This window comes from Panthera pardus, unplaced genomic scaffold, assembly GCF_024362965.1.
Source record: "Panthera pardus isolate Hobbes unplaced genomic scaffold, ASM2436296v1 HiC_scaffold_24, whole genome shotgun sequence".
NCBI classification, from domain to species: Eukaryota; Metazoa; Chordata; class Mammalia; order Carnivora; family Felidae; genus Panthera; species Panthera pardus.
Window position 1 is genome coordinate 9,267,390 of NW_026526810.1, and position 288,358 is coordinate 9,555,747.

The following is a 288,358-nucleotide window of genomic DNA, read 5'->3' on the forward strand; positions in this document are numbered from 1 at the left end:
CTGGGATGCATCAGCTCGAGAGCATGAAGTCATTCTTTGGTGTTTATATGGGGAACCTCTCGGGCAGCCTTCTGCCCCATGCAAGGAAAGGGTAATAGACCCCCCCAGAAGCCTAGCATTCAGTGTCTTTCTCTCTTATTTCCAATTTCATAATTTTTTTTCTTATTTCAGCATTTACTTCTAGGATTGTCAAACCACCCTGTTAAAGGTCTTGACCTCCCAGATGACATGACCTTTTGAATTTATACAGAGCTGCTATCAGTTCATTTCCTTAGAGAGAACTGGGGTTCTCTCCAGTCTCATTTCTTAAATCCTCTCAAGTTCTCTTTACCTCTAACCCTACCAGAAGAGAAGGGATGCGACTGGTCATCCTTTGGGGATCACCAGAATAAGAAACCCCAACCCACACATGATTGAAGACAGCTTCCCCATTGCAAACGTGTGGAAAAACATGAGCGGGAGCAAAAATAACACTCCCTCTTACCCATTAGAACAAATGTTTTACCACTGAGTTGTTCATCATGGCCATAAAATTAAAGCAATTAAAAAGAAAACAACCAAGTGTTCAATTAGAGGGGACTAGTTAAACAAGTCCTGGTACGTCATTACATTGGAAGCCATATAGCCATTCAAAACCACGATACGATACGGAAGAATGCTTAATGGCACAAAAGGATGTCCAAAATGCATTGCTACATAGATAAAAGAAAGTTATAATATGCATTCTACCCTCACCCCTGCATGCACATACAAAGTATAGATGCCATACAGATAAAGAAGAAGAAAAAAAGACCAGTAAAGGCCACACATCAAAATATCAAGTATTGATCATTACATATGAATTTTAGTAACTTTATTTGTATTTTGCCTTTTCGTATCACATATCACTTTCCTTTTAGTTGTAAAGACTTGCTTGCCTCTCTGGAAAATCCCTTCTGCCTTACAAACTTGCACTAAATGACCTGTCTGTCCCCCGGGCGATTGCTCAAGAAGGACAGTGAACTCATTACCTCTCAACAGAAATCAAGCCACAATCTTCCTGCAGACGTGTTCTGAGTTTGGAAACTTGCAATGTGGGCCATCCCAGGCAGACAGAGTCTATACAGCCTAGATGTTCAGCCAAGAGTAAGCCCGCTTTCTTTATTTAGCCATTGTAGATAATAACAAGGTGCTTTCAAAGCATGCTTTCCAGTCACCTTGCAAAACAGCGTGGAAGCAATTCAATTCGACTCATCCCAGAGACGAAAGCTCTGGCAGGTGGGGCAGGTGGCCCAGCGAGGGAGAACCATTAGCCCAAACCACATTGCTTACCCTGGAATTACAGAGGAAAAGAGCCTTGTGATCTTGGGATCCTGTGAGAATGAGGAGTTCCTTTTCTAGAATTCTCTGGTTGGAACTTCTCTTCTAACTTTAACCTCAATTTTAATGTCAAATTGTAAAACATTGTGAGGGAAGTGTTTCTAGAATCATTTCGTACTTTTCCGCCCTGGGAAAAGCGGAGTCAACAAAATCCTGTGAATATATTTTGATGCATGCTAATTCTAATTATTTTGCTCTGCTCTAAGTGATACTAATGTGGCAGAGAGCCTTACATCCTGCTGCCCCAAAGGCTTTGTCTTTCATTTTCCTCTCTTCATCTCCCCACTGTTAAGAAGACACTTCACACTCCCTACAGACAGAAGGTGTTAAATTCTTGTCTCCTTCACAATTCTCCACCTCTGATATTGTCTTGATTCTGACAAAAAGGATCAACTCATTAATATTATTTGAAAAGTATGAGTAAATAAGCTGTGAGTAAAGCCTTGATTTTTATTGTTGGTTTACTCCTATGGGTTTTCGTCCGTATAATATTTTCAGCCTGATATGGTCAGAGTATTTTTTTTCTTTTTAATTTCCTAGGATTTTTTTTTTTTTTTTTTTTTTTTTTTTGGTTTTGGTTTTGGTTATGCTCTGACTACTTGAAGTATTGGAGGAATGACCTCCAAACATGAGATATAGACCTTTTATAAATTTTTTTTTTAATATTTATTCCTTTTTGAGAGACAGAGATGAGCAGGGGAGGGGCAGAGAGAGAGAGAGAGAGAGAGAGAGAGACATAGAATCCGAAACAGGATCCGGGCTCCCAGCTATCAGCACAGAGCCCGACGCGGGGCTCAAACTCACAAACTGTGAGATCATGACCTGAGCTGAAGTCAGATGCCTAACTGACTGAGCCACCCAGGTGCCCCACTGACCCATCTTTTACGTATAGTTTTTACTGACACTTTGCTCTTATCACCTTTACTTGGAAATAAAATGTATGTTCTTCAGTGGGAAAAATTCTGTGCTATACTTTCGTACATGTTACTGTTTTAAACATAGAGCAGATGCTTGGTAAATAATGGTAACTGGCGATTTACGGAATTCTATGCCTCTTAATAACTGTGGAGGCCAGAGGTAAAGTCGTAAAATAATAAATCAAAGACACAAAGTGCATAACACCAGGATGAAAAATCCAATCACTGGAAGAAACAATAATCACTAAAACAATGGTCTTAAAATCTTTTTGTTTGGAAACACTCTACAAAGAACTCTGAAAAACTACATATTCAATGTCACATTTATAATTTGACTTCTATAATGTGTCACTGTAAATCCAAAGAGTTACAAAGAATATATGTTTCACTTTATTGTAAATATCGACTATAAAAAATAAAATTGTATCATTTTAAGTATATCCAATGGAATCTAGGTACCATGGTGATTGGATACTTCTAATACTCATTTTCAAAATACAAACGAGTTCCTCTTTAACAGATCGAAATTTTATACCCCTTTTTCTCCCTGACTCATATCTGTATTCCCCTAACCTGACAGGATTTTATTTCCTCTGGGTTGGCTTATCATTATAGTTATTGAGAGTACATAATTGATAGATAAATATTCCTCATAAAATTTTACTGGAGATGTAGATTTAATGAGATACATGAGGTTTTTTTCAATCTGTTCATGTATTCATGGGTGATCAATACATATTCCTAGAATAAGATAGGATTTGACATCAGTCATATTTTTATTTTTTATGTTGATAAATGTATATACTGAATACATGTCATTTACACAAATGGACGGAAACAAAAGGAATACTATAATAGCAAGGTAGCTTACTTTTAAGAATGCCATCTAAGACAGGGGCACCTGGGTGGCTCAGTCAGTTAAGCTTCAGGCTCTTGATTTTGGTTAAGGTCATGATCTCACGGTGGTGAGTTCCAGCGGCTCATCAGGCTCTGTGCTGAGCGTGGAGTCTGCTTGAGATTCTCTCTCTGCCCTCCCCCACTCTCACTCTCTCTCAAACAAAAAAATAATTGAACATTTAAAAAAAGGAACGCCATCTGAGATAGATGCCAAAAACCTCATCGTAATCCATCTTCAGAAAATTTTAATCATCTACCAGCTCTCTCCCCAGTGAGATCTTCCCTATGGCTGAAGGCAAATATGTGTTACCCAGGTAACACATGCTCAGTGCTTGGAGCAGCTCTTTGCACATCCTGGATCCACGCAGCACCGGAGGATTCTAGATGGCTTGTAGGGTGGCCGTCTCTTGTAAAGTGGAAGACGGTGACTGTGGAGGGGGAAGGAGAAGCAGCAAGAAAGAGACGCACTCACAGGCAGATCACTTTGAAGAAAGTGTACTTTTTCAAGGTTGGGAAGCTTGATGCTTTAGGAAACAATCTCCCCCACCCCCCCCACCCCCGCCTTGGAAAGTCCACGTTGAGAGAACCCATGAACTAGAAGAAGTGGAGACAGCTTCAGGGAAGAGTTTTGAGCTGAGCCTGGAGGGTGCATGGAGTTGAGATTAAGCACAGAAGACTTGGAGGTTATGCAACCTACCGGAGGGGCACAGGTGAAGCAAAAGGCCTGACGGAGATGTCCCGATGGAAGACAGTGGAAGAACAGTGGGCAGGAAACGGCCAAGGCTAAACCCTTTGGCTGTCGCAGTCTCATTCTGGATTCCACAGCGATAAACAGTAGGAGCATTTAGGGTGTAAGACTCTAGATCAGGGACTTAATACTTAATTGCCTATAGAAACCAAGCAGGTAACATAAAATAGAGTCACTTCTATGACAGAAGCTTATGACATAAGCTGTATGTCACTGTGCATGGGGGGCAGGGGGACTAGAGGGCATGCAAAAGGTCGGCAACAATGGAGGGGTGGACCTGTGTTGCAGATCTTCCAATTTCTCAAGAGAAGCAAGAAGTCCAGACTTGAAAGCAAACTCCTCAATGGGCAAGACAAAACATATTTGTGGACTATCTCTGTTCTGCCGGCCACAAATTTGCTGCTGCAAAGACTAAATTTTATCTAGGGATTAAGCCAGAATGCCAGAAAGCATCAAAAGCTGAATTATTCTTCCATATAAGGGCAGACGCCTGGAACAAAGTTAGACGGTCAGTCAAAAGTTGTCGGCCGAGCCTGGAAATAAGTGATTCCTTTGACGGAAGTGCACCTTCACAAGGCCCCCTCTTACTTCCTTCCGGAAGAAAGGGACTGGAGATTCTCTGAAGAGTAGAGTCTAAAGGGGAGGGGGGAGGGGGAGAGCTCGGGGAGGCCTCAGCACCAGCCGTCTGTTTCCAGCATTGGATTCTGTTTTCCTGTGTGTTTTGGCCAGTAGAGAAACGAGCAGCAATTATGTCCACTTCCGCAGGAGATTTATGTATGCGTTTCCTGCACAAACATTTCTAAAGATCCAGTTGTTTCTATCATGTGCCCCTGCTTTGGATTGCCTCGTGTGTTTATTTTATCCTGATGTACTCTGTGTGTTTTGTAAGCAGCCTTGAAGGCTTTGTGGAATGAGGTAGGGTGTGAATAAACAAAAGTACTATCTCTGGAGCCCGCCCACCCCCTTCCCCTGCCTGAGTTTACACTCTGTCGATGCTTCAGGCCCCAGGCCTATGGGGAAGCCACTTAGTAAATTACGGCTCCCATGTATCCTGAAGGTAATGGGGCTTCCAAAGGTGCAGAACAAACCACCAGAGAGTTGTTTAAGCACTAGGAAAATCTGGCCCAATACATTATTCCAAATCTATATTTATGTTCATGGCTTATGAAGCACCTCGGGGCCCTTTGGGATAAGAAAAGCTGCATGAATCTAGGAAAATATTATTAAATAGATTTATTTTGGGTTGCTAAAGAGTGTGAGGCCCTCTGGAGAACCACTGGAGGAGAATGAATTATGTTCTGCAAATCCCCACCACTTGTCTTTTTAAGAGTCTCTCATTGAACCCCTGGTGCTGCCCTAACTGTCCATAATATGGATTGAAAGGGTCCCAGAAGTTGTTCAGTCCACTCCCTGGTGGAGTCTTTGACTTGAACTTGATAGGACAGGGCACTGTTGCCCGGCAATAGACCTTGGTACAAGAGCCAAAACATTTGGGAGACTTGAACCCAACAGCTAAGCAAATCATAAAGCTAATACCCGATGGGGGTTAAGGCTGCGAGAAAGAGATGAGGGTTTTTTTTTTCCCCCTTCTTAATTTTAATAATGTATTTACATTGGAATGAGGATACCCAGGATTCTTAACTTAGTGGCTGTGCCCAACCTCTGATATGCCGTCCAGACACTCCTGCTGAGCCGCGTGGTGGGAAGCGCCCCTCCCGAGGCCATCCCTGCAGACCCGCAGGGACTGAAAAGGCCGTAGGATCATCTGATGCTCCAGAGGGCACTGAGATTGTCAGTCCCCGGGTACCCGATGGAAATGTTTTGGTCGGAAATTCTGGCTAATTCCCTCTTCTGCTGATGACCAGTGTCAGAGAAACAGCAGAACACCTCCATTATTACCAGGAGGGGAACAGTTGCAGACAGGTCTGGTTCAAGTTCGTATCACTTTCCAGGACAAAGCTGTAGGTAAAATCCCATTCCTGTGAAAACTCTAAAGGCTACCGCGTTTTTTCTTTTCTTTTCTTTCCTTTTCTTTTCTTTTCTTTTCTTTTCTTTTCTTTTCTTTTCTTTTCTTAATCACAAAAGACATTCTGTCAGTGTAACTGACGCTATGCTTTCCTGATCTGTCTCCATATTTTTTCCTCTTCCCTCTTTGGCCCCCTAATAATGACAGCTACCACTGTTGTATTTCTATGTACCCTGCACTACATTAAGTGATCTTCTTGCATTCCATGATTTTGCAGATGTGGAAACTGAGGCTCCCGGTGCTTAAGGTCTTACCCCAAGACACTGAGCTATAACGGCAGAGCCACAGTCACACCCAGACCTGCCTGGCTCCCAGGTGCATTCTTAGCTTTTATGCTCTGAGCTCCTCCAAAAATGCCTTTTCTGCTCTGACCCTTTTTCTTTCAATGACCCCCCCCCCCTTCTACTTACTCCCCACTCCAGCTCCCACCTCCCTGAGTAGGTCTCCAATCCAAACCCAGTCTTGACCCTCCTTCACCTGCCTGCTACACATCCCTTTCATGTCTTCCCATGGCCACGGCTAACTTGGGGTGTTCACAACGGAGCTGGCATCCCCTCTCTGACCTGCAGTTGTCCATCCTCCTGACCTCTATACCTCTGTGAAGGTATCGACTGTTCCTCTGGCCGTGTGGTCCTGCAACTCAGAACTGTCTCTTGATTTTTGACTCCCCATCTCCCCCGACTCCTTACAAAAACCAGTCCCTTGGCTGGCTTGCTCACCCTCGTTGGTCATTTCCTCCGCATGATCCAACCAGCCCACTCCTGGAGCCAACACTGAGTCCAAGGGAGGAGCCAGCGCTTTGCCATGAGCTACGGTGTGGATTTCATAACGCGTTACCACGCGCATGGAGTTTCTCTCCAGCTTTCCACACTCAGTGGTTTTATGGTACCTTTATCCCCCACCATCACACCTGGGTGTTCAGGGTTTCTGCACCATCCCCAGCAGAGCAGGTGTTTGAATGGGCCCCTCCTCTATACTTACCAGATACTCCCTTCCTTCTATGGACCATTACTGCGCCCCATCCCCACAATCAAACATAGCCCTTTTGTGCCCCACACCTAGACAATATGTCTACCAACACCCTTTGTAGCTATACCCCATTCTTAGTACAAAGTCGGCCCACGTTAAGCCTTTAATCAAATTGAATTTCTAAATTTGAGTTTGCGTCTTTACAATGAGACTTTTCTGGGGACATTACCCCATCTCAAAGGAATGATTCCAAAGTGTGTGTGTGTGTGTGTGTGTGTGTGTGTGTGTGTAGATAGATGGGAAGGGGGAAATACATACACACACACACACACACACACACACACACACACACACACTCACAGAAAGGGTACTGTGTTTTAAGCTGTATCTGTTTCTTTCTAGCACAATTTAATTTCAGAAATACGTATTGAGTGGGGCGCCTGGATGACTCGGTCGGTTCAGTGTCCAACTTTGGCTCTGGCCATGATCTCTCTGTTAGTAAGTTCGAGCCCCACAGCAAGCTCGCTGCTGTCAGCACGGAGCCTGCTTTGGATCCTCCGTCTCCCTCTCTCTGTCCCTTCCCCACTCACACACTCTCTCTCAAAAGCAAACATTAAAAAATAAATACATATTGAGTGTCTTGTATCTGCAAGGCACAGTGCTAGCTGCAAGCATTATCCATCCCCTAAATAAATATTCATTAAGTGATTACATGAAAGAGTGGAGGAAAGAGTGGAGGAAAGGACATATTTCATCATTTATTTCTCCCACTTGGGGACCCAGGTGGGCTTTGAGAATGAAGCAATATTTTTGTTTTTCATCTACCCCATGGCACTTAATCAATGTCTCCTACATGCCAGCACCACACTGGACCCCAGAACACAAAGGTGAGCAAGAGTGGACTCAAAATCCTTACTGGCCAAGCTCGACATCCAGTGATGGAGGCAGGTGGTTGATACAGGTACAGATCACTAGGCCTTACAGCAGTTGCTGGGCCGTGACCTTCTAAGACTGCTGGTGTTGCTCGAAGCAGACAAAGCCTGAGCACTGGAAGCGGGGGATGCTTCCCTCCGGGTTCTCCTTGAGCCTACTGACTCCCACCGTGGCCGCCCATTCAACTCCTCTATGAAACTAGGACTTTCTGATTTATTTTATTTTATTTTATTTTATTTTATTTTATTTTATTTTATTTTATTTTATTTTACTTCATTGCATTTTAATGTTTATTTATTTCAAGAAAGAGAGAGTATGAGTGCAAGTGCGAGCAGGAGAGGGTCAGAGAGAGAGGGAGAGAGAATCCCAAGCAGGCTCCACAGAGCCGATGAGGGGCTTGAACTCATGAATCATGAGACCATGACCTGAGCTGAAATCAAGAGTCAGTTGCCCAACCAACGGAGCCACCCAGGGGCCCTTTTCTGATTTTATTTTTAAACAGTCCTCTCCCCTCCAGTTCAGCAGCAAAGAGACACCTCTCCAGGAGCCAATAGTGTCTCTGCATCTATCCAGCATAATCCCTTAAGGGGACAAGAATAGTCAATCCATCACCACCCTGGCCTCCCTGGAGGCCTGGCGAGCAGCCCCCAGGAAAGGAGAAGAAAGCATTTGCTTACATTAACTCGATTACGCCAATCACTCTCATGGTGTTGTTCTCCACCACTGCACCCATCACAGAGGAGATCCAGAATCCCACATTTACTTTTCACTAATTGATGCCCTTATGTGAGCAGGCGTAATCTCACTAACTCCACCAACAGAAAATAAAGAGAGGAAAATGTTCCAGAAAGAGCTCTTCTTTATATAATCGCCATGGCAGTTATCACAGAGGCTATCTATCTAGGACAAAGTAGTACGGAAAAGATAATGGCTGTGGCATGCTTGGGCCCCCACAGCAGCCTGGGGACACAGCGGGGTCACAGGCAGATGGGAGAGCTTTCCAGCCTCTGCCCCGGCTCCTAATGCAGCACTCGCAGGGCCTGCTCATTCGTCCCCAGGTAGGTCTCGGGGTGACCAGGAGCTAGGCCCCTGAATGTCCTCAGGCTCCTTGCCAGGGCAGGTCCTGTGCTGGCACCTCCTGAGGGCACCAGGCCAGATAGGAAGGTGTCTCCATGGCAGCAGGCCCAGCCGGTTTGTCCTGTGGCTAACACTGAGTGCCAGCTAGGAACTGGCCCCTCCGTAGCTGTCCTCCTCTCTCTGAGACATGTACCACAGGCCAAGCCTGCCTTTGTCCCTGGAGTTTTAGAAACTGGGTAAACCCCCTCCCTTGGGTATCTCTCTGTCTTTGTACAGGCCCACCCCCAAATGCTGAGGGGTGCTCCCCAACCGGAATCCCCTTCTCCCCTCCCATCCACCCTGAACTGTGTTCTTGAGTCAGACTTAGGCATCTGCACTTTTGTCATCCATATTATGGGTTCTTGCCCAGGAAGTTCCCCAGATCTCCACATGATTAAACCCTCGAGGGGTCATCTCTTCATCCCTCTGGAACTGTCAAATCCCTAGGTGAGCATATTCATGTTATTTACAACTTAGAAACAACTAATGTAGGGGGGCCTGACTGGCTCAGTTGGTTAAGCGTCTGACTCTTGCTATCTGAGCCAGGTCATGATCTCATGGTTTGTGAGTTCAAGACCTACATAGGGCTCTACGTTGACAATGTAGACCCTGCTTGGGATTCTCTGTCTCTCCCTCTCTCTCTGCCCTTCCCACGCTCTCTCTCTCTCTCTCCTGGCTTGTGGAGGTCCGTTAAATGTTAAATAAATAAACTTTAAAAAAAAAGAAACAACTAATGTAAGCAAAACCATGAGATTGGATGATTTGAGGGAACTTCCATTTGTTTACTGGAAAGTAAGCTTTTTTTTTTTTAATTTTTTAATGTTTATTTCTGAGACAGAGAGATACAGAGCATGAGAAGGGGAGGGGCAGAGAGAGAGAGGGAGACACAGAATCTGAAGCAGGCTTCAGGCTCCGAGCTGTCAGCACAGAACCCAGCACAGGGCTCCAACTCACAAACCGTGAGATCGTGACCTGAGCCGAAGTCGGTCACTCAACTGACCGAGCCACCCAAGGTGCCCCGAAAGTAAGATTTTTATAGGGAGAGCTACTGGGCATGAACTTGGTAGAGGGCTTGACCCTTTCACAAAAATGTGGGTAAGAGGCACAAGCTGGATTGGAGAAAAGGTACTGTTATGGACTGAATTGTGTCCCTCCAAAATTCATAGGTTGAAGCCTAACCCTTGGTGTAGCTTGACTGTCATTGGACTAAAGAAGTAATTAAGGTTAGGGGCACCTGGATGGCTCAGTCAGTTAAGTGTCCCCCTTCAGCTCAGGTCATGATTTCATGGTTTGTGAGTTCAAGCCCCACATCGGGCTCTCTGCTGTCAGTGCAGACCCTGCTCTGGATACTCTGTCTCCCTCTCTCTCTGCTTCTCCCCTGCTCACTCTCTCTCTTTCTCTCTCAAAAGTAAATACATAAACATTAAGAAACATATTTTTTCAAAAAAGTAATTAAGGTTAAATGAGGTCATATGGGTGGAGTCCTAATCCAGTAGGATTAATGCCCTTATAAGGGGAGTCCAAGAGTGTCCTCTCTCTCTCTCTCTCTCTCTCTCTCTCTCTGCCAAATGAGGACATGTTGAGTAGGCAGTCATCCACAAGCCAGGAAAAGAGCTCTTACTAGGAACCAAATGGATTTCTCAATCTCCAGAACTGTGAGAAGTATTTGGTGTTTAAGCCAGTGTGTGGGCTTCCCCCTACTACATTGATGCAAAGATATTTTGCTGAGTACCACAAAGAGAAGTAATAGGGTGGCTTGGGTAGAACAGTGGAGAAATATATTTAGACTGAAACATCACATTTATCAGATCTACAAATTAAATGGGAGATAACTGACATCTTTACAATACTGAGTGTTCTAATCTACAAATATGGATGTATTTGGTTTCCTAAGGCTACCGTAACAAAGTACCACAGAGTGGGAGGCTTAAAGAACAGAAATTAATTTTCTCACAGTCTGGAGGCTAAAAGTTCAAGAGCAAGGATTCAGCAGGGTTGGTTTATTCTTGGGCATCATTTCTGAGTTGTAGATGGTAGTGTTCTCCCTGTGTCTTCACATCATCTTTCATCTGTACCCACTTGTGTTCAAATTTATTCTTCTTAAAAAGACATCAGTCATATTGGAGTAAGGCACACCCAAATGATCTCATTTTAACTTAAACTCCTCTTTAAAATCTGTATCTCTAGGGGCGCCTGGGTGGCTCAGTCAGTTGGGCATCTGACTTCGGCTCAGGTCATGATTTTGCGGTCCGTGAGGTCGAGCCCCACGTCGGGCTCTGTGCTGACAGCTCAGAGCCTGGAGCCTGTTTCAGATTCCGTGTCTCCCTCTCTCTCAGACCTTCCCCCATTCATGCTCTGTCTCTGTCTCAAAAATGAATAAACGTTTTTTAAAAAGTTTAAAATCTGTATCTCTAGAAGCACCTGGATGGCTCAGTCACTTAAGCATAAGACTCAATTTCTGCTCAGGCCATGATTTCATGTTTTCCTGAGTTCGGGCCCCACATGGGGCTCTGCACACTGACTGCATGGAGCCTGCTTGAGATTCTCTCTCTCCCTTTCTCTCTGCCCACCACCACTGATGCTCTCTCTGTCTCTCTCAAAATAAATAAATAAACTTAAAAAAAATCTCTATCTCCAAACAGAGTCACATTCTGAGGTAGTGGGGGTTAGGACTTCAACATAAGAATTTTGGAGGCGGTTAGGACTTCAACATAAGAATTTTGGAGGCGAACGCAATTCAGACTGTTGACAATGAAATATCCCTCTATTTATTCATGTCTTCTTTCTCTCAATAATGTTTATAGTGTTTAATGTTGAGGTCATGTCCATCTTTTGTTAGATTTATTCTGACATATTTGATGTTTTGACTCTTATAATTGGTATTTCTTAAATACCATTATTTATTTGTTTTTGATATATTGAAATGCCGCTGATTTTTATACATCAATCTTTAATCCAGTGATGATGTTAAATTTTATTAATTGCAATAGTTCATTTGTAAATCCTTTTAGATTTTTCTACTTCACAATCAACATAATCTTGAAATTGTTATTTTATTTGTTCCTTTGTTAGTCTTTGTACTTTTATTTATTTTTCTTCCCTTATTGCAGTGGCTAGGACAACCAGTACAACAATGAAAAGAAATGATAATAACAAACCTTGTCTTCTTTCTAATCTCAGTGGAGTTGTTTTCTATATTATACCATCAAGTGTAGTTTTTTCTATGGATTCTTTGTTCATTATAAGCTTAGGGAAGTTTTGGGTTTTTGTTTTTGTTTTTGTTTTTTGTTTTTTTTTTTTTTTGCTATTTCTTGTTTGCTAAGCCCAATCAGCGATGGAATGGATTTTATCACTGCTGATTCTGCACCTATTGAAAGTACCATATCATTTTTTCCCCTTTATTCTGTCGATGTGGTAAAATACATAGATTAATTTTTTAAGGTTAAATATTATATTTCTGGAATGGACCCAAATTCAAAATGACATATTATCTTTTTAAATATTGCTGGATTCATTTTGCTAAGATTTATTTACAATTTTTGTATTTACATATTTTTAAAATATTTTTTAATGTATATTTTTGAGAGAGAGAAAGAGACAGAGTGCATGTGCATGCACAGATGGAGGAGGGGCAGAGACAGAGAGGGACAGAGGGTCCAAAGGGGGCTCTGCCCTGACTGCAGAGAGCTCAAACTCACAAACTCACATGAGATCATGACCTGAGCCGAAGTCAGATGCTTAACCAACTGAGCCACCCAGGTGCCCTGGCTTTATGTCCTTGAAAATGGCCTATAATTTTCCTTTCTTATAAATGTTCATGTCATGATCTAGTTTCAAAGTACTAGCCACATAAAACAAGATGACATACGTTCTCTGTTTTGTTTTATATTATTTTTTAGAGAAGTTTGTACACATTCAGTGTTATTTATTCTTTAAATGCCTGGAAGAATTACCAGCATGTCAAGAGATGTCTTTGTGGGAATTTTTGTAATTACAAAATCAACTTATTTAATCTATAGAGAATTATATAGATTTTAGAAATTTTCTCCCTGATCACTTCTCGGCCTTTTGGCTAAGATCAAGTGTAGAAATTTTTTCCCTGTTTCCATTTTGGTAAGTTGTATTTTTCTAGAAAATTTCTGTTTACCTACATTCTGAAATTTACTGAAACAAAGTTGTTCATAATATCCTTTCACTATTTTTTGTAATTGTCTGTAAGATATGTGGTAATTCCTTTTTTGCATTCCTGATATTGGCAGTATGTGTCTTCTCTCTTTCTTAATCACACTTGGTAAGAGTTTAGTTTTTCAAAGAGCCAACTTATAGCTTTGTAACTTTTTCTGTTGTATATTTGTTCCACCTTTGACCAATTTCTACTATTGTAATTATTATTATCTCCTTTCCTCTTTCTTTTAACTTAATATTTTTAAACTTTCTATTCTAGGTTCTATCAATAAAATCAATAGCTGATTCATTTTCAGTTTATCTTTTTTTCTGACATATGGACTTATCCTTTTAAGCATGGTTTTAACTACCTCCTGCCTCCGTTGGTGTGCCACATTTTCATTTTCATTTCATAAAATAATTTTAAATTTCCATCGTGATTTAATTTTGCCCTTGAGTTATTTGGACATATATTGTTTAGTTCCCAAACATTTGGGGGCTTTATAATAAACTTTATCATTGATCTCTAGCTTTATTTCACTCTATAATTTTACTACATGGAATTCTGTTAGGATTTGACTTATGGTTGAGTATATGGTCAACTTTGATATTGCTATACCATGTACTCTTAAAAATAATGTGAATTCTGAAGTTGTTTCTACAGATGGTAAATCATGTTCAAATTTTATATACCTTTAATGATTTGTTTTTGTTTGCTTGTTGTTGAGAACATGTAAAATCAGCCAATATGGTTGTGAATTTCCTCCTTTAAATATGCAATTTTTGCATCAGCTATTTGATGTTGTATTATTGGGTGCATACAAATTGAAAAGTATTCAGTCTTAGGGTGCCGGGGTGGCTCAGTCAGTTGAGTGTCTGACTTCGGCCCAGGTCACGATCTTGCGGTTTGTGAGTTCGAGCCCTGCAATCAGGCTCTGTGTTTGGAGCCTGGAGTCTGATTCTGATTCTGTGATCTCCTTGTCTTTCTGCTCCTCTCCTATGCACTCTCTCTCTCTCTCTCTCTCTCAAAAATAAACATTAAAAAAAAAGTATTCAGTCTTTCTGGCTGATTGATCTTTTATCATTATGAAATATCCCTCTTTATCTCCTAGAATGCCTTTTACCTTAAAGTCTATTTTGTTTTATATAATTATATCATGTTATTTTTTATTAGTTTAGACTTTCAGTTCTTTTGTGTTCTTATATGTAAGGTGTTTACTTGTTCAGCTTGAGAGATTTTGTTTTATAATTGAAGTATTCAGACCATTTATACTTAATGTAATTCCTGGTATATCTTGGGTTTTTATTACTATTACTTATTATATGTGTTCTACATCCTTTATATGCCTTTCTTGCAACTTTTTGAATTAATAAAGCATTTTAAGATTATTTTCCAGTTCCTTCTGGAAATTACAACCTTGGTGGTTACATATTTTATTTTTCTTTAATAATTACACAGTGATTACAACAAACATCTTTGATTTATTAGGGCATCAGAGAGATAAGTACTTGGATCACTTCCCAGGTAATGCTAGAACTTTAACAATTTCAATTCCATTACCTTGCTCCCATCTTTTGTGTGTTGTTTTATGTATATGTTCTCATGAGTTTTAAATCATTATCATTCTATGTAGTCAATATTCATTTAGACTTACCTACATATCTTCCATTTCTCTTTATATCTTCTCACATTTCCATGTTGCCATTTGAGGTAACTCTCCTTCTCTCTTAGGAAATGCTTTAGTACTTTTTTAGTGTGTGCTTGAAGACAAAAAATTGTTTAGTTTTGGTTTTTCTAAAATTGTTCTCATTTTTTCTTCATTTAACAGATTTGTTTTCTGGATATAATTCTAGTCGAGTAGTTACATTCAGAAAAATCTATTCAGTAACATTTATGTATGAACTAAAATTTATCCAAAACTTACTTTGGCCAAGTAATTCCCCTTTTAGGAAATCAATGGAAATAAGTTAAAGTGAAAATAAAGCAAAATGTGTAAAGATATAAACTGCATCATTATTTATAAAAGTGAAAAATTGGAAACAAATGTAAAATCCAACATTAAGGCAATAGTTCAGTAAATTATGGCAAATCCATACAATATTGTGAAATGTTAAAAGGATGTCTATGAAGTACTTCTGTGAGAAAAAAATTCATGTAATTATGGGGGCGCCTGGGTGACTCAGTCGGTTAAGCATCTGACTTCAACTCAGGTCACGATCTCGCAGTCGGTGAGTTCGAGCCCCGCGTCAGGCTCTGGGCTGATGGCTCAGAGCCTGGAGCCTGCTTCCGATTCTGTGTCTCCCTCTCTCTCTGCCCCTCCCCCGTTCATGCTCTGTCTCTCTCTGTCTCAAAAATAAATAAACGTTAAAAAAATTTTTTTTAAAAAGTCATGTAATTATGAATGTGAGGAAACCAAGATGTAAATTTCAATGTATTTTGTGATTTTATTTAAATAACAAAGCTATGTGCATAGTAACAACCTGAAAGGAAATACATAACTCAGTTAACCCTCGTTATCTATGAGGTAAAAGGTTATGGGTGGCTATTTTTCTGTAATTGAAATAAATCATTTCCATATTTAACTACAGTAGCCTTAATTCTTCTTTTCTTTTTTCATTTAAATTTATAAACAAAACAAATGATAAAACTTATAGCTCTGTTAGAGGACATTTAATGTAAGGGGGTAAAGTGATTATAACTGTCTTCCTCACACAGAATTTCCCATGAAAGGAAAACATGGAAATATACCAAAGAGACCCATTTACATTGTCATGCATTGTTCCAAGTCTCAAATCACTGAGAAAAACCTACCGCACACAAGTTGCCATGAGCACCTGATCCCCAAGCATAAATCTTTGTGTTGAAAATGGCATATCCCACACATTTCATCTGGAGTTAAAAGCATAGTATACACCTTCCTTCATATATAGTATGAGTCACTTCCTAAACCTCATTAGGGATGGTAATAATGCTTCCCCAACAGGAATTAATTCCATGCTAATCATATATGTCAGTGACTTTCACAGCTGCTTCACAGAAGCAAGAGTTTTGCAAATTAGTTGCTTTCTTATTTGGGGAAGGTGTGGGATGGGCCAGAAGCAAAAGCATCGTTGGAACTCACATAATGTTTTCAGACTTGTTAATTAGCCTAGCAGTCTCATTTTATCATTTCATCAGAAGATGGTTTGGGGCATAAGCAGTCCTAAGGTCATCATTCTGACTTGGCTGATTAGCACTGGGCTTGTCAAATAATTGGAAAGGTCACAAAACAGTGTCTAGTCTTTCTCCTCGAGCTAAAATTATTGTCAGAAAAATTTCTAAAAGATATTCTAGGATTAGCTTCCTGGTATAAAGCAGATCTGAATTTGAATACCTGGTCCCTGCTCCTTTGCTGTATGGCCTAAGGGAAAATGCTTATCCTTGTGAACCTAAGTTTCCTTCTCTGTAAAAATGGAAAACATGGGGATGGACAAGACAACACACATGGAATATAATGTCCAACACACAGAAAGGGTACAGTAAATTTTCATTTACTTAAATCTTCCTTCGATACTTACTGAAAAACTTTGCCTATTAAGAGGACCGAGATTCAATTTATAAACTAAGTGGACAGTTTCCAACCCACCCCCATAGCTAATACTAGTTAAGCTACTTTCAGTCTAAATGCAGAACATGAAATAGACATGGGGCATCAGGTATGGGTGGGAATAGAAGAGGGAGTGAGGCCAACTCAATGGAGATCCAGGCAAAACACAAAAACCTGAAAAGAAAGTCCAATGAAGAGACAGTATGGGTTAGTTTTACTCATTCACATTCTTAACACTTATTGAGCACCTCATATATCACAGACTTTGAAGCAGAAGATACAACGGGAAATAAGGTAAGCTTCCTCTTTTCTTTTCTTTTTTTTTTTTTTATTTATGTATTTTGGGGAGAGCACAAGTGAGGGAAGACCAGAGAGAGAGGGACAATAGATACAAAGCAGGCTCTGAGCTGACAGCAGCAATCCTGGTGTGGGGCTTGAACTCATGAACCATGAGATCATGACCTGAGCTGAAGGATGCTCATGACCTGAGCTTGAAGTTGGACGCTCAACCAACTGAGCCACTCAGGTGCCCCAAGCTTGCCCCTTTCTTCAGAAAGCTTACACTCTACTGGGCCGGCAGTGGGGGTGGGGGGAGGACAGATTGAAGACAGTATGCAAAGGGCTATGGTGTGGGATGATCTGGTATCTATGGTGACAAGGGGAGGTGCCTCATGTTCACCACTCTAAGATAGCCCTGAATCAGCCCTGCTTTCCAACATCAGTGAGTCTGCTTGCATGGTGTAGAGCTACCTTGAAACAGGGGAAAAGCTAGCTGGGCTAGGAGGCAGCAGAATGGCATTGAACAGGGCAAACATACTCTGTATTTTATTCAGTCTTAACTCCAGTCTTTGGGGAGGGTGCACCCTCCCCGCAAGACATAGGCAATCATCACAGAAGTGCACAGCTGTAATGAATCAATCCACTAATTCCTATAGTCATTGAAATGAGCAGCTTCTTTTGGGGAAGACCCTCCACCCAGAGAAGGCTAGTTTGCCCATATGCCAGATAGGTCTTCCCTGAGCACATCTCCCTGAGTACCTGCCTCTTTCTGGAGTTCTACTATGGCCATGTCAGGATGGTCACTTCCCTGTGTTTCTCCTGGCTGGTCAGGATTAACTGAAGGTGTGAAGAGCTCAAAGGAAGCAACATTGACTTTTTTCTGGCATAGCAGGTCACCCAGAGAAGTGAAGTGATTGAGCCTGGATTTTGAACAGTGTTGAAGACCTTGCTAGTTTGGAAGTTGAAAGTTGATTAATCCTCCTCATTGTACCCTTTCATTAACTCCACAAATATGTGGTGACTGCTTACTATGTGCCAGGCATAGCACTAGATGCTGGAGATACAGTGGAGAGTCAAAGTAGACCCAGTCCCCACACCCATTGACTTTACAGACCAGTGAGGGAGGAAGACCTTAAGCAAATAAAACCAGAAATTAAATGTGACAAACAAGCCTGGTCCCAAGACATAGGATGCCATGGGAGGATGATTTTACTTAGTCAGAGAGGTCATCCCTAAGGAAGTGATCTAAAGGATGAGTGAGAGTTGAACAATGAAGACCGGAGGGAAGGCAGCCAGAACAAAGACTCTTAGCAGAAGAAAGTAAGGCATGTATCAAAGATAGAAAGAACCCAGGGCAGCTGCAGTGGAGATAAAGGCAGGGGATAGGGAGAATGGGTGCCAAGTGAAGCTGCACAGGTGAAGTCATCTATGGTGGGACCTTCAGGGATCTTTATGTCAAGCCACACACAACTTCAGAACTCACTGGTTCTCTAAACACCGATTATTGTGTCTCATATTCTTTTAAAATTTTTAATTTAGATTTTTTTTAATCTCGAGTTAATTGCAGACTCACATATGCTTGCAAAGAATAATACAAAGAAACTCCTTGTATCATTTACCCAATTTCCCTCAATGGTGACCTCTTGTAAAATGATAGCTCCAAACCAGTATATTGACATTCAAGACACAGAACAGCTCCATTACCCCAAGGATCCCACATGCTGCCCTTTTATAACTACACCCACTTCTCTCCAGCTCCCTAACCACACTCATTTCTCTCCAGCTCCCAACTCCTCCTTTAACTCACTCTCCTCCATTTCTATAATGTTATTATGTAAAAATATTACATAAATTGAATCACAGAGTATACAACTTTTGGGGATCCACTTTTATCACTCAGCATTAACTCTTTGGAGATTCAGTCATGTTATCTTATGTACCAATAGTTTGTTCCTTTTTATTGCTTCTTTTTCTAAATTCTTGAGGTGGGAGTTTATTGATTAGAAACATTTCCTTCTTTCTAATGTACGCATGAAATGGTATAAACTTTCCTTTCAGCAATGCTTTTATCTATATCCTACAAAATTTTGTTGTGTTTTCATTTCCTTCTATTCAATGTACTTTTTTATTTCCACTGAGACTTCTTCTTCACCCCATGAGATTTTTAGAAGTGCATTTTTGGGGTGCCTGGGTGGCTCAGTCAGATAAGCATCCAACTTCAGCTCAGGTCATGATCTCACAGTTCATGAGTTCAAGCCCCACACTGGGCTCTCTGCTGTTAGCACAGAACCTGCTTCAGTTCTTCTGTCTTCCCCCTCTTTCCACCCCTTCCCTGCTCATTCTCTCTATTTCTCTCTCAAAATAAATAAACTTTAAAAAAAATGAAGTGCATTCTTCAGTATTCAATTGTTTGATATTTTCCTGTTTCATTTATATCATTGAGTTCTACTTTGATTCCACTGTGGTCAGAGAACACACTGTATGATTTCAATTCTTTTACATTTGTTGAAGCTTGTTTTGTGGCCCAAGATATGATCAAACTTGGAACATGTTCTGAGGGCTCCTGAATATAATGTGCTGGTTTCTTGGTCAGCTTTTGTTTACATACTTTGCAGCTTTGTTGTCTGGTGCACATACAAACACATTTAAGACTGCTATGTCTTCTTTGTGGACTGACCCATCTTTCATTCTACAGAGTCCTCCATTTCTGATAATTTTCTTTTCTTTGAGGTCAACTTTATCTGATAGCCAGTTCTTCATTTTGGGTATCAATGTTTGCATGATACATCTTTTTTCATCCTTTTGCTTTCATCCTACCTATGTCATCATATTTGAAGTGAGTTTCTTATAAACACCATACAGTTAGGCCATCTTTTCTAATTCATTCTGCCAATCTATGTCTTTTAGTTGACATATTTATACCACTTATAGTTAATGTAATTACTGCTTAAATGTACCACTTAATTTTTTTTTTATTTTCTGCTTGTTCTCTCAGTTTTTTTTTATGTTTTCTGTTCTCTGAATTGCTGTGAGTTATTTGAACCAACTTGTTTTAGAGTTCAACTTTAACGTATCTGTACTGATTTTTTTTACTGTTTCTTTGTATAGTTGTTTAAATCATTGCTGTAGGTATTATATACATATGGCTTATCACAGTCATTTTATTAGTTTCAGGGAAGCACAGAGACTTACATCCCTTTATGTATTTTTAATCTCCGCTATATATAACATAATCACCTTAAGTAATTTTTTCTAGAATAATTTAGAATAATTTCAAACAGTGTTTAATTTTTGTTTCAACTATCAAACTTAGAATACTTAAGAGAAGAAGAAAAGTTTATGGTATTTACTATAGTTTTGTTTATTGTGTTCTTTATTCATCCTTGATGTTCCAAGTTTCCTTCTTTTATCATTTCCATTCTATGTAAAAAACTTCTTTTAGTCTTTCCTTTAGAGTAGATCTGCTGGTGAAAGATTATTTTAGGGACACCTGGGTGGCTCAGTCAGTTAAGCATCTGACCTCAGCTCAGGTCATGATCTCACCATTTGCGAGTTCAAGTACCATGTCAGGCTCTGTGCTGATAGCTCAGAGCCTGGAGCCTCCTTCAGATTCTGTGTCCCCCTCTCTCTCTCTGCCCCTCCTCTGCTCTCTCTCTCTCTCAAAATGAAATAAACATTTAAAAAGAAATATTATTTTAGTTTACTTCTGATCTTTCTCTTCATTCCTGAAGGATATTTCAGCCAGCTGTATGATTATGGGATGATAATTCTTCTCATTCAGCCCTATATTGTGCCACTTCTTTCTGGCCTCCATGGTTTTTGTGAGAAATCCACTGTTATTCTACTGGTTTTTCCCTTATAGACAATGTGTCATTTTTCTTTGGCTGCTTTCAAGATTGTTCTTTGCCTTTAGTTTTCACATGTTTAATTTTGCGTCTTAGTGTAGATTTATTTAGGTTTGTCCTATTCTGGATTTTTTTTTAATGTTTTTTTCCCCCAGCTTCTTGGATCTGTAGGTTCTAGGCAACATTTCTTACAGTACTTTTTCAGTCCTACCTTTTTTTTCTTCTCTTTCCTGGATTTCCATAACACGTAACACAAATGTTTGATCTTTTGCTATAATCCCACAGATCCCAGAAGCTCTGTTCTTTTTCAATTCTTTGAGGTTTATTTTTTATCACCGTTGCTCAGATTGCATAATTTTTAGTTTTCTATCTTCCAGTTCACTTATGCCTCTGTCCCCTCTGTTCTGCTGTTGAATCCCTCCACTGAGATTTTTATTTCAATTAATTGTATGGTTCATCCTTACAATTTCCATTTGGTTCCTCTTTATATCTTCTATTTCTCAATTGAGAGTTTCTATTTCTTTCCTGAGGCTTTCTATGTTTTTTTTTAATTTCGAGTATGTTCATAATTATTAAAATTGTGACCCCTTAAAAATTTTTGGCAAATTCCAATATCTCTGTCAACTTGTTGTCATCTATTGATTGCTTCTTTTCCCATTCAACTTGAGAAATTCTTGGTTCTTGGTATAAGTGATTTTTCTATTGAGCTCTGGGCGTTCTGTATTAGTCCTGAGACTCTGGGTTTTATTTCAACCTTCCACCTTAGCTGGTTTTCTTTGATTTCAGTTTGGCAAGAGACAGATTGGTTTATCTTCTTACCACCAGGTAAGATATAAGTCCAAGTTCTTCACTTGGCCTGTGCTGACACACAAGGTGGGGAGGGCCCATCACAACTGCTACGTGGGAAGTGGGAGTTCTAGCTCCCCATATGGTGTCCACTGACACTGTGATGGGGTGGGAGATCATTACCACAGGGGATGAAAGTCCTGGCTCTCTATTTGGGCCTTTTCTGACACCACCATGCGGGGCTGTCGGGGTACCTCACTAGAGCTTTGCAAGTGTGGAAGTCCACTCCCCTAGTCTTTGCTGGTGTAGCTAAGAGTGGAATTGTAGTTTTTCCCATGATGTCTGGGTGGAGAAGAGTGGTTATTGTCAGAAAATCTTTTGTCTTACTAGGCTGCTTATTTCCTGGTCCTTAGGCTTTTCTTGAAGTTTTTTTTCTTTTCTATTCCCTCTGCATTTCCAGGTGACTGGCATCTTCAGCTCCAACTATGGAATGTTTGGGGCAAAAAGAAAACCCAGGAAGCTCACCAACAAGTCATTCCTTAGGTCTCAAAGTCCTTAGCTGAAATGCCCTTTTCTCCACCTTTTGGGGTCATCTTATGCTTGTTTCGTATATAGCATCCAAAGTATTTACCAGACTTAGTGGAAGAATAGAAACAGTACATTTACTCCATCTTCCCTTGTATCATGTTCTTTTGACTGAAAGACCACTGAAAGTGAAATCCAAAGGGCTTGTGGCATCTATATAAACTCACTTTTCACCTATGAAAGACTGGGCTGGAGATGCTAAAGGCTTCTCCCAGTTATACAGCTGGTCAGTGCTGGGGTCACAGCTAGAAGTCAGTTGACCCGATGTCCAGCTAGGCTTCTGTCACCCGAAGCCTCCTTTTATCACTAGAAAGGTCTGTGAGATTACCAAAATCTCTGAGCTCAGAAACTCCTACAAAGCCAAACCAAGATGGGCTGACCTCCCTGGGACAAGGTCCAAGCAGCTGAGCCAAGCAGCTTCCTGATGGCCACTGAGCCTTGAGTGTTACTAGGAGGGTCTTGTATTGGAATAACTTTGGGGTGGGGGGGGGGAAGGAAACAACAGTTTCTTTCTCTACAAGAGAAAACTAGCTTCGACTTGTCACATGTCTCCTCACCAATGCTAAGGGTTTGGCAGTTGGCAACGGCTTTAGTGGTCATGGGTGACAAAGCACAAAAGGAGAGAGCCCCTTCTGCCCCTGCCCAGAGATTAGACATCTTCTGATTCAATTTCTGTTCTTTCTGCTGTGGTCAGAGTTTTCAATATTCTAGTGAAATCCTCTTGGCTATTTTTAGGCTACCAAAAGAAGAAGATGTGGGAAATGTTGCAGGGGTATATTTCTCAATAGCCCTTCCCTAAGATTACCATGACATTTTGTTGGAATGTACATTTAAAACCCCTTGTGCATGAATCCATCCAAAATGGCACCACCGAAACTTTTGAAGATGCTAAGTAGAGGTGTCAGAGGGCCAGAGTAGGGATCGGTTATTCCTTCTTTACAGACTCAGAGAATCACAGAGTTAAAAGGGTCAGGGTTGGAAAAAAAGATGATGTTGTATGATTCTTTACATTTTAGAGTTGACAAAATATTCCTACCATGTTCAATCTGTTATTATTTTAATGTGTGACTTAACACAGTTGACTGTTATTTGAAAAAAGAAAGAAAGAAGGGGTCAGGGGGAGTCTTTTAACTACCTGTTCAAGGATAGCAAGCAAGCAAGAGCAGTTACCCTCATTACGTGGGCAATGACTCTCCACACATACGAAGGTGCATCAGGTTATGGTGGAATGTTAATTAATTTCTTCTTGCCTTTCCCATCCCTCTGGTGGTCCAGCAGATAACTAGCCTATGCTCACAGTGCCCGGGGAGGAACCGGACAGGGCAAAGGCAGAGTCTTCCTGTGTGGCCTCCAGGCATCTGTCCCCCAAAGGATCCCGGGGAGAGATTCGGAAATAGCAGTGTCTTGATCAGACACATCAAAGTGTAAAAGGAGGATTTCCTGGCCGAAGCTGGTGGTGGTGGGGAGAACAGTATACGTGTGGAAGGGGAGGAGGACGGAAGAGCTCCTTTTGTTCTGCAAACCAGCACAAGCAAAAGAAAGACTGACTGAGGTTCATCTAGGCACACAGGGCTCTGGCAGCTTGGGAAAGTTCCAGTGTTCCAAGGATGGCTTGGAATGGCAGAGGTTCTGGGCCAGAAGGCATTCTCGGACTCTGGTGGCAGACGGCTCCCTGTTACCCGTGGACTCCAGAGTCTTGGTGTGACTTGGGAAGGGAGAGCCCTACGAGAGATGCTTGAATGAGGGATTAGCATAGAAAGTGAGGTTTTAGAAAATGCAGTGGCACCTGCTGCTTCTCCCTTGGGCTTGTGGCTGGTGGTCCACCGCGGTCCCCTCGGGACCTCACAGTGGACTCCCATGGATCCCGACAGCACCCTGTGATGAGGCCACGCGGTTCCGACGTCATTTGGGACTCCACACTCACATATTTCACTTCACAGTGGATGGCCCGTATTTTCTGCCAAGAAAATAATAAACCGCTTTACCCAAACACTTCAATAAAGCACTTCTTGGAAAGCTGCATGGAAACCAGAGACGCGTTCAAGGGAGGTGAGCTTAGAAACTCACTAGGTACGTACCTCTCCTCCTTCAAGAAGTCGCTGCTTCTCTCCAGCCCTCTGCTCCTTTGTACCGGAAGACAAGGAAGCCTGCGTTTCGTTAACAGTCTGTTCATTGCCTCTGCTCATTTCAACTTACACGCATTTGCATGTGAAAATTACCTTCCTCAGCTCCCAAATTGATATTTGCATGCGCAAGGAGAGAGGCCTCTCTCTTTGAAGATCGAGAAGACACTGCTGTAAAAAAATAATTATTATTTCCATCCTGAGCTCACCCTGTGGCCCGCCGTACCTGACACATCAGAGTGCAGCCGACAAGAAACCACACACCCCAACAAGCATCCATTTTATTTGGAGCGTGGGCCCTAAGAGAGAAGCGGGTATTGCTTACCTCTAATTTAGTCGGACGAAATCTATACCCTGCAACTTCATTTCTCCTAGTTCCCGTTTCGTGTCACTTTCTGCTATCAACTGTGATTTGACTTCATAGATTACAGAACCATTTTTTTCTTCAGGCACTGGGATCCCTCGTTTTCTCTGTAGATTGAAGTAAGTACATAGGCACAAGGTACAAGAATAACTTTGCTGACGTTAACAACACAGCGCTTGGTTGATTTACCCGGGTGCAGAAGTCCCAGAGCACTCATTCTGGAGAAGCCTCTGGACCTCACAGGCTCCTCAGAGGTCTCACCCCTCTGCACCCCCACACAGCAGGACCCTGGACCCCATCCTTTGCAACAACATTGCAAATTTTTGTTTTCCTCCCTGGTAATTAGTCAGCTGCCTACAGCTTCCTTTCCAAGGACTGCTTCTCAGAACTTGGCTCTCTTGACCCATAAGCAGGTCTGGATTTCGCCCAGGCAGACAGAAAGATGAGGATAATTCCCTTGCGCCTCCTCCTTAGGACCTTGACGAAGACGACGACGAAGCATGTTAACCAGGCTGGTACTCTGAAGTTTACAAAAACGGCTTTCAACTTCATCCACATACGGTTTCAGATTTAATTCCAACAACAAGCACGCTGGGTAGACATGGCTGCCCAAATCAGAAACAGGGGAAACCAGGGATCAAAGAGTAATTTTCTCAAGATTCACAGCTAGGAAGGTGTAAAGACACATTCTTGGCAAACTCCTCCCAGGATGATGTGGCCCACGGGGAAGCAAGGTGTGCACGTGCATTTGCTCCACACGCCACACCTTCCCAAGGCAGGCCCTGTGGCCCCTGACTGCCCCACCCCATCTCCTTTCCTGTCCCTCTCCAAAAGGGACACGCACCCAAGAACGGAGAAGGAGCCCCTGTAGACACACAGACGGCACCAAGGCTAAACAAAGGCTAGTCTCTTAAGGCACTGCATGGGGATTCATCATTTTTCCTTTGCCTCAAATGATTCATCATTTCTTCTTTGACTCAAAAGGGAGAGGCTGGGAGCCATGACCCAGCTCGGCTGGTTCTCATCTTGGACAAGGTTCTCTGCATCCAGACCGTGCAGCCAACAATCTTCCAGCCACCAAGAGGGATTGGGAAAGGAGCAGCCTCCACAAAGCAGAAGCATTCTCTTTAACTAACATGCACACCTGTCAGGCCAAAGCCCCCTGAACTGTGTGGGATTCTGGAAATCGAGCACCCAAGACACAGAACATGAGTGATGCTGTACCGTCTCCTGCAAAGCACTTCCCTGGGCAGAGTTTTGTTTCATTCTGACATCACCTCTGAAAAGTTGGTCGAGCAGAAATGATGATCCCCGGTGCACATATGAGAAAACTGAGGCCCATACAGGGTGTGTAAATAGGGATACAGGTACCATCCATTCAGGGACAGGTCTGATGCCATGTCCACTTTCATGGATCATCTTCTAATCCTCACAATGACCCTAAAGAGGAAAAATATGGAGGCCTGGAAAGGTCACGTGACACGCCCAAGATCATTAAGCCAGGGGGTGGCAAGATTAGGTACCAGACTTCCGATTCCCAGCATCAAGTTCAGAATTGTGTCTACCACTCACAAAAGCCCAAACTCTCTCCCCCTGGTCTCCTGGGGGAACCTCTGATGGACACTGACACAGACAGACCCTTTAACACTGGTCAGACCCCCAAATAGACCAGGTGACACAATTTAGTGGTTCAAAGGAGGAATCTGGGTATTACGCCCAGTGAATGTGTTTCAGGCCTGGACAGCAAGGAGTGTCGAGATTGGACCGTTGTAGAAAAATGTAGATATGACGAAGTTTGCAGAGGTGGGATATTAGCCTTCCCATCACGCTGAATGTTTTCTTGGACTTTTCTGTCAGATTTATGCTAATCTCTGTTTTACAGATGAAGCCTTCTGAAGTTGATTGTTTTTTAATGTTTATTCATTTCTTTTGAGATAGAGTGTGAGTGGGGAGGGGCAGAGAGAGAGGGAGAGAGAGGATCCCAAGCAGGTTCCTCACTATCAGCGCAGAGCCCAACGCAGGGCTTGATCCCACAAACTGCAAGATCGCGACCCGAGCCAAAATCGAGAGGTGGACAATTAACCACTGAGTCAGCCAGGTGGCCCCTGAAGCGGATTTTCATTTTTCAAAATAACCTGTACGTAGAACATGCAGCAGTCAGCTTATAAACTGCAGAGCACAACTGCAAAACGATAGCTATAATACCACCATTTCATTCAGCATGATCGGAAGTAAAGTGAAACGGGTAACTGGGGCCAACATAGCACCGAGTGAGTACCAAACATTACTCACAGGCTTCAAATGATCAAAATTATACAGGTCTCCCATGTCTGGGGTCAAATAATCCATGAAGGAAAAGCTACGGAATGTGAAGCTGGGTGGGGAGTGGCTCACAGGAGGGAAACAGGAGAGCATTAATTACACTCTACATCTTTTTTTTTTTAATTTTTAAATTTTTTTTTATTTATATTTGAGAGAGAGTGAGAGTGTGAGCTGGGGAGGGACAGAGAGAGCCAGAGACAGAATCTGAAGCAGGCTCCAGGCTCCAGGCTCCAGGCTCCAGGCTCTGAAATGTCAGCAAAGAGCCTGATGCCGGCTCAAACTCATGAGCTGTGAAATCATGACCTGCGCCGAAGTCAGACGCTTAACTGACTGAGCCACTCAAGTACCCCCACTCTCTACATCTTAAAGACACAAACCCATTTGGCCAAGGGACACCTCTGCATTAACTCCAGCATCCCTGCACAAGAGGACCCTCAGAATCCCTCCAGGATGATGCAGCACACTCTCACCTCAACTGGTAGAATAAGACACAGGTCAGACCTCTGTTCTGGGCAGCAGAGCCTGTACCCGTGGTGGAAAGAAGCTCATTCCACACAGGCCAGTGGGAGCATCCGTGGGGCATCAGGCTTCTCTGCTCAGCCTGAGACTGAGGATCACTAAGTAACAAAAATGAGATGTCTTTTTGGAAGATGCACCCACCGCCTGCTTTGGGCATGGCAGGTGTGAAAGTGTGGATTTCCCCAACATACAGAATGCCTCCCATTTCTTAGACAGAAGTCACAGCCCCAGCCTGTGAGTGCCGCCCCATGCATTCACTCCAAAGGGGAACACCACTCTGGTCAAGGAAGGGCTTTGTGTGGACACAGTGTTAGCTGGCACTGTCCGTCTTACAAGGAGAGTCTCTTAATTCCCAATGGTTCTAAAGGGCAGGCCGTTAGGTCCCCGAGGTCCCTGTGGCTCAAGGCCAACATCACATGGGGTAGCAGATCTTCCCTGTTCCACAGCCCCAAGCCCTAGGCCTGTCCCCAGAGTCTCACTTCCTTATAAGCTTGACCTGGAGCCCCCACTACATGTTCCAGGCTTCCTAAATGGAGACCAACAGAGCAAGCCTCAGAGGACACCATTTCTCACAACCAAACCTATGAAGGATGTGGACTAAATGGTTTCATCTTCTGCTGGGGAAGTTGGCCCCAGGAGAGGAAATTGATCACCAGCCAACTTCACGGCCTTCGGAAGCCATTTATCACCTTGATTTTCCCACTGTACTCAACCAAGCACCAACCCCAGGAGGTATTCCACAACCCAAAGGCTCCCTAGTTTAAAACATTTCCCAGCTCCATCCTCCTCCTGGTGACCCACAAGGCATCTAGCATATTCAAGACTCCGAGAGGTTACAAAATGCATAAATCCACTGCTTTGGCAAACTTTTGACTTGAGCATCCCCTTACCAATGTGCAGGGGATGGCTCTGCATGATCAAGGCCGAGTTCAAATATTTTCATATTAATTGTTCCAACAAGTGGAAGGGGCTCTGGGTTTTGGAGGCGAGAGGGCTGAAGCAGCTGGTCTTGGGGGAAAAGAGATTTTCCAAACAGGAGGGGGCCTGTGGTTTGGAGTTCCTGTCCTAAGGCAGGGCGGGTCCCCAGCAAGGGGACAATGGTGGGCATCCAGGGATGGATGCTGTGCTTCAGCAGCTAAACCTGGGCAAGAGCCAAATGGCAACAGGAGGCTGCGGTCCCCACCACCACCACAGGGTGCCACGCTGGCTTGGAAACCGAGCACAGCAGTGGGATTCCGTGTGCACTATCCAGAGAGTCCTCCCCAAGCGTTCCAATTTGTATGAGTTCCCTGCAGCCTTCGCAGGTAGGCTGGGAAAAAGGAAAAATCCCCTAAAATAAGTGTGCTTCAATTTCTCACCTCACAGGCGCATCGGATGAAGTTTGCAGAAGTAGAGTCAGAAGACATTCCTCACCCTGGAGCCTCACGGTGATTGCAAATTCGAAGTGCACCCCTCGAATAACACCCACCAACGCTTTGTGGAACTTGTTTTCTGCAGAACGCTCATTAGGAAATGCTCGTGTGGGTAGACTTTGTACTTTCCTCAAGGTCTTTACTTTCCTTCCTTCCTGTAATAAATAAGTTAATGAAAGGTGTTGTGTTAGCAACCAAATAAATATGACCTCAAAGAGAGCTGATATCAGCATCCTGTCAAACATCTGGATGAAGGTGAAAACTCCCTTTCACGTTTTGAGATACCTAGATACCTGACCTCATGCACCCGGCAACTGCAGTTTTCTCCCACTAATTTCCTCACTGCTTTGGCCTAAAGTAAAATGTCTGCATCGTCTCATCCCAGTTTTATGATGGTAAATTACGCAGGAGCTGAGTTTTAGAAAATAACCTTAAAATCATGAAAATGCTTATGATATATTGATAAGCAAAATGCAGGTCACCAAACAGAATGTTCCACATATATAGTCAAGACTCATTATCCATGGCAGTTATGTTCTACAAAGTAGCCAGGGACACTGAATTAGCAGATGCTGAACCCCTGCTCCAAGGGAACAGAAAGGTTTCATTCCTATAAGACTCTGGTCACATTTTTGTCCACCAATTAATACATAACCGTGTTTTATGTGTGCTTCTATGTAAAGACACGTTATTTAATATATATTGCTGATGCACAAACATTAAACTCACTGCCACCAACTCTAAGGCGTGACTGAATGAGGCTTATCTAGCACACATATTTTCTCTGTAAGGCACATCACAGCCTTCTTGCCCCTAGGAACACTAGACGGCAGTTCAACATTCCCTTGGCACGCCATTTTATTTTACTTTATTTTTTGAGAGACAGAGAGAGAGTGCAAGTGAGTGAGGGGCAGAGAGAGAGAGAGGGTCCCAGGTAAAGTGGGGCTCACCCAAAGCGGGGCTCCTGTTTTACCCAGAGTGGGGCTCAAGCTCACCCAGGGTGGGGCTTAAGTTCGTGCAAAGCAGGGCTCGAGCTCACCCAAGGTGGGACTTGAACTCACCAACCATGAGATCACGACCCGAGCTGAAGTCAGAGGCTTAACGACTGAGCCACTCAGGCGTCGGGCGCCACTTTAAACAGCAAAATCAAAAAGGCACAAGAGGGGCGCCTGGGTGGCTCAGTCGGTTAAGCTTCCAACTCTCGATCTTGGCTCAGGTCATGATCTCACAGTTCGTGAGTCCCAGTGCCCCTACCCCACGTCGGGCTCTGCGTTGACAGAGTGGAGCCTGCTTAAGATTCTGTCTCTCCCTCTCTCTGTCCCTTCCCCACTTGTATTCTCTCTCTCTCTCTCTCAAAAGAAATAAATAAACTTTTTTTTTAAAGCACAAAAATGTGGAAAACATGACCAAATAGACTTCAAAAGGAACTTGCTTATGGTATGGGCACTGAAACAAGAAGACAGAGCTATGTTCAACATACCTGGGAACATGTGCACTGGGCAGGTCAGATGTCCTGCCGCTCTGTGCGTGTCCCCTAGTGCCCGTGGCCATGCTGAAGGTGCTGGTCTGGGGTTACAAATAAATTTCAGCAAGTAAGTGCATTCGTAAATAATGAGAATCAACAGAACTGCTTTTATAATCATAAAAAGAATTACTGAACTTAAAAAACACTAGCAAAGCCAACATGAGGTAACGAGGATGATGATTTTCTATAGCTAGCATGTACAGAGCATACCATGTTCTGGGCACTGACGTCGAAACTTCTCTCTCTGAATTAGGCACTATTGCTCTATTTCATGGATTGGAGCTCATGAACATAATTGGGTTTTTTCTCCTGATTCTACTCCCGCCTATGGACTCTGTAAATGTTATACGAAAAAAAAAAAAAGTGCTCCATCTTTTTACTGTAAATTTCTGAATATAAGGGGACCACACCCCATGTTCGTAATGTGAAGATTTTAGTATGTCATTAATTCGTGCAATAAACTTGTAATGTTTCCAGTTACAATTTAGTTGTGCATAGATAATTTAAATCTCGCAGATCACAGAATAAGATACTATTCTTAAAAGATTGCTTTCTTCCCTCTCTAAAAATATGTCATAACATAATTTTATTCAAACTGCCCACATGCTTCATCATCTCTCTAGCATCCCTGGAATCTGTTTTCGAGCCATCACATGCCATTTTCCAGAGATGTCAACCTCTCTTTAATTTAAGTTGTTGAAGATATGAACTCCTCTACACCTTGAATGATACACTCACTCTGATTTTTATCTCAAGCTACAAGTATCCAGTGGCCCAACATCAGGGCACTGATTTCGCCCAGGTTTCCTGGAGTGACCTGACAGAATATTTTTTCAAATTTTTTTTTAACATTTATTCATTTTTGAGAGACAGAGACAGAGCATGAGCGGGGTAGGGACAGAGAGAGAGGGAGACACAGAATCCGAAGCAGGCTCCGGGCTCTGATCTGTCAGCCCAGAGCCCACTGCGGGGCTTGAACCCGTGAACCGTGAGATCATGACCTGAGCCGAAGTCGGACGTTTAACCAACTGAGCCACCCAGGCGTCCCCCGAATATTTCTTGTTTAAGGATCCTTCAAAAGGTAGTTTACAATTAATGGCACTTGAAAAAGTGAAAAATTTTCCCTAAGGATAATTACTATTCCTGTATTAATATTCTCTCCCCCTCCCTCTCCCTCTCACTAATTCCTTCTGGTGACCTCTACAGGCATCCCAACCTGAATCGACTGAGATCAATTAAAGCTAATGTGTCTTTCCCACACAGTACTTATTGTTCAAACTAAGAAACTGCCCAGCAGTAATAGAAGAGGATTTGTAAGGATTTGAATAGGGGGTAATTCCCTTCTTTCCATAGGATAATTTGAGTGGGAGGAGGAGGGATCTTCTCCTTACATTTGGGGATATATTATAATTTAATTCCAAGAAACTTGGGCAAAGCCTCTCTATGGGCCATAGACTCATTCTGGGAAATTTAACCTTCTGTTTCACAAAGCTTGATGTCTTTACTGTAACTAGGTGCTGAGTAAAAGCTAGCAGGGAATTAGCAACCGGGACAATGTGACTGGCTCTTTGCCATGTGTCAGGGGCGTGTGGCTCACCTCATCAACTGGCAAGGCACATGCTGATTACAGACCGTGCTGACGGGGCTCAGAGCTTTTGGAAACTTTCTTCAGAGTCTGAGTCCCATTTAGAACAAAATTTAGAACACCCAGGGAGGCCAAAAAAATTGGGGTGACAAGATTTGATGAAAAACAACTTGTAGCAAACTCTAAGGGGGTGACGCTTATTTTCCATAGACTGGCTCTAAGAAGGATGGCCACATCTAGTTATCAAAGTTCTCCACTCTTTGAAAGGTGACACCCCCCCCCCGCCAGCTCCCCTGCCTCCCCCAGTCCTCCCCACAGTACCAGAGCCCATTATGCCCCCAACATGAGGCCTCTCCCCACACCTACTGGTCAAGAAGGCCTCTCCATGATGATGCCCAGAACTCCGGGGTCTGCCTGCCTTGGGCTGCAGTCCACACTCATCACCTCTGACTGCTCTGAGAGGGCACGCGTTGCTGGCTTGTGCCTCTCCTTCAGTGACTTACTCAGTGCCTGTTGCTTCACTGAGATCGAGGCAAAAGTTATCAAAACTTTTTCAGTAAAAACACACCCAGTGGATGCTGCTTCTCCAAGCACCAAAGGCTCCAAATGTGTGGAACTGTAAGCCTTGTGGGCCGGCCGGATGCCATTGTGTTCTCAACCCAGTTTTCTGCCATTCAGAGAAGTGCAGGCCTCAGAGTAGACTATTCTGTATATGATCTTGAATCTCCTCGAGTGCTGAAACCCTAAATCATCCGCGATTAATAGGGTTTATTATATAGATAATTAATTATAATTAATAGAACAGGGTTCTATTGATAACAATTACTTGTGACACACGCTCAATATGTGGAGACTTGACGTGCCAAGATCACTCTACTTCTCTTTAGCGATCTTTAGTGATCATCTTAATTCATCATCTTCCCAGGCTTAAGCTGAAATTTTAAAAATGGACATGTCTTCAAGGTACATCACTATAAATGAAATCACCAGAGAAACAACTAGTAATGCATTTTTTCAACTCATAAAGCAAAGTGCTAATTTCTTTGAATCTGCAAACAACTCTAAACCGATAAGAAAAAGAGTAAAAAGCCCATCTGAAATGGACAAGAGCTGGAAATAGCTCACAAATCAAGAACTACAATGGATAACGATGATCTCATTAATAATAAGAGAAATGAAATTAAAAACTAACATATTTCCACTATAAAGTTGGCAAAAATTAAAACCAATTAAACCTAAGTTGGAAAGGATGTGGAGAAAACAGGCATTCTCATATATTGCTGGTAGGAGTTTACATTGGTTCAACCGTCACAATGGAAATGAAACAGTAACTTTCCAATTAAAAATGCATACACCCTAATACTCTGGTACTCCTAATGACAGCTATTACTGTATTAACATACTCACTGCCGCGTTGCTTATAATAGCAAAAGATTAGAAACCAGTAGGGGGCAAATTACAGGAATGACGGCGCACGCGCACGCACACTGGAAAACTCTTCAGCCATTACAAAGAATGAGCGCTCTCCGCGTGCAATGATACGGCACGAGTGCTAAGATGAACTGATCAGTGAAAAGTACAAGATGTGGAACAGCGTGGAGCACATACCTCCATGTCCTGACGCAAAAGAAGACTCCAGATACACATTTTTGTAATTGCCAAAGATAACTTTCTAGAGAATACTCTCTTCCCTTCCCTGTCTCCAAAACCATCTGGTAATAGCGATGGTTTCTGGGAAGAGGGACTGGATCGCTAGTATTCATGGGAAAGACTTATTCTTCACTATATATTCTCTCAAACCTCTTGAACTATGCACATATATTGCTGGTTGTAAACAAGAAAATTAAAATAACCAAAAGACAGATAAGACAAGGCGTGGACAGAGGGGAAATATTTGCAAGACACGTATCTGCAAAGGACTAACATCCAAAATACATAAAGACCTCTCAAAACTCTATACTAGGAAAAATAAAGAAAAAACAAGGTGTTTTTTGTTTTTTTTTTTTAAAGCTTACTTATTTTGAGAGACACAATGCACGTGACTGGGGGAGGGACAGAGAGAAAGGGAGACCGAGAATCCCAAGCAGGTTCTGTGGAGTCAGTGCAAAGTCAGACAGGAGGCTCTACCCATGAACCCCCAGGTCATGACCCGAGCTGAAATCAAGAGTCAGAGGCTTGAGCCACCCAAGTGCCCCCAAAACAAGTTTTAAATGACAATAAAAATATGCAAACTGACACCCAAAGAAGAGATCTATTTGGCAAATAAGCATTTAAAAGATGCTCAGTATCATTAAGGAAATGCAAATCAAAACCACGGTGACATAATACTACACACATATTAGAATGACCATTATTTTTTTTATGACGATACCTAGAGTTGGTGAGTATATGGAGAAACTGGAACTCTCCTGACATTGACAGGAATGCAAAATGGTTCAGCTACTTTGGAAAACACATGTCCATGTTTTCTTATAAAAGTAAATATACACCTACCCGTGTGTCCTAGCAATCTCACTCCTAGGAATTTACTGTAGAGAAATGAAAACATATATCCACACAAAGACCTGTATATGGTATAGTCATTCAATAAAATACTACCAAAGAAAGAAAGAAAGGGAAGAACTAATGCTCTGAAACAACATGGATGCATCTCAATGTCATTATGCCAAGTAAAGGCAGCCGGATACAAAAGGCGACAGGCTGTGTGATGCCATTCGTATGGCTTTCTGAAAAAGTCAAAACCATAGGGACAAAAACACGTCAGTGGTTACCAGGGCCTGGGGAGAAAAGAAAGGGATTGACTACAAAGGGGCAAGAGAGACCTTTCGAGGGTAAGGGGGTGATTTGTTACACAACGGTATACATTTGTCAAAATGCACAGAACTGAACACCAAAACAGACCGAATTTTACTATATGTAAATTCCTCCTTGATAAACGTGATATCTCAAGGTCACTGTGGGTAGCCAAGCCTGTTTTCTGAACAGAGGAGAAAGGGTCATGAAAAACTCAGACAGCTCTGCCACTGACTCCCTGGGAACATGCCTGGCTGTCTCCCTTCCGAAGATGCTAAAGTCTCTACAAATTCGGATGAGGCCCTGATTCAACTACATCGCCTATGGGGAAAAGCATTTAATATTATCCGCCCCAAACACTGAGTGACAATATTATCTTTCCCCACTGGGCAGAGAGATTTCAAGTATGAATGTGATCTTAATTAGATGCTCGTCTCTTCACCTGGGTTATGAAGATGGTTGCACTGAGGTCAGAAGGAGACGGGAGAATTTGATTAAAGTCAGTCACTGGGAAAATAGCATTAGTGTAGCTGTAGAACTTAGAAGGATATGACAGCTACACTTTTTATAACCTTGTCCACTGCGTCGACAGTTCTGCTCTCCAGGGACATTTCTGTTTCAACTTTCCAGTATACTCATAACGTATTACAAAAACAATCACTTTAAACGGTTCGTTTCAATGATGTTCAATTTTAAAATAGGAGCTCAAAAAAAACACCTAAACTTATTCAGAGGCCCCACTAAGTTGCTTTGTCGTCAATAATTGTGAGTTACTAGCACCTCTTGGCTGCTGGTTTCTTTACTCTGACAGCCGAGATCACGTGCTCATGGCTTGCATCCTTCTTGCCTGTTTGGGGTTAGGAAAATAATGGGCAGGTTATGCATGATATTTTCTAAATTAACTCAAGCTCAGCATTTGCCTGTTGCCCTAAAATGTTCAACCACATGCATGGTACATGAGGAAGTGGCAGACACAGGAGGTTCCGCTTGCCTGGGTGCCATTGTCATGAGGAGCCAGGTGTCGCCCCTTGTAATGTAAAGGAATAAAATAATTTAATCTTTTAAGACAGACTCAGTGAATCCGCTCTAGCCTGAAAGAGATAAATTGGTATATAAAGTACAAAAAGTAATCCCTTTGATAAGCATGTTATATCTGCCTCATCACTGGGAAACCAGAAAGCAAATTGAACACTGATTATCAACATCCTAGAGTTTAAAGCTATAGAAGAAGGAGGAGGAGAAGGAGAAGAGGAAGAAGAAGTTGTTGCTGATGTTCAAAAGCCATGACGTCACGGCTACTTCAGCAATGTTTCTGCGGAACCCAGACTTCTTCCTGGGAATGGCCGAGGGACGGACGGAGCCTACCCCACCAGACACAGTCAGGCACCAAAGGCCTTTGGTTTACTCCCTCCTACACCTCCACAACAGAACAGAACCCAAGCTCCCGGATGATTCAGGGGGCTGGAATACCTGTTCTCTGTTCCGTCTGTAAAATAAAAGTCAAATTCCAATAAAACAAAGTTAGTTGGTGGGATTGGTGAATTGAACTCAGAGGATTGACTTCCTCAAATGCCACTGACATGGCAGAAAAGGCATTGTTAAGGAGGTAAAACGACGAGGACAAAGAGGAGAGGGCACAACAGTGGAGGTTATCGCCCTCCCTCGGAAGCCGGAAGGTTGGAGGGAGCAGGGCAAAGGCCTTGGACCTTGGACACAAGTGCAGACACCCAAGTTGGGGGAGTGTGGAGGCGGAAGTGCCATAGTTCTCTTCTCTGACCCTGAAATGGTGGGGCTGTGGACCCCAGAACCCCATCCAACCCCATCCAGTGACTACCCCCTCCACTTCCTACAAGGCCTTAGAGATCATTCTGGAAAAAACGAAGAAGCCCTGGGCTCAGGGGAATGGCCACAGTCATAAATAAGATGAGAACTGGAAATAAGGATCAGGAGAAAGTCCACATCTGAGTGTGGGGAAGGGGAGACCTCCTTCCTGCTCTTACAAGTTGATGTTCCTCACCTATAACACACTATTTCGTGTGTGCAGGCAGGTGAGAGAAAAGACTGACACATAGGATCCCCCCCTCCAGAAGCTGTTCTCAGTATTTTATTTTTTTCTTCTCCTTCGATTAATATTTATGAAAGGGTCATTATGTATCAAGAGCAAGGTGTAGGAGGACATGGCTATTTAGAGTATGTAATAATTGATAGTATATTCACAGATACAATGTTTCCCAGAGTTACGAAGCAGATTTGTGAAATGAGTACCTCTGATTCCAGCTTCAGAAAATACCATGACCAATAACAGGTGGAATCCTCACGTGTCCCCCACCCCCACTGCCCTACCTCTGCCCCCGGGGGGAGCCACTGCTCCTAAGTTTGTGCTTCTCTTCTCTTGTTTCATTTTTTTAATAATTTGACCCATGTGTGTATGTATTCCTAAACAGTTTACTGTTTAGTTTTGCTTGGCTTTGAGCTTGGTAAAAGCGGTATCATCTTACGTTACTGACCCTGAAGTTTTCAGAATTTCATTTTCACCCATCATCACATGTCAGTTGACAGCATTAGGTAGTTTGTTTTCACAGCTGTATAATTTTCCACTAAGTGACTATACTCTGCTTTTTATCTGTATATTTTTCTATGACGGACATTTAGTTTTGTCTTGTTTTGGCCATCACAAAAGCTATTAAAACATTCTTGTGGGGCACCTGGATGGCTCAGTTGGTTTAGCCACCGACTTTGGCTCAGGTCATGATCTCACAGTTCATGGGGTCGGGCTCTGTGCAGGCAGCTAAGAGCCTGGAGTTTACTTCGGACTCTGTGTCTCCCTCTGTCTCTGTCCCTCCCCAACTCATGTTTTGTCTCTCTCTCAAAAATAAATAAACATTAAAGAAATTTTTTTAATTAAAAAAAATCCTTATATATGCATTTTTAGTGCCCCAAGACAGGAGTTTCTCTGAGGTATATAGACAACTTGATGGGTCATAGTATTAACTTACTTTCAAGTTTATAAGTTAATATTTTTCAGGTATTTGTATCAATTTACACTCATGCCAGTGTATATGTCCCTGTCCTTTATATTTCAAAACTTTGATCTTATCAAATTTCTTAATTTTTATAAATCAATGGGCATAAAAAATCATCCCATGGTGGCCTTAATTTTCATTTTCTTGACTACCCATAAGATTAAACTTATCCTCATAGATTTGCTGTGTGTCCACCTACGTGAAATGCCTATTTATATCCATTTTTCCTCCATTGGATTGTTTTTGTGGATTTAGAGTAGTCCTTTATGTATGCTAAATACTAATCCTTTTTCAGGAATTTTTTTTTACATTGACATCTATGACTCTGAGTTCATCTTTTCTTCCTTTTTAAAAAGTGTTTTCTGGGGCGCCTGGGGGGCTCAGTCGGTTAAGCAACTGACTCTGGCTTGGGTCATGGCTTCATGGTTCGTGAGTTGGAGCCCTGCATCATGCTCCGCTCTCAGTGCAGAGCCTGCTTTGGATCCTCTTTCTCCTTCTTTCTCTACCCCTCCCCCACTCATGTTCTCTCTCTCTCTCTCTCTCTCTCTCTCTCTCTCTCTGTCTCTTTCTCAAAATTAAATAAACATTTAAATAAATAAATAAATAAATAAATAAATAAAATGGTGTCATCTAACGACCATCTAAATTACTGAATGAATAATCCATATTCCAGAGTGGGAAGTTTCAAGATCATGAAAATGCCAGCTCTATCCAAAGAAATCTGTAGATTCATCTCACTCCCAGTCAAAATCCCAATTGGTTTTTTGAGGAACCTGACAAGGTAAATTACCTTATAACTTACTTTCCTGTTAGAGTCAATGATTATTTTGTGAAAAAATGAGTATGTAAGGGAATCAGCAGTCTTTTTTGTACCTGCTCTATAGAAGCTATAGTCTGGGGAGTCACATGGACACAAGTCTGAGTCCTGGATCTTTGCTCACCAGCTGTACACTTGAGCAAATTACTCCTTTTAACATCCAATTTCTTCTTTGTATTGGGGATTGAATACCTAGTAGGCATTCAACTGGAGATGAGAATACCTAATGACAATAGTCCCCCTTTATCCATGGATGATACACTCTAAGACTCCAGTGGACATTACCACACCCTACATGTACTCCCTACAAATACTATGTTTTTTCCTGTACGTATATACCTATGATAAAGTTTAGTTCATCAATTAGGCACGGTAGGAGATAAACAACAATAATAAAATAGAACAATTATAACAATATATTGTAATAAAAGCTTTTTGAATGTGGTCTCTCTCTCTCTTAAAATAATCTTACTGTGTTGTACTCACCCTTCTTGTGATAACATGAGATGATAAAATCCCTACATGATGACATGAAGAGAAGTGAATGACATAGGCACCGTGACGTAGCGTTAGGCTACTAATATTCTGACGTAATCTGAGGATACATCAGAAGGAGGATCATCTGTTCCTGACCAAGGCTGACCACAGGTAACAGGAACCATGGAAAGTGAAACCACAGATTTGGGGTGACTGCTGTATAACAGGATAACATATAAACCCCCTACAGAGTCCATATCTGGCACACAGCAAACACTCAGTAAATGTAGGCTGCCCTTCTCTTTACCCTCACTGCCATCTCTAGAAGAACAGGGCTATAGGAACCTCCTGAGCCCACTGGCCCAGCCCCTGTTAGAAGAGAGATGCCTCAAAAGACATGAATAGACACTTTTCCAAAGAAGACATCCAGGTGGCTAACAGATGCATGAAAAGATGCTCAACATCACTCATTATCAGGGAAATACAAATCAAAACCACAGTGGGATACCACCTCACACCTGTCAGAATGGCTAAAATTAACAACTCAGGGAACAACAGATGTTGGCGAGGATGCAGAGAAAGGGAAACACTTTTGCACTGCTGGTGGGAATGCAAACTGGTGCAGCCACCCTGGAAAACAGTATGGAGGTTCCTCAAAAAATGAAAAATAGAACTACCCTACGACCCAGCAATTGCACTACTAGGCATTTATCCACGGGATACAGGTGTGCTGTTTCGAAGGGACACATGCATCCCAATGTTTATAGCAGCACTATTGACAATAGCCAAAGTATGGAAAGAGCCCAAATGTCCATCGACTAACAAATGGATAATGATGTGGTATATATATATATATATATATATATATATATATATATATATATAATGAAATATTACTCACTAATCAAAAAGAATGAAATCTTGCCATTTGCCACAATGTGGATGGAACTAGAGGGTATTAGGCTAAGTGAAATAAGTCAGTCAGAGAAAGACAAATATATGATTTCACTCACATGTGGAATTTAAGAAATAAAACATATGAACATAGGGGAGGGGAAGCAAAAACAAGATAAAAACAGAGGGGGAGACAAACCATATGAGACTCTTAAATTCAGAGAACAAACTGAGCGTTGTTGGTGGGGTGTTTGGGTGAGGGGATGGGCTAAATGGGCAAGGGGCATTAAGGAGGGCACTTGTTGGGATGAACACTGGGTATTAAATGTAAGTGATGAATCACTAAGTTCTATTCCCAAATTCATGATTACACTATGTGTTGACTAATGCTGTGATTTGAATTACCTTCTCGTGTCATTTTTACATGCCATATGCTTTATGGGGAATATTTCATTTAATCCTCAGGACCATCGTCTGAGCTCAGTCCCCCCAATTTTTTCCATTTAAGATCCAAAGAAGCAGAGGCTTGGAGAGGCCAAGGTCGGCCTCTGAGCCTGGATCCTCCCCCCTGGCTCCACATCCGCTGTGGTCCCTTTGCTGGACCACTCCTGTCATGATGCCAGTCTCATTGCAAGTAGCTGTCTTTTCTCCCATGTCATGGACAGTACTGTCCACTGGCCTCCACTCTGAACAATCCCCCACCACGGGGTGGGGGCACCTCTGTCCTACAGGGTTTAAGGGGCATGAGCCTGAACTTCCTATTCGGACATGAACCTTTCCCTTCATAGTGAACACACTTCAGATTCTGGACTTAGATGCCCTTCAGAATCCAGAGAAAAACAGACCCCCTTCCCACTCCTGGCTGGGGAGCCCTATGACTAGACTGTCTGTCAGGCCAGTCTTCTGATCCACAGCCCTTATCCAGGGCTCACCCCGCTCTCCTCAGCCTAGCTTGAGCAGAACAGACCACTGGCTTCTCATCCACCAGTACAAACAAGGTCCTAGCGGCTCTTCCTGAGCAGTACAGTATTGTGGTTAAGCATGAGGCTCTGTGTCCCGCACACTAGAGAAAAGAGCAATGATAATTGAGATCGGGATTTACAAAGTATTCTCCACAACACTTTACAATAAACCTTCAACACATGTTAGCCAAGTGCCCCTGGTGTTTCTAGACACCTGAACCTCTACTCATTCCGTGCCTTGATCCATGACGACTTGTGATGTGGCTTTAATTGCCACAGTTCATATAAAGACTCTACTGGACAGAAGAGTCTTGGCTGTTGGCCTCATCTCTGTCACTCGCTGTCACCTTCAGCCAATCATCCCTTGTCTCCTGGACGTTGGTTTTTATATCTGTGAAATGAGTGATCAGGGATTGCCAAGGGCCCTCCAGATCAAATATATCTGTTTCCTTTAGCTTTCAAATTATTCATCCAGTGCAATTAACAAATATTGATTAAATGATCTTCCAGGGCCTGCCAAAAGGAGGGGTGCTTTTCATGTCTCGCTAGAACATGATTTAAGTAAGATATTTTAGCTGCAAGCCAGTTAAGGCTGGGGGTGTTTCTACTGATGTCCCCTGTATCGTGCTTCCCATCATGTTAAGTGGCAGGAGAGTGGCCATGAGTACTTTCAGGGTCCAGCTCAAGGGAAGTAGAGTTGGAGATACACTTAGGAAGACTTTTGTAGCACATGTGCAAGTGATCTGCAGTCACTTCCTTGCAGAGTTGAGTTAATGATGACCGTCCTGGTGTAAGACTGGCTTTCAGGGATATTTCTACCCTGCAACACGTGGGTTCACCCAATGTCGTGACACCGAGATGCAGGGCCAGGGGACCTAATATGTCCTGTTTGCTACTGTGCCCAACACCAGAATCATGTGATTTGTGGTGGAGGAAAAAAAATACAGAGCCAGAAGCTAATCTGTGGAATATTCTTCCAAATCTCACAGCTCACGTAGGATACGGGAAAGAAACTTGGTAAAGAAACTCCAAAATTTGACAAGAATCTTAAACATCTATATGATATTACCAGTGATTTTTTAAATTAATTAATTAATTTATTTTTGAGAGAAACAGAGGCAGCCCAGGTGGGGGAGGGGCAGAGAAAGAGGAGACAGAAAATCCCAAGCAGGCTCCACGTTGCCAGCACAGAGCCCAATGCAGGACTCGAACCCACAAAGCCACAAGATCATGACCTGAGTCGAAGCCAAGAGTCCGATAACCAACTGAGACGCCCAGGCACCCCTACCAGTGTTTTTTGTCTGTGTTTCCTAGGGTAGTACTTTAGCAAGCTAAAAGAAGCTTCTCAAACTATCAGTAATACCAAAAAGAATGTTTGGCCACACCAGAGTAAAATAAAGGCTGAATTATCTTGCTATGCTATTAAAAATATCACAAAATTTCCATTGAACAAGGATGCTGCCTAAAGATTTAGGGAAAAAATTACTAAGTATTTGAGGCAGATAATTAAAAACAAATTATGTTACTTTTGTGACATTTGTGCCAACTTTTCAAATTTTGTAGCTTGGGATTTGTTTTCTGCTCTACATACTCTCTCTCATACCTAATTCTTTCATATTTTCAATTCTTATTCCCCAAGAGGATCCTCCAACTGCATTAGATTCAGTCCCCGTAAAACAGAGATCTGCCCACTGCCTCACCCGAAGGCGAGAAGCTTCAGTTTGCTGAATGGCCTTGGGCCCCAGAGTGGACATCACTCACAGGGCAGTGGAGGGGACCGACCGCGGAAGGGTGGCCAATGGTAGACACATGAGCAAGCCAGCATTGGGTGGGGTGGGCCAGGTCTGGCTACTTTGACTGCTTTCATGAGGGTAGATACAGCGGACCCACGAGACACTTGGTCCCAACTCCCTTGCCTCTTTTGTGGGGCAAGGAATGGACAAAACGTTACACCCGCACACCAAGCCTACAGTGTCCATCAAAAAGGCAGGAGAGCTACAGATGGCCCTCTCCTCCTCTGCAGCTTTTGTAGCCCTTCCCTGAGAGGGGTCCAGAGGTTATGGTCCTTAAGAACAGGCGAGGAGGGTCTGGATATCCACTGTTTCCAGTGAGAAAAGAGTCAAAGAAAATAGGAAGAACACTCCCCTCCCCCACCAACCCCTGGAATTAGGAGAAAGGAGTGAGACAGGAAATAGGAGAGCAGGGTGTCTATCATGCTGTCAGTAAGTGCTTGTGGCTTCCGAACGAAGCATGTGATCAGAGCCGTGGCCCTGCTGATGAGTTTGCTTGACAAGACGGCTTTCACCCTTCGGTCTGAAAAAAGCCCTCGTTCTGGGGAGTAGTCACCACTCTCTATCCCTTGACCCAGGGCCACTCGGAGCATTTATTGGATTTGAAATCGCAAATGGACCACTCGAGTCATCGAGGAAGCAAAGTTACCCTATGCTTACAGCTGAGCCTTCCCCGCCCTCCCTCAGGCTCTCAGACCATTTGCTTCCGCCATGCTCCTGGAAGTGGTCTGTGAGGCTCCAGGGACAGGCTGGGCAAGGGGCTCACCCTGGCGTGCCTCCAAACAGTGCCCATCGGTCTTATTCAGGTTCACGCCTAGGTGAGAGCGCACAGGACTCAGTACAGTGCTTCACGGGGCTGGGGGCTTTGGCTCAGGAAGCAGCTCCCAGCAGGACCCCTGCCTGAGCCCAGGGAGAAGCACCTTGATTAGAAAAGTCTGCCCACCCATTCCAGCTTTCCAGGAAAGCAACCTTCAAGGGCTCACTTCTGACAAAATATCAACTTCTGAGCAGCAAGTGGCATCTCCCCTCTCCCGACCCCATCCATCGAAGTCCCTTATGGAAGCGATGATACACAAACGGGCAGTGGAAATTAGAACTGCCCTGAGCATCTCTGACTCACTGGCACCGTTTCCATCTGAACCTCACAGGGCCTGTGTCTGCAGGCTCCTCCCATTCTTCCCAGGTCCTAACAGAACCGGGGCTGCCTCCATTTTCGGCTAAATCCTTCCACGTTCGGGCCTTTAATCTCACTGTAAAAAAAAAACACAGTTCAGTGTCATAAACATCAGCCTGTCTGTGCCTGATAGGCAAGGCCCATGAACAAAGATTAATAATAAATCTCAGTTCCTGGCTCATGTTATCTTTCCTGATTTTCAGAAATATTAGTGAGGGAAAAAAAAAAAGCAGAGATAGACAAGAAGCTGTTTTGTGGCTTCTGCTGAAAACACGTAAGGTATATACATATAAATTTTTTAAAAACCTTTTCTTACATACATTGAGCACCTCGTGTGTGACAAGCGCTTTGCACACATCAGTGTCGTTCAACCTTGTGATAACCCTTGAAACTAGGGAGCTGGAAAGAGGCTGAATAGGCCAGAGACCCAGTTTCCCCAGACTCCAATTCTGTGATACGTCTTGGTGTTTAAGTTTAAGGATTGTGGGTGCCTCTCCCATAAAGGGCTTCCCAGGGGGTTCAGACCTGAGACACAAGCCCTGAAAGGGATCAAGTGGAAACAGAGCCAGTCATCAGCTACAGGGAGAGGTAAGGTGGGTCACTTAGCAGTATCCCTCACCTCTTGGCAGGGAGGATAAGAAAAGAAAATTGGAAATATAGGCCTAGAGCCCTAGGTTAAGAAAAGAGAAGAAAACACAAAGTATATTAATATTAATCAGAAGATATACAAATATGTCCCTAAATCTGAGATGCTTAGCTTAATTTCCAAAACCTCACCAAGGTCAAGTTGTATCTCTGGAGAAAAGGGTCTTTTACTGTTTAAAACTACAACACACACACACACACACACACAATAGTACAATAAGCACACATGTAGTTTCCATCCATCAATGAGTATTGTTCCCTCCTCTAAAAATAACAGGTTTGCTAAACTCTCCTAAGTAATGGGAGAAAGAAATGTTTTCAATGGTGCCACCTGGTGGATTCATCCTAAAAATGCTATCTGTTCTTGCTCACAATTAAATGGACTTGAAAGGACAAATTCTAATACATAATGAGACATCCGGTCCCCTAATTCTTCCCCGTGGCTTCCCTTTATTTTCTCTCTAGGCTCCCTCAGCCTCCTTTCCGTTCCACTACAATCGACTGTTTCTTGAAGTTTCCCATTTCATTTCATAGCCTTTCTGCTGCATTAGAGCTGTTTTACGGCGAGATTTACAGCAATGTCAGAAATAAAGAAAACTGTTGTAAAATAACCATGGACAACATTATAAACCGGCAGTAAAACTGGCCATAACGTACAGCTGGTATTTATGTAGACCACCTGTTCCATTTTTAGCCACTTCTGATCTACGGCTTTCAGCCCATTTGTTGTACTTTCAAAGACCTTTCACTCCCCTCCTTTCCCACCGAAAGTCTTCAGAACTAACAATAATTTCCAAGATATGCTGAGGCCTTACTTACATCAGGCCAAGCTCGCTTGTCCGTGTAGCCAGAAACAAGCCCAGAGGCCCACTGTGGCTCCTGTGGTTCAAGCTCTGCCAAAACTCAGATATCAGACAGGAGAAAAGTTTCCCCCAAACTCCCATGCTGGCCACAAGATGCACTTGAATCCAAACACACATAGTCATATATAAAAGAATGAAATGAGGGGCGCCTGTGTGGCTCAGTCGGTTAAGTGTCTGATTCTTGATTTCAGCTCAGGTCATGATCTCACAGTTTGTGAGTTCAAGCCCACCATCTGGCTCTGTGCTGACACCGTGGAGCCTGCTTGGGATTCTCTCTCTCTCTCTCTCTCTCTCTCTCTCTCTCTCCCTCTCTCTCTCTCTCCCCCTCTCTCTCTGCCTCTCTCTCTCTCTTTCTCAAAATAAATAAATAAACATTTAAAAAAATAAATTAAATATTCAAGGAGTTATTTGCTTTTCACCAGCTATGGAGAAGGTACTATAGCCATAATCTGTAGGAGTGGCCCCCATTGAATATAAGCACCTACTCAGTATAAGGTGAAAAGTTTACACGTATGATCTCTAATCCTTGCAACAATTCTGCAAAGTTGGTTCAATCAATCACTCATTACCTCTGTGACTTCAGTAAATATTCCTATCGACCTCACTTAAGAAGTTGGCCTATCAACAGTGCAGGAATACAGTGAGAAGTCAAAGCAACACTAGTAACAGCTAAGATAAAATCGTTATTCTGGGCTGGGCATTCTTATGAGAACTCTCCATATATATTAACTCATTTTATATAGGCATAGCCCACCTATGGAGTACTATTAATATGCCCAGTTCATAGAAGAACACTGAGACCCAAAGAACTGAAATAGGTTGTTAACGGCCACAATAAATGGCAAAGCCAGGGTGTGAACCCTAAAATTCATACTCCAGGGCACAATGTTCTTTGACAACAAATTACGACAACTGTTTAAATCATTAATTTTTTTAAAAATTCAGTGAGTGCCGTCAGCATAAATGTTGGGATAGACTTCCAGAGATTCTCTTCCCTACGGAAGCAATAAGAAAATTGACAAAAATTGCCAGGATCAACCTTTCGCAGGATTTCAGAAATTAACCAAAGGCTTGCAGCAACTGAAAACCATGTATTTAAAAAACAGCTGAATCTTGCTAAAAACAGCGAGTTTTCTGGATTTTAAACTTGTCTCGGTCCCATCCCTCACTCTCCAGCTCTGCATTAGCTTTAAAAGGTGCAGCCTTGGAACCACCAGAGGGAGCAGAATGGAACTAGCGCTCTTTCAAAGCCTCATTCCCAAAGGTCTGTCATTCTCCGACCTGTACGGTCCCACCTGTCTGGTGGTTCCCTAGAACACCACTTGCAAGGATGTCTGTATTCGACCTGACTTAGAGATTTACTGGCTCCGTGCATTTGCAGAAATCTCTGTCCCATCACTAGCTGACCACTAAGCAAAGCACGTAGAGACTCCAACAGCCACAAAAGATCAAGAATACAGACTTTATGAAACCAGCTCAGAAAAGTTACTAAATAAACAAAAACAACTAAAAGCAGCAACAGAATTATACTCTGGGGCGGGGAGAGAATCCGATTTCCAGAGGTGCTACATTATATTACTTGAAGTGGCCAATTTTCAACAAAAGTACAATGTATGTAAAGAAACAAGAGGGGCGCCTGGGTGGCTCAGTTGCTTGAGCATCCAGTCATGATCTCATGGTCTGTGGCTTTGAGCTGTGCTGACAGCTCAGAGCCTGGATCCTGACTCAGATTCTTTGTCTCCCTCTCTCTCTGCCCCTCCCCCGCTCATATTCTGTCTGCCTCTCTCTCTCTCTCAAAAATACACATTAAAAAAATTTTTTTTAAGAAACAAGAAAGTGTGGCTCTTTAAAGTAAATAAAGTGATCAACAGAAATTGTCCCTGAAGAACCACAGATATGAACTTACTAGAAAAAAACTTTAAATCCGCCATTTTAAATATGCTTCAAAAGCTAGAGGAAAGCATGCCTAAAGAACTAAAGGAAAGTATTAAAACAATGCCTCACTAAATACAGAATATCTATAAAGGGACAGGAATTATATATTTAAAAAATAGAAATTCCAAGAGTTTAAAAACACAATGGCTATAATTAAAATTCATCATAGGAAATAGTATCAAATTTGAACAAGGATGAGAAAGTATTACAAATTTGAAGATAGGCCAATTAATATTACCTAGTCTATAGAATAAAACGTAGAATAAAGAAAATCAACACATCCTCAGAGGCTGTGGGACACCATGAAGCAAGCCAACATATGCAACATATCCCAGGAGAGGGGAGAGAGAAAGGGACAGAAAGAATACTCGAAGAAAGGTGGCTAAAAGCTTCCCGAATTTGATAGGACGAAATTCAACAAAGTCCAAGTAGGATGAATAAACTCAGAGAGATATGCAGCCAGACACATCATAATCAACCTGTTGAAAGACAAAGGTGAAGAGAGAATCTTAAGAGCACAAGAGAGAGAAGAATCATCATGTGCAGGGGACTTCAGTAAGAATAAAAGGTGATTTCTCATTAGAAACCATGGAGGCCAGAAGACATTGGACGACATATTTGAAATGCTAACAGAAAACAAACAAACAAAACAACCTGTTGATAAAGAATTCTAGGGGTGCCTGGGCAGCTTAGTCGGTTGAGCATCCGACTCCTGACTTTGGCTCAGGTCATAATCTCATGGTTTGTGGGTTCAGGCCCCGTGTCAGGCTCTGTGCTGTCCTCACGGAGCCTGGTTGCGATTCTCTCTCTCCCTCCCACTCTGCCCCTCCCCCGCTCATGCTTGCTCACTCTCTCACTCTCTCTCAAAATAAATAAATGAACTTAAAAAAAGAATTCTATATCCAGCAAAATCATCCTTCAAAAGTGAAGAAGAAATTATGACATTCTTAGAAAAAAAACTAAAAGAATGTATTGCTCAATCTGCCATACATGGAATCCTTCAGAGTGAAATAAAAGGACATCAGAAAATAACTTAAATCCAGATAAAGAAATAAAAAGCATCAGAAAACGTAACTACATAGGTAAACATGAAATGCAGTATAAATGTATTTTTGTTTATAACTCTTTTTTCCTCCAATCTGGTTTAAAAGAAAACTGCATAGGGGCGCCTGGGTGGCTTGGTCGGTTAAGCGTCCGACTTCAGCTCAGGTCATCACCTCAGGGTCCGTGAGTTCGAGCCCCGCGTAGGGCTCTGTGCTGACAGCTCAGAGCCTGGAGCCTGTTTCAGATTCTGTGTCTCCCTCTCTCTCTGCCCCTCCCCTGTTCATGCTCTGTCTCTCTCTGTCTCAAAAATAAATAAATGTTAAAAAAATTTTTTAAAATAAAAAAAAAAAAGAAAACTGCATAGCCATAATTATAAATCTGTGTTGATAATGTATACATAACATGTACACATATATGCATAAAATGTGGAAAGATGTGATTTCTATGGTAATAACAGCCAAAGTAAGAGTAAGGGAACACAGCTATTTGGAGTAATATGTGTATATATATATATACACACACACATATATATGTGTATACACACACACACACACACACACACACACATATATAGGCAAAGCGTTTATATACTATAATATATATATATGAGCAAAGTGTTTATACACTATAGTAATTAAGGTGGTATTAATATAAACTAGAGTCTAATAAGTTAAGATATTAATTGTAATCCCCAGGGCAATCACAAACAAAATAAATTTAAAATATAAAGTAGGGGCGCCTGGGTGGCTCAGTCTGTTAAGCATCCAACTTCAACTCAGGTCATGATCTCACAGTTTGTGGGTTCGAGCCTTGCGTTGGGCTCTGTGCTGACAGCTCAGAGCATGGAACCTGCTTCAGATTCTGTGTCTCCCTCTCTCTCTGCCCTTCCCCCACTTGCACTCTGTCTCTCTCTGTCTCTCAAAAATGAATAAATGTTAAAAAAAAATTTTTAAATAAAATATAAGTAAAAGAAACATCAGTGAAATTAAAACACTAGGCAATATCCATAGAACACAAAAAGAATCAGTGATGGGAACAAAAAAGACACAGGATAGACAGAACACAAGTAGCAAAATGGCAGATATAAATAAATACTACATATCAGACAGACAAAAATAAAAAACTCTCCAATTAAAAGGCAGAGCTTGGCAGAATGGGTTTTTAAAAATACACAATTTCACTCAATAACCCAAACTTCCATTTTAGGAAACAAAAAAACGAACAAACTAAACCCAAGTAAGTAGAGGAAAGAAGAAAAATTAGGGCAGAAAAAAAAATAGAGAATAAAAAAAATTAAGAAAAATCAACAAAACCAAAATTCATTTATTTGAAAAGATACACAAAATTGACAAAACTTTAGTTAGACTGACCAAGGGAAGACAAAGAGTAGATTTAAATTACTAAAATGAAGAGAGGATGTTGCTACCAACATCTAGAAATAAAACCAATAATATGGAAGAGTATAAACAATTGCATGTCAACAAATCAGACAACTTAAATGAAATAGATAACTTCATAGAAAGACAAAAAAAAATCACCTGAACTTACTCAAGAAGAAATTAAAAATATGAATAGACTATGGCAAGTAAAGATATTAAATTACTAATCAAAAAACGTCCCACAAAGACTTTAAAACACAGCATCAGATGACTTCATTGGTGAATTCTGCCAAATATTTAAAGAAGAATTAACACCAATCTTTAAAAACACTTCCAAAAAAAGAGAAGAGAAGGGAACATTTCCCAATTCATTCTATGAGGCCAGTATTGCCCTGATACCAAAACCGAACAAAGACATCACAAGAAAATAAAACTACAGACCAGTATCCCTTAGGAGTATGGATGCAAAAATCCTCAACAAAACACTAAGAAACTAAATCCAGCAACATATAAAAAGGATTATATACTATAAACAGGAGGGATTTATCCCAAAAATGCAAGTGTAGTTCAACACATGAAAATCAACCAATATAATACACCACATTAATAGAGCAAAGGATATATACGTGATAATGTTAATAGCTGTAGGGAAAATTTCTGACAAATTATATAAAATATAGGGACACCTGGGTGGCTCAGTCGGTTAAGTGTCTGACTTCAGCTCAGGTCATGATCTCATGGTTTGTATGTTTGAGCCCCGCATCGGGCTCTGTGCTGATGGCTCAGAGCCTGGAGCCTGCTTCAGATTCTGTGTCTCCCCCTGTCTCTGCCCCTCCCTGCTCATGCCCTGTCTCTCTGTCTCTCAATAATAAATAAATGTTAAATTTTTTTTAAAGAAAATATAATATATATTACATAAATATAAATAAAAAAGGACAATAGCCAGTGTTGGTGAAGCTACAGAGCAATTTGAACCCTCACACATTTCTATGAGACTCTAAAATGGTGCAGCCACTTTGGCAAACACTATGACCTTCCTCAAAATGTTAAACATGAAACTACCATATGACACAGAATTCCACTCCCAGGTATATACTGAAGAGCATGAAAACATAACTTGTGCCAAGAAACATAACACAAAAATATAACTTCTATTGTAAAACCATCACACAAAACTTTGTGCATGAATGTTCCCAGCAGTAATAATCATAATACCCAAGAGGGAATATAACCATCAACTGACAAATGGATAAACAAAATACAGTATATCCACATAATGGAATATTATTCAACCACAAAAAGAATGCAGTACTCTATATATAGATACAGCATGGATAAATCTTGAAAACATTATGCTAAGTGGAAGAAGTCAGACACAAAAGACCATATAATGTAAAATTCCATTTACATTAAATTTCCAGAACAGGCAATCCATACAGATGGAAAATAGATTAGTGGCTGTCAGGGGGGTAGAGGGAGGAGCAAATGGAAGAGTGACTGCTAATGGTTATGAGGTTTCTTTTTGGGATAATGAAAATGTTCTGGAATAATAATATATACTGGTGATTGCACAGCTGAGTGAATATACTACAAAACAATTTTTAAAATCTGTTCCTAAACTCAAAAAAATTTTTTTAAGTCTATTTACTTATTTTGACAGGTAGAGAGAGCAGAGGAGGGGCAGAGAGAGAATCCCAAGCAGGCTCCACCCTGTCAGCACAGGGCCTGACACGGGGCTCGAACTCACAAACTGTGAGATCGTGACCTGAGCCGAAACCAAGAGTCGGGCGCTTAACCGACTGAGCCACCTAGAGACTTTCCAAATAAATTTTTTACATGCATATAGTGATCTGTAGTTTCCAAAGTTCTGTTTCGTACTGTTTCTAATCTGACCCACAAGGTGGGCCTTATGACCTCCATGGTCGTTTGGGGGTCCCGATTCTTTCTTTTTTATCTCTGCCAAGCATTAGGGCATCGCCTTTGTTTGCATGGTCAAAACTCCAGTCATGATCGAGTTGCATGGAGCGCATCTGCTTCAATTCCACTGGAGAGAACTTCATTGACGGCACATCTACTTTGGAAGGAAGCTCAGAAATATAGTCTAACCCCTGCCTACTATCAGAGCAAATAGATGTCGGAGGATGGAATTCTCTGCCACATATTCCCCTATGGAATTTTCTAGAGAACCAGATTCTGAGACACCGACCATTCTGTAGGAACACATCTGGAGATGACCGGCCATCATCAGAAACCCAAGTCTTCTGCCAACCTTCAAAACTCTCCATAATCCATCCCCAACACACTCCGACTATTCTGTGTTCCCTAATCCTCACCACATTACACTGCTCTGGTTCAGCTGGTTCCATGAGCCTACGTGGATCATTCCAGCCCCTCCGTGTTGTTCAGAGTGTTCGTCTCTCTCCCTTCATTCTGTCTAAAACCTACCCTTTCTCCAAGTCAATTTCAAGTACACTTGTCCTGTAAATCCATCCTTGACGAGTAGCGTATACATGGCCGTGCATTCTCCCCGAGCTCTTAGCACACATACAGCTTTCTCTTGCATCCTGCTGGCACTATTTACCCGAAGGAATGGATCGAAGTACCCTGTGTGAAGAATACCCTGGTAGATTGAATTTATAGTGTATCTACTAAAGCATAATAAGATGAGAAGTCTGGGGGAAAAAAAGATGAAAGGTCTGCCCTCAGTGATTTCATTCCTTAGTATGGGAGATAATATAGTAGCTCTCCAGAGAAGACATTCGGGTAAATTACCCTAGTTCACATGTGGGAGAGGTTTGTCCCGAAGAGAGGGGTGGGGGTGCTGAGTCCAGAAGGAAATTTGGACTCAGCCCTTGGAGGTATGTGGCACATATGTGACGGTGTCCTTTTCACCTGAGTCTCCTCTCATGCATCCTTCACATTTGATGGCAGAGAGATCTTTCTAGAATCTGCCCAGGCCACTCTGTTGCTACAAGCACTTTGTGGCCCTCCACAGCCCGAGCAGCCTTTCCCACGATGTGTTGTAACATCAAGGGTTCCACCAACAGTGAGCTCTTGGCCAGCACTGCATTTAACAATCCCCAGAAACTCACACTACACATCAACACAGTAAAGGCTCTGCGTGTGCTCCGGTAAAAAAAAAAAAAAAAAAAAAAGAAAAAGAAAAAAAAAAAAAAATATATATATATATATATATATATATATGCCTGACTTCTTGACCCAGTTTTCTCAAGTACACTTGACCCCGCAATGTTCTGTTCTCTCAAATGTCTTTTGTCCACTCTTTCCCCCCAGAAGGACCCCATGCCCACTCCTGGAAGGTCGTCTGCTAAATCCCTGGTCTGTTTGCCAAGACAAAGCAGAGCTCCCTTCTCTGAACTGCCCTTGAGCACCCTTGGAATTTTATGAGGGTCTCCAGTTATACATATTGGTTTTAGTCACAGGTTTGAGAGTTAACGTCTCCCAGCATAATGGGAGTTTTTGAGGTTTTGGAGATGAAAGGCTATCCCTTCTCTCTTGTTATGTCCCTAGTACTGACACACAGTTGGAGCTCGGTGAATGTCCGCACGAATGAATAAATGAGCCAATGATAAAACGGTGGCCTTCCAGAAATAAGCAAATGCCTTCCCCCGCTTGTCTTTGATTGTGAGGTATCTGAGAGAAAAAGCATAGATTCTGTGGCTGAGGCCAAGGTATTCCTTGGAGATCCAGGAAGCACACAAGTAGGTGAAGCCTGAAAACAGCTGCCGTAAAGAACCCCGACTAACCCAGGCTTTCCCGAGCCCGTGGCCCCTGGCTCCAGGAGATGCGAGTCACAGAGCAGGTGCCGCGTGGGCCCCACCTCTGCGCTCCTCACAGAACTGGCGCAGACTTCTCTTCCGAGAAGACGGGTATGAGGAGCGGCTTCCGGCCTCTGCTGCATTCTTCTCCCCGCCCGCCATCTTGTCCTCTCACGTTCCTTCCCCTCTGCAGAGCAGCACAGACAACATGCGCACTCCCATATCCACCTCACCCTCCTCCCATGGACATCTTTCCTTATGCACCTCGTGCCGTGTCCTCGGCCGCACCTTATCGCCTCATTGCCACCTCTCGCCTAATCCATCCTCCAGCCTCCCTTTGGCCCCATCAGTCCTACCCCGCATGAACACAGTATTCTAACAGCTCCAACACCCACACCTACCCACTTCATGCTCCCAATGTGTAATACCTCCCCACCCCTAATCCCCCCTACCTTTATCTCCCACCCACCCCCAAGAGGCACAAATGGAACCCCAGTAGGATGTTTCCCCCAAGGCCTTGCCGATCAGCATTGGGCCAGCTAAGTCAGTTACACCATTCCCAAATCCAAAGTACGTGTGGATCTGCAAAGTACGTGGGTTACCCAAGTCCTCTGGTTCCTACTGAATTTGAGGGGGACCCGACAGCTCTCTTCAACCACTATAAAAGATCAAGCCAGGGGCACCTGGGTGGCTCAGTCAGTTAAGCGGCCGACTTCGGCTCAGGTCATGATCTCACGGTCAGTGAGTTCGAGCCCCACGTCAGGCTCTGTGCTGACAGCTCAGAGCCTGGAGCCTGTTTCCGATTCTGTGTCTCCCTCTCTCTCTCTCTCTGACCCTCCCCCGTTCATGCTCTGTCTCTCTCTGTCTCAAAAATAAATAAACGTTAAAAAAATTAAAAAAAAAAAAAAGATCAAGCCATTTCCTGCCCCCTGACAGAATGTATGAAAATTAAGAAAGCTATGTCCAAGTAGACTCTCCATAGGATATGTCCCCAGCTTCCAGGACTCCCTGAAAGATGCTGTGAGAAAAGCAAGGCCACATTTCTTGTCATCTCCAAGTTCACTCAGACTTTTTTTCCAAGTTAGGACACATCTGTAAGGATCTATGCAGGGGAGTCATGGAGGGCAGAAGCAGCAGTGTGGGGTATATAGGGTGCCTTACTGTAGCAATAACAGCCGAATGGGTGGGGTCTTCAGCCTTCTGGAGAAGTCCCCTAACCTTTGACCTGGGCCCTCTTCCTGGTTTTGATCAGCAGCAAATCTGGTGGAAATGGGTCATCCTGCTGGCATGGACCTCCCACACCCGGCCTCCTGGTCTCCCTGGTCTGAGCTCAGTTCTCCAAATGTCTTGTGACAACAACCTCAAGGCATCACCCGGGCCTCTGCACCTTACAACAACCCCAATGTCCCAGGTTTCCTTGAAAAATGCCTGAGGCCAAATAAAGTATTTGAGCTTAGTTCACACAAGGGTGCGTTCCTGGAGAAAAACCAACATGTCTTTTAAAACTCTTAGCACAAGAAAAAGGAACTTACAAATCATAGAAAAGAGTGTCTCCCAAAGGGCAGAGTCTGTATGGAAAACAAGATGTCTTCAGGTGACAAGGATGTGACATTAAAAGAAATTAAGGGTGCCCCTGGGTGGGTTCAGTCGGTTAAGTGTCCAACTTCAGCTCAGGTCATGATCTCGCAGTTCGAGACCCACGTTGGGCTCTGTGCTGACAGCTTAGAGCCTGGAGCCTGCTTCTGCTTGTGTTTCTCCCTCTCTCGCTGCTTCTCCCCCCCTCAACACTCGTGTCTCTGTCTCAAAAAATGAATAAACATTAAAATTTTTTTTCAAAAATAAAAAATTAAAAAAGAAGTTAAATTACACAGTGAGAAAGTTTTTGACCCTTCTCCTTAGAGCAAGAAGAAAGTGGCAGTTGGGTGATGCTATTTCTCTAACACCCCTGCACATACACTAATCGTCCTCTTCAACAAATAGGGCTAGGACCTCAGACTCTGAGCCTTGGGAAGGTAATGATATCTGGCCAGAATCTAATAATAATTTCTTGTTTTTATTTTACTTTTTTTTCTATACTTATCTTCTCTCCATGGCAAGTAATGCTAGTTTTCCAATTATGGGAATGGCGTAAAGTTCCCTTTCAAAATAAACAGAAGCTCAGAGAGCATCAACCGGAAGAGGACGAGGTGAGGAAATCGCCTGGCTCGTCTTCAGACATTAGCACTGGCAAGAGGTGTATGTGGACCGTGAACACGGCCACACCATGGAGGTGTTATTTGAATGGAGTGTGGAAACACTGGTGAAGTCAAAACTCCTAGTTTCAGAGATAAGAAAAACAAATCAGAGGCCGAGTCTTTGCTCCATGGGGGCGAAATGGCCCTGTAAGGCCCAAAGGGTACAATTTAAGTTTTAACTTTTATTCACAAGACATAATCTTGAGGAGACGCTGCTAGTTACCCCACAAGGCCCATTCCCCCCTTGCCCCCTGGCTACTGGACCTTAATGTCTAGCTGGACATAATGCTGCCCAGAGAAAACACCCCACTCCCCAGTCACCCTTGCCACTGGGTACAGTGTGTGATTACGTTCTAGTCAATAAGATTCAAATGGAGGTTTTCTGTGCAACTTCCAGGAAGTCTTCCATTATCTTGCTTTCCGGCATTGGGGTGTGATGGCTGGAGCCCGGGGAGCCATTTTGGGCCATAAAGATGAGGCCACGTGTGGCAAAGCTGGAAGCAGCCTAGGAGGCCAGTGACTTCAGGGAACTACACACCTGCCCAGGATATGCGTATCTCCGCCCTCTTGCAGAGGGAGAAGCATTTGTATTGTGTTCAAGCCCATTTGATTTGGGGGTTTTATTCTCCCATGTGCCACCAAACCCAGTTTCAACTGATATGTCAGCTGTGCCTCCTACTTTAGGACCATTCAGCCCATACAAAAGCCCTACAACATCCACTGTCTTGTTTGATCTCACAGCAACTTTGAGAGATACACATGCCAAATCCTTTCCTTTTCTTTTTTAAAACAGAGATGAAAAGATGGTAAGACCTACACCTGGCAAGAGGTCAGAGGTATTAGTGAGGACGGGGACTTCTGGCCCCAAGTCCAAGTTCAATCTCTGCATCCAACAGCCCCCAGTTGTCAAAGCTCATCCTTGACCTTACTGTTCCCTTGCCCCTGAGACAACCCACTCCGGAAAGCCACACCTCAACCAGTGTCTGCATTCTCCAAGCAGCGTCTTTGGTTTACTTAGCAGAGAACTCCGTACAGTATTAGAGGAAGCAACTCCCTCCCTCCGCCCCACAGGCTTCCCTTAGCCACAGTTGAAAGCTACGCTTTCAGCTTTCGTTTAATGTTCAGATAAGAAAATGCCAAGTGCGGCCTTTCATCATTTGTGTTTTACAAATCCATGGCAGCCCATCCCATACCAGCCACCAAGGTCATGGAGACTGCTGGGCTCTGCTGCCCGGACTGGCGAAACACCCTTCCTACAGCAGCGCTTGAGGCTGCCTGCTGCTGTCACTCCAGGTCGACCCAATGGCTGTGCAGCCCGGACGGAGCGAGACACTCCTAGCATCCTCTGTGCTAAGTTTTCAGGCCACTCCATCAGGCACGGACCACCTTTGAGTACGTTTGCTGCTGAGCTGGACGAAGCCGTGGGGAGTCTTCAGGTTGTTAGGGGAGACTAAGTCCCAGGCAAATCTTTAAAATGAAAGAGCTTCACCCAAAGCAGATGAATACGGTGCAAGGGAGCGTGGTCTGGAGCAAAAAAAAAAAGCCAAACTGAGGAAGTCTGAGCTGCAGAAAGGTGTGCCTGTCGGCAGCACAGCAGTGAGAGCGTGGCGGGTCAACGGAGGAGCCCCGTCCGAATGCGAGGCTGCCTCCTGGATGGGACTTTACAAGCTGGGATGAATTAGCCGCATAAGCAGGGGCCAGGAATTAATTCTCCTAATAGACTCCATATTGTTCCCTTCCTCATTAGCGGTCTTTAGCCACTTTTTGTGGCCTCTGCATTTTAAGAGACATGACAAGACCTGGAGATGGTCCAGGGAAAAGCAATAAAAATGATTAAAGGGCAGGGAAATGGGTCTCAGGAAAGGTGAACGGAGGATTATAGACTGGAGAAGACAAGGCCACAGGTGACTCGAAGCACGGCCTTTGTCTGAACAAAAGGTCAGAAGCATCCAAAGCCCAGAAAACTCACTCTACACCCAGGCTGAATCCAATGGCACCACATGTCTCAGTATTTTGAAATAGCCTCTTTTAAAGCTTTTTCTTTTTTCTTTTTCATCCAGCTGGGGTTGTGTTAGTCCAGCCTGAGTCTAAATCAAGCACAGACCTTGCTTCTTAAAAGTTTTCTCCACCACGTGTTGGCTCCTGGTTTGGGGTTTCATCAACTGAAATGAACACAGGGATGTGTTGAGTCTAACGTTTTCAATACAAGTAGGGTGAAAGAGACATTAGAATTCCCAGACTGGTTAGAGAACAGGTTTCGGAGAGGACACAAGAGACAAAAGGGGGAAGAAAAGTTTTATGGGTGAACGATGGTCAATGACCTTAGGAGGACATGGTCACCATAAAGGGCTAAGCCATGGTACCTGCCTTCAGAATGTTCCAGGGAGGGGGCCCTTGGGTGGCTCAGTCAGTTGAGCATCCAACTTTAGCTCAAGTCATGAACTCATGGCTCGTGGTTTCGAGCCCCGCATGAGGCTCTCTGCTGTCAGTGCAGAGCCTGCTTCAGATCCTCTGTCCCCCTCTCTTTCCTCACCTCCCCTGCTCACGCTCTCTCTCTCTCTCTTTCTCTCAAAAAAAAAAAAAAAAAATCCCCAGTGAGCTCAACACTGTGATGTGAGAAGTGTCCAGATGGGGCCTCATGCTCTAACGCACTAATGAGGAGGACTAAACTCCTCCGGGCAAGGGTTCCTTCATTTAATCTGAGGGGTAGTTGCCTCCTGACCCTGAGGTTTTTGAAGTTAGTTTCTTGCCCAAGCTTGTATCATCAGTGAGTAAGGAGTGAAATGCCAGCTTCAGGACCAAGTGCCATAGCGACACAGCCAGGATGAAGCTGAGAAAGCAGTTCTAAAAATACCCCATTTTATCCATTTGAAGGATCATTTCCTATTAGTTATCTAAAGAGAAGCCAACAGTAATCAGCCAACAAGGATTTCCTAAAGCCCAAGGGCATGTGTGATTTGGCAGATGCTCGTGGGGAAGCCAAGATATCTGACCCTAGGTGATTAGGATCCTCTTGAGGAGAATCAGATACGGACAGTCAAGTGCTAAAGGTCCCAAGACATCACAGAAACTCCACATCACCCACCTCCTGACCTCCACCCCGTCAAAGGTGATACGACCCGGCCCACAGCAGATGATCGATGGTAGAGCCTGGGCCCCACTGTAGTCTTTTGATTCCAAGCCCATGTCTCTCAGAGCAGCCAGCAAGGGGGACACAAATGGTAGAAACCCACTATGGGCATCCTGCACCTGGTGTGCTCTTATAAGGTCCTTTGTGCTGGGGAGATAGCGTTTCCTGTAGTCACCTAATGTTCCCATCAGATAACTGTCTCAAGTCCGGAAAATGGGCAAGGCATCCTGAGAAGCTGCCTTCAGTCTCCTGATAATCCGTTTATCATTTCTTTTCATTGTACAGATTGGGCAAAGTCTTTGTCGTCTGTCCCTCTGTCCTGACTTATGCAACTCCGTACCCTATTAACGACCGCCTCAGCTCTGTGGATGTTTAGCCATCCCTGACTGCTACTCCGATCTTGGCTGGTCATTAAAACAGTTGAGGACACCTTGTTCTGATGGTTAAGCACCACCACCTGGCCCGTGGCTGTCAGGAAGTCCATTTCTGGAACAGCATCTACTGTATCAGTCATGGCCTATGAATGACAGCTACCGTGAACCTTCTCAACAATGCTGCCGCCCTCTTCCCAGGATACTCCTTAGCCCTTTAGTAGGTGGAAGGTCCTCCAGACTCTTCTTTGGCACGCGAGTCAGATGGCGGGCTTCCTGGTTTATATTCTACATACGTGGCATGCCCATGTGTATGCTTGTGTCTCTGAGCCTTTGGATTCTTTCTGTCTTCACTGAAACGGCTGTTCTAGGATCTCTACTTCCCTTCGTGTACACCTTTGCTTTCTCGAAGCCTCCAAGAACCATGCTAGCCGTGTGTTAGCATCATCTCCCAAATTTCTGGCAAGAATGCTAATCCTGTATCATCCGGTCAATAAACTTTTCCTTAGCCAACGTTATGTTCTCCCCTCGGTCCAGCACCTGAGAACCATGTCCTGTGCAAACTCTCCCGAGTCCTGCCGATCGATGATAAATTCCTACAGCTCCTTCATGGTAAATCTCCGTCCTCCTTCTGCAAGGCCAGGCTGTAGCTGGCCAGCTCAGGTTGTAGCTGAACCTTGGTGACTGATCTGGAGGCCACTGGAGGCGGATCCTGAGTGGGGGAGGGGCATTTTATCTTCAAGGCAGAGGCCTCTGCATCATCTTTAGTCAAGGAAAGAGTGCCAGATTTTAACAGGGAAGAATGGGCCCATTGTGAAGGCCCAGAGAGTTCACGAGAATCTGGAAATTTAGGACTTTTCAGTACATCAACTCAGATGTCCCATCCTGAGTGTCAGGGTCTCACCTTTAATCTGATCAGGCCCTGTCAGGGTTGAGAACTCCATCTTCTAGAAGGTTCCCCTACTGATAGTGAGTTCCAGGTCAAATCTTGGGCTTTTCCTGCCCTCTGGCGGGAGGAAAGAAGTGTCTTTAAAAGCTGCCAAGAAGGCCTTCTTGTTCTCACACTTAGTCTTACGTTGGTGATTAATCATCCTTGGCTTTCACTGTTTTTCTCCAATGTGTCAATAGCCCCATAAAGAGCCTTATAATTTCTAACTTTTAAAATTTTACTAAACTTCTAAATGCCCTAGATATTATGCCCACCGTGCCCACCTTCCTCTGGCATCCCAGCCAAGCTCTCCACCTGCAAAAGTTCTGCTAGTATAATACTGCCCACGCCAGGGACAGTCAGTACTCCACCTACCATGGAGGTGGGGGATTTTACTGCCAGCTGGCTAGTCGTGACCCAGCTCCAAAATCCTATTTTTGAATCTGCTACCTCGGTTCACTGCTGACACCAACTATTGTTGATCAGGTTCCCCAGGAAACAGACTTTAATGGCTCTAAAGCTGAGTTGTTCTCAACGGAGGCAAGGATGCCCCATCTTGAAGCCCCTCCTTCAACCAGTCCTTGGGTGTAAACTGTCCCCAGGGCAGGAGTACAGCCTTGGTTGAGGCAGTTCTCTGAGACACGACAGGGCAATTCTTAGAGAGGAACGTGGTTGTGAGCAGTCAGCAGATAGCACTTGGCGGTCGGAGAAGCAAAGGCCTTGGTCTTCCAGGGAGATTCGGAAACCATGCCCCAGCATCCACTGCAGTGTCTTAGTCTAAGAGAATTCCATGGGATCCCTGGGTGGCTCAGCCAGTTAAGCATCTGCCTCTTGATTTCAGCTCAGGTCATGATCTCAAGGCTCGTGGGTTCAAGCCCCGCATTGGGCTCTGTGCTGACAGCATGGAGCCTGCTTGGGATCCTTTCTCCCTCTCTCTCTGCCGTTCCCCTGCTTGCTGGCTCTCTCTCTCTTTCTCTCTCTCTCTCTCAAACTAAATAAAATAAACGTTTAAAAACTAATAATAATAAATAAAAGAAAATAATAAAAAAATAAAAACCCATACCACAAGATGAACAAAGCAAAGAGACAGAACAGAGCTACTAGCAATGAGAAAAGAATAAAATAAAGCTGCATTTAACACACAAAAGTTGTCCCAAACTTACTCCACTGCTATTAAACATGAGCCACAAATGGGATTGTAAGCTTCCCAGTGGTTGGTACTGGGGAGGAACATTTTTTTTCTCTACCGCTTTTGATTCTTTGGCTGGTTTAATAATCAAATCAACGTAGGATAGATTAACAGGAGAAAAACAAATTTAATTATGTACGTGTGGGGTGGGCATAAGAATTTGAGACCCAAAGAGAACTCTGGCAATTGAGGCTTATAGGCTCTCTGAAGCTAAGGACTGGGAGAGGAGCCTGGAGCTTCCAAGGAGAGGAAGGTAACTCAAAGGACGCTAAAAAGAGCAGATGTTTGGGAATTCTGTGTCTGCCCTGCCATACAGACAGTCCATTCACTTAAAATGCCCTCTGGTCGTAGCTCTCTGTGAGCCAGCCTCCCCCCCACCATCTAAATTCTTTTAGGTGATGACTACCTTCAGCTAAAAACAGTTCACATGCCAAAAGGGCACATTTTGGGGAGCCTTGTTCTCAACGTCTTCACCAGTAACAAGAGGAAAGGTGACCATCTCCAAGATGCACAGAATCCACAAGAGAAAAACATCTATACCCTCAAGAGCATGACTGCTGTGGTTTTTTTGTTTGTTTGGTTTTTGGGTGTTGTTGTTGTTTGCTTTTGTTTTATGTGTGTGTGTGTGTGTGTGGCAATGTCTAAAAGGCTTTTTCTTCTCTGGGTCCAGCCTTGTGAAGTGTGTTTTTTTGTTTGTTTTTTGGGTTTTGTTGTTGTTGTTGTTGTTGTTTGCTTTTTTTTTTGGTGGCAACGTCTAAAAGGCTTTTTCTCCTCTGGGTCCAGCCCCGTGAAGTGGACAAGAACACTAGCATTATCCCTGCGGTCAGGAGAAGAGTGAGTATTTCACAGCGGCTTCTCGAAGCCCACCTAGAAGTGTTTCTCAGGCACAGGACACAAGAGCAGCCGGACAACCAAGTTCAAAGTCTGTACCTTTCAAGTTCCACCTTCACAGAGGAACACGTACGAAAACATTCTCAGAACACCTGTCTGTTGGTAATTTAAAAAAAAAAAAAGACTGGTACAATAATTGCGATAATCTATTGCATTTTTAAAACGTTTGTTCGGCAAACAGTCTTTTTAAAAGCAGATCATTTTCGTTTGGTTGAAAGGCTGGTAATAAATTAAGCCTTTCATGCCCACAGAAAAAAAATGTTTTCTTTTTGTTTTATTTCCAAATTTCCCATGTGGACATTGAGAGAGACATATTTATGAGAAAGCAAAACAGATGATCCGGCAGCAGCACTGAAGGAAGGCCACATCTGTCTCCAAATACCGCGAGCCACTTATCCTGGATAAATCTTCCTGTCCCAGAAACATTATAGAGCACCGAGTTTCTGGGCCTCCTCCCCCTCCTGGCCTATTTCCAGGCTTCTCTTTCCCCCACACAGAGACACTCGGCATGGTCCCAACCACCTCACTAGCTCCCGGCATCTTGGGACCCCCGCTTCCCTTTCCCGTGGAGAATCGGTCCCATTTACTCTAACCTGGGGCTCACCAACACGCCTATAATCCTTTCCAGTTTGGGGAAGTCAAGCAGTATTCTCTCAATATCTTGCTGCATTCCAAGTTTATCTTATTTTTCCCTTTTGAAAGACTCTGACCTCTCCCTCGAGTCGAAGCCTACAGAAATGGTGAAATCGAAACCTTTTACCTCTCGTCTGCCTTCCGACCTCAAAGTGGTGCCACTTAACAGGACTCCAGAGACACGTGGGGGCCTCACCATTCCCAGTGTGTTGTCTCGGGGAGGCAAGGCCAAGGCCTCTCTGTTCCACTGAAGTTGACACAAGGGCAATCCCCCAAGCTAAAGGCGTGTTGTGGCCAGCCACAAGTTACCAATCCAAGTGGGGCCGAAAGCGTGGCCGAATGAGGCGGCCACAGACCATCTGCACGGCTTTGTGTGGGTGGGAGCAAGAGGCTGGGAACTAGACAAAGCTGAAAGCCAAGTCTTCCTCAGCTCTGTCCTTCTGGGCTTCACGTTGCTAACCGGCTAACGAAGAAAGGAAAGCCGACCCTTCAGATTTGCTGGGAGGGAGGAAGGACAGCCCAGCTCTGTGGCTGGGTTCTCATGGGTCAGCAGACCAGAAGACAGATTCAAGGGCCCCCAGTTTACCCAGAGATAAAGCTGTCTTCATTTTCTAGGGCTGCCCCAACAAATTCCCACACACCGGGTGGTTTATACACAGAAATGTACTGTCACACAGCCCTGGAGACCAAAAGTCCAACATCAAGGTGTTAGAGCTGGTTCCCTCTGAGATCCATGGGGGAAGATCTCTCTCTCTCTCTCTTTTTTTTTTTTTTTAAGTTTTATTTATTTATTTTGAGGGAGAAAGAGAGAGAGCATGAGCAGGGTTGAGGGCAGAGAGAGAGAACGAGAGAGAAAATCCCAAGCAGGCTCCACACTGTCAGCACAGAGCCGAACATAGGGCTTGAGCTCACAAACCGGGAGATCATGATCTGAGCAGAAATCAAGGGTGGGACACTTAACGGACTGAGCCACCCAGCCACACCCCTCCCAAAACTCCTCTTCTCATAAGGACATCAGTCACACCATATAAGGGGCCACACTTATGACCTCATTTTAACTTATGGAGAGGAGCAGAATATGCCACCCAAAATATGCCTCTTTGGCACAAGGATTAGTTTAAGCTGATTATTTTTTTCTGTTGTTCTCTTAAATTTTGTGATCATTTTTTTTTCACTGACGTATGCTTGACACACAAGGTTACATTAGCTTCAGATGCACAACATAGTGATTCCACAAGTCTATACGGGGAGCTTAACCACCACTTTTCACCACACAAGGCTATTACAATACCTTTGACTGTATTTTGAGCCGATTATTCTGAGAAACTGCAGACCAAGGAGAAGCCCTGAAAAGAGGTAAATTACCCTTTTGTAAGGGAAATCTGCATTTAGAAAATAAATTTACATTACAAAGGGGGGCTCTACCCGGAAGAGAGCTGTCACTGGAGAGAACTTTTTCACCCGAGACTCAGAGCCCCCCCACCCCCACCCTCCCCTGCAAGGCAAGGCGGTAAACTTTACCAAAGCCTTCCTCCTGGAAATTGCCTTCCCCATCCCTGATGCCCCAGACCCTTGTCCTGTCCCTTAGCTCAAGGTTACGTATAGAAGCTTCAGACATCTGGCCTCCTTTTGCATGTCACATCTTTGTGGGCTCCTGTACGTGTAATTAATTTTTCCCCCTCCGGTTACTCTGCCTTTTATTATAGGGTGGTCTTAGCCAAGCAGAAAGGGAGAGGAAAATTATGTTTCCTTTCCTACAGTTTATTACCTCTTTTTAAAGAGCCGATCTCTAAAACAGGGGTTAGGACTTCAACATGTGATTTCTGGCGAGGACGCCATTCAGCCCGTCACAGCCCCTCAGTATGCGTCTCCCCGAAAAAACAAAAAGAACAATCGCAGGGAGTGTTGAAATTGGGCAGGGAAGCCAGCAAAAGCAGTTCTGTCAAGGCTGTCACAGCTCTTGGCAACTGGAACTTCAGCCCACTGGGAGTTCTAAAGGGACAGCAAGTCCCTGACACGGCCGAGAATGACCCCAAGTAAAGGTAGGGGACACTCGCTTACTTATGCCCCTAATCGCTATTCCTCATTGGTTGAAGGTAGTGTTTCCACGTGGGGATACTTTATTAGATTTTATGGATCTTAAACCCATAAAATGCAAAAAAAAAAAAAAAAAAAAAAAAGTCGTGTGAGGATTCAGGAAAATGAGAGAAAAAGAGCATTACAAAATTTGTTTAATGTTTATTTATTTTTGAGAGAGAGAGATAAAGCATGAGTAGGGGAGGGGCAGACAGAGGGGGAGACAGAATCCGAAGGAAGCTCCAGGCTCCGAGCTGTCAGCACAGAGCCCTTTGCAAAGTCACCGAGGGAACCGCGAGATCAACCTGATCTGAAGACGGACGCTTAACCGACTGAGCCACCCAGGCGCCCCAAAAACATTACACATTTTAACAAATTACAACACAGAGGTATCACCGGCTCGAACAAACCCATGGACTCAGATCGGAAGCAGACACAGGGAAGGCTGACAGGTGGAGGAAGGTTAAGGTCAGCACTGCCAGGAACCAGGCAGGGGCACATGGCAGGGGAGCCCCAGGATGTAAGGGCTTGCGGCCCCTGTGACAAGGCCGTGTTCCCGGTCCTGTCTGCTGCTGATGTCACTCTTGCAAATACAATGAATATTAATAAGTTTCTATGCATAGTGTACCTCATACAAATCCTATGAGTGATGCTGATGTTCCAAGAAATAACAAGTTTACGAGGCAATTAAATATGTCTTTAAATCGGCCATCGTGATTCTGTATGGCGCTATTAAGCCTGCTAAGATACTGAATGTTACATTATTCAAACACTATCCCTTAATGCTCGCTGGTGTTTTCCGCAGTATTTGCTTTAGGCTATCACCCTTTGCAAATACCACTAAAATACTTCCTTAAACACTGCAAAAATTCTAACTAGGACTTTCCTTTTGCAAATACAATGGTAATACAGAATAATTTATGATTTTAGGAATTCCCAAGAATTCTCAGGAATTCTGATTGCTTATCCCCAAATCCCAAAGATAAATATCTGTCAGGAAGTTTTAATTTTTAATTTTGGTTGAGGGGTGCCCCAGGGCCACTCGCCCGCTGGCACACAGCTCCCCCGGTGGGCAGGCCCACAGATGCTTCAGGAAGCAGAGCAAAGTGGGCTGATGGGGCTCAAGGTCACGGGGAGCAGCTAGGGTGGGAAGTGGGGACCTCAGAGACGATGTGACAGGGCACCAGCTGCATGACAACTAATGCCTGAAGGGTACCTGGCACACTGGACAGGCTCCGTCACAGCTGGGTGTCACCGCTAGGGTCACTGTCACATCCTTCCCCTGTTGTTCCGAGGCCTGGCCCTATTGTGGGTGAGCTCTTACTTCCCGCGTCAGAACAGCTCCGCCAACCTGCTTTCGCCCAATAATTGTGCTGTGTTAAATTTTATGTAAACGTGCTTTAGCCAAAGGCTTTGGCCTGCTCATGCCCAGTCCTGCAGGCCTGGCCAGAAATGACCATTTTCTCCTCTTTTTAATTCCTTCCCAAATAAATCCTCCTTCATTCAGTTCCTAAATAGCATTCACAGAGGCTCTGTAACCCCTGGCATTGGCCCCCGCTCTGTGAAAGCACATTCCCTGGGCCCAAGTCTGCCCAGGGACCCCCCTCTGACATCCGGGTACCCGCTCAGATGGCACCTCCTCCTTTGGAAGGGTCTGTAAGTGGTGGAAGCATTCCCTGTAGCAGGAGGCCACATGCTTTTCCTGTGCCCAAAGATCCCCTGAAGAGGGTTTGTAAATGCAGAGTCCTGGAGCACACTCTCACTTTCGGAGCCACTTTCGGAGAAATGCCCTTCCCATGGCCACCTTTGGGAGTGACTTTTTTTGCTCTTGGAGAAACCCGCCCCCCCCCGCCCCCGTCCCCTCAGAGGGCCCCTCAGCCCTCCCCACCCCCACCCACCTGCCAGATGAGCCAAAGCAGCCACAGGTCCTCTCTAAAGGATTTCCACTTACCTGGGACAGGCCTTTCCCCAGCACTTGGATAAGTGTGCTACCAACTTCTATCGTCAGAGATTTATCCTAAGTATCTCTTAAGTGTGCGACTCAATGCATCAACCTGGGCCCAATTAGGAGACAGAAAGCTGATGGGGTGGCAAGATAGCACCAATGGCCTGTCCCAGTAGAGGATGAGATGGGGGGGGGGGGGTTGTTTGGTTTTTGTTTTTTAAGTTTATTTATTTATTTTGAGAGAGAGAGAGAAAGCACAAGCCAGGGGAGGGGGGAGGTGGCAGAGAGAGAGAGGGAGAGAGAGAGAGAATACCAAGCAGGCCCTGTACTGTCAGCACAGAGCCCGATGGGAGACTCGAACTCATGAACAGCGAGATGGTGATCTGAGCCAAAGGGACGCTTAACTGACTGAGTCACCCAGGCGCCCCGAGGATGAGTTGTTAAGCTAGGACACGAGGGTAGCTATAAATATGTAATGAGAACTCTAAGGGGATCCCAAAGGAAGCCAAGGGAGGACCCACCTCCCCAAGGCTAGGAATTCCAACCTCACCAGAGAAGGGAGGGTTGCAGACACCCAGCTGACGGAGAAGTTCACCACAACGAGCAAGCAAACGGCAAGCAGCCTTCCGGGGCACAAACTGATGGCAGGTACAGAGGGGTCACGGTGCTGAGGGAGTGGAAGGCAAGCTGAGGGCAAAGCAAAGCTAACAATCCCCTCCCTCAAGGTGGGACAAGTGTAACGTTCCTCAGGGTGCCCAAGAACAAAAGGAAAAAAATAAAGGTTAACTGGTGGAGCCCGCAGTCATGCAGGACACAGGCTCCATCAGCTTTGCAACTGTCTTACTGACTTACAAGAAAACAAGGCAATCTCCAGAAACCTATAGGCTCAATTTCCTGGAGCCCTCACATTACCCTCCCCTCCATAGGGTAGAAAATCTTGTATAATAAGTCACTCTTGACACTCCTCACACGTGGGCAGCTCTTCCTGCCCACGGGTCCTATCCCGTGCTTAATAAAATCACTTCTTTGCACCGAAGACGTCTCAAGAATTCTTTCTTGGCCGTAGGCTCCGGACCCCCGCCACCCCTCCGAAACCACAGCACCCGGTGCCTGGGGTCGGCTCACAGGCAAAGTTGTGCCAGACCAGGGTGCGTGACTGCAGGGCAAGGGCTCCAGGAAGGTGGCCAATGGCTCATGCCTGGCAGTGCCTGGCTGTGTGTGTGCTGTGAGCACAGGCCTGGGGCAGAGAACCACCAGGTGCCCCCGCCACAGCCCCACTCCTGATCCCCATGCAGGGGGAATTAGAAAAACAGCAAAAACGCAGTGACAGGAACCGGAGAGAGAAGCCCCTTCCTCCCGCAATGACCCTCTAGCAGAACCTGTACTGACAGAGCTTCACGTAGTGTTCAAGGTAAAGGAGAAACACCCACTGTGGCCAATCAGGGAACAAAGAGTGACTTCGGAGCCTGGTAAGTGGCTCAAGAAAACAACGGGGGCGTCCGCGCCCTGGTTCCGAGAAAGCGAACCAGCCCTAAAACGATGAAGTTTCTGATGTGGGGAACCAAGGCAGAAGGAAAATGCGGATAAAATTAAATGTCCTTGTAACATGCAGCCCACTGACTAATACTTGAGGCAGGCGGGATCTAACCCGCCTCCGGGAACCCCCAACTGTTTTAATGTTAACGATTTGCTAGAGGGAAAAACAACCCTAGCTTGACAATAGCTGGGCCTCCAGAATCCTGTGAATTTTCTTTAGCACAGAAAGTCCTTTTGAAAACTTCCCCTTGTCTTTACCTCCCCCCTCCCAACTTGAAGGCTCATAATCAGTCACCCTTCACAACCCCAGTGCAGCTCTTTCTGCCCACGGGTCCTGTCCCCGTGCTTTAATAAAACCACCTTTTTGCATCAAAGACATCTCAAGAATTCTTTCTTGGCTGTCAGCTCTGAACCCCAACATTCTCTCCATTCCTCTCCATCATAAGAAGCCCACGGCCCAAATCTATTATATTAGGAAAATAGACGAGACAAGTGGTTACCCCTTCAAAGTAGGCACTGGTTTAAAATGGGTTCTCCAGGGGCTATGACAAATTTAGGAGATTATGCTCTGTGCTTAGGGTTGTAGAGAAAAAAGTAGGAGAACACATTCTCTCTCTCAGGTGGAGAATATCATATCTCCCACTCCTCTCTCTGTCTCTCTCTGTCTCTGTCTCTGTCTCTCTCTCTCTCTCTCTCACACACATACACACACACACACACACACACAGGGAGGCCAGAAAAGAAAGCCTGAGCTTAGAATTAGGAAATCTGCTACCCTCTCGGGGGAATGAGCAGCACATCCAGGAGGCTCTGAGTCATGTTCTTCCATTTGAAAGGCAGGCCAGGCTTCAAACGTTAAGCGGCTGAACTCCGTGGGCAAACATCCATGTTAGGCAGCCTCTGGTTTCCAGTGGCTGAATACTGGACTAAGAATGCCTTGAAAACCAGAAGTCTGAAGGCAGGCCGCCACAGAACCGACTCGGAAATGTCAGGGGGCTGGGTCAGCATCCCTTGATATGTTCGTGCCTGTCTCCTCCTGGTCACAAAATGGCTGCAGCAACTCAAACCCTCAGTTCCTCGAATGATAGCCTTCCAAACTGACAGTCTAGGAACAAAGGGTGCTTTCTCTTTAGTGCTGCCCTCTTTCTCTGTCTGGGAGGATTTTCCCTAGAAAGCCCCAGCTGGTATCCCACGACCTCTCATTAGCCAGGACTGGGAAGTCACATGCTCACTGACCTCTCCGCCAATCACTGGCCAAGGGACTGGCATTGTCTTGACTGGCTGACATTAATCATAATTCATGCCTGGGACATGGGCACATTTACTCCAAATGGAAACAGAGATGGATAGGAATAAGGAAAGGAGCGGCTGACAGGAGGCGGGCCAACAATGCTCTGTGAGTATCTTACCATACTCTCTCCTCACTAGGTTGCAAAGGTGTCAAAACAGCAATTATGCATGGAAAGTAAACACTGTATTTTAAAAGCAGAGTTTTTAAATGGAGGAAAATACTACTGCCTAAAATTAGAAAAGGAGCTTCGTCTTGGAATCCGCATAGGAACCCCTAACGAGCTGTAAAGAGTTGCTCATGGAACAGCTTTGAACTGGATGCTTTGGTCAGTGCCAAAAAGAAAGAAAAGAAAAAAAAAAATCCTTGGGGCCTTGGGTGGCTCAATCAGTTAAGCGTCCGACTCTTGATTTCAGCTCAGATCACGATCTCATGGTTGTGAGATCAAGCCCCACATTGGGTTCTGTGCTGGGCATGGAACCTGCTTAAGATTCTCTCTCTCTCTCATAAACAAACAAAACAAAACAAAAAAATTAAAAAAAATTTTTTTTAATAAAATAAAAAATCATCCTAAACTCTCCAATCTGTTGTCCCCCAGGATTGTCCCCAGAGCAAAGATGAAAGGCAGGAGAGACAGAAATAAGTGAGCTCGTGAGGTGTTTTCTTGCCTCCTTCTACACTGTCCTTCTACGGGGTCCCCGAATTCCACTGAGATCAGAGTCCCTGCCATCCGCCTGTCTGGCTGGTGAAGAAAAGGCTCAAGACAACGAAGTCTTTGTTGTCCTTGTCTGAGCACAGGCCCACAGAATGTTCTCATCCTTCCCGGAGGAGACCGCAGTGAAGACCGAGGGTCTTCTCCTCCTGGGTTTTCTATCCCCCTACTTCCTTCCCTTAAAGAACTCGCTCTGTCCCCCCTTGTTTTCTCTTTCTCATTAGCATCATCATTAGCATTTTCCAGTCAGTCCAGAAACACTGCGCCCCTCCGGAGCCCCTGGCCCCCTGCAGCTTGAGCAATGACACCGGTGTCCCTTCTACTCAGCAGGATGCTGGCACTGGCCCTTCTCCTTGTCCCGCCCTGACACATGGCAGGGTGTCATCTCATGACCCTCTTGCAGCTCTCTATCCATTTACATGGTGACCCAGGGCCCCGCTCATAATGAGGAACCCTGCGGCCACCACACACAGGCTGCTGGCAGAGACAAAGCAATTTTAGGGAAAAAGCAAGGATTTTGAAGTCACGCGAATCTGGGCTCTGAGTCTCAGCTCTGCCTCTTACTAAACAGGGGTGTGGTAGATGGAAGCTTCTAGAAATTCTTTGCTACTCCTCCCACTGACAGATGGAATCCGGTTCCCCTCCCCTTAAACTTATGCTGGCTTCGGGGATTTGCCGATCCACGGAATATGTCCCACGCGTGACAATCGGGGGCTTCTGAGGCCAGACCTGAAGAAGTCTTGCAGACCTTTGTAACCTCTGCCCTGGAGGAGGCCAGGTGCCAAGCAAGAAGTCTGACTACGCTGAGGCCACCATGCCGTGAGGGGCCCCAAGTTTGCAACATGGAGAAAGAAGCTGTAAGCAAAGCGTGAGGTCTGGCCAGCCTGGGTGCATAGGTGTGAAGGAAGTTACCTTGGCCTTTCTAGCCTCAGCAAATGCGATATGAAGAAGAACGAGGCACTCGACAGCTAGCCAAAACCAAGTCACCAGATGAGTCATCTCAGCCACCAACAGTCCTTTGAGCCAAACTAGCTGGGGACTCGCCACTGTGGAGCAGAGAGTATCCACTCCAGTGTGCTCTGTCTGAACTCCTCACCCACAAACTCCCAAACATAACAGAAAGGCTGTCGTCTTATGGAGCTAAGTCTTGAGCATAGATTTTGCTGCAATGGGTCATGCCAGAATAAGAGACTCCGGGCAAGTCTTCAACCTTTCTTAAAATTATTTTTCATGTTTATTTATTTTTGAGAGGAACAGAGAGAAAGAAAGTACAAGCGGGGGTGGGGAAGAGAGATAGGGGTACAGACGATCCAAAGCTGACGGCAGAAAGCCCGACGTGGGGCTTGAACTCACGAACCGTGAGATCATGACCTGAGCTGATGTCGGACGCTTAACCGGCTGAGCCACGCAGGCGTCCCAGATCCTCAACCTTTCCTCATCTGTCAAATGGGGTCTAGGATAGCATCTATTTTACCCGTATCACCTCCCTCTCATGGATGAACTGATGGTCCTCAAAACGCAGCCTCATGCTTTGCATAGGGTTGTCAATGATTTCACATCGGTTCCCTTGTTATAAGATAAAAATGTATTTTAGGCAGCCACATGTTAAGCTCCTAATCAAGAGGCTGTTAATCCTGGTTGCTAATGCCTCTTTTATCACTGGGAGCTGAGTTGAAATCAAGAGAATCGTTCATGAGTGTCTCTCAGATGTCAGGCAAAGCTCACAGAACCAGCCCAGCATATGCTTCCTGGGAAGATGGCTCAGCTTATAGAAAGCCTTCTAAGCCAAATTAGAAAATGAGGGCAAGTCCTTATGGTTTATGGCCATGGAAACACTTCTGGAGACACAAGAGGTCTGGAGAATGAAAACATGTAGGAAGTGGAATCATCTGTGACTCCAAACCCCAAAATACTGGTTATTGTGATGGTTAATTTTATGTATCAACACGTGCCTGAGGCATGGTGCTCAGATATTTGGTCAAACATGATTCTGGATGTTTCTGTGAAAGTGTTTGTTGGATGAGACCACTATTGACATAAGTAGACTTTTAGTAAATTAGATGGTACTCCCTAATGTAAATGGGCCTCAACCAATCAGTTGAAGGCCTGAACAGAAGAAAGACTGATTTCCCCTGAGCAAGAAGGAATTCTGCCAGATTGCCTTTGGACTTGAAACTGTAATGTTGGCCTTTCCCTGGGGCCCCAGCCTGCTGGCCCACCCTGCAGATTTTGGACTTATCAGCCTCCATAACCACGTGATCCTTAAAATATTTCTTTCTTTCTTTTTTTATTTCTTTCTCTTTCTCTTTCTTTCTTTCTTTCTTTCTTTTGTCTGTCTTTCTCTCTCTCTCTCTCTCTCTCTCTCTCTCTCTGGGCACCTGGATGGCTCAGTAGGTTAAGCATCCAACTTTGGCTCAGGTCATGATCTCGCCAATCATGAGTTTGAGCCCTGTGTCGGGCTCTGTGCTGACATCTCAGAGCCTGGAGCCTGCTTCAGATGCTCTGTCTCTCCCCATCTCTCTCTCTTCCCCTCCCCTGCCCTACCACAATTTTTATTAAAAAAATTTTTTTAAACCAATCAACAAGTTCAACACTAACCTTCTGGCATTGGCCAGAAAGCTGTTCCAGTTTCTCTCCTATGGTTCTCATTTCCGTGCCATTACCAGGCCCAGCCCAGACAACTGGTATTTGTCCTTTTCATCTCCTTTCTCCTTGCCCCCCACAGCCAATCAGGTATTCACTGGGTGATCATTCTTCCCCCGCAGCCCAGTCCCTCCTGGCCGTCCACATGGCAGTTGTCCTGGTTCAGCCTCTCAGCATCTGCCACCACGATCGTGGCAACACAATCCAAACTGGTCTACAGCCCTCTAATCCAGCCTCCCCTTTTCCAGAAGGAAAGACCATCCAGAAGGTTAGACCCAAGTCTGACCATCTCTGTCTTTTGTCAAAATCCTTCATGCACAGTTCATGATAAATTCCATATGAGGCATAGCTGACAAGGGGCTCTGTGATTTAGTCCCTACTGCCTTTTCCAATTGTATCTCCTCCCCAATCCATTCATATCCTTCCTTCTGGTCCAGCCAACCTATTACAGTGTACCTGACTCTGACAGCCTTTGGGGCAAAGTCTATGCCTTGGATATTTATATATTCACAATACTTCTGTCCGCACCTGGTACCTTATAGGTGTGCAATACATTGTAGAACAGACGAATGAATGAATGAATGAATGAATACATGAATGAGTGAATGAATGAATGAATGAATAATATACTGAGGATGCAAAGGCAAAGTGGTGAATTCAACCTGGGGAGGTCCAAAAACCTTTGCCAAGTACATGCTATTTAAATGAGTCTGGAAGCATAGGTAGAAACATCCCTTCAGGCAGCAAGAATAGCACATGGAAAGGTTTGGAGACTTGAGAAGCATATTGATTCTCAGAATCAATAAGCAGAGCATATTCTGGAAGTTTCTGTGGCTTAATATGCAAGTGGGAATGACAAAGGCAATGCAGGAAAAGTGTTCAGAAGGCAGATACCATGACCCCTTTTATGGCAGGCGGGGATCGTCGTCTCAAGTGCTAGTAGGGCTTGCACAAGCAACAGAAACGCGTGCAGAAGACAGGGTTGTAGCCAACTTAGACTTCCTGCCCCAAATGAAGAGATTTCCAAAATTAATATTACATGAATACTGACATGTTGGAATAAAAGACCCCCACATGTCAGATTCTCTGCAAGCCAGCAGTTCAGGTGATGAGAAGCGCTGGAAGAATTTTAAACAATGGAATTCTATGATCAGTTGGTGTTTAGGAAAGACCACCCTAGCAGAAGTTTGGTATTTTTTTTTAAGTTTATTTGTTTATTTTTGAGAGAGACATAGTGTGAGCGAGGAAGGGGCAGAGAGAGAGGGAGAGAGAGAATCCCAAACAGGCTCTGCACCATCAGCACAGAGCCCAATGCGGGGCTCGAACTCATGAAACCATGAGATCATGACTTGAGAACGAAACCAAGAGGTGGACGCTTAATCAGATGAGCCACCCAGGTGCCCCTACTTTGGCAAAAGTTCCTAGGAAGGAGGCAGAATAGGGTGGGGTTAAAAGTAAGAAGAAACAAGTGAAGAAGGGGACTATTGAGACATCCAAGTAAGAGGTGATGAGGTTTGAACTGGGGCAGTGGTGATGGGCATGGAGAGAAGGGACAGATTCCACAGCTACATAGAACTTAGAATCAATGACAGTGGAAGAGGAAATGAGGCCACCGAACAAAGGCATCAATCATGACCTAATTTGTGGTGTATCCTTTCAAGGAGTCATGGTCTGTACATATATGCCCAACGCATGAGAAATTTAGCCATTTCTGCAGATCAACCTAAATAAAACATGTTGCCTTTAAAGGCCCACTCTTAAAAAAAAAAAATCCTGTCTTTTGATGAATTAAATCAGATGGTAATGTAGCCAGCTCTCTTCTCCAGCTTTCCTCAACTAATCACCAGTTGGCCTGGTAAGAGATCTCTGTTAAGCTACTCATTTCTGAACCTGGAGACTCAAGAGTCACCCCACAGGCATGGCTGCATAAATGATGAATGTACTGACGGATGGTAGAAAGGGGTTCCGTCAGCTGGGTCAACTCGGCAGCATCCATCACAGCCAACAAGACCATGTTCCTCACCTCCTGTTGATTAATGGGTTAGTCAGAGGCCATCAGCCTGTATACATCAGTGGATACAAGCAGTGGTTTGGTAGCTTTCTATGAAACATGCTTAGCTGATTTTTATCATTCCACAAAAGTTCTGCCAAGTAGCAATAAAACTCTTTTGCTGACACAGCCCTCATGTTTCTCTACATCAGTGAGCACTGGCAGACCCATGAGACTGGGTTTCTAGGCCCAGTGCTGATCTGGGCAGGACAGGTGCCAGGCTCATCTTCAGGACACCCAACCTGTCACAGAAAGTCCCGAATGGGGGCTATACTCATCTGTCATCCGGGTGACCTTATTGTCTGAGATGCAGGCTTACTACCAAACTTTCTGCATTATCTGCACTTGGAATTGGGAATCAAGGAGCTGTAGCATAAAATTTTGGTGTCCATCCATATGCCTTTGAAACTCACCATCTCCAATCCTCTGCTTTGGGCTTTCTCAGTCCACAGGAGCTTGCCATCTGATTGCTTTCAATATTCTTCTTACTAACAGAGCCTGCTTTGGTGGGGAGAAACGTGTCCAGATCTAGGGAAGAATGAAAATGCCAAGAAGTTAACGTCTGTCCCTGTGAGCAGCATTCAACAATGATGGATGGGGAATTGGAGGATAAATATCCCAGTTCTCACCCCTTGGGTGGGGCAGCTCTGGGGCACGTTACACAGTCTGCCAGGGAACCACAGTTCCCTACAGTCATGGGTGAAACCCCAGTGCCTAAAGGGTAATTTTCTTATTAAGCTATCCTCTACTGTCTTCTTTCCCTTCTCTGCCTTACTCAATGGTAGTGAAGGACGTAGAGATCTTGCCCAGGGAAATACCTTGTGTTTCCTTAGATTGCTTCCTAACTCAACCACCTACATTCAAATCCTTATCTCAAGGTCTCCATCTAGCGGAGCCCAAACTAGGGCTGTGAAGAATTTCTCATTGACTTTAGATCATTCCCTGCCCTAAAAGGTTGGCTTCCTAAATAGCTGACAAGTATGTCCCCTTCTCTACCAACACACAGTTGCTGAGTTCAAAGTCCCATCCCTTCCCAGGATGACACAGAAATAGCTCTTTAATTCAATCTCATCTCCTTTCTTATGACCCCTTCCCATTTATCTACTCCACTGTTGCAGAGTCATCTCTGTAAACTTCATATCTTGTCATTTCACTGGTTTAATCCTTCGAATTTTTTCCCATTGACTACAGTAAGACTTTCAGACTCCATAGCCTAGCCTTTAAGACCCTCTTTGATTTGGCCATATTCTCCACATTCAGTCCATCCTATTCCCATACAGAGTTTGAGAGCCAGAGTGTGTTTGCTGAATGCTTTGTTTTTCTTATATTGGTACAATTTGTGATCCCACTGGTCTTTATTCATTAAAAGCCAGTTGGGAACATGCTGTCCTCCTACATTGTTTTAAAAAGCTTTGTCTTCTCCTCCTTGTCATGTAGGTTTTATGGAATGTTGAGCATTTGTTTGATCTTTTAGTGCTAAACCTAGGGGAAGATTGAGCTCCAAAATGTCCAGCTGAATGATGCAAGACACTGAGAGTTCCCATGGAGAATATCAGAAAGGACATCCCAAGATAAGCATTTCTCAACAGGGGGCAAAGTTCAGAGCAGCAGGCTGTCAGGGCTCACCCCTGATAATGTCTAAGGAGGTCACAGTAGTAGAAGAAATCTGACCTTGGGAGAGAGTTGTAAAACACTTCAGTGGGTGAGGGTTTTTTTCTTATGATTTCTTTAAAAACATGGTAGGAAGGATCTATCTTTTGCTCCCAGAATGTGGAGACTTCATAATATCAACAAAAATACTCTAAGACTTTGTAATCAGTCAAGTCTTCCTTCTTTTTGTTACCTCAGGATCCAAAGAACCGTGGTTTCTGAAAGAGTCCAGACAGTTCCACCTATACACATATTTCTTTATATTGAATCATCTCAATAACTCATTGATATACTTACCTCAGTTTTCTTGCCCATAAAATGGGGAAAATGAAAAATAACTAATCTCATTAGGGTATCTGGAGGATAAAATGAGTCAATACATGCAAAAACACTTAGAACAGCACTAGGCACATAGGGGCCGTAGCTTGCCTTTTTTTAATCATTAACTTGACCATCATCGTCAATATTCCAGGCTTAGAAGGAAACTGATAGAGAATAATTTTCCCAAGATCACAAAATGGTAAGTATAAAAAACAGGAATCAATACGCGTGCTTACACCTGTCTGCTGCATCGCCCCTCCAACCATAACTGAACTTGAAGCTTTCCCAAGTGCAATGGCCTTCCAGGCCTCTGTACATTCGCACACTCTGGTCCCTCTGTCTGGCAAACTTGACCGATCCTTTAAGACTCTGCCTTTCTGTGTTCCTGCAGGGCTATGTTGTCTGATCGATAAATAGATAACAAATGCCTTCTTGTATCTTACTTATCATTTCAATCCCAGCACCCAGAAGAGTACCTGGCTTATGGCTAATCTCTAAATACACGTTAAGTAACCGTGTATACAAATATATAAATAGATGAAGATGTTGGCATCATCTAAGAAAATGAGACAAAAATGTGCTCCATTTAGGGACCTTGAGCCTCAGGATTAAATTATTCCCACTCCTACTTTACCTCATTCATGACTGAGCTATAGAGTGTTCAAAGGCAGGAGTTGAGGGTTGTTGTTGTGTTGTTGATAAATGGAGAAAGGAATTTAGAGCTTGTCCTTCTAGAAGGCTCTATAATACACATTTTCTACAGAAAAAGAGCAGTCATATTTCACTCATGCACTCAAGCATTCATTCATGCATTCATTCATTCACTCATTCACATGTCCATTCAATAAATATTTATTTCTCCTTTATTTAACAGTCAATGTAAATTTATATATTTAAGTCCTCCTTGAATACCTCTGCCTTCTCCAGCTGTAGGAAAGGCTTAATGGAGAAATGAAAGAGATAGACACAGGAGTAGTTCAAGTCACTGGATCAAGTCCCACCGTTGGGTAGGTTATTAAACTTCTCTAAGCCTGAGCTTCTGAACGGCAGCTCCCATCTACTGGGGGCCAACAATGCACCAGAAATGGTGTCAGCGTCTTTGCACAACATCTTTTTAATCTTTACAAGTCTTCGGGCTTTCTCACCTCTCAGAGGATGTGTGAGGATTGGAGATAATGAGCGGAGGATACTTAGAACCAAACCTGGCAGGTAGTAGGCATTAGTCTGCTCCAATTCAGAAGGGATTTCATTCAGTGAACAAACCGTGGGCATTACCAGTTGCCCCCCTAGAGCTGATCGGAGCCACCCAGGCCTGACAATCAAACTCGCCATGGAGAGCTGTAAATGGAATCAAACGTGCCTGCACATCTGCTCCACAGAGCAATCCCTCTCTGGCCATTTTCTCCCAGGCTGCACCTCTTCAGTACTTTGACACATTTTGTTGAAACCCACATTTCTCCTCATCTCAGGTGGACAAAGAGAAGGATCTCAACATTTCAAGCACTCGGGGTTGCTCGAGGTTAGAGTTCACCATAAATATAGCCAATGTGTGATACGGCGTAGCAGAAATTCTCACAGACCCAAAGTGGGCAACCCCATGGTGCTCATGGTCCTGAGTAAAGAGGGGCTCTGGGCAGAGCCTGCAGATATGGGGACCCACCCCTGCCCCTTGCCCACAGGGCCAAGCCGCTCAGAGAGGTGTCCAGGGAGCCATAAGGAAAGGCGACTAGGCTTTGAGCATGACGTGCGGGATACTGGGTGAGAAGAAACGCACACATCATAGCTCATTCTCCTTAACACCTAAGTCTGATGTTATCATTATAGAGGAGAAGACCCTGGAGTTCAGAAAAAGTGAAGAACTTGCCTCAGTCACACAGCTAGAATGATCAATGATAATGCCAGAAGTCGAACCCAGGCCTGCGTAACTCCACGGCACAGTCTCTCCACCGCACCATTGTCATCCTCCCAGACAACAACGCCAGCACAGGACTCCATTCCAAATAGAGCATTTATTGACTGCTGACTAGAACATGGCGGGCCTTCAAGAAATGATATCCGCCATTGTGACCGCTATTGTTTTGATATAATAATAATTCTGATTATTACTATTTTATTACCCATCACAGTAAGTAATGCAAAGCATTCAAGCTTCCACTTGTACCGGAACCTAATTAAAACTCATTTTCCACTCATGAAGACTAAGATAAGAGGAAAGATGAACTCCACCCAAATAGCAGCCTGAGGGCTGAGCCCTGTCGGAACATCTCCTCTCCTGCAAAGATACACAAGATTATTTTTTACGAGCAAAACAGCAAGCCATTAGCCTGCAGTTATAGGACTGTATACGTGAGTGAACAGTCTTGTAGATCTTAGCTTTCATTAAGCATCTACAGATCACACAGCATTATAGGCCCCCGGAGGCTGTTGTTTTCAGCCCCTCCTTGACTGCAAACAGACTCACACCACAGGCTCACTGGAGGAAGATGATTTATCTGACAGCATCTAGAGGCAACCCTGTGTTGCCTCGAGGTTGGGGTAGAGCTAGCATAGCCAATGGTCTCTTGTCAGACTTTTCTGGGGAACATTCACATCTATGAGAATATGAACTCCAAGTCAATTTCACCATCTTACTTCCTTCTCTGCTCCTAGAGTGGAGGCTGGCTCATGATGGAAACTCAATGAATACTGGTGGAATAAGTAAATAAATAAATGGAACCATTACTAAGTGCCCCAGTATACTGAAGCACCATTAGTGAGATGAAATACAGGTCTGGCCCTATTTTCTTGGAGCTCCTGGGGCAAGGGAAGGAAGCAGACAATTCTACTGAGGTCCTGTCAGTCCTAGGAGGAGAAGGAATCCCAAGGGCCAGCTTTGAAAGAACAAAGGCAGGGGAGTCCACAGGCCCAGGAGGTCAAAGAAGCTTCCTGGAGAAGATGGGGCCCCACCTGGGAGGGTACGTATGTATGAGGTAGGCCAAGAAGAAGACATTCCAGGCAGAAGCAAAGGAACAGAATGGTCACAGGGAACACAGAAATATGTGAGTGCCCCAACGGGATGGAGCATAGTGTGGGAGAGGGAGAGGCCAGGGGTGAGGCTGAGAACATAGAAGGCGGGTCTCGAGTCCTACAGTGGAAGTCTTTTTTTGCCTAAAGTAGCACTTTCCAGTGTGTTCTCAGGAAGAAGCGTTTTTTGAGATGCTTGGTGAGGAAAGGGCTCTGTGTTCAAATAGATTTGGGAAACACTTCTCTAACACTCTCCCACAAGGCATATTATACACAGAGGCCCTGAGGAGGTCTGTGCTGAAGAACCCGGCAGAATGCTATTTATACCAGCTTACCCCGAACTCTTAGCAAGAAGTCATCTGACCACGGACACCTTGTATTTTCCCTGCAACCCTTCTAGAGGGCCCCAGAACACACACTGAAAAATGTTCCCCCATGGTATTCAAGGGTGACCGCCATGTTTTAATCAAAGAAAGATGATTGTTGATATTTTAGCAATGATCATTGACAATCATAAAGAATGAATTGGTAGCGCCCTCTTCTGGACAATGGCAGGCAACATAAGCCAGGTCCACCCTGTCTCTGAGCATAAACAGAAAGGGCTGGACAAAGTAAAAGAAAAACAACAATAGCAACAAAATAGCTTCTTGAAGGACATCAGCGAACTAACAAGGAAGTAAAGAATTAGGGCCAAGCGGAAAGCGCAGAGAAGTGGGGTCAGCATTTACGACCCGTTTTCCTCTGGCTCTGAGGGGGAAGAACAGAGAGATACCTACTAATTTCAACGGGGCCGTGAGGCTCAAAATCAGCTATTCACTTTACATATACTAATATATCTAAATATTCTTTTATTTTTTTTTCCCCAGCAACACTTTGCGTTTTAAATTTTCTATTTGTTAAACAAATCTTCTCCACCCTCACTTAGTTACTTCTTTCCTCAATCTGTTGTGGGCTGATAAAGCGGAACTAGAGTCTCCTGTTGTCTTAATGTTTCCCTTATTCCCCACAACTTTGGCAAATTACGCTGTGTCACCTTGTATCCATTCGCGGCTATAATACAGTGTGGATTATTTTTTATTACAAGACCAATTGTAATAGCCAACTTTATTGGCTCTTCATGTGGGGAAAAACAAAAACAAAAACTTGACCCCTACTTCACAGCATACACAAAAATTCCAAGTGAATTCTAGATCTAAATGTGAAAAGCAACAGAGTAATTAATCTTAATGACTTCAGGGTAGAGGATTGTTTTCTTTAAAAGACATAAAAGGCACTAGCCATTAAGGAGAGGTTTGGGTTGTTACGTGACTACATTAAAATCAAGAACTTTTGTGCATCAAGAGACACCATTAAGAGAGTGAAAAGGGAAGCCAGTGGAAAGGTATTTGCAACGCAAACAGCTGACAAAGGGCTTACATCCTGACTTTGGAAAGAATTCATGCAAATCATCTCCCCCAAAAAGAGAGTCAAACCAACAGAAAAAAAAAAAAAAGAATGTGTAATGGGAACTTCAGAGGAAAGGATTTCCAAATGGACAACAAATAAATGAAAATGTGCTCAATCTCATTAGTAATCAGAACTGTCAATTAAAAGGGAGCCTGGGTGGCCCAGTTAAGCCTCCAACTTTGACTCAGGTCATGATCTCATTGTTCCTGAGTTCGAACCCTGTGTCGAGCTCTGCGCTGAAGGCTTGGAGCCTGGAGCCTGCTTCGGATTCTCTGTCTTGCTCTCTCTCTGCACCTCTCCCCAACTTGCACTCACGTGCTCTCTCTCTCTCTCTCCCTCTCTCTCTTGAAAATAGATAAATATAACGTTAAAAAAATTTTTTTAACGACAATAAAATATCACATCACTAGAATGACTAAAACGGAAGAGGCTGACAATACCAAGTGCTGACAAGGATGAAATAACGGGAGCTCTCATGGGCTACAGGTGGGACCGTTTTATTTATTTTTTTAGAGAGAGAGAAAGTGCGAGTGGGGGAGGGACATAGACAGAGGGAGAATCCCAAGTAGGCTCTGCGCCATCAGCACATAGCCCGTCGCGGGGCTCAATCTCCCGAAACCATGAGATCATGACCTAAGCCAAAACCGAGAGTCAGAGTCGGACACTTACCCGACTAAGCCACCCAGATACCCCGGGATTTTAAATTGATATAAGAAGTTTGGAAAACAGGAGTCAGCTACTAAGGCTGAAGAGTTGCGCACCCCCCAAAATCATAAATTCCCATCTGAGAAACAGACCCAACATAAATATGTGGAAATGGACGCCAAGAGATTAGTACAAAAACGTTTACACCTGTGTTATTCAGAATGGCCCCAAGCCAGAAACCACCTACACGACCACCCGGTGGAAGAATGGATACATGAAATTGTGGTATCTTTGTGCAATGGAATGCTAAACCACCATGCAAGCAAAGCATGGATAGACCTCATGGACAGGACCTTGAGCAAAAGGAACCAAACACAAAACAAATACCATATATTTCCATTTATTGGATGGTAAATAGAAATGCAAAACCCAACCACAGGGTCAAAATTCAAAATATTGGGAGTGATTAGAAGGCCATATGCAGAAGGGACTTCTGGGGTGCCTGAACAATCTGTTTGTCCAACTGAGTGCTGATAACTGCTAGAGTTGTACATTATGCTTTGAGCCCTTTTTTGTACACGTTCAATGTCAAAATACAACAAAAGGATTGGAGGAGGGGGGAGACCGGAATCAGAAAGAAGTTGCCATTACCTATACAGAAAAAAAAAAAAAAAAAGATAAAGCAGAGAGAGTGAGAAAGTGGAGGCGGGGCTTGATAACGGGAACTCTTGACTTTGAAAGTTCAGTTTTGAGAGAACTGGCATAATTTCAAAAGATTTAACCCATCAAAGTATCTTTAGATCCATGAGCTCACGATGACCTTAAGGGGAAAAATGAATCACCTCCAGAGGCTGCAGGGAAACCAATCCGTTATCTTGAACAGTTTAAATAAAGGGAAAGACTCAGGCATTTGTCCTGCCTTTTTGACATGATCTGGACAACTGAGTAACCAAATGGTAGATGAGAAGAAGCATCTCTTTATAAAAGAAGTCCAGTGAATAAGTGGCAAAGAAATTATAAAATCAGAATACTGCTATTTTGCAGCCCCCTATTAAGTAATGGGCATAATTACTTAATAATGGATATCAGTGGCTCCTCACATCATAAAAAAGAGACAACCAGAAGTCCTTTGAAGGCATTTGGCATCACCCATTCATCTGACCAAAGGGGTCTGACCTGAGTCCGAGCAAGCTTCTGGATCCAGCTGGCAGCGTGCAGGAAATGTAGGGGACAGAGGAACGTGTTGAATAGCACCAAGCACGTGCAATCAGGAAAAATCCTACTGTGGGGAACTGCAAGGTAAGTAAGCCTGGTTCTTCACCAGATGAACTGCAAGGGAGGGGAAAAAAAGGTATATTAAAAGAGCCTTAAAAGATAATATCATACATAGGAGCACTTGGGTAGCTCGGTCGGTTAAGCATCTGACTCTTGATTTCAGCTCAGGTCATGATCTCATGGTTTGTGAGTTTCAGCCCTGAGTCAGACCTTGCGATGATAGCCTGGAACCTACTTGGGATTTTTTCTCTCTCTCCCTCTCTCTCTGCCACTTTCTCCTTCTCCCCGCCCCCTCTCAAAAATAAGTATATGAACATTTAAAAAAGAAAGATAATAATATAACTTTTTAAAGCCATGACTGTATCATAGTGTTTGGGAATGCACATCTGGGTAATAAAAGGAAACACAAGGAAATAATTTTGAGATAAGTCAGGGTAGTGGGGAGAGAAGGGTCTATAATAGAGATGGGACAAATGGAGGGGGGCGGTGCTTTCTAGGTGGCAAAGTTCTAGGTCTTGCCTGGGGTAGTGGTTACGGATGTTCACCTTAATAATAACTCGTTAAACATACACTGTTGTCACATGGTTTTCTGTGTCCACGTTTTCTTTTCAGTAAAAATATTTTTGTATGCTAGCAGGAACTTGTCATATGGTATCATCACCTACTTACAGAAAAACTTAAAATTCTTTGGAATTCCAGAAGGAATAACACGGCACTTATTTAGCATGTTGTAACTTTATAGACACTTTCACCTACATCATGTCATACCTACGTCATGTAATTATACCAATCCTTGGTGGTATGTATTATTATACCCATTCCACAGATGAAGAATGTGCTAGTCATGTTTTGCTCATATTTTTTTTTTAGTGTTTATTTATTTTTGAGAGAGAGAGACAGAGACAGAGTGTGAGCGGGAGAGGGGCAGAGAAAGAGAGGGAGACACAGAATCCGAAACAGGCTCCGGGCTCCGAGCTGTCAGCACAGAGCCTCACACGGGGCTCAAATCTACGAACCGTGAAATCATGACCTGAACGGAAGTCAGATGCTTAACCGACTGAGCCCCCCTTGCCCTTGTTTCTTTAATCTGTGTTTTTTCCAACTCCAAATCCTACACCTTTTCTTAGAACAGTTATCCAAGAATTTTTTGACCGTGGTTTCTGTGGCCCATCTTTTTCCACCATTACCAATGGAATTCCAATGGAGGGGAAAAAAAAAAAAACCCACCTCAGTTGTAACAGTAGAAAAATAATTTAATGAGAAGAAATACTTAGAGAAGAAAATACATTTCAAAACCCAAAAATCAACTCATGGGATTACACCTCAATCGCTGTTACTCATATGCAAACACTAAAATATATGAAACCATGCATAATTCCATGGTAGGAACTCAAGAAAGAATGTGCAATTTTGGATCTATTTCTAGCATGGCAGGAGCATTTTTCATAATAACAAAACAACCTAAATGGTAGCAGAATAATGGATATATAATTGGGTATATTTGTGGAGTATAATATTATTAAAAATGATAGATTAACCTCAGATGTCTTGTGAAGAAAAGAATACCCCTCTGTGACACATCTCACCCTCTTGTTCTTTCTGTTTCTAGGTATGTCCCCATCCACCTGTCTTCTTCATGCCCACAACTCTGGCCCACTGTCATCAGCTCTCAGAAGACTGCTGTGCAAGCCCTTAACTGTCCCCTCTGCTTTCAGCTCTGTCCTGCTCTTCTCTAGAGAAGTCTTTTTAAAGTCAAGAGTCTAGGGGCACCTGGGTGGCTCAGTGAGTTAAGCGTCTAACTCTTGGTTTTATTTAGCTCAGATCATGATCTCACGGTTCATAGGATCAAGCCCTGTGATGGGCTCCATGCTGATAGCATGGAGTTTGCTTGGGATTCTCTCTCTCCCTCTCTCTTTGGCCCTCCCCCGCTCATGTTCTCTCTCTCTCTCTCTCAAAATAAATTAATTAAAAAAAAAAAAACAGAAGACTATAATCCAAGGGGACATACAGAGAAGGGTTTTAACTACCAGGATTCCATGACACACACACCTGCAACAAAATCCTCTCCATCATCTAGAAGTCATGTGAATGTGGGCGAATCACAGGCCATCTTTGAGCCTCCGTTTTGTTAATCTGTAAAATGGACAGAATCACTGTTCCTATGTAGGGGAGCCAGACAATTTACCTGCCAAACCGGGGTCACTGCTCCAGCCACACAGTATTTGAGGACAACTAGAGTAACAATAATAAAAGTGTCCTGCAAAGACCTTGGCAGGTAGCGAGCACTTAGCGGAGGTTAACTATGGGTAATGCATCACTTCCCTGCCTGGTAGGCTCAGCACGGCCGATGAGGCCCTTGATGAACCAGGTCCTGCTTAGCTCCCCACCCCCATCTCCTGCCACTCCCCCTCTTGCTGTGTGTGCCACAGCCACACTTATTTTCATTCTCCGAACGTCCCTCTTCTCTGTGTCTTTGCACAAAGTTCTTCACTGTGCCTGGAACATCTCCCACCTCCTTTACCTGGGCAACATTCCATCCTCCAAGCCTCAGGTTACCCGTGACCTTCTCTTGCTTTGTTTACCCCAGACTGTTATGCTTCTCCTGTCATTTTGTAATGGCTGGCGCCATGATGGTTGATCAGTACCCACCTTTCCCTCCAGACATGTAACTATCTCGCTAACCATCATATTCCCAGCACCACACACTACAGCTTGGTAAGTCCTCAGGAATCTTTGTTGAATGAATGAAAGAATGAATGAATGAATTCAAAAAAAGTATTTATGGACAAAAATTGCCTCCTTACCCTACCTGGACCTCCACCTTAAACAAGAGATGTCCTGACATAAACACCCTTGGCTCCATGGGAGGAAGTGGAGTAAGGGAGGGCTCTCTCTATCCTAAGTCTTTTTTTTTTTTTTTAATGTTTATTTATTTTGGACAGAGAGAGAGAGAGAGAGAGAGAGAGAGAGCATAAATGGGGGAGGGGCAGAGATAGAGGGAGACACATATCCGGAGCAAACTCCAGGCTCCAAGCTGTCAGCACAGAGCCCGACACGGGGCTCGAACTCACGGACCATGAGATCATGACCTGAGCTGAAGTCGGATGCTCAACCGACTGAGCCACCCAGGCACCCCTCTCTCTCCTAAATCTTGAAGAATTTTATTATTGGCTCATCCCAGGCTCATTCCATTGTCTGTTTATTCTTGAAACTTCTCTCTTCCACTCATTTCTTGTTCTTAACTTTGGAAATCATTGTAAAAGTTATTGACCTTCCTTTATATCCCACCCCCAAAGGTGTTTACCATCTCTTTTAAAAGTCCTTACCCTTTGGGGCGCCTGGGTGGCTCAGTCGGTTGAGCATCCGATTGCGGCTCAGGTCATGATCTCGCGTCCGTGAGTTCAAGCCCCACATCAGGCTCTGTGCTGACATCTGGGAGCCTGGAGCCTGTTTCAGATTCTGTGTCTCCTTCTCTCTCTGACCCTCCCCCATTCATGCTCTGTCTCTCTCTGTCTCAAAAATAAGTAAACGTTAAAAAAAATTTTTTTAAATAAAAATTTTTTAAAAAGTCCTTATCCTTTGATATAAATATAAAAACTCAATCCTTCACTCCCAAGATTCTCAAACGCCCTCAATATCCTACCAATTAAGGAACTTAGTTTTCACTGGTATTATTAACTTATAATTCAGAATATATTTTTCCAAACTGTTCATGTGTGCCTCCCCACTTTGTTTTGCTACGCCCCTTGCTGAGAAAGCCTGCACTATCTCTACCTCTCCACTGCCATCATGGAGAATCCCTGCTCTCCCCTTCCATCTTGTGGCCATTTTGAGCAACCACCCACTTAGATCTTTTTCTAACCCTAACAAGACTGAAAGGAATTCAGGCAGCACTGGCCAAGAAACATTTGACATCCACCAAAATGGGTTGATTTCATAACCCCCTCTTGAAAACATGGACTCCTCTTCAGCCACCCTATCTGTATCTCCACCCAAAGCAAGATGGCCGCCTCAATGATCTGGCCCCATTAAGTGTCTGTGCTGTGAGAACATGTATCTCTCATTTTCAAACTCATAAATTCTTCTACAGTTTGAGATGGTTGCTGTAGATTCAATGCCCCTGACAATTATGAGGGAATTTTAAGCAGAGATTTGGCCATACTTCTAAAATCAGATTAGCTTCCCAATTTGATATGGCAATGATTACTTCAAAGGCAGCTGTGGCTTCATCAAATAAAGGCTCCCTGCTGTAGGCATTTCTTATGGGTACACGCCAAGTTGCTCAGGAATGCACCCCTGGGGGACAGCAGGCAGGACAGCTTCCACCAGGTCAGGGAGTCAATGTCACAGCTGGAATCCGCACCTGGGGCAGGATATCCAGAACCAGTCCCAGGAGAAGAGGGGCGGGATGTCAATATGATGAGGTACAGGATTTTTGCCTTGGGTAGTTATCGCTCGGTTTTCTTAAAAAAAGAATGGTTCTGCTTTCGCCCATCCAGCCTGTTCTTCCTGGAATGAGGACTGAGCCAGCCACTGACCAGACCCCTGCCCGCCTTCCTCTCTCACTTTCTGTCCCTGGAGGTTAAGAGCAGCGCTTCCTGCCTTTGCCACAAGGGGCAGCCAGTTCCATGCCAATAGTTCTAAAAGGAAAAATTTTTCAATGGCCAGAGGAAAGGTACTAGTTCCTTCCTGAAGGAGAGATACTGAAAGAGGCAGAGGACCCAGGAGGGGGCACGTGTGTACAGGACCTCACTTTTCTGGGCCCCTCAATACTGTTCATACAACCCTCCTTACTAGTGTCTCTCTCTCTCCCTGATCTTCTCCAGCACAGGAATGAGGTCTTCTGTTGGAGGTGGGGTTCTCCCAAGAGCAGACCCCGAAACAAGAATTTGGGCATGTGTTTACGTGGAAGGTGATCCCAGGAAGTACTGCGAGGGTGTCGGGGAGTGAGACAGAAGGGAGCAGAGTGGATTGCCACCACAGGCAACTGGGGCTCCACCCCCTCTTGGCCACTGGGAGCTGGTGTAGACCCTGCATTGTCTCACTGAGGGCTAAGAAAGCCAGAGTGCTATTCACCAACCTTCATCCCCCACCCGCTGAGGGTGGCTCCTGGGGCACTAGTAGCATGGCACTGTCCTCTGTTCTCCACCAAACCCAGAGAAAGCTCTTAGGCAAAGAAACGCAGAAAGCCACGGTATGAGAAGTCCCTACAGTGGCCACGGGTGCTTCAAGGGCATGCAAAGCACAGGACGTCCCGATGTCAGTTCCATTCCCTATGTCTTTATAGTGTCCTGCTTTGCCGGGAGCCTGGCACGTAAGAGTGACCAATGTGTGTAGGTTGCGATGAAACGGGGCCATAGATGCCACCGTGTTTAATCAAAGGAGGTGATACAGTGACATGATGCACAGATCCAGGGACCGGGCGGGGGACACTCAGCAAGGCTGCTAACTCAAGCGGGGTGTTGTGAGCTCTCTTGGATGACAGCAGAAACTACAAAGGACAAAACAAGAGAAAGGGACAGGGGAAGTGGATGGAGGGGGCAGAGAAAGTAAAGGAAAAGAGAAGGGGTTGAGAGATCAATCAGGGCAAGTAGCAGATGAGAAATGAGTCATCAACCTGTGAGGAAATTTGCGAGCCCTCGCCGCATTGGGTTTGGCTTCTTCTAGCACAGCTGGATGTGAAAGATCTGGGGTGAGAGACCGAATCGGCACCCCACCCCCGTCTCACCCCCTACTCCGCTGAACACATCTGCCTCCTAACTGCAGAGCCTGTCAACTTGTCAATATGGCGCCTTGCATGGCGAAGGGGCTTTGCGGATGTGATTACAGTTAAGGACCGTGAGATGGGGAGATTATCTGGAATTATCCTGGTGGGTCTTATCCACTCACACAAATCCTTAAAACTGGAGAGTCTTTCTCCACACTACGGTTAGAGATGGCAGCATGAGAAGGAGTCAGCGCCCCCTTCCTGGTTCTGAAATGTGGGTTTACGTGCAAGGCCCAGAGAGAGGCCTCCAGAAGCTGGAAAACTCCCCTCCTGGAGCCTCCGGAAGGGAACACAGCTCCGCTGACACCTTCATTTGAACCCAGGGAGACCTATGCGGTGCGTCTGAGCTCCAGAGCTGTAAGATAATAGATTCCTGTTTTAAGCCACAAAGTTTGTGGGTAATTTGTTACAGCAGCAGTAGAAACGAATACACCTCAGGGACATCAAAAATGGAAAATTATCAAAAATCACTCTCCGACTCTCTGGTATTCTGCCTGTAATCGGTTTCCCATTTAGGCTGGAATTGTTTTTCCTCTCCGCAGCACAGAGAATGGCTGCTCACAGACTCATTAATATGCAGAAAGGGTGGCATAATTAGTTGCCACAGGTAACCCCTCTCTGGCTGTGTGAACTGAGCTAATGTGCAAATGCGTGCGGCACGGTGCACAGGGCCGTGTGAGTAAAAGTCCCCATTTCATAAAAGGAAATATTTGAATAATATGGAAATGCATTGGATGCTATTAGCAGGATGTCAGGTTTGACAGTCCGTGTTATTGTGAAAATAAATGAGTTTTGACACAAATAACTTAGGTATGCATTGATTTTTTTTTTTTAAAGCAAATCTTGGAACAAGACGCTGTGTATTGTGCTGTAGATTTGCAAAGATTTTGATGGCTATTAGGAGAAAATCATGGCGAAGGATCGTTTATTAATGCATTCATTAAGCTGCCCTAAGGTGTAACAATCATTACTTTCCTCCAAAATGTATACTGTTCCTCTTGCATGTTTAATTGACTCTGGCAACCCATATTTAAGAGAATGAGGAGAGCTGTCAGCAGCGTGAGGACAAAAAGAAAGAGAAATCAAATTGCCATCATGGGTATCAAAAAATGTCGTGCCGTGTTTCTTAACTCTTGGGAATATTTTCTCTGGATTGCCTTTATCTCTAAGCAATCTACCTAATGAAATTTCTCTGACCCATTTCATTTTCTTTCTTGCCAGCATTTCCCTTTTTGAGTGTTTTGTTTTGTTTTGTTTTGTTTTGTTTTGTTTTGTTCCAGAGGCTCTGGTTGACAGACAGGATCTAGCACCCAGGTCAACACTTCCTGGCACTGGTCAGGGCCCTGGGACTCTCCACCCGGACTCTTCTGGCATCTGTTCTTGAGGGGCCAAGGGGAGAGGTGTTCAGGAAGCATCTCCACCTGAAGTCAAACGTCTGCTTGAGAAGCTCTTGTGCCAAGTTCACCAGCTCAGTGGAGGCTGCCAGACGGCCCCATCCATCCCTCACCTCTGGGGGCCTCGGGGGTGCTCGCCTGGCTGAGCCGGTGACCAACTTCCAGGTGTTCTCTGTGCAAGGGGGGATAAGGACCCTGTGAGGCCGAGGTCTGGGACAGTTCCATCCCCACAGGGATAAAGCTTTGTTTGCAGTCAGGCAGCTAGAGGTTTTCAGATGTGGGGCAGACCTTTGGGAGTAGGAGGCAGATACCAAACATCCTGAGGCCCGGATGTAATGGGTTTATGGGTATTTGGCACCCACAGAGCCTGTTTTGCACTAAGGATTTGGATTCCCAGTTCTCCCCCATCCTCTGAGGAAAATGAGAGGAGGCCCCGGGGGTCCAGATGAAAACAGAGCTTGATCTGGAACAGAGGAGATGAGCTCCTCTTGACTAGCAGAGTTCAGACCATTCAACTGTTCTAGGGCTTAGGGAGAATGAGGCCAGGTAACTTGGAAGACCCTGGAAGTCTGGAGATGCCCCTGGGAAAGAAATCCCATGTGAGGAGGAATGGCTACAAAAGACCACCAGAGCTGGGCGAATTCCCCCTACTCTCTGGACCAGGAATATAGAATCAAACACAACTCTTGCCCTGAGCGAACTAACGGGCTAATAGAGGAGCTGGATATAAAGGAATATAATTAAAGACAATGTGCAAAGGCTAGCTATACACATAAGACTATCAAAACACACATACACACTCAAACATGGGCCGCTGTGGGTCATCTGACAGCTCACCAAAGATTTTTCATTATCTCTTTTCAAGGAACATGGCAGTATTCTGTTTCCTTGTCTCTTGATATTGTGCCGGTCTTCGGACATGCTTTGCACTGAAACATAAACAGAAGTGCCACCTGTCACTCTCAGCAAATGCCGTAAGAGCAGTGGCTGCCTCAGTGATCCTGAAGGCACAGAGACGGAGTCCCTGCCATCTAGGCTGAGTGAGGACAACTTACAGTGGAAGCCCCAGCCCACGAGCAATGGATGTGTACTGTAAGCTTCAGCAGAAAAGAAGTCTTGCGTTTTGGAGTCATTGAGATGTTGGGAATGTATGTTGTTACTGCCAACCTGGCCTGTGCTGACTGATACGGGCACTAACTCCAGCCAACGGACTGAGCTGTGAGGCATCGGTGAGCAAAGGCTTTCTGGAGAAGGAGCTCCCGAGCTGAATCTCAGAGGATGAGGAACAGTGATGGCGACTGTTCCAACGAGAGCTTGCAAGGTCAGAGTGTGGACAGGAGAGTCAGCTCCAGAGAAATTCATTCTACATGTGGTGCTTCCTCCACTAGTTATGATCTCTGGACCACTTAGGTGGGTGTTCCAGAATCCCTCCTGCCAAAATCTGGTAGGCCCAGGATGGGTGGTAGAGAAGACAGAAGTTCAGGTGTGAACCCCCACCAAGTGAAGTTTTCTCTGACCTCCTTGCTCTGTCCTTTAATCTTAAAGTTCTCAGACCCTCAGCATCTGCCTCTGTTGAAGCAGTTAAGAAACAACCAATGTAGTCTAGGGAAGTTGGGAAACCTTCCCCACGAGGAAATATTAGAGCCTGAAAAAAATGTGCAGTCCAAGAAGGGCTCAAGGTGCCTGGAAGGGATATAAAATTCCTGTCGTTTTCTTATCTCATTTCATAATCATGCACGGTTATCATTGCCACATTCCACCAGCAAGAAAAGTGAACAGGGAAAAGCATAAGTAACTTTTTCAATATCACACCAATTGTGTAAGAGAGTCGAAACTTGAACCCAGGATTCAAATTCCTAGCCTAGTATTCCTCAGACTATGCCATAATGCTATATATAAAAGAAACTCATAAGAAGTTTTAAATGATGGTGTAGACAGAAGTCTACGGAGTCTTCCACAGAAATGTTTAGTTTCTCATATATGATATCCCTATTATACGAATTAGAGATTACTTAGGCTAAGCTTATAGGGCTGTCATGAGGATTCAGTGATAAAACATGACATCTGAGCTTAGTAGGACATCACGTGCAAATCACTCCTCAGTGCCACTGTTAGCATGTGAAGCCCTCGTGTTAACCTTTGGCATTCTCTTTAGCTGATCAGACTCTGAACACACTTCCTGCATTTGGCATGTCTCCTTCCTTATCAGGTAGAGCCCGGGCCCCACCATAGAAGCCCAGAGTGGCCGACACTCACTTTCCCAGGCCCAGGACCTAGGTTCTATAAGTCATGTGCCCCTCCCCAGGTTTTGCTCAGGAAGGGACAGCCACAGTGGGGGAGACTCACGCCAACCAACCTGTTGAGATGGCCACAGTGGTGGTAGCTACGTTCAGCTTCTGGAAGCAGCACCCATGGTTTCCATGTGGACACATGAGCAGTGCCAGCTGTGGTATCTGAGTCAGGAAGTGGAGGGCCAACTTTGCTGCTGCTTTGGGGCACACTTTCTGGCTCTGCATGATGGCAGAGGAAGAAAGCCAAGCAGACATGGAAGACAGTGTGGTTTTGTGGAAGGCCAAAATCAGTGGTAGGATTCTTCAAAAACTGCATGCAAGGCGGGCTTGGGATCAGATAGGTGTATTAGAGAATTGGTAAGTTGTGTGGTTTCTCTGAAGATAGTCTGTGAACGAGACAGTACTGAGAGATACGAGACAGTAATGAGAGATATGAGACAGTAATGAGAGAGAATACCCAAAGAGTGAGCTTGTGCCAAGTCTCAGGGAACCCTGCACTCTCACTTGCTTTCATAGTTGAACACTGAACAGGGTTGAGGCAAGAAACAGCACTTTCTCGAAAATGGTAGACTGGATTTAGTAAGAATGCTCTGGCGGTTCCTGTGGTCATCTTGCTTCAGCTTGGTTAATTCTGCAGGAGGTAGAATCTGATCGTGTCTTAAATTTGATCATCTCTTACCCATGGAAGTCATATCACGTACCTTTCCACAGGAAGAAAAACTAAATAGCCAGCACATCCTGACCTTTCTCTCATAGCTAAGAGTCTTTGGAGAAAGTATGGTGGGTGTACCAGATGGCTTTTTAATTTCTCTTCCAACCAGGAAGGCTAAATACCCTGTAATGAGTCAGCTCGGCACTTTCTTATTAGAATATAAGTTAGGGATTACAGAACTTGATGATGAAGTTTACCCTTCTGAAGGGGACATATGGAGAACTTCAGTGAGACTTTTGCAAAGGTCCAATAGGGAGTCCTACTAACAAGGCCAATGTCAGTTAGGATTGAATAAGGGGTGGGATATGTACCCACCATACTTTCCCCAAAGACTCTTAGCTAGGAGTGAAAGGTCAGAGCCCATGCACTGGGTTATCTCTCCCTCTCTGTCTCATACACACACACTTAGCATGCAGGGCCTCAGGCTGCTGGCCACACATAGGCTGAATCATCTTCCGCATTGTCTCTCAATCTATCAGGCTCTCTTATAGATCCAAACCAACAAGGGCACCTGTTTTTCAATGCTCCTTCTCCATCTTCTTGCTAGTTTGACTAATTTCCCTCACCAAAGAACCTCAAATACTTCCAGGAACAGGGTTGCAAAAGCTTAAAAATCCAACTACTATTCTAAAATCCCAATGGCTTTCCACTGGAGAATCTGGTACCCCAAATGCATTCAGACAAGGTGGCCTGCTCTTTCCTTCTCTCCCGAATGCATGAACATGTGTGAAATCACTGTTGTGGCAGCCCATGTAACTGTGTTATGGCCCTTCTGGAAACCAAGGCCAAGATTTAGCCTTGAGAGGCATCTGCACGCTAGTGATCTGAGTGCTATCCACTGAGGCTACATGGATGCTGTTTCTGGTACGACATGAGCACAACCCTCGACTGCTCCATTTGCAAACATTCCTTTCTTTTAAAAAAAAATTTAACATTTATTTATTTTTGAGAGACAGAGCATGAACAGGAGAGGGCAGAGAAAGAGGAAGACCCAGAATCAGAAGCGGGCTCCAGGCTCTGAGTTGTGAGCACAGAGCCCAACGCAGGGCTCAAACTCATGAACCACAAGATCATGACATGGGCCAGAGTCAGATGCTTAACCAGCTGAGCCACCCAGGAGCCACACAATCATTCTTTCCTACTTTGAAAGCACTGGCATTAAAAATAAAGCAAATGGCTGTGTGAGATGGACACTGGGGTTCTGGATATCTCACTTCTGATCTAATAAGGAAGTTCTGTGCTTTTTCATGAGAATGTTTGCTAACTTATTTGGTAAAAACCACATGGCCATTAATCAGCATGAGAATTAATTCTCCAGCAGTCTACCCATTGGCACATATCAACCAGCTTCTTAGTTGCAAGCCAGACAAACCAATTCCATCTCATTGAAACAAAAAATAAACATATCAAAAGATTTTTGAGTGGCCCGGGGAGTCATTGTAGGAGGCTACATGGCTAGGAGAAATGTCCAAACTCTACTCACAGAATATGACTCATTGAGAATGGCACCTTACCACCTGCACTGAGACACTTCGGAAGTGAGCTCAGGGTCCCACTGATGAAATGGCTACGGCTGCTCCTTCCAGAAATTGCCTAGTTACTACAGCAGCCACCATTCTCACCAAAGAAAATTCCAGGAAGTCTCTGCTTCCTGAGTCAATGTCTGGCATGGGAGTGTCTGCTCGGCAGAGCCAAGATCACATATCCGTGTACTATAACCCCCCCGCACCCCCCAAGAAAGAAGGGCTGAAAACCAAGTCTAGTATTCTAGTATTTCAGTTTTTATACCTGAGGTAGGTTGCTGCCTCCTATCTCGTCTTATAAAGACTCTCCCAGACGTAAGAAGGACATGAGATGTTGGGTAAACAGATATCCCCTGCAATCCACTTATTTGGCTTCCCTCCATCAATACATACTCCTTTTACCAAACTTAAAATTTCCAAAGGTCAAAAACACTTCCTGCTGAACATAGTGTAATTCTCCAACACACAACTGGAATCACACCCCAAAAGTTAGAAAACCCAAAAGACTCAGTCACGGCGTCCATCTCCAAGGCCAACATCTGGATAATGACCATTCATCCCCTAGCTCCTTTGTGGCCAGTCTCAATATTTGATAATTATAAAGTTATAATGATGCACTCTATATAAAATTGTGGAAGAAATGGAGAAAAAAAAGAATAAGGTAATAAATAAAATATGCAAAACACCAGAGAGAAAACCTGAGCCACTCCTGCAATCCCTGTTTCTACAACTGATTATGTGGCTCTCGTTGAAGTAGTGACTTCATTCCTACTCTATCCACTTACGTTTTTACCAGGTGGGAAAACTCCTGAGAAATTTGATCCTTTCATAGTACTGTCCATTTGGAATCACTATAGTCTTCTCTAATTTTTTACCACTGGATATGGCATCTGTGGTATAATAAAAAAAATAAATATTACTTCTTTATCCCCAGTTCCTGACACAGAGCTCATAAAACCCTTGAAATCTCCTGAGCGATAAAAGTGTCTCTTGTATGCTAAAGTGATGACTCCTTCCTGGGGGAGGGCAGGAAGAGAAATGCTAGAAATAGCTTCAGCACAGGGACTGGTCACCAGAAAGACCAAGGCATGATTAGAGGGCTGGAATTTTCAGCCCCACTCCCAGATCTTCAGGGAGGAGAGAGGGGCTAGACACTGAGTTCTGTCACAAACACCCAATGATTTAATCAGTTGTTTTCGTGGACACATTGAAATGCTAGGAGGAGAGGCACTTAGAGAGCGTATGGAAGCCATACATCACCACCCCAAAACCTTGCCCAACGTATTTCTCCCATTTGGCTGTTCCTGAATTGCAACCTTTATAACACTAAACTGGCAAACATGAGTAAAATGTGTTCTGAGTTCTGTGAGTCATTCTAGCAAATTCTAGAACCTGAGAGAAAGGTTGTGGGAAACTGAATTTATAGCTAGTTGGTCAGCGGTACAGATGGTCCTAGGATTTGCAACTGGTGTCTGAAGTGGGGGCAGTTTTGTGGGACTGACTCCTCAACCTGCGGGGTCTGCACTAACCTCAGGTAGTATCAGAATTGGACAGAATTGCTGGAAACCCAGTTGATGTCAGAGAATTGGAAAATTAATGTGGGGAAACTGCATACATGTGGTGTCAGAAGTAGTGTCCGAAGAAAGATACCAGAGCAACAATCAGAGGCATCCAGGTTATGAGTTGCCTGAATGAACACTCTAACTCCTTCTCTGGTCTGTTTCTGCAGTGACAAGAGGAGCCTGAAATAGTCAGCTTCCAGCTAAATGGAACCATGACCGCACTTTCAAGTAGAAGCATTTCTGCCTTGGGGGCCAAGGCTTTGAAGCCAGCAGAGCCCTGAGCCTGGAGAGCAGGGAGCAACAATTTTACAAGTATGTTTCCTAGTGAGACATGTCACTTCCACTCTACATCCTTGATTCCTAGGTATAAGGTGGGTCTGATGCAGTCAACATCTCACCAGGTAGCTGACTGGTCCCTCCTCAGTATGGCCTCATTTTAGATTAATTGTTGCTGCTTGCCAGTTGGGCACACAACAATGATGACACTAACCCAAGTTACCCTTCAGGAAGGTAAAGGCATGTTGTTAGCCCAGGCTTAGTCTCTATCCCCTTGAACTCTACTGACTTCAAGAGATCACTGAGCAAACATTGGATGGCTGGGGAGAGGCTGACTGACAGTTACAAGGGGGATCTCCCTCATAAGTGAAGGACTTCTCTGAAGGGAAAGCCTTTTGGTGAATTCATGTGCGAGGCAAATATTTATCATCCTAGAGGACCACCCTCATCCCTCCCCTTCAAATTTCCATATCACCAACTGTAATCATGGTTTTTCTCAGACCTTGAGCCTCCAACCAAACCATTCGCTATTGCCCATGATGAAGATTTTTTTTTGAGAGGTAGTGGGGAGAAAGACCAAGGAAGAGAGACAGAGAGAAAGAGGGAGAATCTTAAGCAGGCTTTATGCTCAGTGAGGAACCCAACAAAAGATTGATCCCACAACACTGGGATCATAACCTGATCCAAAATTAAGAGATGGATGCTCAATGGACTGAGCCATCCAAGCGCCCCCATAGTGAAGATGTTTAACCCAAACTCTCTCTCCTTCCAGGCAAGTACAAACTGAGATACCACCCACAGTTCTCCCCACTGGAAAATGTATGTCCTGTCTCCCTGTCTTTCAGGACTCTCTTTATGTAGTAGCCCTCCAACCTGGATGGTGTCAGCATATTGTGCTGGGACATCAGCAATTTAGGAATAAGGTCTTTTTCCTTCCCACTCAACATGAAAATCATGAAGCCATCAACTGGCTTGGGGAAAAGATGTCAGCGCCAGCCATAGCACAATGGGAAGCAGACCTATCTCTTCATGCAGCTTTACGTGGCACCTTCAGGCAGTGACTGGGCCCTTTTGGAGTTTCTTTATCCACTCCAAGATGGGGTACTGCTGGGAATTACTGATACACAGACACTAGACACTGGGTCCTGCTATTAGACCCACACCACTAGCCTTGAAAACTGCACCCCTGCCAGTATGAACTCTAGGAAGTCACTATTACCTTATATCACTATCTCCTACTCAAGTCTGACATGAATGTGTCCGGCTGGTGGGCCAAGTACACATGCCTGCACTGCAGCTGCAAAGGATGCCAAGGAAGTGAGTGGCTGGGATTTTTAGTTTTTACCGTGGGATGTGGGCTCTTCCTCTCAAGATGGAGGGAAATTCCCCTAACAGAAACAGGGTCCAGATGTTAGATGGCCAATAAGATAGATGTGCCCACCCTAATGGTTAAGAATACAGGCTCCAGGGACACCTGGGTGGCTCACTCAGTTAATTTATCTGACTTCGGCTCGGGTCATGAGCTCATAGTTCACGGGTTCAAGTTCCACATTGGGCTCTGTGCTGACAGCTTAGAGCCTAGAGCCTGCTTCAGATTCTGTGTCTCCCCCTCTCTCTCTATGCCCCTCTCCTGTTTGTGCTCTCCCTCTCTCTCTGAAGGAAATAAATAAACGTTAAGAAACAAAAGAATACAGGCTCCAGAATCAGTCTGCATTAGATCCTGATCCTACGATGTCTAGCCTTGGGTCACTAATTGACTCTCTCTTTACTTCATCCCCTCAAACATAACAGAATTATAACACTTCACAGAGTCGTTTGTAAGGAGTAAGCGAGTTAGTGAATGCAAAGTATTTAAAATACCACCTAGTACACATCAAATGTTGGATACAGTAGTAGTAATTAATATTGCTATATGCAGCATTCATCCATAAAGAGGGGGGAAAGAATGTAACTTTCATAGAGCATCGATCGATAACTCTGAATTGGTCTAAGAATGTTATATTCAACTAATTCATTCATTTAATCCATCACTTCTTTTTTTTTTTTTTTTTTTATTTTTGGGACAGAGAGAGACAGAGCATGAACGGGGGAGGGGCAGAGAGAGAGGGAGACACAGAATCGGAAACAGGCTCCAGGCTCCGAGCCATCAGCCCAGAGCCTGACGTGGGGCTCGAACTCACGGACCGCGAGATCGTGACCTGGCTGAAGTCGGACGCTTAACCGACTGCGCCACCCAGGCGCCCCCATCACTTCTTTTTTTATTGAAGTATAATTAACATACAATGTTTATATTAGTTTCTGGTGCACAACATACTGATCAACATGTCTATACATTAATCAGTACTCACCACGCTAAATGTAGTCGCCATCTGTCACTATATAACATATTTTACATAACATTATTACAATAGCATTATTACAATCTTATCGACTATATTCCCTATGCTGTACTTTTCATCTTGGAGAATTATTTATTTCATATCTGTAAGTCTGTACCTTTTATTCCGCTTTATCTATTTCACCCAATCCTCCCTCCTACCTCCCCTTTGCCAACCATCAGTTTGTCCTCTCTATTTAAGAGTCTGGTTTTTGTTTCTTTGTTCATTTATTTTGTTTCTTAGATTCCACATGTATGTGAACTCATACGGTATCATTTCTTAAGCACTCCTCAGCCATCCCGTGCCATGTGTCAGGCCCTGTTCTATGACTGGGTATGGGAGAGTGACAAAACAGAGCAAAGCCCCTGATTTCGTAATAATGGGACTCAAGGACATTAAGTTACTTCCTTTCAGGCACGTGTTAGTAAGGGATACAATACGAATCTGACCTCAGATCTGTATTCCTTCAAAACCTTGTTCTGCCCACACCCCACCCTCCAACAAGCATTAGAAAAGCAATGTGATTTGGAGACCATATAGGTTACAGAGATTCCCCCAAATTAATACATGAACTCAATTCAAGGTTTCTTGTTTTCTGACCAGGAACTGATCTTCAGAAGGCAGATTAACAACTAACTTATTTGAATAGTTTTCTTGATATTAACCAGCCTCTGCTGGATGGTGATCCTTAACAAGCAGGGTCTTGGAACAAGCAATTTAGAAAGCAGCAGGAGGGTGGAACCAACTGTACTCCACCCTGGGGCCTGTGGTCCACTCCACTGAGGGAGCCAAAGCTCATAAAGTAGCTTCAAACACCCTTTCAAAGAGGCCTTTTCTCTACCCTTTAAGTACCATGCAAAATTCAAAGGTTTAAAACTCCAATCCACACTGCGTCCTTGGGTTTCTTGTGCAAAGAAATAATAGTAAAATAAATAGATTTCATTTATTTATTCTTTCTTATGAATTCAGCCTGTGCCTCGAAGGGAAAAGTACACTATAAAAGTAGCTGAGATATATTTTTAGGAAAGAAATGATGGACAACCAGGCGCCCATCATTAGCTGCTGGCAACAATGACACATGAAAGAGGTCAGAGCGCATGGGTTGGAATTCTTTCTACAAATAAAGAGAAATCAAATGACGTAGAGCTAGATATTCATGAGCCTTTTTTTTCGTTGATGAAGAGAGGCCCAGAGGTTTCCTATTCTCAGGCATAGGATGTAATGGGAAATTCTTCCACTGACAAGTTTAGAGAAGGCATTTCTGACGTACTTCTAAAAAAAGACATGTGGTGATACACCAGAAAGTATGGAAATCTTCAACTCATCTTTCTGGAGCAGTCATTACACTCAGTGGTCAGCAGTTGATTTTATATTTAAGCAAACACAGATACGTTATGGAGTGCAATGCAAAATATGCCATACTTTCTCACTACCAATGAGTGGCTTTTTGAACGATACCCCAAAGCCCCGTGAGTTGTGATTTCACGTTTCTCTCCTTGAGGAATGATTCAGGGGAGAAGCTGATTTGTGGCTGGGATGGATACTTCTACCTTGGTCAGTTCTCTAAACATCAGGCTGCCGACCCATCAAAAGCCAGCCTGGCTGTGAGTTCCTTTTGGAAATGCAAGACAAAATCAAAAACAAACACCGAGGCCACCGGCTCAATATAGACTGGCTTCAAACATGGTCAGGCTGAAAGTATGAAATTCAATCATTTGGCTGTTTTCCATTTTAGTCCATCACATGGCAAATACATTTTGCCAGGGTTGTTTTGAATTGTTTGAATGAACTGGTCATGGTCAGCTGGGGAATATGGTCCAAGGAACTAACTACACAGGTCTTCCTTCTCGGTTTCAGATTGTGACCCTTCCCAATGCATTTCGAGGGAAGGAATTTCAAATGAACATTAAAAACCTACAATAGGGCAAGGGAGGGCAAGGAAGCAGATTAAACAAATATACCTCAAATTTTCTCCTGCTCAATACTCCATTAAAATATTTTTAAAACACATAAACCTGCAATGAAAGCAGCCTCCCAATCTTGCAATAAAAAGCTGGTGGATGAGGGACAACAAGTATAGCAAACTTGAAAAAGCCAAGCACTAAGGCACGAGGGGGGGGAAACGAAGGTCAACCCAACTACAAGACTGTATAAAATGTGGAATCGGCCAGGAACAAAATGCTCATGACTGTGTACACCATGCACCTCTGCAATTGTAAAAGAAGAGGGACACGGGCTTCCACTCTAGCTGAGAACTATGGATGTGTTTTCTGAGAGTGTTACGGGATCTGGTTGAGGGAGGCCATGCATAACTGGAGTTAAGTGGTTGCATGCATTCTGAATGACGAATGCAGAAACTCTCCAGCCTTCCTCCACCACAGCCTCAGAGGATTTGCAGCCAGAGCTTTAACTCCCAGGCAGGCAACTGAAAGGGTCTTCCCTGGGAAATACGGCCAACCCTAGAAGGGGGATCTAGAGATTCTGAAATCAAAGATTCCCGGTCAATCAGCTCACCAAAATTGAGCTCAAAAATAAGAAGCCCCAACACCCACATGAGCAGAGTTTCTAAGTGGCTTTTTACTCCCTCCCTCTTAATCTCCTGAGCACAAGCACATGGCCAACCATTACTGATAACTAAATATGGCCTCCTCGACTGAAAATAGAGACCAAAGCAAACAGAAAGCAGGGCCAGGGGGATCACTTCAGATAAAAGATATGCAAAGAAAGAAATATCATTAATATCCTTGGACATATAAAAGAATATATTGCCTGAAACCATCATAAGATTCTACCTGAATCTTGAAGAAGTGGAAGAGAGAAAGATACAGGAAGGAAGAGAAGGTTAGAGAGAATACAGGGATTTAAAACAAATTCTTGCAAATGAAAGCATTATAGCACAAAATGAAACCCAGCAGAAGAGTTGGAAGATAAAGTTCAGATTTCCAAAAAGTAGAGAAAAAAACCCTCAGGGGCAGAAAATAGAAGACACGAGATAAGAACGTTAGAGGAATAGTCCACAAGATCCAACATCCGAATAAGAGGAGTTTAAAAAGAAGTAGAGGGGAGGATGGGGTGACTGCGTGGCTCAGTTGCTTGAGTGTCCAACTTCAGCTCAGGTCATGATCTCACGGTTTGTGAGTTCGAGCCCTGCATCAGGCTCTGTGCTGACAGCTCAGAGCCTGGAGCCTGCTTCGGATCTGTGTCTCCCTCTCTCTGCCCCTCCCCGCTCATGCTATGTCTCTCTCTCAAAAACAAACATTAGAAAAATTAAAAAAAAAAAAAGGAAGAAGAAGAGGGGAGGAAATCATCACTAAAATAAGGCAAGAAGTTTCCTAGAATGGAAGGACATGAACTGCTGGATTAAAGGGGCCACCTATTCACCATGTACATGAAAGTTGACCCTACTTTGTGCGTTCAGACAAGAGGTGGGGAGACAGAAAAGATCGCATCCAAAGAATCAGGAAGCGGAAGGTCTTAAGACTTATCAAAAGGGACTCTGGGAGAAAGAAGACAAAATTATGAAGGAAAATTATTTCCAACCTAAAATCCATTCAAAGCCAAACTACCAAAATGAGCAGAGAATAAAAAATTTCAGGGATGAAAATTTTCAAAAAAAAAAAAAAATCTTCCCCCCTCGCCCCAAGGTGCTAATAGACAATGTGCTCCACAAGGTCGAAGTCAATCAAGAAAGAGGAACACACAGGTTGCAGGATAAAGAAGATCCAAGAAGGGAAGAGCAATGAGAAGGCCCAGACGGTGGTGAAGGACACAGGGTCCAGCTCAGAGCCCTGTGACTCAAGAGATAGACAAGGTGAGGGCTGTGTCCGTAAAATCGTTGCTGTCACTTAGACGTGCTTTGTAACCCTGGGACAGAAGACCCTTGGGAGAGCCTGGCTCAGGTTCTCACCTTTTACTTGTGCAAAGTTCCTGCTTTGCATTCCTGGAGTTACTGAAGACAGAAGAGCCCAGAGCAGTCCACTCCCCAGGGTCGGTGTCCCCATCAGACACCCAGCGTGTGACATCACCTTGCTCTGTCAGATCCGCAGACCCCGAGCCCTCGTTCCCAGCACTCTCCAGGCCTTGCCTGCTGACTCCCCCTAGAGATGATGAATCCCCAGACTGATCCAGAAACTGTTCACCTTATCATCTCCCATCTTCTTGTAAGAGCAACCCTTCCTTGTCCTCACATAACTTGGTTTGTGCTGGCTACACAGGTGCTCAAACCCAAAAAGTGGATTGCTTTTGGAGAGTACTTGGGTGGCTAAAATATAAAGGAATGATTGACACAAAAGTTGGGAATAGGGAAGTAGACGAATTGATCTGGGAAAGGAGGCACAAAGGTGTCCCAGGCCCTTGTAAAGTTCTAGTTCTTTATCTTTTTTTTTTAAGTTTATTTATTTATTTTTGAGAGAGAGAGAGAGAGAGAGAGAGAGAGAGACAGAGAGAGATTGTGCACATGCACAGGCAAGTAGGGGAGGGGCAGAGAGAGAGAGAGACAGAATCCCAAGCAGCCTCCATGCTGTCAGCACAGAGCCCGACTTGGGGCTCCAACTCACCAACAGGGAGATCATGACGAGCTGAATTCAAGAGTTGGATGCTTAACTAACTGAGCCACCCAGGTGTCCCTAGTTCTTTTTTTTTTTTTTTTTTAACGTTTATTTATTTTTGAGACAGAGAGAGACAGAGCATGAACGGGGGAGGAGCAGAGAGAGAGGGAGACACAGAATCGGAAGCAGGCTCCAGGCTCCGGGCCATCAGCCCAGAGCCCGACGCGGGGCTCGAACTCACGGACCGTGAGATCGTGACCTGAGCTGAAGTCGGAGGCTTAACCGACTGAACCACCCAGGCGCCCCAATGTCCTAGTTCTTTATCTTAATGGTGGACTTCTGGGTGTTTTTACTTTATTACTATTCTTCCAACCATCTGTGTTGATTTTAGTAGTATTCTTTCAACCCCACATATAAGTCTCTGTGCCTCTCTACACATATTTCATAATAGTTTTAAAAACCTCATGACATTATTACAAAACATGAAATAGGATAAGACTCATGGAGAAACACCCTGAGAAATAGGCAAGGGTATAGGGATGTACTTTTAAAGCATAATTTATCAACACAGAAAATTGTTGTAAAAGCTGAAGTATCTATGGTTTGGGTTGGGAACCACATGAACACCAGCAATAAATTTATATCTTAGTATCAAAATGGTCTTTTTACTAGGGAAAAAAAAAAAAAACTGCTGGGGCGCCTGGCTGGCTCAATGGGTGGATCACGTGACTCTTGATTTCTGGGTCACGAGTTCCAGCTTCATGTTGGGTGTAGAGATTACTTAAAAATAAAATCTTTTGAAAAAACACCGCTTTCATAGCCTGATATATAGAATTCTTTCATTGTACTTTTAAAAATATTAACCGGTTTTTTTCATCATTATTTTGGAATTTTGATTTTAAATGACAAAACAGAAGAGGACAGAAGCTGTTATTTTGGTCACTTCTCAAAAACCATATGGCGGGCCCCTGTCGTAAATGCTGTAAATGGCCTCAGTTCGCAGACCGGATGCTCACCCTGAGATGAATTACCATGTTTGTATACCAACAGGAATAATAATTAAAGTGAATTCAAACGCTTCAAATATGTTTAAATTCATGAGTTTATAACGATACCAAGTTTAGAAAACACTCATTGTCACCTTTTGAGAATGGCAGGGAGCTAACTCATTATTCCGAAATCAGGCACCTAAAGAGAAAGAATCCTGCCTTTCCTGTAAAACTGTACCACTGGCTTTTAAACAAGTGACTAATAAGGGGGGATTTCTGCTTCCAGGAGTATCCTGGCTAATACATGAAGAATGACAGAATGAAAATATCAGCATTTTACAACCCAAGGAGAGAAAGGGTCAAAGCGATGATTGGTCCTGGGGCTGCTGAGGTTACAGGAAGAGCCGCCAGACACGAGGGGTCTCCCGACAGAGGCACCAGCGTGAACTGTGAAATCGTCTTGCAAAACAAGAGAAAACAAAACCTCACCTTATCAATTCTTTAGATCTAACTATGAGTTTACCGAAATAAAGCCAGAAGGACACATAAAGAGCACTTTGAGATGCAATCGGAAAAGTCCAGCCTGTGGAAAATTCTACAGGACGAACAACATGGTGTCTTCATTAAGTGCAAGGAATTGGTGGGGGCGGGGAGAGAAGGCAATTGCAACGAGGCTGTAACTCAATCCTGATTCAAACAAAGACACTTTAATAAATTAATGAGGCCATCTGGAACATCTGAACACTGACTAGATATTTAATAATATTTTCAGTTGTGGGTGAGATAATGGTGTGGTACTCACCTATACACAAAAGCTTCACCTTTTAGAGATATCTGCTCACATACTACAGGTGAATGAGCTGATGTTGAAGATGTGCCTCAAAATAACTCAGGAAGGGGCGCCTGGGTGGCTCAGTAGGTTGAGTCCAGGCTGATTCGGCTCAGGTCACGGTTCCAGAGCTGTGGGATCGAGCCCTGCATCCGGCTCTGTGCTGAGCCTGTAGCCTGTTTAAAATTCTCTGTCTCTCTCCCTCTGCCCCTCCCCACTGCTCGCACTCACTCTCTCTCTCTTTAAAATAAAATTTTAAGGGGCGCCTGGGTGGCTCAGTCGGTTGAGCCACTGATTTCGGCTCAGGTCATGATCTCGCGGTCTGTGAGTTCGAGCCCCGCGACGGTCTCTGTGCTGATGGCTCAGAGCCTGGAGGCTGTTTCGGATTCTGTGTCTCCCTCTCTCTCTGCCCCGCCCCTGCTCGTGCTCTGTCTCTCTCAAAAGTAAACATAAAAATAAAATTAAAAATAAAATAAAATTTTAAAAGGAAGTCTTTAATAAAAAAAAATAATAATAACCCACAGAGGTGGAAGAGGTAGATATGGTTATAAGGTACAGAAGAAGGCTGTCCAGTCAACAGGAAGATGGTGATGGTTGCATAGGATTTGCTACAGCACTCTCTCTACTCTTCTGTTTTATGAAATTTTTATAAGAGAAACTTTGGCAATTTTGCCTCAAATAAAATAGAAGTTATATGCGTGATATATACAAGAGGCAAGGGGGTTCTGACGTTGACACGAAAAATAGTACTTACCTGTAAACGAGAAAAAGAGCAACCCTAATACAAAAGCACAAAGAACGAGCACACGCTCCACAAAAAGAAAAATACAAATGGCCAATGAATATATAAAAAAAGTTTGAACTTCTTTTTTTTCATTATTTTTTAACGTTTATTTATTTTTGAGACAGAGAGAGACAGAGCATGAACAGGGGAGGGGCAGAGAGAGAGGGAGACAGAGAATCTGGAGCAGGCTCCAGGCTCTGAGCTGTCAGCACAGATTCTGACCCGGGGCTCGAACCCACGAACCGTGAGATCATGACCTGAGCCGAAGTCAGACACTTAACCAACTAAGCCACCCAGGCACCCCTGAATTTCCTAATATTAGAAGAAATGCCAGGAATGATCATAATTCTGGAGGAACGTATAGGAGAATCACGAGACTTCTGAGAGACCGTGTAAAGAAGAAGGAAGAATTGGTACCCAAAGAAGCCTCTTGAGATACACTTGTACATTAAACTTTGTATTTTGAGATAATTGCACGTATGTGTATAAAATTTATGAACAAAGCTAAGAGGCTAAATTCAAACAAAAGTATTCACATGTTCACATTCTTACCTCATTAACCAGATATCTATGTCATAAAATTAGGCCAATAATTTTAATCTAAAAAAAAAAAAAAAAGAAAGCTCTTCAAAAGTATTTTAAGGCTACAGTGATACAATGCATTGGCATTCTGCCTAGGATTCTTGTGCTGTATCTGAAGGTAAAAATAGTCTCAGAAAACAATCTTAAAGCCAACATAAAGGGTGCTGGCCATGCCAAGGGCAGCTTCTCAACAGGCGGAAGGTCGCTGAACAGTCTCTAAAGATCTCTGAGGCTCTCTCTTGGGGAGACAGACAATAACGAAAAGAAAGCGAAATCAATAAGATGACTTTAGATCGTTTTAAGTGCTATAGAAACGACAAAAGTGTCAGGTGGTACAAATGACTAGAAGAAGGTCTTTTTAGGTAAGGTGGTCCAGGACAACCTTTCTCAGGAGGTGACATCTGAGCTCCTTGTCAAGGAACCAGACTTGCAAAAGATTTGGTGGTAGAATATTCCAGATAGAGGGAACTGCAGATGCAAAGGCCCTGAGGTGGGAGCGCCCAGGGTGGAGGTAAGGAACCACAGAAGATACAGCGGGCCAGGTGGCTTTAGCATAATACAAATGAAGAGGCATCCAAGATGACTTCAGGAGTGAGGGCAAGGGTCACTTTGGGGGGCCTGACGAGTAAGTCAGAGGGAGGCATTTAGATACGATGAGTTGGTGGGAGCCCCCTGGCCAAGCTGTTTTAAACAGAGGGTGGCATGATCTGGTTTGGGTCCCACTAAGCTCCCCTGGGGTGCTGCATGGAGAGGACGCTGTGGAAGGGGAAGATGAGCAAGCCCGGAATGAGAAAGCCCGTCTCAGAGGCAGCTGCAGAGAGCCCAGGGAGAGAGGAGGCCAGCTGGGCCAGGACAGCAGCAGAAAGACAATGAAGCCCAGTCACATGCTTCGCAAGTGGAAGAGACAGAACGCGCAGATGGGCTGCTTGTAAGCAAGTGAGGTAATTAAAGAACTAAAATGATGACACTTGAGTTTTTAAGCAAATGAAAGGATGGATGTGAGAGCCATTTCCTGGGCTAGTGTCACAGAGGAGAAACAGGAATTGGGAAGGAGAAAAGAGTTGTGTGTGACAGCCAAGATATGGAAACAATCTCAGCATCTGTCAGCAGGCGAATGAGCCAAGAAGTGATGTATCTACACAATGGAATATTACTCAGCGTCAAAAAGGAGGAAATTCCACTATTTACAACCACGTGGATGAAACTGGAGGTCGTTATGGAAAGGGAAATAAGGCATGGTGATCATTTATATGTGGGATCTTCAAAAAAAAAAAAAGAAAAGAAGAAAGTCTAACAAAGGAACAGATTACAAAAAAATGGCTGCTAGGGGCTGGGGGTGGGAGAAATGGGGAATGATTTATAAAAGGGTACAAATGAGTAAGTTCTGAGGATCTAATGTATCACATGGTGACAACAGTTGATAACATTGTGTAGTAGAATTGAAATTTGCTAAGAAACTAGAATTTGAATGTCCTCACCAAAATAAAAAGGCAGAGGGCTGGCAAATATATAAGGTGGTGTATATGTTAATTACCTAGATGGGAGGAATCGTTTCACAATGTATTTATACCAAAATCATCACACAGCATACGCTAAATATCTTATAATTTTATTTGTCGATTATACCTCAATAAAGTTGAAAAAAGTTCTGCCTAGACCATTTTCTTTCAGATGTCTGTCAATGTAGACCCTATGGAGAGGATGAGTGGACAGTTTAATAAGAGCTTAGAGCTCCTAGGAGAAGGCAGACCTGGAGATTTAAAGGTAGGAGACACCAGCACAGGGATGATAATTAAACAATTGGATCGAATAAGATCCTGTAGGGAAAGAAGGTAGATAAAAAAGAAGACAGTGTTGAGAACCAAGCGGTAGGCACTCCAGTCTTTAGAGAATTGAATAAAGTCAAAAATAGAATTTAAAGTAATAGAAGTGACTTTAATGTTCATTTGATTCTCTTCTCTCTGAAAAATGATTTGTTAATAATTTTAAAATAAACTAATCTAAGCAAATATCACTGCCCTGTGTTCTACCAGCCTGGCGGCCCTCAATCATCCTCCTGATTCTAGAAGACGAGTGTCGCCTTTTCCTTCCTGCCTTGCCATGCATCTCCACCATCACTGATGAGCCCCCAAGTCATTTAGTTGTCTGATATTTTCTGCTTCCTAAATTTTAAGTCAAACTTAACATTGAATATACAAGAAATCATTGACAAGATTATGGGTCCATTAGGAATCCTGCTCATGTGTATTATCTGTTCTAATTTAATTTCTCTGGTGTAAACAAAGACCATCTGAACAGTATGAATTGAAATCTGGGCAGAGTGTGAGTAGGCAGTTGCCAGCAGTTAATGATGTATGTATTTCTCTGTGATTGGGCTTCAAACTGAAGGAAGAGAGGAGAAAAGGGCTACAGCCCTTCCGTGGACAACCCTGATCCAGTTTAACATCCCCTTCCCCTTCGCCTGTCTTTTCTTTCTGTTTTGTCCTCTGCCAACAGGGGAGAAAATTAGTCGGGTGCAAAAGGCACTGCCGAAGTTCTTTACAGACCAATCTGGGGATTGGCACATGATAGTTAATTTCATCTGTCCATTTGGCTACTCGATGGCCCAGTAGTTTTGGCAAATACCAGACTAGATGTTGCTGTAAAGGCATTTGTAAAATGTGACTAACATTTAACTCAGCAGATTTTGACTAAAGCAGATTACCCTCCATAATGTGGGTGGGCTTCATCCAATCAGGTGAAGGCCACAAGAGCAGACTGGTTTCCAAAAACCAAAGAAGCAATTCTGCCTCAAGACTACAACATGGAAAGCCTACCTGAGTTTCCAACCTGCACGTTTCAAAGTCAAGACTGCAATATCAACTCTTCCAGACAGATAGATGGATGGACAGAGAGATAGAAATAGATAGTTGATAGATAGATGATAGATAGATGACAGCTAGATTGATAGACAACCTACCGGTTCTCTTTCTCTAGTGAAGTATGACCAATAAACTTCCCTTCTCTCTGTCTCTAGCTTTTATTTTTTTAACCACATCTGCTCAGGTGAATGTAAAATGACTTAACATGCAGCCCTGAGAGAAAGTTTTGTACTGAAGACTGAGCAATACAGGATCTGACACTGGGATTTTAGTATCTGAGTTCCTATTCTGATTCCAAAACTTCAGAATCATGGGAACAAGTGACATAAACCCCAAACCTCGGGGAAGGGACACGGAGGCACTGCACCCGCATGTCGCATCTAAGCCTGGTGTGGTTTTCAAATCAGTATGAGATACTTTCACAAGAATACAAGAGCTTTGTCTCTAGTGTTATCTGGAATGGTAAAGTAAGTGGAGTTTAGGAAATCATACTAAGGAAACATCTAGGAGAGAAGGAGAACATGGTCCCTCAATTCTGGTGCAGTATTTCCTTGACTGAGTTTTTTCCATCATTCAATTTCTGATACAAGAAACCCAATGGCTCCCAATATTCAAATTCTTACGTAAAATTAACACACGCATGCCCACTCAGTTGAGGATTTTTGAACTCTATCAGAATAAACAATAGGTTATAGTTGCATGACCTATTTTTGGTTAAAAAGAAAAAAGAAACCTACACATACCCATAATTAGATGGCCAAGGCAATCTTAAACCTTTGGTTCAATATTCAAAGAGAACCACCCTCCATTCAAAGTACACATTCCGGCTGCAGTGAACTTTTTACTTTGGGCCAAATTTGGAGCTAGCTGGTCCCAGTTTTAAGGAAATCTTAGGTGCGGTGGTAGGACATTGGGGAAGTAGAAAAAGTTTGATAACTTAGGTGACAAGGCATGGGATTTAATGGAAAGGCCACCGAATTTGGAGTCAAGAAGTCTAGGCTGCCTCTTCCACCCTGTAGTTACACAGCTTCAAGAAAGGCAATTACACCTAGTGAAACTCAATCTCCCTATCTCTAAAATGGGATAACCATCTTCATGTAACCTTCACAGTTCTGTTGTGAGAATCACGAAGAATAAGTGTGTCATGAGCTATGATATCATGACCCTGTATGGAAAGGTTGCTGGTTTAGTTTTAGCAAAAATTCCAGAAAGGGATTCCTTGCTCCTTATTACTTACACAGTGTACAAACTCTGAGAAAAGGCAAGCCCCCTTCTGGTTGTGCCCTGCTTGGTGACTCAGACCAGCTCTTTCGTCTCTGTACCGAGGAGGTCACAAAGAGAGTTTCATAGTCTCAGTGACCTCATCAAGCTGAAACATTGGGCCTTTTCTCATGTGGTCTAAGGTGGTGTTCCTGGTTGGTAGTGGGGCTCGGGACTGACTCATAGTCTGAGAGGTAGAAGGTTTGCTTTCAGAACCAAGTTTTAGGGTTACCTCTCTCTTCTCCCATTGGCTGTTGGAATATATGAACTCTCTGTGAACATGTAGCTATCTGTGAATATCAAATATTGCAAACCTTCAAATATTGCTCCTCCTCAACCAGGCACAGATGTTTCAGAAGTTTCCAAAGCCTGGTTTAATACAATATTCTTATGGTTTCTTCAGCTGATGCCATTTTCCTTAGGAATCTACTTACATTATCACAGTGACATAGGCACCAACTTGCTTTCCTAAAAGGACCAGAAGCCATAAAAATGTTGACGCCATGGGAATGTGATATGGGTTCCCTTTAAAGAAACAGGAGCCGTCTATTAGAGGCTATCCATTTGACCAGGACTGAAGCAGTGCCCAGGACCGGGGGTTCAGTGAGCAAACAGCTGAATAAGCACGGTCAGAAAACATGGCTGAAAACCCAGGAAAAAGTAACAGCTAACCTCTGCCAAATACTTCACTATACTACGTTCCCTGACAAGCATTTAACATGCGTTCTTTCGTTTAATCCTCATTTAAATAGTGTAAGGTAGGTACTCCTGTTCTCCCCAATTTATAGATGAGGAAACTGAGGCTGAAGGTGGATGTGTCTAATCCAAGGTAACATTGATGGCAAAAAAGGATCCCAAAGGTAGGCTCCCTGAACCTCTGTTACCTCCCCAGGATATTAACAACCTCTGTCTTAAGAAGTCAGTTTCTTTTGACCATCTGAAGAGTTTTCTCAAATCACCCACTCAGTGACCCAAATGAAACACATCCAACCTAAAATTGTTGTGTGGGGGTGTTATTTATTTACTTATTTTTCAGGTAATCTCTGCACTCAACATGGGGCTCAAACTCATGACCCTGAGATCAAGAGTCATAGGCTCTGCTGACTGAGCCAGCCAGGCACCACCCCCCGCCCCAACCTGAAACTATTGATCTAGGATCAGTAAACAAGAAAGGTAATGTAACAGATCAGCTGGTGGACAGGAACCATTCACTTGGACCGGATGGCATTGGTTTGACCCAGGGTTATTTTAGCCAAGACTGGCTCTTCAAAGATGCGAACACTTGATGGGTATTAACCAGTACACCATGTCCACCAGTCCTCCATGATACATGAGGTCTTAATAGGCTACTTGCTGCTGAGATGCACTGCAATGTAAATAGAGTAGCATCCTTGCATCCTATGTAAAGAAAATGTCAAGATAACACAAGCAAAGCATAGGTTCTCCCATCAAATGGATGAGGGATGCAAAAGCTTTCATCCCGCAGCTAATTGCAATGGCCGGCTGGGTAGCTAATGCCTTCAGATCGGATGGGTGGCTGTGCCACTCTCAGAAGTGAGAGTTAACTAAGTATTTCACTGATGGTTTTCAGGTGGGCCTTGGGCTACCCAGTCTATCAGAGGAGGTACCAGGCATCCAAGACCAATGAAAACCTTAGGATTTACCTCCACTGAATGCACGGAGGTAAGAAGGGAACCAAGGACCATAAGGGGGCGGGGGTTGCCCCCCGCCGTGTCCTCTGGTTTGTTGAGGCTGTGTGACACCATGAGGAAAACGATTTTGCTAACATCCTATGGCTCTTCAACATAGCTTCACCCCTTCCTGTTCCAAAAGGCACCCCTAGTTCTCCTTTTCCCTCCACCCCTGCTCAGCCTTAGTCCCCCCACAAGCCTGCGGGGGTCAGAGCACATCACGTTATGACAGGGGCTTCCACCAGAAACAGGCAGCGGCGGCCGAAGCACAAAGCCACGTGAACCGCAGTGACAGGTTCATTTAGAAACAAATTAGGGGTTAAGTAAAAAGTGCATGACGAAGGCAAAACCGAGTTTCCCTTTCCCCCTTCCTGTCGGTTAGAATTAGAAAGTGTCTATGAGCAGCGTGTGTCAAGAATATGAACGTGAGATGTCATTTCGGCTGCCTCTAATTGAAGCCAGGATAAATGGAGTGGAAAGGCAGCGTCTAATCCAATCAAAACATGAAAAAGGTATTTTGACATGTAAATTACAAACTTCCTGTGTATTTTGTCTCCCCAATTACACCCTCCCCTGTCATGTTTTTTTAAATTATATCTTAATCTCCCAGTCTCCTAATAATTATGTCATCATTCTTGGGCCCTGAACACTGTGTAATGGTATTTTATGGGATATGCCATTCATTATTAACTAAACTCACTCTCTGTCCCCAGTGATACCATATCTCATGGCGTTCAAATATGCCTGGTGTCAGCTCCTGCTTTGTAAATGCTCCGGCAGCCCCACTCTCTGCTTCACGGTTACATGGAGGTGAGTTTGTGAAGCACTCTTGGACACTTAATCCGACTCATCACTATTTTATGTGGGGATATCCAACACCTTTTTTTTTTAATGGGATGGGCGATTGGTTTAAAATATAAATCTCTCATCATCGGGGCTCATTAAAATAGTGCCACGCACAGAGATTTTCCTGCTGCTCTTAACGAAATAGCCAATATTGAGATCACAACAAAAAGTCAGATAGCAAAGAAAAATGGCAGATATGCAGAGAGTGGTTATACTGTACTGGCGGAAGACACGGGGAAATATTACTGAAAATTGTCTCTGAGCCGCAGAAAACCTTAAAGATCACCTGGATTTACAGGTGAGAAAAATGATAGCGACCAGTTAAAGGAATTTCTCTGTCTCTCTGTTCATCGGAGGCAGAAACACAAAGAGAACCCCAGGGCACCAACTGGCCTGCACCAGGGTCCTGTAGACCCCCACCCTGGAGCCCCAGGGACTATGTTTGAGAGCAAGTGCAGCGCCTTTGGGGCCACTGATGAAGCACAAACGAGGTATCTCTGAGGAAGTCCCCAAAGGCTCGGGCCAGGACAGCGACATACAACAGATCAGCACATAAACCTGAGAGTCACCACTGAACGGTCCTGGCTTCCAAGGGGCCCTGACATGTTCAAATGCCCTCTTCGAAAGTCCATCTTTTACTAAAGGGTTTATTAACACTTAAAGCAAGTACAGCAAGAATAGGATTGGGTTCAGAAGGATGACGACGTTCTATTCCTGGATGTGCTACATTCAAGTCCTTGTCCTTGGGACGGCCACTGGGCCTCCCTGGCTCAGCCTCAGGATGCCCCCCTGCAGAACAGAGGTAATAATATGGTAACTTCTGGGACATCTGGGTGGCTCAGATCATGATCTCATGGTTTGTGAGTTCAAGCCCTGCATCGGGCTCTTTGCTGACAGTGCTGAGTGTGCTTGGGATTCTGTCTTTCCCCTCCCCTCTCTTTGCCCCTCCTATGTGTCCCCACCTCTCTCTCTCAAAATAAATAAACAAACCTTAAAAAAAAATAATATGGTAACTTCTACTGGGGCAAATGCAAGCAGACTCCATTCCTTGTACACGGCATACTTTAAAAATTAATAACCAACATAGCTGAACACACAGAGCTGTCCTGTCACTATGTTGTACACCTGAAACTAAGGTAACATTGTGTGTCAACTATACTTATAAATAAGTAAATAAATAAACAAGAAAAATTGGTACCCCCACCACCAAAAGAAAAACAAACAAACAAACATCTAAATACCCAAAACTTGAATATTAAATTTATAGTTGAGAACCCTGGTCTGGTCCCCTGTTCTGCCCTTCATTAGCCCTCTGGCCTCAGTTTCTCCTTTTGAAAAGATAGGTATAATAATGTACCTCCCAGAGTTAAAATGAGATAACGTGGGACTGCTTTATCCGGTGCAAGACGGTCAAAATACGTCACCTACCACTTACTTGTGGGCGGGTGGTTGAGACCACATCAATTACCACATTGCATCCTTTGGCTGAATCCAACAATCAGTGGTTGAAACCACTGGAAAAGGCAGAAACAACAGACACGCCCGGGAATGTTCTATGTAGAGCACCCTCGGAACAAATCTCCCTGAACAAGAATGAAGTGGGATGTTCTTTTTCCTTGAAATCTGTGAGTACCTGAGGGGTTTTAGGGTGGCCTTGCCCACCCACCTATAACAGAAGGGAGATGTGAGATGCCAGCAGGCAGGTAACAGCCTCCCTCTTGGCCCTTCTTCAAGTAACACTGAGGCCAGACCCTGCGGGAATTCAGAGATGATGGAGACGACGCTGTCTGTCCTTAAGTCCAGAAGCAGAAATTAGAGCTGTGGGGAAACTATTCCTCAGTCAAAATAGGAAGTGAGAAATGCTCTACAGGAGTTGCCAACAAAACTCCAGGAAGATACTTTAGTGTAATCCTAACCTTTATTGTACTGGAAGGTTATCAAAAAATAAATAGAAGCCAATCCCAGTAGAACAATCACTCAAAGAAGGAAAAACTGGTGGCTAAAATGAAATCTCCCATGTTTTAAAAATGGCAGATACAGAAATCTGAACCACAAATGGTGATCGTACTACCCTGGAGAGTGTTATATAAATGAGCCAGAGATAAACTTCTGTGTATTGCCCTCAAGTTGTCCCCATGCTCTTTCCTTATTTGAATCAGGCTAGGACGGTTAATCCAAAGCCTGTGGGCACCAAACTCAAGTTCTTCGCATCCAGTTACTTTAAATGTAGTCAAAATAAACATATTTTTAGCCATTTAGATCCTACCTACTCTGCACATCCCACAAAACTGCATCTTCCAACCACAGAGAAGTCCTACAGCTATAAAAGACCCCAAACCAGCGTGCCTGGATGTCTCAGTCAGTTAAGGGTCCAACTTCGGATCAGGTCATGATGTCACGGTTCATGGGTTCGAGCCCTGCGTCGGGCTCTGTACTGACAGCTCAGAACCCGGAGCCTGCTTCAGATTCTGTGTCTTCCTCCCTCTCTCTGCTCCTCCCCTGTTTGTGCTCTGCATATCTCTCTCTCTCTCTCTCTCTCTCTCTCTCTCTCTCTCTCTCTCTCCCTCAAAAATAAATAAACAATAGAAAAAAAAGACCCCAAACCACTGTTGCCTTTCAAAGCTTCCAGACCCATAGACACCCCATCCTGCTGCTAAGCAGTATCACCTAAACACATAAGGCCTCTTATTTTTCTCTCATCTGGGAGGTCCCCTGCCCTATTTCCCTCCAGAGTGGTCACCTCACACCAGACTCTGGAAGGTCTCCTGCTGGGAGAACTTTCCCCTCTCACACAACCCTATCCACGCACCACTCAACAAAGTGTGAATTGTGCGTTACTGCCTATCCCGGTCCTATCTTTTCCTTAATCAACCCTGAAATCCTCACCCTTACCACGGGGGGTTTCTTAGTCTGTTTGGACTGCTATAACAGAATACCATTAACTGGGTGGCTTATGGATGACAGACATTTATTTTTCACAGTTTGGGGGACTGGAGTCCAAGATCCAAGTGCCAGCGCCTTCAGTGTGTGGTGAGGAACCACTTCCTGGTTCATAATGGCTGTCCTCTCATGTGTCTTCACATGGCAGAATGGAGCTCCCTAAGGTCTCTTTTATAAGGTCTCTAATTCCCACCAAAAGGCACCACCTCCAAACGCACATTGGGGGTTAGGTTTCAACATATGAATTTTGGCAGGGGGTGGTGGGGGGGTGGGGGGACACACACATTCAATCTATAGCGGAGGGAAACCCTCTAATGGAATCAAGACTGGACTTGGAATCACAATCGGAACGTGAATCCCAGCCCCAGCCATGGACCTACTCTGTGGCCTCAGGTCAGTTATTCACCCCTCTGAGTTTCCCATTGCCTCCTGGGAAGTGATGATGCCTACCTCACAGCGTCACTGTGGCCAGAACATGGTTAATGCATGAGAAGAAGCCCTCAACAGGGCATCAGCAAACCATGCGGCATCTTCCTGTGTGTGACAGCAAAATTCCCCATGTTGGATCTATGGGGAAATAATGTCTGAGGTAACAGTAAGTATCTTACCCCTGAATAAGGAGCAGCTCCATAAAGATTAGGAGGGAAGTACCTTAGCTTGGGAAACACCATTTTGGAGCCTGCCTACTCCAGTTTCATAAAGGTGACCAGTCACCAGTGGGCCTGAACCAGTGATACTGTCTTCCCTGCTTCTTTTTTTTTTTTAATTTTTTTAATGTTTTTATTTATTTTTGAGACAGAGAGAGACAGAGCATGAGCAGGGGAGGGGCAGAGAGAGAGGGAGACACAGAATCCGAAGCAGGCTCCAGGCTCCGAGCTGTCAGCACAGAACCTGACGCGGGGCTCGAACTCTTGGACTGTGAGATCATGACCTGAGCCGAAGTCAGACGCTCAACCAACTGAGCCACCCAGGCACCCCTGTCTTCCCTACTTCTTGAGAGGAGTCTCCTACTCCTAAGGCTAGTATCTGTTTGTCTGGGAGCCCAGGTAAACATAGGGCCCCACAATTGACCGATGAGCTCCTCTGGTTTCTGGCTCCATTTCAAGGGCCCAACCTGGCTGAGTAGAGGAGTAACATGCTCCTCGGGGGCAGACCCGATCCTGACCTTTGTCAGCTACTGACCATATTAGTCAGCTCAGACTCTCCTCCACTTGGACTCTCGTAACCTAGACGCCCCTGCTCAGCACCATTTTCCATGCCATAGATCAAGCCCTTGCCAGGGAACACAGTTTTGACCTTGTCTCTTGACTCAAGATCTGTGGTGTCCAAGAGATCTTTCTGTGATGGAAATGTTCTATATCTGTGTGATCCAATAAGGTAGACACTGGCTACGCTGAGGACTTGAAGTGTGACTGGGCTGAGTAAGGGACTGGATTTCTAATTGTATTTAATTTTATTTGATTTGAATAGTCACATGTAGCTACTGACCACCAAATTGGACAGTAGAGTTCTGGAGTGTGTATGTTGGGATACTCCTATGCAATTCTTTAACCCCAGCTAGATTTCTTGCTGTCACACGACCCCAGCTATCCTCCCCTCAAATCTTAGAGCTCTCAGACTAGGAGCTTAACTAACTTAATATATAGTTATCACTTTTCCTACTAGACATGCATTTCCCAAAGCCATTAGTACATCATCGGCTATCAGATGCAAGCCTTGAATGAACATACAATATGTGCAAAGCCCAGGAAATTTAAGGAACAGGGACCCAGCCCTAAGAGAACTTGCCTTGGACAATGGACAACGGGTCTGAATGATGGTGACGGTGGTGGAGGTGGGGAAGAGAAGCCAGATGGTGGATATATTTTGAAAGCAAAGTCAACAGACTTTGAATTGGCTTGAATATGGTAAATACAACAGATGTAGAGGAATCAAAGGGGACCTTGGGAGTTTGAGCCTGTAAGGAAGAGTCAGTGTTACCAGAGATTGGACAATGAAAAGAAATACAGAAACTGATTCAAAGTTCCTTGTGTGGCTCCCCAGACCCTGAGCCCACCAATACTATCTACCAATTCTCCAGACATGCCCACTCCACAGACTGCTTTTTTCGCCGTCCTGAGAACTCCCTCTGTTCATTACAAATCCTGAACCTTTTGCTCACGCCTATACCACCCCCCCCATCCCAAAAGGCCCTAACTTCATTTTCATCCTACATTATTCAAGGATAGGCTTCCTAGCAGATAACTTTGTCTCTAATCTTGACCTCTTCCCAATGGTCCCATCCATTGACATTGTTCTTAGGTTTTACTCTATTGATAGCATTTTTCTGCTTAAAACCCTGTGATGAGCTGTAGAATATACATTACAGCATGCCATCAGTACAAAACAAGACCCAAACTCATTAGCACCCGCTGGGAAACATGCCCTACATGCCCACTGAGGAATTAACGGTCCCCTTCTAGGATACTTTTGTTTTGTTTGTTTCAAAGTTTATTTATTTATTTTGAGAGAGAGAGAGACAGCATAAGCAGGGAAAGGGGCAGAGAGACAGGAAGAGAGAGAATCCCCAGCAGGCTCCACGATGTCAGTGCAGAGCCTGATGTGGGGCTGGAACTCACAAAATGGTGAGATCGTGACCTGAGCCAAAATCAAGAGTTGGTCACTTAACCAACTCAGCCACCCAGGCACCCCACTTTTGTAGCTTATTTTACTTCCCACACTACATTATTTTCTCTAAACCCCTATTACACTTAAAACTCGACCCTGATACATGGTAGAGATAATCCATAGATACTTATTTAAAACATTAAATCCCCCATTTAGAATTTTACAGACTTTTAATAGTTGTCTTTGTCTCAGCCCCAACTCCTGGAAGGTATAGTCCAGAAGTTACAAATGCAAATATCTACATGATGCGATTAGGGAAGGCGAACAAATAAACATAGTAAGGTGCACACAATAGGGAATAGTGGGGTTTGTAGCAAAGCACAGAGCTTATGGCTTATCTAAACATAGTCTAATGAGGAACCAATTACTGTGTCAGCCAAACAGAATATTCTGCAGTAAATCTGATCCACAGGCAATGTAGCCCACCGAACTGGTAGATCACCACTTCTGCCTGAGGTTTTAATGTAATCAAGAATCCTTGCCACTGGAATGGACTTTTTGCGTTTTGTGAAGTTATTTGTAACTTACAGGGCGGTGGGGATAAGTAGATAGAAAACTCCATAGCAGGCCACACCCAGAGGAGAAATTACCATGCGATATCTACAAGAAGTAGTCGAGAGCTCCACACCCCCCTGCCAATCCTTCCATCAGCCCCCTTGTTGGAGGAGTGACCTTGCTGTTGAGTTCATCCCTTTGTCCCCAGCACAGTGTCTGGTATCAGGTAGAGGCTCGACAAACACATGCCGGATTAATGAATAAAAACTAGTGCAATTGATACCTCTCCCTTTTCAGCTCCGAAACATTCTGGAAGCTACTCTTCCAAAAAAACTTCAGAGGCAACAAAGATTCCCTACTACCATGGCGGGCCTCGGAGGCAGCTACTGGAGGGCAAGTGGCTGGGCTGAGAGTACAGCGCTTGGACAGAGAGAACCCAGTGCCCATCCCCAGCAATAAATAACAAGCACTAGCCATTTTTTTGCCCCAAGTGCATGGAAGGCAGCAGCAAATTCCTAGATCCTCTGCAGTGAAGGGCACAGACAGGCAGAGGACGTCATTAATGAGGATGTTGTAGTTAGAACCTGAACCCTGAGCACCTAATGACCGTGGTAATCTTCAGCAGGGTGGTGGGATGCCTAAATGATGAGACCCAAGAATCCAGACAGGACAGAAAGGTGCACGTGCCCTGGTTAAGTCCCTAGGGAAGAGGGATTGTGAGCTGAGGCCAGAACCACATTGAGTATTGAATAGCATTCATATTGCTTTACTGGCTTACATTAACTGAAAGGTAAACGATATAGAAAGCGCTTGGTACCTACCCTTTGAGCAACTGATTGTCAAAACAATACCCTAATACTCTATACAAATGGGGTTCCCAGAGTATCCAAAATCTACGAGTTTCTCCACAATTTTTACCTAGGTACCCAGTTGGCTGCTGAATGAACAGAGGGCATGCCCTATGCCCTGCCATGTCTTAGGACCACTCCTTCTTCAGTAGTACTGATTTCAGAGTTTTGCTTTGTGTTTTTAATGAGCCTTGGGACATTTCATTCAAGTGAAATTTTCACATGGAACTCAATATGTAAAATAGATACAAGGTACAGTGCTCTGCAAGAAGAAGAGCCAGAGGCTATAATCACCACACTCTCTCTCCGCATTTCTCCTTCCCCATTTTTCATTCTTCTGCCCCCAACCCAGACAGCCCCAGGAAGCTCTGAGAGCACCCCCCCTTTACAAGATTTGCCCCTGAGACACCTCCATCCATAGCTTTGCTGCAAATGCCATGGGCTTTCTCATCCACAATCAGTGGCTTTCCAGGTGCTTCTATCTAGGATGTCTGATTTAAGCAAATAAATAAAGTTGTTGAAGTTGACCTCATCTCTCTCCACCTGAGAATTCCGGATCCTCTCCTACTCACTCCCAAAGAAACCTAGCTGCACCTAAAGCCTCTTGGGTATTCAAAGTATTTCAGGAGCATTCGTTCATTTGAGCATTATCTAATTATGTAATTAGTCTCTACTAATGGGACATGAGGGGAAGAGAGCTGGCACCCCCACTCCCACTTAGTAGGAGGAAAGATGGCTCCCAATCCTGCCTAGAGCTCATGCCCATTTCTCTAACTCTCTCAGTCTATAATTCAGGGCAGCCTTGGGACTCAGGAAGCTATGGGTCTAGGTCACCTGGCTCTGTGCCCAGCTATGCACTTTAAAGAAGTAAATGTTCCCATACACCGCCCCCCCCAACCTTACACCCACTTCCATTATGAAGCTCTCCCTAACATGGAAATCAAGCTACCAGCACTTTCCCTTGACCAGTAATTCATGCCTAAACTATTTTATTCCCCTGTCCTACCTCCAGTTATTTTTCCTGACTTGTGCCTGACCATTGGCTTCCCCAAATCTCACCTCTTCCTATACCTCAGGGCCTACCCCCTCTCCCTGCAGCTCTCAGCCCCATTCATCTTGGTGGTAATGATTTTATGATCTGCACACACTACTCAGATTAGGAATGAAGTTGCCATCCAGGCAGTCTTAGTGGCCCTCCAGTGGATATGCTCTGCCCCTAGGGCCTTAGCTGGCCAGAGTTTCAAGATGTCCTCTTCCAAGGGGACAGACACACCTTCCTTCCAACAGCCCACTTTAGCCTTATGGCCTTGGCATTTATCAAGGTCATAGGAGTTAAGGTCAGAAACATGCCTTTCAAACTGTTGTTGCAAATACCAGTCCTTAGTAAATATATAAACACCCATGGGAGAAAAGTTTCTCAGCTGATGTCTTGTTTTAACAGACTAATAAAGCATTGCTTATTAGGTATCGATTTATATAACATCTCAATGTTTTAAAAGATTTTACGGAAGCTTATGACGCTGCGTACTGTATAGCTAAAATTTAAAAATATGAAATTAATAAAAACAATGAAGGGAAAATAAGAAAAACAGTGGCCAAGAATAAGTGTAGTTTGCAAAATATGGGCAGTGAGATTTTAGGCACTTGAAACAGTGGCGTGTCAAAATGCAGAAGAATCGACATCAAGAAAGAGAAAAAAAAATACCCCATCTATCAAATGGGAAGAACAATAACATCTACTTTAGGTCCTCTCCAAAAGGATCAACCACATGTTAGGTAATGGACAAAGTGCTCAACAACATCGTTACAGGAAATCAACCAATGAGGCTCAAGGAGTTGTTTCCCATGGTGCCCTAAGAGAAGGCACAGGTGTGCTATGCCAGAATGCATTTCAGGGTCAATTCTGTCCATGGCCCATGGAAACATTCCACTCACGGTTTGTTCTTCACATATTTTGGAACTTTGTTGTTAGGTACATATTTAGAAATGTTGTTCTTTTGAGGAATTAACTGTTTTGTCAGTATGAAATGACCCTTTATCACTGATGACATGTCTTTGGCTCTGAAATCTACAATCTGCTTTATCTGAAATTACAATAACCACTCCACCCCCTTTTGTTGAACTGGTGTTAGCCTGGTATACCTTCTTCCATTCTTTTGCTCTGCGAATAGAATAAGACCTTCACAACAGAACGATTCCATGTCTGCATTTGTGCTAGTGTTATTATACATTACACGTCCACGTATGTTATAAACCCCACAATGTATTTTTATTTTGCATTTAAATGGGTATCTTTGAAAAAACATTTCTATAATAAGAAAAAGACAATCTGTTATATTTGCCCACATAGTTACCAATTCCAAGCATCTTTGTTCCTTTGTGGAGATCCAGACTTCCTTCTAGTATCGCTTTCCTTCTGCCTGAAAGATGTTCTTTAACATTTCTTGTTATGCTAGTGATGAACTGTTGTAGTAGTTTGTGGCTATAAAAGCTTTCGTTCCATCTTCGTTTTTGAAAGCCATTTTGCTGGCTTGACGGATTTTTTTTTTTCTTTCACTACTTTAAAACCTGCTGATCTTCTATCTTCGGACTTGCATTGCCCCTGATGAAGAATCTGCTGTCATTCTTAACTTTGCTGCCCTGCACACAGTGTGTCTCTTTTTTTCTCTGACCTGTGTTTAGAATTTTTATTACCGGTTTTGAGCAATGTGATTATGATGTACTTTGATGTAATTTTCTTCATGTGTCTTTTGCTTGTGGTTTCCTGAGGTTCTTGGATTTGTCAATTTAGAATTGTCATCACACTTTGGAAATTTGGAACTTGTGTTTCCTACAATAGCTTTGTTGTTCCCTCCCCACCCAATTACATGTATATCATTCGATATGTCCCCAAACTCACTGATGTTCATTTTTTCCCCCAGTCTTTTAGACGACTCTTTCATTTTAAATGGTTGCTATTGCTATGTCTTCACGTTCACAATTTTTTTCTTCTTTGATATCAGATCTGTTGGTTATCCTGTCTAGCATATTTTTTTGTCTCATACATTGTAGGTCTTGTTATATATTTTATATCTTCAGTCTTTCTTCTAGCTTCTTGAACATATGGAATATAATTATAGCCATTAAATACCCTTGTCTAAGAATTCTATTATCTGTGCTCTTTCTTTATCCTTTTTGATTTATTTTTTTCCTCCGCATTATGATTTGGATTTTTCTGCTTCTTTGTATGACTGGTAATTTTTGAGTGGATACCAGACAGTATGAATTTTACTACGTTTAGTGCTGGACCTTTTTTAATATAAATATTCTTGAACTCTGTTCTGGTGTGCAGCTAAGTTACTTAAAAATGTTTGATTCTTTTATGTCTTGCTTTTCAGCTTTGTTAGCTCACAAAAGGATTTCGTGTAGGGCTATTTTCCTCCACTTACTCTGGGAATACTAAATAAAACAAATACTTCTGAATAGTATGTATTATGCCAAATGAATTATGAAGCTTTCTCCTCTGGCTGGTGGTAAAAAGGAATTGTTCTGAGCACTGTGGGAGACCTGGGGATTAATAGTTCTAATCCTTTTGGGTCTCTCTTTCCGAAGCCTTAGGCAATTTTCTCACACACATGGGCTAATCAATCACAACTGCAGACTCCAGGGGGACTCACTACAGATATGCAGACTATTCTCTCTCTCTCTCTCTCTCTCTCTCTCTCTCTCTCTCTCTCTCTTCCCCAGATACCCAGAGTATATTCTCCCTCTCCCCTTCCCCTCCCCCCATCTCTAGCATTCATCGGTCATGTACTCTGCCCTGTGAACTTTAGCTTCCCTGGCCTCTCTGAGTCCCCGGCTCTGTCTTCTCCACTCAGGAGGACCTCTGAGCATTACCTAGATGTCCCCTCCCTCAGTGTGGCCTGGAAACAGGCAGTAAGCTGGGGGAGATTACAGGATTCACCTAGTTTGTTTCCCTTCTCTCAGGACCACTGTCCACTGTCTTAATCCGATGTCTTGAAAACTATTGTTTCATATATTTTGCCTGTTTTTTTTTTCTTTTGCAGTTATTTCAGGTAAATCTGGTCCATGTTACTCCACCTTGGCCAGAAGCAGAAATCTGATGTACTGTTCTTAACTCACAAGGATGAAGTCAGACGTCTGATTTCAATTCCACCAGCCAGCAAGAAGTGCCCCGCTAAGCTTTGTGTGCAGTTGCAATGGTCTTCTTATAACTTCTGTGTTTTTGGTTAACTAGGTCCTCCTCTCTTGCTTGGTTGGGTCTTGCCTTATTACTCTCTTTCCTTCCTTCTCTCCTTTCCTACATTTTTCCTTTTCTGTTCTTTCCTTTTTTTTTGTTCATCTTTCTCCTTCTCTCCCTTCTCATTTCAGAATCCAGCAAGCATTCCCTGCCAGTAGCCAACAGGTTCCAAGCTGGTCTCCAGGAATCAAAGATAATAAGACTAGATCTGGTCTTCAATGAGCATTTAATGTTATTCTTTAAAAACTGGTCCGAAACCAAGTAGGGGGAGAAAACACTATCACTCAGCTTAGCGCAATAGAAAGAGTGTGCACTTTGGAACCATATGACGTGACACGTCATCATCATTTGGCTTTCGGCAATCCCCTTGACTCTCAGTTTCCATTGCCACAAATGACACCTCATTTCTCACAAGACTGCAGCAAACACTGAATGAGATCATGTTTGGGAAGTGCTCCTCGCAGCTCTGGGCACACAGTAGGTATCCAACATATATATTGGGCTTTTTATTCTGTCTTTTCCAAGAAAACAATTCTCTTTATAAAACAATTCTCTTTCTATTATATTACCATGCTCTAAAAATGATAAAAAGTCATACAGACCAAAATTGGTGATGGGTTCCATGACCATGAGTCTAAGTCACATGTACACTGAGCGCTCCAAAATAATTCAATTACCATAGATTTCAAAAGTGAAATCAGTCATTTAAGGTGAGAGGGCAAATCCAGTCCATGTTACTCCACTGTAGCCCGAAGTCAAGTTTTCCCCCCCAGAGTTAACTCTTTCCCTGACCCTCACAAGGTGTGACCCCATCACCAGGACTCATGACTGTTGGTTTCAGGAATGCAACTTAAAAAACAGCAGCCTGAGGATGTTAGTCACATGCCTTTAACAAATTGGCAACTAAGGATCACAGAGGCATTTATTTATTTATCATTTTCGTTTAAAGCTACTATTGCAAGAGAGTGCCTACATGAAAGGAAATGAGGGAGGAAAGATTCTAACCTAAAGCATGAAAAATGCCACAGTTTAGATGCTTTTTTTTTTTTAAATTCTGGAGAAATTGACCTTATGCTCACCTGTTGTAAAGACAGAAGCCAGGGGCACCGGGGTGGCTCAGTCAGTTGAGCATCTAACTCTTGATTTTGGCTCAGGTGGTGATCCCAGGGTCGTGGGATCAAGCCCCACACTGGGTTCCGTGCTGAGTATGGAACCTGCTTGAGATTCTGTTTGAGAGCTTGTGCTTTCTCTCTCTCTCTAAAATGAAAGAAAGAAAGAAAGAAAGAAAGAAAGAAAGAAAGAAAGAAAAAGAAAGAAGAAAAGGACAATAGAAAAAAAAGAGAGAAGCCCAATCAGGCAGATTCACAGGACAAGAAAGCTACAACAGCCAAGGAGCCCATAAAGGTAGGACTTGAAACACTGCCAGGGCATCCCAAGACAATGGTCTTGGGTTAAAGTCATGGTCTGCCTGCCCTGTTTTCCCCACACTTCCCTGCTTCCCATCCTTCTACCATGGTGTGTTAGTCTTACTTTCCAAATGGGCCCTTGCCCTGGCCCTTTGCCCTTACTATCCCCTCTGCCTGGGGCACCCTTCCCCCTTCTTCACTATGTCAGCACTGTGATTCATCTTTAAGACTCGGGTAGAAAGCTCCTCTCCGGGAAACTTTTCCTGACTCCCTCACTTTCACCATCCAGGCTACATCAGGTCTTCCAGAAACTGCCACCACTATAAAGTAGAAAAGGAAAGAGTAAGCGCAGGTCGTTAAGGCGAATTTATCCAGTAGTTTAGTTCAGCTTATACGGAAAGAAGGGATGATGTTGAGATGCTAATCCCTAAAAGGATTCTGAGCCACAGAGAGATCTTCCCATAGGATCAGAGTCTAGCCTATACTTAGCAGTTTCACAATGGGGGAGTAGCTAAAATGAAATCCGTATCTGAAATGCCAGGTATAGGAGACACACACAGGCAAAGTATTACAGTTATACATAAGAAAGTGGCCCCTGCTGAGTGCACCACGTACAGCAATTCACAGCAGAAACTCCTTTTACACCCCCCCTTTAATAGGCACCTCCTTCTCTCTGTCCCCGTTTTTATGACACGTCAAATAAAGGGTGGGGGGAGAAAAAAGAAACAGAGGGGCGCCTGGGTGGCTCAGTCAGTTGAGCGTCTGACTTCAGCTCAGGTCATGATCTCACACTCCATGAGTTCGAGCCCCACATCAGGCTCTGTGCTGACAGCTCAGAGTCTGGATCCCACTTCAGATTCTGTGTCTCCCCCTCTTTCTGCCCCCCCCGCCCCGCTCATGCTCTCTCTGTCTCAAAAATAAATAAAAACATTTTAAAATTTTTTTAAAAAAAGAAACAGAGAATAAGGTCAATTGCATAATACCATCTATGTAAATTAAAAAATGTACTCACAAATAACAATATATACTCTCCAAGAACACATGTTAATAAACAGATATATAGAAAATACCTTAGTGTAGTTGCCTGTATGGGAAGGGCAGTGGTTGGGCATGAAAGTGAAGAATGGAGATAAGGAAAAAAATGATAATAAATTAATTAAAAGAGAATCTTTACACTTACTGATGTTGACAATATGCCAGGAGATGAACATGATCAAGTCTTATAGTTGAATTTATATTTTCTTTTTTTTTAAGTTTATTTATTTATTTTACAAGAGAGAGGGATAGAAAGAATCCCAAGCAGGCTCTGCACTGTCAGCACAGAGCCCCATGTGGGGCTTGAACCCACAAACCATGAAATTGTGACCTGAGCCGAAGTCTAGAGTTGGATGCTTAACCCACTGAGCTACCCAGGTGCCCCTGAATTTATATTTTCTTACTGCTTCTATTATATAATATTTATCCTAGCATATTTTACCTAATATGCAAAAAAAAAAAAGTTTTATTCTGTCTTTTCCAAGAAAACAATGCTTTCAATTGTACTTGGGTTCCTTCCAAACCAAATAGACAAGTTGTCTGAGAAATTTTATAACTTCCTTTTCTTTTCTCTTTCTTTTTTCTTTTTTTTTTTTTTTTTTTTTGAGAGACAGAGAAAAGAGGGAAAGAGCAAGTGAGCAAGGGTGGAGAGAGAAGCAGGGGTCACATTCACCTGAAGCAGGGCTTGAACTCACCTGATGCAGGACTCGAACTCAAAAATCGTGAGATCATGACCTGAGCCAAGGTCAGATGCGTAACCCACTGAGCTACCCAGGCCCCCTAGAACTTCTTTTTCTTAAACTCCTAAAGACAAAGTATTCTAATCAGACACTGCAAGAACATTTACAGCTGTTGTTCTATTTCACCCGCTCCGAAAAGGATGTGGATGCTACAAATGGAATGGCAGCTATACAGAAAAGAGCGAGCGAGCGAGGACCAGAAGAGAGAGATGGAGAAAGAGAGAACACAGCACAGGCTACTGAGAAATAAAACTAAAAATGATAGTTTTAGCATTTCCTAAGCCAAACTAAAGAGGCGCGAAATGACAGGTACAGCTTGGCAGGAAACACAATTCTCTGAAGTTTCCCATTACTCTGGTGATCTCATCTGCCCTTGGGTGACATGGATGTGAAAGTCTGTCTTCGTGGATTCCCAGCCTCTGTGTGTCTTTCCTTTCTTCTCCCAGGAATGCGCCGAAGGAGGAGCGGGAGCTCTGGTTGGGGACGTTTCTGGCCTGGCTGCCTGGCGACTCATCTATGTACCTCTACTCCCATCTACTGATAAGAGGCTGCTACTTCTCCGGGAGCACTCCTGGCGTCCTCTCCAGTGTGGACCGCAGCAGCCTGAGGGTCCACTGCTGTTGGAAGTGGCTTCACCTTGGAGATTTTCTGCTCAATGTGTATGCGCATGTTCTGAGAGTAATTAACGATACTCTAGTTTACTGACTGGTGAGTTACTGTTTTTCTGTTATTTATTTCATTTTGACAAGCAAAGAAAAGACGATTAACACTTGAAGCGAAGCTATTTCTCCTTTTTTTTTTTTTTTTTTTTTGAAGAGGGGTGTCAGTTTAATTAGGAAAAAAAATAATCACACGTTCTGTGGTAGTTTTCAAACCACATTGTTACTCTCTCTATATGTGTTTGGTATGTACGAGGGTTTTTGTTTGTTTGTTTGTTTGTTTTGCTTTGGTTTGATTGTAGGGTTTTCTGTTTGGTTTTTTTTTTTTTTTTTTTTTTTTTGGCTTTTTGGTTTTTGAATTACAGAGGATCATTTTTCCACAAGCTTAAGGAGTGAGGTCGGCATGACACTAAATGAGGTGCTTAAGAAGTGGTCAGGATCCATCATGGATTGGGGTTCCCTGGATGAAAGCAGAGGTGCATGGACTTAGGGTGTTCTTGAGTGCTGGGAGGATTTTTTGGGATTCCACAGGGACAGAAAAAAAGTGGGGAGAAATTGCAACTCCACTAAATCATCCCATGAACCTGTGATCGATTAAATATCAGTGATTTGAGAAAGAACGGATAGCAATTTTTTTCAGGGATACCATTTCCATCATGGGTAACTCCCCCTGCCCGCCACACCAAGAAAGCAGACAATTCGCCTTTAAGTTTCGTCTGTAAGATTAGCTCATCTGAAAGAAATTAAATGTCGATTGTATCTTGATTCATCATAGTTCTTTAATCAAAGTCAATGCATCACCTCCCCTGATTACCCCTCCATCAAACGCTGACCTGGAAATCTCACACCCAGCTTCCCTGTGCAGGCTGGCTAATTAAGAACTTGGTTGCTCCGCCCGTAGCCTTGGAGAAAAGCGGGTGACAGGGCTGCCCCAAAGAGGTGGCCTCTTTATGGAGCAGGGTCCTGGAAAGAGGTCGGTGGTAATTACCAAGCAGCACAACAGTCCATGTACGTGTTGGACGTTATTGGTCCATAAAATGCCTGGAGATTTATAGCAGAAAACAGAAGTCGTGTGTGTTGAATGTCAAACTGAACTAAATTAGCCCAGCGTGGTGAACTGGAGAATGGTGAGCCCTGTTGGAACCACAGGGAGGAGCCCATGCAAAGGGCTTGGCCTTGGAGGAGGGGTACGTATACACCCAACTCCCCCACCAACAGCTGTGTGACTTGGCCAAATGACGGTAAGGTCACGTCCTGGTTTAGCTGAACAAGTTCAACTGCATGAGTCTACTGTGAAAGGGAAAGAGAGAATCTAAAGATGGGAGGGGGCTCTACCCACTGTGTCACCCAGTAAGTGATTGTGCTAGAGGAAGACGCAGACAGACCACAGAGTTCTGCTATCCCCAGCTCAGATATCAAGTTCCTCTTCACATCCAGGGGATTCCTGTGATAAAGTTCTTCAGTGTTTTCATACATCACACCCTGCTAATTGCAAGTCAACTGCTGTATCTGATGTTCAGTTGAAGAAATAACGGTCTAATGCAAGGCAAGAGAGAGGATGGGCTGTATTGGATTTGTGGGCAGTTTCACGTGTTGGTCTCCAATGTAGCAATTCCTTGCGGGAATGTCAGGGTAACTTGCCCCGCACAGAGCTTTCACTTTTCATGCTGACTTTGGGACCCAGCCCCACAAGCATTGCTTCGCCGCGACGTTCAACCTCACTGCGCCCGTTTTCTCTCCATAATTCAGAAATACTCAGAAGTATCTTTCTGTTGACATGGCTAATGAGAATGCTTGAACAATGGCTGGCAAACACGAGGTGTCCTTCACCCCTTTGCATGGAAAATCGGGAGACGTGGATGGGGATGAGAGCTCTCTGTCACATGGCCACGGGCCCCACCTTTTAGTTCATGTTTTTGTCATTGATGAAATGACCTGGTTGCATATGACAGGCTTGAAGGTCTCTTCCAGCTGGGTCCTTGCTTAACCTGTGGTTTGTCACCTGTTATGTCATTTTTTCACATCAGGTGTATATGATTCTTCGTTGAAATGGAGATATAAACAGCACCTATATCAGACTTGCATGTTTTCAACAAAAATACTGCAGTTCTGGCTTATCATACAGCAGACATTTGCCGAACTCTGTGTTAGGCATGGGCTTTCTTTCAATTCTAGTGCCAGCCCTCATTCAAGGGGACAGAGAGATAGGAAAAAAGGACAGCGAGAGCCTTTAAGAAAAGTGCCCCCAAGCCCCGCAGCTCAGGGAGTGATGCAGCTAGAGTTAAACCTACTCTTCTAACCAGCGCCCAATAAGAATTTCCTCTTGATCAGAGTATTCAGTGAACCCATCTCTCTATTTTCTTAGTCGTAGGCCAACGACAGTCATATACTTCAGTCCTACCTCTACTACCAAGAATGAAAGAAAAGGGTTTCTGGTTCCATATGGTGGAGTGAGGATACACAGTTACATTTGTTTCCTCAAAAACTCCCATTGAAAGGACAGCTTTGATGCATGAAAGGAAATAAATCCAGGACTATGTTTAAAAAAGAAGAGTGGAATGATAAGGCAATCAGCAAAATATAAACTTTTTAAAAGATTCAATGAAACAAAAACTAGGTTGGTTAAAGCAGATTTCGATTAAAAAAAAAAAAAAATGACCGTAGAAGTCTGCCTGAGAAGCATTAAAGATGACTGGAGGAGAGGTCAGAGGCAGTTTTCCTGAAAAGAAGACACTCAAGGAGCAGGGAGGAAAAGGAGGCAGCAGAGGAGGGGTTGGTGGATCACTGCCTTTCCTCAAACACTGGGTCTTTCCTGCTCGATTATGAGGTTGCTGGAAGCAACGTTCATTACCTCCAGGCCAAAACTAGGGGACTGGGGGTGCCTGGGTGGCTCAGTCGGTTAACCATCTAACTTCAGCTCAGGTCACAATCTCATGGTTTGTGGGATTGACCCCTGCGTTGGGCTCTGTGCTGACAGCGTGGAACCTGCTTGGGATTCTCTCTCTCCCTCTCTCTCTCTTTCCCTCCCCTGCTCTCTCTGTGTCTCTCAACAATAAATAAATAGACATTTTAAAAAGCTATTAAATAGATGGAAAAAATAGTTTAAATTTACAAAGAAACAGGAATCAGACTGGCAACAGACTTGTCAGAAAAATTAGCTGCTAGGAAATAATAGAAAGATGGCTTAAGTGTTATGAAAGGAAATGATTTTAAACCTTAAATTTGACATCCGTCCAATCTATCAGTCAGGAAGGGGTGAAATGGAAACATTTTTAGCCATTAAAAAAAAAAACATAAAAACCTTAAAAATTGACTGAAAATATATTTCAGGAAAACAAGGAGGAAAAGGAACAGAATGAAAGAAAAAAATAAAATATAATAAATAGAGGAACTAAGGATAAAATTAAATGAACCCCTGGAACCCATGCTATGTAACAAGCTGGAAATTGATCAAAGAGAAAGGAAGCCATATCATGCTTGGAAACACATAAGAAAATCAGTGATTCCATTCAACGATATGTTTCAACAGCTGAAATTTAATAGAAATGCGACAGAAGGGGCATGTTTATTTTATCAGTAAGAAAAAAGAAAAGGAATTAGAGACTCCAGTAAACTAGAAACAATGCATGAAAAGAAGTACTAAATCATAAAATACTTTGAGAGAGCACACATCGTAGATAAGCAGATGATTAATATATAAAACTACTGTATTTCACTTATATGTGGAGGCTAAACACAAAACAAATGAATAAACAAACAAAACAATAGAAACAGACCCATAAATAGCAGAGAACAAACTGATGGCTGCGAGAGGGGAGGAGGGTGGAAGGATGGGCAAAATGGGTGAAGGGGGGCCGGAAGTACAGTCTCAATTGTGGAATGAATAAGTCATAGGAATGAAAGATACACCATAGAGAATATAGTCAATGGCATTATAATAGCATTGAATGGTAAGCATGGGATAGCACAACACACAGAGATATTGACTCACTATTGTCATACACTTGCAACTAATGTAACATTGTGTGTCGACTGTACTCAAATTAAAAAGAAAAAGCTAAGTAAATCCCTTTAGGTCCAATATAAAAAATAAATAAATGAATGAAAGCCCTGCCTAGAAACACAGATTTGAATGCAATTCTGTTGTCATTTTTGTCCGCTTGCTAGCTCTTTGCAGTCATGCTGGGGCCCTGGCGGACAACGAACAGTACAGTGTTTTGTTCCCAAGTGAAAGGTGAGTGGCGCTCACAGGCACTGCAGAACTCAGGCACATGGCGTTCAAGTTCAGCGTATGTTCCTGACACCGTCAAGACTAAGCTCAATATTATGACTGAGGTCCCTCCGACTTCAAAATGCTATGTGCATATGCTTGGGTTTTAAGCAGGCTATTTTTATAGCACTAGAACGCTCATGTTTTATTTCCCATAAGTTTTGTTAGGTGACATCTGAGGTTCCAAGTTTATTATTATTTTCGTTATAAAGTTGCTGCAAGTTGTGGGTATTCAAATTCATTTCTAAAGTATTATATTGATAAAATATTATTTTGAAAGGGCTTATGGGATGCAGAAAGAGGGAACGTCTACCCCTGGGACCAACAACCCTCAGCCTCATGGGCAATAACGCTTTTGACTATAGTGGTAAAAAGGCAAGGGGTGTGTCTGCACTTGAGCAGAAAGAACAGAGCAGGCATTGCGGTGCCTGGGTGGTTCAGCTGGCTTAGCACCTGACTTCGGCTCAGGTCACGATCTCACGGTTTGTGGGTTCGAGCCCCGTATCGGGCTCTGTGCTGACAACTCAGAGCTTGGAGCCTGCTTCTGATTCTGTGTCTCCCTCTCTCTGTGCCCTTCCCCCACTCACACTTTGTCTCTCTCTCAAAAATAAATAAACATTAAAATTTTTTTAAAAAAAAAAAAAGAACAGAGTAGGCACAAGATGGAAACATTGTCTCCAAGTCTCAACCATAGCTTTGTATGTTTCTCTTCATAGTGGTAGGATGCAGTTTGGTGTCTGAGCCTCGGATCTGTGCCCGGCAGGATTCTCAGTTCATGAACAGGTCCTTCCTTCTCCCTGCCCCGCGCCTCTGGGCTCCTGATTTGGTCTCCACCTCTCTCTCGACATCTCTTCATTTTCTCTTCATTTTCCTGTTTCCTTCACGCCCCCATCTCTTCACCTGAACTGTCCATAGTATATACTCAAGAGTTATATTTTAAACTTTTCATTTCTTGAATAGTTTTATATTCATAATTATAACTTTTCAGCTTATTCTCAAAAATGAGTTGCCTACTTTTGTGAGTTTTTTAAATTAAAAAAAAAACTTGAGATTTATAGAAAAATTACCAAGTATACAAAGAGTCCCAATGTACCCATACCTAGTTACTCCTACTGTTAATACCTTCCATTAATGGGGCGCTAGGGTGGTTCAATCAGTTAAGCATCCAACTCTTAACTTCGGCTCAGGTGATGATCTCACATTTCGTGGGTTCAAGCCCTGCGTCAGGCTCTGTGCTGACAGCTCAGAGCCCAGAGTCTGCTTCCGATTCTGTGTCTCCCTCTCTCCCTGCCCCTCTCCTGCTCACGCTTTGTCTCTTTCCCTCAAAAATTAATAAACATTTTTTAAAAATTTTTTAATAAATAAATAAAATATATCTTCCACTAATACAGCACATTTGCCACAATGAATGAACTAATGTTGATACTTTGTCTCCTTAGGTTTCTCTTGGCTGTGACAGTTTCTCAGACTTTCCTTCTTTCTGATGACTACGGTGGTGTCGAGAAATATTGGCAAGGTATTTTGTAGAATGTCCCTGAATTGTGACTGGTCTGCTGTTTTCCTCGTGATTACGTTACAGTTACGAGTTTGGGGGCGGAAGACCACTGAGGCCAAGTGCCTTATCAACATACCATATCAAAGGTAAATACTCTCAACATGACCTAGCACTGTTATGTTGACCGGTGAGGGAGCGTTAGTCAGGTTTCTATGCTGGAAAGTTATTTTTACCCCTTTTTGTACTGTACTTTTTGGGTGGAAGCCACTCCGTGTAGCTGGACTTGCCTTTTAACTAGGCTTCCAGTTGATTTAATTTTTCCTGTAGGTCAGGAGATATCAATACAAACTTCCCCATATAGGATTAAATAACACAGTGATCGGATTAGGTGTTAGCATTGTAAAAAGACACCCCCACAAATGCATGTTGTGAGTAATGTGGAAGAACTGGAAGACAAGCATAATTCAAGGAGAGAGTAACCATAATTCTCAACCACCACTGCTAACTATTAATTGACCCTTGTATTTGCAGCAGCTTGTATTTGCTTCCTCAGACCAAGCCAAGTGTCAAGATCATGCTACCTTCCTCGAAGAGCTTTGGTCCCTACAAGATTTTGATCTAGGCAGTCTCTGCTCTGTGACAACTCCCCCGCCCCCGTCAGCACAGGTCAGTCCTGGGCACGAAGAGGGGCGACAGAAAGATCCCTGAATGAGAAGTCCTGGCTTCATCATTTAACACTCTACGTGAGCACTTTGGTTTATGGGGTGGTGTATATTGGGTGAGCGTCCATATCACAGGGTTACCGTGGCATCAATTCACATAATGTAGCCTGTTTCACAAGCGTGAATATTCAGGATAAAGATGAAGTCATAAGGTGGAACTAACCAGGGAAGTAGCACAAGGCTTCTACTGTGACTAAGGCACCGCAGGGTCCTTAGCCATCACCGATTCAGCATCGAGGAGTTTCTATGTGCCGAGTGACTTGGAGGCATTCTCTAATTTAAGCCTCATAATTGCCCCAGAAGATGAGGGTGATGATGATGATTAGCACTACAGATGACCCGCCGAGGCATCCAGAGGCCAAAGGTCACAATGCCAAGTCTTGAATCCCGATCTGTTTCTTGGATTCCTCTTAATCCTAAACATTCTTAATCCACTCCCAAGCATTTTGCTCATCTTGATAGCATCCAGGTCGCGAATGAAGACAGGCAGCCATCCGTAGGTGGGGATTTCCACAGTTTTAACGATACCCATATTGTTGCCCACATAACCCAGACCAGTTGGACACAACTTGATTTTTTTTTTAATTTTTTTTAACCTTTATTTATTTTTGAGACAGAGAGAGACAGAGCATGAACAGGGGAGGGTCAGAGAGAGAGGGAGACACAGAATCTGAAACAGGCTCCAGGCTCTGAGCCGTCAGCACAGAGCCCGACGCGGGGCTTAAACTCACGGACCTCGAGATCATGGCCTGAGCCAAAGTCGGAAGTTTAACTGACTGAGCCACCCAGGCGCCCCACAACTTGGTTTTTAGAAGTATTCAAATTCAGTGAAGCTACTGTTGGCATCCCACATGATATCAAAAAGCTGGTGTAACTGATTTTTTTCCTATGCATCTGAAGCAGCTATTTGACTTCAGAACATAGGCAGCTTCTATCACCTCGTGTTTAGGTCCAGGGCATATGGGGGCTGTGTCTGGGCAACAGGAACAAAATTAAACACAACCAGAAGAAATGCTCCATGGCTGGGAAGATCCTGAACTTGGCCACACCAGCTGAACTTGCTAGAAGGATGGCCTGATGGAGACATGGAAAACTAGGCCACCAAACTCCCCAGACTCTACCCAACCTTGGCTACTATCATTGCGGTGTCGCTACCTGTTGGACCCACGGGCCCAGAAAGGAAGAGCAGTCACAGGTGTGCCGGGGGAGATGGACACGTGCAGCTTCTCTCGATCGTAAAGCCCGTGACCACGTTAGTAGCTTGAACGCAGCCACACGGTGAGAGCGCTCACACCACAGCAATCAGAAAATGCCAGAAACCAGGGTTTTTCACCCCCTCCCGCCAGAAAGGGAATTAAACACTAACCGCCATCCTAATGGTTTGAATCCATAGTGTGGACTCGATGGGCGATTTGTAACGTGATCTCCTCGAGCTTGGCGTTTGCAGCGCCTCAGTCGGATACACCTTGAAACACTGGTTTACCCTGTACATTTTATCCAGCAAGTTAGTGGCTCAGCCCAAGTGTGAGGAGGACTTAGTGTATACCGTGCCACACACACCGCATACATTTGGTTGAACAGCAGTCATATTCATCAAAACCCCGTAGAAAGTCTAGTGTCCTGGGAAAGGACTCGGAATGTCTCCGCTGCACCCATTCCCCCCGGTCTCCCTGTGGTCTGCATGCTTCAACACAGCCTACCGATTTATTTCGGGCAGTCTAACAATACCACATGACTACATGCTTTTCAGATACCTTCTTTGAGCCACTGCTAAGGGGGCACACTGTATTGTGGGGGATTCAAGGGTAAACCAAAGACCTACCTCTGGGAGATTCCTTCTCTACAATGGGAAACGCACCATGGACCCAATCACCTGTTATGCCAAATAAAAAGTGACAGGCTCCCACACGGATAAAAGGTCCTGTGGGTTCCGAGAGTACGACATCTCCTTTACTTTGTGGGTGACAGAAGTCAGGAAGGTTCTCACCTGAGCTGGCAAGCTCCTACAAGAAGGGGAAGAAGGGGTCCTTTCCTAGGGCCGCCACAGAAACAAAAACGGTAAGAAAAAAAGGAAGGAAGAAGAAAATGGACAACAGGGGATGAAGTGCCCTCTGATGATGGGAATAGCAGCCTGCACTGTGGTCATTTCCACATTGAACATAATCGATTTTTAAGGCATCAGTTTCACACAAGAACACTCAGCACGAATTTTTCCTTTCCTCCTGAAATCAACTGGTCCATGAATTAATACTCAGCACACTTGTGCCTTTTCATCAAAATCCCTGATCTAAGATGTTTCTAAAACCTGAATGAAACAAGGCGGCCTGAGCTAAAGCGGACCACAAAAATGAATTAAAAGGTCCAGACGTAATCTCGGGAGGGCATGTTCACTCATGCGCCAGTATCTCCCCAGCGGAGGATTTTTGGAGGCCCCCTTTCCTGAACCAACAACCAGATGGATGAAGTCTGACCCGTGCAGGGTCGGCCCCTGGGAAGTCACTGCTCACTACACTCTTATGCTGGCTTCAGAGTCTTCATCCAGCTTCAGAGGAAACACTAAGGATTGAGAGAATCTGAATGGATACCTAAATCACTATTTCCAAAGTTGAACTGTTGTGACCTCCCTGGACCTCAGTCCTCTCATATGAAAAACAGAGGATCAGACAGGGCACCTGGGTGGCTCAGTCGGTTAAGCATCCAACTCTTGATTTCAGCTCAGGTCATGATCTCACAGTTCGTGAGCTCGAGCCCACGTTGGGCTCTGTGCTGACAGTGTGGAGCCTGCTTGGGATCCTCCCTCTCCCTCTCTCTCTGCCCTTCCCCTGCTTGCGTGCTCTCTCTCTCTCTTTCAATAATAAATAAGCTTAAAAAAAAAAAAACAGAGGGTCAGATTCAACAATCCATAAAGCATCACTCAGTGCTGACAATACAGTGTAACTCACTGAGCTGACTTTGTATCTTCTGTTTCCTTCAAAGCACCAATTTTTCAGAGTTGCTCTCCACACTCATTGTCCAATTAACTAGTAAAATTGTCAATTTTTGCATACATCCAACAAAGCACTTCCGAAGGGAAGCACTATTTAAATATATATATATGCACACACACACACACACACACACACACACATATATATATATATATAATTTTTTAATCAGAAGGATATTTGCCCCCTTCCTCTGTGGCATTCTCTTGACCCCACTTTAGTTTCTGCTTCCCCATTGTTCTTGAAGGCCTCTAGCCATCCCTCAAATAGCCATTGCTTTGCTAGATCATCATAACTCACAGGGAATAGCCAGATGTCCTCTAAGCCATTTGTCCGAAATGATGGTAATATTTTATGAAGGGCATTGACAAGCAACATGTTTCTGAATTTCATTTAGCGTATTGAGCTTAAACAGTATGAATTGGAGGTCCACTTGACCTCCAAGATTACCCAAGGAGAAGGGAGAAGCATGATCATAGGCTGGGGACTCACTAAGTGCCAAAGGGCATAACAGACACTTTTTATAAGCTATCCATTCATTTATTTAAAAAATCAAGAGTGGACACAACGATATTCAAAGGTACTTTCCAGGTACTTAAAGTTGCTGGCAATGCCACATGATAAAAGCTAAGATCTGGGTAAGTACAGGCCTCTTGGTCAGTAAACACTGGAGAGAAATAGACACGAAGAATAATTCAGAGTAAAAGATGGGGGCAGAGATGCATTCCAGGTAACAGACTGGACATAGGGAAAAAATAAAAATAAAAATCCATCCACTTTTAAATAAATAGATGTCTGATATGACAAAACAATTTGTAAATATCCATGTAGGCCACTGGACTTCCAAGATTTTCCATAGACACTCCTGTCAATTATTGGTACGTTTTTAAATTGGCCTTATAGTCACTCGGATGTTTCATTTCAACCACCTGCAATTAGCGAGCACTTTTACATACCTTTGCGCAGTCAATCCCCCAGCAGCTATAAGAGCCAGAGGAACGGAACGAGCCTTTGTCTATTTTGAATTATGTGCCAACCAACTAGGAGCTTTACAGACCTTATTTCATTTCATTTAATCCTCAACTCAACTTTGAAGAAGGGTCATATTATTCCCATTTTACAGAAGGGGAAACAGAGACTCAACAAGGTGAACTGCTTGGTCAGGGTCACACAGCAAGAGGGCAAAGCATGAAACCAAGCTCCAGACACTCTAGCCCTAGTGGCCTTAAGTAGATAAGGGCTGTCCCAAAGTACGATGGCCACTTCAAGAAGTAACGAGATCCCCGTCACCAGAAATGTTTCAGCAGAGGCTGAGCATGGGGAGGGGGGTCAATGAATTACGGAAAAGATGTCTCCCTTAGGAGGAAGTCCAGAGGCAATGGCCTCTCGGACCATTTCCAGCTTTCCAGTTTGTTGGATTGAGGACCCCAGTGGTCATTAGGACTATTCACAAATATTCTAGTTCTTTTCTCTTTCTGGGCATCTGGAAGTAGTTATGTTCCAAGTGGCTTGTTTTAGCCAATGACACATAAGTGTGTGTGTGTGTGTGTGTGTGTGTGTGTGTGTGTGTGTGTCTTAAAGCAAACTCACCTTGCTCCCCCTCTGTCACCTTAGTGGCTGTGACGGCAAGTGTTGGGAAGGTCTCCTTCAGCTGGGGTCTGAAGAATTCCAAGGAGCAAAGTCCCCTGCTGGCCTGCAGGGGACCTGTAGTTTGGGCAGAATTAAACTCTGGTGGTTTTAAGTATTTGAGATTGAGGTTCTTTATTACCTCAAGGCAACCCAGCCTATCCTGACTGATATGGTAGCATTTTTAGATCCGAACTCTTGAGAATCAGCCTTTAGAAGTGACCTCTTATGTTACTGAGTTGAGGGGGTGGAGCCATTGAGCAGGGATTAAGCAAGTGAGATGGACCAAAAAGGAAACCCTTTCTAAGTTGAGAGTGTAAGAAGCGAGAAGAAAGAAGTGTAGCAGAAAAGGGGCATTTCCATTCACGGAGTCGAATTATTCCTGGCCATCACTTGGGCACAAAATCCAGTAATTTACCACGGCTGCATTCTCTTGTGTCCCAAGAGGAAAGCAGAGGGCTTTCTTTCTAGAAAAACATTGACCTTTTCTATCACGCAGACAGACTAGCAGCAATTTAACAATGACTCCTGTAGTTCATCCCCCAGGACATCAGCTGCGCAAGGGAGAATATCGATTTTTATCTTTTTAAAAAAGAAACTTGCTAAAATGAGCACATTGGGAATGTTGTTGTTGTTTTAATGTAGAAGCGGTTCGGATTTTTCTTTTTTTAAATAAACAATGAATTATTGCATCAGGATGGTATGAAAGGATGGAAACGTGTGGGCCTTCAGACAGCAAATCTACCAAGAATGACACCTCACCACTTTAACGTTGCAGCCTAGGACAACCGATGCTTTAAATATAGATGCACTTCAGTCTCATAATGAACTTCACATCTGCATCTCAGGCAGTTCTAGTGGGACATAAGCTTTCCTGGGAAAAACAGGTCACCTGGAGACTTGGGGGGACTAATTGGTCTTCCCAAGCATCTAGCCCAATAATCCGGCTTCGTGTGCATGCATTCGCAGCCACAGCCAGCCAGGAGGACAGCAGAGGCAGAGATCCTTGTGGCCCGCAGGGAGTTCAAGCGAGAAAGGTACGTCCAGAGGACAGAGCTCACAGAGGAGCTTTCTAGGTGAGACCAAGCCCCCGCCCCCTCCTTTAGTCCATGCATTAAATTCCCAATAAAGAATGGACTCCAAGATAGTAGTTCATTTCTGATGTGTCTCCTTTCTTATGCCTCACAACCCAGGTGAGGAGTGTTTGGTCATTCCTACTTGGGGGACCATCTTCCATTGCTGGTAACTTCGACGTGAAGCTCTACGTGAGGCCTGCGGGGCTTATTTTTCACATTTCATTGCCCTCACCAGGCTAGAAATGCTGCCGATAATGTATAGGAAAATACGTGCTCACGGGGAGCCTGGGTTTCAATTCAGGTCACATTCCCAGGTACGTGGGACTGAGCCCCATGTTCAGCGTGGAGCCCACTTAAGATTTTCTCTCTCTCCCTCTGTCCCTCTCCCTGGCTCGTGCTCACTGTCTTAACATATATATGGGGCGCCTGGGTGGCTCAGTCGGTTAAGCGGCCGACTTCGGCCCAGGTCATGATCTCGCGGTCCGTGAGTTCCAGCCCCGCGTCGGGCTCTGTGCTGACAGCTCAGAGCCTGGAGCCTGTTTCCGATTCTGTGTCTCCCTCTCTCTGACCCTCCCCCATTCATGCTTTGCTCTCTCTGTCTCAAAAATAAAATAAACGTTAAAAAAAATTTAAAAAATATATATATTATATATATATAATATATATTATTTATATATATTTAGTATATTATATATATTAAATATATATTTAATATTTATATATATTTAATATATATTTAATATTTATATATATGTAATATATATTATATATTACATATATATTCCCTTACACTGTTGCAGAATTTCATTTAAAAAATATATATTTATTTATTTTGAGACAGGGAGAGCAAACACGAGTGGAATAGGGGCAGAGAGAGAGAGAGAGAGAGAGAGAGAATCCCAAGCAGGGTTTGTAATGTCAGTGCAGAGCCTGACGTGGGGCTCAAACTCACAAACTGTGAGATCAAGACCTGAAAGGAAGTCGGACGCTGAACCGACGAGCCACCCAGGCGCCCCAGCTGTTGCAGAATTTCTAATTGTACTCCCACATGAAAACTACACACTATCCACCAGAGCGATGGAAATGTTTGGGACAGAGAGAAGGGGACCGTCACCCCAAAGCTGCACAAGTGCTTTACTGCAGCAAAATAGGATTCGGTCATTCTCCAAACCTTCCTTGTGTAAATGTAATTATTCTTCTTCTTAAAATGCTTTTTGGACTCAGTTTTCAGGCCCCGGCTAGATAGAGGCTTGAGAAGTTCCCCCTTGAGAAGCTGATTAAATCCACACACCAGCCACTTCCCTGACGGGGCTCTCCCTGTCCAGGGCCACTGTGCACCTGCCCTCCTCTCCCCAGGGCCAGGTACCAGAGAACCAGCAGCAGCCGCTCTATCCTGGAGCCCACGGAATTACTCAAATTAGCTAATGCACATGGAGCACGCTCCAAGCTAGCTAGCCCCACCCCACTCATGTCCATAAGCTCCTCCCACAGCTCCACCTTGCTATTGCCCTGTCCCCGGGTGACCCGCGTAGCCCTGCCCGGCAGCCTTGTTTCCTTTTGAACTGTAAACAAAGACTTGTGCCTTCCATCTGTGTGACTGTCCATGTGTGTATCCCACCATCAAAAGAACCTTTACACCTTTTTTTATAATTTTTTTTAACATTTATTCACCTTTGAAAGACAGAGAGAGACAAAGTGTGAACGGGGAAGGGGCAGAGAGAGAGGGAGACACAGAATTCGAAGCAAGCTCCAGGCTCCAAGCTGTCAGCACAGAGCCTGATGCCGGGCTCGATGCGGGGCTCGATGCGGGGCTCGAACTCACAGACCGCAAGATCATGACCTGAGCTGAAGTCGCCCGCCCAACCGACTGAGCCACCCAGGCGCCCCGAACCTTTACATCTTATAAAACACCCTGAAGGGGCTCCTGGGTGGCTCAGTCGGTTAAGCATCTGACTTTTTGGCTCAGGAATCTGTGACTTAAACACTACCACTGGCCTCCACCATCCAAACGCTTCACATTAGCGGCCTCAACTACCACCAGTCTCTGGAAATGTAGAAATTGTGTCTATTTCTACTGCCTGCCCTTATTGGGTCTGTTTCTACTCATCTCATGAATTCAGCATAGAGTTCCTATCATACAGCAGGTACTCAATAAATGCATTTTGAAACGAATGAAAAACAGGATTAAAATGCACCAAAAAAGCTATCCATTTATTCAGAAATTCAAGGCATATTTAATGGCTGTCTACTGTGTTCCAGTCACCTGGGTTTCATAAGTGAGAACATTGGGCACTTCCATATTGACAGGGCTTCTAGCAATTTGCCAGTATTAATTAGTTTTCGCTTAGGGGGCATGCCATTTAATACTTTGTTGAACACATGTTTGATTCCAAGACTTACTTCCTGAGTGGGACATTCACTGACCTCCCCAGGAGAGTTACCACTTCCTTTCTCTTGTCTCCGCACATCCATCATACTGTATTATATCCATTTGCTGACCTTGATCTCCCTTAAGAGCAGGGACCGTCTCTAATACATCTTCATACCCCCGATGTTTAGCACAGTGTCCCCCAGGATTTGGCAGGTGCTCAACAGGTACTGGTTGAATGCATATATGATAAATAAAGGAACCAACTTCCTACCAAGTGTCTCTTACCCTGTAGAAGTTGGGAAAGGTGGTGGCAGAGAAGAGCAGACCTCAACAGTGGTTCCTGAGTGGGCATCAGAATTCCCTGGAGGGCTTACGACACACAGTGCTGACACACAGTCTCTGATTTTATAGGTCCGGGGAGAGACCAAGAATGTGAATTTCTTTTTAAAAAAATGTTTATTTATTTATTTTGAGAGAAAGAGAGAGCAGGTGCAAGCAGGGGAGGGGCAGAAAGAGAGAGAGAGAGAGAGAGAATCCATGCTGTTAGCATGGAGCCCAATGCAGGGCTCAATCCTATGAACATTAGAGATCATGACCTGAGCCAAAAGCAAGAGTCGTGGATGCTCCACCGACTAAGCCACCCAGGCACCCCTGAGAATGTGCATTTCTAACAAACTCCCAGGGGGTTTTAATGCTGCAGATCTAGGGACCACTCTGTCATGACTACTGTCTTAAGGAAGAATGTGATGCGGCTCCCCAAATATCCAGGAGCCTCCTGTGAACATATGCTCACATGGAGAACAATGGGAAGATCACAGATGACAAGCTTACTTATGAAATTCCACAGTGGGCTGAGATAACAGAGGGTAGAGCAAGGCTGACCTCATTAACATCTTTCAAAGAGAAGGAAAACGAGCCTAAGAAAAACTGAATGATTTGTCAGAGATGAAATCACAAGTCGGCCGGACAGGGATAAGAAAAATGCTTGCACATGAGCACCACATGACATGCAAGAAAACATCCATTTCTTTTTTCATAATGGGCCCAAACTAGACAAATTTCTACCAACAGTAAAATGAATAAATAAATTGGAGTGTATATCCATACAAACCAATGCTACATAACCACTTTTATTTTTTTTAATTTATTTTTATGTATTTTGAGAGACAGAGAGCAAGCAGGGAAGGGGCAGAGAGAGAGAACGACAGATGCGGGGCTCGAACTCACAAACCATTGAGATCATGACCTGAGCCGAAGTCAAGATCTGGACGCTTAACTGACTGAGCCACCCAGGCCCCCTATAACCACCTTTATTTATTTTATTTATTTATTTATTTATTTATTTTTAAATGCCTTATTTATTTTTGAGAGAGAGAGAGCATGAGCAGGGGAGGGGCAGGAGAGAGAGAGACAGAGGATCCAAAGCGGGCTCCATGCTGTCAGCACAGAGCCCGATGCAGGCCTCGGACCACAAACTGTGAGATCACCACCTGAGCCCAAGTTGGACGCTTAATCGACTGAGCCACCCAGGGGCCCCGTATAACCACTTTTACAAAAGAACTACAGCGATCGGCGTCGACATTGGTAAACCTCGCAAATATTGAGTAAAAGGAGTCAGTCGCAAAAGAATACGTTCTGTTTAAGTCTATTTGTACCAAGTTCAAGGAGAGGCAAAACGAATCTATCTTGGAGGTCAAAAGAGTTATTTTTGGGCAATGAGGAAGGAAAGTAATTGTGGGGGGGGGGACCCCAGGAGAGTTTCTGGGGGTGCTGTTGATATTCTACTTCTTGACCTAAGTGGTGGCTATAAAGGATGCTTGCTTGGATATGTTTGCATGTTTTCTGTATGTATGTTATGCTTCAGAATGTAGAGTTGTTGTTGTTTAAGTGGTTGAAAGGAAAGTAGAAAATATTCACTTTTTTAATTCCTTTAATGTTTAGTTATTTTTGAGAGATAGAGAGAGAGCACAAGGTAGGGAGGGGCAGAGAGAGAGGGAGACACAGAATCCGAAGCAGGCTCCAGGCTCTGAGCTGTCAGCACAGAGCCTGACGCGGGGCTCCAACTCACGAACCATGAGATCATGACCTGAGCCAAAGTCAGATGCTTAACTGATTGAGCCACCCAGGTACCCCAAGAAAGAAAATATTTACATGTGGCGCTAAATCTGTGAGTCAAGGGTCATTCCAGAATGCTTCGTTCGGGCCCATTTCACAGGCCCAACCAGTGAACCGATCACATAACCTTAAAAGAACAATACTTAAATGAATCTTTTACATGAGAATTACAGAGATGGAACATCCCTGGGAGATCATTAAAGTTCAGAAGAAGAGTTTATAGCAAAATTTCTTAGAGTCTTTCACATAAACCAGCTCAGTATTTATCTCAGCTGAGAGGTTAGTGAGGTGGGTCAGGGCAGCTGTCTTTCTTGGCAGGGCTTCTCTGTTATAAAAATGTTTCCTCACTGGATCCTGTAACTTTTTCTCACCATTCAGGAAGACTTAGGTCTCCGCTCAAAAGATAACATGTTCTTTTTCCACACCCCCTTGTTCTGAGACACTTTCACAAATTATGAAGGAACATGAGCAATCTGGAAGAGTCCGTACCAAATCCTTTCTTGCGAGACTAGACTGTGCTGGTCCCGAACGTACCCGTAAACCGAGCGGCGGGCCAGCTCTACAGGCCACTGTAAACATGTGGCCAGTTCAGAAATACAGCCTCCTAACTGATCTATTCCAGTAAATGGTCTAGACAGGGGGACTAGAATTCTTCGCTTTTTTACACTTCATAAACCTGAATCTAAGTGCAGGTGAAGGCAGTCGTAATTATAAAAACCACCAGAGCAGAATGGCCTTTGATTCTTTGTTTATCACGGGCTAATTAAAACACAAGCTGAACATAACTCAGTTCTTTAATGGGGGTTACCAGATGTGTTATTACTTGACCCTGCTCGGTATGAAGTCCGTGTATAATAACTATAATTTTTTATTTAGTACAGCAGTCCTGCTATAGTTAAGGGTGTGTCTCTTTTTTGATTACAAGGCCCACATTTTAAGAAGGGGGGGAAGAGGATGGTTAACTACTGAGAACATGTTCTCTGGGCATTGAAACTATGATTAATATAAGCCCTTCCCAGGAGTGAATTCTTGGGTGCCCTGCATACTATAGTTACACACACCGTGCCAAAGACACATTTTCACTGGGAAGTATAATTACCGACTTCTAAAAGTCACCTTTCATCCGAGCGAACTCCAGCTCTCTCTAAAGCGTTAGAGAGCCATTACAAATTACAGTTAGAGTAATGGCTTCGACCATTCAGCCATCACTTAAGAAGCATTTCAGCTGCCTGCAGCAGAGAAGGTCAACCTCACAGGGCCGCCCCTCCTTAGGCGGGAAGCCATGTGGATCTTTTTCCAGTGGGATGGCCCCGGTGAATGGTCCAGGAACTCTGCGTATCTGGAGTTGGCCACATATTCCTGTAGACAGAGCCCAGCAAGTGCCACGAACACTCGAGCAGCTAAGATGCCCGGTTCCGCCATGTTATTCCGGGGGGTCAAGAGGAGAGTTCTTCCGACTGCCTGCTATAGGGTAGGAGTTCTCAAATGCCATCCCCCAACTCAGAATCCTTGTAAGACTCACCTGAACCCTAGACTCAGTCCCACTGGATATCTACTTGGATGTCTCCCAGCCACCTTAAATACAGCATTTCCAACATGGAATTTATCCTGCTCTCTGGAAAACCATTCTTATGTCCCACATTCAGGAATCACACTACCCACCACTTAGGTATTTGCCAAATCATCTTTCAGTTCTCCCTCCCTCTCCACAGACAGTCAACCTATACCCAAGATCTGCTCATTCTACCTGTAACCTTCTGACCTACCCACACTTCTGCCATTACCTTCTATCTAGTTCAGGTCATCATGTGATGTCATTTCCTAAAACAAGAATTCTCAACCAGGTGCAATTTCATATCCCTGCCACACACACATACACACACACACACACACACACACACACACACCAGGGGACATTTAGCAATGCCTGGAGACAGTTTTGGTTGTCACAACTGGAGGCTGGGGATGGTGGCCAGCTAGTGGACAGAGGCCAGGGATACTGCTAAACATCCTGCAATGCATAGGACAGTCCCCACAGCAAGAAATCATGAGTCCAAAATGTCAGTAGCACTGAGACTGAGAAACCCTGCTCTAAGACACCTCCCAAGATGCCATGGTGAGCCCCATAAAAAAAAATCTTAACATGCAACTCCCCTGCTCAAAACCCTTCAAATATCATTGCTCCTAGAACAAAGTCCCCAAGGTCCTTTACCCTCTGTCTGTCCCCAGACTGCCTCCTCAGCCTCATCTGTAATTGCTCTCACCTACCTTCCCCACAGGCTCCATGCTTCAGATGTCCACACCTAGATCTTTACGCTCCTTGGACTTCTGGACCTCTGGCTGAAATTGCGGCCCACGTCCACCAAGAAGTTCACCTATACTAAGTAAACTCTTACTCAACCTTCAGATCTCACTCTAATGCAATCTCTTAGCCTGGGTGTGGCCTGTACTTCCCATGGAACATGTTTTTTTACCATCCTTTGCCCTGACTCTGCCTTGATCTCCTCCCTTGTTCAATCATTGAGCCTTATGTATGTTCCCTGTGGGCAGGACCTGTCTATCTGTCCACTCTGTCCTCTGTCTCTTGCAGTAACACACTTATTCACTCAGCACATGCTCACTTAAATAATGGACAAACAACATAACATTACAGTAAAATTGGTCTCTGAGGGTATTTTGATTTGGGCAACTCGATCAAACAAATATTTGTATCTGAAGCAAATTATAATTTCCTGTACTTTAACTTATTCATTAAATCAGTGTCTCAGACACTTAAAGAGGGCATTAAAGTCATCTACTATAACTTCTCATCGGATGTTCCTGTCCCCTCTACACAACTGCCCTGTGCATGTGTGTGTACATGCATATACATACACAAGCACATCCATATGTGAACACACAAGCATACAACCACACATGCAAACATGCATGCACACATAACCACACCCCAACATGCATGCACATGCAAACACATATACACATACATATATACGGATGTAAACACAAACACACATGGACATGCACATACACACAGCCAAAGATAACCAGCCCGGACTTGGACACATCTAGTAACAGTAGTCTTGCTTCCTTTGAGACCATCGGATCCACATTTGCCAAGTACTCTTGGAAAGTATTTCTTTACACTTGATGTATTTCATCTGCTTGTCAATTCCTATACCTTTGGGTCCTACAGAAGAAGCCCACACCGCCCCCCCCCCACACACACACACACCTGACAGGCAGATCTTCAGGCTTCTCTAGACTTCTTTCTCCTATAGTCTCTTACCTAGAGTTTCTTTTTTTGTCTGAACAAACTACACTTGGTCAAGGTGTCTTAAAGACAGCGATTAGCATCCCATAGCCAGGCAGCCTCTAAAATCCCTGCCAAACCTTTGTAGAGTAATGTGGCAGTACCCACCAAAATTCCAATATACCTTTCCAGTAATTTATCCTCATATATGCTCAGAGGCACATGCACAAGGATGTCCACAGGGTAGCACTATTTTCAAAGGCAGAAGACTGGAATCTTTCATAAACGTCCACCTTTGGAAGACAGGTTCATAAACCATGGTCTAGCCATACAACAGAATGCCAGGCTTCTGCTAGAAAGAATGAGGTGATCCTCAACATACCAAAGTGGAACAGCCTGCCAAACCCAAGTGCAGAATCATACACATCGCCATGCTCCCTAGGGTAAGAAGAGAAGGAATGGAGGAGAAACAGAGAAAGCAGGAGAGATGTATGTCCTAAGGAAGAGAAAATATACAACTTTGATTGCTTTTTCTAGTTCTTCTTTTGCTCTCATTTGCAGCAAAATAACACCAGGGAAGACAAGCAAGTAATTTGAGTGTTACCTTGACCACTGGGGAGGAACTGCCATATCAGAGAGAACTGTTTGGTTCTCCTTTGGAAAATGCAACTTTCCTGGGATCAATAAGGAGTCACTATTCCTTTTTGTTATTTAACTGAGGTCTAATTAGCTGAGTTAACACAGTAAATTCACTTGAGGAGTGGTGTTGGGGCAAGTAAAATAAGGAGATGTGAATTTACTCAAGTAATATATACTGCTTCTCTAGAAAAACATGAATTTTTCAAATTTTAGTGACCCCTCCATGAACTGACTTCCCAAAGATAATCAACTCTTCTGATTAACTAAGAGCCAACCACCAATGCACAGCAAACCCAAATTTATACTCCACTGACTGCTCACAAGTCTCTCTTAAATGGTTCAAAAAAACCACTCAGCTAATCTTCACTAGTTTCTTTCTGCAAAGTTCTTAAGAATTAAGAGACTATTCTGTGTAGTATTATTTATGTCTTATTATAATATTAGCTAGAAAAGTAAGTTTCCTGACACCAGCTTACCATTGAAGATGGACCATCACTTAAACTTTCAATAGATTAAAAAATTATTTCTTAGCCAATTGTAATTCTTAGTAGGTGAAAAGTTGCTCAACATCACTAACCAGGGAGACACAATTCAAAACCATAATGAGATATCACCTCACACCCCTTAGAATGGCTAGTATAATGAAGATAAGAGATAAGTGTTGGTGAGGATGTGGAGAAAAAGGACCCCCATGTATTGTTGGTAGGAATGTAAATCAGTGTAACCACTATGGAAAACAGTGTGGAGGTTCCTCAAGAAATTAAAAATAGAACTACCTTACCATCTGGCAATCCCACTTCTGGGTGTATACTCAAAGGAAATGAAATCACTATCTTGAAAAGGTATCTGTACCCCCATCCATTCTCACTGCACCATTACTTACAATAGGCAAGACATGGAAACAACCTAAGTGTCCACTAACAGATGAATGGAAAAAGAAAATGTGATATTACATATATAGATAGATAGATACAGATATATATCTATATATCTATATAAGATATATATAGATATATATTTATATATAAGATATATATGTCTTATATAGATATACAGATGTGATATTATATATATAATATATAGAGATAATATATATATTATCTATATGATATATATATGTGTGTATATATATATATATATATACACACACATCATGCAGCCATAAAAAGAAAGAAACCCTACCACTTGCAATAACAAAGATGGAACTTGAGGGCATTTATGCTAAGTAAAATAAATCATACAAAGAAAGGCAAACACTGTATGATCTCATTCATATGTGGAATATAACAAAACCAAACTCACAGAAACAGAGAACAGATTGGTGGTTGCCAGAGTCAGGGGTTGGGAGTGGAAGAAGTGGATAAAGGTGGTTAAAAGGTATAAACTTCCAGAAAAAAAAAAGAAAGAAAAAGAAAATTAACCATCACCTAAACTTTAAATAACTGAAGAAAATTTTCAAAGTTGGGGGTGCCTGGGTTGGCTCAGTCAATTAAGTTGTCCAACTCTTGATTTCAGCTCAGGTCATGATCTCACAGTTTGTGAGATCCAGCCCCTCTTTGGGCTCTGTGCTGAGAGTGGAGCCTGCTTGAGATTCTCTCTCTCCTTCTCTCTCTCCCTGCCCCTCCCCCACTCGTGTTTGCACTCTCTCGCTCTAAAGTAAATAAATAAACATTTTTTTAATTAAAAAAAAAGAAATTTTCAAAGTTGGACCACCAGTTGTCTTTGTGTACAGGAAGAAAAAGTCATATCAAATCTCAACGACTAGCAAAGTTCCCAAGAGTTCCATTTTGGAGAGACCTGTTCCAAGCTAGTCACATCTATCAGCATCAACGCTCACGGAAGATGCTTCAAAGGTATTTCAAGCTGAAGATGGTTTATGAAATGTGTTGAGCTTATTGGACTTTGATCCTGACTGGCCCATTAATTTGGAGAATTTGGAAGGACAAAGATTGTGATATGGCTAAAAGGACTTTAGCCAAAGTAAATGTTGAAATGGTATTCCGCAAGCTGTCATTTTCTTCTGCATAAGAATCGCTTTAGTTGAGCTCTGTTCTTTTCTCATTTTGTGTATTAGGACCATATACAAAATATTACCACCGTTTGTTGATGGGATGGTTTGACTTAGTTTCTACAGTCTGAAACACCCTTGTTCTCTCTATCCTCTTCAGATTTCAATTTCCTCGTGTACATGTAACTAATACTACCACAGTTTAGGGTATAAATGAAGGAATTCTTTCAATATTCAAATTAAATGAGCCCCAGGCCAAACTTCACCTAGTTTGAGAGAATACGGTCTTTCTACCCTCCCCAGCAATCCAGAAGTGTTCTCTGGGTTTACAAGGTCAGTCTTAGCTACATTCCTGCAGAAGAAAGGGCTCTGACCATCAGTTCTCTTTGGCCAGTGCCGTTCTAGTCTACTCCAAAGGCTCTGTGATGATCTACCATGTGATGCCAGCAAATTCTATGGAGGCAGGCACCCTATGAACTGGAGAGATCTGTGGAAGACAGCTGCCTGAACACCATCCCTCACCAGCAAGAGGTAGAATCTGGTGGAAGAGGACATCTCTCTTTCCCAGGAGTAAGCTTTGTTCTAACTTGCCCTACCTTTGCACAGATCTGGAATTAAACAACTTTGTTGGCATACACACACACACACACACACACACACACACACACACAGCAGTTTCCCCTGTGACATATCCAGATTGGTGAACCCTAGGAAGATTTTTAGTCTCAGTACCCTTTCTACCTCCATCTTTGTTTTGTAGCCCTGAGCCACATCCCTCCCAATCCAGGCCTGCATACCCCAAGATCTCAAGGGGGAAACCCTCTCTTTTACATGTAAAACAAAGGAACTCAATATGGAACTCCCTAGGAAGCATACAATCTTAAATTCCATGGTCCCTGATTCTGTAACCTTTGTAATCTCACCTGTATGCATGAAGGCTGGTCACACTTTGCCTTTTTTTTGGAACAAAAGGAAACAAAGCTGGTCTATATTTAACAGACAACAGCTTACATGAAAGAATTCTGTTTTTCAAAATTACTTTTGGGAAGTTAAAATAGTATGTCATTTGTCAGGCAATATGAGTTTCTAAAACCTAAACTTCAGTCAAACTGTGCATCCTTTCTCTTCTTTTCTGGATGAAAATTATGTATTCCTTCAGCAAAGCTCTTAGACCCGTGTGTTTCTTCAGAAGAACCCCTCTCTGTGTGCTGGAGCTGTGGGAATGGAGGGAACACAAGGCATGGCTCTTGACTTTCTCAAGCTCACATTCTGACAATGAAAACAAACCTCTCCCAGAAATAACACCTTTTTTACAGGAATGTGGGTCAACCCTCCACACATCTTCTGACTCCACCAGGAAATCAGGCCGATGTTTAAACACCTAATGACGTCCTACCCCCCATACCCAGCACACAAAGGTGCTCAAGATACATCAGTAAACAAGCCCATGAACGAACGAATGGATTATGCACAGCACATCCTTGTCACTTCACTTTGGTCATAAAAATACCTTCCACTGAATCAGCCACTTGTTGGCCAGCAGGAATGCAATGGGAATAAAATACGGACCCTGGGTCTTTTCTTTTTATTTCCCCATTAATGTGAGGGACTTGGGATGGAAAGATCACACATTTTCTCTACAGAACATCTCATAATGAGAAAAATTCACTTTGGTTTTATCTTAAGCTTAAAGTTTAGCTGGAACCCAGCCCACCCCCAGGTGTATCAGCTGGTGTGGATTTAAAGACTGGAGTTTTCTAAGATTATAATTAACACTTCTTTACTATTTCTTCAGAGTCTGTTTGGGTCATCTGATGAACCTGCCTCCTGGAAAGAAATTACTGAACCCACAGGCTTTGAAAAGCAGCCAACCACATCATCTCATGCATTCGTTTGTCTCTTTGGGAAAAAAAATATCCTGCCAGCAGCCTGAGAGTTAAACAGTATTCCTGTCATGTTTGCCCTGGACTTGCCCAGTTAAATTGCAACAGCATGGGTCTCCATAATTATCTAATTGTTAGTGTTGTGCCTTTACGTAATTTATGATGTAGCATTAAAGTCTGACCCTGGGTTTGAAATGAAGTGCGGTACTGCTGACATCCAAGCTCAAATTAGTAGGTAAGCACCCAATTAACGATTATGCTTCTGTGCTTTCATTTCCATCTGACCACACTGCTACGCTAATCAGTTTTCTGAGCCTTTCACCTTCCCCATAACTAACAAGCATTTCTTCTGCTTTTTATGTCTGTGGATGCCCTGCATCCTCATAAAAAGCTCTCCATGACTGCTGTCTTTAAGTCTGCTGCCAAAATGGCTGCCCACGAGTGTGCGGGCCAGCTCCGATGCCTTTTCTTGGCAAAACCAAAGGTCAGCTTGATGGGTCCCCATTTCCCTTCTCCGAAAAAAAAAGTGATCTCTACAGAATGCCTACGTTCCAGAGATGGCCTCCATTGATTGCTAGAATCTGTCAAGTAAAAGATGGAGCCACTTGGATGTCTAGATCGTGGAGTCAGCAAATACTCTCAAGCAACAGACCTCCCCCAAATCCCCATCATCTATCTGACTGCCAGGGAAAGATCCAGCAAAAGCCCTTTTTCCAACTTCGTGCCTCCATCGCTCATCTCCCTGCACCTCCTGGACCACTCCTCCCATCCCCTCCAGTCACCTGCATTCCTCCTAAAGTACTGAGCATAAAATAGTGGAATATTAATAGAGGCTCAAGATATCATTCCTTCGACCTCAGTACCTGTACAAAAAAGACACTTAATACATCCTTTGTGAACACTCAAATGAGCATCTTCACGGGGAAGAGACTTGCTAATTACCACATATGTATGTACTAGACCCACATCTTCTGTCTTCCCATCCATTCTTCCTTCTAGGACTGTATCACTTGGCATTTTGATCCCTAGTTAGCTGAGCCACTCCTTGCCCCCCTCCTAAGATCAGAGAACAGCACATTCATTTACTACCCCTGCCAAACACACAAAATCGGAACCAAATTTGGAATTCCCATTATTACTTTCCCTAATACACGCCCTAATTCTATACTTAGACTGGCTTTCTATTCCAGATTCATCAAATTTTGTACACGACATAGATAGACATCTTCCTGTCCAACTCATATTTGCCCTAACCATAAAGTCATCACGAAACTTATCCAAAATTGGTGGCTTCAAACTTGAGTAACAGGAGCTTGTTTTTTTTTTTTTCTTATGTCCAGTCAAACTTCCTCATTACTCCAATATAAAAATCTCACTAACAGGAGGAAAAGAGACATACAGGCAGAGCACAGAGGACTTGGGGGACAGTGAAACTATCCTGTATGATAATGTAATGGTGGATGCATGTCATTATATATTTGTCCATGCTCACAGAACGTACAACACCAAGAGTGAACCCTAATACAAACTGTGGATTTGAGTGATTATGATGTGTCCAGGTAGGTTCATCAGTTGTAACAAATGTTATCACTGGTGGAAGATGTTGATAAGGTGGGAAGCTGGGTGAGGAGGGGGTCAGGGGTATACGGGAAATATTTGTAACCTCCTCTCAATTTTTCTGTGAACCTTCAACTATTCTAAAAAAAAAAAAAAATCCCTAATTTTAAAATCCCATTATGAAAAAAGGATAAAATAGAACTCTTCTGATGAGAAGGAGTTAAATCCCCTACCACCACTAGGGTGCCATCAGAGGACACACGGCACACAGTTTGAAAACCACCACCCTAAAATAAATTACGGAAGCACATAAAAATAAAGAGATCCAGTAAAAATAAATCTTTGATTTGGCCAGCATTTCCTTTCTTTTTTTGTTTACAGTAGTTTAACATTCATTGAGTACACAAGTTATTAATCTTTTGAGATAAGAAAAGAAGGAGGAATGCATCTTTGTTCCCATTGTACGGGTACCCCAGGACACAGAGCTGGCTAAGTTGGAAAGATGAAATAAGAATTTAGTCCCCTGCGTCATCCAGCTCTCCTTCCACACCACAGTGTCTCCCTGCAAATGTTCATATCACCTAGATGTGTGTCATCGATCACACACATATGCCCAAGAAGTACTTTTGGTGCTGACCATGAGGATGATGATGGGGAGAGCAAGGGAAATTGGAAGGGGAATGAAAAGAATACTCTATTAGCACAATACTTGAGAAGCATATTGTATAACTCATTTATTGTGCAGTGAGTCTCCATCTTGTGAACTTCTCATCCAACTGAACGACTCCCTATGTAAATCAGTAACAAGGAGGTCTCATCAAGCTCAACTAGATAAGAACGATGAGATGACAGTAGCCCATCTTCAGCTTTGATCAGAATTGTTTATAGCATGCAGATATTTAAAAGCATAAAATAAGCAAATAAACCAAGTTCCTTCTAAACTTAGTGGTAAGTGGATGCAGATAATACACAATCCTAGAAAAATTGCATAAGAGTGGCCCCTATTTGGACATTGTCCAAAAAGGATGGTAGCAGCCTATCAAGAAAACCACAAAAGTGCTTATGAGAAGGACATTTCCCTCTTTGAAGCCTGGAGAGAGCCAAGGGATTAAGGAGGGGCAAGAGGGCAGTGGGGGCAGGGGTGGGGGCAGGGGTGGGTGAACTTCCCTTTCCAGAGGAAATTCCACCATCTCCCTATTTGAGCAACATATTTGCACCCTTCAGATGCTTTAGGGAGAAGTTGGCTTACATCACTTGCCTGATAAAGATTTGTGGAAGAAACAAGCAAAGTGAAATGCACTGTTAGCCATTACGATCAAATCAAGAGCTTTTGAAGTAGATTTAAAAATAGTAGTAGACCCAACTACTCACACACTAGCAGAATCTAGCCTAGTAATTTAGCCTCTCGAAGATTCCATGTTCACACCTGTGAAGGGAGGAATACTAATAATCCCCACTTCACTGCATAATTTGGGGATTAAGTGAGATAATGAAGGAAATGCATGTGAAGCACAGGGTACATAGCAAACACTCAACAAATGCTAGTTCCTTTCCTTGTATCTGTAAGATACTGGATGCAATGACATATGGCTCTCAGTCCCACAACTCAAACTAATTTATTAAAAAAAGTAACTTCAAGCCCTGCTCCCACTGAGTTTCCAACCTAGGGATTACAGCTAAATGTCCATAAAACTATCAAAGTCACTCATTTTTCTGGGTTAGGAAAGTGGTTATCCCACTAATTCTTGAAGGCAGAGAAGAAAAACAAGGATGAAGATCCCACCTTTCCAGTATTATGAGAGTAAAGGCACAGTAATTGCATTTACTCTGGTGGATGTATATCAAAGGTAGCAATGGGGAGACACAACGGGCAGACTGTATCCCATCACTGCAGGGCAGTCTTACTAGAATCTTCCCATTTCAGCAGCCTTCATCACTGTGTAGAGGAGAAAGATAGCTCATCATAGTTTCAGTTAGATTGTCTTAGAGCCTGTAGCTAAAGGAAAGCTAGCACTTATAAGGACAGAGATTCCAATCATTAAGTAATAATACCCCCAGAAGTCAATTAACCGCGTATCACCTGTAGAGTCAGTGTATCAATGGGGATTTGATCCAAGAAGCAAAACGATGAGGCATTCAGAATAGATGTGTTGCCAAATGAGACCTGGAAGATGGAGAAGAGTCCATGCAAACGATTGCCTCTCCACCTGGCATTGTGCCTTTAGTCACCATTATTAAGTCAGCTGAGTGGGTTGTATGTGAAATGGGGGAGAACAATGAAGGACTGGACCCCACCCACATAAACTGTAACCCATAAATACGACCTGGACCCTCCACAGCTGTCTCTTGCCACTTCTAACCTAAAAGTCATGGCGGCATGAAGAAAAAGCTGGCACCCTCTACCACAGAGCTGCACATAGGAGGGAACTTATGGAAGCTAGAGGAGCTATAAGACCCAATGCTGCCCATGTCAGCAACATGAGACAACACATCAGTGACAAAGTGTGTTGGCTGCCACAGAGCTTGGAGCTCAATCCACCTCAACTCTTGGAACATAAAATTGGCTTCTGCTCCACTTCTATCTTCCAAATCTTGCACAAATTTCTCCTGTGACCAACCCCAACCAGGAAGCAGCCAGCGCATGGAATTCTGGGAAATGTGGTTCCAGTTTAGCTAATATCCACAGTCCATAACCACCACGGAGAGCAAACAACAATCCAGTGATGGAAACACACTTCACTGGTATGCTGGTCAACTGACACCTGGCTGGCTTCCTCATTTCTCTCTACCCAAGCTCCTCATGATTTACAACAGCTTCTTATCCAACAGTCCAGCATCCTTTGTTCCTGCCTCCTGTTGATCTACGTCTGGTTAACTTGCCACTATATAAAGTCTAAGTGTGCCTTTTATTTCTATGGTCACAAACTAGTTTGAATGAATGACCTCTGGTGATCATGGCATCTCTTTGCTCCTCTCTCCCAGCTCTCGATTTACCAAGGAAAGGATGTCTTAATGAAGAGGGTAATTTAATCTGAACTGCTCCTTAATTCCTAGGCATCTCTTAACTGCCTAGCTGTCAAAAGAAAGTGTGTTTTTTCAGCTGCATGGTCTATCAGGGTCTCATTAATCTACCATGTTTTAATATCCATTAGTGAGCATTAATCTAAAAGGATGGAACTGGGGCAGAGATCTCATTCTTCTTGTCTTTTCTAAATTTCTATCATCAGAGGAAGTTTTTTTTTTTTTTTCCTCTGTGAGGCTCCAAAGAGGATCAAATAAACTGAAGAGTGTTCGTGCATCTGTCCACATTGACAGATTGCTATTTGTGCCACCCCAGCTGGATCTGAAGTTTTTTACTGGGTTCTTCTGGCAAAGCACACAGCACGAGTTCAACCTCACCTCATACTAGGTCATGAATCCCATCCTTCACCACTGACCACCAACGTGCTCCTTGTTTGGGATACCGTCTCCTTCTCCATTTGTTCTTTCTGGTTCCTACACTTTCATGCAGCGCCACAGCTCTGGCCTCTGAATAGATTGCACAATCTAGCTTGTGGAAGCAAAGTGTCTGAATCTGAGGTCATCCTAGAGTCATCGATATTCGGCGTAATAATGATTTTTTAAAAAGTGATTCCAAGAGGGCAAAGAGACAAAAGGGTTTCCCAGGTGCCTAATAATTGTGGCAGCAAGATTATTTTGAATTTCACCTCTACCTTTCCCGGACAAGCTGCAGCCTTGATATCTCTGAAAGGATTGTATTCTTGAGCCATTACTTTATGTTAAGGTTTCCCTTCAGAAGCATAAAACATATTCAGAAAATGTGGCCTTTGCTATGATTTGGAGGAGGAAGTCTTCCATCCAATATGCAAAAGCTCACCTAGTCAAAGAAATTGAATGCCATAGATTCATGCTTGGAGCCTTCATCTAAGAATTCAGATTTTTGTTTGTTTGTTTCATTTTTGTTTTTGTTTTTGCTTTTACTATGAGAAGAGTTCCCCAGACTCACATGCCTGTCACAGAAGATTTCATTTTGTTTTTTTTTTTAATGTTTATTTATTTCTAAGACAGAGAGAGACAGAGCATGAGTTGGGGAGGGGCAGAGAGAGAGGGAGACACAGAATCATAAGCAGGCTCTAGGCTCTGAGCTGTCAGCACAGAGCCCGATGCGGGGCTCGAACTCACAAACCGTGAGATCATGACCTGAGCCGAAGTTGGTCACTCAACCGACTGAGCCACCCAGTCGCCCCTCATTTGTTCTTAAAGAGGCACAAGCACAGGGTCTTCTGAACCTCCCACCTAATCACTTACCTGATGTGAACTGCAAATGTATAAATTACCTCAATTCACTTTCTAGATCACCCCAGGCTATACCCCTGGATGATATATTGTATGGAGAAGTTCTAGTCCCTCATTCTGGACCTTGGAAACCAGCAGGATGATGTTGGTGACTCAATCAAAATGGGAAATCATGGCAAACTAAATAGCATGGTCTCATTGGCACCAGGAATGCTATCTATGTCTGGCCAGTGGTATCCAATGGAGTAACAGAATTTAGAGCCTAAATCTGCAGGGTTTCTAATTTTTCAAGAGAAGCTAGAAATCCACAGTTTTAAATAAAATCTTCCAAATCTAAAGATAAGCTTAAAATGTGGTAAATCCTGTGTAAGTCAGTTCCACAGGCAGAAGCCAGCCCAGAGGCTCCTGGTTTTGTAATCTCATTCCCAGAGATTTAGTAGCAGGGCTGGGCCCCTAGACATGACTTGTCACTAGAAATACAAGTTCAGTCACCTCTTGCGTTTTTAATGCACATTCATTTCTATTTGAAGTCACTGGAGAGAAGCAAAAGCAGATGGAAACCAGAGCCACAGTGGGTGATACGCATGTATATGCAGAATTACACCTCAAGAAATGCAAAAAGAAGTTCTTCGGGACAAAGTGAAATGACACTAGATGGAAACTTAGATCCACAGGGAAGAGTGAAGAGCACTAGAATGGTGAAGGAGGGCAAAAACAGAAGACTATTTTTCTTTTAATTCAGAGTTTATAATACAGTTAACCCTTGAACAACGCTGGGGTCAGGGGTGCCAACTCCTCACACAGTTGAAAATCCAGGTATAATTTTTGGCTCCCCCAAAACCTAACTACTAATAGCAACTATTGACCAGAAGACTTACTGATAGCATAGTCAATTAATATTATTTTGTATATTATATGTAGTATATGCTGTATTCTTACAATAAAGTAAGCTTGAGAAAAGAAAATGTGAAGAAAATAGTAAGGAAGAGAAAATACATTTACGGTACTATATTAATTGAAAAACAATCCACATATAAGTGGGCCTGAGAAGTTAAAACCTACATTGTTCAAGGGTCAACAATATATGTGTGTATACAAACATATGATAACTATAGCCCAAAGGATGAGAGAGAAGAATAACAAATCATTCTGTCTCAACATTCTTATACTTTACATGAAATGGAACAATAATAACACTAAACAGACTGTGATAAGCTAGTAAATGATATATATATTATACTTCTTAGAGCAACAACTATAAAAAAAAATACTTCCTAAGAAGTATAGGTAAGATCGAATGGAGGAATTAAAATGAAATAATAAAAATAGATTTAATAACCTAAAGAAGGCAAGAAAGGAAGAAAGGAGAAACAAAAGACAGATGTACAAGGAGAAAAACAGCAAAATTCCAGACTAAACTCAACCATACCAAAAAATCTATTAAGTGTAAATAGACAATTAATTTCTATTAAAAGGCAGAGATTATCAGCCTGGGTTTAAAACAAACAAACAAACAAACAACAGGACCCACCTAAATGTCATATACAACAGAGAGACTTTAAATTCAAAGATACAGACAGGTTAAATAAAAGGATTAGAAAAGGCTGACCATACAAGCTCAGCAAAACAGAGTGGATGTGGCTATACCCATACCAGATAAAATAAACTTCATACGGACATTCCATAGTAATAAATGAGCCCATTCATCAGGAAGATATAACAATTCTTAATGAGTATGCACTTACTCCTGAGGCAAAATACAAAAATACATGAGGCAAACTGATAGAAATAAAAGAAGATAGAGACGGATCTGCACTCCTAGTTAGGGATTGTAACACTATAGGTCTAGATCATCTGAATATAATGGGCCTGGCATCACTGTTTTCATGAAAGACATTCCACACATTTAACAAATGAGGCATGGATTCTGAGCCATCAGAACAGACACTGGCCGTAGAGCTCGAGGAATGGCTTAGAGTCCCCTGCCTTGCCAGGCGTTATTGCTTTAGTCACCAGACCAAAGGAGAAGGACCAGGCAGGCCAGATGTAGGAAGCTTAGGATAATGCAAATTCACCAACAGGCATGAAAGTATCACAATATTTTAACAATCAATATGGCTCCACAGGTAAGCATCAGGTTAGTTGACTCCTTTCCTAAGAAGAATGCTACCACTGGCTTCTTCCAGAAGGTATTTTCTTAGACTGAAGTTTCCTTGAAAACAAGATCTGGGATTGATTCTTCCTTGTAGTTCTCACCAAGCTTGGTACAGAGCCCTCTTCATAATAGCAACATCATCAAAATTACCACAATGAAAGAAATACTAAATAATTTCTTTCTTTTTTCTTGGTGTAAGAGGTACCCTTTGGCAACACCTCCATCTACATTCAGAAAGAGGACACTGTCGTACTTAATTCCTTCATCACAACGGTTAAAGCCAAAGCTTAGCAAAACATATTGGGATGCTGGCACCTTCTGTTGAACAAGTTGTCTATAAAAGGCTGCTGAAAAGGAGCATATGTTTGTGATAACTGTAAAACACATTATATTTACGAACCAGGAAGGAATGTAAATGTTGAATATTAATACACTTGAGGTCTTATTTAAATTAGAAGTTGATCTCTGATGTGACTCGATTCTTTCCAAAACATGACAGTCCCTTTGAGGGTCTCTTCTGCGTAGGCTGCGTGGGTGAGAAGTCAGCCTGGCCCCTACTGTCACTGTAGCCCTGTCTCGACGTAAGGATTAAGATGCCACACTGTGTTCTGAAAGGCGAGGTGGGTTAAAAGAGGAGTGAGGCCGGGATGCAAGGCGATGTGGTGCAGCGTGTGAGTGAACAGTCACTGACTCGCTGGGAGCCCCAGAGACACGGCCCCGTAGCTCAGCACATGTGTTCACCCAGCACGTGGGACTTGTCTCCAAGGGAAGCAAGGAGGTGCCACAATTCCAGGGTGGTCCCCAAAAGCAGGGAGGGAGGGGGTCTGTAGCAGCCTGGCTCCTTCCCATCTCCTGTTTCCCATGGGTCAAGGCTCACCCCCTATGAAGCCAACTACCCAGTACTTCTGGGCTGCACCGCCCGACCCTCTAGTGGCCACTCTGGGATCCAGATCTCATGACCTTCGGACGGTAAGAAAGCTGAGCATGGAGGGGTAACTCGTATGAGCGAGAGTCTCAAAGAGCTAAAGAAGGAAGCGGTCAAGGTAACCAGGGAAGATGCGCAAGCTGTAGCTCCCTTACACCCCATGCTGGCCAGTCCCGCGCACCGTTGGAGACACAGCCCCTGCCACGGTGCAATCCCGCAGCTCTGCAACCTTGCCAAAGTGCTGCAGCCTCTCGCTGACGCCTGCAGGTTGGGAAGGCAAGGGCTGTGGGCCAGGACGGAGTGTGAACAGAGGAAGGAGGAGGAGTTACTTCAGAGAAATGACTGAAGCTAGAAAGAGCCGGAGCCTTAGGATCAGATAAACCTTGGTTCAAATCCCACCTCCACCCTTACTGGTGGCACAACTTCATGAAGTCACTAGACTCCCCGGGTGAAGTTTTCCCATCTCACAAGGGGATAAAAACAATGGTCTATGGGGGGGCGGGGGGGGGGGGTTAGGCCCATATGCCTCCTGGCACAGCGCCGGGCTCTCACCACTCATGGAACAGGAGCTCCTGCATGCACCGGAGATTACATATCAATATCCTCAGGGCCTCACCTTGCTTAATAAGTAATATTCGTTAGCAGGTGGTTGCCGGATAAGCTTAGGGCCTGAAAGCAAAGTCACCAGACTCCAAAGAGCATGGCATTGCCTATAAATAGGATGAAGACACACACACGAGCACATAGGGATGTTCGTAAATGCCCTGGGCCCACCTTGCCGGTCCCTGTGATCTTCCCCTGCAGAACACATCGGCCGCTAAGCAGCTCAAACACTCAGCTCGAGGACAAGTTGCCTTCTCTTTTTTCCTATTTGGCAAGGACAAATCTGACAGCAATGTAGAACCCGTGTAGGTATTTAAACAGCCCGTGCGGCAGGGAAAGCCTTCAGCCCTGCCGTGAAGGATAGACTTTACGACAACATCCACTATACAGATGAGCCCTCAAATTAGTGCAGGAGCCGCGAGTCCTCGGGCTCGGAGGAGAGAGGCGTCCACCACGCTGCCTCTGCCGCCGGCCGCGCCGCCAGGGGCATCCATCACAGTAAGTACCCGAGGAACAACACCTCTGATGCCTCTTTATTGGACCGCCGGCAAATGAGGCAGTAGATTAGGCCTGACACGGGCATAGCGCAAGCGGAGGTTTGCTGGGTGTAATTAATTGGAACTTCGCCAGCTTGACAAATTGGGATGATGAATCTATCTTGTATGAATAGGGAAAAAATGCATAATCAGTCAAAGATTTAGTTAAGACAGCTTTACTCTGACTCCCTGCCATAGCTAAATCCATTAAGGCAAGGAGACATCACTTTAAAGAAGGCAATGTCCTTCATATGTTCAATTTATAACTTTTTGTTCTTGAATTTATGAGAGAAGTCAACTCAGATTTGCTTGACTTGAAGGGGAGAAGAGGTTTCTCTTGCGAGTTTAAAACGTAATTTGTCTCCTGTGTCTTTTAGTGCCGTGGAAATATGTGTAAATAGACTTTGGGGGGATTTTATTATCAATTCTATAAAGCATTTTATTAGTAGTTGAACCAAACGGGCCACTTTGCCTCCGCGGCCATGGTTTTGTGCTAAATATAAAAAGAAAAACTTTCTCATCAGGTTCTTCCCACACACCCATTTTCTAGATCCCGTTTGTAGACTATAATAGATTCAGCAGTAGGTGGGTGAAGAAGACTGCTTTCTGTTCTAATTGGCAAGAGAAATCATTTTTTAATTTCTTCTACATCCACGTTGGGTCGGCTTGTGAAAAGTACCAATTAGGTGATTACCTAGCTAATTTGACAAATGTTAAAAAAAAAATCAAACAAGATAAATCAGCCCTCCCATTAAAAAAAAAAAAAAAAAAAAAAAAAAAGACTTTAGAATTATTGGCAAGATTAACTAGATGGTTATGCCCTGGGCAAGAAGACATTGCTTCCAAGAAGAAAGAGGGCAGGTTCACACGTCTTCAATTCTTTAATGCATGACTTTGCAGGTATTAATTAGTTCATAGCCCTTACATCTATGGGATTTTTAAAAATGTAATCTGTGTGTCAATAATTCTGCCCACCCTCTCTACTAAACAATGAAGCCTTTCTGCCCGTGGTTTGTTCTTCTGTGGAAAATAGAAGCTGTCTGGGGCTTTCACAAGCAAAGTCTTCCCACCGTGAACGACAACGGTCTCCATTTCAACCTGGACATTGTTCCTTTTCACCCGACGTAGAACAAAATGCTAAGACAATAGTACAATTAAAATGCCAAGACCTCGCATGCAACCCCGCCCACAGTTGAACACAAACACTGTCCGTGTGTCCACTGGGGCAGGCCCGCGGTGCACCTCCCAAGGCCAGTCACCTATACATGCCCAGGTGGGAGCTTCTGGAGGTTAGTGGCCTGGAGCCCATTCATAAGAAAAGCTGTTGCTTTTGCAGTTGTTCAGGAAGGCATGAAGGAAAGGGATGGAAGGAAAGAACCAAGGGCAGGCTGCACTGTGATGACCACACCGGGGCTGCATGAGCAACTCACCAGAGAGCTGCTGTCACTTTTTCCGCACCCCCTGCGCCAGTGCAAATGTCCTGTAAAAAAAAAAAAAAAAAAAGATACGTGTGAAACTCGCTAAATACCTCTTTGGATATGGACTGGCCGTCCTGTAATTTGAATCACACCTTAGCTTCAAGTGGCAAAATGCCTTTCCTCGCTACCCATAAAAACTTTTAATGTTCCATGAAACTTAAGAAGTAGAAAGTGAGAAAAAAGTTGAAAGGTACTCGATTTTCCTTTTGTGGGTCTTTTTTTACAGTCTTTTTCAAAGGACGGAGAGACAGACACCGGGCAAACGCACTGTTTGAAAGGGGTGCGGGAGAGGAGAGGCCCCTCAGGAGACTACTCCAGTTACAATTAACAAAGGGTGTGATGTTTTGCTGGCGGCACTAGCATTTACACTTAAGAAGATAATCGTTAAGCAAATTGGGGCCATTGTTAGCCACAACTTTCCTTCTCCTCCTTTTCAAAATTTCTATTTTTCTTTGAAGTGTTAGCATGTTGCTGAAAGGTTACAATCTTTTCTCTTCCATTTTTGTCTAAGCCAGCCCCGTATTCACAGGACAGGAAAATCTTACTCCAGAAGAGAATTTTTCATTTTTAATTAAGGTGTTACCATGCATTATCTCATTTAGTCCTGTCTGTCTCCATTAGGCGAGAACTGATTTTTTTAAATGGGATTCAGGGACGCTAAGAGTTACACCCAAAGTATAGCTGTAGGTGTGTGGTTAGGATCCAAAACCAAGGTCTTCCAGTTCCAGATGCCATGGCCTTTGTATTAAACTATAATGCATTGTCTCCCCATAATAATAATAATCAGGCTGTCTTTACAGTTTTTAAATTTAGTAATAAAAATAGCTGTCTGTGTGCCAGGCACTGTGCAATGGCATTTATCTTAGTTAACCCTCACAACATCTCAAACAAGTATGATCACCTCCGCTGTACGGATGAGGACATGAAGGCTGAGAGAGGGAAAACAACACAGCAGATTTCAGACCGTGCTTACAGGGTCCAAGTCGAGCTTCTTAACCACCAGGTTCGGGTCACAGGTTAACAATCCTTTTCCACATCATGCTCCCTGTGATCTCTCCACTTCCTGTCTTCTTGTCAAATCCAAGGGCAAGTTATCACTTCATCACTTCTTCCCTAACCAGGGGTAAAAACCTACCCAATGGCCGGGTGCCCCTTTCCTCAATCAGCCAGCCCAATCCCACCATCTGAGAGATGCTGTCCTTTCTGCCCAAGCTGCCACATACTCGGCAAGCATGCACTAAGTACTCTGCTGGGGACACGGCAGATCCTGGGAGTACTGTAGAGGGGATCCAGAGTGGCCAGACATGCAGGGTTAGCAAGGTCACAGCTAGGGGTATCTTTAACCCCTGCATTTTAACCCCATAGAAGAGTGATGATGGATCTCCAGGCAGACTGGACATTGGCAAAGCTGGCAAGCAGGCGGTGGTCTCTAGATTTGCTCACAGTCTACTGAGGCCAAGGAGGGTGTAGGACAAAGCATGTGGCAGTCCCTGACAGGGAGCAGAAGGAGGGCAGGGGTGAAAGCCGCATCCAGGACGTGAATTGAAAGACATCAAGAGTTTGTGCTTGGTGACCATGTGGGAGCCATGTAGCTATGGGTGGACCACCCTAGGACTGGGACCCAGAAAATAATCCTAAAGTTGTTCATCTTCTTCAAGATTGGCTTTGCAAATGGAACTGCAGGATAAACATGCAGGGGCTAAGTTGAAAGGAGCCTGAAAGCAGGGGCTAGAACCACCTCTCCCGGGACGATTCTCCTGCGGAGAGACAGGCTAAGCCAAAGAAGGAGATTTCCTAAAGGGTGGAGAAGAGATCTGTTGTGAGGTCCCATCCAATCATAAAGAGAATGTTACAGAACGGAAAGTTCCTAGAGAGAGACGTAGGAAGGTGTGGGCGTGAATTCCAGTTCAACCACTTACTGGTTCTCCCAGTAGGAAATCTCTGAACTTCCCTTGTCTCATCTGTTAAACAAAAAAATAGTAATAGGGTCAACATGTAGTTGACCCACATGCCCACCATGTCTCCTCACTCAAACCACTTCCTAAGCCCTCGTTCTTAGCAGCCTTGGCCACGACATCCTGCCTACACCTGCTCTGGCATTGGACCCAGGATGGACCCCAGACCATATCTAGATTAATGAACGCCTGGGAATGTGGAATTGGGACTTCCTAGGTGCAGTTAGCAGTGAGCGGGTAGGTAAGCTTCTAAGTTTTGCAGACTCAGGTACTAAGGGCACAAGGGCAGCCTTGACAGCTGTGTGCGAGCAGTTAAATAAGAAGATGTGCAACAGGAAACAACGACAGAGAAACGGCTCTTTCTCTCTCTCTTTTTCTGTTTAATGTTCACTTATTATTATTTTTTTGAGAGAGAGAGAGAGAGAGAGACAGGGAATGCAAGAGCAAGCAAGGGAAGAGAGAGAGGGAAAGAGAGAGTCCCAAGCTGAGAGCGCAGAGCCCCATGAGGACTCAGTCTCACAAAACGTGAGATCATGACATGAGCCGAGTTCAAAGTCAAACACTTAACCGACTGAGCCACCCGGGCACCCCAGAGAAATTTGCTCTTTCTAGGGCTAGTCCTCCTAGGGCTATAATTAAGTTCTAAGAGGGTTGTCTGTACCTTACAATAAATTCTTTTATTTGAGCCTCTGAGCGAGTTTCTTCTGCAAGCATTTTGCCCTGATTGAGATACTCAACAAATAGCAACAATAACAATGATGATAACAATGACAATAACAATAACAATGATGACTCCAGCATGAGCCCACTGACAACGACAGTACCTTCCATGATATTAAATGTTCTTGTATAAGGTTAGCCACCGCAGGTAAAGGTACTTATAATTCACTGACCTAATAATGAGAACACTACGGCAGTAAGATAAATGCATTTCCTATGACTTTGCTATCCTAGGTCCTTAGACCAGCAATATTATCACCAGCTGGGATCTTGTAAGAAATGAAGGCCTTCAGGCCACCACCCCCCCCCCCCCAGACTCAGTAAGTCAAAATCTGCATTTTTACAAGATCATCAGGTGAATTATATACACACGAAGTTAAAGAAGCACTTCCCTGATATGAATACCTGCCCAGGGAATAAGGTGCCCCTTTGGTCACCCTCCTGGTCACCCAGAACGGGTTCAGGTGACACAGTTGGCTGAGCCCATCTTCCATTCCTCTCTCATGGCTCCCTACACACCCTCCCAAATCTGAATGCTCATTTAAGAGGACAATCTCCCTGCCAGAAGTGGACCATTCTTCTGTCAAGGGGAAAGAACCCGAGCTCTGGCCATTTGCTCCTGGACCAGTTGCATGGCCCCATTAGTTTACAGGATTTAACATCCACTTCTCAGATTATAAACCCTCAAAGGGTTCTTTCCAGCTCCCGACACACCAAATAAACATGTCTATTAAATATCTGCTGCAGGCCTTTTCAGCTCCCACCATCTGAAAGGCTAGTGGAGGCAACTTGCAAAGCACCAGGAAAACTAAATTAGAATCAGGCAGCTTTCATCTTCCAGTGACCTGATTTTCAGTAAAACGGGAATAACCACCTATCCCAGGGTTTTAATGACACAGTAAAGAGTTTAAAGTATGGATTTCATAGAGTCGGAATGAGAATATATATGCTATATACTTATTCATTTGTTCGTTCATTCATTCATTCAGTCTTTCATTTACTTTTTCCAACTGCCCTGTTCTGACAGAGGACAATAAGAGACAGGAGGTTTCATTCTATACGTCTGGATAAGGAGACAGGGATTGCCAAAGGGGCAACATATTGGATCCATGCTGACTCTCAGGAACAAATTATTAGGTTTCTTTTCAAGCTCTTTAATCGATTTGAAAGTAGATGAGAAAGTATGGTGTGTGAATTAAAGCAAAGAGGGTAGATGTTACAGTCAGTCCAGAGCGGCTCAAATACTGGCTGAGACTTAGTATCCTGCGGGTTTTTTGAGCTACATGTCTATCAAACCCGAATTACACCATCTGTAAGATGGGGACAGCCCCTGCATTGTGGGCTAGTTCTAAGGATTAGGGAAAATGCCACTTTGATTCATTATTTCTCTATAGAAGAAGACATCTCATGACTGTTAATACCTACAAGAGCCTCCTGAAAATGGAGCACCCCAAGCGTGGCACCCTTAAGGAGTGATGGTTTTCAGCCCTCAGAGCTTTTGTGAAGATTGAATGTGCTAAAGATTGTGATTGTCTTAGCACAGTGCTTGAATACTATCTGTACACATGGTGTTCGATACTGTTATGATCTTTCGGGTGAAAGAGATGTGTTCACAGGGGCGCCTGGGTGGTGCAATCAGTTAAGCATCAGACTTTGGCTCAGGTCATGATCTCGCAGTTCGTGGGTTCAAGCCCCGTGTTGGGCTCTGCACTGACAGCTCAGAGCCTGGAGCTTGCTTAGCATTCTGTGTCTCCCTGTCTCTCTGCCCCTCCCCCCACATTCTCGCTCTCTCTCTCTCTCTCTCTCTCAAATAAAAATCTTAAAAAAAATTTTTAAAAAGAAACGGTGCAATCACATCCCAGTGACACACTAGCTCTGTGACCATGAGCAAGTTTATTGATTGAGAAGCTCTCTTATTTCATAAAAGATTTGATTTACCTTGTCAAGTGAGCTCAGTTTCCTCATCCGTTCAATGGAACTATCTTGAATATTATATGAGGAGACTTATAGACCAATAGTTGCTAATATTTTTCTTTTCATTGCCCCAATCCATCTTTGCTCTGCTCGGTGCCCCTAGAGGCTGAGCCCGACAAACCACACCCTGAGCTCTTTTGATGGCTGACTCCCCTTTGGGTTTGGCCGATAGAGACCAGCGGGAAAAGGAGGATGGTAAGAGAGAGAGAGAGGCAGGAGTATTTCTTCCTCTTGCCCTCCCTGCTTCAGCACAGCATCTCTGGCACTATCAGCCTCCTCCGTGGCTGCAGCTTTGCCAAGCAGCCCTTCTTCCTGGGCACCACCTTTCACCACCATATATAACTATTACCCCCATTTTCCACTGCGGCCTCGAGTGGCGGCAGCTCCCCACTGTTGCCAAACTCAAGGTGCTTTAATATTTCTTGTCCGGTCCCTTAATGCTGTCCATTCCTCTGAAAGAAGCCCCTTCTTGAAAGTTGCTTCGTGAAAACACCTGACTGAATTGTTTCAAAATACTGCACCCCACGACGATTCTCCCTTGTAGGAGGCATAGCATTAGACTATCTATCCAGACAGCTGCCCATTCTTTGGAACTGCTCTTCAGCCCATCTGGAAGCAATCAAGACACACACTTAATCTAAAAAGAATGCAACCCTAAGCTGGATAGAGCCCATTCAATGTTTTCTGGAGAATCCGAACCGCAAGAAACAGGGACTGAATTGGTGAACGGTGGTGGAGGTCCCAGCCTGATAGAACAGAAAGAGAATTTGTGGGTAAGAAGAGAATTTACAGTGTTGCTCAGTATTAGCAGCCCAATGATCACGGTACTACCTGGAATTAAGACTCCCCTGTTTGGTTCCCTAGACAGAGATGTGGCTAACACGGGAGGGAGAGGGACTGGAATGGAGGCGTGCCACCAGGAAGAACATTACTGTCAGTGACGTAGGAGTACATTGAAGTCACGGTGCACAGAATTTCAAAGGGCTCAAGCATAGCTTTGCTGGAATGATCTAGCCATTTGACTTAGGGCAAGCTCTGGGGACTTTGATTCTTCATCTATGAGATGAAGGGGTTATTTTACAGCTGAATCTCAAGGCACTGTTTATCTCCAGAGTTTTCTATTTTAGGATTAGATTTTCCTAGCCAGCCCTAGCCACTGTGATACACCAAGTTTCTTCTTTTCATTTGCTTCCTGTTTCCAGAAAATCCTCCTTTTGCAAGGCAGCTTGGACTTTGAAGCTGTTGACCTAATGCTGTGGCTGATCAAAGTATTTCCATGAATGGACATAGCCAGAACCAGATTTGCTTTTAAAATGTGGACCTCTCAGTGGTCACGTTTGAGCTTTCTATCTCCATCTTATTTATCCACGTTGAGAATGAGTTTAATGCTTCGAAATGCTGGTTTGGGGGGGGGGGGAATACTGATAGAATTCTTTCATAGAGAGAAAATGGCCCATGCATAAGGAATATTCACTTAGTCACTGGTTCAGTTACTGACTCAACTTGGGAAAATTGAGCCTTTTGGGGTCTGAGGACCTTTTTTTTTTTTTTTTTTTTTTGTCTTTACTGTTTGTTTTAAACGGTCTTAAATGCCTCACAGAAATGTGAAATATGTCTTTGTATTTTCATTTGCATATATTTAATTCTTGAGTAGTAGAGGGAATACTGTGATTGCTGTGTATGCCCACAGATGAAGCAGAAGATTTTAATTCTCTCTTGTAGTTATGACATTAATACTGCTACTTTTAAAAGTATATATATTTTGGCATCAGATATCCACCATGTATGTGAGAGTTCCAGTGTAAATTTGCAACTCTGATGACTGTTTGGTTATCGCAAGAATACCATATATTCTTGTAAAAAAGTCATAAAATATCATTGCTCTTCTGGTTTGCAAAATTAACTGGAGAGGAAAAAAAAAAAGTAGTTGGTGCAACCATAAGGCTGCATTGCAAGTGAGAGGTAAAAATATATCTGGGGCCGAATTTTAAAACTGAATGATATCAGGGGCGCTTGGGTGGCTCTGTCAGTTAAGCGGCTGACTTCGGCTCAAGTCATAATCTCACGGTTTGTGGGTTCGAGCCCCGTGTCAGGCTCTGTGCTGACAGCTCAGAGCCTGGAGCCTGCTTTGGATACTGCATCTCCCTCTCTGTCCCTCCCTGGCTTGTGCTCTCTCTCTCTCTCTCTTTCTGTGTCAAAAATAAATAAGCATTAAAAAAATTTAAAACAAACTGAATGATATCATAAGTAAATCAAATTTTAAAGATGATTACTTCCTCTACTCCTACTTAAATTTAAAATGAGGTAGCTTATGTGTAAGGTTTTTTTGTCGTTGTTCAAATTCTATTGTTTTCACTATAAATTCTAAGTACTGTTAAAAATTATATGGCAATACAAATTATATACTAAGAAGTATAACAAGAGTCTTTGGCTCCAGAATCAGAGTTCTGGGACCATAATTTAAAGAAATAACTGAAGAAACAAAATCCATGGGGATGAATGTATTCATTTTCACATTATCTATTATATGGAAAATTGGAGACAATTTATAAGCCTAACAATAAGATTTATAAGTAAAATATGGAATATAAAACTCAATAGAATCGCCTAGAGCCACTGCTATGAAAATTTTTGTTATATGAAGTTCACCAAAAAAAAAAAAAATTATATGTTCATTATCACTGTAACCATGTAAAACTATGATTAAATCTTATAAAGGGACATGTAAAAATAAAAAATCATTCGCATTAGATTGATGGGATTAGAAATAATACATTTTAAGAGGAAATCCTTATTATTTTTAGAAAACTGCTCTTTACAGCTTAAAATAGAAGACTGAATCTAGAAGAAAAGATTCTCTGACAAGGCTCTGAAGGAAAAGAAACAAATGTTTACTTCTGTATTAGGGATTACTGGCTGCCAGAAACAGAACCCCACTCGACCCAGTTTAAGCAAAAGAAAATTTATTGCGTGGGCGCCTGGGTGGCTCAGTCAGTTAAGCATCTGACTCGATTTCGGTTCAGGTCATGATCTCATGCTTCCTGAGTTCAAGCCCCCACATGCGATTCTGCACTGACAGAGCAGAGCCTGCTTAGGATTCTTTCTCTCCCTTTCTCTCTGTCCCTCCCCTGCTCACACGGTTTCTCTCCGTCTCAAAATAAGTAAATCAACTTTTAAAAATGTCTTGCAAGGGCGCCTGGGTGGCTCAGTCGGTGAAGCGTCCAACTTCGGCTCCGGTCATGATCTCACGGTTCCTGAGTTCAAGCCCCGAGTTGGGCTCTGTGCTGACAGCTCAGAGCCTGGAGCCCGTTTTGGATTCTGTGTCTCCCTCTCTCTGCCCCTCCCCCACTCACGCTCTGTCTCTATTAAAAAATGAATAAACGTTAAAAAAAATTTTTTTAATGCCTTGCAAAGACAATGTGAATTCTGAAACAGAATCATACCTGGACTGCTGGGGCACAAGCAATGGCCCATCATGACCTCATTAGCCCCAACTACTCATGAACAAAATATCAAAGTTTTATTTTTTTTAATTTGTTTTAATGTTTATTTATTTTTGACAGAGAGAGAGAGAGAGACAGAGCATGAGCCGGGGAGGGGCAGAGAGAGAGAGGAAGACACAGAATCGGAAGCAGGCTCCAGGCTCTGAGCTGTCAGCACAGAGCCTGACGCGGGGCTCGAACTCACAGACTGCGAGACCATGACCTGAGCTGAAGTCAGACACTCAACCGACTGAGCCACCCAGGCGCCCCAAAATATCAAAGTTTTAAATAAAGACCGGATCCAATTGTTCACTTGCAGAAACCTGAGAGTGCATGCCTCACTGCCTCATCCTAATCAGTGTCTTCTGTATGTAAAATGCTAACATTTTGCTCATCATGGACTTCTTGCATTAATTTTTATTTACAAAAAATACCGCAAGGGCGCCTGGGAGGCTCAGTTGGTTAGGCGTCTGACTTCAGCTCATGCCATAATCTCATGGTCAGTGGGTTCGAGCCCCACATCGGGCTCTGTGCTGACAGCTCGGAGCCTGGACCCTGCTTTGGATTCTGTGTCTCCCTCTTCTCTGCCCTCCCCTGCTTGAGCTCTGTCTCTCTGTCGCTCTCAAAAATAAAGAAACATTTAAAAAATACTGTAATAAAGTATTCTTCGTCTTAATCAATAGGTTGTTTGTTTATTTTACTCCCCTCTCAGTTTGTACCCACCGCAAGTGCCTCACTCACCTCATGGTGATTCCTGCCCTCCCCACACAGTGTTTGAAATTCATCCAAGTCGGGCCCAGAATTAGGGCACTGTTTCCCATGAGGCTTGGTTGAGATCTTAGCCCATCGGGTGATAATAACAGATGAACCTATTAGTAGGTATTTTCAAGCCAGACTGGGTGTGTCCGTCAGATAAGCTGAGAGCAAGAATCAGGGCAGAAAATTCTTGTTTAGGGACAGAAGGAAGATAGGAAAAGCCTGCCAGGGAAGCTCGAGGCCCTGCAGGGAAAGGATGAATCAGAGCAAATGTATACTTATCTTTACAGCCTTTCCAGAGATAACTCAAACCCTGCTTTCCGTTACCTTCCTTTCTACCACCTCCCTGTTAGGGTGACGACGAACTGTCAGAGACGGCATGCCAATGACAGGGATGGGTTTCTCCTGTAAGAAGCAGTCCACCATGGAAACCCTTGATGATGATGCTTTGTGGCCTTGGCTTCCCCTGCCCCCAGCCGCCCTTGGGCACCCAGCTCTGTGCTCCCAGAGCCCAGACTGGCCTCATCTGACTACAGCTCTAGCCCATGGTCCCCACATTGAGTCCCAGATGCCCTCACGCACATTGATTGTTAAGGCACATCAGGAGGAAATATGACGGATGGTGCTTACTTGGTTTTATTCCAAGTGTGCTTCCCATTAAGGAGAAATGTCATTTGTGCCTCAAGCCATCTGAAGCCCATTTGTTTTCCTATCTATGGGAGCATGTTTGCCGTGCTCTCCCCTCTTCTCTCTTCGCTTTCAAGTCTGCTCCCCACACGTCTCCCTCCTGCCCCCACTCATCCCCCCTCCCTCAACCTATTCCCAATATTTCTTGCTAAAATATGGCTGAGAAGTCATCTTTGGAATGCTCTTGTCACAGTGGAAGGGAAGAAGAATGCCTGTAACACGAGACACCCAACTCTTCCCTGCACTGTGAACCGTCCCGTCTCTGACCCACGGGAGAGCCATTCTCCTTTTCTCCACGCACACTTCTGAGTCTTCCCCTTGGGTTACCGGGTTAATCACGTCTCCTGCTTCCTCTCAGAAAGAACTGAGGCAGATCCTACATTTCACTACCGCCTGATGGCAGATGGGAATGGGAAGTCACTGGTAGGTCAGCCTTGTCTAGCACTGGATGCCAAGAAAACAAAGCACCTGGGTTTAATTACCAAGCCCGTAGAGAGTTCTGGAAACAGCCAGTCTCAGTGCCATCTTCAGATCATCTCCTTTACTTGATGATTTGATTACTCGATCTGTCAAATACATTTTTGAAGCCAGTCATCACAGCCCTGGATGCTCTTGGCTATTCTTTAAACCACTAAACTCTGCAGCCAAGACAATGGCATTCACCTTCCAGTTTTCACTCTTTATTTCATCTGCAAATCATTTGCCTTTGAAGAAAGGGACCAGGTAGTTCAAACTTTCTGATTCATCTGTTATTAGCAGACCCCCAATAGAAGGACTTTATAAATCTTCCCTACGCCAGGCATGCGCCATGTACGTGCACACACGCACACACACTCAAAACCTGACACTGCCTATTTTGCAAGATAAAGCCAGAACCTGACAAAGAACTAGAGAAACAAAAAGAAAGGCTTCAACTACAAGAAGGGCTCCAACCTTAGCTTCTCTCCTTCTCAATGGGGCAAAATGTGACACATTCAAGAATTAAAGAAAACATGGTAATCGCTGTATCTAGCCATTTTTCTGGGTTCAAGCTAATTCATACTTCATTTACAGTAATTGTGTTTCTTTACTGATATAAGCCCTGTAAGTATATTTATTTTTGAACAAACTCTAGAGGTTTGGAATTTTGGCTCAGCGATGCATCAGGGCCATTCTTAAGGAATAATACCAGGAGTTGAAATAAATGCCCCTCCTCTGCCTCCTCCCTGTCTCATTTCCATTTACCTTTTATGAAGCCTCCAGAGCCAGAGACAGATATTCTCAACACTTACTCTGCCTCATTCTACACCAGGGGACACCATTTCCCTAGAACACAGTATGTATTTTATGCAATCCAACAACCTGGCTCCCACCACGCCCTAGCTACACAAAACTCCAATATCCCAAATCAAGGTCAGGACCAACCATAAACATTTTATCTTCATTGTTGCAGTGCCATCAGATGGTATTCCACAAAACCAGAAGTGAAAAATGTACAACTCAATAGTGGAATCACTTGGGAGTGGGGTTAGACAGACCCAAGCTTGAACACTGGCCATGCCACTCAATAGCCGTGACCTTGGGCAATTCATCCACACTCTCAAAACCTGTTTTCATGTTGTTAACCTTGGGTTGACGTCACACACCTTAGTGGCCTCTAGTGAATATAAATCACAAAGCACTGCCCCAAGAACATTTTAAGGTACATGCCAATCTGTACCATGTCAGACACTTTTCTCTTCCTTTTTGAATCTTCTGTCCTGAGCAAGGATGGCCAAGGATGTGCCACACCACAGCCATGGTCTTGCTGCAGAAGAAACTGCTTAGCCTTACTAGGGACAAGTGCGTTAAACATGAATGATTACAGCTACCGTGGGGTCCCCGGAGCTAAACACGTCCTTTATATTTGGGGGGGGGGGGACTATCTCATTTCTTTGCCTTGGGTAGAAGAGGACCTCAAAGTATCACGTAGGATTGGCACAACACAAACAATAGAGATTTCAATGCTATCACATCCCAGGGGAAAGACCAGCCAACTTAAGGTAACCTGCTGTAGTCCTTTCTACACGATTTAACATCTGACAGTTTGCAGTGTCTAGCCAGCCATGGCGCTGTGTTTTATGACTGGCCATTGAAAATAATTAGTTGGTGACCCAGAAAACTGATATATAAAATCCTTTTAATCACCAATATGGCTTTCAATTATGCAGCGTAAACTTATTAACCTTTTTACTGCTGAGACTTGATTTATGGAATTTATCTACATGACCATTATGAGCAGAGATAAAAAGTATATTATCTGAGGTGTTGGCATTAACAATAAAGAACTGCTTTTTCTCATCGTGGAATCTAAGTGGCAATGGCAGCCTCCCACTAAGTCCCTAGGGATTCATTTGTTTCCTGCAACCATTCAGTAGTCTATGTGGCTTTGTCACTTAACAGGGTGAAGTCCAAACACCTTAGCATGGCCCCGACCCTAAATGGGATGAGTCTGACCCGAACCCAATTTTTTTCAGCTTCCTCTCTTAAAAATTCACAATCCTGCAATGGCTGTGTTTTCCATTGCTCTCTTTTCTGGCCATGTGTGTCCTTTATCTTGAATGGATCTGCCCATGCCTGCCAACAGCCACAGCTCCTTTCCACACATACTCTCCAACACACACACTCTCGCACAACCCACTCACACATAAAACCCCCCAAAACACCCACACACAACCCCCTACACATACACACAACCCTCACACGCACAACTGTCTCGCAACATCCCCACAATGCTACACACACACAACCCACCACACACATATATAATTCTCCCCCAACATCTATAATCCTTACATACATACCCACAATCCATAGCCCACACACAACCTCCTAACAAGCCATGAAAATACACACCAGCAACTACACCCGCACAAAACGCTCCCACGTTCACACAACACTTCTCACAACACATATACACAATCCTACACACACACACATAAAAACCCTGCCTTCCACAACACTCACACACACACCCCTTCACTGCCTGAAGAGTGCCTTCCCACTTGGTGTCCCATGAAATTTCCCCAGTTCCCAGGGCACAGTGTGCCACTACCTCCTTTCTGCTTCTCCGCTTCCCCTGCTTTCAGCTGCTTCACCTAAGATCAGAGTGCAGGTGAACCCAAGACACTGTAAACTTGTGATTATGACTACGTGTCTCCTTTATCATTCACGCCTAGAACCTAGAAGAGTGTACTGTGCCAGAGTGAACTAAGGGTAAAAGGAAGTGAGCGACATCCTTCTGCTCCCCAGAGTCTTTGTCTATTTAAGACGAAAATGCATGTGTGTGTATACACTCGAGGCAACGTCGACACAGCGAGTAGAAAACAAGTTTTAAATAACATTATATGTGAGATGGAAAGAGAGGGATCCCAAGAGTTATCAAAACACAATGTTTCTACTTCAACATGAGGGTGGTGACGGCCCAGAGCAGAGAAACGGCCCAAGGAATGAGCTGGCAATGAGGAAGACCTTAGTGGCACTCTGGGAATTAACAAGACCACTGGCTCACACAGGCTCTACTGTGGATGACAAGCCAAGAGGTTTCAGGGTGAGCAGGTGCCCAAAGGAGATGCAGAGGCTTCAGCTTTTATCATCAGAGATACCGCAGGCTCCAGAATTCCTACAGTGCTCTGAACTCACACCCACCATGGACAGCACCACGCACTTGTCTCCACGCTCTGTGTTGAGTACCCAGTGGGCACGCCCAGTATAAGTGTAAGTCACCAGGAAAACAGAGGCCTCAAAGACATTTTATCGAGAACCACATTCCAAAATACTATGAGGGTAGTCATCCCAAGAAAAATCAGCATTTTGTGGGCCTTCCTTACACTTATTTTATGGCTTAGTATTGATTTTATTCAGAATTCCTATGAGAAGGGAAGATGAGGGTGAAATCGTCTTTTCAGATTTTAAGGACACTAAGGTCTTAATCTTGCTCTGATTAAAGTATGTATTATACAACATCAAGTTTATTTATTGATATTTTTTCTCCCTAGCCAGATTTTATAAATACTCCAATGGCAAGAACATTAGCACATTTTCCCCTGTATCCCTATATCTAGCCCAGGGCTAGCATAAATGAATAAATTAGTCATTTATTAGTCATAAATAAATTACTCATAAAATGAATAAATAAATAAGTGAATAATTAGTATTCATTATTAGGCATTCCATTCTTCATTTCTTCTACTGGACTTCCAACAGAACCCCAGTGACACTGAGCCAAATTTTTGAGCTTATCATGTGATATTATAATTATTGATTTATGTGTATCTCCTGCACAGGACTATATATTCCATCAGGGGAATATAAATAGGAAACTAAACGTTCCTAAATAAATAGGAATAAAAATAGGAAACTAAAATTTGTGGACGTTTACCTATATACCAGGCACTGAACTAAGTACATAAGTTTTCTCATTACTTCTTATACAAACCTTATGAAATAGATACTATTATCAGTCCTAATTTACAGATGAGGAAACTGAGCCTTAAAAAAGTTCAGTGACTTATCCAAGAACATACAGTGAGTAAATGGTTCATCCTGGATTTGAACCAAGGAACCTGATTCCAGAGATTCACTTTGAATAAACGGCTACCTGGTTAGACTATACTCAATTAAAAAGAATTTCAACACTAATTCATTCTAGAACTGTATGTTACACATCCTCCCCATGTCAGGAAATGTGTTCCGTACTTACAATAAAATGGTGAAAGCTATGGATTTGCTCCCTGCCCTTCAGAGAGCTTGCAGCCCTGTGTAAGCTCAATGTTGAATCAAACGATCATACAAGTTCATAATCCAAAGCTGTGCTAACTGTGATAAAGGCAGGGTACAGTTGTAATGAGGGTGACAACAGGGATGGCCGATGTATATAATGATGGAAGGCACCAGTGTGGCTTCCCTGAGGCAGTGAAAGTTGACCTCCAAGATACAAAATTTGTAGAGGTTAATGACACGTTTTGGGCATGGAATCAGAAAAATAAATGGGGGGAGTGTTTTGTGTGTTGATTGGCTCATTTTCTAATCCACCTTGCTCAAACAAGAGATGAAAAGTGGTTTCCAGAATTGTGTGAAATACCCAATTACATGCACTAGAAGTAGAGGAGAAAGAAAATGAAATGGTGGGAACATAAAATGTGGTTAATCCAAAATGCATGCCTTAGTGTCCCATACCCCAGCCCTAAATATAGCATCAGTTTGGGAGCCACCATGGCAAAGGAAAATTTCTCGGTGACTCAATTCCCAGGACTCACGAAATTAAAGTAGACCAATTACTCTGGGTGTGCTCCAAATCCAGATAAAACAGGCTTGGGAGTGTGAGTTAGCAGGATCTTTTGGGAACAACCGGTCCAGCTGTTTTCTAGACTTGTCCTGAGACAGCCAGAAGAATCTTAAGGGCGATGGGACAGGATGGGGAGGCCCAAGAAGTTTACAGACTAAAATGGGGAGGGGGTAGTGCTTACTTCCACCAGAGATGCCCCACTTTTATGTGTTTATGTAACAGATTTCTGCATACTGTTTCTTTTGAAGGAAGATGATGCCAAAATCTAAATACATTTGAAAGTTTTGAATTCAACCCAATCCCTTCATTTTGTAGATGAGAGGTCAAGATGCTTCACCAAGGCCATTGGCCCGTTAGGGTCAGAGCTGGGACAGCCCCTTCCCGTGGAGGTTCCCAGAATTCTGAGTCAGCATGCACAGCATAAGGATTATGAACCATACGGAGGTTTTAGCCTTAGCTCTTAACAACCACACGCTCTAACCCTGAGATTAACTAGTCACTACTGAATGTGTGGTAAAGCTGGTTCCGTGCAAACAAATACCGTAGTACCATTTGCTGTACTGGTTATTCATGGAATCATTGTGTTCCTAATTATCAGGATATTCCCCCAAAACACCAGCTCCCCACCATCTCTGAGAGTAAGGAGGGAGAAAAACGATACCTTAATCATGGAGGTAGTTTTCAAGTTGTCTTAATAAGTCTAGCTGCCTATGACCAAAAAAGCACAAGAATTTCACATGGGTCTGGGAACCCATGGTTTGCTCCATCTACTTACAAGGATTCCATTCCACAAGCCACCTGATATGGTAGCAAACAGCACAGATTTTGAGGCCCAAAGCCAGGCAGATATGAATTCAACCTCTACTCTGCCCCTTTCTAGCCCTATGACCCCAGATAAAGTCCTTACCCTCTGATGTCCACTTGATTAAAATACGAATGTTAATCAGACCTGTGGGATAGTTGTGGGTTTCCAATGAGATCATGGATGTAAAGCATTTACCTTTACAGGGTGTCTAGCATATAGTAAGCACTCAATAAATTTTTGCCATGATTGTTACTATACAAATCACTCCCTTTATGAGCTCCCCTACGGCCATTAATAATGACACCAACAGAGATGATTCGAATGATTTTAAAGGATATTTTCCAAATGAGCAATTAAAAAAAATCAATGGCACCACATAACCCGAGTCAGTGTCTTGCTTCACTCACAAATCATCATTTGTTCAGTACAGGAAATTATGAACTGTCTGGAAATAATACAGTAAAGACAGTCAATGACAATTAGAGCATAAAGAGTCTAATATAGACTCAGTGCAGAATCTGGGATTCTACTAAAATCCATTTATTACAAAAAATTCTGGAACCACTTTACCATAAGTGGACATCATTTAGTGCTCAATTACAATGAAATTCCAATGGAAGTATATATTAAATGCAGAGCATCTACATTAATATCAAGAGAATTTGGTAAGATTGATGTTATTGCAATGAATACCAGATGAATATTAAGTACCTTGCTTAAACCTTCCAGGTTCTTGGGCTCAGGCACTGCTCCGTGCTCCCATCATCTACATTTCACTGGATTTTTATGGAGGCAGGAGTTAGGCACAAAGTCCATTTTTATTTACTTGGAGTCTAGCTTAGAGCTGGATAGCTCTCAAACATTGATTAATCAAGACACATTGTATAATGATGTTAAAATCACAGACATTCCACCACCACCATGAAAAGCAATTCATTTTCCAAAGGGCTATAGATCTATGTAACGGGAAAATTTGTAAAAGGAGGTAATTTCAAGCTAAGCACTAAGAAGACATTTTAATAGCTCCAACATGGATTGAACTTAGTGGAGCAAAGAAATCTCCATGGAAGAATTAGGACCTGCCCTGTTCAAACTCGGGGCTCTTAATGACTCAGGAGCAGCCCAGGCAGGGTGAAGAAGGTTTCTATTAACATCCTATACCAACACAGGTTACTTGGGGGTGGGGGTGAACTTCTCCTGGGGTCACTTTTTTATGCCAACCGAGAAGCTAAAGCTCTTCGTATGTGGGCATCTGTGCAAATATGAGATCAAATTCCCATTAGAAAATTTGGGGTCATAGAAAAGAGGCGAAAGCCATGGTGTAGTCTGCCATTTGTCAGGCTATATTCCTGGGCAAGGAGGCAAGGGTGCAACACCCTGAGTCCGGGGAGGCAGACCACTTACTTGCCTTTCTATGAAACGATCCTAGTTCAGGTCCCCAGCTCAACCCTTTACTGCAAGAATTCTCAGACTTTCGATTGCACCTTTGGCAAAATGGCCGCGACAAGCGTATCATGCTGCTGCGTGGCTCAAATGGGCTACAGCATGTGCAAGCTCCCGAGACAAGTATCCTCCTTGAAGGGGATACAGCCAAGCTGCCTGGGACTTGCGGCTCTTCTGACGTGGGTTACAGGGACCTGCTCTGTAGAAATCTACTGTGGGCCCCCCTACATAAACACCGCAATTGCCCCAAATCCAGCATCACCTGGGATCCTTCTGTCTAATCAAAGAGAGTCAGATTCATCCCACACCATTTTTGGTTTTGTTCTGGTTTTTTTTTTTAATGTTTATTTTTAAGAGAGGGAGAGAGCACGAGCAGGGGAGGGGCAGAGAGATGGGGGGACAGAGGATCTGAAGCAGGCCCTGTACTGACAGAAGTGAGCCCGAAGTGGGGCTCAAACTCACGAACTGCGAGATCATGACCTGAGCCCACGCTGGATGGTCAACCAACCGAGCCACCCAGGTGCCCCCATCCCACGTCATTTGTATGTGGACACTTCTAGTTGCCACTAGGGTTCTGATCCAGCTGGCCAGCCCTCTGCCTTAGGCTTTCACCACATGGACCAGACAGGGAATCGGGAACCAAGACCTCCACTGGACTAGGATGCGCAAGTGGCAAAGTTATAGGAAAACATAAAGAGAGCGTATGCATGCCGTAATGCACCTATCTACCCTCGGGGGCTTAAAAAAGAAAAAGATTGGTAGATTTGTTTAGGCCAGAGGTTGCAACCGACACCTGCAACCCAGCTATAGCTGTCACCCAGAGGGTGGCTGCTTCATATGCATAGTGCCTCCACTTTGAAATAGGAAAATTTCACATTAAAAAAAAATCCGGGTTTGGGGCTCATTTCATAAAACCAGAAGTTCTGGTTTGCACAAAGCACAATCAGCTGGAGCTCAGTTGAGGCTGTCCCCTTTAAGTGGGTCCCACCTCCCCTGACCCTTCTCTGTCACCTCCAGGACATCCCTGAAGCCTCAGAGGTTGGCCCACTAATCCCACCATGGGTCGGTCCATTTCCTGCCATTATTAATACAAGCTCGGCCACTTGGCAAATATGAATCCCTGCATAATCCTCCCGGCACAATGAAGCAAAACGAAGCCATAGGCACAGAAATGTGACAAGGGAAAACTGCCAGTGCTAAAAAATGAAATATGTGCTAAGTCCCCAAAGAAGTTCATTACCTGAAGGACACATTATCCCCCTTCTCTCCCCATGAGTCAGCATAGTCAGTAGTCATTCCTAATTGGTTTAAAGCTTAGTATGAAATATTAGGATGCCACGGTATGCGATGACACAGCTGTATTCCTGAGGGGACAGCTGAGACGAATCTGCGCACGGCTGAGACAGGCGGAGACAAAGGCAGCAGGTGAAAATGGGCTGTAAATAGACTATCACTTAAAAAATAATGGGGTGTGTTTTCCCCACAGGTTTCTGGTGCTTCATCACTAATTAAATACTGAAACCACAAAAGGAGAAATAAAGTTTTGTGGCTCTTTGGGTGTGGGGCATAAATGTAAATATTTTGTACCATTAACCGCAATTTCATTTGAAAAACACACGGCTGATCTGGAAGCATTGAGTGGTAGGCACATGAGCTGAGAAAGGGGGTAGATTTAAGGAAAATATTAGCAGCTAATGGTGCTATCCATTTTGCTTTAGGCCATAAGGGGGTCTGGAATGGTGTATTCCAGGGCAGTATTTTTCAAGTTTACGAAATTGGTGGGTCTTTTCAACAAAATAGTAGATTCCCTGTGATAGGGACTGCAGTCAAAATCACATCCCACAGAGTAGACGGGCTGTTGCCAAAGGCAGAAAATCAAGAGGCAAATCACTTGGAATTCTTGGGTGATTCACACCAGAGAGCAGTAATTGAATCATTTATGGTCTCCATCCTCTAAGCCTGCCATGGTAAGGCACTTGGAACTCTGAGGCACTTATGCTGGATCTTGGCTTTCGTGTAGGACGAGCCATCATTCCATGAAGAGAAGCAAGGAGTTCTGGAAATCCAAGAGTCACAGTTGCTTAGAGCCGGTTGGCCAACTTCCCGCCATCACTGGCCGTGGCCAGTCTCTCTGTTACCTCCTCAGTGTAGATCGCTGGGTGGTGGCAGTCCTCATGGACAACTGTTAGGAGTTCATATTTTCCATTTGTTCACCTAAAACTCTGCCTATTTACAAGTTCCCTCATGATCCTATGCTGCTCGTAGGGTAACACAGGAAAGCGTCTTCCCCCTTTCTCTCCAGGTGACGCTCGGTAGCTGAACATGAAATGAAAAGGCTCGGCTTCCTGGCCAAGGAGCACCCTCTTCCTCATCTGTAAAATCCTTTCTGACTCCCTCCTGAGGTTTTGTTCTGGGACGACATCCAAGTGGGATAATCTGTGTGTTCTGTGAAACGGGAGACGGTGTGGGTTATCGGGCAGACCCCGTGTCTTGAAGCCAGGTGTCCTTGAACGGGAATGCAGAGCTTCACTCTGCGATCTGGAGGAAACCACTTGGGAACTTAAAACAGGCCAACTCGTACAAGCAGAGAGTGGAATGCTGGTTTCCAGGGACTAAGGGAGGTATGAATAAAAAGGTACAAAGTTTGAGGTAGACAAGATGAGTATATCCTGGAGATCTATTGCACTGGGTAAAGCCTATAGTTAGCAATACTATATTATGCACTTAATGGGGCATCTGCGTGGCTCAGTCAGTTAAGTGTGCGACCTTGGCTCAGGTCATGATCTCGCAGTCCGTGAGTTCGAGCCCCGCGTCGGGCTCTGTGCTGACAGCTCGGAGCCTGGAGCCTGCTTCAGATTCTGTGTCTCCCTCCCTCTCTGCCCCTCCCCTGCTCATGCTCTGTCTCTCCCTGTGTCTCAAAAATAAATGAATGTTAAAAAAAATAACTAAAACGTGGTAGGGTAGACCTTATGTTACCTGTTCTCATCACACGGAATAATAATAATAGTAAATAAGGAGGGTGGGAAACCTTTGGAGGTGGTGACTATGTGTCCGTGGCACAGATTGTAGTTATAGTTTCATGGATGTATATTTACCTCCAAAGTCATCAAGTTGCATACATGAAACACGTACAGTCTTTTGTATGCCAATTGCACCTCCTAAGGTGGGTTTTTAAAAATTTGGGATATAATAGTTTGCATGAAGAGTTTTTTCTCATAAATAAAGGAGGTAACACATAAAATTGCTGGCATGTGTTAGTGCTCGACAAGGTTTCATCATTCCGTTTGTTGAGCGTTATTATTAGAGATGTGAACTGAGTCCAGTTGTGTGAGCTGGTCTGCAAATGGGACCATGAAAGTCACAACATCCTCTGCCACGGGTGGCTGGCACTCAGACTCTGTGAGCTGAGTTCCCCCCAACTTTGCTCCAGCCCTTGCCTCCCCTCTCCAGACTCAACTCGCAAGGAGGGGCCAAAAGCAAAGGACAGCATATGCCAGAGGCATCCAGGACGGATCTGCACCTCTTCAGGGAGGACACCATAGATTTGAGGGTGGAAGATCCTTGTAGGAAGAGTAAAGAAGACCAAGCCATTTGGGGTCTTTCAGAGGGAAGTAGCATTTGTGCTATCAAGACTCTTACCCTTTCTGGGTGGAAAGTTCCCTGTCCTTGGATGAAGCAAGAGAGGCCAGGGCTGAGCCTCAGGGAAAAGAATTTGAGTGGCTGGGACTAATGTCTCACTGATGTCCCTTAAAGGAGGAACTAAAAAAGAACCTTGGGATTTGCTTCTGTGCTTTCTCCTCTGGGGCTGGAGAAAAGGCATGGATTGTGGACAGAAGCCCCATTCAGGAAAAACATGTACAAGGGGTGGCCCTTCATGGAACAGGATACACAGGACACTCAAGTGGACATTCCCAGAGTGGAGAGGAACCAGAAGCTCTGTCATCGCACAGAATTACTAATTGTGGTGACATTAGTCCTGCTTAGGAGGAGCTGTCATCATGACACGCCCAGGTGACAGAAACTTATCAATAGTGATGACTGTAATTGCCAGGGAGAAAGCTCAGGCCCTCCGTTGGAGCTCCATTAGGGTGGGCAGTAATAAGGGAGCAGGTGACATTATAGGGGTTTATCATGAAGGGGTTAGCCTATGAGATTTGGTTCTCATCTCACGTGAAGAAGGCCAAATGCAATGGTCAAGTGTATAGGAAAACATCGAAAGTCAAGATTAAAAAGCAAAGATCAGGGCCAACTGGGTGGCTCAGTCAGCTGAGCATCCGACTCTTGATTTTGGCTCAGGTAATGATCTCACGGTTCATGGGTTCATGAGCCGCATCAGGGTCTGTGCTGACAGTGGAGAGCCTGCTTGGGATCCTCTTTCTCTCTCTCTCTCTCTCTCTCTCTCTCTCTCTCTCTCTGCCCTTACCCCACTCACACTCTCTCTCCCAAAATAAATATAAACTTAAAAAAAAAAAAAAAAGCAAAGATCAGGATGCAGCCAAAAGAAAATATAGTATTACTCCACTTTTCAGAGAGGTAAAGTAACTTGTTTGAGGTCACACAGCTATAAAAAGGAACCAGGACTTAACTCTAGGTGTGCCTGGCTCCACAGCTGATATTCTTTCTTCCATCACCACTGCTTCCTAAAACAGACACAAGTACGGGAGATTGTGGTCCTCCCCCAGTCATCCATTGTTTGCGGCAGACCCCTTTTATACTTAACCCACCCCCTCAAGGGACTCGCACTCTCTCACCTTCCTGTTTAATCGCCAACCTGGCATCGTTTAAGGTTGGGAAAGAACCACCAAACACGGTAGACCGCACGGTCCGCATACCTTGATTACCATTCCATCTGCATGCCAGACACACTTCCATTAAGCAGACGGGGACAGTCCACAGCTCAACCACAGGGCTGGCACCGGCCCAAAACCCAAGCCCCGCCCCTTACAAAATCCACTCTTAAGCTGTTCGTTCACACTAACCACTCACCTCGTAGCAAGCACGTTCTCTTATACATTATGAGCATGCAGACTGTTGGACTGGAGCTCGGCTTCCCTCCATCTCTTCGCTGATCCTTCCTGGGTCAGACTGCACATGCCTGCAGAGTACATGATCCCAACAACAACACGGGGAAGTGGACACTGGTAACGCCCTTTGTAGATGCGCTTGCTGAACATCAGAGAGGGCGAGGAGCTTGCCCATGTCGCACAGCACTGTGTGGCAGAGACAGATTTCAGCCTCGGTGGGAGCCTCACCCAGATCCTGCTCACTCCACCACCCCATCCTCCTGCTCTGTCTCTCCCTCCCCGACATCCTTCCCACCTCTTTCCTATCATCTTTCTTCATTAGCGATCATTCTCTGCTCCTTGCCTAACCCACAATTCCTCTGAGGAAAATGCCAGGCTATGTAAAAAGTCAGTTCTAAAATCCTAACAGGAATACAAATTCAAACTATTCCCATATGAGTTAAAAATTTCCACAGGCATTAAAAATCATGTTGTCATTAAGTAATGCTGACTTCAAGTCTCCAGGAACCGATGCAAGCAAACAGCCTTTGATGCCATAAGTGAACCTTTTGAAACCCTCCCCGATCCCTGCCCCGGGGTAACTATTCTGTGGTCTAATGGCTTTGAGGTGGAAATGTTGCTCTAAATATTCAAAATGAACTCTTTAAAGCCATTCCCCATTTTTTTTCCCATTTAATCTAATGTTCTATGTGGTCACACTGGAAAAGGCATGTCCCCCTTTGTGGTTCTCTTTGTATCTTTCAAAGTTTGGTAACTTATCAAATGTCCCATTAGTTACTCGACCAAGCTAAACTATTAGTAAGTCCTAATACATAACAAGTACCTACAAATTATACTTCGACTCCTAACATTCTTTAGTTACATATACATTAACGTCTACGGAAATGAACACTTCTTACCTAGTATGTAGGGAATACATGTTTTGTTTTTCCATGCTTCTATTACTTAATCTTTTGGAATATAAAAGTATATATGTAATATATAAACACACGCACTTGTGTGTGTGTGCATTTTATAAAGCATAATCAACAAACACTTGCAAACCCATCCCATGTTAAAGGGAAAAAAACTCACCAGTACCATTACTATTCCTCAGCTAATCAAACAACCCCAGAGGTAACCACTACTGTTTTTAATTTGTGTTTATGATTGTTTTGCTTTTGTTATTTAACAAAATAATACATTATGGAGGTTCTCTTGCTTTTGAGCTTTATAAAAATATGTCCAAAGTATAGTTATTCTTTTGTAACTCACTTTCTTACTTAATATTATGGGGTTTTTTTTTTGGGGGGGGGGACCTGGGTGGCTCAGTCGGTTAAGCGTCTGACTTTGTCACAGGTCATGATCTCACATTTCGTGGGTTCAAGCTCTGCGTCAGGCTCTGTGCTGACAGCTCAGAGCCTGGAGCCTGCTTCGGATTCTCTGTCTCCCTCTCTCTCTGCCCCTCCCCTGCTTGCACTCTGTCTCTCTCTCTCTCTCTCAAAAAATAAATAAACATTAAAAATATTTTAATATATATAATTTTTTTAAATATAATTTATTGTCAAGCTGGCTAACATACAACGTATACAGTGTGCTCTTGGTTTTGGGGGTAGATTCCCATGATTCGTCACTTACATACAACACCCAGTGCTCATCCCAACAAGTGCCCTCCTCAATGCCCATCACCCATTTTCCCCTCTCCCCCACCACCCCCATCAACCCTCAGTTTGTTCTCTGTCTTTAAGAGTCTTTTATGGTTTGCCTCCCTCCCTCTCTGTCTGTAACTATTCTTCCCCCTTCTTTTCCCCCATGGTCTTCTGTTGAGTTTCTCAAGTTCCACATATGAGTAAAAACATATGATATCTGACTTTCTCTGCCTGACTTATTTCACTTAGCATAATACCCTCCAGTTCCATCCACGTTGCTGCAAATGGCAGGATTTCATCCTTTCTGACTGCCAAGTAGTATTCCATTGTATATATAAGCCACATCTTCTTTATGTTTTTAAGCGTCACCTATGTTGACTCATTAGCTGCTATTTATTTTCACTAGTGTGTAGTATTCTATTATGTGATTACACTACAGTTCATTGATTAATTCTCCTGCTGGTGTATATTCAAGTTGTTTACAACCTTTTGCTACTAAGAATAAGCTGCTTACGATTATTCTTGCACATGTCCTAGGTGCACCATGCATAGAGTTTCTAGGTATAACTTAGGAGTGGAATTTCTAGGCCATGGTATATATGAATGTTCAACCTTGATAATAATAGCATATTATTTTACAATTCAGTTGTATAAGATTATCTGCAACCAGTTTATTAGAAACATAATGGTTCTCGATGCTTTCCAAATTTATATTATCTGAATGTTTAATTTTTTCCCATCTAGTTGGTGTAAAAGAGTATCTCATACTGCCTTTTTTTTAATTTCCCCAACTAGTCACGAAATTGAGTATATTTTCAAAGTTTATACACAATTTGTGTTTCCTCTTCAGTGAAGTGCCTGATCTCACCTTTTACAAAAGGCACGTGGAGTTCACTTCTGCTCGGTGAGACTCCTCTTAGAGAAGCATCATTCTCCCACTCCTATGATCTAACTTGCTAGTGAGCCATAGGAGCCTGCTCTCACATCCTCCTGGCCCCCAAAACTCAGCAGGCAAGCCACCCTGTCAAGGAAACCCATTTCCCTGCTACACGCAGCCACTCAAACAGGGCCATTCTGAGTATACTTCCCTGGAACTAATGTATGGGCACTAGGGGAAAGAAGCCCTCTTTGTGTTGAGTTACATGGACATGTTAATAGCATCCTCCCTGGATACATGGAGGGAACTTCAGCCCAAAGCAGAGAACATGTCAACAAACAGAGGGAAGTAGAACCCAAGACAGAGAGTGAGAAAGAGCCTCGATGACCTTACTTGAGCGCCTGGATCTCATTATACCCGAAGACAGATTTATCTTCCAAGGAAGATGAGCCAATGAGCTCTCTTTTTTGCTCAAGGGACTTTGAATTGGGTTTCTGTCCCTTGTAACTAAAACAAAGCAAAACTGGGAGCACTGGGTGGCTCAGTTGGTTAAGCATCAGACTCTTGGTTTCAGCTCAGGTCATGATCGAATGGTTTGTGAGTTCGAGCCCTGCACTGGGCTCCACGCTGACAGCACGGAGCCTGCCTGGGATTCTCTCTCTCCCTTTCTCTGTGCCCCTCCTCCGCTCTCTCTTTGTTTCTCAAATAAATAAATAAATAAACTCAAGAATTTTTTTTTAAAGCAAAATAATTATTAAAAAAAAACTAAAGGTTAAAATCTTTTTGTTAACCTGGGCCAAGAAACACAAGAAAAACATTGACGTGAAGGTTATAATAACAACTGATATTTCTATAGTGTTTTATAGTCTACAGAACACTATCACATCTATTGTCTTAGATACTCCCTGCAACTGCAGGAGATGGGCACTAGAGGTACATTACCATCATTCACATTTCACAAACAAGGGACTTGAGTCTTGAACCCGGGACTTCTGTCCTAAGTTCTTTTTGGCTACCTGGACTGCTCTTGAATCACTCTTATCGCCAATAGTCTGAGACTGTGGACATAAATCAGAGTAACTAACTCACTTTACAGTTAGAGAAAGCGGTGTTGGGGGAGAAGTGAGTGTAGTCCGCATGTGTTGATCATACACGGTGTCCAGCAGTCAGCGCCTGACAATATCCTTTGATTGCAAAGCCTTGCTCCAAGCCCACTTATCTATCAAAATGATAAGTGAAATGAAGAATGAAAAAGTGAGGGACACCTGGGTGGCTCAGTCGGTTGAGTTTGACTCTTGGTTTCAGCTCAGGTCATGACCTCATGGTTTGTGAAATTGAGCCCCATGTCAGGCTCTGCGCTGACAGTACAGAGCCTGCTTGGGATTCTCTCTCTCCCTCTGTCTCTACCCCTCCCCTGCTCTCAAAATAAATAAAATAAACTTTAAAACAGCGAAAAAGTGAAACATTTGGCTCCCAAACTTGAGAAAAAAAATGCTTCCAGATGTCCTTGGATCTACTCTGGAAGACCCACTTCTAAGAATATTCCAGAATCATTCTTATCAACCAAATTACAGACTCTTTCAAGGCAGAAACACATTCTACGGGCATAAGTTGTAACAACTGAGCCATTGATTATCAAAAGGGGGCTCAGCAAGGGAAGACAGAGTACATGAAACCCACAGAAGACAGGCAATATTCCCCAGAAGTTAATATGATGGCCCTCATTTTTAAGGAGAGGAAGACAGTAAATTTCACCATTGCACAGACCTGTATGCCACTGGAGCTAAAAACTATAACTTATAATCACGTTGGAGGAGACAGCACAGCTAAGCCATTGCTGACAACAACTCTGAAAAATCTCTGCCATTAATATTTAAAGGTTCTTAATCAAAGAAGCAACGTTCTAAAGCAAAGGCAAAAAGAAATTAACAAACTCGACAGACAGAAGAAAGATAGGTGAGCAATAAAGAAGAGGACTGGACTGGAATGGGTCTGAGGGAGTTTCCTTAGCCACATCTGACCAACAGGTTCAATAATTTGTTCCTGAACAGAGATCAGCCATAATGTATGACTGTGGGTGTATGTATTTTTACATTTAACTCTGTAGTAAGCTTTGTATTCATTTTCATTTTTTAAACACCTTTTTCGAATCTTTTAGCTTCAGGTTAAACATTCCCTTCAGACTTTTCTGTAGATCGATCTCTGGGCCCAGAGAACTCTAAAGGAACCATCGCAGTCAGGATTCTGATGACCAGAGGGGCAGGCCAAGTAGGCTGCATTTTTGCTCTAGCTGGCCCCTCTTTTGCTGGGACACATGCCATGAGGTCACATACAATGACCCAACACAGCAATGTGCCCATGAAGGCACACTAGCCTCCAGAAACAAAAATCACCTACCCGCCTGCCGGTGCAAGGTTAGCGGTGGGTACCCCCAAGGGAGTTCGAATAAGGTTGGCTTAAATAAGCTTAAGCATCACCACAGCCACCTCTGCTCGGTCCATGAAGCCTCTCAAGAACTTATGCCCTGCTCTGTCACAGCGATGAATTGCCTTCATTATTTTTATATGCATCAATATCAGTGTGGGACATGGAATTCAGAGCAGATTTTTATTTTGAAGATATTCAAAGTTGTAGCAGAGACTTCAATTTGTTTCCCAATGACCATTTTCTTTTCCTCGCTAATATAACTCCCCAGCATTGACTTAGTCAAATGACATTTCCCAGCCTCCCTTTTAAAGAGCTGTGGCCTTGTGACTGGATTCTGGCCAATGAGTGGTAAGTGGAAATGTGTGATTCTACCAGGAAGACTCATTAAAAAGGAGGCTCTGGGGTTCTATTTCCTTCCTAATGCTGTGATGTGACAAAATATAATGTGATGAGAAGATGATGTGACGTGGGGTGATGTAATGTGACACGGTAAATGGAAATTCAGTTTCCATGTTGGAATAGGAGGATGAAAGTTACAATTGAGGGAAGGCAGAATAGAAAGCTGGAAGTAAGCCAGGTCCCTGAAAAGTTTGTGTGGCTTCACAGCATCCCTGGATCACCCACCTCTGAATTTCCTTACGTGACAGAGAAATAAACTTCTCATTTTATTCTATTTTCAATTATATGCCTCCTAACCCAATCATGATTTAAGCCTAGGATTAAAAATGTGTGCCAGGATTAAAGCAGAGAGGAGAAATAGAATTTAAAAATGAGTTTGAATTGGGTGAAGATATTTTGCTTCCTCTCCCTTTTGTTTGAATCTAAAGACAGCCATAAATGACAAACGGAGGCCAGAACCCAGGAGTGCTTTCCAGAGGCCATGTCTTAATCTACCCAGCAATTTCGGTGGGAGTGAAAGCCCTGCTTCATTTTTCTAATGTTGGTAATCTTGCTCTATCTTTATAGTTCAAGCAGAAGCAGAAGACATACATCTGATGATCTTTGGCTGTCAGTGACCCCACAGTTTCATTTGCTTTTAAGGTTATTCATTCATTTGCCCTCTGCCATCACAGGGACACCCCAGTTTCTAGCCAGTAATCACTCTTAAGTCATAGAAATAGACATCTCACATTTTCTGATTTCAACATACAAAGTCACAGTAATCAAAACAATGTGGTACGGCCACAAAGACAGGCATACAGACCGATGAAATAAAATAAATCATAAACCTTTATTAGGAATTGAGATCCAGAACATATAACGAACTCCCATAATTCAAACACAAACACAAAAATGAACAACCTGATCTAAAAATGGGCAGATATTTTAGATCGAATGAAAAGACATTTCTCCATAGAAAATATACAAATGGCCAATAAGTATACGAAAAGAAGCTCAACATTAACAATTAAATACATGCAAATCAAAACCACAATGAGACGCCATCTCACACCCACTAGGATGGCGATTGTCAACAAAAAAATATTGAAAGTGACAGGTGTTGGTAAGGATGTGGGGAAACTGGAACACTTGTGTATTGCCGGGGGGAATGTAAAATAGGGGTTTCCACTGTGGCAACCATTGTGGCCAGTCCTCAAGAAAATTAAACAGAGAACTACCATAGGATTCAACGATTCCACTTCTGGGTATGTACCCCAAAGTAATGAATGTTCTAGAAAAGACTTGAACAGATATTTGCATGTTTATCTTCCACGGCAGCATTATTCACAATAGCCAAAAGGTGGAAGCAACCCAAGTGTCCACAGACACATGAATGTGTTTTTTAATTGTAGTGTATACACGCAATTGAATACGATTCAGCTTTAAAAGGGAGGAAGCTTCTGACATGGGCTATAACATGGATGAACCTCGAAGACATTAGGCTAAGGAAAGCAAGATAGTCACAAAAGGATAAATACCGTATGATTCCACTTATATGAGGTACCTAGAGTAGCCAAATTCATAGAGACAGAGACAAAGTGGGTCGGTGATTGCCAGGGGCTATGGGTTGGGGGCGGGGGTGGGATAGAGAGTCAAGAAGTTAGTGTTTAATCGGAGAAGATGAAGAAGGTCTGGAGGTGGTCATCATGACTGCACAACAGTGTGAACATAACACCACAACACTGTATACAGTGAAACCTTGGGTTGCAAGTAACTTGTTCTGCGAGCATTCCACAAGATGAACAAACATTTCTGATAAATTTTAACTTGATAAATGAGTGATGCCTTGCAATATGAGTAGTACATGATGCTGAATGTCACATGATCACAACGGGCCAATGGCTCTTCTCTCTTTCTCTCTCTCCCTCTCTCTCTCCCCCTCCAGGATTGTGGGTGATCGTCTCCCAGGCTCGCATGCTCAATCTGGGGCCACATTGTTTGGTAGAAATCAGTGACTTTTCAGAACGTTGGAAGGTGCCCACAACTGGCACTCGTGTATTTTCCGTCACTTCAAAGCACCTATCGACACTCCGTTGCTTTTCCATCCAAGAGTGAGCTTAAGAATACTTTGCTTCAGGGGCGCCTGGGTGGCTCAGTCGGTTGAGCTGATGACTTCAGCTCAGGTCATGATCTCACAGCTCGTGGGTTCGAGCCCCGCGTTGGGCTCTGTGCTGACAGCTCAGAGCCTGGAGCCTGCTTTGGGTTCTGTGTCTCCCTGTCTCTCTGCCTCTCCCCTGCTTGCTCTCTGTCTTTCTGTCTCTCAAAAATAAATAAACATTAAGAAAAAAGAAGGAATACTTTGCTTCATTCTAGGTCAGGCTGCCTGCAGATATAGACCCTTTCCTCTGCTGCCTTATTGCCAGTTACATTAAATACAGTATGTGACAAGAGTTTATTAATATTGTACTGTAGTCAACATCCATGCGAACGTATATAATAGCCCCCATGCAGAAAAAGATTCCATTAAATGAACAGATAGCAGTGATTTCGTTAGTGATGGTGAAAATCATCCTACACGATAACCCTCCTCTCTCCTATCTCCCTCACATCAGCCATGAAGCTTTTCAAAGGTAAGTGCAGGTTAATTTTATTTTCCTTGACATTTTGTAATTTCTTTATTATTTTGTATTATATTATGGTATTGTAATCATTTTATATGAATATTTTTGGGTTTGAATTATCTGAGTTTCCACTATTTCTTATGGGGAATTCTGCTTTTGATATGCAAGTGCTTTGGGTTATAAGCATACTTCTGGAACGAAGTATGCTTGCAAACCAAGGTTTTACTGTAATTAGAAATGGTGGAAATGGCACATTTTATGTTATGTACACTTTACTACAACTATAAGAAAAAGAAAATTTGTAGTAAACTTAGTGATAACCCCCTCCCAAAAATGTCCCTGTTCTAATTCCTGGACCTTGTGAATATGTTACTTTACATGGTAAAAGGGACTTTGCAAATGTGATTTAGGTAAAATGGAGAGACTGTCCTCAATTATGTTGGCATATTCATGTAGCCTTTATTCAAAGGAGGCAGAGTCAGTAGCAGAAGATGGGACAAAGATAAGAAGTCTTACTGACGCAAAGAAGGGCCCATGAGCCAAGGAACAGAGGACTGGTGGCCTCTAGAAACTGAAAAAAGCAAGGGTACAGATTCTTCCTGAGGCTTTCAGAAGGAACCCAGCCCCACATACTCCTTGATTTTAGACTTGTGACTTCCAGAACTATAAGAGAATAAATATGTGTTGCTTTATGCCACTAGGTTTGGGGTCATTGTTACAGCAAATTACCGATACGTAAATTAAACAGTCCCTGCCCTTCAAACACTCATCACTTAGTTTCAGTTATCTCTCGTTAACAGATACTAAACTACCAAAGCTCTGATTTTATCAAGAGCCAAGCTGGACTTACAGAAAGGCTGTTGGTATTCAATTGTGCCACCCCTCTCAGTCCCCACGACTGTATCTTGATCAAAGAGACCAGCTTTACTCCCCTCTGAGGTCTTCCCCATCGCTTCCTGACCTAAGGCACACAATTATGTGTTTAAAGACCACTACAGTGTGTGGTGAGAGGACTTGATATCACAGAGCTCTGAGTGCCACATCCTGGCAAAGGGTCTGTGCCAGCCCCTCAGTCCAGCCAGGCTGGGGCGGTAGAATATGGCATTATTGACGTGTTCCTGAGCTTGGCACCACCTTGTGCAGATATTACCAGCAATCCAATTTTCCAGGTGAAAGAAACTGAGTCCCAAGGTGACACAAACAGTAGTTGGCAGAGGTGGTGTCTGATTCAGTTAAATCAGACTGGACGTCCACCTCCCTACGCCCAGATTCATCTGAACAGAGGGACTCCAAAAGAGAGCACATCTGCCCCACCCAGCCTCTTCTTATGTCCACTTGTCTATAACTCCACATCCTGACCATCACGTACTTGGATACAAGGGGAGGTGAAGTCCTTTGCCAAAACTCCTGCCACGATGCCACCTGGAATTCTTCACAAAGAACCAGAGGTACGCTCAGTCACTGTCTGAGCATCACGCATGAAGACAAGACTGAGAGGGGATAGGGTTATTAAAAAGACTATCTTGTGGGAAAGATGTGTTTCCATCTCAGCCAACCAGATGGTCTATGAGGTGGCTGGGGAAAGAAGAAAGCAACCATGGAGATGAGATGGAGTCTTTGGGAAATTAGTGGTGGGTAAATTGATGAGTTTGTGCTATTTCTTTTGAGGCTTTTGACCTAAATATTTGTTGAGTCAGTCTACTTATCTCCGTCTCGATCATCATTACCCTAATCCAGACTATAGTCACCTCTTCACAGGACATTGTAAGATCATAAAAGCCTGTGAATTGCTCTTCCCATATCCTCTCTAACCGTCTCTAACTCCCAAAATCTATTCTCCTTACTGGAAGCCATAGTGATCTTCTTGGTACTTGGAAGACATCATTTCATTGTCTTTTGGCTTCCATTATTTCTGTTGAGAAGTCAGGTATCAAACTTATTATTGCTCCTTTGAAGTTAATGTGTATTATTTTCTTTTTACCTTTGGTTTTTAGCAGTCTAATTATGATATATTTGTAATACAACACTGTGATATCTTATTTATACTTCTTGATATCACAGAGCTTCGCGAAACTGTAGATTAATACCATCCATCAGTTTTAGAAAATGTCCAGCTATTATTTCTTAAATATTGTTCCTTCTCCATTCACTACCATTTCCTTCTGGAAGGCCAGTTATACATTAGCTCTATTGGCTGAGTCCCACATGTCTATAATGCTCTTTTCTGTTTTTTCTATTCTTTTCTCCCTGTGTGCACAGCATGGAGATTTTCTATTTGACCTGTCCTCCAGTTCACTAATTCCACTTACTGTCACAACCAGATTACTGTTTCTGATACCATTTATTCAGTTCTAGAATTACCCCCTTTGATTTTACAGATTCACACCTCTGATATACCCTATTTTCGGTTATTTTCTCCGTGTTCTTATATATAGCCAGTTATTTAAAAGTCTTAGTAACTAACTCCTATAGCTGTAGTACCCATGGGTTTGTTTCCTTTAACTGTTTTTTCTCTTGGTTTTCAGTCTTGTGGTTCTGAGTTTTAGCATGTCCAGCAATTGTTGATTTAATGACTATTGTTTATAAAAACTTGTAGAGACTCCCGCTGACATCATTTTCCTGCAGAGACCATTACCCCCTCTGTCCGTCACGCAGACAGAATAACTGATCACCTCAGGACTATCCAGCCAAGGCTGTGTAGCAGCCAAGGCAAAGTTCAGTCTATTTAATAAGTTTACCCTTACGGAAGGCACAGCCTTCCACGATCTTGACCTGAAAGTCTATGTGCTTACTGGACTCCCTCCCCATAATGACCTTGAACTTCAATCTCCGTCTCTTGAAGCTATGCAGGCCGATGTGAAAATTAAAACTCTACCATATTTTTCTCAGAGGACTTCCACTTAGGATTCTGGCCTCTCGCTCCTTGTGGCCTCAGAATTCAACCAGGGGAAGGACCAGCTGCACGCTGGAGGCTTCCCCAGTCTTTCCCAGAAGCTCTGCTGGTTTCTCTCTTCCCCAGTGCCAGCAAATCCCGGACATTCGGCCTCTTGCCTGTGCCTGCAACCTGCAAACGAACCCAGTCTAAAAGAAGCTAGACAAGTCAGCTCACTTTTTCAGAGTCTTAGCCCCTCTCAGAATCTTCTCCTCAGCAGCTCTCTGCTGCCTTCAAACACACAGCTTGTGTATTTTGTCTGTAGATTTTAGTTGTTCTCTCAAGAGCACAATCTGTCGTAAATGGTAGTCTCTCAGCATAACCTTTTAAACTCACAGATCTACAAATCTCAGTATTCCTCTGCTTTAATCCTCCAAATGTCTCCCACTACTCCCAGGGCAAAATTCAAAGTACTACGTTACCCTGCATGGCTGCCTGCAACCCTCCCCAGCCTAATCTTGCTTCCCCCACACTCCCCATGCCCACTGCCCTACAGCCAAGCTGCCTGGATTTCCATCCCTCACTCCAGGCCTTGCCACACATGCTATTCCCTCCTTTGGATATGCTACTCGAAAAGCCTTCCTAAAATTGTCTGACCTGACAATAGTGTTCCCCAACCTCAATGCCTGGTTTGAGGGGTGGGCGTGGGGATGGGGAGCAGACCCCTTTATTCCCCACTACTCCTCAGGCAACCATTAGCCATACAACCTCAGAAAATGTATTCCTCTTTCTGAGCCTCAACACCCGCATCTGTAAAATGGGAAAGATATTCAAAGATTTTTATGAACGCTATTTGGCATTTTAGGGGCGCCTGGGTGGCTCAGTCGGTTGAGCGTCTGACTTCAGCTCAGGTCATGATCTCGTAGTTCATGAGTTCGGGCCCCGTGTCCGGCTCTGTGCTGACAGCGCGGAGCCTGGAGCCTGCTTCAGATTCTGTGTCTCCCTCTCTCTGCCCCTTCCCTGCTCATGCTCTCTCTCTCTGTCTCTCAAAAATGAATAAACGTTAAAAAATAAAAAAATTAAAAAAATAAAAATTGGCATTTTAAATTAACTAATTAATTAAAAATAAATTAAAACTGCATTTTTAAATACCTGCCTTTTCATGATTGTGGCTTTCCCTCTTAGTTCCAAAACAAATCAACGAAGGAAGAATACTTCCATCAGCAAGATTGGGTTCAGCTTCTATGGCAATGTTCCATTTCTCTTTTCTCAGCAGTCTGGCCCCAGCCATCAGGTATGTTTTGAGATAGTGTAATGACACATAAACATTCCCATCTTAACAAGAACCATGCCCCCACTTAAGGCCAAGAAGATGCTCCTTCTACAAGCCATTATTTCGTGAAGAAACAAGAAAAAAAAAAAACCTTAGAAGCAAGTATGTCTCATATTTTAAAGATATACTAATCCTTGACTAACTGTAGTATGGCTCTAATTGCTTTTTTCTTCTCATGTCTTATGTCCACTGTGTGGTTCTATTGTTCGAACATCACTTCGAGTGAAATCGTGCTGGAAAAAGACATAGCATCTTTGGATCCTTTTAGTCCAGCTGTGAACTTTAGACTTAATCCTTTAGGGCACTCTTGTCTGGTAAGGTTTAATTTATATTAAATTTTCTAAAAGGGAAGGCAGAATGGTCAAAGCGAGATAGCAAGACAGACAAGAGTCTGTCTTTCATAAATTAATAAGCATCACCAACCGTCTTTCTTGACCCCTTAAACTCTGTGAAATTAATATAAGTAGACAACTAAGACCTGCTTGGCGCCCCCCAGAGGCTTGTAAGTTCACTTAAGCAATCCAAGTTTCCTTAAAGTTTTATAAGCCAGCTTTTAGAGCAAGTCTTTTGTACTTATTACTGGTGACAGTGAGCATTACGGCAGCCAATGAACCTTACTGACTTACGACCCCAATATGGTCGAGCACTGTTATCAAGGGAAATATCAGAATCAATGCTTGTATATTACATTGAGGTCCTGACTTCTGAAAAAGCCCCCTATAGACGCTTCAGAATAGGTCACTGAAATAAACAGCTAATACTCCAAGACAATCTACTGACAATGGTCAGAAAGTGCTATTTATTTAACTACTTTTCAACCATCCTAACCCTTCTAAAGGGTATGTGTTTCCAAAAGAAAGACAAAAAAAAACCTTCCATGTCTCCAATTCTTTCTCAATGGAACCACGTTTATGCCCACTTTTTCAAGCAACAATATGTGTGGTTTTGCTGTAGGGAGCAGGGTCATCTTCCTCCTCGATTAATGGGCTTGCGTTATGAAACAGCCATTGGCAGAAGGCGCCTTTTCTTCCATGGCATCCCCACCCCTACCCCGTGTGAGCTTTCATTTACAGCCAGCATTCGCTAGAGGAAGGCTGGGCTCACCATCACCTTTTACTGACTGAAATTAATCATGTCACTGCTTCGATATTAACCTCTCCTACATATATAATCACCAACTCTGTGCATGGAATTTTTATGTAACTTTTAAAAAATTCCATTTCAGCCTTGCTTAGGTTTTTTATTACTTAGATGCTCTACCAGGCATAGAAGAATAATCTATAATTATTGTGATTATCAGAGCATAAGTTTTTAGGGCTTCTTTTCTACAATAGATGAATCTTACTGGAATACCAAAAAAGAGTACACCCTTTCCTTTCCAGGTGACAGGAGGGTGCCTTGAGGATTTCTGCAGTCCTTCTAATGCTGGGATTATCTCTTCTATTTTTTATCTTTTTTTGTTTGTTTGTTTCCCCTCAATCACTGTGCACTGAGCAATCAGATGTTCCCATCTGGTAGAGTGCCAGTTTCCGAGGTTTGGCAGTCTGCAGGAACGCCACTTGTAACCTTCAGCCCCTGGCATTGCATTCAATCTGAGCCAACCTGCCCAGAATTCAATCCAAAAGTCAAAATTGCCACGGGGTGCTCAGCAGAAGATCAAAAGGTCCTGCTTCCCCACCTCTGCGAGTCCAATCATCGTAATTTTGGCAAAAAGTAATTCATATCAGTTTAACATTTTATTGAGGAACAGGCATTTAATGCTCCTCAAAGGAACCTGTTTGGACCAATTCAACAGCTGACTCGCCTTAGGCATCTCCTAAAGAGATTATGCTCTTTGGATGCCAATGATCACACCTGGGAGTGGGGTGTGGGCGGACCCTAGGGGTAGTAGAGAAATTTGGCAATAGGACTGTCACAGGCTTGGTGTCCTGCTCTAAGTGCCCAGAGTGGAACAGCAGAAGAAAGCGATTCCTTCTGGGCAGCTCCAAGGGTCAAAGCTGGGAAGACTTCAGTGGTCAAGGCACAAAAGGCTGAATTGAAAGGCACCTGGGTAAGAAATGGGGCAAAGCTGGTAGAGAACAGAGAAAAACCAAGAGCAAAACAGAGGGTCCTATGTAGTCACCAAAGGCAGCATTCCAAAACCCAGAAGTTATTCTTATTGATAGCCAAACCTGAATTTAAGGGGGCAGATTGGATGAAAGTAGACAGTTGGCTCAGATGAGCCAGAAGTACCCTGACTAGATAACATATTTACTAAGAACATCCTTTTCGTTTTTAAAGGTACTCACCAGGAAAGGAAGGATTCTAGCACATTATCACCAAGGCAGCCATACTGCTACAAAGAAGGCCCAATGTCACTGAGTAAGGTCAAGGTCATTCTAAACCACAACACCAAGGAGCCTTGGACTCCCCAGGACAGTGACTATAGACACTGACTATGCCTTAGGATGAGCTGGAGGGCTTTTGTAAAATACTAGGGCATGGGCCTCCCTTGAGACCAAATGAAACAGAGGCTCTAGGACTGTGGTGCAAGCATTGGTGCTTTTTAAATCTTCCAGATGATTCTAATGGACTACCAAGGCTGAGAACCACTGGCCTAATAGAATCCTGATTTAAAGGAAAGATAAGGAGATTTCAGGTCAACGGCATTAGAATCCCATGAAACACACCAAGACTGGTGCCACCACGGTCCATGCCAGGCACAGGCCTGAAACCTTCTGACCCAACCAACGTCCAGCCTACGTGTGTTCATCAGGTGAAAAAGAATGCGTCTGTAAAATCAGACCAACTCTGAACACCCACAAGTATCGTGCCTTTCAGCATATCCTGTACTGAAAATGGGCCTAAAATAACTTGCACTCCGTTATCTTCTCCTTAATTGTTTAAATGTCCTCAGAGGAGTTTAACACCTCCCTATTTCACCCCTAAATATAAGTCCAGATCAAAGAGGATCAAGCTGCTTTACATGGAGGGAGTTCTTTCCCCCTGCTTACCTACGGCCCTCCGTTCAGCCTCCTAAATTCCCTTGTTTCTCTGGATGACCGGTTCGTGTACACTCTCCCTTCTCTCTGACTGACAAATTCCTATATGTCCTTCAACAACAACCATAAACTGCAGCCAGGACTATGACAAGAGCCACAGAGAATTTGCTCCTGGTAAAGCTCCACATGAAGCATTCTGTTTGCAGATACCATCTCATTTAAAGCCCACAATGACCCTGTGGTGCTATTATGCTCATTTATAGGCATGGCCATGCCCAAGGTCACAAAGCTGAGGTGGTTGAGCGAGGTCCTAGACCCACACAGTTCCCTCCAGGCTGGGCTCCTTACCCTGATGCTACAGGCTCCTTTGAAGATTCAGCTCAAATGTATTTATAAAGCCCATTCCCCCTCCAACACCCCAAGGGGGGTTTTCTCATTCCTGTAGTATTTCCACCTCCTCTACATAACATCTCAACTGGCAGTGTAACATTTTTTTATAACATATGTATTCACCGTAAGATTGTGAATCACACACGGTGGGCACTCAATGTTATTCGTCTTTGCTTATTCCAAAGCCAGGGTCCAGTGGATAATAGGGTCTCTGTAGCTGCTCAGTGAATGAATGAATGAATTTCCAAACAATTTATTCTCAAAGAAGAGTTCTTTCACTCTTCCAACCTAAGCAGTCTATTTATCACAGAAGCCCAGTGCTCACTCCCACATTTTTTTTCCCTTTTCTTCCTCCCCATTTTGATGAAATAAAGAAAAAAAAATTTCTGCACAATTCCCCACACTGGCTTGCCCTTATTTCCTGCTCTGAAAGGACAGTGGATGGGGCGCCTGGGTGGCTCAGTCGGTTAGGCATCCGACTTTGGCTCAGGTCATGATCTTGCGGTTCATGGGTTCGAGCCCCACGTCGGGCTCTGGCTCTGTGCTGACAGCTCAGAGCCTGGAGCCTGCTTTGAATTCTGTGTCTCCTCCTCTCTCTCCCCCTCCCCTGCTCATGCTCTGTCTGTCTCTATCTCTCAAGAATAAATAAACTTAAAAAAAAAATTATTGAAAGGACAGTGGAGGCTGATGGAATCCTCTTGGATCTAGAAGAAGATCAATCACTTTCACAATTGGAGTCAGAATCCTTTCCTTAGAAATTTTATCAGTGGGCAGAACATGCTTTATCCTCACCAGGACAGGAAAACGGGCAGGTGAAACAAAGAGCCAGTACTGTATCACCAGGCTTTTGTGCCACTCTTGGGGCTAGAGGAGCAGACTTACTCTTCTCCCCAAGAACTGCCTGTCTGCTTTCCATTTCCCTTCTAAATTTGAGGAGGAGTATGGGAAGCTCTGCAAAGCCAGCTCATAACAGAACAGGTACCTACCTCCAGTGCTACTCAAACCTGGACCCCTGGGTGAGAGTTCTCCAGTGGTCTCTTTGTCCTTCCTTCTTATGGCCCAAAACACTGAGTCAAAATGCAATGAAAAGGAAACTGTGATTGTGGACATCACTTTCTAAATTACTGAACAACCTAAAGGAAACATAGACCTGCTTCAAATGTTCCTTCAATTGGGAAACAAGTCACAAATCAGGAGAGTCTTTTGGGAAAAGTTTGGGCAAACTCTCATTTTCAAGCATTGAAATCATCATTACTCTCTGAGAGCTATCTCATTCTAGACAAAATCCTATAAGCTCTTAGGATTACGTCTAGGAACAACGGCGCCAGACTTTTTCAGCAGATGCAGAATCAATTTGTATGAGCCAAGCACTGAGTGCCCAGCCCTCGGCCTTCCTCTGTACCGTGTGTTGGCCCCTGGCTGGCTGTTAGCCATAGGCACATTCCAAAGATGGGAAAAGAATCCACAGACCTTTCAGAAGTCAGATGCACATGGCCAAGAGCAGGGCCTTTGTGGTCAAGTAGATCTGGATTTTAACCTCATTTGTTCCCTTACTGCCTAAGTTTTCATTTCTGCACATGGACGTCTCATACACAGTTCATAGGAAGGGGACCAACTGGAACTGGAATATCTATTTAATTATATGACTAAATATGACTATATTAGAATAATAACTGCAATGGATTGGAGCCTATCAAATGTATTTATATCTGTTCATAGTAATAATTATTTTAAACATTTCACAGATTATCTTTAGAGGATACTGGATCCTTTACTCATTGTTTTGGAAGTTGGGAAATAAAAAGGAAGAATCAAGTATTTATCCAGTCTTTTCCATATGAACTGTACCTTGAGGTAACCCAAAGTTGACGAAGGGAAGTGTCTTTTTGGAGAGATTTTCAAGATGCTAAAAAAAATTTTTTTAATGACAAAATTAGAACAGCATAATTTTTCAACCTTAATGAACTAATGCACCTAAGTAACAATCATCAACAGGCTGCTAAAATTACCAAAAAAAAAAAGAGACAACCAAGCATTCTATACCCCCTGATGGAAATATACACCACCACTGATAAGAAACTTTTGAAAACAAAATTTTTAATCTGAATCAGACCAGGCCTCTAGAACGATCAGTTTACAGAAGAAGTGGGCATCGTAGAAGATGTTAAATGACACCACAAGAATGTTACCAACAAAATCCAGACTTAAATTCTACAGCAATGCTACTCAAAGTATGAGCCATTGATAAAGTAGTCCACAAACTGTTTATTACTGACCCATGTGTGAGATAAGTATAGAAATTGGAAGTAAGCACTTAGAAATGTTTACAGTAATTTAGCATTGTAATTTAACATCCAAGCCCCTGGTCAGTGGACTCCTCTCACTGAACAGAGTTTAGACCCATTCAGGTCACCTGAACTCATGTCTAATTCATGTGATGAATCCCATATACTATAAACTGTGAGTCACGAGCAATACCATGTTACAATTAAATCCTAGTTTAAGGATAATTGGTCAAGTGGGACCCCAAAGTATATAAAATCTAGAATCTATTGAAATAAATAGATAAAAAGATAATTTAGGGTCAGAAAATAGATCAGTTGTTGCCAGGGAATGGAAGTTAAGGTGAAGAGAGAGAAAAATTACCATACAAAAATTTTTGGAGGAAATATGTGTGTTAACATGGTCATTATGTGGACCATGAGAAGCATTTCACAGATATATAAATATGTCAAACTCATCAAACTGTGTTCGCTACCTATGTGCAGTTTGTTTTAAACAAATTGCGACTCGAAAGCTTGCACACATTTTTTTAAAGAGAAAAAAAAAGTTTAGGGCTATCTGCTTCTCCTTAGGATTTAGAAAACTGCAAAGAACATCACTCCCACTTTAACATGAAAAAAGCTGAATAATCTAAAAAAGCACAATGTTTCTTGAATCCATCATAAAGCTGTGGTAACTAGGCAACCCAGTGAACCACTTTCCAGGAGTGACTAGTCCTTCCAAGGAAATATGAGACACATGAACTCCTCGTATTTGACAGAGCCTAGAAGAAAGAGGTGGGTACCTGCAAGCCTGAAAGAAGAAATTATATAGATTTTAATGAATTTTTTTTCCTAGAGAGAGAGAGAGGGAGCAAGTGAGCGAGGGGGCAGAGAGAGAGAGAGAGAGAGAGGGGGGGAGAGGGAAAGAGAAGCGGGGCTCACCTGAGGTGGGGCTAGTGTTCACCTGAAGCGGGGCTCGAGCACACCCGATGCAGGGCTCAAACCCACCTGAAGCAGGGCTGGGATTCACAAACCATGAGATCTTGACCGGAGCCGAAGTCAGATGCTTAACTGATTGACTGACCTAGGCGCCCTTTTAATGAATTCTTAAAGGCCACATGTGGACTAGCATGTCACTGGGGAGCAGCTGGGGTCCCCAGACATAAAGGAAGTTTGTAGTTTCTCATACGTTATTTTCTGTAAGTTTTATCTGTGAAATTGTGCATGTGAAACATCATTGAATCAATGGATCTATTGAAGAAATTAGCTGCTGGAAACCATGCAAAATGTTTTGAACTGCTCTTAAAATACAGAAAGCACTTTATATCTTCCTGCTGTAAATTAAAAATGAAGAAGATTTCCCCATTAAAACAAATCTTTCTCATGAGAGAAAGACTGGTTAAAAAACAGGGGACTGAAGACCCTCTTGGATGGTATGGTTATGCAGGAATCAGGAGATAATCAATGGAAGCATGAAGACAAACACAAAACCTCACCTTCATTCCCAAACTCTTCCCTCCTATGAATCAAAAATCTTAAGCCACTAGGAAAGGGGCCTTAATCTCTTTGACCACAAGGGTGTAGACAAAGATCCTTCGTTTCTTAGAGGTAAATAGAAGCAAAATGTGTCTGTCTTTAGGGAAGGGATAGAAGATTCTTTTCCAGAGCTGGAGGAAGGGTAGAATCGAAACCCTCTACCTCTAGGGAGGGGCAAAAAACAGTCCTGGGCTCAGGCTCTTACACTGACACAAAGCAGATGTGCTCTGTGTGTGTTTTTTTTTTTAAACCACTGAGGAAGGATTAATATATTTTCCCACTCAAGACTAACTATAAATACAAGAGGTATTGTGCTGGTAAATGTTTAACTACCAGTTTTCCAGGTTAAAAAGGCCAGATATGCAGTACTGGCAAATTTCCTTGATGTGAACATTTTCACCATCACCTATTTCAAACTATCACATGATAGCACTGAACATGGAGCTGGGAAGAAGATGAGTACAATTGGCCCTCATGAGCCTGTATGAGATAGTTCTAGCAAGTCATTAAATACAAAGAAGAGTTTAGGAGACCTCCTTCCACCCTCCCACTATGCTTGAGATGTGTAGAGATAACACAGCTAATTCAGCTAATTCGTACGCAGAAGTGCTGAGAAAAACCCCATAATGCTTAAGCCCTAACTCTAAATATAAAGTAAGAGCAATTGACTACAAAAATTTGAAGCCTTAGATGCTCTGACGGTAACAATAGCAACAACACAACTCTAACCAGATTGAGTCCTAACTATATTAGCTCAACCCTTCACACTAACGGACTGACAAAATGGCGTAACAATTTCCAGGCATAAAATTATCATCTCAGAATTTACTGTTCTCATACATAATATCTAAATTCAATCAAAAATTACATGACATACAAGTAAATAAGGAGAATCAACCTATTATCAAGAGCAAAGCAATCAATAGACCAGATGTCAGAACTACTGAACAGGAAATTTAAAACAACTGTGATTAACATATTAATAGATCCGCTAGAAAATGTGGACAACATACATAAACAGATGGGAGGTTTCAGCAGGGAGACAGAAACTATCAAAGAAAGTCAGGAAGAGATGCTGGAAATAACACCTGATATCAGAGATAAATAATTTCTTTAAGAGGCTTCTCAATAGAGTAGACACTGCTGAGAAAAGATTCAGTGGTCTTGAAAATAGAGCAAGGGAAACTATCCAAATTGAAACACAAAGACAGACTGAAAAAAAAAAAAAAAACTCAAAACATCCAAGAGCTGTGAAGCAATATTAAGAAAGAGATCTAACACTGATAGCATTACAATTCCAAAGAGAGAAAATAGAACATATGAGAAGAAATATTAAAAGTGATTGCAGTGCCTGGGTGGCAGAGTCAGTTAAGCATCTGACTTCAGCTCAAGTCATGATCTCACAGTTCATGAGTTCAAGCCCTGTGTCAGGCTCTGTACTGACAGCTCAGAGTCTGGAGCCAGCTTTAGATTCTGTGTCTCCCTCTCTCTCTCCCTGCCCCTCCCCTGCTAGCATTCTATGTGTCTCTGTCTCTTAAAAATAAACATTAAAAATGAAATTAAAAAATAGATAAAGAAATATTAGAAGTGGTAATAGTTAAATGTTTTCCAATGATAACCTAGGAGATCAAACTACAGATCTAAGAAGCTTACAGAACCACAAGCAGGATTAAAATAAAATCACCCCCCCCCCCACCCACACACACAGCCTCAGACATATCACAGTCAAACTTTTAAAAATGAAAAATAGGAGAAAATCTTAAAGGCAGCCAAAAAACGGGGGGGGGGGGGGGGGTAAAAGAAATACTGAATAGAAGAAACAGAGGTATGAATTATAGCAGATTTCTTATCAGAATCATACAAACTAGAAAACGTTGGTGATATCTTTAAAGTACTGAAAATAAAGTATCATCCCAGAAGTCTATATCACATGAAAATATCTTTTTAAATAAAGACGAAATACTTTTTTATATAAGCAAAATCTGAGATCATTCATTTCCAGTAGATATTCACCACACAAACTGTTAAAGAAATTTATTCAGGAGAAAGAAATATAGTATTACTTAGAAACCTGAAATTACACAAAGAAATAAATGGCACCGGAAATGGTAAAAATGAAAGTAATTATAAAAATAGTTTTCCTTATTTTTAATTTCTTTAACAGATAATTGACTGGCTAAAGCAAAAATAGTAACAATATATTGTGGGATTTATATGTAAAAGAAACTGACAACATAGCATGACAACAATAGCACAAAGTATAGAAGGGAAGAATTGAAAATATACTGCTGTAAGGTTCTTATACTATACACGAAGTGGTATAAAATGTTTTGGGCTAGATCATGATACATTATAAGCCCTAGGGCAACTACGAAAAACATTAAAAAGAGGCATAATTAAAAAGCCAACAGTGGAGATTAAATGGACGCATAGAAAGCATTCAATTATTTCAAAAGAACAGAAGAGGAAAAAAATGTATAAAAACCAAACAGAAAACAAGAAAAATGATAGATGTAAAGTTAACCATCTTGATAATTACATTAAATGTAAATGGTTAAATATCTCAAAAAGCAGAGATTATCTGATCAAATAAAAATTATGTCAATCTAACTGCAATTTTAAGGATAAAGTATTAGAACAGGCTACTGACAATGGATTGAGGACAAATTTTGGAAATAGAGCTTTATTTGCTTTACTTAGGATAAAATTAAAAATGAATACGCTGAACTGGCTGAAATTGCTTTAAAATTTCTTCTTTCATCCCCATCAACATATCTCTGCTTTCTCTAATATAAGTGTCATTAAAAGACAGGAAGAAATCACATGTGCATTACCATCTGTAGGCAATGTTGTCATCAATCCAACCGTTATTAACTACATTTACAAGTAAGATTCAAGTTCTTTGGGGTGCCTAGGTGGCTCAGTCAGTTGACTGTCCAAGTCTTGATTTCAGTTTAGGTCATGATCCCAAGATCATGGGATCCAGCCCCATGTTGGACTCTGGCTGTGCATAGAGCCAGTTAAGATTCTCTCTCTTCCTATGCCCCTCTCCGCAACTTGTACTCACTCTCTCTCAAAAGAAAAAAAAAAGCAGGTTCTTAGTACATAAAAACCGTAAATAGTGATATATATGGTATTTGTCCATATCCAAAATGTATACATAAGTACTTAATACGGGAAATTGCTATTTTTTTACTCATTAGTTTCATTTAGTTACAATTGTATAACAATAAAATTCATGAGTGTAATTGAAATTTTATTAATCACACATACTTTCAGTTAACAATGCATACACCTTGCATAATTCTCTTCCTGCTGCCTAGGTTACATTTGTGATTATATTCATATATTCATTTGAAATGTAATTTTATGTCTGTTGTATATAATAATGAAAAGTCGGGGGTGGCATATTTTTGTTTATTTTTCAAGTAACTTATTCTTAAGTATTCTCCAACTATTGGCTGTGATTTATTAAAATTTAAAACAAGGGGCGCCTGGGTGGCTCAGTCAGTTAAGCGGCCAACTTCGGCTCAGGTCATGATCTCACAGCCCGTGAGTTTGAGCCCCGCGTCAGTCTCTGTGCTGACAGCTCAGAGCCTGGAGCCTGTTTCGGATTCTGTGTCTCCCTCTCTCTGACCCTCCCCCGTTCATGCTCTGTCTCTCTCTGTCTCAAAAATAAATAAACGTTAAAAAAATTTTTTTTAATTTAAAACAACCACAACCACAACAACAAAAACCCCATCATCCTTTATGGCACATAGATTGAGAACTACTACCCTACACAACAAATAACCCAGTTTCTTCAACAAATGAAAAGCAAAGAAAAACAAAAAGACTAGGAGGGAAAGTCTAAAATTAAGAGAGACTTAGAACACAGATAAAAAAAATGCAATCTATGGTGCTTATTTGGAATTTGATTTAAACAAACAAAAAACTAAAATAAAAATTCTGAGACAATTTAGGAAAATAGAAAGATGACTATTTGATTACGTTAAAATTATTCTGTTAATCCATTAAGTGTGGCTATGGTATTATAAGTATGTTTCTGACGAGTCCTTATATTTTAGAGATATATTCCAAAGTATTTGAGGTGAAATAATATAATGTCTGTGATTTGCCTCAAAATAATCACTGGGAAGGAGAGTATAAGCACAGGTGCAGTGAAATTGGCCTCAAGTTATCATTGTGGAAGCTGGATGATGGATACCTGGAGGCTCATTATCCTGTTCTGCCTCTTGTGTGTTTGTCTCCAATTTTCTTAATAAAAAGTTTAAAGAAATGAGATCTACACCAGATGACCAGGAGGGATTCCATGTTGCACTGCAGTATGTGATGAGAAGAGGGAGACATGCCCCGGCAATACATACCCATCAGGCCTTCTGAGACACTCAGAGAGCTATAGGGAACGGCAGCATAGCAGGGGCACTCAGCGATAGGCCCTGGGATCTAAGCAGGGAACATCAGACTCGGAGACAGAGCTGTGACCTGTGTAGCTAGATCATTAGAAGGAGGGCCAGCCCCTGCTCTGGCAGGATCAGAGGCTGATTCCCTTGTCACCAGGAAAGCATAACGGGACCTCAGACTACATCCCTGGCCTGCCGCCTCAGCAGGCATCAGTTGGAAGAGCACCTCCCCCACCCTTTTCACAAAAAAAATTTTTAATAAAAATTTTAAAAACTGAGTCACTAATCTCTTTTCGTTTTCAAAAAGAGAAGGACCCTTTACCATGGTTAGTGAAGTATAATAATTAAGAGTAAGGCTTTGGGGGTTGCCTGGGTGGCTCAGTTGGTTAAGCATCCGACTTTGGCTCAGGTCATGATCTTGCAGTCCATGAGTTCGAGCCCCGCATCAGGCTCTGTGCTGACCACTCAGAGCCTGGAGCCTGTTTCAGATTCTGTGTCTCCCTCTCTCTCTGACCCTCCCCCATTCATGTTCTCTCTCTGTCTCAAAAATAAATAAACGTTAAGAAAAAATTTAAAAAAAAAAGAGTAAGGCTTTGGGGGTTGCCTGGGTGGCTCAGTTGGTTGAGTGCCCGACTTTGGCTCCGGTCATGATCTCATGGTATGATTTCAAGCCCCACATCCCGCTCTGTGCCGACAGTGCAGAGCCTGCTTAGGATTCTCTCTCTCCCTCTCTCTCTCTGCTTTTCCCCGACTCATACTCTCTGTCTCTCAAAAAAAAAAAAAAAAAGAGTAAGGCTTTGGGATTAGAGAGGCCTGGAATTGGGTCTGCGCAATTGTGTGACCTTTTAACGTCTGGGAACTTTTTTTCCTTATTTGTGAATTACATGGAATTCAGAGCATTGTTGTGACAATGAAATAACATGGTGCACGTAGTCTTTTGCACATATTAAATGCTCAAAAGAAAATGCCCAGTAAACAGTAGCTGATAATGCCATTATCATCAGCAATGACAGGAGTATGAGCTCATTAAAAGCAGAGCTGGTGTTGGCTGGATAGAATGAGAGCCGTACTTAAAAAGAATATCAACATCACATATTCAGTTGAAAATACTGTTTTGTGTCCAACACATTTGGTAAAACAGCGCAGTCTGGATTGTGAGAATATGGGATTTGTGTCCCACAGACCTGAGGATGAAGCCCAGCCCTTCCACCAACCACTGATGTGTGGCCCTGGTAAGTTTCGGGGAGTCTGTAGGAAGCAAACTCAGTGCCACATGTAACCAATGTTAGCTTCTCCTCCCCTTGAATCTCTTTGACTCATACCCAACTTGGCTTGGATGTGAGGGAATCCTACTCCCACCCCCATCGCAGGAAGACAAGATCCTTTCTCCCTGAGGTTTGTCAGAGGACTAAATGAGAAAAAGGAATGAGGTCTTCTGGTAAGTTGAAATCACACGAAGATAAATGACAACTCTTCTGCTTTCTTAAGACAAGCAAAAATCTTATGTTTCGAAGTTCAATGAAATACCAATACACTCCCCTTAATATAAGTGCTCACCCCAAATGTTTCCGAATCCAAAGAAAAGGTTTTTAAAAAGCAAGCACCTAAATGCTTTGATTTCTTCATTCCAAAGACTGAGTTATATCCCAACACTTCCATTTAAAATGAGTAATTGGGATATGCCATTAATGGGTTGGTTAAGAAGGACAGAAAACAGTTTAACCGTCTCCAAAGATTGCCATAATTATACAAGAAAAAAACTAGAGATACCATCTCGATAATAGAATGATCTCTGCAATTTTATATGACTCATTTATAATTATTATCATGCTGGAGTATCCTTTATCAATAATAGGATTATAACCAGAAATTGAAAGGAAAGAGTAAACACACACGCACACACACACACACACGCACACACACACAAAGGCTATAAACAGCTTTATTGCCTGATTCTTTTGGCTGTCTCCCTAACATTAATGATTTTTTTAGATGTCATGCTTTTCTCTAGAAAATGTTCTTAGGCATTTGACAGATGCTAAGACTTGTTTGCTAACAAGGGCAGATAATAAAATGAACGAATAAGCAGCCAATTAATTTAACAGAAAAACCCAGAAATATTAATTCTTAGAATGTGTTGGGAGTTGCAGAATCTCTACATGCACTTCCAGCTGACTTACTTTCTCCTAATGTAATCATGTCTAGTTGGCTGGAATTATATACGTTAATATTAAATGGCTTTCTGCCTTCTCTGCCTCAAGTAGCTGGAAATCTTTACAGTGAACTCACTTATGCAGGGAGCCACTCTACTTGAAAACTCTGGGTAGAGTATTCCCCCTCCCTCCCCATCTGGCCCCCTTATGGCCACAGGGAGGGGGCTTAAGAGAAGGAGATAATGAAAATGGTACTGGGAAAAAGCAGAAACCAGATCCCTCTTATCCACCCTTCTTTTCCCACCTCTCCCCCCATTCTGGGAGCAGGTAGGGAAAGAACTCAAGGTAAATAAAGGACTATGCTGGACTCACCATGGAGGGACCCCCCCTGAGTGGTATCCTGACTCCTGGTGCAGTGGGGTCGTGCACAGGGGGCACGCCTCCCCACCCCCCACCATATATCACATCTTTGTTTTCATTCCACTCTGATAGAGTCTTCTGCCCTCAACTTTATGCCAATGTCTCCTAAATTTACAGCCTAAGAACACGAAAATCAACCACTACATACAAAACCTCCCTTGACTAAACTCTTCTAGTCCATTTAACGTCATGAGCAACATGTTTTCATGAGAAAACCCAGACAGTATATTAAAATGACCTTAGACATTTAAAGGGCATTAAAAATATAAAGGCTGCGCTGGGTTCTTTTCTGTTCACTTCCCAACTGGGCTTTGTTTTTCACTGGAAAGGGAAGGAAATTTTAGATATCTTTTATAGCATGCAGGATCTCAGCATGTATGAAAATTTGAAAGATCTACCAAAAGTCTGGCATATATCTAGTAAGTGAAAACAAACCAAGGAGGGCACATACACAGGCTGCACCACATTCAGACTCAGGCTGGTCATGGCCCCTCTCAGGATCTGTATTTCCAAAGCAAGCAGAGGGTCTTTGTGCCAGATAGAGCTCAGCACTCCTGCTTTGGAGAGGACATACCATTGTGGTGACAAACATCTGCTCCAAAAGTTACTCGCTGTGTAGCTGTGCCCAAGACCACAACCTTTCTGAGGCACTAATTACTTCCTCATCTGTAAAACGGGGGAAATAGTCCCTACACCATCGGGCTGTGGGGAAGATTGAACAAAACGCCATCAAGTAACACATGCACTTCAGTTCCCGGCATCCTACAGAAACTCCGTAGGACGTTACAAATAGGAGTGGTCAGGGCAGACACTGTCTCGATCTTAATTATGATGTCCACGTGAGGCTTTCCTTAGTTAGCTAGATTCCTGTTCAACAGTGTGGGAGGTATCATCTCTCTGTCTTACAAGACTGTTGTGACAACCCCTGAGAGCACTTTATAATCCATAGATTATTCCACTTTCGCTATCAGCATTCATTAAACCCCAGAAAGCAAAGAAACAACCCAAAGAAGAAAAGCACAGCCCAGTCCACAAACATACAACTGCCAGAATGACATATTTTAAAACTGCAAATTGAGAATAGGAGACGGTTACTGTTCTTACTAATTAATAAAGTGGACCCATTATCTCCCTTTGTGGCTATCCTGCCATTTTGGAAGTGGATGATCCATCGCAAGCCAAATACTTTTATACAGGGCCAAGTACTTTTTTTTTAATTACCAAAGAAAATTGTATTTTTTAAAGGGCCACTTTTTGTCAATCCTCCTCTAAAGAATACATTTTGGGGTGAATTCAAAGTTCATTGTCCTTGGGGATCCGGCATCCCTTCTCTTGATCTGACAGTTGATACATTATGTCCAAATGGGCTCTGCTCAGGAAGAAATGGTCACTTAGCACTGGACCTGATCTTAACACCAGGCATGTTGTCCTTTTTTGTCAGTCCTTTTCTTGAGGCCATATTTTATCTCATTATGGCAATACTCAAACTTGTCCACACAATGGGAATTTGGTGTTTTCCACTCTCTCGTTGCTCTAGCGAAAATTCACTTTCAAATCTATGTGCTTTTTCCCCTTTCTTATGTAGTAGGGAAGAAACAGCTCTTCTTCCCTTAGAAGGAGGAGTAAAAAATCTCTTTGATGTCCAAATTTTCATTTGTGATTCAGAAACCTCCTTGGCCCCAAGAGTAATTTTAAATTCAAAGAGAAACTTACTTGATAGGATTTTGCCTGCTTTTTTGTGTGTGTTGAGGGGAGGGAGAAACTTTTTTAATAATGATCAAACACAGATATAAAACACTATAATTAGCTAATTCAACGCCATGCCGTCCAAGCGATGCTCGCTTTGAATTTTCAACCTTCATAAGGCGACGTCTTCACGGTTTTATAAAATTACCCATTCTCCCTCAAATACGCTGCCTTTGGTAACTATTTCTGCAAGATCAGTGAAATTAGTCGTGCTATGACTATGGTTATTAACAGTAAAGCATGCTAACTGGCATTTAAAATCCAGAAATGTGTAGCCCACTTTCAACAGGCGCAAAAGGGTAAAAGGGCCACTTCCTGAGACAACCGAGCGTGTCGGTCCTGAGGTACCGGGTGGAGGGAGGTGACTAGAGCCAGGACACCTCAACAGGGCACCAAGGGGAGCGGTGTTCTTCCAGGGAGGGAGCTGGGCTGGGTGTCAGTGAAAGGTCTCCCAGTGCCAGTGCTGAGGCAAAGCTCCAAGAGCAAGCCCTCCAAGCAGAGGCTGGGGGCCGGGGGCAGGCATTTGTAAAAAGTGCACAATGGAGGAAATCAAGACGCTGTATGTTCTGGGAGCATATGTCAGCACGTCAACTCTCGGAACGGCTGGTATATAACTGCAGGTAGAGAGCCTAAGGATTCCGTGCTCTGAAAGTGCCAAGAAAGCAGAGTTTATCCAAACTCACAGTTGCACCAGAGATGACACACAAAAGAGACTCAGCAGACATATCTAACAGACCGACAAAAGCTGGAGTCCCCCCGGGGACCAGCACAGACCTGGAGTCCCAGAGGGGACTGAACTCAGGAGGGCCCTGTAGTTGGTAACAGAACCAGCCCACACAGCATTAGGACTTGGGGGTCCCACACTGGCAGGCTCCACGTTTGTTGAGAGGGGCTTTGTCTATTTTTTGGAGTCACTGATCAGAAAACCCCCAAACGCTTCATGTGTTGACAGAAATAAGCATTTGGACAACAGAATCAGTTTTTTCACGTCCCCAAAGCTTTTCAGAAGGGGCTCTGAATGAAGGCCTTCTGGGGATGCTTCCTGAATTTCTCAGGTATCCCTGCTAAGTGCTTCCTTCGTGCTCCCACTGGTGGTGGCATTTATGTCGCTCAAGAGACACCCAGCCAAGAGTCGCCCAGCCGAGAGTCAGACAGGATTTGTGGGCAATGATCTTTCTCATAAGCTCAGGAAAAGGGCTAAGTCATCTTAGCACTTCCAGCTTGGAGACCCACACATACCATGGAGGGACGGCCACCAGCAGCTTACCAGCACACGGCTCCAGCCCCACTCGGCAACAGCTGGGTGACCGATAGTCCCCTCTCCCACCTGCCCCCTCACAGATGACACAAAGTGAAAGACACAGGCTGATGTTGGTACCATTAGGAGGATCTAAGAGAGGTTTCAACACGGACCCAATGTGTGCCCACAAGTGGACCCAGATGAGCCCGGAAGGCAGTGATGTGTCCGTCACCAGGCTCTATCCCACTCGAAACCCACATCAACTGGGAATGAGCCAGAGAACACACAAGGCAAACTGAGTGGAGCTGGGAGGGAGGGTTAATAGAGCGGGGGATAGAATCGAAATCCCCAGATGCGTGTCCACGTAGGCTGTCAAAACCGTACACAATGACGTCTACGTGATAAACATCAAGGCCTTCAGTGGAATGTGAAAAGCTGGGCCACAATCAAGGAAGTGGAGGAAAGAATGGGGTTTCCAGGAAAACATGCGAAAAGACTCTGGGTTTCCTGATACTAGTGAGCTGAAATCTAAGCACACATTTGCTGCCTCCCGGTGCCTCCCACTGGCTTTAGCAGAAGGCAAAGGCCTTATGTGAGCTCACAGGTCCTCCCGAGACCAGGCTGGCTCCAGGCTGGCCCCCTGCTAATGTCTTCATATCTCACTCTTGGGTCCCATCACTTCTATCTTCATTCAGCATGCCTCCCTCTTCCTCACCTCTGGGCCTTTGCACATGCTATCCCCGACAGGAACACTCACCAGATCTCACTCCCTGCTCCTACTTCGCCAGGTCTCAGTTTGACCAGTTCTTCCTCAGGGGTTTTCCACCTCCCACAGAACCAGATCCAAGCCTGTGCCCTACAATCCCATCACTGCCCCAACCTCTCCTTGCCTAACACTCACGACCGGGATCCCTCTCTCCATGCGGATCTTCCTCACCACACTGTGAAGTCCAGGTGGGCAGGGGCCATGTTTGTCTTGCTCATCACAGGATGCAACTAATAGTGAACAGAAAATGATGAGGTGTTCAGTGCGATGTAGCTGCTACAGAAACCAAGATGGTGGGGAGAGGCATTAGAGTAGGTATATGATTGCGGCACCTGGGTGACTCAGTCGGTTAAGCGTCCCACTTCGGCTCAGGTCATGATCCCACCATTCGTGGGTTCCAGCCCCACATTGGGCTCTGTGCTGATAATGCAGAGCCTGCCTGAGATTCTCACTCTCTCTCTCTGTCTCTGCCTCTGCCCCACTTGCACGTGCACTCTCTCTCTCTCCGCCCCCCCCCCAAAAATAAATAAACTTTTAAAAAAAGGTATATGATCTATGTACCGCTCAGATCACACACTGGGGTTCGTTTTGGGTGCCAGGCAAAAATGCTTAAGGTGGGGAAGGAACTCGAAACCAGGCCCTCCCACAAATATTAAAGGCACTGAGCACGTTTAGGCTGGAAACAAGACAGGGAAATGCGAATATCTGAAGGGCTCTTCTATGATACCGGCAGCTGTCTAGTCAGCAGAGAGAAGCACAGGTGTGTGTGCCCTGCTGCTGAGAATGTTCAGTCTGAGTCTTCCAGCCATTTGGCAAGGTTCCCAGTGTGAGCCGGGCTATGACACATGTTCTCTCTCTCGGAACCTGGGAGCTCCACACATCACTATTCCACAGCTCAAGGAACTCCATTCCAGACCCCAAGCCTTCATCTGCTAGAGAAGAAGGTCAGATCAAGTGCCCCCCGCAATGTTCTCTGAGCTTACACATCGGGGAGGCAGTGACTGGCGGGGGGGGGGGGGGGGCTTTAATTAGAAAGCAGAAATAGGAACTGACCCCCCCAGACTATTCTCCCACCCAGAGAAGAACGTGTCCTAACACAGCCCATTTGTAGCTCGTTTCTGGGACTTTGTATTTCAGGAAGAAAATGACCAACTGGAATCAAAGCTCTAACCAAAATACGTCTCCACATTCAACCAGTCATTCGCAAGGCACGACACTGAGGGAAAACCGTTTCGCCTCCATCACCTTTCAGCCTGTGAAGGTTGGGATTCACGGTAGCATCCTCGGAACGAGGCAGAAACCAAAGGATGCTCTCGTTCTCAAATCACAGGAAGCGTCCCTGCCGCTTTGCACAGAGGACTGGGAGCACTAGAAATCATAGTTTTAATTCCAGAACCCCTCTTCCCCACCGGAGATCCCACATTTTCTGCTCCTCCACTCCAACCCTGGAGATCTCCCCGCTTGCTTTGTCTTAAAGCCTGCACACGGGACCACCTTTCCTGAAAGCCCGCACGCCCCACCCACGACACGTTCGTACTCTCTCTTCCCTCTCCTTGAAGTGTTAAAAGGGTACACGCTACTCTCCGATCCTTTTCCCCCTTTTCCCGCCTCCAAGTACCTTCATCCCCGTTTGCGAGAGCCCCTCAGGCGCACCTCTATTCGATTTTCCTCACCCAGCTTGAAACCCGCTCATTCTAATTACCATTTCAGTTTTCTTATATTTCTCCCTTGAGATGTCTCAATTAGTGTACTTTTTCATGCCGCCTGTCACCTCTGAGCTGCAAGGTGGGTCTCACTCCAACCGAAACCAGGCAGAAAATAAATGAGGAGCCGTTCTGGGCGGCCGGGCCGAAGGTGGGGTTACTTTACAAACTAGCGCCCCTTTAATTGATGATAAATGGACAGGAAAGTAGCCTTATTAATACAGCAGCCCTGATTCGGTTCGCATGCGGTGTCCCCTCATTACTCAAAGGTACAGGAGCAGCAGACCACACTCAGCCCTGGGTTGCAGGAACTTCCATTCAGAGAAAGAGAGAGCGGGAGGCTAATTAACATAGTTCTGGTCAAAGTCAGAAATTAACTCGCCTCTTTAAGACCACAGCTAAAAGTGCTATTTGTCTTGCCTGTAATTACACTTACAGGTAATTATACGCCATTGCAGCATACTGCAAGTTAAATGAAGGTAGAGCTTTCTCTCCGTATCGCATAACTCTTGTTATTTCGGCCCTGTCGAAAGACTAAACAAAAATAAAGGTGCCTGCCACAGTATATTTCTTCCATTAATGAGTGCTTTGTTGTCTTAGGGCTTCTCTAGAAACCAGCAATTGTGTGCTGTTTATCCCTCTGCTCCCCCGGGGCTCCAGGGGACTTATCTGAGCCTTTCAGGATTTAGAAACACACAGAAGGTAAGTTGGACCGAAAAGCATTTCCCACCCACGAGTAGCTGCTCTGTCCATCAGTGCACGTGCAAAGGACAAGGACCAGGCAGTCGCCTTCCCCTTTTCTCCTTGGCTGTGCAGGATTTAGATCTTGCTGCCGAAACCCCATGTACGACCACTTCCTGTCACCTTATACCTCCCTTCTATTGCTGTTGTCTTTCTAAGAACCTTCCAGGGGCCAAAGAAATAAGATCGTGCACACAGAGGAGTGGCACTCAGGCTACAGCTGTAGCTGCTACCGTGCACGCGTCCCTTGGATCTAAGACACCAGCGTGGGGCTCATCAGCGGTGGCCTGGCTCAGCGCTTCCGGGAGCCATGGACTTGGCTGGCCTCTTCCCACTCCCCACATCCCATGTGACTGAGCATGAAGACTCCACACATCAATTTCGGATGTGGTGAGATCCTCAACTAGTCCCACAAATTAGTCCCTCAAGAATCCGAAGGGACCGTTTCCAGAGGCAAATCCTCTGAAGACTTTTTTAGGGTGGGCAAAGGTGACTGGGGGCTCCCACCTGCCTCGCTTTCTTGCACTATTTCACCCTCTTGCCTTATTGGTCTCACCTTGTGGATCTCTCCCGCTCACCCACACCCAGCCCTACCCAGCTCCCTTCTGGCCTCCCCCATCCCTTTGCAAATCCTGCCCACTGATAGCGAAGTTTTCCATGAAAGATCAAATGTGGCTCTTCTAAGTCTCCACTTGCCTTACACGCTGCTCTAAAACCACCCCGTGGCCCAGAGGTGACCCTGTTTGTGCCTCTGACTTCCATCTCACTGAGCTGGGTGATTCCAAAGAAGAAATCCAGAATTAAAAAATCAACATCTCTAGTCACACATTTGCTGGATAATGACTTGTACAGCCCTCTCATGAAGCAATTTGGCAATACGTACCAAGCGCAATAAAAATATTGACTGAAACTTTCATGAGGAAACATTCTTAAATTCAGGAAAATGTTCCATGCAGTGTAATAATATCGCATAAAACAGCAGCAACGACAACAAAAGAAGAAAATATCCTGAGCGTTCAAAATCGGAGAATGTTCGAATTAATTAAGTGCTGCATCTACCCGATGGGTTATTATGTGACCTTTAAGAGGGATGGTTATGGAGCTTGTGCTAAATCTGAACAAACGGTTGTAAGATTAGGTTCAAAAAGTCCAAATATGTGGGGCGCCTGGGACTCAGTCGCTTGAGCATCCGTCTTCAGCTCAGATCATGACCTAATGGTTCATGGGTTTGAGCCCCATGTCAGGCTCTGTGTTGACAGCTCAGAGCCTGGAGCCTGCTTCGGATTCTGTGTGTGTGTCTCTCTCTCTGCTCCCCCTCATCCCCCGCCCGTGCTCTGTCTCTCTCTCAAAAATAAATAAACGTTAAACATTTTTTGAAATTAAAAATTCCAAATATAAATCAGAAAAACTCAGGACACAGAAGTCGCACCAAAATACCACAATAACTGGGTTAAAAGGAGGAGGTTGACTGATAATTTTGTCTTTCTTCGCTTTGCCAAATTTTCCACAGTGCATTCATGTTCCTTCCAATGAAAGGTATGAAAAAGAAAAAGAAAAAAAATCATAACTCTTGTAAACGTGACTCTTATGAGCCTGTCCAATGAATCTAAAGCAAATGGCTTGACTCACGGATCCTCCCCTGAAGTGGGGTTGAGGGGCCCTGCCGCATGCCTGCTCCCCCACTGACAACGGTTGACCTGTGGGAATCATTCACTTCTCTGAGCTTCAACTCCATCGTGAAAAAAAGAACAGTCTCTTCTCACAGGTGGCTGTCACGATTTTTCACCAATGTCCACAGTCCCACACTCTCTGATTCTCTGCCTCCTGGGCTACCCCTTCCTGACCACCTCCATGGAACTTTCTCCTCTTCTCATTAAACGTTGAGATCTGCCAGGATTCTGTCCTCTGCCTCCTCTTGCTCCAGGGCGTGGCCGACCCACTACTCATGCCTCATCTGCTCTGTCACAGGCCTCCAGAGCATCACGCCTGAGTCTCTGGAGGCTGCCTGGCCATCTGCACTCAGCATCATCTTCAACATTGAAGTCATTCATGCTCGTTCCCCTAGCCCAGCCTGTTTCCAACCCCACATGCTCTATCTGATGACAGAACCAACCATGCACCCTCTTGTCCCGCTTCAGAAACCTGGGATTCTGGGGGCGCCTGGGTGGCGCAGTCGGTTAAGCGTCCGACTTCAGCCAGGTCACGATCTCGCGGCCCGTGAGTTCGAGCCCCGCGTCAGGCTCTGGGCTGATGGCTCGGAGCCTGGAGCCTGTTTCCGATTCTGTGTCTCCCTCTCTCTCTGCCCCTCCCCCGTTCATGCTCTGTCTCTCTCTGTCCCAAAAATAAATAAAAAAACGTTGAAAAAAAAAATTAAAAAAAAAAAAAAAAGAAAAGAAACCTGGGATTCTGCTTGCTATGACCCCCAGTGTCTCTGACATCACCTGCTGACGACTCACGTTATATTTATCCCTCATCTATCCTCTCAACTGTTTCCAGAGGGAACTTCTGTCAACTCCAAATCAGCCGTGTCACTCACCACCCAACACTGGCGGGTGTTTTCAGATCACGTGCGGGGAGGAATCCAAGGTCAATGACGTGACTTCTCAGAAGGTTCTACCTGCATCTCCAGCCCTCTCACCTCCACCTTCTCAACCACACTCACCTAGGTGGTCTTTGGGGGACCCTCTCCTTGCTCAGCTTGCATCATGCTGGTCAGATTGATGCCTCCACCCATGACAAAGCAGTCCTAGATCTTGGAGACAGTGTTGTAATGGCCCTGCCTCCCAACAAAGCCCAATCCCATGGTTGCCTCCCCTCTCCATCCCCAGACTCTTCCCCATGAAAGCCCAGGCTGGCCCCTTAGGAAATAACTGGTCCAGTGCAGAGTGCGTCTGTAGCTTCTCAATGATGTCACATCTCGTGAGATCCTGAGGACATACCATCCCCAGCAAGAGTGGAATCTTCTCAGTAGTGCCTTAATCAGGGAGGCAACCTGAGTCATGGGGGATGCTCAGCAGGTGTCACCTTCAGGGAGGTGCTTCACGGAGCTGCCAAGGAGCTGGGTGACACTAGGACAGGCCCCCACCTCCCCTAAAGGACCAGCACAGACTCTGAGAGGCAGGAAACCTAGTTCCCTCCCAGCAACCTTTCCTGTGTCCTGGGTACCTTAGCCCAGGGACCTTAGAAACAAAGATGGAACTTTACTACCCAAAATGCTCAAGCTGGAGCCTGGGTCAGGAAAAGGGAAGAGTCTAAATGTGGAATACTCAGGTCACATAATGCCTGGAGGCTGGCATTATGTGCCACTGATACCCTCTCCCTCTAACCCTTACATCTATCACATGATCCTGACCGGCTTTTCCGTTTGTCTGTTGTTTATCACTGTCTCCAGTGTCTCCCAGCAGGGGCACAAGTATGTGTGAATAAATATTCACTGTCTCCTGAAAAAAACATGTTCTCTCACCACAAGGCCTTCACCCCAGCGGCCTCCTCTGTTGATGTGCCTTTATTTACTGTGTCCACTCCAGAAAGTTCTGCCCATCCCTCAAAACACAGATCAACCTTTATTCCTCAGAGACACTTTCTCTCCCTGCCCTTACTCCCCAAGCTGGATTTTGACTGTCCCCTCTGAAGTCTCCAATCACCTACAAAGTGATATCTATGCCTCCATCTATGCTTCAGTTATGGCACCTCTGACCGGTATTGTAACTCTACTTGAAGTCTAACCTTACATAAACTGTGAACTTTGTCTGGTCAGAATGTCTCTTTCGAGTTTCCTCAGGACCAGGGGTGCATAAGCCACAAAGCACGTGCTCAGTAAACGTCAACTGAAGGAACTGTTGACTGATTCACATAGGGAGTTTACCCCTTCCTGAATGCAGAGTGCTAGGGACATTATGCCTCTCCAGGTGAAGTAGTCACCATCTGAGGTCCTACTAAGCGATAATCATCACTCTAAAAATATCAGTTCTCTGGACGAGTTCACTAAGCCCTCCTATAGTCTTGTGAACACAGTACAAATCTTTTCTTGGCAGATGATGCAAAGGGAGGCCTCCACGTCAGCCTGGTCACATTTTCAGATTCAAGATTAATGAGGTCTTAAAATGCAAAAGGTTAACTGCATCTCTCCTGGAGACATTCTGCTTCGTCTAACTCGCTCCCTTCAGAAGGGAGCATCATCCTACCATCTGCAGAATACACTGTTCCTGGTGGAAACGGTGTGGGCTTTGGAACAAGGCGGATCTATATTCAGATGTGCTACCTGTCTGACTTTGGGTACGTTACTTAACCTCTCTGAACCCCAGCTCGTCATCTGCAAACTGGGGCTGATACTATCCCCTTCGAAATTTCACTGGGAAGACTGAATCCATGAAGAATCTAACACGGAGCCAGATACATGGGTGATGAAGAGAAGTCCCTTCTCTTCATTTCCCTTCTTGTGCTAAATATTTTTGTTTTCTTTTCAGTAAAGGGGAGACAAGAACTAGGACAGAGTTTTCCGATTCCAGCACTACTGGCCTGACCATTCTTTGCTGATGGGGGCAGGGAGGACTGTCCTGTGCATCACAGGCTATTTGGCCTATACCAGTAGATGTCAGTGGCAACCTTCCTCCCCCTTTGTGACCACCAAAAAATGTCTCCAGACATTGTCGAATGCCCCTTGGGGGCAAAACATCCCCCGGTTGAGAACCACTGGCCTAGGTTTCTATAACTCAAATGTCTCTTAGTAAGAACAGTTGCTTGATTTTCCTTTAGGACCTGTTTTGAGTGGTGCTAAAGGGACATGTGATGGAGTCCATGCCAGTCACCCTTCAGGACAAGAGAGGACACATTCGTAATGCCACTGTGGCAGGAGGCTGCTGCAATCAATAGGGACTTCATTTGCTACCGAGGGAAGTGTGTGTCTCCCAAATCTGTATGTTGACACTCTTAGCCCCCAGTGTGACTGTGTTTGGAGACAGAGCTTTTAAGCAGTAACGGTAATTAAGGTTAAATGAAGTCATATGGGTGGAGCCCTGATCCAATAGGATTGTTGTCCTTTTAAGAAGTGACACCAGAAAGTTCTCTCTCTCCAAGCACACACCAAGGAAAGGCCATGTGAGGACACAGAAAGAAGGTGGCCTTCTGCATGCCAGAAAGGGAGCTCCCACCAGAAACCAAAGTGGTCCCCATCTTGATCTTAGACTTCCCAGCCTCCAGAAGCGTGAGCAAATGAATGTCTGTGCTTTAAGCCACCCCCGTCTATGGTATTATGTGATAGCAGCCTCAACATCCTTCTTTCCAGCTGGAGATTGAATCACTGCATACCTTGACGTTCCCAGCACACATCTATATGGTCAACAACTTTTAGCTGATCATCTACTAAATGCCAGGCCTCCGCATTAGGTGCTGGGGGATAGGACAGTAAGTTCCTGCCTGCGTGAAGTATATACTCTCTTGGGGGCCACAGACAACACCCAATGGGTAGATAAGCCAATGCCAGGGAGGGATGAATGAATGACACGGAGCAGGACCGGGGGGGGCTTTCCGTGACAAGGGGTGGCCGCTTCTGCAAACCACCTGTCTTCTCCAGCTGTGAGTGCGGACAGCGGCAGAGGCGTGTGCACCCCCAGGGGTGACTACATTTGGGTCCTGCCTGAAGATTACCCCCACTCGCAGTCAGTAAGACAACTTAACATACCGTCAGGAGGGTCCATCAAAGAAAGAAGTTTGCCTTGTCCCGGCACCTGCCCCACAACACGTTAGTAGTGCCACTAAGCTGTCAAAAACTATTTAGAGGGAAAAACTAAAACACGCTCTAGAACACGTGGATGTCAGTCCTTCCTATTCATTCAGTATAAAGACTATTACAACGATAGTCCTGCTGTTTAAAAAAAAAAAAAAAGCAGTATTGGAATTAATAGTTGGGCTGCCTTTGAGTGGTGAGATTATGGTCAATTTCTATGTATTCGCTATACCTTTATTGTTTAAAATATCTACCAGGAGCATTATTTCTTATAATTAAAAAGTCCCATAAACTTACTTAAAAGTGGGGGTACTGCTGTGTCTGGTTTGATCCTGATTTATAACCAGGGTTTCTCATCGAAGGAGGAGGTGGCCACCGGAGGGAGGTGATTTACGACAGAGCTTTGTACTGTCTAAGCACAAACAAAGACGTGGAGTTTTTAAAGCTTGAATTACCGGGTCGAACCCAGTAGAGCCATTCCAGCAGGCAGTGTGAAAACAGAAGGCACTCTCGAAAGTCTTTTGATCCCAAGGACTCCAGCCCTCCTTTGGAAACCGTTGCAGTCACAACCTATCATGTAAATCCTTCTTAATTTGCAAACTATTGACCTCAGAGGTCCTGGGAGCTGCCGGGCAGTACCCCAGACAGCCCCACCAGGCGGGCATGGGGCTGAGGACCCTCACAGGGGCACAATTCCCAGTATTAGTGCAGATTGATGGGCAAAATTCACTCTCTGAAATACAGAAGGCAGAGGAGAGAGCGAACGCTGACAGCAATTTCTCTCTTCTCCTGCCAGTTTTTCTGTGCCAGGACAAAGGGCTGTGGGTGAGGCCTGGGGCTCCAGATACCAGACCCCTGGAGGCAGCCCCAGGGCCCGGGTCCCTATGATGTGTACGCAGGCACCCGGGCTGGCCATCTTCAGAGGCTCTATTTCTTTCCCCAGCAAGGGACTCCAAGAACAGCTTCTGAGCATACAAGGCCATGTACGGGGAGCCCCCAAGCTCTCCTCCTTCACCAGCCAGCCCATGGGAACCCAGCTGCAAAGGCTCTCCTTCCTCTCTACCTCAGTGGGGCATGCACAGGTCCTGTGGGAACGTCTGCACTCAGAGGCTAGGATTCCAGCTCCGTGTAAGCACGGGCCTGTTAGGAGCGTAATTATTTCAAGTGCTATCCTGATGCACTTCCCAGGAAGACATCAGTGCAAATTATGTCAAGCTTTGCAAATGCTGTGGCATGAGAGAGGGAAAAAAATCAATTCTTTTTATTACTGGTTCCCACTTACGTTTTCCTCTTTTTCGCTAATTGACCAAAAAGAACATAAAATGAGCCCACTTTTAGAGGTGCTCAGTTGTGATGTAAATTTCTTGCCATTTGATTATTTTTATCTTTTTTTTTTTTTACTTGACCTCGATCATTCCTTTGACTTATTCTGTCATAATATATTTCTGCTTACAACTTCCTAATTATTTTTGGTTGTGGTTCCTTTTCCAAAAAGGAGTCTCTTCAGGAGCTTTCTCGCAATCCCCCTGAGAGAGGGATTTCTCTTAAGAGAGAATCTCTCTTAAGATCAACTGTCCCTTCATCTCATGCCCAGAGCATTTTGCTCCTAGAGCCACGGTCTGGTTCTGCGTGGTGAAGAGTGAATCGCGCCCAAATGTCTCCTCTGGGAGAAGCTTTCTTGTAGTGCCCTCTGGACTCTCCATGCCCGAGAATGAGGTCTGGCACATAAAAAAGCAGACGAACGAATGATCAAACAAGAGAGCCCCTAGTTAGATTCCTTATTTGAGATGGAGAATGTGCTGGAAGCCATGTTGCGAAAAATGGCTGCAGCGATGAAAGTCATGTTTGTTAATTAGAAGAAACCAGGTGAGATTATTGCCACCAGATGCCACAGGGTAAAGTGCTACCAGAGGGAATAACATCAAACACTCATGTCAGCCTGTTAGGCGCTGCGACCACAGGGCTCCCTCCTCTCCACGAGGCCTTCTGAATCCATCGCCTGGACCCCAAGGCACAGCCGGAACGCCAGTCCCTGTTCTCTGGGCAGCTTGGGGTGAGCCCCACCTACCTTGTAGGAGTCCAGGCAAGCGCCCAGCCCTAAGCTTAACCCGAACTGGAATTGCTCAACTTCATTCCTAGAGACCACAGTGTGGAAGTGGAAAGGACAGAGCCTTGGGAATTAGAGAGATAACAGATTTAGTTCCCAAGTCTACTGCTGACTGGAAGTGTGGCTCCAGGACAAATTATTAAAGTCCCCAGTGCCTTGGCTTCCTCATCTGTAAAATGGGATGATAATGCAGGATCCAAGTCACCCTCGTCTGCCTTAAGTGTCTGCTTCCATCCCAGGAGAAGGCGCCTGGGTGAGTTTTGAAGGCTGAGTGAGAGGACATCAGGTGAACCAGAGGGAGAGGGCATTCATTCCTTCAGCAGTCCTTCATTAGGAGCCTCTAGAGGGGCACCTGGGTGGCTCAGTGGGTTGAGCATCTTCTTGGTTTCAGCTCAGGTCACGATCTAGCAGTTCATGGGTTCAAGCCCTGCATTGGGCTCTGTGTTGACAGTACAGAGACTGCTTGGGATTCTCTCTCTCCCTCTCTCTCTCTCTCTCTTTTTCTGTCCCTCCCCTGTTCACTCTCTCTCTCTTTCTCTCTCTCTCTCAAAATAAATATTTAAAAAAGATAGAGAGAACCTCTAGAGCATTCAGTTCTGCCCAAGTGCAAGGACTCAGATGAAGACGGGGCCCCTGTCTACATGGGCCCGGCTGCCAGAAGATGCTTAGTGAACCCGGGGTCAGTGCATGACCCTCTCCCTGCTTACAGTCCAGAAGGGAAACAGACGAGTGACAGTGGCGAACACAGTGCCATGAAGGGGCAAAGGAGGACGATGCATCACGGTGCTTTTGGGGTTCATTAGAGCCACTGTGCAATTTACTTTCCAACCCATCAAATGCATTCTTGCTGTGTAGCTAAGGACAGAGGTGTAACCACAACTACAAATTTGAAACCAACCCCTTCATTCCATCATCATGATCAAAATGAACCACTGACGTAAACCTGTTTCAGCATCAAGATCATTAAAGCTACCCATAACCTTTTTGCCAGTAGATTTTCTTCCAGAATTTACCTAGAGGAAATAATCAGTGATTCCCTCAGAGAGGTATATATAAAACTGGCTTTTGGGGTGCCTGGGTGGCTCAGTTGGTCGGCTGAGGTCATGATCCAGCAGTCTGTGAGTTTGAGCCCCACATCAGGCTCTGTGCTGACAGCTCGGAGCCTGGAGCCTGCTTCGGATTCTGTGTCTCCCTCTCTCTCTGCCCCTCCCCCACTCATGCTCTGTCTCAGAAATAAACATTAAAAAAAAATTAATAAAAAAATAACAATAAGGGGCGCCTGGGTGGCTCAGTCGGTTGGGCGGCCGACTTCAGCTCAGGTCATGATCTCGCTGTCCGTGAGTTCGAGCCCCGCATCGGGCTCTGTGCTGATCGCGCAGAGCCTGGAGTCTGTTTTGGATTCTGTGTCTCCCTCTCTCTCTGACCCTCCCCCGTTCATGCTCTGTCTCTCTGTGTCTCAAAAATAAATAAACGTTAAAAAAATTTTTTTTAAATAAAAAAAAATAACAATAAATAAAAAATAAATAAAATAAATAAAACTGGTTTTCATCTCAGTAGTTCTTATAAAACGAACCGATACTTGGAAACAGCACAAATGCCTGAAATTAGATTAATGTTTAAAATACGTCCATTCACCTCCATAGGAAGGAATACTATGCAGCCATCAAAAGTTTAGTTATAAGAATGGCATGTAAAGTTACATGACAAACCATGTTGGAAACCAGCACACAGAATGTGCTCCCAGTTTTGTAAATATATATTTATACGCGTTTCCAGGGCATAAATAACTCCTTGGTGTCAGCAAGGAGTTATTCCCTCAGAGGCAATAGGTCTTTGTGGCTAAAAATGCAGGTCCCAGAGCCACTCTTGCTGGGGGTGGATCCCGACCGCATCGAGTCCAAGCGTGTAACACTGGAAAAGTTATTTCATTTCCCCGTGCCTCAGTTTCCTCATGTTAAAGCAAATGGTTGCTAACCGCTGCCTCTTCATAGAGAATTTGGCTGACATGCCGACAGAGCGATGGTTCCAGAGTGTGGCACCCAGTAAAATACCTGTCAATGTCATCCATCGTTATGAATGGTTATTTGTGGTAGGGTGACTGGTCATCTCAATTCTCTCATTTCTTCTTCTTTATATTTTCTACAAGCAACCGTAGGTCTCTCATAATCATGGCCACAAAATAATTTTCTAATCCGTTTCAGTCAACGAGATGAATTCAATGAAGAGATTAGGAAGAACGACTTTGTAATAATTGACACAACAGCTGCTATTTCTAGAACTAAATCAAACAAAATACAGTCAACTCTTGATTCTACACAAGGCATGTTCATTTATCTGCGGCTAATCTTGCTTTCCTGTTTTTACTGGCCTCATTAAGCATTGGATATAACATCATATGTTACAGCTCTATCTAGCGTCTGTTTACTTTCTCTCCCACAGCCAACAGCTCAGCAAGAGCCTTGTAAACCAATTCTCTTAATGATCTATCCAGTCGGGGAAGGTGCAAACCAATGATACGGGGAAGGCGGGCTCTTGGCCAGCAGCTCCACCTTGGAGAGGGGACACGGACGCGCCAGCGAGCACGGTGAGGACAGAAGGCTGAATGTGGGGCTGTGTGTCTGGAGGGGAGGGGTCTTGCACTTAGTGTGGGCTGAAGATAAGAGATTGACGAGGAACGACCGACCCCGCAATCTGCGATGAAGGTCCATGAGATCAGAACGCGTAAGTTTTTTTGTAATGTGTGGATGAAGATGTCCCATCTCTAGCTAAGTTTTCGATATCAGCTCTCCATTCCCCTCCATCAAACACATACATCCCCCGCGTTTGGCACAGACCTGGAAGCGGGATGCTGCTTCTCATTTCAGAGCCCATTTTGCCAGATTTTCAGTCTTTGTGTCATCCGTAGTCCACATTCCCCTCAAGAAGAGTTTGCCAGCAGCTTCCCTCGCTTCTCAGGTGTCCAGCTTCTGGGCATGCTTCCAGGAGTCTGCTCCTCTCTGACCACCTCTCTCTGATATAAGAGTCTGGCCATGTGTCTTGGCCAGCTGAGTCCTCTCGGGCCATCGTTGTCGTTCTAGGTGGCGTTGGGATGGGGAAGGCAGTTCAAAGCTCTGAGTGTTGGACCCACCACACTCTCCCTGGAGTCACTGCGGCCCTCCCTTTCCACCCTCTTGACTGCATGAACTATCCTCCTCCTGCAATGCTGGGCCACGGCATCACCTCTTGACAACCGGGAGTAAGAAAAAAGTCCTAAAGCGGGGGCAGGGGCTCTGGAGACAGAGAAATCTTACTGCAAAATTTTATTCTTGTGTTGGATAATTGGTCCTTCACACACACTGTTTGAACAAAGGAAAAATTAGTCAACCTCAGTTTTCTCAGCTGAAAATGGTAATGACAACAGTGTCTTCAATGCTGCTTATAATGACACGTGTGAAAGCCCCATGCCTGCCCCAGCGTAGACATTCTAGAGAGATGTGTTTTTCCTCTCCTCTCTCTCTTCATCAGCTTCTCACTGGGATGTTTCATTTGAAAGTGTGTTTGTTATTAATTATTTGGTTGCAAGTAACAGATAACCAACCAGTGGCTTCCACAAATAAGGGCTTACTTCTCCCCCACAATAAAAAGCCTAGAGGCAAGTCACTGCTGGAGAAGGCTTATCCTGTTTGGGCCAGTATCTCTCCTTTTTGCTTAGAGTTACCCTTATGGTTGCAAAATAGCTGCAGGAGTTCCAGGCATCACATCTACATCCAAGGCAAGAGGAAGAAGGGAGTGAGTGGTGGTCTTCCATAGCTGTCTCTTTTAATAGGGGGAAAAAAATGGAATACAAGGCTTTCCCAGAAACTTCCAAGAGTGGACTCTTCCTTACATTATATCGAGTAGCTCTGTGTCACATAGCCACCCACTGCATTAAAAGAGACTCGGAAATCATGTCCTTATTTTGTTTCCTCAATCTCTGAACTAAAAGAGGTCAAGAGCTGGGAATGGCTATCAGCTCCAGGCAACCTTCGGAGTCTTTCCAGAGAATCACATATTTTTAGATTAAAACCAAACAGATAGGGGCTCCTAGGTGGCTCAGTCAGTAAGCGTCAGACTTCGGCTCAGGTCATGATCTCACAGTTCATGAATTCTAGCCCCACATTGGGCTCCGTGCTGACAGCTCAGAGCCTGGAGCCTGCTTCAGGTTCTGTGTCTCCCTCTCTGTCTCTCTGCCCCTACCCTGCCCGCACTCCATCTCCCTCTCTCTCAAAAATAAATAAAACATTAAAAAACAATTTAAAAAACAATCAGTTACATGTTAAACAAAATAAAAACAAACACCTAAATAATAAACATTTTAAAACCAAATATAGATGGTTTACCACCTGCTATGTGGGATTCCATACCTTCTTGGTTTATATCAGAATTTCCCCAGGCGCCTGGGTGTCTCAGTCGGTAAAGGGTCTGACTTCAGCTCAGGTCACGAACTTGCTGTTCATGAGTTCGAACTCCAGGTCGGGTTCTGTGCTGATAGCTCAGAGCCTGAAGCCTCCTTCAGATTCTGTGGCTCCCTCTCTTTCTGTTCCTCCCCTGCTCGGGCTGTCTCTCAAAAATAAAGATTAAAAAAAATTTTTTTTAAGAAGCTCCCTAACCTGGTTGCACATTAGAACCACCTGGGGAGTTTGCACCATGTACCAACACCTGGGTCCCTCCTCAGACAAAGGAAACTTTCCGGGGATGGGGTCCGGTAATTACAGTGAAGGCTCAGGACCCCTGGGTTATCAGGAGAGCACGTAGGTGAACCACGAGAGGGCGCAAGAAGAGATCACTTGGCCCGAAGGACTCCTCCTCTGTCAAGAAGCCTGCACACCAGCTATCCAGTCTCTGGCGGCTGCCACTTACCTAGGGCATTTGAACCTACGTAAATGCACCCATCTTCCAGAACCACTCGCCGTCTTACCAAAACCTGGGGACATGGAATACACCGCGTTACTGTTTTGTACTTTTGGTAAGCTGGTAAACCAAGGGCAGAAAGGCTCGGAAACCATGCTCCCAAAAGAGCTGGGGCTTCAGTGGGGACTCCACGCGGCAGGTGTCCTCTCTTTGGTGGCTTTCTCCTCTGGCACACAGAGAGCAGCCCATCCCCTGGGCCTAGAGCTGGGCCCCGAGCCCTGGGCAGCCCACCCAGCCGTACCCTTGCATTTATCAGCTGCAGCTCGGGGCACCCCCTGCAGCCACAGCAGGGACTGGTATCTCTCCCGTGCAAACTGCCTTCATTTATGTCCTCCTCATCCCCCTTCGGAGGCAGCTAGTTTGCTAACGCTGTCCCGGGAAGCTTCCCTCTCAGTTTCTAGCTGTAGTTTTAGGTAACAGAGAGAAACTGGTGGTAATAAGCCTTGCAGAGCACCCAGCACTAATTCTAATATGCAGGCAGCTCCAAACACTTGGGGTTTATGTGAAGCCACACGGCCGGCACGGAAAGATCTCATTACCACGCGAATTAGTAAAAACAAAACAAAACACAAAAAAATTAAAAAAGCAAAAACAGACAAACAAACAACGACAACAACAAAACCCAGCCAGATATGAGGTTTACAGAAATGCCTTCCAGTGCCCGGTAAATGGCTACAGTGGATAGAGACATTGCAAAGCCATGCTGGGAACAAAGGCGGGCTCAGGCCATCCCTACCCAAAAAGTGCCGTGAATATGGGCTGGCACCCTACTTCCGTTAAGTGAAAGCTGGCAGATCGTCTCCAGGCAGCCATTTAATTGTCTGGTGCACGTGAACTGCAATTACCAACAACAAGAGCCACCCTCAGACTCTGCGGGAATGTGTTCATGGTTAATCAATTCGATTGATCACTGTTTATTAAGTAAAAACCTGCTTTCTAAACAGTGCCTCCCCAAATGGTGTATTTGTAGGCTGCTAGAAAACAGGAGACCCATTAGGGCTTTTAATTTAAATCCAAGCAGGGGGATGCAAGCGTGTCCATTAGTAAAAAATGGGGTGGAGGGATATGGACATGATGAGACCCGCCCACCCCCATCCCTTCTGGATAACAAGGCTAAAGCTGACATACTCCCATGAAGACCTCCCAATGCCCCCTTTCATTTCTCTGATCAAGAAGCCACCTGACCAAGTCAGATGAGGACTTCAGGAAGACAGCCGTCCTATAATATAGATTATGGGAATGTTTGAGCCACATCAGTGCTGTTAAATTGATCCGCTACATTCAGCACCTTGTGAACCCAGATGGGAAATCGATGGTGGGCGGGCGGGTTAGGTGCCGAGATAAGTTGGCCATAGAGTATTTCTGTTATCTCCTTACAGAGAATAATGATCTCAACCGCTTTGAGTGCTTTAAATCTAAGCAAAAAACACACCGCAAATTCAATCCAGGCCTGGGGACGACACAGAAGGGTCAGGGCAATGACACGATTGTGGTACAACCCTCGGTGGGGGCGGGGGGAGTCCTGGCCTGTCCATAGTTAAGGTCTTTCTAAACGTGGCCACCCCGGGATGTGAGGAAGTGGACCTAGGACAGCTCATCATCCCCACTGTGTGCCCGTCAGCTCTCCAGCTGCTGCAAGGGTCGGGGGCTTAGCTGAGCAGCTTGGATACAGTCCCTCCTCCCCAGCTGAGACCACCAGTGTCGAGGCACCCCTAACACTTGCAGGAGCTGAGTCTGCCCTCCAGAGAAGAAAGCCCGGCATACCCTGTGCCTCTCCTACCTGCCTCTCCTGCAAAGTCTTCATCAAACCTCAGGAAGCTACTAGAGCGAGGGACAAGCTTCCACCATTCCTGTTATTTCCCATTAAGTTTGATATTCAGCTCTTTGATGCCTGCCCAGTACAGAAACCCCAATCTCTCTGAACAAGGGCACTGCAAAGCCTCACAGATCCCATTGGTCAGAGACAAAATTCCAACGAACAGGAGCCATGAATAAAAAAGCGCAAATTTTTGCCTGCAAATACACGTGAAATTTCTGCACAGATAAATCTCCAAAGCTGTGGCTATCCAAATAGGAAATAGCATTACTCTGAGAAGGTACAAACCAAGGGAAATTGACATTTTCTAGGGATGCTGACATAAGGCTTTTGCATTTCCAACTGATAAGCCATTTTGAAGTTCAGCGACACCTGAACCGTGTCAGATGCAAATTCCATACACCGGATGCCAAGCTGGTCTTATGTATCTCCAAAAACAGAAAAGAGAAACTTCCAGATCATTCTGGACAACTGTTTCGACACAGTCTGAACTGCCTGTGGTTTTCGCCCTCCCCCCACCTCCATCTCCAGGGTTGTATAAAACCTGTCTCTAACTCAATCTCATGAAGAAATAGAAACCAAGTTACCAGTGTTTGACATCAAAGTGACAGGTAGTTTTCTCCACCTGGAAACTGAACACCAAAAATTCTGGATGGTAGAAAGGTGTCTGAGATGAGACTGCTTCGCCGGGAAATGGCAGGGCTCCAGTTGAAATATACACATCACAACATCCGCATTTCCGCAGAAAAGAAGGAAACTTTTAATAGACGCTGGGCTGCATCAAAGCAACTCGTAATTAGGTACAAATTTGACTCATGGTTCAGCAATTATACAGATTAGCTGCTCTGACCTTCCCCGGCCCCAGGGTGCTTATTTCACATATGTGGTCGCAGAGTGACCTCTAGTGTTAAGAGGGAAGGAATTTATTTTAAAGATAACCTCAAAAATTAGCGTCCTGGGAAAACTTCATAATGTAATAAGATAGAGGTGTGATCTTTCTGTTCGCTACTAAAATCACCTTTAGTTAGAGAATGTTCTAAGCCTTCTGTCATGAGAAATTTCCAAAAGGTTTGCGCAGTTCAGAGATGTTTTCACTATGTGTTGAGGTTGTGTGAAATTTTATTTTAAAAAATACGCATGCCCTTGTGTTACTGTCTGGCCTACAGACAATGTCTGATAGCAAATGACCAGAGAGGTCCCCGATGCCCACATACCGCCTCTGCCCTGTCCCCCCTCTATTACTAAGTCAAGGAGAGAATGTTGATGTTGGAGTCACCCGATGGATTAAATGACACCGTAGTTAATCCCAAATGAAGTATAGGGACCAAGAGCGTAAGAATACGGGGTGCCTCTGGGAACACCAAGGAGCAAGGGAGAGAGTGAGAAAGCAAATCTAGAATGCTGGGGGCACAGAAACTGCCAACTTCACTTGGGCCTGGTCCTGTTCACTTCCTGTTACGCTCGGATTTGTTTTAACCAGGTTTGATAAGACATGCAGGCACAGAAATGACTGTCAAGAATAAGCTTTTACTCACAGTTCCCTAGAAGCAGGAAGGTGGTACATGAGGCCACAGGGGGAAGCACAGGGGTAGACCAGAGGCACAGAGAGCAGGAGGGAAACATGGATGAGAGCCTTTCCTGTGGTTTCCACAGGAGGGACTGGGCGAGGCAGGGTAAACGGCCTTAGGATTAGCTAGTTAAAATAACTTCAGTGGGCTCTGGGGGGTAGGAGCTGTCCCTAGTTGTGTGTCCCTGGCCCTGGGGTGATTAGGGCAGGGGATTCTGGCCCAGAGCATAAAAGCAAGATGGAGGAAGTAAAGTTGGGGGACTCTGGATTCGTTGGTGAGAGGTGAGTCCTCCAGCTATCTCTAGGAACTGGCCAGTCTTGGGAGAGCCTGGCTCCCCAGATCAGTAAGTCCCCAGACCCCAAAACACCAGAAGAAAAAGACATATTTCATATAATTTCATGGAGCTCAGGAATTCTCGATCACCCGGCTCCACCAACAGGCCATCTGGTTCTGAAGAGTGGAGAGCCACTCAGATCTGCTGGGGTGGGGGGGAAGCTCCTCCCCGCAGACCCCCACCATCCCCTTATGTCCCCTTTGCTGCCTCCAAGGGACCCTGAGGTCTGCTTGCTCACTGGCCCCTGCTGGTGCACTGACCACCGCCCTTATCACCCAGCTGCTCTGCACTCTCGCTCTCTCCCAGACGTCCACGTGGGGCCTGGGCCCTGCTGGCCCTCCTCTCTGGAAGCTTCTGCCTTCCTCCTGGCCCCCGTTGATACCCTCCTCCCTCTGCTCTCTCAGAGGAGTTTATATCTGAAAAGCCCCTTTAAAAATGTCTCCCCACGGGGGGCATCTGGGTAGCTCAGTGGTTCAAGTGTCGGACTCATGATTTCGGCTCAGGTCATGATTTCACAGGGAGCCCTGCACAGGCTCTGCACTGTCAGCGTGGAGCCTGCTTGGGATTCTCTCTCCCTCTCTCTCTCTCTGCCCCTCCCCCACTCTGTGTGGTGTGTGTGTGTGTGTGTGTGTGTGTCAAAAATAAATAAATAAACTTTTTTTAAATGTTTAAAAAATGTCTCCACAACATGGCCCTCCCCACTCCCAACCAAGCAGCCCCTGGTGATTCTGATAAGAATAAGGAAGGTGCAGTCTATCTACCGATCTTTGGGGGGAGGATTTTCCTCCTTCCCCCCAGGTTTCCATCGTCTGTCTTTTCCACATGCTAATTCTCTCCTGTTAGCCTTGGCCACCCTCCATCCTTGGGTGGGGGAGGGGGGCTTTGCTTCTAGGCTGTCCCACTACATCTCCTCCAAACTCACTCCCCATATGCACACAGCTGTGTGTGTGTGTGTGTGTGTGTGTGTGTGTGAGTGTGTGTGTTGCAGGAAGGTTTTCAGAAGGAACCTTCTGTTCAAACAATTTCTCCCAGCTGTCTCTGCCACTAGCACCTTCTCTTCTTAAAAACAGTTCTACCGTAGGGATGAGATTTCCCGTCTCTATTTTCCATGACGGCAGCTAGAAATGAGGCAAGAACTGGTTTCCAGAACCCTCTTCCTAGTGGGTGTCTGGAGGGAAGCCGCAAGCTCATGGGTGGGTAGGGACTATCCTGTTTTTCCAGACAAGTCCTGACTTCAAGGATACTGACCTGTATTCCACGTAAGTGCTCTGAGACCCCCAAAGATGGTATGCCTGAGGAAATGCCATCACTTTAGACTTTAGTGGGTCATCTGTCCTCCTGTTTCTCCCAGAAAGTGTGAAGTTGCCCCCAAAGTGACGCAAGAAAACGTGTGCACCATGAGAAAGTTAAAAATGCTACAGAAGAATGCTAAAATGCTAAAAAAAAAAAAAAAAATGCTATGAGATGCCAGCCAGCTGTCTGCTTCTGTCAGGGAAAATGGGGAGTAGCCCATCCCTGTGGTGTAGGCTTAAAAATGCTGACCAGGGCACCGCCATTATTCTGTCTATAAATATAGTTGCATAAGCATTCCTTTGGGGTCTTGCTAATCGCAATAACTGAAAGCCTGCCCTCCCTCAAAAAAAAGGCACAAAAAAATTACTTCCAACTGATACAAATGTACTGGTGTGTGTCCATCAATTCTACGCAGATAGCAGAATTGTATCAAATCATACTTGTCTTACCTTCTGCTTCCCCCCTCCGCCCCCCCCACCCCCCCCAGCATTAGATCCTGAATGTATCCCCAGCTATATAAGTGACCTTTCCTTCACGGTTACCCTGGTTTACTAAGATTTTCATAAGGGTTCGTTGTTTCCTTCCATTTTTTTCCTCTCCTCCATAACGGCACTACAGCACTCCAGTGAACATCCTTGAAAAGGCTTTTTTTGGTGGGATCTTCAACTCATTCCTTAGTAATAGATTCCTAGACATGGAATTGCTGGACAAAAACGCATCAGTTTTGAGATGCCTTAGTGAGGAGGCCATGTTGGTAACACAGACATGCCCTTGAAATACACAACGGTTAACGAAGAACACCCATGGACTCTGACAGGGGGACCCAAACGACCACTTGGACCCTGTCTAGTGACCCTGAAATGGCCAACCAAGTTCCTCTGGTAATTAGAAAGCTTGCAGGCAAACCATCACTGAGACCGTTTCCTGCACAGAATCGTACTGACTTGGAAACTTCAAAACCCGAACCTCAGGAGCAAGTGTCTGCTGGGGCCATGTGAGGAGCCCGTGTGGTGTAGAATGGATGCTGACATTGTCTCCCGGTGCCAGGGTGTAGATGGTAAACTGGATTTGGTTTTGGAGAAGGGTGGAAGCATTTATAACTAAGAAGAAAAAGCCATGGCCAAAGGCACCGGGAAGTCCCCTGTCTCCTGAGCCTACCTTACACCTAGGGAATGCAAGAGGGCACTGAACACCCATCACCCACGGGGCCTTTAGAAATCCATTTTAGCACCAAATCCATTTGAGATGAGTGGTCACTTGGCCTCTACGTGAATTATCAATGCCTGTGGCCCTGAGAGGTCAAGGGTCTCACACAGCAATAAAAGAATAGTGCACACGAGAAAATGGATGATGTCCTCCTTTAATACCCTAAGGGGAGGGATGGCAGTGGGAACGCACAGCATTTTCAGCCTTGAGGCTGGGTCACAGATTAGAAAGGAGATTCAGTTAGGAGAAGGGAAAGACAAATCCAAAGCCAAGTGCCCCGCCCCTCACCCCCACCCCCCACCCCCACTACCGTGCATGGATGGAGAACACTAAGGAATCCTTGGCTGTCACGGTGGGGAGGGGAGGATCGACTTCATCCTCCACAAAACCAATCGGATGCCCCTTCTACTCCCCTATTTGCAAGTGGCAAGGGATCACTAAAGATGGGAAAGCGCAACCCTTGAAGGTGAGCTGGAAAGGGTGAAGCCGGACACCCGAGTCAGCAAGGAAGACACCCCCTGGTGTCCAGAGAACCACATGACATGGTCCCTTCTGCCTGCTGGGGAAATGTGTTCAGCTCACACGGAACCCGACAGAAAAGGCATTAAAAACAGCCTTCCCATAATCAAGGATGGGGCAAACAGGTGGCCACGGGGCTATGCAGCCACACCCCAATGTCGTTTACAATATCAAAAGCTAGGAAACAACCTATGTTGTCCAACAGAAGTCAGGTATGTACAGACCTCCCACACAGTGATGCACTAACCCACCATTTCTAAAAAATGAGAGGGAGGAAAAATACTGTTACTGAAATAATAATCCCCCAAAACACAATGGCTTAAACCAAAGAATATAAAAAGTAAAATAAACTAATTTTTAAAAATAAGACCGTGACCTGCAAATATGCTCAAGATGCCGTGTTAAGTGGGGAGAACAGATTACCAGATGGCAGAATCAGTGACGTAAAGCAAAATGTTGATGTTTCTATTTCTGCAATGAGACCACAGAAGACCCTCTCTCCTTTTAGCTCATCGCTACTTCCTAGATTGTTTTCTGTTTTGCTTATTACATAGATATGTTATTTTATATGTTAAAATTATATAATTTTATCATTTCTTTAATGAGTAAAGGAATTAAGGGTAGTTGTGTTTGCTTTGCTAGAATCCTCCCTTCAGCCCAGTGCAGAGGAGAATTCTTGGGGCCAAACCATTGGCATGATGGATGGCCTGGGTCAGAACTCAGCGCTGAAGTGACCAGTGGTAAGTAAGTAGTTAGGGGCCCGCATTTTTTTAAGTTTATTTATTTATCCTGAGAGAGAAAGATTGTGTAAGTGAGCGAGGGGCAGACAGAGGGAGAATCCCAAATAGGCTCTGCACTGTCAGCTCAGAGCTGGACACAGGGATCGAACCCATGAGCCATGAGATCATGACCTGAGTCAAAGTCGGACACTCAATCGACTGAGCCACCCAGGTGCCCCAGTGGCCTGCATTTCTCAGAGCACCTTGGCTGAAAGCAGTGCCTCCCTGAAAGCCTCACAAAAAACGGTTGTAAACTTGGAACGTTGAGCAAGCGGGAGCACAGACTCACACAAGAAGCAATCCAACCAGCGACAGCCTGCTTCAATCCAGAACAGCATGAAACCCAAGGAAAAGAATGCACAGAACCCAGGAAAAGGCATGCAGGGGAACCAGGACAAAGTCTGCTCCTCTGAGAAGAGTGTTAGCCATGTCTTTGACAGGAAGAGCCAGATGCTTCTATCGGGACCCGGCTGTATAGCATGTAAGGTCTATGGCACCTGGACACCAAATGTGTTGGATCATTGCAAATGGATCAGTAGACCTGCCTGATGTTGGCAGATGTGGCTTTGGAATCCAGAACGAGTAAAGCAGGAAAGAAGGACTCCTTACAATCTGTTGCTTCAGCAAGAATTATTTCTCTCTGGGTATATACTGTACTTTACAAAAACATTTCACTTATTTATGTTTATGTATTTTTTTAGAGAGACAGAGCACACAAGCAGGGGAGAGGGGCAGAGGGTGAGAGAGAAAGAATCTTAAGCAGGCTCTGTGCTGAGCATGGAGTCTGAAGCGGGGCTTGATCCCAGGACCTGAGCCGAAATCAAGAGTCAGATGTTGAGCCGACTGAGCCACCCAGGTGTCCCTAACAAAAACATTTTTTGTTCAGGTTCTACATAAATGCGGGGCTCATTTTACTTTTATTTTCTATTTCTGGAAAGGCATGGATCTGGCCACTGATTGTGTGTTCACATGAACAGCAGTGTGGCGAGACAGGAGTCTCCAGGGATTGGTCCTGCCTGGCACCCACACTCTTAACTGCAGGGGGCCCCCGGGGTGCTGTGGCATTGCAGCAGCTGCTTTGGAAGGTGGCAAAGCTCAACTCAGGAAGTGGTCACCAGCCCTGTAAAGTGATTACAGTAAAATAAAACAAACAGAAAAAGATTAAGACAAGGAAGGTAGGGGGAGGGGGGATCATTCCAGTGAAAACAGTCTTCCCGATTAGGTTATTCCCAACAAAATGGAAACGGATTTTTTTCAGTTATGGCCGAAACCTCCAAGAGCCTCCCAAACCACAGGGGTAAATTGATGTGGGCAAAGACTCTACTCAAAGATGCAATGACAGCCTTGACCCCTCCTGAGAGGGGTGGGGGGGCCCTTCCTAAACTGGAGGGGTTGAGAAACTTGTTCTGAGCCAGGCCTGGGGGTTAGGGCCCCCCCACCCTAATGCCTGGCTTCCCAGGAGCCACAAACAAAAATCTAAGGCTCCAGAAACAGCACCAGCTTTTCCACCCCATTCAGTGAACTTCTGACTGAGAACTGTATCACAGTTTATGAAGTGATTTCTTTTATGACTTGTGAATGGTAGGCACTTGACCTGAAGCCTTGGAGAGACTCAGATTCAAATCTCTTTATCATTCAGCTCCTTGGGTTTTGTATGTTACAACCACCCATTAACTGATTCTGTGACCTTTAGCAGACCACTTAACCTGCTTTGCGGAGTTTCTTCCTACATAATAAAATCCCTCTACATCCAGTAATGCAGAAGCCATGTGACCTAGACAATTGGTGCTCACAAGCTCTCCAAAGGAGTCCACCAAAAATGTAGACTGCATTCCCTAGAATGTCCAATTCTGCAGGTCTAGGTGAAGTGAATTTTTATCATAAGCATCCCCGGAAGTGTGGATGCAAGTGGTCAGTGAACTCATGTGAAGAAACATCAGTTTATGCCTTTTCCTCATCCAACATTCTGTGGACCAGCAGATTTGTAGACTATGGAAAAGAGAAAGTCACAGCAAGTGGTAACAGCGAATCAACAGTGTCTGCATGAACTTGAACTTTCACAGACATGATGGAAACAAATTTTGATAGTAAGTCATGACCCTGGCAAATAGTAGGTGTTCAATAACCGCTAAATAGATGAGTCTTCCTTTTTTAAAAAATATCTTTTGTTTTTATAAATTTCCACATTCCCCTGCTCTAAAATACTAAATTATTTATCATCGTCAAAAGCAAGCTGAGGGGAGATTACCCGGGTCTGAGCAAACTGAACTGGGATTTTCATACTCAACTGCCCTCAAAGAGAATTTTGGCACAACCCCAATGACCCAACCCAAAGCTGCAATTTTCCGTCTCACAGGAGACAAAATTGACCAGAAACCCACAGCCACACACCTGCCATAAGTGGGACTGAAGTTGAAGTTACATGGACTTTACATCCCATGAAAAGTTTTTTTTTTCCCTGTCATTATCAATGACATTGGGGTTACCACAGAGAATGCCACAAAACAGGATTCAAAAGAACAATGGGTGCATCGAGGGGAGTCCTTTGCTCTCCAGGCATTCCTAGCATCTGACCTTGCTAGAACCCTCGTAGCCAGGAGGAAGGTGGGGAAGATGGGGCCGAGGGTCCTCGTTCCCATCCCTGGTGTTACTGCTGTGTGGAAATAAATAAAGTTTGACCAAATGAGAAGAGGCGAAGGCATTTCAGGGCCTGTTGTGGCAGGTGAATCAGCCAGCATCACTTGCATCTTGGCAGGGAAACAAGGGAAGGCTTCGTGTGTGCCCTGAATGTGGAGGCTGTTCATGGGGAAGCTGGAGGCAGCTAACCAGAAGGGGGTATCCTATGTCACTGGTTAGGGGAGCACACTTAGCTTTCTCTGGTTGGTCCTAAACTGGAAGCAGGGCTAATCAAGTCCTAGTTATATGGCACCTGTTGTCCTGGATTGTTACTGGGCATCTCAGTATGGCTTCCTGCAAGTCTGGCTGATAGGAGGCTGGCTTCCCCTGAAGGTTATTCTAGATAAAGGATTGGTTTCCCAGGGCAGGATGCTACCTGTTGTGTGTCAGAGTTCTAGTTTCACATAGGGTCTAGCCATTGTCCATTTGTACATTCAGTTGCTCAGCTACACAGAACGATCAGATCTGTAGTGAAGGCACCTGGATAAAGTCCCTGGAGAGGGGGTGGCCACCCCTCAACTCTGCTCTGCAAACTACACCTGTCACTGTGGGCAGGAACTAAGACACAATTTACAGCTGGGAGAAAACAGGGGTCTGCTCCCCACTGCCTCATCTCAGAGATGAAATTTCTGGTTACCAGCTGAGGTGGCCATGCAGGACTAGAACCCCAGTCTCCTCACTTCCAACTCAGTGCTCCCCAGATCCCTAGGCGGAGGCCTTGATTCTGAGGAGAAGCGCCATTGTTTGACATGAGGCTGTGTGGTTTATCTTTGAGTTTACAAAGGTGCTTCTCGTGTTCTGGAGGGCAAGCTAGCACGTATTGCCATTATAAATCATGAATCACTCCAGTCTCCCATTTCCTCCTCTGGAAAGTTACAGGGCTGGATGAATATGTTTCTAAGTAATTTTCCAGGCTAACCTACTGTAGTTCTATGATCTAAATGTGTCTACTGTGAGGGCTTCAGAGGAGATTCCTTCTGTCAGGAACAGCTAAAGGAGTTGCCAATGGGACTAAGACATTCTACTCAGAATCCCTCGACTCATCGGATAGCTGCCCATTCCAAAAGGAGGCTATGAAAATACAACCCTCACTGGCCCTCCACTCCTGAAGCAACTTCCAGAAAACAGAGCAATTTAATATGTCCCTCCTAACAGCCCACGTCTGTGGTCATGCAAAGACGAAAGCTTTCCCAACAAGAGCAAACACAGGTGATGTCAGAATAAGAGTAAAATTAAAAATAATAATAATAAAGGGCATCTCTAAATATCACATAAATCTTCGACTCTGCTTCTTCATCTATTTGCTTCTAAAAATGAATATAGTTGACCTAGTATCCTGTTCCATCAGTTCAGATAGTTGAGAAAAAAGAAGGCATGTGTCTTTCAAGAGATTATCTGTGGCATTTTATCCAGTTCCAGGGCTGTGGATTCTACTAACAAATGTTCACTGTGCACAAACTGAGACCAGCCCACAGTTACACGACCACCCAGAGCAAGAAGTCAATATATATATAACTTGTTCATGTTATTGTAAGTTGGAATCCAGAAATGTTCTTTTCATATTTGAGATGGCAACAGGAAATAAACCCCATTTATGGCTTTAGGCAAATGTTCTGTTCATCTTGGACTTTATATCTTCTTATTCTTTAGGTTCTTGTTTCCTTCTCCCGTTTAGTTTTTACTTCAACCCCATTTAGATCCCACTGTTACCCTATCCTTTCAAAAAAAAAAAAATCTTTCCCAAAAAATGGTTGCTAGAATACAGAATACAAGCATTACAATCTAAAATAAGCCACACACACCAAAATGTAACAAGTGGCCATGTGGACAAATCTAAGTAAGCATTGATTGATATATAATGGTAATAATGATGATGATCATGGTGATGTGGTAGCTAATGTGGGGATCTAAAACAATAAGGAATTAAATCCTGGAAAATAGAACGTGGAAGATGGGAGAAATGTGAAAGAAACATTCTAAGATCTTTGTACTCTTCAGGAGAAGAGAAGCAATGATTATTCCCTTTAGACTTAAGTCAAATGGGCATAGTACAAATTTAAGGGTAGGGAAAAAAATAGAATATATAGCTTCAAAACAAGTAAATGAGGAAAAACAATTTTTAAAAATACTCAGCCTCTAACAGAAAACAAAAAGATGTGTACAACAAAGCATGATAAATAGATAACAAAAAGAATGTGGTAGAAATACATCTGAACACATTCACACTAAATGTAAATGGATTAAACTCTCCAGTTAAGGATCAATTTTTTTTCCAAACTGGAATTTTTAATTCAACTGTAAGTAAAGTAATTTACTAGATTTACATATAATCACAGTAAAAATTTTCAGAAATACAACGTTCAGTGAAAAAAGAAAATTGAAAAAAGTAGAGTGTATCACCCAATTGTGTACAATTTTCACTGCATCTTAAATACCATACTGATAGATTGTTTCTGGAGGGCAATTTGATGGTGAGAGTGGGGACAGGTGTGAATTTCACTTGTACCTATAAAGTTGTATTTCTTTTATAAAAAATTCTAAAGCAAACTCTGCAGTAAAATATTGAAAGAGTTAAATCTAAATAAGGGGGCTCAGGGGTATCTGCTATGTTCTACATTTTACAGTATGCTTAAAATATTTCATGATTTAAAAAAGAAAAATCAATTCAATAACTGAATAAAACAAAACAATATATATATCACAATCCCAATTTTGTTTTTCCAAACGTTTTTATGTTAAGAAACAATAAGATATAATCCTAATACTTTTCTGTATTTTCCCAACTTCCTACAAGGACAATGTTTTTATATATACAAAATGCTAATTTTGGAATAATAAAACATTTCCTAAACAGAACAAATTTTTAAACACAATTTTTTTTTCAGAGAAAGGCCCTTTATACATAAAAATAACCATAGGAAGCAATTTATTTACTCCTTAAAGAACAGCCCCTTTTCTGATGGCACCTTAGCCTAATACCTTTCCTGGCCAGCAGGTGGCAGTGATGCAATAGTCATTTTAAGTCAGGAATTTAAAATCCAGACATCATTCCTAATGTGAAATAGTCTTTAGATCACATCTGATTTTTGTACCAAAGTTCTATTTGACTTATATGTGCTATCCCCACCTACATTCATTTCTATTTATTCACTAAGGATCTGTGTTCCAAAGCTTTGACTCTCCCCACTCCAATAACAGAAGCAATTCTCTGAAGAAGCAAGAAAGTTACAAAGCCAGAGGTAATGAATGGGGGAACTCAGTCCAGCTGGTTCCATTGGTCCAATGAAATGTTTTATTGTTATTCTACATAAACCTGACCCAAAATAATGCCATAGTTTTCAATTCAACATTTACCAGCTCGCTGAAAAAAAAAAAAAGAAAGAAACCAAATCCAAAAATTAGTCCTATGAAGAATTCTCTGCGCCATCCGAATGTCACCTCTATATGGCATGAAGTGCCAGATCAAGAACTTTATGGAGAGTTAAGTTTATCTAGTGTGTGTCAGACACGGAGACATCTCAGGCTACACATGTGTCTTGTGAACATTGCTAACGCAGATCCAACAGTAGCAAACCTAACTTGAAGAAATAGCATGTTCATGTCAACCCAGAAACCAGCAGCCAAACTGGTGATTCTTTGCTCTCCCTGACGAGCTTCCCGAGTGTGTGAGCAGGGTGCTTCCTGGGAGAATCTGTCCATCCTCCTAGTGTCTGCCCAGAGAACTCTCACTTCCTGCCTGCCTAGACTCATAAAAAGTCCACGTAGAGATCTCTGAGCCCTGGGACCCAAGACAGAACTCACTGAGTTTCTTCAAAAGAAGGAAACATTTTTGTTCTTATCATTCTTTCTCTATCTCTTTTCTTTTATATCCCATTAGCCACTTCCAAGCTCCCTTGGGATCTCTATTTCCCACAACCCTCCAGGACTTCTCCCTATGGTAGTTTCCCATCCATGGAACAAAGACAGCAGAATTGCAACCATTCAAGCTATTTTGAGCATGGTCGGAGTATGGGAGAGGCCAGTTACAGAAGCTGTTCATCACCGATGAGCTGCAAGGCTGGGCAAGTGGGCTCCTGATCTCAAAGTCCTCAGGCAATGTCAATGTACCCCACATCCAACCTCCTGCCCTTGGATTCTGTATTCACCCTTGTCGCTACCCTATGAGGCAGGTACTATAAGTATGCCTTACCTGACTCTCACTAGTAGAATATTTGTTGGAAATCTCTACAAAAAGCTTTACCCCATATTCACTATTTGATGTTCCTGCACCTGATGAGAGAACGCACAGAGCTGCTCTGGGACCGAATCAAACTCACTCACTGATTTCATCTCAACGTTGTTTAAATAAATGCAATTTGCCCTGCTGCTATCAGCTTCCTACATTACCAAGTGAAAAATGCATGCCAAGAAGTGGAAAATCCCCAAGAAGCCTAGAGAAGCACGTACATGCGACAAAAACGCGGAAGTGGAAGAAACAGACACCTGAAAACATGGCCGTGTACAAGTTCGCAACGACTTGATGGCTTTTCTAGGCACAGGGAAATAAACAAAATTATAAAAGTATGGTTAGTTGTGGAAAGCTTCACAGTGTTACTCGGGAAAGCATAATATTTTTTTTTTTAAAAACTGAAAAAATACCCCATGAGGGGCTTGATGGCCACTATGCGATGCCACTGAACTCCCTGTGGAAATAACAGAAGGGGCTAATCACCTTCAAAGACCAGAAGAAGGAGAGAGAAAATTCAGTGCAGAAGTAGAGTTCCACACCAAGGTCTGGATGGTTGAAAAGATTTCAGAAAGACTGAAATATGAACGAATGGATATTTTCAAGAGCACAAGCGTGACAGCTACTGCCGCCAGTGAGGCTGTGACATCCTCCCCTGAGAACAGCAGAAAACCCTGAAGGAAGGTGATTTGCTGCAAAACAAATTTTTTGTGTTGATGAAACTAGGTGTTTTTCTTTTTTTTTAACAGATGCCATCTTTTATGTGCATTGCAGAAGGCAAGAAAATGTACCAGGACATAAAGCCTCTAAGGAGAGGCTAACACTGACTTGGGGAAGAAACTCAGATCAGAGGACTCCTCCAATGACTCTGGTGCCCCTGAGAGCTATATTGAAGAGAATGAATGAACATGTTGCTGGTTGTGTGGCATTTGAATCACACGTCCTGTAGCAATGATTACATTAGAAGCTTTTGGTCACCATCCGTTTAAGATTATATGAAGAATTGGGGCAACTGGGTGGCTCAGTCAGTTAAGCGTCTGACTTCGGCTCAGGTCATGATCTTGTTGTTTGTGAGTTCAAGCCCCACATCAGGGTTTGTGCGGACAGCTCAGAGCCTGGAGCCTGCTTCAGATTCTGTGTCTCCCTCTCTCTCTGCCCCTCCCCCGCTCATGCTCTGTCTCTCTCTCTCTCTCTCTCTCTCTCTCTCTCTCGAGTAAATAAACACTAAAAAAAAATTTTTAAGATTAGATGAAGAATGGGGGCGCCTGGGTGGCACAGTCGGTTAAGCGTCCGACTTCAGCCAGGTCACGATCTCGCGGTCCGTGAGTTCGAGCCCCGCGTCAGGCTCCGGGCTGATGGCTCGGAGCCTGGAGCCTGTTTCCGATTCTGTGTCTCCCTCTCTCTCTGCCCCTCCCCCGTTCATGCTCTGTCTCTCTCTGTCCCAAAAATAAATAAAAAACGTTGAAAAAAAAAATTAAAAAAGATTAGATGAAGAATGAAATTTTTCAGTCAACACTCTTTTATTGATAGAAGACACTCCTTCTAGTGCTGTAGATGACAAAGATAATGTCCAAGCCACTCACACAGCCAATGGGCCAAAGAGTTGTATCTTCAAGACATCTCACAGACAACAGTGACCCAGACTCTCCATACCTTCTCTCACCTCCAAATCATACTCACCTTCAATCTGTATGTCTTACATGTAGAGTCTTAGGACTCATTTTTTAAACTGTTTTGTTTATTTCACGTGTTTTTATGTGTTTTTAGCATATTACTTCATTTATATTGGCGTATACATGTGATGAAACATAGAAAGAAAATAATCCCTGTAACTACTATACACACAAACATACCCACCAATGAGTTAGCTAAGTGATTAAAAAATGAGATAATGTTTTAAATATTTCTATGTTAACCAGAAATCTTTCCTGGATTGTTGTGAAGGGTTTGAGTTTTAGTGATATGGGGGCAATCAGGTGAGATCCTAGGATGAGCTAGAAATGTACCCATTTTCTCCCTATTTTAAATTTTTTTTTAATTTTTTTTAACGTTTATTTATTTTTGAGACAGAGAGAGACAAAGCATGAATGGGGGAGGGTCAGAGAGAGGGAGACACAGAATCTGAAACAGGCTCCAGGCTCTGAGCTGTCAGCACAGAGCCTGACGCGGGGCTCGAACTCACGGACCGCGAGATCATGACCTGGGCCGAAGTCGGCCGCTTAACTGACTGAGCCACCCAGGCGCCCCTTAAAATTTTTTTTAACGTTTATTCATTTTTTGATAGAGAGAGACAGAGCGTGAGTGGGGGAGGGGCAGAGAGAGAGGGAGACACAGAATCCGAAGCAGGGTCCAGGCTCCAAACTGACAGCACAGAGCCCAACGCAGGGCTCGAACTCACGGACCGTGAGATCATGACCTAAGCCGAAGTCGGACGCCCAACCTAGTGAGCCACCCAGGCACCCCTCTCCCTATTTTAAATAATAGGATATAGGTTTCTCTTCTGTGAATATTCAGTCTTACATGACTTCAGGGACAAATTTGTTTTGAAGAATGAAGGCTACTTGCATTTTTATCCTCTTTTTGTAGCGGAGGAAACTAAAGCACAGAGCATTTGAGCAACTTGTCCAAGGTCACCCAGAGCAAATGGTAGAGCCAGGAACTAAACCACACTCAGCTGTTTTAGTAGCCCAAGCTACTATCACTGTACCAGACTTGATCTCCCATAACAGGGAAATATCTGTCAGAGTAGCAAACAAAACAAAACAAAACAAACAAACAAACAAACAATCAGAGCAATGGCTCATCCCTCAAGAATCACCAGGTCAGAAGGATAGGTACATCCAGTTTAAAATCAGTAGTTGTAGGGCACCTGGCCAGCTCAGTCAGGTGAGTGTCCAACTCTCGATTTCGGTTCAAGTCGTGATCTCACAGTCCGCGAGTTGAAGCTCCACATTGGGCTCTGTGCTAACCGTACAAAGCCTGCTTGAGATTCAGTCTCTCTCTCCCTCTCTCTCTCTCTCTAAATAAATAAATAAACTTAAAAAAAATAAAGTAAAATAAAAATTTTCAGTTATTGAAAAACCCAAGTAACAAGCAAATACATTAGAGGGCGTAATTTGCTTTATAACAGCTTCCTTTGCAGGGGCCAGCAGGGACTTTTTTAGTTATTATCGTTATTCACAAAGGAATTTATTGTAAATTCCTCGTATCGCTAGTTTCCCTGGTTTGTCGAAAGAGTAGGTCAGTTGGTAAATAGCACCATAATTTACCACACTCTAACTACACAAAGGTAGAAGTTTAGGTGAAAGTCATAGCTATAAAAAAATAAATAAATACGCCCTATCAGGAGTTATCCAGAAAGTCCAAACTTCAGAGAATGTCTCAGAGTCAACAAAATGGGCTCCACCCTTACCTTGCAAATCAAAAGGAGACAGCATTCATCACTAAGAGACTACAGAGTTCAATGAAAAATAAATAAATAAAACACGCACTGGATGCCTTACTTTTAGTACATCATTGGAAAAAAGATCGGGTTACTTTACATTTTCTGCTTGACACGGTCATTGACACGTCTTCTCCAGAGTCAATGGATCCATTGGGCCCAGCAGCCACAGTGCCCAGGGTCCATAATCCTTCTGAGAGCCATGAAAATAGTTCAATTTCTTTTGAAAACAGAAGGGAAAACAAATGCAAACTTTTAAGTGGAAGAAAAAGTTTTAATATAGAATATTAATAATGTCATCTCTATACCAACATATAGTAAAATATGACCTTCCTTCCTCCCTCCCTTTCTTTCTTTCTTTCTTTCGTGGAAAAGGGGCCCATGAAGGTAAAAGTGCCTGGAGCCCATGGAAGTCACACTGGGGGTCCCTACTCTCCTGCTCACATCATCTTCTCCATGTCCCAAGCAGTTTCGGTCAGTCTCCATCTTGCTGTTCTGGACCGGAGGAAACGACAAAGGAAGGGAGTCGCCGCTACTGAATGCTGCCCACGTGCCGGGCACGGTGGCTGGTGTCTATAGTCAGCATCCTGTGTGTGCGGACAGGTGATTCTCCAAGAAGATGCGTCCTATGGGCCAGGCTGCAAGCTGACCACCCATCGAAGGAAAAGTTAGTCCTGGAAGCATAACATCTATGAGTGGGAAATAGTTATATATTCTTTTAATCTTTTTAAGTTTATTCATTTATCCCGAGAGTGGGAGAGAGAGAGAAAGAACATGTGCGAGCAGGGGGAGAGGCAGAGAGAGAGGGGAGAGGGAACCCCAAGCAGACTCCGTGTGCTGTCAGCACAGAGACCCCATGGGGCTCGAACCCACAAACCATGAGATCACGACCTGAGCCAAAATCAAGAGTCAGATGCTCAACCGACTGAGCCACCCGGGCGCCCCCATGGGAAATGGTTATATGGATGGATTCCTTGATATGGGTGTAAATCAAGGTCCACCCAGATGCCCAGTCAAGTGCTCAGGGACCCTCCCCCGATCACAGCTGGCCATTGCACAATCAAACCTTTGTGCGCAGGGCAAGCAGCATGGACAAAAGAAAGCTGGGGAGCCTCGCCAGAAACTATTCGAGTCGCACAGATGTCCCCTCTTGTCACCCAGTTTTACTTTCTACTTGAAGAGAAACAGGCCGGCGCTGCCCCTCATTGCTTTTTCTGCCTGTCGATACCCACCCTGACTTGAGGCTCCGCGTCTACAATGTCACAGTCCGCCGACTCGGCATTGAGCCCCAGGTCCCCACGTGCGTGTCAGCTGCACAAGAAGCATCATTCTGCCACTGACCCCCACCCATCGGCGGGTCCGCTGTGTGTGTCACCAGCCAAATCAATCCCGTGCTGCTCCGCACAGTATGAAACCAAGACTAATAAATCATTCGCTCGCTCTCAGCCCACAGATGGTTAAGTGTGGTTCAATGCAGGTAATTATAAAAAAAAAATGAGTTTGGGAACAAAAAATCAAAACATGGGAGTATGTGTCTAATAGAAAAGGGCTTCAGAGAGGTTTGGGAGTTCTAATGACTTCGAGAAGCAGGTGAAAGGTCCCGAGCCTGACAGTAGCTGGGCAGCCTGACTGACAGAATCGATCCCCTCTTCCTCCACGGCGTGGCCAGGCCCTGGATCTGCTCGCCTCCGGGCCCCCCCTCCCCCGTGCCAGCCAGCCAGGCGGGGACTGGAGTGTCCCCTCCCGCCTTAATGTGTTTGCAGAAAAGAGCCCCCACCAGCCCATCAATTACCAAGACTGTCAGCCCCGAGCAGGTGTTGGGACAGCGACAGGGTTCGGTAAAAGCCTTAGGGGCTAAGTTGAAAGGTTCCAACTAGACACGTTAAATCACTCTACCTCCTGTACTCTATTATCCTCCTCTTCAAAACAAAAACACAAACAAAAACAAAACAAAACAAAAATGCATTTTTGCTTTCCCTTTGAGTTCCCCAAGAATGTTACGGTTTGTGCAAAAAAAAAAAAAAATAGTGTAGATGACAGGTCTTTATTATTTCGGCTGTCCTTCACTATTGTGAGGTGTCCTCCCCTAAGCTCTGAGCCCCCTCTCTGTCTCCAAGCATGAACAGTTTAGTCGATGCTTGGGTCCTTCCACGGTCTCATAATGAGACCATCCTCTCCTTGGAGACTTCGAGAATACTCCAGCTCACAGGGAGAGAGAACAAATCATGCTCCCTCTCCGATTCCCTCAGATCATTCTGTGTGTTTACTGCAGAAGGAGATTTTTCTGGCTGTCCCTAGGAGCTAAAATTTTCACATTAGTTATCAAAAATCTCTTACCCATTTTCTGGTAGAAAGTGGAGTTATAACCAAGCTGAATTCAACCATGGTTTTTTGGGCCCCTTCGCCATCCAATGCCTCCGACAAACACTGTTCGCGGAGGTGACTGTATACTCTCCAGAGGCATATAAATATCCCTGATGCCCAAAACAGCTCTTATGTACATTAATCCAGTCAGCCAATGAAGTGCTTACAAATAATGCCATCGATTGTTGGACAGAATGGATCCATTACTGTATTATTCAATAACCATTTTTTTAATTTTAAAATTATACATTTGAGGTACACAACATGGCAATTTCATATACATATTAGTGAAATTATTGCTACCATCAAGCCAATTAACATCTCCGTCACATAGTTACCGTTCCCTTTTTTTTTCCCTTTTTCTGTGGTGAAAGGACCTGAAATACACTCTCAGCAAATTTCCAGTATGAAAAACGAGCATGATTGATGATAATCATCATGCTGTACATTAGATCTCCAGACTTATTCATCCTACAATAAATTGACCAAGATCTCCCCATTTCCCCTACCTTCTTGCCCCTGGTAACCACTGTTCAACTCTGCTTCTCCAGAACTCTTAGTTGAGCATCTGCTTTGTGCTAGACAATGCGAGAGGCGCTCAGAATACTGGGATGAAAACCTTCCGGCCCCACCTAACTTCACCGAAATCACAACCAAAGTTTCACATCTACGTCAACAACTTGGGAAAATTTTTTTTAAGCACAGCAAGAAAAATGGAATTCATGTAAACAGACGAAAGTCATCTCAGAAGAACAGGACTAGAAAAAAGTACATTTTCACCCCAGGTAAAAGAAAACAAAAATCCTATAAGTTCATGGGCTAGAATGTATCTTGAGCTGCAAAAGATGTCAAGTGGGATAGCTTTTGAAGTCTGCCGAAGCCTACAAATTCTATTGAAAGGCATGAAAGCAAAGGTTAAGTACTTGAGTTTCAGAAGATACACAGTCAGTGCCTTGGAACAGATCCCAGGAGAATGCTGTGGTCATCACGAGCCAGTGGATGAGCGTACAAGTGCAGGCAATGGCATGAATTTGCCTCACATTTTAGACACTGATGAAAAAAGCACTCTATTCTACTCCTATATTCAGTGATCTACATTCCTTGTACCTACAGGGCGAGGAGTGGGAGGAAAATGAATCGGTTTAAAAGGCCCACACTCTCTAGGGGGTGCCTGGGTGGCTCAGTCGGTTAAGCGTCTGACTTCAGCTCAGGTCATGACCTCGCAGTCCGTGCGTCCAAGCCCCACATCGAGCTCTGTGCTGACAGCTCAAAGCCTGGAGACTGCTTTGGATTCTGTGTCTCCCTCTCTCTCCAGCCCTCCTCTGCTCACACTCTGTCTCTCTCCCTCTCAAAAAAAATAAACATTAAAAAAATGTTTAATTAAAAAAAAAAAGGCACACACTCTCTTTAGATTCAGAAGATATTCAAATTCAGTGTATGTAGAGTTACAATTACCACCAACACAACAGCATTTCGCTGAACTGCCAAACTCCCTTTGAGTTGTTTTTGAGTCAACTCCATAGCTTGAGGAATTTGATGTGTTTCTAAGCTCTCAACCGAATTCTCACTGGTAACAATTCCTCAAAAAGCTGAAAATAGAACACACACACACACACACACACGCACTAACCCAGATCCTTCCAGTCCTGGAGCCCACACAGACAACAGGGCCAACAGCTACAGCTTAATTAGCACCTTTTTATACCAAAGCCTGTCAAGGTGAGGTGCAAAAGACACAGTGATCATTTAAACACTCAGTCAGCGGTATCAAGGCAAGAGATGAAAAGGAACAAAGGGAAACAGACAAAGATGCTCCATTTGTGACGTGCCAAAACAAAACTGTGGCAGGCAACCACATAACCTTGAGGGTCTGTCAGGCTTGTATTACATGAAGAGCCTCACAGAAAGACAAACACTTGTATTAAAAGACAATAAAATGACACAACAACATCACATATAGACCCACTGAAACATTCTTAGGAAACACCTGTCTGAAAACTTTCTGACACTTCTTGGCCACCATCTGAACTCACCTGGGAGAGAGCCAACCATGGGAATTCAGCTGGGATTCAGCACGAATAATTAAGAGGCTGTATAATTTGCCCATACGGCGCATCTCACCTCTGGGGCAGGAGGTTGTCTGGTTCAAGACCCCAAGTGCAACTCAAGGTCACCCCCAGCGAGGGTCATTCTCTCACGTCCCTGACCATCCAAGTGGAAATTAAAGATCCCAGGATACTTTTCAAAATAGCACAAGGGATCACCCAGCTGTCTGGCTTCAGTCTCAATAAAATCCAACTTAATGTTCCCAGCTGGGAATGAGTCCTTCTCGAATATAGAGAAGGCTGTGTTCGAGTCCACAATTATTAAGCTGTCCTTCGAGCACTGTAATTACTTTACAATCCACAGAGGACGTTAAGATACTTGGAGAGTGAGGGATGCTATGAAAAAGTCAATTCTATTGTAATTTATAATTGAATTTATCCACAGAGAAACAATTGGTCACTGAATGGAAGCGTCTTCTAGGGAACAAATTCACAGGTGTAGGCTTTACAACTGTCAAAGGGCTTAGCTCCAAGAAACCTCCAATTCTGAAACAATAACTTTCAATGAAAACAAATTTTGGGTTGAGTGTTCATACTTTTTAAAAAGCATCCCAAAATAACATTTCAATGGCTCGGTTCCCTATTAGTTTAACATGGATTCAATCTGGAGGAAAGAAGACCGAATGGAAAATGAAGATAAACCAAAACAGAATTTCTCCTATTGAGGAGAAGTTTATTAACCCTTAACACATTATAGCAATGGATAGATGCCATGTGCTTTGTTTAAAAATTAAGAAAACTAAGAACCTATAAACTGTATTAATTTTATACTAACTTGTTACAAACAAAATAATAAGAGGGAAGAAAACAGGATGTCTGAAAGGAGGACAAAATAATAGCATCATGTAGGTGTCAAAGCTCATATGAGCAGCCGTGAAGGACATATCTAAATTTAAATATTGCATCTATAACCCATCTTTCAATCTATGATCTGAAAGGTATTTCTATTACCAATTGGAAAGCATATTTCCAAGAGAAAAGAGCAAAGAATAGGATAATGTGCTGTTTTATCTGTTGCTGCATTAATATATATATATATATATATATATATATATATATATCCCCAAACTTCAAAGCTTGAAACAGCAAGCATTTATATTCCTCATAGTTTCTGTGGGTCAGAAATCCAGGTGTGGCTGAGCTGGATGTCTCGAGGGGGGAGTTCAGGGTCTCCCACAAGGTTCAATCAAGATGTTGGCAGAGTGTGCATTTCATCCAAAGGCTCAGTAAGGATGGATCTCCTCTTAAGCTCACTCACATGTTGGCTGGCTGGATTCAGTTTCCCATGGGCTCTTGAACTAAAGGCCTCGGGTCCTCGCTAGCTATTGGCCAGAGGCCTCCCTCACTTCCTTCCACTTGGACCTCTCCATAGGGCAGCTCGCAACATAGCAGTTGGCTTCCTCAATGGAAGACGCAATACAACGAGAGGGAAGCTGGACTCCTATTCACCTAATTCCAGCGGTGATATTCCACTATTTTTTTCAATTCTCCTTGCTAGAAATGAGTCACTAGGTCCAGGCCACTCTCAAATGGAGGGGCGTTACACAAGGTATGAATGCCAGTAGGTGGAGATCGTTGGGGGCCATCTCAGAGGCTATCTGCCATAGGCATGTACTTCTGTAGTGAAAGGTAAACTTTACCCAAAGAGAGGTCTGGCCTCTGACCCAGCTCCTGAGAGGTAACCTCTAAACCTTGGAATTTTCTGAGTAAAAGCACTGTATTTGTTATTCATGGTAGGCCCCTGGACAGTTGGTGCTAACCAGGTGACTCAGGATGCAGACTGGCTTTGAGAAAGTCCAACCGTGTGATTAGAGGGCTAGGGCTCTGAGCCACATGACATCGGTGGCCTTTCCAGGGAGGAGAGGGTGGAGATTGAGTCATATTGTCAAGGACTCAATCTGTCCTGCCTACTTAATGAAACTCATTCCTGAGGACACTGATGCTTTGCATTTGGGACACCCCAGTCCCAGATTCTGCCCTGCATGTGTCTTCCTGTGGCTGGTTCTGACTTAACGTCCTTTTTCTATAATAAAACTGTACTTGAAGTAGAGTGCTTTCGTGAGTTCTGTGAGTCATTCTAGCAAATTATCAAACCTGAGGGAGTCCACAAGGACCCACATATTTGTAACTCATGTGAGGGATGCCCTGGGGGCTCCCACACTTGTAACTAGTGTCAGAAGTCTTGGGCAGACTTGGTGGTCTTGGAGGACTGTGTCCTTCACCTTGAGTCTGGCTAGCTCCAGGCAGTACTGAAGAGACTCTTGTTTTTTATTTATCCCAAAAGGAACTGTCTGTTTTGTTTATTTGTATTTTAGGGGTTTTGTTTGTTTGTTTTATTTTTTAATTCATTTTTGAGAAAGAAAGAGAAAGTGTGAGCAGGGGAGGGGCAGAGAGAGAGGGAGAATCTCAAGCAGGCTCTGTGCTGACCCGGAACTCGAACTCACAAACTGTGAGATCACGACCTGAGGCGAAACCAAGAGTTGGACACTCAACCGACAGAGCCACCCAGGCGCCCCTGGGTGTTAGTTTGATTTCTGTTTTTGAAGACATCTCCTCAAGAGATGTCCTACATTAAAAAAAGGTAGGGAAGTTACTCTGATTCTTTAAAAGACCCCAGTCCTATCAAGTGACTGCCCCCAGCCTAAGGAAGCCTCCAGGACTGTGTTGACCCCTGGATCAAAGCAGGAGAATTGGAAAATGAACACGATGACATGAATTTCATTAATCCCACCAAAGACAATGGCAGTCAAATTAGTGAAGTGTTTGCCAACTCGATACCACAGTAAATATTTTGGTATTTCTAGCTCACTGTATTTTACTATTTGAAATTCAGATTATTCCTTCACTGTAGCCCCCATCGTAATAAATATTTACCGAGAGTATTCTATGTGCCAAGCATGACAGTGCTTTCCAGAATGCCTCCATTTAATCCACCCAATTATTCCATGAGCTTACAATGACTATATTTTACACTGTATTTTACATAGGAGGAAACTGAGGAACATAGAGACAAAGTTGTCAAGGAAAACTGCATTCTAAGTTCACACTGAAAAGCAAATTAGCAGATAATATACCCGTTCTTGGTAGGGTCGTTTTTACTTGGAATATGAGAGCAGGAGGCTTTGATTTTTTTTCATTGGTGTGGATTGATCACTGTAGACTCCATTGCTTTTTAAAGGCAATTGAAATTATGTGTAAAATTAAAAAAAAAACTTTTAAAACTATCTTCTTTGAATAAGGATTGGTAACTCAAAAGGATTGGGCAGATGAGGTGAAGCATCAGGTAAAGAAGCCCGGTGTGGCCTGGGTGAAGGCAGGAACACCAGCGCCACCTACAGGTTGCAAAGACCACAGGGTCCCACGGCTACCCTCAAGAAGCCCATCCAAACATTGCCTGCCTACAGGTTTTTCAAGAAAACCCCAGAAACCTGGAGTTTTCTGTGAAAACATCTGATTTTGAAATGTTGGCAACAAATTCATTTTTTTTCAAAACTCTGTAAGCTAAGTGTAACACATCAGTGGTTCAGAATTTTGACCTAGAAAAACAAACACAGACAACAACAGGTCTTTTTGTTCATTTGATCCCTACAGAGAATCAAACCAGATAATCCTGGCCAGGGATTGCTGCCAAAATTGCTTGACTCTGGGGAGTAACTCTCCACCTCCTGAACTTTGCAGACACTGAACTGACCAGAGACAGACTGCTAAGAAAGGGATCATGAAATCATGATCTTGAGGTTGGGAGAAATCTTCATTTAATTTTTTAATGTTTATTTTATTTATTTTGAGGGGGGTGGCAGAGAGAGAGAGAGCACGGGCAGAGGAGGAGCGGAGAGAGAGGGGGGCAGAGAATCCCAAGCAGGCTCCGTGCCGTCAATGCAGAGCCTGACGTGGGGCTCAAACCCACTGACCACGAGATCATGACCTGAGTCAAAATCAAGAGTCAGACACTTAACTGAGCCACCCAGGTGCACTGGTTGGGAGAAATCTTCAAAGATGAGCTAATCCATTAAAGGAATCCCTTCAATAAATATTTCTAATAAGTAATTACTCAGCTTCTTCTTAAATCTTCTAGGGGACCAATTTGTAGGTGGCCCATCTCACTTCTAAAGAGTTCCAGTTGTTATGAAACTTCTTCCTGATATTTTCAAGATACTGGCTTGAAATGTGCCCTCCACTCATTAGTATTTAGTTCAGTTCTCTGGAGCCACATGACAGCCCTTCCAATATTTGAAGACATCCTTCATCTCAAGTCTTCTGTTACCTGAGGTTAGCACCCCTCAGTCCCTCATACAAGTGCTCTTGGAATTTCTTCACACCCTAGTCCCCCTCTTCGGGGCAGCTTTGTGATGTAAGGCTCCCTTCTACTTTTTTAATTTTTTGTAATGTTTTTTATTTATTTTTGAGGGAGACAGAGCATGGGTAGGAGAGGGACAGCAAGAGAGGGAGACAAAAGCAGGCTCCAGGCTCTGAGCAGAGCCTAACTTGGGGCTTGAACTCACGAACCGTGAGATCATGACCTGAGCCGAAGTCGGACTCTTAACTGACTGAGTCACCCAGGCACCCCTCCCTTCTATTTTTTTAAACATTTTTTAAAGTTTATTTATTTTCTGAGAGAGAGAGAGAGAGAGAGAGAGAGAGTGAGGGGGAGAGGGGCAGAGAGGGAGAGAAAGGATCCCAAGCAGGCTCTGCAATGATAGCGGCAAGCCTGATGCAGGGCTCCAACTCACGAACCATGAGATCATGACCTGAGCCAAAGTCGAATGTTCAATCAACTGAGCCAACCAGGTGCCCCTGTAAGGCTCCCTTTTAAAACAAAACAGCTACAACTGCACATTTAACGTGCAGGATAAAAAGGCCACTCTCAGGGCAAAAAAGGCCACACTAGTTTGCAGATGAGAAAATCCTACAGCACACTAGGGCGGCCCACGTGGGTATATAATTGAGGGATTGAGATGCAACCGTGGAATGTCTACTGTACATTTTTCATTTTGATTTCATAATTTAAGGATTAAATTGTTCTGAACCCGATATTCTAATGTAATAGGTTCATGTGGAAGTGTGGCTAGTCTTTCCTGCCCAGGTTTCGTCACAAGACAATAACTCAGTCTCCGTTGGCAGCTTTGAGAGAGATTCTTCTGGAATGATGTGAAACTGTTTTCCGGAGCCACCATCTTGAGCTCTGAGTTGTTCAACGTGAGGTGTTTTTTAAAACATTTCACTGAAGCACAACACATATATACAGAAAGATGCTCAAAGCATCTTTATTTGGCTCACTGGCTTTGCACTAAGTGAACTGACCCTTGCACTCATCACAAGGCGGGCACCCCAGGAGCCTCCCTCCCTCCCTTTCAGAAGGTAACACCCCCTCCTCACTTCTAGCACAGTCTGTGAGAGCTGCCTACTTTGGGATTTTCTGTGTGCTTTTTTGTGTTTAGCTCCTTATGTTCAAGATTCGTCCATACTGTTTCATTTTGTAGGTGTACTTCTATCTAGTTCAAGGACTGTTTAAATCTGTGTGTGGTGCCTTCACTAAAAATGTTCTCCTGAACCACAAGTGTCCATTTACATAATATTAAGCAGTTGGGTTTTTTTTAAGTTTATTTATTTTGAGAGAGAGAGAGACAGAGAGAGAAAGTGAGTGCATTCAAGCAGGGGAGGGACGGAGATTGGGCGGGGGGGTGGGGGTGGTAGGGAGAATTCCAAGCAGGCTCCATGCTGTCAGTGCAGAACCCAATGTGGGGCTTGAACTCACAAACCATGAGATCATGACCTGAGCTAAAATCAAGAGTCAGACGCTTAACCCACTGAGACACCCAAGGCACCCTGAGGCAACTGGGGTCATCTCCTTAAATTCACCTACTTAAATTCATCTCCTAGGCTAATATATATGACTTCTACCATATGACCCCTTACCAGTTGGGCTTTGTGGAGTGATTTCTGAAAGACCACTGAAAGACTTGCTTGAATCAACAATCAACATTTCAAATTGTGAGGTCAGACAACTGGGAATAATCATGAAAGTGATGGTAAATTTCCTTGCCTCCTTTTTTAACCCATTCTATCAAGGAACTTCCATAAGCATCAAAATTAGCATTGACCAGGGTATTTTTATGCCACCATGTCTTCCTAATACAATATATCTTTTTCCTATAAAATGAGAAACTGCAGAAACAGACCCATAAACATCGAGAACAAACTGGTGGTTGTCCAAGGGGCAAATTGGGTGAAGAGGAGTGGGAGACACAGGCTCCCAGTTATGGAACGAACAAGTCATGGGGACGAAAGAAAGGTACAGCATAAGGAACACAGTCGATGGCACTGGAATAGCATTGCGTGGTGACAGATGGTAGCTACACTTGTGACGAGCATAGCATAACACGGAATCATTAAATCATTATATTGTACACCTGAAACTAACGTAACACTGTGTGTCAACTTATATTCAATTTAAACAAGTGAGTTTGAACTTGAATATAAAGTGGCGCTTTTTTTCTAATGGATGACTTTGGTAGGAAAACAACCCACATTCAGGTATAAAACGTGTCTCATAGTAACCTCATCACTTGGATCCCACCACTGTCTCTCATTGAGTTTGTGACCAGTTAAAACACCTCAATCTTTTGCACATAAATTCCTACTATGCCACTTATCCCCAAGGTATATTTATACTTACACTTAAACTTTTAAAGAAATATAAATTTTTATATTAAAATTTTACACTAAGATCATCTGGCCTGTATATAATGCTTAGGATTTTCCAAAGCACTTTTTTTTTTTTATTTAGAGAAAGAGAGACAGAGAGCATGTAAGTGGGGTGAGGGGCAGAGGGAGAGAAAGAAAGAATCCCAAGCAGGCTCCACAGTCAGCATGGAGCCCAACACAGGGCTCAATCCCACGATCCTGGGATCATGACCCAAGCTGAAATCAAGAGCTGGACGCTCAACCAACTGAGCCACCCAGACGCCTCCCTGTCTCCCCCAAAAAAAGGCACTTTGAAATATGCATGATCACAATTTGATGCAATAGCCCAGGGAATAAATTATGTTCACTTTACAGATATGAATGTCAGTAACACTGCTACACTTCACTTTGTTTAAAGGGATAAGGCTCATGTTTTGTAAAGGCTCATGTTTATAAATTCAAATGAAAGAGGATATTACATGGCCAAAATGGATAAAAAGTCACAATATTTGAATAGTCACCAAAAAATTACAAAGGGTAAGCAAACACATGGGAAACTATCATTGCTATAAATTTTAAAAAATCAGATTGAAACGAGTGCCACTTCAGACCTAGCAAATGAACAAAAGAATGAGGCAAAATCCAATATTGATGTAACTGCAGTCAAGTTGTCAAACTCATTATTTGCCGGTGACCATATAACTTAGCATAATTCTTTTGGAAACATGAATTGACAATATATATTTTTTAAATGTCAAACAACTCATACCCTTTAATCAACTATTCCCATGTATAAAACTTACTCTTGAGGAAATAACTCAGAAGGATAAAAGAAGTCCTTTGCGTTGGAGCACGATTTACACTAATAAGAAAAGGAAAAAGTTGAGATTTATTTCAAATAGAATAAGACCAATGAAGTGTTGTTCAGATGACTCTATCACCCAATCTCTCTTTCACACACATAACTGTATTTTGCAAATATGAGAAAAAGAAACTGCTGTTTCTCCGTTCTTATCAACCTTGTTTACTCCCAACATTACCAAAGAGGAATGCCTCGCATTTCATACAATAGCTCCTCGTCAGATGTTCTCACCTAACCGTGTGGTTAAGTTTGCATTTGTCCAAGAACAATCTGTGCAGCCTGAGCCTGAGAAGGCTAACAGGGGCTCCAAAACCACGTGAGGACGGGGATCCTCAAAGGACAGAGGTGCACACCGGCAGGTGGATTGTGTGATGCACATACATTTGCATGAATCTGCAAGAAACAAGAGCAGTTGCCTATTCAATGACTGTGCCCACTAACAACCTCGGGGGCACGCCGCATGAGCGTGTCCCGAGCAGGCATCTCTTCGGTAGTACAAAACGCACAGTAGCTCCCCAACTACCTGTCTTGCCGTTAGGGGAGCCTCATCCGTGCCGGTAACAAGCAGAGCCCAAATAAACAGAATTTAGACTTTGACATGAAATACGATTTTCTCCTAGGAGGGAAATGTTCGTTTGCTTCACATATTGGCAGGGATGTGCAGGGAATACCTGGGAGCAGAAAGCTGGGTATTTACAGGAGTTTTCGCCTTAAGTAATCTAGTGCCTTAACTTCCCCTCCTAGGGGACCAGGGAACCTGCTCAGGCCGCTGAAACGTGCTCACCATCGGCGTTCGGCTTCCCGACTTCACACATTTCTGGCCACTTCGTGACATGTTTATTGGTCTTGACGGGCGAGGAATAGAACAGGAAACTGCAACCTTGCACCCACCTGACTTGGCTGTGGGCACACCAGCCTCGGTTTGGGCTTTGTTGAGCTCCAAATGGTAGCTGGAGCCCCGCCTGCTTCTCACCCCCCTCACATCCGATTTGCTGTAAAATTCATACCGGCGAGTCTAGGGCAGTTAAATATATGGCTAGGGTAATTAAACAGGTTACAGATGAATATTACTCGGTCTGCAAACAATTCTGTAAAAGGTTCCAGGGGCTTGCGTCTTGAGGATTGTAGCTTATCGGCGGGGGGTTGCCAGGAAATGGCTAATTATGACACCTGCGTGCACTTCTACGCAACTGGGCCCCGAGGACCGGCCACCTTGTGCACACAAGTCAGCCTTGCCACTCCGGCGGGGAGCCACGATGGCCTCACAGGGCAGAAGATGGTAATCAAACAGGGCCTTGTTAGCAGCGCCTTCAGAGCAAACGGCTCGGCTCCCGTGTGCTGCTGCGCACGTCTAGCGTTTTCCCTCACCTTTGTCCTCAGGCAGCCAGTCCCACAGAAGCTGGCCTTTAAAACGAGCCTCTTGCATGTCCCCTATCCACTCCAGGCCTTCTGAAGGTGCACTAAGGTTTCGTGAAAGTGCTGCTTCACAGACCGGACCATTATCAGAGAACAATTTCTCTGTCCCTCTAGATCAGGGATTCTGTGAATGGCATCCGGGAAAGCTTCCTAAACCTGCAGGCGGAATTGGCCATGGTTTCAGGAACGGAGGGAGGTTCTGTGGCTTTAATCGGTTTCTCGAAGAAGACTGTGGCTTTGCTCTGCCCAGTATAAATTCTCCACCTCTGCTGCAGGGATCTGATGAAGAACTTTAAGAAAAGGAGTGAAAGCGATCGTCGCTTCCTGTGACTGGCGCCTCACCAATGAAATATGAAAAGGAGGACGGTGCCTGTTCTGGCCAAGGTGCTGTGTTTTGTTCTGTTTTGTTTTGTTTAGAGAGAAAGAGCATGAGTGGGGGAGGGTGGGCCTAGGGAAAGAGAGAATCTGAAGCGGGCCCCACACTCAGTGCAGGGCCTGACGTGGGGCTTGATCCCATGACCCTGTGATCATGACCTGAGCCAAAGTCAACTGAGCCACTCAGGTGCCCCCTCTGGCCAAGGTTTTTAAGAAATGTCTGTCCCTCCCATATACGCTTTCTCCTTCCACAGCTCATGAAGAGGGTGGCAGGGGTTTGGGGCATGATGGAACGAGAAGACAAAAGAAGTCCGGATTCCTGAATCACCATGTGCAAGAAAACTTTCTGTCAGCCAAGCACCACCGTCTCAGAGTGTACAGCAAAAGATAAAGTGCCATCATGTTGAACAACAGTTCTATACATGTTTGCACAGCCTGATCTACCCTAATGCAGAGTGAGTGACACGGTCAGAGGTGCGTTTTAGAATGAGCCTCACATTTCAAATATAGTTTTTGTGATGAAGAGAAACATCAAGCTTTCATTTTACCGCAATGCTTTTTGTATTATCACGTTTCAAAGTGCCCGACGCATCCCATCATTCCCAGAGCACCAAAAATCTTAGACAACAAAAAAGCATTTTATTTATAGATTGGCTGCGGGGTCATCTCCTTCAGACATCGAAAACAAGGGCAAAAAGTCTTCCCATACTATTTCCCTAAGTATTACATCCAATTTTCCCTTGAATACCTCCAGTTCTAATGTCCTGACAGCTTCCTGAGCGGAATTATTCTATCCCCTGATTGACCTTCATGGTTCAGAATGTTCTTGTCCTCAGTATCAGACTTTAGTTTTCCTTCTCCGGACTTCAGATAACTGGCCAGACTCTGGTGGATGAAATAGCTCCACAGTCAAAATCCAAAATATGGCCTTAAATAACTTAAATTCTCCCTGGATGCGATCCATTTAATTGTTGTAACAAGGGTATGGAACGAGATGTTCATCTGACAGCACTGTGACTTCAGATAACTCAGCCACGGTGACCACACAAGGGATAAATCCGTGACCGTGACTTGCTCTTGTGGGCCCAGTCCACTAGGCTTCCCGGTGTCTGACTGGAGGACCCACTTTGGCCACAGACTCATGCTCAAGTTCCTTAATAGCTTGGCAGTTAAAACTTTGAATTCATGGGGCATTCTGGCTTTGACTGAGTCTACTTTGTTCCAGGGACTGGAACAATCTTGGTTTTAAAAGTATTGTAATTCCCTTGAAAGTTACCAGAGAGAATATTTTGTAGACAGTGAATTCAAGAAAATTACAGTTTCCTTGCTCAAAGCGAGCATCCAGGCGTGATCTAAGACTTGGGGAATTTGGGAAGTTTGTACTGGTCCTGACTGAGTCCCTCTGTTCACGTGATGGCATTCTGAGACTAGGGGCCTGGGCGTCTCTTGTCTCTTCTTCCCTCGATTCCTGCCCTCCTGTGTGTAGGAGAAATAGCCCCGCACACCCAGCAACACATCCTCACATTCCATTTCTTGTTCACTGAATGCAGGTGGTCTTTGCCGGGGGGTGGGGGTGGGGGGATCAGCCTTCCTAAGCCAAGAGAGAGGTAGGCATTCACACCCACCCATGCTCCTGGGGCAGAGGCATGGGGTCGTGGGGGCCAGGCAGCCCTGAGCAGGTGGAAGTCACAGGGAGTCCAGGCCAAACTCATCGCTGGGGCTGGGTAATGAGGTCAATGTGAAAACAACTGGAAGGCACGTTCCTCGGGACACATGGGCAGAGTAGAAACAGCTATAGAATCCAAACCCATTGAGTCAATTGCCAGGAAACATGACACGACCTTTCAGATGTAGTGAACGTCTCTGGGAGAATAGGCTACCCTGCTCTTTTCCATTTCACTGCTGCCCCCCGAGGCTGCAAGTCACTGGAAATAATAGCCCAGGCTCCATATCTGCACTCCTTTAATGAAACACACACACAGGGAGCATCGAGTATTGACTGGGGGAAACACACACACGCATCTGTGCATATAGGCATACAAACATGCAAACGTACACGTGTATTGTGTATATTCATTTCTTAATTTATTCCAATCCCTTCCAACTTAATATTGTATGTTCTTTATTAGAATATTAATTCTTGCTTACATTTTGAATAGAAATCTTTGGGATCCAGTGCCTGCTTTCAAATGAGACCATAACCTTTACGGCCTCATTCTCAATGGCAGCCAGGGATCCCCGTCTTGAGATCAATAACAAAGCCACTTTCCAGCCCAACACTGAGAAGAAGGTCGACTAAATTCTACGCTTCTGTTTTCTATCTTCTTTCTTCCTTCCATCCTTCTCTCTGCTGTGTGAAAATCCAGACCCAGAGTGTTTTCTTCATTATTAGCAGTGGTACATTTTCTCCCTTCAGAAAAACTGTTAACTCCCGTAGCTGGGCTCTGAACCTCAAGCCAGGAATTCCGGGTTCAGGGAATGAGCAGGAAAAAGATCTAACCAGTCTCTGAGAAGGAAACTGCTTGTCTGAAGACTATTAGATCAGGGCCCACTCCACATCACCACAAGCCTTTCAAAAGACTTCACAAAGGATCTGTGGTTCTGAACTTTTCAAGAGAAAAAACTTTCTAGCAGGAAAACAAAAAAATGCTAGCAATTCACTTAGAGTCTGAAAGATATGATCCTATTTTAAAAAAAAAAGAAACTTGGGGTAGGGGAAGGGGGCCCAACGTGCAGTTCATACAAATGTTTTCTCTTTGTTGCTGAGGTAAAAAACAGTATCATAGTGAGCAAGTTAGCAAAACACAGGTTAATTGCATGACGGTTGCATATATTGAGTCCCCCAAAGGATACCGTATGCCAAGATTGCTCTGCTCATATTCTATGCTCTACTTAAAGCTTGGAATGACAAATGGGCAAGTGGGAGGGCTCCCAGGAGCTGTGAAATATATTCCCGATAGATTACAAAATACTTTGAGCAATCATTAGAAAATGTAATCACTACTTTATCATAAAACTGTTTCTCACCGTTGGAGGTTGATTTCTGTAGGTTTAATATAGCTCTAGGTCATGCTTTATGGATCGCTCTGCAGAAACACTTTGCTGAAAGTTTCCATCAAGGTTAGCTCAACAACAAGGAGGTTAGGGGGCCTGGCCAGGGGTGTGGCCTTCCTTCCCATTGAGCTGGAAGATCATAATTCTTAGTACCCCTGAGAGGGCTTAGCTTTGGAGATTCTCCCAGCAAAGGACATCCTACAGGTCCCGTTTTCTGTAGGTGAGCCCTATGAAATTTATAAAATCAGTAAGTAATGGAAAAGTCATGTGGAGCCAAAGTTGCCCTTGAAAATCCCTTAAGTAGCTATTAAATAGACTAAGAAGAATCATGATAATACCTCGCACTAGTCAGAGCTTACTATTACTTACAGGGCTCAATTCTAACCCTAAGAGGGAGGTATGATTCTGAGTTCCATTTTACAGATGCGGGAAACCGAGGCGATTAAGTTATACTTGCCCAAGGTCATAGAGCCATTAAGTGGTGGAACCAGAATTTGAACACTGAGAAGTCTGGCTCCAGACCAGGCTCTACAGCCCTACCTTTATTGCCTCTCAGCACACATGGTTGGTATATTCCACCCAGTGCATTACCGTGTGTGCATAAAAACCAAATGTCCGATGAACTATGAATAAAGAGGATGAATCCTGCATACCACCCAGTGATGAGTCTCTCTCTTCCCCAGTAATGTCAGTGAAATTATCGTTTTCCTTTTGTAAGGAGCTCAAAGAGTTGAATCCGAGAGAGTTAGGCATTCGTCTGTTGTGATTTGGCTGTACGTGATGTGGTTTTGTTCAGTCAGGGTTGATGGAAACTTGGGAAAGATATGTTGTGCATTTGGAACATTTCCAGGAGAAAATCGGGTGGCATATCTCCTGAACAAGTCATCACAGAGTTGTGTCATACCCTTCAGTGTTAAAGACACAGAGCCCTGGTTCTGTAAGCCCACAGAAAGATCTGTCTCCCAGGGCAAATTCACCGTAGTCAAATCAATAGAGACTGATGTCTAACCCCAATGCCTTCAGATTAATGGGGTTGGTATGACTGGACTATTTTCTCTGGCACAGTCAGAAGGGAATACAGAATAGAAAACCAAATTACAATCAGAAAGGGACTTGAAGAACGTGAAATCAGAACCAAGGCATGTACCAGATCTGAAGAGTATAGCTCAGCAGATTTGTTTGAGGCACTCTTCCTTCCCCACCATAGGAAGAACCTTGCCAAAGGGCATCACCCTAAACTCCCGCTGCCCAGTCCATAGCTTTTCTACAACCTCACCCTGAGAGCAACAATTGGTTCCAACCTCCATCTTTTTTGATGTCCCCAGAACCCCTCCTTGGAGGTCAGAGTCCCACCCAGCTCCACAGCACCCCTCCTCCACCCTCTGAGTCCCAGCTCCACAGGGCTCCGCCCCTGAGCTCTAGGGTTCCCATAACCCTAGGTTCTGGTAGGGGCTTCCGGCAGCTGCTCTCACTACGTTGCTTCAAAGCTTATGTTTGTTCTTTCAATCCTCCCCTGTTAAATCATCCCTACTGAAATGGCTACTGTGGCTTACACCAGGGGATCACCGCGGAACATGCTCCAAGGCACAGACTCTGAGGACACGTACCCAAGGAAGCCCAAAGTCAAAGACACAAAAACAAAGACCCTGGAGGGATGTAAAATCCCTGGTTATTTAAAACTAAAAACAATACAAATGATATACACATCATTTAGAACTAAATAAAATAAAGCCTCTGGCACCTACAGCTACAACAACTTGAAGCACAGCCCAAACCCTAGTCACATTAATATAAAACCTTACACAGGGGCGCCTGGGTGGCTCAGACAGTTAAGCATCTGATGTCACCTCAGGTCATGATCTCACGGTTCATGAGTTCAAGCCCCACATAGGGCAGTGCAGAGCCTGCTTGGGATTCTCTCTCTTTCCCTCTCTCTCTGCCCCTCCCTCACTCATTCTCAAAATAAATAAACAAACAAACAAACCTTACACAAAGACTTCTTCAACTCAGTTCCTATTACCCAATTCAATATATCTAGCTTTCAACAATTACTAGATATGCCAAGGGAAAAAAAAAATTTTAACATACACTGAAGAAACAAAGCAAGCATCATCAAAACTGGACTCAGATGTGTCAGGGATTTTGGACTTCTCAGACCAGGCATTTAAAATAACTATGCTTGGGGCGCCTGGGTGGCTCAGTCAGTTAAGCATCCGACTTTGGCTCAGGTCATAATCTCACGGTCTGTGAGTTCGAGCCCCGCGTCAGGCTCTGTGCTGACAGCTCAGAGCCTGGAGCCTGCTTCAGATTCTGTGTCTCCCTCTCTCTGACCCTCCCCCATTCATGCTCTGTCTCTCTCTGTCTCAAAAATAAACATTAAAAAAATTTAAATAACTATGCTTTAAGATACTCTTAAATACTGAGAACAAACTGAGGGTTGATGAGGGGTGGGGGAGAGGAGAAAGTGGGTGATGGGCATTGAGGAGGGCACCTGTTGGGATGAGCGCTGGGTGTTGTATGGAAACCAATTTGACAATACATTATATTTAATATAAAAAAATAAAATATGCTTAATATGATAAAGGCTTTAAGGGGGAAAGGAGACAACATGTAAGAATAGAAGCAGAGAGATGGAAACTCTAGAATTCGACAGGAAATGCTGGGGCACCTGGGTGGCTCAGTCAGTTGAGCGTCTGACTTTGGCTTAGGTCATGATCTCACAGCTCTGTGAGTTCAAGCCCCACATCAGGCTCTGTGCTGATGGCTTGGAGCCTGGAGCCTACTTCAGATTCTGTGTTTCCCTCTCTCTCTGCCCCTAACCCACTCACATTCTGTCTCTGTCTTTCTCAAAAATAAAATAAATAAACATCAAAAGGAAATGCTATCTATCAAAGATACTGTAACAAAAATGGCAAATGCCTTTGATGAGGCAATGAGTTGACTGGACACAGTCTAGGAAAGAATCTGTGAGCTGGGAGAGACATCAATAGAAACTTCTCAAACTGGAATGCAAACAGAAAAACAAATGGGGGAGGGGGGAGAACAGAACATCAAAGAACTGTGTGATAATTTCTAAAAAAAGGTGTAACATGAATATCAGAATTCCAGAAGGAGACAGAAGAGAGGACAGAGCAAAAGAAAAATGGCTGAGAACTTTGCAAAATTTCATGACAGATACCAAGCCACAGATAGGGAAGCTCAGAGAACACCGAGCAGGATAAATACGAAAATACGCCTAGGCATATCATATACAAAATGCAAAAAAAAAAACAAAGACAAAGAGAACATCTTGAAAGACTCATAGTCAACCTCCTACATGTGGACACAAACATTTTTAGAAGTCACAACAGCAGCATGAAAATCAAAGAGAAATCCAAATTTCCGCTGAAGTGAATTAAATAGAACATAACCCTTAAAGGTAGATTAAAGTGTTTTGCGTGCCAAGCTCTAACACCTAGTTGGCTTGCAGATTTACTCATACTACACTCAGATGTGCATTGAAAATGCACTTAATAGGGGCGCCTGGGTGGCACAGTCGGTTAAGCGTCCGACTTCAGCCAGGTCATGATCTCGCGGTCCGTGAGTTTGAGCCCCGCGTCAGGCTCTGGGCTGATGGCTCGGAGCCTGGAGCCTGTTTCCGATTCTGTGTCTCCCTCTCTCTCTGCCCCTCCCCCGTTCATGCTCTGTCTCTCTCTGTCCCAAAAATAAATAAAAAACGTTGAAAAAAAATTTTAAAAAAAAAGAAAATGCACTTAATATATTTTCTCCCTGAGTAGCAAAAAATTTTACATGTGCCAACTAGCCATTCTCCTGTCTCTTCAAGTTGGAATAATCTCCCGGTAGTTTCAACAACCAGCCTATGCAAAGTTGGACTCTCAGATCAGTAGCCTTTTCTGTCGCCTCTGTCTTATCAGGTCGATACGTGTCCTCTTCCCTCAAGCGGGCCGACAGGATGTGTGAGGGTCTCACTGTGTTTTGATGGGCAATAAGGAAAGATCCCTGGATCTCCGGTGTCCTCCGGTCTCTTCTACCAAGCCACAGGATACCTGATCGCCAAAGTATCCATGGTCTCCTGTGGCTTTTTGTCCTTACCTTGATGAACCCCCTCTCTAGAGCCATGGCTACAGCCAGTTAACACCAGTCTCAAAGGCCCAGCCCCCGGCATCATCACACCTGCACATCCCATCACTAGGGCCCAGGGACCTCTGCATCCCAGGCTCTGCCACATTCGGGCCAACCCCACGGTCTACCCCTCATCCTGCCAATATTGCTATACTATTGACATGGGTCATGGTGGAAGTGACAGAGGACAGGCAGTTCCTTAGAGGATAAGCCAGGCAAGCATGCCATTAGGCTCATCTCCTGTAAGACTCTTCCCCCTACTTATCTGGATGTTTCTAAAGTAATACTCACCCACTTCCAAGGTGCAGGCCTCCATTCTATGACTCTGTCCCTTCTTTAGCCCACATTCCCCTACCAGAAGAGGCCAGCTTGGACCTATCCACTTCTACATGGCATTCTTCTTTCTAGAACAATAAGGCTCATGAACTAGCCTTCACAAATGAAGGAGGACCTTTTCCACATTTTGGAAAGCTATATGATCAGACACCTCCAAGCTTTGATCTGGTTCCATTCGAGATTTTGGAAAATGCTTTTGTTGACAATGCCAAGAACATCAAACCAAAATCTAATTTGAAGGTTAAAGCTGAGTAACGACTCATTTAGCAAGTACCCATACATCCCTGGAACACCTGATACCACTGCTTTATGGGCGTGAATCCCAGAATTACAGAATAAGAAATTACGGGACACAGAATAAGCAAACTCTGCTATGGGCCACAATGCTTGGGTAGTGCCTGTTGCTTGGATCTTTAGAAGACTAGTCTGATTACAGACTATATAATGTAAGACAGGGAAATTAACATCTCAATAAGCCTTTGCCATATGCCAGGTACTAAATGAAGCACTTTGTATCGTATTATTTAATTCACCAACAATCATGAATGGTAGATATTACTATCATGCATCATGTGGATAAGGTAATTAAGAGCTCACCCCAATTCTTACCTTTCAGAAAATGCGGAGTTGCAATTTGAACCCAGGTCTGTCTGGCTCTGACTTACTCCAGGATGTTGCATTTTCTTTCTGTCCTCTTTTCCAGTTCACAGTAATCAAACAAGTAATAAATGAAACAAAACTGATCGTATTTTAACTCCTGACCATTCTCAACAAATCTGATAGAAAATTAATTCAAATACAACATTCCTTGGGCAAAGTTTTCAGACCAGATTCTATACCTTGCATCATCTGTCTCAGCTGCTGTGTCCATGGGCTTGGGACACTGCAGTGGGGCAAGCTTCCATGGGCATGACCTGGAGCCCCCCAGTTAACATGCTGGAGGGAGTAGAATTCATCGAGTTACTTTTGGGCACACGTTCCTCATGGCGCGTTGCACAGTGCGCAATTGACACGGGACTGTAATTAACACCTTCATTCTACCAGAACAAACTCTATAAATGCAGAACAGGGAGCTCCCTCAACACATAAAGTAAATCCAGGGGACACCAGAAACGTCACCACAATGAATGAGGAAAATGAACTGGCATTTTTAGCAATCTGAAATGGGAATGCCCTTCCAATATGGCAGACATCGTTTCTTATTGATCATAACTAGGCCCCCAGTCCACCCAAACACTTCTTTTGGGGATATAAAAGACACACGTTGGAGCACTTGTAGAATAAGGTATATGTTAGGGGAAAATGGAAGGAAGACGCACCAGTACAAACCAAGGAAAACGACTAACCTGTGGTTTTTCTTGTGATGAGAGTTTATATTTCATTCTAGGGCAGAATCTGTTTCCTTGACTTTTCCAGCTTCCAGAAGCTGCTAGCATTCCTCCATCTTTAGAGCCAGCTTCCTGCCTCCCTCTTACAGAGTCCCTTGGGATTCTATCAGACCCCGCCCAAGTAATCCAAGATAATTCCCCACCTCAAGATCCTTAACTACACCTGCAAAATCCCTTTTACCAAAAATGGTCATATATTCATGGGTGCTAGGAACTAGGGAGCCACTATTTATCCTAGCCTATGCTCTTAGGTTTTTTAACGTATTCTTTTGTTCGTGTTTTTCCAGTACAGAATAGACAGTCACGCACAGAAATCTTTATTGAACAGCTCTGTCACGGGTCAGGTTTTCCTATAGGAGGCAGCCTCTGAGAGGGAGATTTTATGTTCTGGTAATTCATGAGGGAGTGATTCGCAGATAGACAACCCAGGGTAGGGCTAGGTCATGACTAGGCTAATGCTCCCTTCATCTGAGGGAAAACACCCAGCAGATTACTGGGAGGATACAGCAAAAACCCGCAGGTAAACAAAACTGGCACCAGGGGAGCTGTTTCTCCTGTCAGAAAGTATAAAAACTAAAAAGCTGCCTTTGGTAAACTCATAAACGTTAAGACCAGAGGTCTTGCAGTCTAACTTGATCATTTTACAACAGGAGAACTAAGGTCCTGAGAGATTGTTGCCCAAGGTCACACCAGTGGTTCTCAGAGCAGAACTGGAGTCCAATAAGCTTGAGTTCCCACACACAGCCTGGTGCCTTATTCCTAACTCACTGATTCTTGTTTTGCATACAATCCCAACAGTACTCTCTTAGTTTTCCATCGCAAAGTTCACATGATGTCTGTGGGGTGAGAGAGAGAAACACCATGCAGCAACAGCAGCAGGAAGAAAAAGAAATTAACAGTCTGGGGATGCAGGAGGAGACAGAACCAATGAAGAAGTTCTGGAAAGCAGCCTGGGAATATTTAGTGTGAGAATATCCTGATCAGTCCTGAGGACACTGCAGTGCTCCCCAACTTAGGTTCATACCCACTCTGAGTCATAAAGAAAAGATGACATTATATGCATTTTATGAACTGATGAGAAATGGGTCATCCCTCGGAAAATATTTTCCATCCCATTCGCTTTGGGTAAAGTTTAGAGCAAAAAATCCCCTACCCCGATACCCCAAAATGGACAATGTGAGGTTTAAATGCATTATCTTCACTGAATATGGTGTAACTTGAAAAATCTATTGCTGTGGCATAAACATTTCATCACCCAAATACAGCAACACTAAATAAAAACAGTTCTGGGAACACAGCCCAGATTATGTAGGCCTCTAATCACATTTTACATTATTTCCCAAAGTGATAAAGAATAAACTCATCAAAATTTTTTCAAGTGAGAAAAACAGGCAAAACAAGCCTAATCCCATGCAAGCTTCCTTCACTTCCCGTATTATTTACAGAGGCCCAAATTTATTATGCATTTTATGTTGTTATCTGAACTCCTGGAATTTAGAGAGAAAAGAATGTGGAGCTTGGGAATATGGAGGAGACAGAAAAACAGACACAGTCATAACCATAAATCCTGAAGCATGTGGATAAACAGAATGCTGATGCATTGAAATAAAAAGCCACAATAACGTGATGTTAAAACAAATACATCTGCCTCTGTAATAGAAAGAGGTCTCAAGGTTCCATTCATGTGAAAGGATCAGCAGATTTCTGCTCCATAATAATAACTGTTATTATTATTTATTAAGCACCTATCATACAATGGATGCCTGAGGCACCTTCCGTAAATGAAAGAGAAAAGAATTTTTTTTTTAAATCAGTGCTGAAGGCCTTATGAAATAAGAAGATTCTACATCCAATTTAGGAGAGATAGCAATCTGGACCATGTGATTTTCCCTTGTGCGCCATTTAATGGTTCCAATCAACACCAAAAGAAGCTTCTTGTATTTCTTGGCTTTGAGAAAAAGAATCAATCGGGAGTGCCTAGAGGAACATGGGACTACAGGGCAGTTATCAAAGACCCATTGGAGCCTCAAATACCACAAAAGCTCTACCTTTATTAGTAACAAGTACCTACTTGTGATGCTAAATATTAAAAATGAATCACACATTACAAATGGAACCGAAGACAAAGACCCTGCTCAAAAATTATTTTCTTAATTGGGACAATGTGGTAATATTTTAGCTGGGTCTACATAACTAAAACAATTCACTGATCAATTCTGTTGAATAACCAAGAAAGGTAACTAATAAATCAATTGTAATTTGCTTTGTAGATGAAAAAGATCTATCAGCATACAGGAAAGATGGATGGATGGATGGATAGATGGATGGATGGATGATGGATGGATGGATAGATGGATAGATGGACAGATTTAAGAACAGAGAAAAAGAGAGCAAGAGCGAGAGTGTGAGAAAGAGGGAGAGAGAAAGAGAGAGAGAGAGAGAGAGAGAATTTCTTGTTGCTCAAATCTCCAAAATCTTTCATAAGCTCCAGATTTCAGCCATCCTCAGCAAGACTTACATCACCCGCAAATGAGCCCCAATTCTGGGAGATCTCTTTCTGGTGCCATTTCCCCCCAGGAACAAAAGTCCCTAAGTGCCCTTAGGATGTTTTGTGATTGTCTAGAAAAAAATGACTGGTCAATTTTATAGATGTCAAGTACATGGACTTTGCCAACTATTTGTAGGTGAACACCACCACAGAGGAGAAACAGTGTGATACTCTGAAAATTGATTAAATTAGTATATGCTGAATGAATTCAAGCATCTCTTAAAGTAGCTGCATCTAAGGGATAAACTATAAATTGGCGAATGATGGCTATTTGGGAAATCCCCAGAGTGTCCTAAATAAAAGATCAGTATATACCTAGTGCCAGAGTCCAGCTGCGGAAACATGTTGAAGCTGTAACATGAAATAACTAACAGGAATAGTCACTGAGTATTTCCTGTCTGTACCAATCAACTCACAATGTCACAAAGCCCTGTGTTGTTGTTGTTGTTGTTGCTGTTGTGGTTATTTCCATTTCTCAAATGAGGAAACTGAAGCCAATAAAGTGAATTAATTAGCCCAAGAACACACAGGGTAATAAGAGATAGAGCCAGGATTCAAAGCTGTCACTTGGGTCCCCACCTCACCAACAAGAAGGCTGTGCCACCAGAAGACACATAGGCATTCTGGCAGATGAACAAAGGGCATCTGAGAGGGGCTTGGGCAGCATCCAAGGGGCACTTACCAGGGAGAGATCTCCTGGCCAATCCCCTAGATTACTGCTGAGACCTCCAGTCACCCTCCCCAGCCTCCTGGCTCCCCCAATCCTGGATCCTGCTGCTTAACAAGTGATTCCAACAAACCTGCTTCCCAAGTCACCCTGTTGTTCTGGAATCTAGAATGGGCCTGAACAGAATCCAACTCACAGTTTTCATCCTGATGCTTAAGGACCCGCAAGTTCTGCTCCCTCCCAGCACCTGCTGCCCCCACCCCACTCATTCTCACCCCTCCACCTGGATGCCCTCTTCCCTCCCCTTGGCACACCTGATATTCCAGCCGCTTCAACCCTCCCAGCGCACCTCAACTCCAACTCCCTCCTGGTACCTTGCCCCTTGACTTTGACTTTTGAACATGTAGTTTCTTCTGTTACATTCCAATAACAATTGGAATGTTATGCGTTTTCCCCTTTATGCATTTTCCCTTAATTTCCCATAAATTTCCTTTATGCGTTTTCCCCTCCCAACAGGTTCCAGGCTCCCTGAGGACACTTATCCTATTTCCTTTGGCAGAATTTTAGGCATGCGATAACACTCTACAAATACTGCTCAATTGAGTCTCTTCACCTATTTTGTTCAGTTCAGCCAACATTTACAGAGCGGAATGCATCATGGGAAGAGTCGGAGATTCGGAAAGTATCCCTCCTGTTTTGAAAGAGGTCACTCCAAGGACAGACAGACTTATACCCCAACCCTCTTGATTCATTAATGCACTCTGATTGGAAACCTTCTAAGTCAGGGGCTGCCAGGGACGTTCCGGTTATTCGTGCCAAGTAACAAACTACCCCAACATGTAATACCTTAAAACCACAACGATCACTTATGCTGCCCACAGATCTGTGATTAGGAAAAGCTCAGCTGAGTTGTGTTGTCTCTGCTCCAAATGGCATCTCCGCTCGTGCTTGAAGGATGCACCTTCAAGATGGCTCCCTCTCATGGCTGGCATGTTAATACTGGATCTCAGCCGGGAGCCCACCTAGAACTGTGGGCCAGGTGGAAGTCCACGCTTGGACTTCCTCACAGCATGGAGACTGAGGGCACACACTGCAAGAAAGCCAGGTTGTGAGGTGTGTCACCATCTATGCCCCAGACTCAGAAGTCACACAGCATCGCCCAAACCACAGGTACGAGCCCACTTATATTCAAAGGCAAGGAACATAGACTCCTCTGCCCACTGGAAACAGTGTCAAAGTCTGCACAAAGAGCATGTTGCAGCCATTTGGGGGGAATACAACCAGCCACAGGAGACCCAGTGACCAAAACGGACAACTGAGAAACAATTCCTCTCCTCAAGGTGCTCACAGGTGTAGAGAGGAGAGAGATACCTAAATAAATAAAGCCAGTATGAAGGTTTATCTAACTTTTTGGCCAGTTCACGTGCCTCAGGTGTTGTGCGAAGCCTTTTTCATACATTTTCTCATTTACCTCACAACAATCATATAAAGTAAGGATTATCATAAGATTTACTTTGTGGATTAGAAAACTGAGCCATGAGCAGTAAATCAACTTGGCCTCAAGTTTCGGAGCCAGCTATCAAGAGAGAGAGAGAGAGAGAGAGAGGGAGAGGGAGGGAGAGAGAGAGAATCCCGTGGATCTGGCAGAGCTTTGCAGAGGAGACCCACTTACATTGGGCTTTGGAGAGCATGTGAGCATTGGTTAGGAGGCAGTGGAGGGTTCCAGAAGGAAGGAAGGAAGGGTGAGAAGTCAGGGACACCTCTGGAAATGCAAGTGGTTCCCAAGAGCTGGAACTTCAGGGACAGTGGGGGAGGTGACAGCAGGAAAAGCCAGCAAGCCTTGGGCAGGAGAGCTCACTGAGCAGGTCACACATCATGGAACAGAGAACACGAAACCAAAACGCACACGAAAGAGGATGAACACCCTGATCTCTGAAGTTATGAGGGTGGATTCAGCTGAGGAAGCTTCTTAGAAGTTCACATGGGACTCAGAAGGAGGAATAAACTGCCCATTTTAGAGAAGAGAAAAGAACATCACCAAGGACCCCTTCCAGGAATAACTGGTCTGTCCAGGGCACCACACAAGACTCATGGGAAGAGTCTCCTCATCTCTGAGAGCCCACGCCGGCGAGTTCCGGTCCCGGTTCTCCTCATCTCACAACCAGATTAAACTTGTGCGTCCCCCGAGGCAGAGCTATTGCATGAAAACAGGCTCAGGGCACCCAGTATCGTCCTAGTTTTGTCTCCTGAACTGAGTAAAGGCAGAAGACAGTCCCAGACGGTAGGGCTAATAAAAAGTCCTGACACCCGCAGATAACAGGAGGCAACGTTATCCACAGGGAGCTAATTTATTGCGATGAGTGAGAAGGCAATTGTCAAGCAGGCTGCTGGAACCTTTGGACTGGCTCAGCCTCGGCCCTGGGCAACAGCAGCCATGAATCCTGTGCGACTCCCCCCCACCCAAGGGAGCCAAGGCATCGGGCTCCCCTCCTCCCTACCTGGTGTGCATCGGTATCCATCAAAGGACACACATGGATGCAAAGGAAGATCGATTCAGTGTATAAGCCCTTCCTTCCTCATTAAGAACCCCTCTGGCATTTTAAGGTTAGCCTCAGAGGGAGTCTAGAGACTCTCCTGGCCCCCAGAGAAAGTGGCACCATCTCCTGGAGTCTTTCTCAGGTAAAAAAAAAAAAAAAAAAAAAGACATTTAAATCTCACCTGCTGGACTCTCTGTTTACATACGCACAACAGATTCTTCTTTCTGTCCTCACCATTTCACAGAGCTCATTATCTGGTCTGTTCTCCCACACCTAACTGAGGAGAAACGTGGGTGTGGGCTGGAACCCACTGGGAGTCCCAGCTGTGCTCTGAAATAGCTCTGAGGAGGCAAGCTTTCTGACGTTGCTGAGGCCCAGCACCTCATCTGGCATCGACCCCTACCTCCGGCATCAGTGTGGGGTATGTGCAGTGTGCTGTATTAGCTCGCTCTGGGCGCCTAACAAATTACCACAAACTTAGTGGCTGAAGACAACACGCATTTATTGCCTCACAGCTTCCACGGGGCGAGTGTTCGCACAGCGTCGCAGGGCGCTGTGCTCTGGGTCTTCTATCAAGGCTCAGGCTGAGGTCGCATCCGAAGCTCAGGGCCCCCTTCCAAGCTCACGTGGTCGTTGGCAGAAGTCAGTTCCTTGCAGCTGTGGGACCAAGGCCTTAGCTCCTAGAGGCCACCTTCCAGTCCCTGCCACCTGAGCCTCTCCACAGACCACATCAGGGCCACTTGCTCCTTCCAAGCCAACAGGAGAGCTGCTCACTCCAGCCAGCTGACATGGTTTGATACAATGTAACACAGTCACAGGAGTGACATCCCATTAGCTCTGCCATATTCTGGTGGTTGGCAATGCGTCCCAGGTCCTGCCCAAATTCACAGGGTGAAGATCACACAAAAGCACGGATGCCACAGGGCAGGAGTTGTTGGGGGGTCACCCTACGGTCTGTCTGCCACGGTGCCTCACGTGGCGCCCGATCTGTGTGTCCAAAAGCAGGTTTTATTTCTATGTGCACGATGCTGGATTTTTATACGTCAACTTGGCCAGACTATGAGGGCCAGATGTTGGGTCAAACACCAGTCTAGGTGTTGCTATGAAGATTTGTTTTTTCAACATGATTCATCAACAGTCAATAGATCTTGAGTAAAGCAGATTAACCTCCATAATGGGGGCCATGGGCCTCATTCAATCAGTTGAAGGCCTTCAGAGCAAAGACTGAGACATCCTGAAGAAGAAGCAATTGTGTCTCAAGTCTGTAACACAGAAACGCTTCATGAGTTTTCAACCTGCTGCCCTGAGGAATTCAGACCCAGGATTGCACATCAATTCTTATCTAAATTTCCCGCGTGCTGGCCTGCCCTACAGATTTTGTACTTCCCAGACCCCAAAATCATGCATTCCAATTCCTTTGCAATATAGACATAGGTATGTAGATATGGATATTTGGTTCTGTTTCTCTGGAGAATCCTAATACAATGTCACTGCCTTTTCATTTTATACAAATCCAGTCAATGACTAAGGACTTATTCAATCATTTCAAGATATATGTACATATTAAATATGCATATTGTGTTATATATGTATACATATCATATGCAATACACATATATATCACATACATGCACACATGTAATATTAAGCCCTACTATGTGCTAGGTGCTGTATCAGGCATTGTGAAGCTGAAATACAGTGGGAAATAACATATATATTATATAAAGCTCATTCAAATAAAAGCAGAACTGGGTTGAGGGCAATGCAAGGAAGTATTTGGTGTGACAGGGAAGGTAATCAGGGCATCAGCTGGGTGATGAGATGGGGAGAGAAGATGGGGAGACAGGGAAGGCAGAGAACAACTTTCTAAGAGAATCAGGAGGATGAGTCATTTCTCTAATATTAATGAGTAAGCAATTACCAATCAATGACTAATTCACTGTCAACAAGTCCAGGATAAATGGAAGAATGAATTCCTTGAAAATCAAATGGGAAGAAAGAGCCAACATGGCAATATTGTACTCAGATAAGAGACAGGATCCAAAGGGTGAAACGGACCTTTAAGGGCATCCAGTCCAAGCCTCCAGCAGCTGCCCACCCCTCCCTCCCCCCTGCTTCTGGCCAAGTGACTCAAGGGTATGTTTGAGCCCAATCCGTCTGGAGCGTTTCTTGCTCTTGGAAAGCTCTTCCTTCACTGAGCTGAGCTCTGCCTTCCTGCAACATGTTTCCCTCATCAGTCCTGGCACAAGCATTTGGGGCTATGGGGAGACCATCTCATTTGCTAACAGTCCTCAGCACATACTAGAAGCTCAAAAAGAATTGTGTTGAATGAATGAGGGAGGCTTGGAGAGACTTAAATTAATTCAAACTAAAATCCAAGGAGAGATTTCTGGAGGAAACTCTTTTTAACACAGGAATTAAACTAATAAAAGCAATGAGGGGAATTCTCTGAATATTTTCTGTCTAAATTGGTTTAGGTGTTGACTTGCCTGAAGGCAAGGAGTTGAACCAAAGGACCTCTCTAAGTCTTTTCTGCCTCATAATTCTATTCACACTAATTATATAACCATTTTCTTGAACGCCCACCCATTTCTTCAACACAGTTTCATAAGAACAATAAAGCTGACCTATATCAAAGGTCAGTAGAATAAAAATCACAGTACAGATGCTGTGAATGGAGAGATCCAAAGTAAGGGAATCTATCCAGTCATGTAACTTGCTCTGTGTCTAGCGTAAATCAGGTTTTGAAATAAATCCTTCCTCCTTTGGTTACTTTGCTTGGCTAACATTGTCAAGTAGAAGCGATATTTATAAATGAAGCATGACTCAGAATCCCTCCATTTATGTACAACAAACCCCCATCTTTCTACTGGCACCTTTGACTAAAGGAACCATTGCTGTAGATACTTCCAGCTAACTGGTTGGCAAATGTACTCCATTCTCTTCATAGAAATGTGAGAAAATTCAAGAGATGGAAAAAGAAGGGATGTGAAGAGACAGAAAGAGAACCCAAATGGGGAAATGGATTTTAAGCACTGTCGGAAATTAATCAATACTTCTCAGAGGTAATTTGTGCCTCATTTGGAGCACTGAGAAAATGAGTAGATGTTAGAGCTGCTGTGTGTAAGGTCCAGCCAGGGAAACAGAAACCACACCAGTTCTATTTAACAGAGAGAATTTGATGTTGGAATTAAACACCAAGTGCACAGAACAAAGGTGCAGGTTTCCCAGAAGACAGGATGTGGACCCCACAGAAGCAAGATAGTCTAGGGTCATCCAAAAAGGTTATTGCCCTACCATAACATACCATTACAAGGAGCCCGAGACCCCAGAGGAGCCCAGGAACTAAAAGGGAACCCAAGGCAGTCCAAGTAGTAAGACATGGTGTTTTTACTATCATCTGTAAAACCCGACAGCTGACACCTATCTCTTCCGTGTGTGTCTGCACTTATTATATCGAGTATGAAACATATGTATAAGGAGCAAACTACAGGTTTTAAAATGAAATCAAAATATCATAAGCAAGTTTACATTATGTAAGGATTGCTTCATACTATACAGCATTAAATTGAGGAATACATTCACTAATGAATTAGCCAAGGCAAAGAGCATTCTAATTAAACAATTTTACACTGATGGCACCTGGGTGGCTCAGTCAGTGAAGCATCGGACTTCGGCTCAGGTCATGATCTTGCAGTTGGTGGGTTCAAGCCCCACATCAGGTTCTGTGCTGACAGCTCAGGGCTTGGAGCCTGCTTTGTTTTCTGTGTCTCCCCACCCCCACGCCCTGCCCCCGCTTGTGTTCTCATTCTCTCTCTCTCTCTCTCTCTCTCTCTCTCTCTCTCTCTCTCAAAAAGAAAATAAAATAAACTTTTAAAAAAAGGAAATTTTACACTAAAATGTTTAATATGTACAAGTATATATCATTTCCATTATAAGTCCCAATCCATTATTGCTTTGAAAAATTTAACCCATAACATACAAATCATGTATTTTTTTAACTTTTTTATTTAAGCTTAGTTGACATGTAACGTTGCGTTAGTTTCGGGTGTACAACACAGTGATTCAACAAGTTTACACATTATGCTGTGCTCACTACAAGGGTAGCTACCTCCCAGCAACATACAACACAATTACAGTACGATTGACTATATTCCCTAGCCTGTACCTTTTATTCCTATGGCTCATTTATCCCATAACTGGAAGCCTGTATCTCCCGCTCCCCTTCACCCATTTCACCAATCCCCCTACTTCTTTCTTCCTGGCACCCATCAGTTTGTCCCGCGTTTTTATAGGTCTGATTCTGCTTTTTGCTTACTTATTCATTTGTTTTGCTTTTTAGAGTCCACATGGAAGTGAAATCATATGGTATTTGTCTTTCTGTGAATTATTTCACTTAGCGTAACACTCTCTTGGTCCATCCACGTTGTCGCTAATGACGTGGCCTCATCCTTTTTTATGGCTGCATAACTTCCCACATCTTCTTATCCATTCATCTATCAGTGGACACTTGAGCTGCTTCCATATTTGGGCTATCATAAACAAAGCCACAACAAGCAGGGATGCGCGTGTCTTTCCAAATTAGTGCTTCCATTTTCTTTAGGTAAATATCCAGCAGTGCAACTACTGGATCATGTAGATTTCTATTTTTAATTGTTTGAGAAACCTCCATACTGTTTTTTCCACAGTGGCTGCACCAATTTACATTCCTACCAATGCCTACATTTTAAATTACATCATTAAAAAACACACACACACACACACACACACAGTTCTGCCTGACTGATATTCAAATATATGCTGCCAAACAAACACATAACCTATATGAAGAAATATAAGTTGTATCAATAGACCAAATCAGTCCTTCAAAAAGCAAATAAAGAAACTCATAGAAATTAGAAGAAAATTACAAAAAAAAAAAAAAGCTACTGAATTGCAGGTAGAGATCCCAGGTAAGAATCACAAAAGGGTCAGCTCAGCTGGGGACATAGACGTAAGCCAGTTTCCAGCCACTCTGCCTGCACTGGATGGTGTCCTGTCCATCAGTTCCCACTGCTGACTTGGAAGGGCTGAAAATCAGCCACGGGGTGGGGGGGGGGGGAGGGGGAAGGGGGGGAGGGGGGGGCAAGTGCAGCCAGGAGAGATGAATAAGCCAGCCAACCAGCCTCCTCAGCCTCCAGCAGACTGGTGACCGAGACGCACAAGTGGGAGGGGGAGAAGGCTGCAGCAACATGATTATTAGACTGAAGAGCACTTCTTATTTTCTAGATGCACCAAGACCCGTCCAGGGACAATAAAGAATGACCCCAGGAAGGGAATTTCATAGGGAAGTATAATTATGCATGAAGCTGCTTTACAAGTTCCCCTTCCTACGTCCAGCTCATTCAATAAAGCCTTTTGGACCTTACTGTAAGGAAAACCACTACCCAAGCTCAAGAACAGACACCAACAGAAGGACCCATGATGGGGAGTGACAGGAAGTGATGGGGACAGTGGCAAAGTGGCAGCAGGTGCCACGGCTTGTTCCTAGGTATCTGTGGAGATTGGCTACATCTACATAGGATAACTTCATGCTCTCCAGGAGCCAGATGCTCACCTGGGCCATTCTGGGTCCATACAGACTGTACCTGCCATTTAAAGGGGGAAACTGCCCCAGCTCCAAGGTATTGTTGCCTCACAAGAATTGCGGACCCAATGTTGCCAAGCCTGCTGACTTTTCAAAAAAAGCTGGAATTCTGGATGATGATTTAAACTCCTGAGTTTCCCAACATTGCCAACTAGTTCAAAATATTTTTAGAACACTGTGTGAGCATACAGTGTGTGGGCCAAGCGATCCACGTGTACAGTGAGACTGGCCCCCAGGCTGCTGATGAGCTCTCCGGCTTAAATCGACTTCATGCCCTGACAAAGCAGAGGCCAAGCAGACTTCTATTCGAGTTCTGATTCCTATTTCTTTCTTTCCCGGGCTTCAGTTTCCTCATCCCTATAATGTGGATAATGACCCTTATTTCTCAAGTTGTTCTGAAAATTGAGATTATGCCTATCATGTGACCAGCATGGCGCCTATCACAGAAGATATATTCAGAAAAGTTCCCTCTGAAGATGATGCAAGTGATTAAGTCTGAAGAAACGCTGTAGCCCTGGTGGCTTTGCTGTGTTGTCTGCCCCAAGGGTCCCCAGCCTGTAAGTTAGAGGGCTTCGTCGGTCCTGGGATTCACCAAGGTCAGGTGCAGCGAAAACCTCAATCCTTAGCCAGTTAGGCCTTGTCCCGCCTTGCCCCTCAGATCCCAGGCTCCGCCTGACATCTCCTCTCAGTGTTCAGTGTCTGGAAGAGCCACAAGCTGGGCCACAAGACCATCTGTTACAAGATGTCCGTGGGGGTCCAGCATGACTTCTCCCCAGGAGCCAGGACCTACATGAGTTATCTCGGGTCCTCCTCCCTACTCTTCCTAAGAAGCTCTATCTAGTTTTCCGTGCCTGAAAATCCTTTGAATAGAACAATGAATTTTCACAGGGAAAGATACACTTAGGGAGGGGACACAGTGAGCTTGCTTAAGTCAATTCCAAAGTGAAAAGGACTCTTAGGCCTGTAGAATTATCTTCCTTCCTTTTAAATTTCCTTTATTTGAGTTTTCAATGATCGAAAGACAGTAGATTGAGTAAATGTCTGCCCCCAATCTACCTGAAACCCCACTGAAATTAGAGCAAAGGGGAGAAATTCATACCACATAAAGCAAGATAATGGTGTCAGGGGCATCAGCGGATGAGAGATTCTGACATACTTTTAGGAAATGAAAGGCAGATAGGGCAGTGGTGACTGATTCGATGAACTGGAGGAAATGATAGCACAGAGAGTCTGCAGGAAAAGGCTTATGGACAAAAAGAGAATCCACCTGCCCCCAAAAAGTGCCTCTGAAGTCAGAGGCCCAGGGTTGAATACAATGGTCAAAAGTCACACACAGAAAGGCCTATAACTATCCTCTCCCCAGCTGTACTCTCACACAGAATGCCAACAGATGGTCCACACTCGTGCAGGGGCCTGGAAGTCTGTGTCCTGGAGAAACCAAAAGGGAAATGTTACGGGACCCAGAGACACCTTACGTCTGAACTCAGGATGGGGCAGTGTAATTGAAGAACCAAACACGGAGGGATCTTGACTCTTAACTTCAATTTCACAGCCTTATACAAAATGCTGGAAACCAATGATCTATTCCTCCAGGAAACATATTTGAGTATTTACCTGGGAAAACTGAATAAACCAGAGAAAAGGCCACCATGTTCTGGCATTCAGGAACCACCAGATAACTGCCTCCACAGAAACTACCCAAAGTTAAGGAAACCACCAGAATGGCAGGAAAACCATCTGATATGAAAAATAGAGGAAAAAATAAATAAGTAGAAAAAAAATAAACTCAGAGGAAAAGAGAAATCATACAGGGAACAGAGGGGAAAAAAAATTTTTTTTAATTTTTTTTAACGTTTATTTATTTTTGAGACAGAGAGAGACAGAGCATGAACAGGGGAGGGGCAGAGAGAGAGGGAGACACAGAATCCAAAGCAGGCTCCAGGCTCTGAGCCATCAGCCCAGAGCCCGATGCGGGGCCCGAACTCACGGACCGTGAGATCGTGACCTGAGCTGAAGTCGGACACTTAACCAACTGAGCCACCCAGGCGCCCCGGGAAAAAAGTTTTTAATTCTATCTTGAGACAAGAATATATTTTGTTTTCACCAGACTAAAACATAATGTTTTTCTATAAAATAATGGTCTTAGAAATTAAAGATATACTTTCAAAGACAAAAATTAATAGAAATGTTCATAAATAATACTGGGGAAATTTCCCAGGAAATAGAACAAAATGACACAGCATTGAAACATGTAAGAAAAAGGTAAGAAATTTCAAGGGTAATTCTAGAGGTTCCAAAATCTAACAAACAGTAGAGAGAACAGAAGGTTAGAGTGAATAAACTCAAAAAATAAAACAAGAAAAATTTCCCAGAACTGAAAAATAAGGATATCCAGACTACATGCTCAGTAAAACGAGAAAACGCACATGCTCATAAGGAACACCACATTATCATGACATTACAAGACTTCAAAAATGAAGAGAATACCCTAAAAGCTTCCAGAAAGAAAACAAAGAGTCACATGCAAAGGATCAGGAACCAGAAGTGCATCCAGCTTCTCAACACTGGGTGCTAGAAGACAACAGGGTCAGCACAACGCAGAAGGAAAATCATTCTCAAGCTAGAACTGCATACCTCGTCTAACTACTATTCAAATGTAGGGAGAGAATGAAGGCCTTTTTTTTAATATTTTCTTATTTATTTTGAGAGAGAGGAGAGGGAACAGGGAGGGGCAGAGAGAGAGAGAGAGAGAGAGAGAGAAAGAGAGAGAATCCCAAGCAGGCTCCACGCTGTCGGTGAGAAGCCAGAGGCAGGGCTCCATCCATGGTCTGGGATCATGACCTGAGCCAAAATCACGAGTCTGAGCCATTCAGGTGCCCCAAGGCCTTTTTAGACACAAAGGCACGGAGTGTTTACTTACAGAGCACTCTTAAGAAACTACAGTGAGATGTGCTCTGGCAGGATTAAAGAGTAAACAGAAAAGAGAAGGAAGCTTCTCATCTCACAAAGAGTAAGGACCAAAGGGGACAGTGGGCATATGGGAAATCTCTGTACCTTCTGCTCAGTTTTCCCTAAAGCTATTCTACAAAATAAAGACTTTTTTTTTTCCAAAAAAGAAAAAAGCAGTATGAAAGCCTACCTCTGAAAACTTTAAGGCTTTCTTTAAACAACCCTTGAGCAGGGAGACAACACGGAAACTGCAAAATTGGAAAAAACAACAATAAAACTTTATTACAGAACCCATGGGTTACAGCTAAATTGGTCCCATGAGAAAAATCAAAACCTTAATACTAAGAGTAATAAATAACAAAGGATTAAAGTCAGTGATTTAATAATCCAACTCAAGAAATTAGGAATATAACCAAAAAATTAAATTAAGCAAATCGGAACAAGAAATAAATAAAGAACAAAAATAAATGATTTGGGATACAGAAAGTGGTAGAAACAAATCTAGAGCTGTTTTTTTTTTTTTTTAGAAAAACATAATATTTTTAAATTGTCACTAACAAGTCAAGTCAGGCCGCCTTTCATGCCAATCAGTACAACATAGATCTTGGTCTAACAAGATAAATCTCACGGACTGGTTACTTTCATTTTGTGGATCTCCACATTCCCAAATTGTCACAAGAGAATCAAGACTATGCAGGATTTCCAAATTGGCTTCCACTCTCCCAGAAGTTCTGAATCCTTCAAATTAGCATCTGTCAATGAGTCTTGTCAGATAATAGGGGGGGAAAAAAAGAGGGTGGAGAGGGAATAAAGAAACAAAAAAAGCCCAACAACACTTATGTTCCTTCTATTCAGTATTGATTGTATGTCATTAACTGTTGGATTGTTTTCCACCTTTTCACTTCAAAATTATTCCAGGAAGAAATGAATATTTTTCAGCCGCTGACAGAGATCATCAAATGTACTTCTGAACTCTTCTAATGAAAGACAATTACTTTACGTTGCCTTAGGCTCTTTCCAGCCAACAGAATGTCGATGTCAAATTCTCCAATTAAAAGGGACATTTATGAAAAGACTAATAAAAACTTTAAAGAATAAAGTTGGTTTAGCAGTCATGCTAGCAGTCATAACTTTCGATCAAGTAGCATGGCAACTCCTGT

At 43.8% G+C, this 288,358-nt stretch overlaps 1 pseudogene; it reads left to right on the forward strand.

Annotated features, from left to right (window-relative positions):
- The first annotated feature begins 13,017 nt into the window (after positions 1-13,017).
- LOC128773377 (U2 spliceosomal RNA) lies at positions 13,018-13,158 on the forward strand (annotated as a pseudogene).
- Positions 13,159-288,358: the final 275,200 nt, after the last annotated feature.